Raw genomic sequence first — 288,358 nt, 5'->3', positions numbered from 1 at the left:
TGTCACTGTCCCAATACTTTTGGAGCTGCATATTGAAGCCATAGAGCCCCCCTGTAACCAGCCAAGACTCAGTCCAGTAATCCCAGACAGCTGAGGGGAAGCACCCCCAATACATACAGTTTTGGACGGAAGTTTACATACACTTAGGTTGGAGTCATTAAAACTCGTTTTTCAACCACTCCACAAATGTTTTCTTAACAAACTATAGTTTTGGCAAGTCGGTTAGGACTTTGTGCATGACACAAGTAATTCTTCCAACAATTGTTTCCAGACAGATTATTTCACTTTAAATTCACTGTATCGCAAATCCAATGTGTCAGAAGTTTACATACACTAAGTTGACTGTGCCTTTAACCTGTTGAGGACAGAGGGCGCTGTTTTCACTTTGGGGGAAAATCGTGCCCAATTTAAACGGCCTCGTACTCAATTCTTGCTCATACAATGTGCATATTATTATTACTATTGGATAGAAAACACTCTAGTTTCTAAAACCGTTTGAATTATATCTGTGAGTAAAACAGAACTCATTTTGCAGCAAACTTCTTGACAGGAAGTGGAAAATCTGAAATCGATGCTCTGTTCTAGGCCCTGCCTATAAATATCCTTTATTTATTAGTATACATGCACTTCATACGTCTTCCATTAGATGTCGACAGGCAGTGAGAGAAGAAATGGAGTGTATAACTTGATCTGGGGTCGAATAAAAGCTCTCGGCATAACGTGTCACCAGTTTCCTGTTTTCTGGAGAGCGCGTGAAGGGACCTGATTTTGCCTAATGAAAAGCTGTCGTTATAGACGACTAATATCTCCGGCTTTGATTTTATTTGATACATGTGACAATATCATCGTAAAGTATGTTTTTTCAATATAGTTTTATTAGATTATTGAAATTTATTCAGGACGTTAGGCGTGTTGCGTTGTGTGCCTTTGTTCAGGAAGGAGAGCTTCGCGCTACTTTGCTAGCTTTCCGTGCTAATTGACTGGAGAAGAGGACATTCTAAATCCAAACAACGATTGTTCTGGACAAAGGACCCCTTGTACAACATTCTGATGGAAGATCGTCAAAAGTAGGACCCATTTTATGATGCTATTTCATATATCTGTCGAACATGTGAAATAGTCGTTTGCGCCCAGATTTTGGGTACTCTCTTGCTATAACTAAGCTGGATGTCGTACTGAAGTTATTTTTAGAATTCTAACACAGCGATTGCATTAAGAACTAGTGTATCTATCATTTCCTATACAACATGTATTTTTTAGTAACGTTTATGAATAGTTATTTGGTCAGAATAGTTGAGTGTCATAAAAATATCCGCACATTCTGGGAAAAAGATGCTACGTTAGCACAATGTATAACCACTGATTTCAGCTCTAAATATGCACATTTTCAAACAAAACATAAGTGTATGTATAACCTGATGTTATAGGACAGTCATCTGATGAAGCTTATCAAGGTTAGTCAAAAATTATATATCTTGCTGGTTTATTCGCTAACGTGCCTATTGCTATCGCTAACGTGCCTTGATGAATGAATGCGGTAGTGTGGTAGGCTATTGTAGTAAGCTAATATAATGCTATATTGTGTTTTATTGCAGAGAGCAACAAAGCCGAGCACCTCCATGGAAGACTGCCTTCTCATTCTCAGGCCCAGTCTCCATTCTGCTTACATATGTCTAATATTTAAGCTTATATCGATTATTCTTTCTACTTCAAAGAGAACAGTATAGGTTACTGAAAATCATCCGATGACTGGAAAATCTCCAACATCTGATGAAACAAAAATAGAACTGTTTGGCCATAACGACCATTATGTGTGGAGGCTTGCAAGCCGAAGAACACACTCCCAACCGTGAAGCACGGGGGTGGCAGCATCATGTTGTGGGGGTGCTTTGCAGCAGGAGAGACAGGTGCACTTCACAAAATAGATGGCATCATAAGAATGGAAAATTTTGTGGATATATTGAAGCAACATCTCAAGACATCAGTCAGTAAGTTAAAGTTTGGTCACAAATGGGCCTTCCAAATGGACAATGACCCCAAGCATACTTCTAAAGTTGTGGCAAAATGGCTTAAGGACAACGAAGTCAAGGTATTGGAGTGGCCGTCACAAAGCCCTGACCTCAATCCTACGGAAAAGTTGTGGGCAGAACTGAAAAAGCGTGTGCGAGCAAGGAGGCCTACAAACCTGACTCAGTTACACCAGCTCTGTCAGGAGGAATGGGACAAAATTCACCCAACTTATTGTGGGAAGCTTGTGGAAGGCTACCCGAAACGTTTGACCCAAATTAAACAATTTAAAGGCAATGCTACCAAATACCAATTGAGTATGTAAACTTCTGACCCAATGGGAATGTGATGAAAGAAATAAAAGCTGTAATAAATAATTCTCTGCTATTATTCTGACATTTCACATTCTTAAAATAAAGTGGTGATCCTAACTGACCTAAGACAGTTTTTCACAATTCCTGACTTTCCCTGAGTACAAATGTATTTGGCTAAGGTGTATGTGAACATCTGACTTCAACTGTGCATGCATGCATACACTGCTCAAAAAAATAAAGGGAACACTTAAACAACACAATGTAACTCCAAGTCAATCACACTTCTGTGAAATCAAACTGTCCACTTAGGAAGCAACACTGATTGACAATAAATTTCACATGCTGTTGTGCAAATGGAATAGACAACAGGTGGAAATTATAGGCAATTAGCAAGACATCCCCAATAAAGGAGTGGTTCTGCAGGTGGTGACCACAGACCACTTCTCAGTTCCTATGCTTCCTGGCTGATGTTTTGGTCACTTGAATGCTGGCGGTGCTTTCACTAGTGGTAGCATGAGACGGAGTCTACAACCCACACAAGTGGCTCAGGTAGTGCAGCTCATCCAGGATGGCACATCAATGCGAGCTGTGGCAATAAGGTTTGCTGTGTCTGTCAGCGTAGTGTCCAGAGCATGGAGGCGCTACCAGGAGACAGGCCAGTACATCAGGAGACGTGGAGGAGGCCGTAGGAGGGCCCGACGTCCACAGGTGGGGGTTTTGCTTACAGCCCAACACCGTGCAGGACATTTGGCATTTGCCAGAGAACACCAAGATTGGCAAATTCGCCACTGGCGCCCTGTGCTCTTCAGAGATTAAAGCAGGTTCACACTGAGCACATGTGACAGACGTGACAGTCTGGAGACGCCGTGGAGAACGTTCTGCTGTCTGCAACATCCTCCAGCATGACCGGTTTGGCGGTGGGTCAGTCATGGTGTGGGGTGGCATTTCTTTGGGGGGCCGCACAGCCCTCCATGGGCTCGCCAGAGGTAGCCTGACTGCCATTAGGTACCGAGATGAGATCCTCAGACCCCTTGTGAGACCATATGCTGGTGCGGTTGGCCCTGGGTTCCTCCTAATGCAAGACAATGCTAGACCTCATGTAGCTGGAGTGTGTCAGCAGTTCCTGCAAGAGGAAGGCATTGATGCTATGGACTGGCCCGCCCGTTCCCCAGACCTGAATCCAATTGAGCACATCTGGGACATCATGTCTCGCTCCATCCACCAACGCCACGTTGCACCACAGACTGTCCAGGAGTTGGCGGATGCTTTAGTCCAGGTCTGGGAGGAGATCCCTCAGGAGACCATCCGCAACCTCATCAGGAGCATGCCCCGGTGTTGTAGGGAGGTCATACAGGCACGTGGAGGCCACACACACTACTGAGCCTCATTTTGACTCGTTTTAAGGACATTACATCAAAGTTGGATCAGCCTGTAGTGTGGTTTTCCACTTTAATTTTGAGTGTGACTCCAGATCCAGACCTCCATGGGTTGATAAATTTGATTTCCATTGATAATTTTTGTGTGATTTTGTTGTCAGCACATTCAACTATGTAAAGAAAAAAGTATTTAATAAGAATATTTCATTCAGATCTAGGATGTGTTATTTTAGTGTTCCCCTTATTTTTTTGAGCAGTGTACATACATACACTTACACAAATAGTTTATTTTTTTGAATTAATCTGGTAGAATATAACAACTCAATTCTGGGAAGGCACACAATTTCTCCTGCAATATGCAATATCTCCATACACTGTGCTGGAATGGAGTGTGTGTGTGTTTTGTGACCAATTATTACGTGTTTTTCAAATACAGGAATATCAGACAGGAGTACATGTAATATAACAAAGGCTAGCCTTTACAATGATAAACATTATTTTATATCTCAATCAAAACATTTAAAGGACAAATTTGAGATTGCTACATTTCACTTTCGACTTACCTGTCCATAGAACATTCTTCCAATAGTCTTGATGATCTTCCAGGTGCTTCCAGGTGCTTTTTGGGGAAAAATAGAGAAAGTGTAAGGGGCAATTCACACATTGGAATTGGGCGTTGCATAACTATTTTACCAAATAGTGCTATCTTCTCTATACCAACCCTACCATGTCACAACAACTGATTGGCTCAAACGCATTAAGGAAAGATTTTTTTTTTAAATGTACTTTTAACAAGGCACAGCTGTTAATTGAAAAGCATTCCAGGTGATTACCTTATGAAGGTGGTTGAGAGAATGCCAAGAGTGTGCAAAGCTGTCATCAAGGCAAAGGGTGGCTACTTTAAAGAATCTCAAATATAAAATATATTTTGATTTGTTTAACACTGTTTTGGTTACTACATGATTCCATGTGTTATTTCACAGTTTGATGTCTTCACTATTATTCTACAATGTAGAAAATAGTAAAAAAAAAAAAAAAAAGAAACCCTTGCATGAGTGGTACTGTACATGAAGATAGACTTACTCTGTAGTTCAAGTTGTATCTTCCAACCAAAATAAAAACCATTGAGTTGCTTTATCTTTTACGCATCAATTTGTCTGATTGCAAGGCACCCTTATAGTCTTCAATAATCAAAAATGTAGATGTTAACTCTTTTGCTCTCTCTTTCAAGATCATTCAGTACCTCCATCCATCTCTCTACAGGTGCTACACTCTAAAAAATATAAGGTTCCTGGAGTATCCTTTAGGGGTTCTCCAAATTGAAACTGTGGGGGAACCCCTATAAGTTCTTTGAAGAAGTCTTTGAAGAAGACAGGAGGAGAAATGGTAGTGAATGAGGGAAAAGTGTCAGAGGTGTGGTGAAGTTCTCAGAGCCCAAGGCTTGCACTGAGGGTAAGGATAAAGATGGATATGTGACAGTAGGAGTGAAGTTTTGGGAAAAAGTGGACCCTTCCCTTTTGGCTGATCCATTTGTTGTTTCAGGGTGGGTTAAAACAGAGTTGGGTGCTGTGTAATCAATGAGGGTAACCAGAAGTGGAGTTGTGATAATTGTTTGTGTTTCTGCTGGTCAGAGGGAGCAGGCGCTCCGTGTTAAACAAATGGGGGCAAGAGATGTGAAGGGAACCATTGAAAGGAGTGATTACTGGGGTAGAGGTAAATGTGAAAGCGGACCAACTGAAGGGTTAGAGTCCCGGTGTTTGATGCTCGTCGATTTGTGCGACGCAGACAGAGTGGCGTGAGTGGAGAAACAGAAGAGTCATTGTCTGTTCTTATGAGTTTTGATGTTGAGTCTTTGCCTGAAAAATTGATGTAAGGATATATAAGTTATCCTGTACGAGCTTTTATGCCAAATACATTAAGTTGTTACATGTGTCAAGCTTATTTGGCGTGTGGCACCAGTGTGTAGGAGGGAAGTTCCTAGATGTGAGAAGTGTGCAGAAGGGCATGAGACAAAGGAATGTGTAGCATTGGGGAAAGTAGTGGTATTTGTTAATTGTAGGGGTGCCCATGGGGCTGGGGATCAGAAATGTCCCGTGCAAGAAAGGTCAGGTTGAGGTTTCCAGAGTTAGAGTAGTGCAGAAGTTGTCATATGCTGAAGAAAGTAGAGGAAGATGGGTCAAGGGGGAGGGATCCTGAGAGGAGTGGTGTGAATAGAAGATCTGTACCAGTACAGAGGGATAGGGCAACAAGTGATATGTTTCAGCAAGATTGGATTTTTGGCATTTATAGCAATTGTTATCAACTGTACTGTAGGGATGGAACGTAAGTCGCAGAAAATAGAGGTGGTGGCAGATGCAGAGAGGTATTTGGGTGTTCCGAGACTTTACATCATTAGAGTTACAAAGTGTGTTACGTGGTTGTCCCATTCTTTCAGGCTGTTGGCCTGAAGTAGGACAAAATATTTAAATAATGGAGTATGGTGTTTATTATTTTTATATATATTTTTTTGTGAGTGTGGCGTATTTGTTGTATTCTTTATTTGATTTTTTAATGCAAAGTATAAGGGAGGTACACTCCAGTCTAGTAGGTGGCGGTAATGCAACATTTATTGGACTGCCGTTAAACCTCATCATAGAAGAAGAAGTAGTTTCGTTTCATAGCGAGTGCTTTGGGACGGACATTTTCCACAACTACCTTGCGCTCTAGTCTACTTTGAGCCACAAAGGCAACATTTGTGAAGCCAGTCTAAAAGGAGTTGGCAACGTTTTTTCGAGATTATTATTCCTTGATGGCCTCCATCGTGCCTGCATTGGATTTGGAAAGAGAAATGCAGCTGATGAAGCTCTTTCCAGAACCTATCCGGCTTCACATGCTCTACAAGGGAACCCACCATGGATTTCAATTGACAACCATATTCTCCAAATTCGACAAAGTTGGAAGATTCATACTTTTGGTGTATTTAGAGTCAGGGTCGGTAAGAGGGGGCTACCTAAGCAAACCTCCTAAAGCGAAACAAGAGGATGGGGATGCGTTTCTCTTTGAGCTAAGTCCGCATAGTGTATCCAAATATTCACCACAGGATTGTTCAAATGCAGTAGTTTGTAGGCCAGACATGTTATCATTTGGTGGGTGCCTAACATTGCAAATGATTCATGAATTAGACTATTTGCTGAAGTTAAACCTTGCATCTGATGAGAGTTACACACGAACTGAGTGGGTTGAAGGTAAACATACAGCATTTGTGGAGGTGGAATTGCATCGTGTTCAAGGTGAGTCTGACGCTCAAACTCTAGGCGGCATTCTGCCTTCTCCATAGAGTTCTCAGCCGTTATATTTGGTTTGCCCACGACCGCCTCATGTTAACTGCAATCCCTATGCTGTGTTTTAAGGTTTAGAAACGTCAATCATTGTTTGCGATATGACTTTCGTAACATATGGCCCATATTTTACACCGGCAATAAATAATCCTTCAACTAAAAAAGGTACACTTACTGTAGCAGTGCCCAAATCCGTACAGATGGGTGCCTCCATCTGACTACATTTCTGATACACTTCCCGAGTTAGTTTACACAAGTGTTAGGAGCATGCTAGATAGCTGGCATGTTGTCTTCCATACACAAGCGCTGTAACACGGAGATATGGCTGTGTGGGAACATTAACAAGGTGTTTAATCAATTTAACCTTTTAGTTTTTTGAAAATTATTTCTCGCTGATATGAACGATAAGGTCCTTATGCTTCCAATACCATACCGCAAACAACGCGTTACACGGAACCCAAACCGGATGTGCGCCATCGTGCATAAATATATTTTGCCCCCTACACCAAACGCGATCACGACAAGCAGGTTTAAAATATCAAAACAAACTCTGAACCAATTACATTAATTTGGGTAAAGGTCGAAAAGCATTACACATTTATGGCAATTTAGCTAGTTAGCTTGCACTTGTTAGCTAATTTGTCCTATTTAGCCCGCTTGCTGTTGCTAATTTGGCCTGGGATATAAACATTGTTGTTCTTTTACCTGAAATGCACAAGGGCCTCTACTCCGACAATTAATCCACACTTAAAACGGTCAACCAAATCGTTTCTAGTCCTCTCCTCCTTCCAGGCTTTTTCATCGTTTAACTTATAGGGTGATTGGCATCTAAACTTTCATAGTATTACCACGACAACTGGCAAAACAGTTCGACTTTCAATCACCTACGTGGGTATAACCAATGAGAAGATGGCACGTAGGTATGTGTAACGGATGTGAAATGGCTAGCTAGTTAGCGGGTACGCGCTAGTAGTGTTTCAATCAGTTACGTCACTTGCTCTGAAACCTAGATGTAGTGTTGCCCCTTGCTCTGCAAGGGCCGCGGCTTTTGTGGAGCGATGGGTAACGACGCTTCGCGGGGTGTCAGTTGTTGATGTGTGCAGAGGGTCCCTGGTTCGCGCCCGGGTCGGGGCGAGAGGACGCCGTAAAGTTATACTGTTACATATGTAATGGAACTAAGTCATGATCAAGGGCTAGGTACGTCGGTGATCACTGTTATTTTGTTCTCAGCCAACACTACTTCAATCCCCCTACCCCACTGTTTTTAATTTAATGAGTTTATAAAGGGAATTCTGAAGGTAACCGATGGCTTAATTATAGCCAGTAACTACTGTACCATACATGGACTATGATGTCGCTGATGTAGCATACTGTTCACTGTCCTAAGGTGCTGGGAGTGTGCTGCTTACCGGCCCTTGGAGGATCCTGGCATGGACTGAGAAGTAGGCTATGCATTATTTCTAATATTTTAGAGAACAAGATTGATATGGTCATTTATACAGTCAACTTATAAGCAAGGTCACATTTTCAATGACCAAATATTTACCCCACAAATCAAGAAATTGGTTGTAGCCTTCTTGCTATAAAAAGGCAAACACATCTGATGACTAAACAATATTTCATGATATTTACAACTTCTCTCAAACTCATGTCACTAGGGACAGGGATGCTCTGAAGGAGAATCTGGTCTCCTTCAAACCAGCCTGCCAGTCTCTGAAGCGGGTCAGGGTTCTGCTGCTGGGTCCTGCTGGGTCAGGAAAATCCAGCTTTATTAACTCTATCAGATCTGTGATGTATGGGCAAGTTGTTCTGCTGCCCAATATTGGCATTTCTGCTGAGGGCTTTACCAAGAGGGTAGGCCTATTAGTATATCTATCATCCAAGTCCCATTTCTTCATCTGTTTTTGTTAGCATGTTGTGACAACCTATTTTACACCTAATGACAGCTTGAGTGGCCTACAAACCATTTCAAGCTTTTATTCATAAGGAAAATCTATCTTTTATACAAGATCAATCCATTTATATTAGGCTACAGGCTGTAGATGCTGTGATCTACTGTACATCTGATTTGACCCTTCCTGCTCCCCTTCATGCAGCTCAAATGCTATGACATCCGGTCAGAGAGAGGGGGGAAGCCCACAGCTCTGACCCTGTGTGATGTGTTGGCTCTGGGGGACGGTGAGACGACTGGCCTGACCCTCCCAGACGCACTGGCTGTCATCAACGGGCACGCCCCCGAGGGATACAAGGTATACATGCATACATACATACATACATATATATATGGCCCAATACACATATGTTATATTCACACTCCAGACATCGTTATCTTGGAAATGTGTCTTTTCATTCATTTTTGTTGATCCGTCTGCCTTTTATGTGCAAGTGATCATAGCAATAGAATGAATAGAACAGGCTTGGAACCTCTGACCCTGGCAATTGAATGGGGATGCCCATTCTATTCATTATATTTCCATGCACGTGATTCCCAGTTTCAAAGTGAAGCCCCCATTGATGCCAAGTGTGCAGGCTACAGACCTGAGCCATCGATGAAGGATAAAATCCATTGTGCGGTGTTTGTGCTGGATGCCTGCCAAGTGTTAACCTACAGTGAGGGCCAGCAAACTACAATGAGGAGATTCCATTCTGAGCTGTCAGACCTTGGTGAGATGTCAATTATAAAACTAGGTCATTTTTCAATGGCTTAAATATGGAATACAGGGTTCGGTTAGAATTGATTGAATTTGTTAGAAGTTTACAGACCTCATACATTAACCTAAAATGATTTAGTGGTGTCTATCATTCCTATTAATTTGGGATTGAGACACATTTCTGCCTCTACCATAGAGGTAGATGGAGATCACATCTGTGAATCTGTGCCATTATGGCATCTGTGACCGCATGGGCAGAGCCATTGAGGCCCCCTCCATTTTAAAGTAGTCAATTTCCTTTTTCTTTAGTGTTTGAAAAAAGTGTAAAGCTAATTTGGTGATTTACCGCTACCTGCAGTGCTGGAGACCCGAATCAAATCTTGTCATTTAATTTATTGTGGCCACTGGATGGCAATAATATAGCTTGAAATCATTTTCAAGAAAAATAGAATGCTCTGATCATTGGCTGCTCGCTCCCAACCATAGGATTCCCCACCCAGTGGACTACTTTAAAATGGTGGAAGCCATCGATGGCAATGTCTATGCTAAAATGATTAATGTCCTTCATATATCTATGGGCTCTGCACAAAATAGTTGATGCCCATAGAACGGCAACTCTCAACTCTGTCTCTCTCTGTCGCCACCAGACATCCCCCAGGTAGTTCTGTTGACCCATGTGGACCAAGTGTGTCATGCCGTCCAAGAGGATGTGAAGTTTGTTTACACCGGCCGCATCCTACAGGAGAAGGTTGTGTGTGTGTGTGTTCTGAAGGTTAGAACTGGTCTAGCAATTTTGAGGTTACATTTCTGCTTCTTCCAACAGATGCAGAAAGCAGCAGAGGTGGTGGGGTTGTCTGTGTCCCATGTGTTTCCAGTGAAGAACTACTCCAGTGAACTGTCTGTGAGCTGCAACACTGACATCCTGCTGCTGAATGCAGTTCATCACATTCTTCAAGCCGTGGATGACACATTTGAAGACTACTGCCCACCATCTCCCTCTCCTTTATCTACTGGTCCCCAGCATTCCACCTCAACTCCAGTCACTGTTTAGAATGTGTTCCAAGTAGGCTAGTGTGTGTGGCCAGTCGATGTCAAAAATGAGTAACACCTTTTTCACATTTTTACCTCACTGACATGGTGCAAATGCATACACTCAACACCATATGTATTTGGAGTGTGAAGCGAACATTTAAAATGTGGCTCTATACTCAAAGATTTTAATTTGAGATTAAATGCTTCATGAGTCTTCTCTTTTATTTGAGGGTATTTTCATATCTCTTTTACCATTTGTAAATGAAAGCACTTTATGTATATCGTCCCTCCATTTTGAAGTCCTGAGGAATTTGACCAAATTCACTTAATTAAAAAATGTTCACAAACACTCAAATAAAATGCCTCCAGTCATCATTCACCATTCAGTTCCTATTGGACAAAACGTTTGCGTCGAAGGAATTTGTAGCATCACAAGCTTGAAGTCATTTCGTGCTAGGAATATGGGACCAAATAGTGAAATTTTGACTTTTAATGAATTATTATTGAAATTGTCTTAATACTTGACTTCTAATAAGTTGACAAAGGAGAGTGATGGAGTGCTGCGTCAGATGACCTGACCTCAACCCAATTGAGATGATTTGAAATGAGTTGGACCGCGGAGTGAAGGAAAAGCAGGCAACACATGCTCAGTATATGTGGGAACTCATTCAAGACTGTTGGAAAAGTTTTTCATAGTTGTGATGTCTTCACTATTCTACAATGTAGAAAAGTTTTTTAAATTAGAAAAACCCTGGAATGAGTAGGTGTGTAAACTTGACTGGTAGTGTATGTATGAAAATATCTTAAAATAAAAGGTGACATTCTGTACTGTCACCTCATTTGAAACATTTTTATTTCAAATACAAAAGGTTGGCACAGAGACTTTAAAAAATGTAGCTTCACTGTCCAAATACACATGGTGTTGAGTGTACAAAACATTAGGAACTCCTTCCTAATATTGAGTTGCACCTCCCCTTTTGCCCTCGGAATAGCCTCAATTTGTCAGGGAATGGACTCTACAAGGTGTCAAAAGCATTCCACAGGGATGCTGGTCCATGTTGACGCCAATGCTTCCCACAGTTGTGTCAAATTGGCTGGATGTCCTTTAGGTGGTGGACCATTCTTAAAAACACAGGAAACTGTTGCGCATGAAAACTCAGCAGCGTTGCTGTTCTTGATAGAAACTGGTGCACCTGGCATCTACTAATATTTTATCTTGGCCATTCACCCTCAATGGCACACATACACAATCTATGTCTCAAAGCTTAACAATCCTTCTTTAACCTGTCTCCTCCCATTCATCTACACTGCTTGAAGTGGATTTAGCAAGCGACATCAATAAGTGATGATAGCTTTCACCTGATCAATCTGTCATGGAAAGAGCAGGTGTTCCTAATGTTTTGTATACTCTATCTGCTCAATCTTACATTTTTCTCTTTTCAAAATGTAAACATTGTATTATGATAATTGCTTTATCTAATTAGTGCAATATAATGGTGGGTTTTTCTTCCTCAGTCATACCGTAATTGGTAGTGGGATCAATTGGATGAGGATTTGGTGATGGCAGGTAATAGCTCCCCCAACTGTTTGGGTTAAGGGTCAAATCAGGATTTGAGGCCCTAATTTGTATTTCCTGTGTTAATAACAATTACAACATATTAAATTGTTGTGTATTCTACACTTTTTGTGAGTGCTTATCAATGAAGAAATACCCAAGTTGAATATTGCACCTGTCAATATAGAGAAAATGATGACTAAAGCAGAATTCAACAACATAAGCAGTTTATGAGTAGCTTTTAAATATTACAACCATAAAAGGCCTGTTTCGCATACACACATTAAGCCTACTCAAAAGCATGGTAAATATAGAATCTCCATTGAAATAGCCTTTAGTCCAGGACTAGGCTTAGCCTGAGAAACCAACCCTAAGAGCATAGAATGAATCTACAATTTAAAACGGATCAGTTATGAAACCCAGACATCCATACTGAGGATTATGCAGGACACCCTCGCTTTGAATTAGGAGGCAGGGTGGTGGATAGGCCATCGAGAGCACCCTCTGAACACAGTCTTAAAATATTTCTTTAAAGCCGGGGTATCCCCGCCACTATCTCTGATTCGATGCCACACTCGTCCTTTCCCCGCAGGATCTTGAAGAACCCTTCAAAGAGAACCAATACAGATGAGTCATACATTAGGCAGACGGTATCATAGCACACCATTATACAGCATGTCACACCAACAGTATTACACATGAAGATATTGAAATGTCCATCTATACAAAGCAAAATAAGAATATTGAGTCAAAGTGACAGTGGTATGCAATGGTGTCTGCTGTTAGCCACCCTCACCATTGTCACCCCAGTCTGTGTTCCAGGAGTTGGCAACCAGCCAGTAGGGGGTGTTATTCTCCTTTCCCCAGCCCAGGATCTTGATGGCATGACCCCCCAGCATCTGTCCAGTCACATGCTGGTACACACCTGGCAACATAGAACAGAGATAAAGTGACCCCTTGAGAGTGTACAACCTGTCAGAACATGTCAGATCTGTGAGTGCATGCATAGTCTATGGAGTTTGTGTGCCTGTGTGTGTCTGTGCTTGCGCCTCTGTGTGGATATGTGTGTGAGAGAGAAGAAAAAAAAGTCTCACCGGTCTTGTAAAGGAGGAAGTCTTCATAGACAGAGAAGGCTGCCTCCACTGGGCCGTTCTTATAGAGCTCAGTCATGATCTGCTGTTCCTTCGGGGGAACGCTGTACGTCTGCTTTCCTACAGGGGGCGACAGAGTGGTCAACACACTGAGGAGGTACACAGTTGAGAAGTGGTGTAAAGTACTTAAGTAAAAAATACTTTAAAGTACTACTTATTAAGTAGTTTTTTTGCCGGTATATGTGCATTACTATTTACATTTTTGGCAACTTTTACTTTACTACATTCCTAAAGAAAATAATGTACTTTTTACTCCATACATGTTCCCTGACACACAAAAGTACTTGTTACATTTTGAATGCTTAGCAAGAGAGGAAAGTGGTCCAATTCACACACTTATTAAGATAACATCCTTGGTTATCCCTACTGCCTCTGATCTGGCAGACTCACTAAACACAAATGCTTCATTTGTAAATAAAGTCTGAGTGTTGGACTGTGCACCAGGCTGTCATGTAAAAAAAATATATATATATAAAAAAAATGCTGCCATCTGGTTTGCTTAATATAAGGAACATTTATACTTTTATTTTTGATACTTAAGTATATTTGAGCAATTACATTTTCTTTTGATATTGAAGTATATTTAAGACGAAATACTTTCAAACGTGATAATGTGACACCAGATTTAGCTTGGAAGTAATTTAGATACACTCGTACAGCATTGTTTAAGTCTGAGGTTATATTCAACGTTAGTACACAGTGAGGTCTCTTACCGAAGTGTTTGTCCTTCTTGTAGGAGGGGGTGTATCCAGCATTGCACTCGGACACACACTTAGGCGTGTCCCCCTCACCTGTGCAGGGGGGGCGTGTTCCGTTCACGTGATGCTCACACGGAGCGATGCTGTAAGGTCTACAGCCTGTATGAGACAGTCACTAAGGATGTAATTTTATCCTCTAGAAAGCCAACAATATAGTCCACTGCTGACATTTATATTACATCTATATTGTAGGTTTCACAATGGCAGTGCCATCCAGAACTCACCTACGTTGGATCCGTAGAGCCCCCCTGTAACCAGCCCAGACTCAGCCCAGTAGTCCCAGGCAGCTGATGGGAAGCCCCCCATACACCTACACACACACCCCTCAGTCAGGCCATGTGAGCTTGCTTACAATGTCATGGTGTCATGAGCTATCACATACACTGCTATTGGCTGTAATATACACTGTGTGTACAAACATTAAGAACACCTACTCTTTCCATGCCAGACTGAACAGGTGAAAGTTATGATCCCTTACTGATGGCCATCTGGCCAACTTTACACAACTTGGGAAGCATTGCAGTCAACATGGGCCAGCATCTCGGTGGAATGCTTGCGACACCTTGTAGAGTACATGCCCCAACGAATTGAGGTTGAGGGCAAAAGGAGAGGCTGCCACTCAATATTAGGGAGGTTTCCTTAATGTTTTGTACACTCAGTATATAATGAGAATAAGCTAAACCTGCTATACTTAAAGCCAAACACACACTCACCCCATGCCACAGGCATCACAGCATGACAACAGATCCTCAGCTGAGATCTCCAGGGAGACCTTGCCATTGCTATGGATACAATACCTGTCGGAGATTGCCTCAGCTGCCCCAAAGGCCTGTGGGTTGGAAATGCATGGGAGAGAATGTTTAGGAGGCACAGCTACTCAATCGTAGCTACTAAGCTTTGAGAAGAGTTATTCTCCTCTATCGCCGTCTCCTATCGCACTAACACAGCGGTTAGGCCCCTTTTAAAGGCTACTATTCTCCTCCTTACTCCTCTTTTTCCCTAATATTTTCCTCCATTCCTCTCCATCCACCCACCGTCTTACCCAGCAGGAGCCACAGGATCCCTGGTCTCTGATCTCTTTGATGGTGGGACAGTTGGGCCACTGCAGCCGTGCGTCAAAGCTGTCTGGCAGACTCATGTCCTCAGACTGCACCCTGTGGAGAGAGAAGAGGAACAAACTTGGGCTTTTATAACTTACGTTGGCCTGCATGTGTAGGGTGGCATTAATATGAGAACAGTATGAATTGGGTCCATTTTGGTCAATCCATACAGACAAACACACACACTCACAGCTCTGGCAGCCTGGGTCCCTTCAGCAGGGTTCCACACAAACTCTTCACATAACTGATGTCAACGTTGTGGAAGTTCTGGCCAGCCTGGGGAGATGTAAAAAAAAAAAGGAGTGAGAGAATATGGAGAGATGAAGATCGGTGGAAAGATTTAAAAGAAAACATTTGCATATACTGGGTTTATTTATTATATTTGAATGAGTTAGATTATTATCTATGTATAATTATAACATTATGTCATCTGCTATAACAGGAAGACCTGGTAGGACTTACCGTCCATGTGGTGTCTGCGTTGTTGATGTACTGAACCATCTCAGGAGACAGTAGAGGGAGGCGGGGCTTAGCCCAGCTAACAGACAGGCCCGAGAGAAGACACAGGAGGGCCAGACGACACATCCTGGAGGTGGACAGGAGACAACATGACTTAACTTTTGTATTTCAAACCGTGATGTAGGCTACTCTTTGTCTACTGGGTGTAAGAATAGAGTTTGAGGTTGCAGCTCAGCACCTGTCACAAGGCAGCCTCCTCCCAGTAGACCACTAGAGCTGCAGAGGTGGAAGTGAGAGTGAAAATGTACCTTGAGTTCCATGGTTACTTATTAACAAGAGCTTAAAATAAGTGGCCTTACTGCAGGCTGTTTAAGCAAAAAGGACTGAAGGGGGCAGGGCAACCGCATTTGGGGCTCTATTTTTATTTTGGGGGGGGGGGGGGGGAAAGGGAAAAAAAGAAAATAAATAATTAGGCTTACTGCATTTCAACACATTTTGCCATGGTGCAAAGAGAAAAATGCTGTTTTTTAGCTCATCTCATGCTTTTGTTCACCCATGAGGGTGAGAGAAAATGTTGCAGTTTTATAGCAAATGTTCTGCAATTCTACACATTTTGCTATCATAAGCGACTAGATACAGCCCTTAGTGTCACGTATACTCCCTCTCTGACCTCTAGGTCATCTGGCTGCTGATTATCCCGCACACCTGTCACCATCGTCTTGCGCACCTGCGCCTCATGACACTCACCTGGACTCCATCCCCTCCTTGATTATCTTCCCTATATCTGTCCCTCCCCTTGGTTCTTTCCTCAGGTGTTATTATCTCTGTTTTCATGTCAGTGTGTTTGTGGTGATTGTTTCTGTTATTAAAACACTCCCTGAACTTGCTTCCTGATTCTCAGCGCACATCGTTACACTTAGCCTTGATATATTGGCCATATACCACAAACCCCCCTTATTGCTATTATACACTGGTTACCAACGTCATTAGAACAGGAAACAAGTTTTTGTGCTTCATACCCAAGGTATATTGTCTGACATACACACACAGCTAAAATGCTGTTTCATTCAATCAGCATCCAGGACCCAAACCCCAAAATTGCTGGTTCTAATATACACAGTATTTATTAGTAATAATACACTTGACAGATACTACAGTATAAACTGTATCATTCCTCTGACGTCAAATGAACACTCTTTAAAACATTAACGTGTCGCTATTGCAAATACTAGAGTTGATAATAGCACAATCAATTCAATTCAAAAACCCTCCCTCTTCTTTCAGTGATAGGCTCTGGAAAATGAACTATGGCTCGTTCTTTCATACCAATACAAGTCTACCTCACAAATACTGGCATCTAGAGAAATACCCAGTTAAAATAACAAACCAGAAGAAAACATATCTACCTGTATGGTTTGTGTGGTAGAAGATCCTCAGACAGTTAATCAGTAGTCTGTCAGGTCTTCTCTGATTCTGAATCTCTGCAGACTCTCCTGTTTTAAAGGAGCCTGGATTACTGTCACATGACCAGTCCAGTCTTTTGCCCTGGCATAAATATCACATGATTGTGGCGAAGGCTATTTCCAAAGGTCGATAACAAGTGCCCTGAAAGTCATTGTAAAATGTTTTGCTTGGATTGATACCATTTATGAAAGTCAAAGTTAGTTATGTCTGCAACAATGTTAGAAAACTGTAAGAAAAAAACATTCCCTTTCTTCCATTCAGTTTGAGTTATGTTTGAAATAGAATGTACAGTCTTACATAAATGAAAATCACTGTTTTAGCAGTCTTTTCCCCCAGGACTTTGAACTAGCATGACTTCAGCTCGTCTTAAATGAGTGTACAATTTTACTGTCTGTAAACTATAAAACTATCATCCATTGTCTTGTCAGCAAAGTCTATGTCCAAAAAACAGGGTTAATTTACAAAGGGCCAACATTGATCTTTGTGACACTGATGAGGCAGAAAAGAAAACATTCAGAAACACTTTATTTGGAGTCTTTTATTATTTGTTCAATTTTGTACAAATGAAAACCACACATTATATAGAAATAGTCATTACATTTACATTTAAGTCATTTAGCAGACGCTCTTATCCAGAGCGACTTACAAATTGGTGCATTCACCTTATGACATCCAGTGGAACAGCCACTTTACAATAGTGCATCTAGATCTTTTAAGGGGGGGGGGGGGGGGCAGAAGGATTGCTTTATCCTATCCTAGGTATTCCTTGAAGAGGTGGGGTTTCAGGTGTCTCCGGAAGGTGGTGATTGACTCCGCTGTCCTGGCGTCGTGAGGGAGTTTGTTCCACCATTGGGGTGCCAGAGCAGCGAACAGTTTTGACTGGGCTGAGCGGGAACTGTACTTCCTCAGTGGTAGGGAGGCGAGCAGGCCAGAGGTGGATGAACGCAGTGCCCTTGTTTGGGTGTAGGGCCTGATCAGAGCCTGAAGGTACTGAGGTGCCGTTCCCCTCACAGCTCCGTAGGCAAGCACCATGGTCTTGTAGCGGATGCGAGCTTCAACTGGAAGCCAGTGGAGAGAGCGGAGGAGCGGGGTGACGTGAGAGAACTTGGGAAGGTTGAACACCAGACGGGCTGCGGCGTTCTGGATGAGTTGTAGGGGTTTAATGGCACAGGCAGGGAGCCCAGCCAACAGCGAGTTGCAGTAATCCAGACGGGAGATGACAAGTGCCTGGATTAGGACCTGCGCCGCTTCCTGTGTGAGGCAGGGTCGTACTCTGCGGATGTTGTAGAGCATGAACCTACAGGAACGGGCCACCACCTTGATGTTAGTTGAGAACGACAGGGTGTTGTCCAGGATCACGCCAAGGTTCTTAGCGCTCTGGGAGGAGGACACAATGGAGTTGTCAACCGTGATGGCGAGATCATGGAACGGGCAGTCCTTCCCCGGGAGGAAGAGCAGCTCCGTCTTGCCGAGGTTCAGCTTGAGGTGGTGATCCGTCATCCACACTGATATGTCTGCCAGACATGCAGAGATGCGATTCGCCACCTGGTCATCAGAAGGGGGAAAGGAGAAGATTAATTGTGTGTCGTCTGCATAGCAATGATAGGAGAGACCATGTGAGGTTATGACAGAGCCAAGTGACTTGGTGTATAGCGAGAATAGGAGAGGGCCTAGAACAGAGCCCTGGGGGACACCAGTGGTGAGAGCGCGTGGTGAGGAGACAGATTCTCGCCACGCCACCTGGTAGGAGCGACCTGTCAGATAGGACGCAATCCAAGCGTGGGCCGCGCCGGAGATGCCCAACTCGGAGAGGGTGGAGAGGAGGGTGGAGAGGAGGTCATGTCTTCTTTGGTTGTGTACAAGGATACACCACATTACTGCAGCCTTCCTACTCACCAAGGCTCTGTGTTAAGGACACTTAGCAGCCTGCTACTGTGTGCTCTGCTGCAGTCCCGTTTCTACCAGTCTCTGTATCAAAAATCAAATCAAATGTTATTTGTCACATGAGCCAAATACAACAGGTATAGATAGACCTTACAGTGAAATGCTCGCTTACAAGCCCTTAACCAGCAATGCAGTTCTAAGAAAAATAAGTGTTAGAAAGTATTTCCCAAAATAAAGTCAAGAGATTCTTCAAAGTAGCCACCCTTTCTTTGCCTTGATGACAGCTTTGCACACTCTTGGCATTATCTCAAATCAAATCAAAATAAAACAACTACCTTATACATACAAATACACACAAATGTAAAGGGATGGATAAGAATATGTACATATAAATATATGGATGAAAAATGGCGTGCGGCATAGGCAAGATGCAGTAGATGGTGTAGAATACAGTATATACATATGAGATGAGTAATGTAGATAATGTAAACATTATTAAAGTGCCATTATTTAAAGTGACTAGTGATACCTCTATGTAAACATGATTAAAGTGGCGTTATTTAAAGGGACTAGTGTTGGAAAAGTATTCCACATGAAGCTGGTTGAGAGAATGCCAAGAGTGTGTAAAGCTGTCATAAAGGCAAAGGGTGGCTACATTGAAGAATCTCAAATATAAAATATATTTTGATTTGTTTAACGCTTTTTTGGTTACTACATGATTCCATATGATATGTGTTATTTCATAGTGTTGATGTCTTCACTATTATTCTACAATGTAGAAAATAGTAAAAATAAAGAAAAACCCTAGAATGAGTAGGTGTGACCAAACTTTTTACTGGTCCTTTAAGTCAGGAGGCGGGGGTGTAGCTATGGTAACTAGTGAGCTGAGATAAGGCGGGGCTTTACCTAGCAGAAACTTGTAGATGACCTGGAACCAATGATTTTGGCGATGAGTATGAAGCGATGGCCAGCCAACGAGAGCGTACAGGTCGCAGTGGTGGGTAATATATGGGGCTTTGGTGACAAAACGGATGGCAATGTGATAGACTGCATCCAATTTGTTGAGTAGAGTGTTGGAGGCTATTTTATAGATGACATAGCCGAAGTCGAGGATCGGTAGGATGGTAAGTTTTATGGGGGTGTGTTTGGCAGCATGAATGAAGGATGCTTTGTTGCGAAATAGGAAGCCGATTCTACATTTAATTTGGAGATGTTTAATGTGAGTCTGGAAGGAGAGTTTACAGTCTAACCAGACACCTAGGTATTTGTAGTTGTCCACATATTCCACACAGGGTTTTTGTCCTGGGACAGATCTGTCAGGGACACCCTCTATAACAGGGCTCTTTCCAAAGGTTGATAACAAGTGGCCTGAAAGTTACTGGCCAGGTCGCAGTTGTAAATGAAAACTTATTCTCAACTGGCCTATAAATGTGAAATTAAAAAATATATATATTTTTTTTTTAACTGTAAAATGTTTTCCTTGGATTGATACAATTTATTTAAGTCAAAGTTAATGAGCATCAGGTACTCACTGGAATTATGTCTGCATTGAACCAATGTTAGAAAACTTAGAAAAAAAAACATTCACCTTCTTCTAATCAATTTGAGTTATGAAATGTTTGAAATAAAATATACAGTCTTACATAAATGACATCAGGTTTAGCAGTATTTTCCCCCAGGACTTTGAACTAGCATGACTTGAACTGATCTTTAATGAATGTACAATTTTACCGTCTGTAAACTATAAAACTATCATCCATTGTCTTGTCAGCAAAGTCAATCTCCAAAAAAACTGGGTTATCTTACAAAGGACCAACATTGATCTTTGTGACACTGATGAGGCAGAGAAATAAACATTCAGAAACACTATTTTGTCTTTTATTCTTTCTTCAATGATATACAAATTAAAACATCACATTACATAGCAATATTCATGTGTTCTTTGGTTGTGTACAAGGATACACCACACTATTGTAGCCTTCCTACTCACCAAAGCTCTGTGTTAAGGACACTTAGCAGCCTGCTACTATGTGCTCTGCTGCAGTCCCGCTTCTACCAGTCTCTGTATCATCTTACACTGGGCATGTCTCAAAAGACAAATGTGGCTTCTGCTCCTTGTTCCGTTTCCTTTGTCCACAATGAGAAAGACACGGACATATAGATGAAAGCTAAGCTAGGCTTCTGTCATATTGTTACATATTTGCTATTACGTCTTTTCAGATCAGTGCAGTTGAGGTAGAGAATACGAGGGGAGGAGGCAACTTTAGACTATTGAGATGTGCCCAGTTTACTATGATTGAATGTGACAACAGTGTCAATATTTAGCTATACTGTACATAAACACAGTACAGCCATCTTAGTTCTTACTATGGAGATAGACAGACACTTATAAAACACATAAAACAGAACCATTGTGTTGTCATTAGTTGCTATTGAAAATAACATTACAAATCAAGACAAAAGAACCGACTATAAGAAATGCACAATGGTTTAGTTGATGTTTCTTAATCTCAATGTCCTGTATGTGTGTGAGCTGTGTGCTTTAGGTTTGTGTGATGGGTCCAAGACTTTACTAAATCCTATTCACATTTCAAATTAATGTTGAAAAAAAATTGAAATACCAATCCATTATAGCTCTACTGGAATTCTCCCTTTCAAAACATGTTGAAAACATGTAACAAACAAAACCAGGGTTGTGGTTACAAAATAACTCAAATCAACATAAAAACAAACCAAAAAAACAAATGAAGAAGAGAGATGTGCCGTGTGTATCTGACGTGAGTATGACCAGTGTGTTAGAAAATAATGTTACGGAAAGTAAGACTACTGCAAATCCCTATCAAACACAATAAGACAACCCTGCTACCAGTGACTCCCATAGTACAGGCCTCTACGGACCATCACAGGTGAGTTAAACAGGACAGGTGAATAGGAGGGTAAGATTCCTCCAGGGGAGAGGGAGAACCAGGCCTCAGGAGAGAGGGGAGCATCTCAGTCGTGCACCCCGTGCAGGGTGAGGGTTAGTGGGGGTTGAGTGGGCTCAATGGCCCTGCATGTCAGCAGTGCCGGGAGGTTGTCCGGCTGTAGTGCTTAGGTACTGCCAGCTGAGGGCGGCGAGGATCATGGCAGCGGAGAGGTACATGGGGGAGAGGTGGGCAGTCCGGGAGGCCAGGGTGGCTTGGGAGAGAGTCCTCTCCTGGATCACACCCAGGATAAACAGGGTTTTGTCCCGGGATGGATCTGTCAAGGACACCCTCTGTAGCATCTGGAGAGAGAGAGAAAAATAAAGAGCGAGAGAGATCAGAAAACTCACCCAAAGACCACACACACACACACACACACACACACACACACACACACACACACACACACACACACACACACACACACACACACACACACACACACACACACACACACACACACACACACACACACACACCTCCTGGCTGTATTGGGCCATGATGCTTTGCACGGCACCCATGTTGGTGGCTTGCATCATGAGGGTGACGGCCTGACCCTTCCTGATTTTCACCACGCCTTGGAATACCTGAGGGTTGTTGTAACAGGCTGAGAGGGTCGCTATCGCCATCACCTGGACATTATTGAGACATACAGTACAGCAAAATGAAATGCTTCCTGAGGATCCTGACTCAAACAACCAGGAATGAAAAGTGAAAACGTGTTGAAATGAAATGCATCTAGAAGCTTTCTCCGGTGGGAATGTACATTTCAATGGTAGCATTTACCTGTGGTATGGCGCAGAAGTTGAAGACGCTCTGGTTGCGTAGGCGTGCCAGATAGGTGATGACATCAGGGACGTGGCGCAGGGCGTCTGTCACCAGCAGGTTGAGACAGGACAGGGCTGAGGTCAGCTGGTCAGGCTCTGCCAGGTCCTCCAGACGACATGCAAACTGACTCCATGCCTACAGCGGGACATGCAACACACACATTAACTACACACACCCTATTAATGACACATACAGTGCACACACACACACAGTGTAGTTACCTCTTGTGGCCAGAAGGCCCTCGCCACCTGTATATCCTCCAGGTAGTCTCTGATGATGTTGGTCTTCTGGAGGAACAGGCCCATGGAGTTGGCCAACTCTGTGTCTTTGCCCACCTCGGGGTCCTCCAGCTGGGAGGCAGAGAACAGCTGGGACAGACCTATACCCACCAGCCCTGCCACATAGTGGCAGTACTGCACAGGGGGTAATGTTAATACACATGTATTTAACAGTCAAAAATCTATTACAGACTGGTGTGATGTGAAGAAATCAGTGGGTTTAAGTGACTTTCATGTAGCATCAAGCTATTTGTCATTTGACACACATCAGGCTACCACTAGGTTATAGCGACACACATCAGGCTACCACTAGGTTATAGCGACACACATCAGGCTACCACTAGGTTATAGCGACACACATCAGGCTACCACTAGGTTATAGCGACACACATCAGGCTACCACTAGGTTATAGCGACACACATCAGGCTACCACTAGGTTATAGCGACACACATCAGGCTACCACTAGGTTATAGCGACACACATCAGGCTACCACTAGGTTATAGCGACACACATCAGGCTACCACTCGGTTATAGCGACACACATCAGACTACCACTAGGTTATAGTGATGGGGGGAGAATATATATTTTTCAATTATACAGTTACATATCAGGACATTATTTTTGACAATATATCGTATTCTATCGTTTTGACAATATCACAATATTATTTTTGAGCTTGTTGGCTGTACCTGCACCAAAACTCCAGTATTTTTCCTTCATAGTTTGTTCTCCATCTTCTTTTTAAATAAGGAGCAAATCGGTTTTAGCACTTTTATTTCCATGACTGATCAAAACTTGTTTTCTAATGCTTCCTCGTCTCTGCAGCAGACATATGGTGAGCAATGTTTGGAACATCGAATCGCAATTAATCACAGTATCGAATTGCAATACATATTGCATCACCACCTACGTACGGTAATAATATTGTATCGTGATGTCCCTGGCAATTCCCAGCTCTACTAGGTTATTAACCAGCAAATGTGGAGCCGTTAGTCTAACACGTGTATAATGCTTGCCTAACATTAAGGTAACATTTACCTGGTCCCACTCCTTCATAGAGCCCACTTTCTTCTCCAGAAAGTCAGCCATTCCAACTCCCATGCGGTGGCAGATATCCGATATCACATCCTGGTATGCCTGACCCAGGTTCCTGAACTCCAAGGAAATCTGAACAGAAAATAGATTCATTTAAATACACACACATAGCATGATGACAGATAACCATTGTATGATGTCTGCTACATATTTCATTGTCATGACAGTGTTATGCAATCCGTATGTAAACAAAGGCAGGCCCATTCCACCTGACTGGCATGTAGCCCTGTCAATCACCCTTCAGACCTCTGTTCATCCAACCAATCAGGGAGCTTTGATGCACTGCAGGAAAACGGCTCCGCTCACATCTAGTTAGTGCATGTTTTTCCATTGCAAAAGAAGAAGCAAATAGTTGAGTTGCTGACAGACTGTCACATGCTGTTCCTAACTGAATTGTTGTCCATCCATTGACAAGTAAGTGTTGGAAATGCTATTGGGTGTAATATACACTGATTTTACAAAACATTAAGAACAGCTGCTCTTTCCATTAAAGACTGACCAGGTGAACTCAGGTGAAAGCTATGATCCCTTATTGATGTTACTTAAATCCACTTTAATCAGTGTAGATGAAGGGGAGGAGACGGGTTAAAGAAGGATTTTTGAGCCTTCAGACAATTAAGACATGGATTGTGTATGTGTGCCATTTAGAGGGATAATAGGCAAGACAAAAGATTTAAGTGCCTTTGAACGGAGTATGGTAGTAGGTGCCAGGCACACCGGTTTGAGTGTGTCAAGGTCTGCAACGCTGCTGGGTTTTTCACACTCAACAGTTCAAGAATGTGTATCAAGAGTGGTCTACCACTCAAAGGACATCCAGCCATCTTGACATAACTGTGGGAAGGATTGGAGTCAACATCGGCCAGCATCCCTGTGGAACGCTCTAGACACCTTGTAGAGTCCATGCCCTGTCGAATCGAGGCTGTTCTGAGGACAAAAGGGGGAGGTGCAACTTAATATTAGAAAGGTGTTCATAATGTTTGGTATACTCAGTGTAAGTGAGTTATGGTTACCTTATCGTGTAACTGTGAAGATAAGATACAGTGTTGTTTGCGAGCCTTCACCTTACGCTAGCTCTACTATATGTTTGGATTAGAAGAATGTTTGTAGGTACCCCGTGCATGCTATTTTCTATCAGTGTGGTTATCATTGCTATGTGTTTTTGTAGAATGCCAATATGTCTAGCAGTATGTATTAGCAGTATGTATTGTTGGTATGCTATCGCTGCAATGCTTATAGCCTACATACCGCTGTAGTGATTTGCACATGTCAGTATAGAGATTCTGGAAGCATAGCATCTAGAAGGTTCCGGTCCCTTCTGGGCACCCACGCATGCGCAGTGATTATTTATGATAGTGCCACCAGAGGCCTGCTAAATAAGATTTAGCTCTAGGGTGTAAATATCCCTGTTAATACCATTGCATTCACCAATATGCTTATATTAAGGGCTCCCGATTGGCACAGAGGTCTATGGTACTGCATCTCAGTGCAAGAGGCATCACTGCAGTCCCTGGTTCGAATCCAGGCTGCATCACATCCAGCAGTGATTGGGAGTCCCATAGGGCGGTGTACAATTGGCCCAGCGTTGTCCAGGTTTGGCCGGGGTAGGTTGTCATTGCAAATAAGAATTTGTTCTTAACTGACTTGTCTAGTTAAATAATATATATATATATAAAATGTAATGTTTACAGTCTCTCTGCATTGCTAGTAGATTTGTATATTATTGCACATGTATTTATCTTAGTATCTTATAATATGTCCTCATGATTGTATTGTTCCTCCCTTTTTAGAACCACGTAAAATACCTCAAATGGAAGCAGATGTGTCCACATGTGTGTGGTGGTGACAAAGTGTACAGTAATGTGCCTCAACATAATATTCTAACCCGACAACACTATAGTGGGCAGATCTAACTGAATCAGTTTGAAGTAACTAGCGGGTGAGGAGTCAGAAGCCAACCACTCAGACGAGCTTGCGATAGTTTTTACATGTTCCTAGTTCTCGGCGGATTTAGCGACCAACAGATGTTTACACTTTATGTAGGGTTATATAGTACGCAGTAGTGTCAGCGGTTCCACTGACCGTGGGGAAGTCCTCCAGGACCTGCCTGTCCTTCTCGTGGCTCTCAGTGAAGCACCAGTTGGCCTGGTAAAGGTATGTGTGGAAGTCATTCAGCATGGGCACCTTCTTCTCCAGGGGGATGGTCATATCATCTTCCACCGTGTCAAGGGCTCGTAGGACCAGGTAGAAGATACACACCGCATGCCTGGACAAAAAGAAGGGACAGGGGAAGAATTTATTTATTTAAAAAGGTTAGGACCTGCTCACTGAAAACCTAACTGTTACAGAGTGAGCAGGCAAGGGCTGACACCAACCCTGGGCATTCAGGAAGGCGCTGGCAGACACCAATATTGAACTTTAATGTAACACTTGACATGTGATGTTTGGTATGATGCTTAATAAATTTTACTGTGGGGACTCGTGTGTAAACTAGCTACTGTAGGTCCTCTGTGTAGGGAAACTGCATGCCATTTGAATTATTTAAAAAACCTGTAAGCAACCTTCCGGAACACACACACTTTGCTCTTAAAACCAGCTGTGTCACTTCTGTACACTGAACGGTGGGATTAGACAATGTACAACTGGCTGCAATACAAGCAGTTTACATTGAATTCCACCGCCAAAAAATCAGTTCAGTTACCACAGGCCTGCCCTACAACTGGCCTACAGCTTGTGCACTTGCAGTCTATACTGTATGCTTGTCACTTGAAGTTTAGGCTATTTTACTGTCATATCAAAATATGTTTGTTTTTAAGCCCTAAAGAGGTAAGGAAGTGAACTCAAGGTCAAAACTGATTACTGACCATATGTTCCAGGGTCAATAATAAAAAATAACCTAAAATTCTCCAAGTTCCAATATCTAATTTTGTCTGGCATGTGCCAAAGTGCTGCCATTCAGCTGTCATGGTTCCTTACTTCGACAGGCTGGAGAGACACCTCTTACTAGGGACGTCAAAGGTTCAGGTTGCTGCACAGGCACCCTTTTTGTTTTTACACTGCTGCTACTCTCTGTTTATTATCTATGCATAGTCACTTTACCCCTACCTACATGTACATATTACCTCAACTACCTTGACTAAGCTGTACCCCTGCACATTGACTCCCTACCAGTACCCCATTATTGTTATTGTGTTACTTTTTAAACAATTTATTTAGTAAATATTTTCTTAACTGCATTGTTGGTTAAGGCCTTGTAAGTAAGAATTTCATGATATTCGTTGTATTCGGCACGTGACAAATAAAAATGTATTTGATTCGAAGCTCTAGTCTAGAGCGCCCAATGAAATTATGTTTAGGAGTATTTTTAAACTCGCTCTATAGTTAAAGTAGTAAGAAATATATGTAATTATTGTAAAAATCTATGACTGTGCTTAATTTACTATCATCCTAACTTAAAATATTCAATTAGTTTGACATGTTGAATTATTTTATATTACGCTGATTCCCTATGGTGGACAGACGTGTTACTATATTACACAGACAAACATTTTCACCACACAATATTTACAGGAAATACACATCCTTTTCACCTAGGATTGGTGATGATAGTGTAAATGTTTATAGTAATCACAATTACGCAAAATTGATTGCTTAAAACAGACCAATATCTTTGCTTTAGTACCAGTGTTTTTGTCATATGCGCCTGTTGGTGGCAGGTCTTACCCTGTGTTCATAACCAATTGGGAAGGTCGAATTTACCACATACACTTGGGAAAAATTCACTTCAATGCCACTCCAACTGGTAATTACTGGTGGGACACTCAACTATCATCCCCGAGCTTCGACTTCTCCCACATGCTGACCTCTCACGTCACCTACTAAGGAAATGACCTCGATTACAGCATTTTCGTCAGTTCAATGCAACAATAAACATATTTATAAAAGGCAATCTATTAATATGGTTTTTGAACACTATAATAGGAGCATGATAGCTGTACTTTTATTTATAGTTGATGCAGTTTGTTGGCCATTAGCCAATCGCCGTTTCTCAACGAGATCAAAACATGTGAATGCATCCAACTGGTATTCATGACTTCACAACTACTAATATCTACCTTCCCACTTAGTTATGAACGCAGCATTAGAACGTGCCTGTCATTTTCCAGACCACGGTGGGAAGAAAAATGTGGGGGCTCCTACAAAAAACATCTAGGGCCTCAATACCACACGGATTTTAGGGTCACACGATCACAGAAATGTGTGCCAAACCCTGTCACTATTCAGAAATTGTTGTGAGAATATGACTTTTCCTACTAGTTCACGTCGGAAAATCATTCTCTCATCGATTTCTAAATAGCAACAGGGGTCATTTGACTTTCAAATCCGTGTGTGGTATTAAGGCTAGAGACGTTTGCAGGAAGAGCCCCAGAATTGTTTCTCATCATCGTGGTTCCATTGATTTCAATACAAATAGATGTGAGTGATTCATTTGTGTTGAAAATGTTAGGACCGGCACACTGAAAACCTAACTGTTACAAAGTGATCAAGCAAAGGCTGACACCAATCCCGGCATTCGGGAAAGGGCTGACACCAATATTGACCTTTAATGTAACACTTGACATGTGATGTACAGTATGGTATGAAGCTTCATTTTACTGCAGGGACTCATGTCTCAACAAAGTGTGAACTAGCTACTGTTGGTCCTATGTGTAGGGAAACTTCATGCCATTTGAATGACAGCTGTAAAAACCGGTAAGCAACCTTTCGGGAACACGCACAAATACACAATTTGTACTTAAAACCAGCTATGCCACTTCTGTAAACTGAATGGTGGGAATAAAATAGACACAGTGCTGCTGCAGGGGAATATGGCTGGCTGTAATATAATTATAAGCAGTTACATTGAATTCCCCGCAAGCAAATCAGTTCAGTCACAGTAGTGCCCTACAACTTGTCTACAGCTTGTGCACTTGGCTATACATATGCCACTTTGTAGGCTAGTTTAGACTACTTTTCTGTCATATTAAAATCAGTTTCTTTTCCAGATTTAAAATGGGTAAATAAGCGAACTCAAGGTCAAAACTGACCATTTTTCCAGGATCAATAATAATACCCTAAAATCCTCCCAAGGTCCAATAGCCTATCACATTTTTGTCGTGTATTTGTCAAAGTGCTGACATTCAGCTGTCATGGTTCCTTGTTTACTTCGACATGCTGGAGACACACCCCTTACCTGCATGGTTGGAGAGCAAAGTTGGCAAGGTTATGCAAACTTACCGTAACTCTCCGTCTAGCGCCTGGATAACAGCGGCGAAACTGCGACTGGTCTGGTTCAGATAGAGGTAGCATGTCCGCAGGCTCTCACTCATGGATTCCTGGCAAGAGAAACAGAGAAACACGGGGTGTCGGTAAGCGCCTACTGTCCGCAAAGCGCTGGGGCGGGCGGCCCAACATCCCTCCTGCACGCCCCTCTCGCCCAGCCGTCCCCCGGAGAGAAGGGACCGTGAAGCGGGTCCAGGGCTCCGTGGGGTGACGCAGAGAGATCGCTTGAACACCGTGAGAGAAACCGGACACTTGCAGCAAGCTCCGGCCATATGAGGAAAATGGACGCTCAGCCTTCCATGAGCAATTTAGACAACATTGTTGGCTATCCAATTATTAATATCCGTGGTATTCATTCGTGCGCGCAGTTCAGCAGAGGACATGGCGTGTTACTCTGTAGCGGGGTGAAAACTTTAGGAAGTTATAGACTTTGCAGGGCGGGGTCAGTCGGTGATCTTTAAACAAGTCTCACGGCCTAAGTCTCACGGCCTATACAGTCTCCAGACCAGAGTAATAAATCCATCCACATACCTCGAAGAATTTGTCCACGGGCGCACCCATTGAGCGCAGCAGTAGGCTGTGATGCAGTTTGACATCGGAGCCCCTCCCACTTCAGTCATAACACAGCAATGTTTTCTGCAAGAGCAAGCAGCACCCCCCACCCCCCCAACAACATGTAACACACTATACGCCATGTTTGCTAAACATTGGACACAGACCTATCAATTCCCCCAAATAATGACCATGCACATTATTCACACATAACTAAACGTTTTATTGTGTAAGCCTATGTGTTTCTCTCTGCAATCGTAATTTGAATTGCGTAGGTTTATATGGCCAACCCACTGACGCATAAGAAGTTGCTTGCCTACAATTTCCTCTAACAATTTTCTCAACATTGCAAAACGCATGAACATGGGGAAATGTTGAGCTGACTGACAGATGATGCTGTACTGTCATCTAGTGGCAGACAGTAGCAAAAACAAAGGGGTTATATTATGCCAGGGTTCCCCAAAGGGGTTATATTATGCCAGGGTTCCCCAAAGGGGTTATATTATGCCAGGGTTCCCCAAAGGGGTTATATTATGCCAGGGTTTCCCAACTGGCGGCCCGCGGGCCTGATTTTATTTGGCCCCCAAGCTTTCTGAGCAAAATACATTTTATATATATATGTATATAAAAGGATTATATTGTTGGACATAAAATACTGTAAAAACACCAGCAAATCAGCTCCAAGTGATTTCAATTTTGGAAACCTGTTCCAAAGTATTCCCACGCATAATAGAGAGATAAACAGTATGGGATCATATACAAATGTAAGCAAGGTTTGAAATGATTGTGTTCTAGTTAAATATTATATCCGTTTGGGCGTCTTGCGGTCAATTTGCAGTTTACAAATGATTTGTAATTATGTTCTGGACACTGACCATCCACTCAAGAAAAAATCGTCCAGCGGCAGAATCTAGTTGATAATCCCTGCATTATGCCCATCGTGGACTGGCAGACTGCTCTGAACTCAGACGCACACCATCGTGCACTAGCCAGGGGAAGCCACCACGCGCTTTCACATGTAACTGGACTCTTGATTCAAGAATATCGCCCCCCTTTAATTGACACCTGAAGTGTCTTATTTCAAAGCTAGCTCTCGTCTTAAAATACTCTCTGTTTGGCTATAACGTTATGATAGTGTCATTCATCCATCATAAAGGGAAATCCTACTGGACATTCACAGTGGTGTAAAGTACTTACGTAAAAATACTTTAAAGTCCGGGTTAGGTTTGACCGGGGCCGTCATTGTCAATAAGAATGTGTTCTTAACTGACTTGCCTAGTTAAATAAAGGTTCAATAAAATAAATACAGGTTTTTGGGGGTATCTGTACTTTACTCTTTATATTTTGACAACTTTTACTTTACTTCAAAATTCTGTACTTTTTATGTACATTTTCCCTGAAACACAGAAGTACTCGTTACATTTTGAATGCTTAGCAGGACAGAAAATGGTCCAATTTGCACACATATCAAGAGAACATCCCTAGTCAACCCTACTGCCTCTGATCTAGCAGACTCACGAAACACAAATGCTTTGTTTGTAAATGATGTCTGAGTGTTGCAGTGTGACCCTGGATATCCGTATATTTAAAAAATGGTGCTGTCTGGTTTGCTTAATATAAGGATTTATTTTATTTTTTTGCTTTTACTTTTGATACTTAAGTATATTTAAAACCAAATACTTATAGATTTTTACTCAAGTACTATTTTACTGGGTGACTTTTACGTGAGTCATTTTCTATTAAGGTAATTATACCTTAAACCTTTTCCACCACTGGACATTCAACTATCCTCATTTCAGGTCAAAGCGGTGTTTAAAGTGTCGGAAATCAGCCATTACCCGCGCCGTCAAACAAACACGCGCACAGCATCTGCTCCCGGAATGAACCCACAAAGGCTATTATATAACGCAAATCCCAGCCATTAAGTCAATGGTTATCCTTCTCTCTGAACTGCGCATCTATTATTTATTCTAGGCCAACACAATACAAACATAGAGTTAGAATAGGCTACCCTTCTAGTTCATTCAGGTAGTTAGTTGACTAGGTAACCTATTACTGTTACTACTGTACCATTGCTCCTGTAGAATGTGTATACGCATTTGATGAAGCTGGAAGCATTGTTGTGTAGAAAATGCAAGTGGGCCAATGTTGAAGGGATGCATGGATACAGACTGGCACTGTTAGCGCGCACATTATGTTGTGTAGGTCTATGCTATTCCTAAATGTATACCAAACGACAATAGCGAGTCGTGCCTTGGCCTAGGTTACAGGTAGGCAATACTCAAAGGGGTTTAGAGCAGATAGCTACTCACATAGTCCAACTTGGGCATCACAGTGCGACAGCCCCCCATTTTAAACTTGAACAGGTTGAATATTTCCTCCGGGTGTCCTAACGATTTTACGATATCCATGTTTTATCTTTTGACCACAGGTACGCCGATGATGCTTTCTTGTATCGTGTGCTTATTCCACCCAAGTGCGCGTAAAACCTGGCAATATTTTCTCCATTCAAACGTTGAGCCGCTGAGCTATAGAGCAGCCGGCCCCCTTCTACCGAAAAAAAGTCGTCAGATCGAATGACGCCTGTGATTGGTCAGAAAATCATGGGCTCAGTGCCCATCGACCAGTGGATGACTAGAGCGGCTGGTGTGACGTCCCGCCCCGGCCGTGTTTCTCCAAACTGAGGCATCTGATTGGATGATACGTTGTTTAACGCGAGAGACCATCCGGACGGAGTGAGACAGATACTGTTGTTATGTCACACTGTACATCACCAGTTTTAATTACAAAAAAATATTATGTTATTCTGAGGCCAAGTCAACAGTAGCCCATGTCCTACATTTTAGGCAAATTTATTTATTATAATTAATTTATCAACATTCCCTTTTTGTACATATGATGGGATAGTTTTCATAAAGTAGACTGGCATGACTTGTGTGTATGCTTGTGAGGTTGTGCATTTGTGTGTGTGTGTGTGTGTGTGTGTGTGTGTGTGTGTGTGTGTGTGTGTGTGTGTGTGTGTGTGTGTGTGTGTGTGTGTGTGTGTGTGTGTGTGTGTGTGTGTGTGTGTGTGTGTAATAAAGCTACTGTATATGTGTTGCACATTTTTTCCATTAGAAGAAAACAGAAAACACAAAAAAGTTTTCAGATTTACACTTGTACAGTAAAGCCTATTGCTCCCGGAACTGGGGCAGGGGAATGGCTAAGCTCTGCTTTTCTAAATAGCCTACAGATCAGTGAGCTACACCAGCAGATTCACTACAATTTAGTGGATCAACCTAAAATATACCTTTCACCTGAAGGCCTTGAATCCTCCTCCCTGTCTCTCTCTCCTCCCCCTCTTTCTCTTCTCTCTTCTTCTTCTTCTTCTCTCCCTCTCTTGATTCAATTCAATTCAAGGGGCTTTACTGGCATGTGAAAGATATGTTTACATAGCCAAGGATAGTGAAATGGATCAACAAAAGTGAAATAAACAATACAAAGTGAACAGAAAATATTACAAACACACAAGTATCAAAAGAATAAAGACATTTCACATGTCGAATTATGTCTACATATTTGTCACACCCTGATCTGTTTCACCTGTCTTTGTGCTTGTCTCCACCCCCCTCCAGGTGTCGCCCATCTTTCCCATTTTGACCATTCTGCCTGCCTTGACCCTGAGCCTGCCCGCCGTTCTGTACCTTGTCACCCCACCCTGGATTATTGACCTCTGCCTGCCCTGACCCCGAGACTGCCTGCCGTTCTGTACCTTACGGACTCTGATCTGGATTACTGACTTCTGCCTTGACCTGTCGTTTTTGCCTGCCCCCTGTTATTGTAAGAAACTTTTGTTTCTTTGACACTGTCTGCATCTGGAACTTTTCCTGAAACTTGATAATATACAGTGTTGTAATGATGCGCAAATAGTTCAAGTACAAAAGGGAAAACAAATAAACCTCAATATGGGTAGTATTTACAATGGTGTTTGTTCTTCACTTGTTGCCCTTTTCTTGTGACAACAGGTCACAAATCTTGCAGCTGTGATAGTACACTGTGGTATTTAACCCAATAGATATGGGGGTTTATCAAAATTGGATTTGTTTTCAAATTATTTGTGGTTCTGTGTAATCTGAGGGAAATATGTGTCTCTAATATCGTCTTACATTTGGCAGGAGCTTAAGAAGTGCAGCTCAGTTTCCACCTCATTTTGTGGGCAGTGTGCACATAGCCTGTCTTCTCTTTAGAGCCTTTCTCAATAGCAAGGCTGAGCTCACTGAGTCTGTACATAGTCAAAGCTTTCCTTCATTTTGGGGCAGTCACAGTGGTAAGGTATTCTGCCACTGTGTACTCTCTGTTTAGGGCCAAATAGCATTCTCGTTTGCTGTTTTTTGTTGTTAATTCTTTCCAATGTGTCAAGTAATTATCTTTTTGTTTTCTCATGATTTGGTTGGGTTTAATTGTGTTGTTGTCCTGGGGCTTTGTGGGGGCTGTTTGTGTTTGTAAACAGAGCCCCGGGACCAGCTTGCTTAGGTGACTCTTCTCCAGGTTCCTTTCTATGTAGTTCAGGGGCGAAAATCTGATATCAACCTTGGAGGGGACAATTACATGAAATTTTCTCAGGAGCAATTCCTGAGGGGGACACCAAAAGTAGTGCTGTAACACATAGACTATGTTGTAATATGTTAAATGTATATTGAGGGACCATAATCACTACTACTGGATAATTGTTAGGTACAGTAGTTAACTGAAGGGTTGTCCCAACTTGTTTAAATCATTATAATACTAATAATAATAATAGTTATAGCAGTGTTCCTTATCAGTGCAGTGTTCCTCTCTCTTTTTTTTTTTTTTTTTTTACCTTTATTTAACTAGGCAAGTCAGTTAAGAACAAATTCTTATTTTCAATGACGGCCTAGGAACAGTGAGTTAACTGCCTGTTCAGGGGCAGAATGACAGATTTGTACCTTGTCAGCTCGGGGATTTGAACTTGCAACCTTCCGGTTACTAGTCCAACGCTCTAACCACTAGGCTACGCTGCGTCAACACTCTGTTTGCAAGAGTTTGCGGTTCTATAAATTGTGGGTGTGGCTGATATGGTTTTGTGCCATCACTGAGGTAACTGGACGATGCTGTGCCACTGTCCCCTATACTGGTGCTGCTGGCAACAAGGGTGACACCTGGTCCTGCCGTGGCTGTGACACTGTCCTCTGAAGTCCCTTTCACCACCCTCACTGACTCACAGTCTGTATCCTAGAAAAGAAATAAGGTGTTTGCTGTACTCCTAACTACCGGTACCCAAAACTACACAATTAATCACAACAGCAATACCATTGCCTTAAACAAATCTTGGTTCAGTCACCAGTTTAAGTTGAGAGTGGGGGTATCCATGGCATTTTCCAATTATGTCCCTATTTTACAAATCAAAAAAATTGAGAACCTTTCATAATGTTGCCAAACAAAGACTCAACAAACTTACCTGAGACTCCCTGTCTCTGCCAGTCTGTCCCTGTATATCTGTCCCCAGCTCTGCTGTCTGTGTGCCATCTGTTGCTTGCTCTGCCTAATGACATCATTGTGAAACATTTCCATTAGCATTTCACTTCTTTCTTATGAACATTTTATCAACTGGTCTTTGCGATATTAGGCTACTAGAGTTCTTACTTTGCGTTTTGGTGTACTGAAAAATACTCTGATGTCCGTCTTTTGACTTTTTTCTGACATTTTTCTACCTGGCTGGCTGGCTGATCGGTCTAGCTGCACACACACATTTACACAACACATGCTGCAACGTTTTAAAATTTTAACATAGTTTGTTTCATATTGGCAGGCTTCCAACAATAGCTGAATTTGCAAAGCTAGTGAGCACCAATTCCGTTTCTGTGGTGTTTGCTATAATCTTTGCTACCTGGTTAAAGGTGAAAAAAAAAAAAAATTCACTAGCGACAATTTAGCTTTTGCCACGAGACCATTAAATATATTTAAGACAATGGTATAAGAGAGTGTAGTTCTGTTCAGTTTGGACTTCAGTTTATCGCTAACCTTATCACAGGGACTTTGAAGCACTACAGCTGCATGCTAATCTTGGAATAAACTGACGATAGCAAATATTCCATCTTTGACGACGCCACATAAATGGAATAGGTACTAGCCAGCATGATGGTTAATGTTTACTTTAGTTTGCGGGCTAGCTCTGCAAATTCATCTAGTGTGTGAACCCTGCAACATTAAAAATATATATACATTGCTATGGCGCGATTGACTGGATTACCTCACGTCAGTTACGTACATTGAGTGCCTTTCGGACAGTAGATACGAACCCTCTATTACCTTGCCAGCTAAAGAACTGGCAGTGGATCAAACCATTGTGAGGCAAAGGGCGGGGGGGTCACAATCTTGTGAAACTTAAAAACGCGCTATTAAGTGTCTATAATCAGCACAAGTGCTTTCATTGCGTATTATTAATATTATTGAAATTACATAGTTATGTTTACAGTGATATATTGGGGGGGACAAATCATATTTTTCCCAGGATGGGGGGGTCGTGTCCCCCCCGTCCCCCCTGGGATTTCCGCCTATGATGTAGTTGATGGCTTTGTTATGAAAAGTTTGGGAATCGCTTCCTTTTAGGGTGGTTGTAGAATTTAACGTCTCTTTTCTGGATTTGGATAATTAGCTGTAGCAGCCTAGTTCTGCTCTGCATGCATTATTTGGTGTTTTACGTTGTACATTGAGGATATTTTTGCAGAATTCTGCGTGTTGTCAAGACTTCCGCCAAAGTCAGCTCCTCTCCTTGTTCGGGCGGCGTTCGGCGGTCGACGTCACCGGCTTTCTAGCCATCACCGCTTAATTTTTCATGAATCCATTTGTTTTGTCTTGTTCCCTGCACACCTGGTTTTCATTCCCCAATCAATCACATGTATTTATTCCTCTGTTCCCCATCATGTCTTTGTGTAAGATTGTTTGTGTTACGTGTATTTTGTCTATTGGTGTTTTTGTTACGCGCCAGACATTTGCCTATGTTCCGTGTTTTGGGCACGTTGTTTGTGCTTTTGATATTTTACCGGAATAAAGTGTGCGCCTGTTCACTTCACTCTGCTCTCCTGCACCTGACTTCGCCTCCAGTATACATCCAGTGACACATGCAGTCTCAATTTGCTGTGGAAGTTAGCTGTGGAACTGATGTTAAGGCTGAGGTATGTATAGTTTCTTTTGCTCTAGGGCAACGGTGTTTAGATGGAATTTGTATTTGTGGTCTTGGTAACTATACCTTTTTTGTAACACCATTATTTTTGTCTTACTGAGATTTGCTGTCAGGGCCCAGGTCTAGGTGCTGCTGTAGGCCCTCCTTGGCTCACTCTCTCTCTCACCCCCCCCCCCCCCTCTTTCTCTTCTCTCACCCCCCCCCCCCCTCTTTCTCTTCTCTCACCCCCCCCCCTCTTTCTCTTCTCTCTTCTTCTTCTTCTTCTTCTTCTTCTTCTTCTTCTTCTTCTTCTTCTTCTTCTTCTTCTTCTTCTTCTTCTTCTCTCTTGCTCTCTCTCTCTCAAATTCAAAACGTTTTGTCAATATTGCCAAAACATCACTGTATACGATATAGATTGTATTAAAAAAATACATAATAGTAATATGAAATAGTGATAATAAAAGTAATTATAAAAAATCTCTCTCTCTCTCTCTCTCTCTCTCTCTCTCTCTCTCTCTCTCTCTCTCTCTCTCTCTCTCTCTCTCTCTCTCTCTCCATTTCTTCCCCTCTCTCTAACTCTCTCTCTCTCTGTCTCTCTTTCTCTCTCTCTTTCTCTCTCTCTCTTTCTCTCTCTCTCTTTCTCTCTCTGTTTCTCTCTCTCTCTTTCTCTCTCCCGCTCTCTCTCTGTCTCTCTATCTCTTTCTCTCTCTCTCTCTCTCTCTCTGTTTCTCTCTCTCTCTCTCTCTGTTTCCCTCTCTCTCTCTGTTTCTCTCTCTCTGTTTCTTTCTCTGTTTCACTGTGGAAATGTGGGTAAGTACCCACCTAAGCCAAGTCCCCCCAGGCAGTTCTGATCATTAAATATTATTTACAGTTTTTCTCAATTGCTAAAACACAATTTCTGAAACCTTGCTCCATTTCCTGAAAACATTAAACACAAAACCTCATCTTCAAGCACTATTTACATAACCTCTGACTCCTCTCGCAAAATGAAACATTCGCCTCAAAACAGTTTTACCTGTGTTCAAAATCAAACACTGCTCTCAAATCATAAACAAAGTGATCAAAATGATATACACTCTCAAGCAGTCAGTAAACAATACACCAAAAAATAGAAAACACATTGTTCAAAACATACAATTCTCAGGGAGAAGTACATTTTTAATCTAAAAAAAATTCTGATTTTTCCGTCAGTCTTTTGATGAACGAAAACATGTTTTATCATAGTAGCTCAAAATTGATCAGAAATTACTACTCTGCTTTGCTCATTGCAATTTAGTTTTTTGTTCTTCCTCCTCCTTGTACCCCTATTTTTACAGTACTGTACCCTGCATCTCACAAACTTGTCCTTTGTCTCTGTGATACTGTAATCTTTGTTCTTTGTTGATATGAACCTGCAACCAGTCAAAATCTATTGAGCAGTCAGTACTGTTAATAAATGGAAAGCACAATGTTCAGGGCCATACAATTTGTACATTATACAGTATACAGCCTACAATGCACTGTACTACAGTATACAATACTAAAAGGGACACAAATCAGAGGAGTTAACATGTGATCAATGTGCTTCTTCTTGTCTTTGGGCTGGGTCAGGCCAGACCACTTCTTCTTGTCTTTGGGCTGGGTCAGGCCAGAGCACTTCTTCTTGTCTTTGGGCTGGGTCAGGCCAGAACACTTCTTCTTGTCTTTGGGCTGGGTCGGGCCAGAACACTTCTTCTTGTCTTTGGGCTGGGTCAGGCCAGAGCACTTCTTCTTGTCTTTGGGCTGGGTCAGGCCAGAGCACTTCTTCTTGTCTTTGGGCTGGGTCAGGCCAGAGCACTTCTTCTTGTCTTTGGGCTGGGTCGGGCCAGAGCACTTCTTCTTGTCTTTGGGCTGGGTCAGGCCAGAACACTTCTTCTTGTCTTTGGGCTGGGTCAGGCCAGAGCACCTCTTCTTGTCTTTGGGCTGGGTCAGGCCAGAACACTTCTTCTTGTCTTTGGGCTGGGTCAGACCAGAACACTTCTTCTTGTCTTTGGGCTGGGTCAGGCCAGAGCACTTCTTCTTGTCTTTGGGCTGGGTCGGGCCAGAGCACTTCTTCTTGTCTTTGGGCTGGGTCAGGCCAGAGCACTTCTTCTTGTCTTTGGGCTGGGTCGGGCCAGAGCACTTCTTCTTGTCTTTGGGCTGGGTCGGGCCAGAACACTTCTTCTTGTCTTTGGGCTGGGTCGGGCCAGAACACTTCTTCTTGTCTTTGGGCTGGGTCGGGCCAGAGCACTTCTTCTTGTCTTTGGGCTGGGTCGGGCCAGAGCACTTCTTCTTGTCTTTGGGCTGGGTCGGGCCAGAGCACTTCTTCTTGTCTTTGGTCTGGGTCGGGCCAGAGCACTTCTTCTTGTCTTTGGGCTGGGTCGGGCCAGAGCACTTCTTCTTGTCTTTGGGCTGGGTCGGGCCAGAGCACTTCTTCTTGTCTTTGGGCTGGGTCGGACCAGAGCACTTCTTCTTGTCTTTGGGCTGGGTCAGGCCAGAACACTTCTTCTTGTCTTTGGGCTGGGTCAGGCCAGAGCACTTCTTCTTGTCTTTGGGCTGGGTCAGGCCAGAGCACTTCTTCTTGTCTTTGGGCTGGGTCAGGCCAGAGCACTTCTTCTTGTCTTTGGGCTGGGTCAGGCCAGAGCACTTCTTCTTGTCTTTGGGCTGGGTCAGGCCAGAGCACTTCTTCTTGTCTTTGGGCTGGGTCAGGCCAGAGCACTTCTTCTTGTCTTTGGGCTGGGTCAGGCCAGAGCACTTCTTCTTGTCTTTGGGCTGGGTCAGGCCAGAGCACTTCTTCTTGTCTTTGGGCTGGGTCAGGCCAGAGCACTTCTTCTTGTCTTTGGGCTGGGTCAGGCCAGAGCACTTCTTCTTGTCTTTGGGCTGGGTCAGGCCAGAGCACTTCTTCTTGTCTTTGGGCTGGGTCAGGCCAGAGCACTTCTTCTTGTCTTTGGGCTGGGTCAGGCCAGAGCACTTCTTCTTGTCTTTGGGCTGGGTCAGGCCAGAGCACTTCTTCTTGTCTTTGGGCTGGGTCAGGCCAGAGCACTTCTTCTTGTCTTTGGGCTGGGTCAGGCCAGAGCACTTCTTCTTGTCTTTGGGCTGGGTCAGGCCAGAGCACTTCTTCTTGTCTTTGGGCTGGGTCAGGCCAGAGCACTTCTTCTTGTCTTTGGGCTGGGTCAGACCAGAGCACTTCTTCTTGTCTTTGGGCTGGGTCAGGCCAGAGCACTTCTTCTTGTCTTTGGGCTGGGTCAGGCCAGAGCACTTCTTCTTGTCTTTGGGCTGGGTCAGGCCAGAGCACTTCTTCTTGTCTTTGGGCTGGGTCAGGCCAGAGCACTTCTTCTTGTCTTTGGGCTGGGTCAGGCCAGAGCACTTCTTCTTGTCTTTGGGCTGGGTCAGGCCAGAGCACTTCTTCTTGTCTTTGGGCTGGGTCAGGCCAGAGCACTTCTTCTTGTCTTTGGGCTGGGTCAGGCCAGAGCACTTCTTCTTGTCTTTGGGCTGGGTCAGGCCAGAGCACTTCTTCTTGTCTTTGGGCTGGGTCAGGCCAGAGCACTTCTTCTTGTCTTTGGGCTGGGTCAGGCCAGAGCACTTCTTCTTGTCTTTGGGCTGGGTCAGGCCAGAGCACTTCTTCTTGTCTTTGGGCTGGGTCAGGCCAGAGCACTTCTTCTTGTCTTTGGGCTGGGTCAGGCCAGAGCACTTCTTCTTGTCTTTGGGCTGGGTCAGGCCAGAGCACTTCTTCTTGTCTTTGGGCTGGGTCAGACCAGAGCACTTCTTCTTGTCTTTGGGCTGGGTCAGGCCAGAGCACTTCTTCTTGTCTTTGGGCTGGGTCAGGCCAGAGCACTTCTTCTTGTCTTTGGGCTGGGTCAGGCCAGAGCACTTCTTCTTGTCTTTGGGCTGGGTCAGGCCAGAGCACTTCTTCTTGTCTTTGGGCTGGGTCAGGCCAGAGCACTTCTTCTTGTCTTTGGGCTGGGTCAGGCCAGAGCACTTCTCCTTGTCTTTGGACTGGGTCAGGCCAGAGCACTTCTTCTTGTCTTTGGGCTGGGTCAGGCCAGAGCACTTCTTCTTGTCTTTGGGCTGGGTCAGGCCAGAGCACTTCTTCTTGTCTTTGGGCTGGGTCAGGCCAGAGCACTTCTTCTTGTCTTTGGGCTGGGTCAGGCCAGAGCACTTCGTCGACATCACAAGCAATATTGTCCCTCCTGAGGCAACGGGGGAAGAAGCCTCATGTGTGCCGTATCCAGCCCTGACATGATTCCTCACCTATATCACCACAGGCTAAATCCCTGGCTTGCAGCAGATTTACTCTGGTGTAGTGTTGTCTATCATACACTTTCCATCTCCAAGAGGAGAACAACTCCTCAATCGGATTCAGGAAAGGCGAGTATGGAGGGAGGTACAAGTTCATAAACTGCCCATTGATGTTAAACCATTCCCTTACCTGAGCAGCTCGGTGGAAACTGACATTGTCCCACACTATCACATAGGTGGGAATGGGATTCTCATTTAGCTCTTGACCCTGCTGCTCTTGAACCTGGTGCTCAAATAAAATATCTCTTAGATTGGCAATAAATCTTAGAAGGTGCTGGGTGTTATATGGCCCGAGTGTAACATGGTGATGTAGAACACCATGGTTGCTGATAGCAGCACAGATTGTGACATTGTCACCTCGTTGACCAGGAACTTCAACAATGGCCCGCTGTCCAATCATGTTTCGGCCTCTCCTTCTCCTCTTTGTTAGATTGAAGCCTGCTTCATCGACAAAGATGAACTCATGGGGTCTGTCCACGGATTCCAAGTCAAATATTGTCTGTGTAGAAATACAATACACTGTATGTAGGATTTTGTGAGTCGTACAGAGACAGTGCTATACTGTAGAGTACAATTAGGCTTCTGATTCACATACATTGTATGTACTGAAGAGTAATGTCATTCACATAGTATGTGTTAGTACTGTAGACAATCTGGATTACAGTAAATATTTCTGAATGTACACTTACTTGCAAATACTGAGCTCACAGTTCTTTCACCCTTGGTGAGTTGCGCTCAAAAGGTACTCTGTATACTTGTTTCATTCGCATCCTGTTACGATGGAGGACACGGTCAATTGTGGAAATGCTCACACTGTCGATTCCCTGGAAGTGTGTGTTGTCTTGTATCACTCGTTCCTGGATTTCTCTGAGTCGTATTGCATTATCTTGAAGGACCATGCCAACTATAACGGCCTCTTGCTCCCGAGTGAATATAGCTGTCCTTCCACCTACATGTGGCAGCCTTGCAATTCTACAAAAAGTAGTTGTGCAGTTACAAAACATATTCATGCAGTACAATACATACAGTGATTAACTTTACAAATGTCTATTGAAACAGCTGCATATAGTGTAGTAAAGTAAATTTGCAATTACAAAAATACAGTAGTATACTGTACCTGTTCTCTTCTCTGAATGTCCTTACTATGGTGGACACAGAAAATCGGCTCAAATTGGGTTGCACTCTAAGTCCTGCTTCCCTCATTGTCAGTCCATGGACAAGAACATGGTCTATAACTGTTGCTCGCATTTTATCAGATATTTCCACTCTTTGTCTTCCTCTTCGTCCTCCTCTTCCTCTTTCTTGCCCTCCTCCTCCTCTTCCTCCTCGTCGCCCACCTCGCATACGCACTCGTCCTCGTCCTCTCACATTGTTTCTTCTCTCCATTCTCAGACTTTCTCCTTCCCACCCTCAACAACCTGTTTGCTCTCTGAACTGGCTGATATTGGTTGTCGCATCATTTGAAACAGGTTAAATTCATTTTAAGTGGTTGTGTTCAATCAATGACATGTGTTCTCTATTTGTATTTGATTGTTGCCACTTGTGTTTAACAGTATGGATGACATGTACATTAGAGTGCAGAATGTGTTTTGAGAATGAGAATGTGTTTAGAGTTTTGCTGAAAGGTCTAAGTGAGATCTGCAAATTGTGTTTTACCATGTGAAATGGTTTAAGGTATTGACAACAGACTGCATAATTAGCTAAATGAGTCCAGGCAACTGAGAACTTTGTTCAGCCAATGGGTTTTAGTGTTTTAGCAATTGAGAAAAACTGTAAGTAAGACAGTGCCGTGCTAAGCCTGTCCAACATTTTATTCAGCATGACTCTGAGACTACTCGTGTTGTGTTTGAGGAGGCTATCTATACAATCCGTTGGAGGAGGACCTCTGTCTGTACTTTCCATTTAGAGAATAGGAACAGAAATAAACATGAAACAAATCCAGTTATAAACAGCTTTTCTAGGCCTAACATCTGCAGGGATCCCCAGAGGAACTACTTCATGTTTAAATTAGAATGAAACCTGAGGCAAGCACCACACCTGGAGCACGCATTCAACAAAGACATTTTGTGTCAAGCCCAAACGGCAGTGTAGAAAAGGGTAATAGAGATATTATGAGCAATAATTACTCCTCCCCCTAAAGATTTGTTCCTTTAATTCCCACACTCCCTTACAGGTATTGACATGAATATAACCAGGGCTATAACAATAGGATATCATTTGAGTAATAGTCAAGAGTGAAAGAATATGCATCCCATAAAATAGAAGAGGCCTATAGGCATGAACCCATACTGTGTGTCAAAAAGTACATGTCAAGAAGTTATTTACAACCTTGGACGAACTTGCCAGACTGGATATGGGCCTAGTAGCCATCCGTGAGATCATTTTACTGTTGCTGAACTACTGTTTATGCATTGGCTACACACAATGATTGGCTGGCAAAAGGAATTCCTCACTGCTTTGCATTTAAGGCCAACACAAGGAGGAGCATAAAGACTCATGCAATACATTATATGGTTAATTTTCAGAAAGGAGCCTTGACAAGCAAAGGAGGATCTTCTTTGCGATCCATGGCTCTGCCTGTGTCTAATACACAAGTCTACTCTGACTCATGTGTTGGATGACTGATTCTTGAAATACTGGACTGTAGTCAAATATATTTGATCAGCTAACTGAAGCAGAAGTAAACTGAAATTGATTTCAGTGTTTTCTGAGTTGCCTGAGGCAAGAAGTCAAGAAGTCAATAATACAACGGATTTTTCCCAGTAAGTAAAGAAATGCTTACTATTCTTGTAACAATCGTTTATAATAATATAATTATTTTAAGTAATCATGTTCTTATCATGAGATACAGTTGAAGTCAGAAGTTTACATACACTTAAGTTGGAGTCATTAAAACTCGTTTAAAACTCGTCTTTCAACCACTCCACAAATTTCTTGTTAACAAACTATAGTTTTGGCAAGTCAGTTAGGACATCTACTTTCTGCATGACACAAGTCATTTTTCCAACAATTGTTTACAGACAGATTATTTCACTTATAATTCACTGTATCACAATTCCAGTGGGTCAGAAGTTTACATACACTAAGTTGACTGTGCCTTTAAACAGCTTGGAAAATTCCAGAAAATGATGGCATGGCTTTAGAAGCTTCTGATAGGCTAATTGACATCATTTGAGTCAATTGGAGGTGTACCTGTGGATTTATTTCAAGGCCTACCTTCAAACTCACTGCCTCTTTGCTTGACATCATGGGAAAATCAAAAGAAATCAGCCAAGACCTCTGGAAAACAATTGTGGACCTCCACAAGTCTGGTTCATCCTTGGGAGCAATTTCCAAACGCCTGAAGGTACCACGTTCATCTGTACAAACAATAGTACGCAAGTATAAACATCATGGGACCATGCAGCCGTCATACTGCTCAGGAAGGAGACGCGTTCTGTCTCCTAGAGATGAACATACTTTGGTGCGAAATGTGCAAATCAATCCCAGAACAACAGCAAAGGACCTTGTGAAGATGCTGGAGGAAACTGGTACAAAAGTATCTATATCCACAGTAAAATGAGTCCTATATCGACAAACTCTGAAAGGCCGCTCAGCAAGGAAGAAGCCACTGCTCCAAAACCTCCATAAAAAAGCCAGACTACTGTTTGCAACTGCACATGGGGACAAAGATTGTACTTTTTGGAGAAATGTCCTCTGGTCTGATGAAACAAAAATAGAACTGTTTGGCCATATTGACCATCGTTATGTTTGGAGGAAAAAGGGGGCGGCTTGCAAGCCGAAGAACACCATCCCAACCGTGAAGCACGGTGTAACGGCAGCCTTCCCTCTCTTCACTATAAGAGAGGGTGAAACAGGGATCGGACCAACACGCAGCGTAGCCAGTGCTCAACATGTTTAATTAAACGAAAACAGTGAACACTTACAACGAACAAAATAACAAAATGTGGCAAACCGAAACAGTCCTATCTGGTGCAGAACACAGAGACAGGAAACAACCACCCACAATTGCCAACACAAAACAAGCCACCTATATATGATTCTCAATCAAGGACAACGATTGACAGCTGCCTCTGATTGAGAACCATATTAGGCTGGACACAGAAACAGACGAACTAGACACACAACATAGAATTCCCACCCAGCTCACGTCCTGACCAACACTAAACAAGCAAAACACATAAGAACTCTGGTCAGGACGTTACACACGGGGGTGGCAGCATCATGTTGTGGGGGTGCTTTGCTACAGGAGGGACTGGTGCACTTCACAAAATAGATGGCATCATGAGGGAGGAAAATTATGTGGATATATTGAAGCAACATCTCATGACATCAGTCAGGAAGTTAAAACTTGGTTGCAAATGGGTCTTCCAAATGGACATTGACCCCAAGCATACTTCCAAAGTTGTGGCAAAATGGCTTAAGGACAACAAAGTCAAGATATTGGAGTGGCCATCACAAAGCCCTGACCTCCATCCTATAGAAAATGTATGGGTGAACTGAAAAAGCGTGTGCAAGCAAGGAGGCCTTCAAACCTGACTCAGTTACACCAGCTCTGTCAGGAGGAATGGGCCAAAATTCACCCAACTTATTATGGGAAGCTTGTGGAAGGCTACCTGAAACGTTTTACCAAAGTTAAACAATTTAAGGCAATGCTACCAAATACTAATTGAGTGTATGTAAACTTCTGACCCACTGGGAATGTGATCAAAGAAATAAAAGCTGAAATAAATAGTTCTCTCTACTATTATTCTGACATTTAACATTCTTAATATAAAGTGGTGATCCTAACTGACCCAAGACAGGAAATTCTTACTGGGATTAAATGTCAGGAATTGTGAAAAACTGAGTTAAATGTATTTGGCTAAGGTATATGTAAACATCCGACTTCAACTGTATATGTAACTGATGTTTCCTCTGACATTCCATTCAGATGAATAGGTATTTACTTTGAAATTATTTTGACTTGACTGTACATTTGATATACTTATGGCCGTATACAGCAGCCTCACGCAACCCTATTCACTGGGGTTTATACTAAAGAATTGTACTAATCTTTATACAAACGCTTCAAAGTTGGGAGTTGCCATGTTTTCCAGTACTATATGTAGCTTTTTTTGTGTGTAGCTTTTTTGTATGTAGCTTGTTTTTGTATGTGGCTTTTGTATGTATACATAATGATACAGTAATCACATTACATGCTCCTCATATCAATGTTATACACATCTCAAGCAGGAGAAGACTTGCTTTAATGCTTTTTGGACTAATTTTTTATTTCCCTTTTTAAAGAATGAAGCGTAAATGGTCTCAGTTGGATGGTGCTGGAGAGGAGCTGGGAGGGGCTGACGTTTATTTAAATGGAGAAACCGAGGACTTGATATCCAATGGCAGATCATCTTTAGACAGGCTACATCCTTGGGCCGACCCACAGAACTCTGTCAACAGGGTTTTAGAGCATATCAAGTCTGGAGATGATGTCAATGACGTTTTTCTCGAAGATTCCATCAACAAGAAGTTTTTGGGATTTTATAATGACATCACAGAGGAATATGGACCAGAGGATAAGCAGCATTCATGGGCGGTTCTAGAGAAACCAGAGGAGGTCATCATGTATGGACCCTACTACCCCAATTATAACAATGGACAACACAGCGAAGATATTATCATCAAACAAACTCAAGAACTCCTTCAATCTGAGGATGTTTCTGAAGACTGGACTGTGTATCTATTCACCTTGAACAGCCCCTGTTTGGCAAGAACCATTGAACCATGTATGCTAAATCTAATGCGGAAGGCTTTTGAATGGTACACCCACCATGGGGTTAGGACTTCTATTGGCTACAAAAAGTGTTGGGGCTTCAAGGGAACCAAAGAGAATGTATTCAAAGATGTCAGTTATGCCCAGTTTGAGCTATTATTTGGAAGTCATGATTATGAAAACTACCTGAATAGGATTAAAAAAAGTCCTGGAAAGAATCTAGTCCCATTATGTGAAGTTCTGTTCTTGACTATCAAAAGATGGCTGAGCCAGGAAAACAGGGATTTTAAATTCTATCTAGATAACACTACTCCACAAAAGGGCAGAAAAACCTATTTCGAAAAGGTCTGTGTAATTTCAACATCGGGTTTGCAAGACGAGAGTGAAGTCTTGACACAGGAAATAACCACTATGCTTGAGGCTGTGCACCCCTCTCTTGTAGACGAAAAAGAGTGTTTGGAGGAGTACCTAGAGAAAGGGAAGGCATTTGCCCTTGATTACAGTTTCGACCCAGCAATATGTGACACGGATTGTACTAAACTTAGACTGTCATTTGAGCAGTGCTGGAGAGACATGGTACAGGACAGATATGCTGATCTTCTCAGGGAGAGATTCATTGAAAACTTCAACAGGGGGGTTGTCCAGCTTTTCATCAAGGATGTCACCGCTCTTACTAAAGACTACATACAGATTGGTCAGATAAAGTTTCCAGATCAGGCTTGAGAAGTTTTTGCCGATGCCCCTTGAATTGCTCTTTGCTTCAGCAGGGATATTGGCCCTTGACTTGTTGAAACACAATGCACAACAAATTCTATCTGTCTGCCTATTTGTCCTCTTATCATTTTGTTGAGAAAGAGTGATTTTCCTTTTGAATGTAATATGTATAATAACAATGATGTGTGAAAATGCTTGTCTTTATTACATTCCTCAGTACAGCTACAGGTGCACGCTAAGGAAGGGCATCAAGTACAGTGTTAGTTACTGCACCTCGAGCTCATGGAGATACAGGTGCCATCTCTCACTGTGTAGTTGGGCTTCTTAAGGGTACTTACAGTATATCACAATGGTGTATTATACAATTATACTGGAGTGAAGTCTTTACATAGAAATGTATGTTCATATTTTCATGGTCAATTACATGTGACAATGCTCCTCTATTTACCATACCAAATGTGTGTGTTACCCCCTGCAATTTACAAGCAAATTAAGGCATAACATTTTATAGTTAAAGTATATGTTTTGTTAACAGTATTTGCTTCCAAATGCTTGTCTCTTGAATGAAATACTGGTTTTGTTTTCAGTAGAATAAATACCAGGGTGTAGAACCTACCCAATTACACTGAAATAAACAGACATGGAAATATCAGAGATTACTACAATTATTTTGGGAAGGATAATCTTTTAAAGTTCTTGCTTGTAGGAACATACCCCTTTCATGGGTGCACAATTTCACTATAATCTACAGAGGGCGGTATGTGCCACTAAATCCATGCCCCATTCATCACACGCAGCTTAGTAGCCAGGCTAGGTAGTTAATCAGTAAGAGATGACAGTATATTTTTTAAATACACAAGATCAAAGCAAAAAGTCACAGTATAGATGACTAGGATGCAAATGTCATAGTAGCTAGTAATAATACATTAGGAAAAGGTGATTGACAGCATTGTTTTTGCAGTAGGCAATCACACTATACAGAGTGATGAAGTCCATGGAGTTCATTCAACAGTGACGTCCGGCGAGTGGGTAAAAGGAAATCAAATCACTTTGAATAAACAGAGGATTGTTTTGTCTTGTCCTATATTATCCCTCGCACATTGGAGGTTCCCGTGAGCACGGGGTAATTGAGGGAGTGCGATCAAGGCCTGCTATGTGTGCTTCACTTTTTCTCTCTTCTTTTGTCATTGGTTCTATAGATATGTGTATCTGCACCTGAACAGTTCTCCTTATGTGTTTAATTCCCATCTTTCTATGCCGGCTGGCTCTGTGTGTCTGTGCTCCAGACCTAACTTAGTGCCGGAGCTCAGAAAGGCAGGTACAGTAGCTGTGCTGTGTGTAGCTCGGTGTGAGAAGTCAGCGGTGGTCCTCTCTGTCTTAGGCCAGGATCAGGCTGTTCCAGGGCTCGTTCTTGGAGCCCGAGGACCCACCGTGCCCCCCAGGGGACAGCTTGAGGGGCAGGGCCCCACCCTGGGCATTTATATATGCTGGGAGGCCCGAAACCTGGAGGGACAGGAAGACAGGTGGGCTAAGAACTTTGTGTGTGTGTGTTTGTGTGTGTGTGTGTGTGTGTGTGTGTGTGTGTGTGTGTGTGTGTGTGTGTGTGTGTGTGTGTGTGTGTGTGTGTGTGTGTGTGTGTGTGTGTGTGTGTGTGTGTGTGTGTGTGTGTGTGTGTGTGTGTGTGTGTGTGTGTGTGTGTGAGAGAGAGTTCATTGACTAACCTGTGTGTGTGTGTTGTGGTGGTGTGAGTACAGGCTGAGTGCCTCTGGTTCTGTCTTTATCTGGCGAGGCTCCTCTGAGTTACAAGGGGCACTGGGAGTGCTGCTGGGGGTGTGGCCCTCCATGCCTGGAGTCCCTAAAACACAGAGACCATGCTTACTTTACACACACAGACACTCACTCACACAAACACACACACACACATTCACACACACACACAAACGGACCAGGTTTGGACTTGTTGAGGTTCTTGGGTTTGCGTTTGCGGGTCTGAATCCCCTCCTTCTTCATGGCTAGGGGACGAGGAACCCCATGTAGTTTCATGTAGAGACCACAGGCGTTGCAGACAGGCTCTCCCTCTGCATTGCGTCTCCACAGTGTGGTGGTGGTGGTGTGGCAGTTAGTGCACAACAGACCCACTCTTCGAGACGCAGACTGAAACACACAGAGAAAGTGAGAGAGAGAGAGAGAGAAAGAGAGGGAGAGAGAAAGAAAGAGAGAGAGAGAAACAGCGAGAGAGCGAGATATAGAGATAGAGAGAGACAGAGAGAGAAACAGAGAGAAAGTGAGAGAGAAACAGAGAGAGATAGAGAAGCAGAGAGAGAGAGAGAAAGAAAGAGAGAGAGAGAGAGAAAGAAAGAGACAGACATAGAGAGAGCGACAGAGAGAGGGTGAATCAAATGAAATCCACCATGTAAAATCAAATCAAATGTTATTTGTCACATGCACAGAATACAACAGGTGTAGTAGACCTTACAGTGAAATGCTTACTTACAAGCCCTTAACCAACAATGCAGTTTTAAGAAAATATGTGTTATTTAAGTAAAAAATAGATAAGTAAAAAATAAGAAATAAAAGTAACAAATAATTAAAGAGCAGCAGTAAAATAACAATAGCGAGGCTATATACAGGGTCAAGGTAATTGAGGTAATATGTACATGTACAGTTAAAGTCGGAGGTTTGTAGGTTAGGTTGGAGTCATTAAAACTTGTTTTTCAACCACTCCACAAATTTCTTGTTAACAAACTATAGTTTTGGCAAGTCAGTTAGGACATCTACTTTGTGCATGGCACAAGTCATTTTCCCAACAATTGTTTACAGACAGATTATTTAACTTATAACTCACTGTATCACAATTCCAGTGAGTCAGAAGTTTACATACATTAAGTTGACTGAGCCTTTAAACAGCTTGGAAAATTCCAGAAAATTATGTCATGGCTTTAGAAGCTTATGATAGGCTAATTGACATCATTTGAGTCAATTGGAGGTGTACCTGTGGATGTATTTCAAGGCCTATCTTCAAACTCACTGCCTCTTTGCTTGACATCATGGGAAAATCAAAAGAAATCAGCCAAGACCTCTGAAAAACAATGTAGACCTCCACAAGTCTGGTCCATCCTTGGGAGCAATTTCCAAATGCCTGAAGGTACCACGTTCATCTGTACAAACAATAGTACGCAAGTATAAACACCATGGGACCACGTAGCCGTCATACCGCTCAGAAAGGAGACGCGTTCTGTCTCCTAGAGATGAACATATTTCGGTGCGAAATGTGCAACTCAATCAACAGCATAGAACCTTGTGAAGATGCTGGAGGAAACAGGTACAAAAGTATCTATATCCACAGTAAAACGAGTCCTATATCGACATAATCTGAAAGGCCGCTCAGCAAGGAAGAAGCCATTGCTCCAAAACCGACATAAAAAAGCCCGACTACAGTTTGCTACTGCACATGGGGACAAATATCGTACTTTTTGGAGAAATGTCCTCTGGTCTGCTGAAACAAAAATGGAACTGTTTGGCCATTATGACCATCGTTATGTTTGGAGGAAAAAGGGGGAGGCTTGCAAGCCGAGGAACACCATCCCAACCATGAAGCACAGGGGTGGCAGCATCATGTTGTGGGGGTGCTTTGCTGCAGGATGAACTGGTGCACTTCACAAAATAGATGGCATCATGAGGGAGGAAAATGATGTGGATATATTGAAGCAACATCTCAAGACATCAGTCAGGAAGTTAAAGCTTGGTCGCAAGTGGGTCTTCCAAATAGACAATGACCCCAAACATACTTCCAAAGTTGGGCAAAATGGCATAAGGACAACAAAGTCAAGGTATTGGAGCGGCCATCACAAAGCCCTGACCTCCATCCTATAGAAAATGTGTGGGCCGAACTGAAAAAGCGTGTGCGAGCAAGGAGGCCTACAAACCTGACTCGGTTACACCAGCTCTGCCAGGAGGAATGGGCCAAAATTCACCCAACATATTGTGGGAAGCTTGTGGAAGGCTACCTGAAACGTTTGACCCAAGTTAAACAATTTAAGGCAATGCTACCAAATACTAATTGAGTGTATGTACACTTCTGACCCACTGGGAATGTGATCAAAGAAATAAAAGCTGAAGTAAATAGTTCTCTGTACTATTATTCTGACATTTTACATTCTTAATATCAAGTGGTAATCCTAACTGACCTAAGAAAGGGAATTTTTACTAGGGTTAAATGTCAGGAATTGTGAAAAACTGAGTTTAAATGTATTTGGCTAAGGTATATGTAAACTTCCGACTTCAACTGTAGGTAGAGTTAAAGTAAGTATGCATAGATAATAAACAGAGAATAGCACCAATTTACAAAAAGTCTGTATTTACACACATACAGAATGAGAAAGAAGAGTGGGTGGGAGAGAGAAAGTGGAGTAGAAAGATTGGGAGAGAAGGAAAGAGAGAAATACAGAAAGCGAGACAATGCTACTGTCATGCTTTTTTGTGTGTACTATATGTTGAAGATGAACTCTTGTCTTGTCACCTACCAGCCGTCTTTGGGGTTTGATGAGGGGTCTGTTTATACCATTCACCTTATGGTAAAGTCCACAGGCGTTACACAGGTAGTGGCCGGTACCATCCCGTCTCCACAGTGGGGTGGACATCGCCCCACAGTTCACACACTCACGCCCCTCAGCGAAGTCATCATACAGCTCTGTTGGAGGGAAGGAGAGGAGAGAGTTGAGAGAGAGAGAGGTTTTGGAAAATAAATGCAAACACTGCTTACCTAAACATTACATAACAACCTAAAATCACAGAATAACATCAAACAGTTTATCCAGTCTTGAAAGTCAACTCAGAGGATGCTAGTGTAGTGACAACTCCTGACCAGAAGACGGTGCTCTCTCCCTCCTGGTCATACTAACCATAGAGCTAGATAGAAGACTAATCGTTATATCTGTGCCCTTATAGCATCTGTGACAGCATGAGCAGCGCCATTGAGGCTACAACCCATAGAATCCTCATCCAGTTGACTACTTTGACTACTTTAAAATGGCGGAAGCATGGTGGAAGCCCTTAATGGTGCTCAACATGCTAAAACAGCCTTTTGGCCACTAGAGGCCTCTATCATTCTCTATGATACTAACACACTACTCCATAGAGGTCTGGAATTCTTCCTTATCTGACAGCTCCTCCCTTGATAAAGGGCTAGGCTGGAAATAGAGATGGAATAGAGCTTAATCTTATACAAATGGACAATCTCTATAGAGATACTATGACGTTTGATAAATACAATCTTCCCTCTCTCTCTCCCCTCCTCTCTCACACATACAGGTTATCTCCAGTCAGCACTTAACCACTCTGTCAGATGCAGTATCTAACTATATTGTGTATATACTTCATATAATCACACAACATTTGGCATTTGGAAAACATGAATGTATGGGTCAATTGAAATTAAACAGTGTTTAAAACTATAGATGTATTGTCTGATTCAGTGGGTTGTTTCTAAGGAATGTGTGTAGGCTGATATCTGGAGGTAGAGGCAGACTTCTTTCAAGGTTGACAACAAAGCAGAGCTACAGCAGTGCAGGGAAGGGCAACCTTGGGCCGGGTAGAAGCTAGCCGACACATGGCAGAAACACAAGACAATAGACAAAAGAACTGCTAAGGAACAGATGTAGGATCTAAATTTGACCTATATTGTCACAGCAAAATAATCCTGCATCAACAGGATTTGAAAGTTTAGTTCATAATCCTGCTTGATTGGTGGTCAGGCTGTTAGCTGCCCAAAAGTAAGCTACATGAAAAGTGTAAGTGTTGGAAAAAGTACCCAATTGTCATACTTGAGTAAAAGTATAGAAAATGACTCAAGTAAAAGTGAAAGTCACCCAGTAAAATACTACTTGAGTAAAAGTCTAAAAGTACTTGGTTTTAAATATACCTAAGTATAAAAAGTAAAAGCACATGTATAAATAATTTCAAATTGCTTATATTAAGCAAACCAGATGGCACAATTTTCTTACTTTTTTTAAATTTATGGATAGCCAGGGGCACACTACAATGCGCAGACATAATTTACAAACGAAGCATTTGTGTTTAGTGAGTCCTCCAGATTAGAGGCAGTAGGTATGACCAGAGATGTTCTCTTGATAAATCCGTAGATTGGACCATTTTCCTGTCCTGCTAAGCATTCAAAATGTAACAAGTACTTTTGGGTGTCAGGGAAAATGTGTGGAGTAAAAAGTATTTTATTTTCTTTAGGAATGTAGTGAAGTAAAAGTAAAGGTTGTCAAAAATATAAATAGTAAAGTATAGCACACACAAAAAACGACTTAAGTAGTACTTTAAAGTATTTTTACTTAAGTACTTTACACCACTGAAAAGTGCAATACTGTTAATATAATATAGCCATGTGTTAGTGTGGGTTTTCAGTTAATTATGTAAATCACGAAACTTCTGAGGTTCTGTTAGATTTTCAAAAAAAGAGTGATCAAATGAAGATCATATATGCACATCCATGTGTATAAATCTCACAGAATGTCACAAAGTATCGTTATCTCTGTGGGTCTATCGTTGAGAAATGTCAGCACCGGCAGTCCGTGTTATAAGGTCAAGAGTCAAATATTTTTTAAAGTGTCTATTTCAATGTCCCATCTGAACACAATATAACCCTGTCCCACGAAGTCTTCATAATAACAGAATGTAGCATTTACATATTGCTGTTGGTTCTTTCAATTTTCTGAAGAGCTTATCAGTCTTAAGTCTATGAGAAAAACACCTTTCAATTGGAATGGAATCGGAATGGAATTCAATGGTAGTGAAAACCGTCTCCCTGGGGAAGAATCTTAACTTCAGATCCACAGATGTACCTCAAGCTTTTGGGTAAATCATGCACTGATATCAATGAGCGTTGTGTGCGGATCTCAATTTGCAACACATAGTACGACACCATGTGCTACTCTGCTTCCCCTGATGGGCCATATTGGCACCAAATTGTTTTTTACCACTATAGACAAGAAATGTGTATCCTGTATATCCCTCAAGAGCATAACTGAAGGCCTTACTATTATGTTTAGAATTTATGTGATTTTATCATTGTAAATTGCTGATGTGATTACATTCAAAACACCGAATAAAATCAAGCACAGCCCGCAATGATAGGCCTTTCGCTCAAATACTGCAAGTTACACTAATAAGCATCTTTGCTGTGATAAAGTACATGAAAAACATCCAAATATCAGATTAAATCAGCTATATTAAATCCTTACACGTAGATGTATAATATATTCCAGAATGTAACGTGTAAGGATTTAAATAGTTGCTCTAATCTGATATTGGGATGTTTTTCATGTATAATATATTCCAGAATGTAACGTGTAAGGATTTAAATAGTTGCTTTAATCTGATATTGGGATGTTTTTCATGTATAATATATTCCAGAAGGTAATGTGTAAGGATTTAATATAGCTGATCTAATCTGATATTGGGATTTTTTTCATGTACTTTATCACAGGAAAATTGAGTCTTGGGGAGTTTTCCTCTCTCCCTCCCTCTCACTCAGTCCACCTCTGGAACAATAGCGACTTTCACTCTCTCTTCCACAGTAGAGCCCTGAAAAACTCAGTCTAAAGTAATGGGTTTGGATTGAAGTACAACAGCACCCAGAGAGGTGAGAGGGTTGCATTAAATCGATGTGTTATCTGAAAAACGGAAGTATCTACACTGGAGAGCTCATAGGATAGCAGTTTGTTTTGATATAATCATGGTACCTTGCAATGTTATTGTTCCTGTGTTGAAATCTAAATACAGGTTTGGTTTCTACTTCTATCCGTGGTTGGCTGTGTAGGAAAGATTGCCAATGGGAGTGATTGTAAAAATGTGGATTGGAGCAAAGACATTATCTCAGCCATAGATCAGTGCACATGTGGACAGCTCCATAGAAAAAGAGATGGTCTTACTATATCACATAAGGTCCAAAGCAAGAAACCCATCACAGTCTAAGATGGAAGACATTTTCCAAATATACTGAACAAACATATATATGCAAAATGCAACAATTTAAACGATTTTACTAAGTTAAAGTTACAGTTCATATAAGGGAATCAGTCAATTGAAATAAATTCATTAGACCCTAATCTATGGATTTCACATGACTGTGCAGGGGTGCAGCCATGGGTGGGCCTTGGAGGGCATAGCCCCCCCTCAGACGATCCCGAAGGTGAAGAGGCCGGATGTGGAGGTCCCGGGCTAGCGTGGTTACACGTGGTCTGCGGTTGTGAGGCCAGTTGGACGTACTGCCAAATGTTCTAAAACAATGTTGGAGGCAGCTTATGGTAGAGAAATGAACATGCAATTCTCTGGCAACAGCTCTGGTGGACATTCCTGCAGTCAGCATGCCAATTGCACGCTCCCTCAAAACTTGAGACATCTGTGGCATTGTGTTGTGTGACAAAACGGCACATTTTAAGTGGCCTTTTATTGTTCCCAGCACAAGGTGCACCTGTGTAATGATCATGCTGTTTAATCATCTTCTTGATATGCCACACCTGTCAGGTGGATGGATTATCTTGGCAAAAGAGAAATGCTAACAAACAGGGATGTAAACCAATTTGTGCACTCAGTTTTAGAGAAATAATATTTTGGTGCGTATGGAACATTTCTGGGATTTTTTATTTCAGCTCATGAAACATGGGACCAACACTTTACATGTTGCGTTTATATTTTTGTTCAGTGTATAGTAATATTCTATAGATCTAACATTCAGTACACTCTTAGGAAAAAATTGGTTATTTGACTGTCCCCATAGGAGAACCCCTTAAAAAAAAACTTTTGGTTCCATGTAGAACCCTTTCCAGAGAGGGTTCTACATGGATCCTGAAAGGATTCAATATGGAAGCAAAAAGGTTTATTCTATTGGGACAGACAAAGAGCCCTTTTGGAAGAGTTTAGATCAGTAATGAATGTAGGTCTACGCTGTGTACTCCCACCACCAGACCAGTAAGTAGTGGTTTTTACCTGGACTTTATTTGACATGTAAATATTGCCTAGTTTCTGACACACATTGTAACCAGAGCGATTTCCATTCCAGTTGCAATGTGTGGAATTCAGTCTTATCATTCAGTGTGAACTAAAGTCCCCCAACCACCTGCAGCAAATCATACTGAACTAGTCAGGAGGGAGAATCAACCTTCATTTTCTGTAGGATCACAATATCCCGATTAAAATAGGCTTATGAATATCTTATAACTAAATGTTAGTTTTGGGCAGTCAATGGTTGTAAATGGTTGTAAATAAACTGGCCTCAACTTGCACTCTAAATTAGAAATGGTAATGGTGGAATTTTTTTCTTCTGATATTTTATCTATAAGTTGAATCGTGTTTCATATTTGTTGACCCTTTTTGATTCTCTCTGTGATGAACAAGAGGCGTTCTGTCCCATGGTTTTTCCGTGAGCTTCGCCTCTTGCTTCAGTTTTCATTTGTGATGATAGGGTTATATCCATTCTTAAATAGAATAATCTGCACCACAAGAGTGATACATAATTATACCATTATTGTATTCCCAATAACATGAGACGTTAAACTTTGTAGGCCTATATGCAGTTGTGTCATCGTGCGTAGCGTGCGTTTTAATATCATGAACATGAGACCAAACTAAAACTATTTGATATTTCTGATTGATGTACCATGCAAAATGTAGCAGACATCCATTCATCTTGTGGTCTGCTATTGAAATTCTTATCGGTTGAATTGCGATATCAGTTTAGGTAGAATTAAAAGTGTATTAGGTTTTCATTTTGAGTCGTTTGTGGCAGATGACTGAAATAAAATAAATGTATCCTAGGCTACTTTTTTTTTTTAAATAGTTAAATTCATATACATTTAATTTTAACAAAGTGGTAGGCTAAATAGGGATCATCGTTTTGGAATGTATTCACTTATTATCCGAAGTGAATGACTTCTAAATTTGCAATCTGTAATTTATGTTGATAATAACTGGGTGGAATTAGCCTGCTTTGATTTATAATGTAATAACATTTCCCTTTGCTTCTTTTAAAATGTTACATTTGATTTATAATGTAATAACATTTCCCTTTGCTTCTTTTAAAATGTTACATTTGATTTATAATGTAATAACATTTCCCTTTGCTTCTTTTAAAATGTTACATTTGATTTATGTAGGTTATTTTAATCTGCCATCGACATAGGATGCAGAAATTCCTAATAGAACGAATGCGTCTGTGAATGATAAATAAGCTATCGGACAGAAGAGAGTAAATATATAACAATTATTGTGAGAAACGCGGGGATTGTCAAAATAAGATTTTAATTCCCTGAATGTTTGTAGGTCTACAAATGTGGATTTTTTAAAGGTCCAATGCAGCCGTTTTTATCTCAATATCAAATCATTTCTGGGTAACAATGAAGTACCTTACTTTGATTGTTTTCAATTAAAATGATTTAAAAAATAAGCTTCTTAGCGAAGAACAATTTCTCAAGCAAGAATTTTGCGAGGACTGTCTGGGTGGGAGTGGTCTGAGTGGGGAGGGGAAAACAGAAAATGTGCTGTTATTGGCAGAGATGTTAGGAAATGTCTTTCTTATTGGTCTATTAACTAATTTACCACATGGTGATATCACCATGGAAGGCCAAACTTCCACCAAAACAGTCTGAAATGTCAGGCTCTTTTCAAACAGCTCTTACAATAACAGGGAATTTCACAGTATTATTTCAATCTCATAGTGTGGAAATATATATAAAACACTTTATCATTTATTAATGGTAAAGACTCATACTATAGCCTATATCCTACAATTAACAGGAATAAAACATATTTTCTTCAACAAAAAATCCATAAAATGCAATGCCTTGGGCTGGCTATGCAGTTAGATTTTTGTCCAATGCATGCCCCAATGTGCAATATTGTCGAGCCCTAGGCCTATCTCTATCTACCCCATTGGCCTATTAGTATTCTTTAATATAAAAAATGACAAACAATAACAAATGATAGAAATTTCGTAGGATATGCTACTCATACGATATAACCCTCCCAACGTGTTCAAGCAATGGATTGACTCTGTTTATTTCAAACCATTGATTAAAGTTATCATGACTCAGGCTGTAATGAGACCTATACAAGTGTTTCGGTGATATAGGGTTGTATTATTTGTATGGCTTTCATTTGATGGAAACCATGTTAAAAGAATAACATTATATCCGGAAGACTTGAAATATATACATGTTCAAAGTTGGATACACATGTGGAGATATATAGCCTATATTGTTACGCACAGTTTAACGAACGGCTGTTCAGTGTTGACCTTTGGATAGGCCTAATAACGTACTGAATCAAGTATGACGTTTACCAATAGCTTTAATTCTAGTAATGAAACAACTGACATATAGGCCTACTCTTGGCAATGTCTTAATCTGAATTTGAAAGCTATTTTGTTAGCAAAACATTTGTTGATAATGGAAAACCTGACACGAAAATGTTAATGGTGGATATTTCTGACCATGTTTTCACCTGTCTTACCTAGGTTGGGGTGCCGTGTCTGGCCCCCGGACTGCAGGCTATGCAGGACGGAGCTGTCGAATGGAGACGTGGCCCACGTCCCGCCCATGTTTGGGCTCATATAGGCCGGGTACGGACTGTGGTAGGACCCGCCGAGGCTTCGCGTCCCGTAATGATCCCTCCCGTTGGTGGAGATGTTGAGCGGACTAGTAAACGTGTTCGTCTCCCGAGCTACGGCGACCCCGGATGAGAGAGGTGGGCTGGTGGAGAAGGAGAACCGCGGGGAAACCGAAGGGTGGTGCGCATTGCCGGTGTTGTAGGAGGGCACCGACTCGGAACCCGGCTGCGCCCAGGCCGAGTGGCCTGACACAGGGTTGCTCTGCTGCGAGGACCCGTGTGTCTGGAGGTAAGGCAGCGTGGGGATCATGGGGGTGACCCGGGTCGTGGGCACGTACACCGGTGAGGTTGTGGGGGAGGCATTGTGGAGGAAACTGGTCTCGTACGTCGAGGGTCCGTGGTTGGTTGTCATGGTTATGCCCTGGTACATATCTGCTCCTCTGGGGTGACCATCAGCGTTGATAGTTGGTTATGATAGCAGCTGTGTCCACAGGCTCCTCGCTAACGTGTGAATGAATGCTGGTAATCCAACAGAACTTCTCTCCAACTTGTTCTTTAAACGGACTCTTGTCATGTAGTCAAACATAAGCTACCATTTCAAATAGTTTATTTTCTTCTTCGCCGAATAGACTATAGCCTAGTGTAGGCTACAATACGAGAATAACCATCTCTCCAGAGAGGAGAGGAGTGGGAAGCCGAGGCACAGTAATGGGCAATATTCCTGCTCTCATGTTATCATCTCTCTCTCGCGCTCTCTCTCTCTAACGTTACCTTTCTCTCTCTCTCGACCCACCCTTCACCGTGACTACTGAAGCCTACTCTACCCCAGCTTTAGTTTGAATTGTTTCCTGAAGAAGATCATACGATTAAAGAGATTGTCTTTGTAAATACCAGAAGATCAACGGCATATTTCTCAGATGTGATTAAATATGTAATCCAAAACAATAAAATACAAGTAGGCCTACAATGTAACATACGTAGGCCTATAATTTTTTGTGAAGCAACTGAGAAATAATATATTTTTTAGATATTCCATCTATTCATTTCCCCCTTTAGTAAAGTCAATGTGGCAGTTCATGTATGATCATTTTTTTGCTCAGACTATCACCTTCAGTTTTTCATAGATTGCCACAATTTGTTAAATTATGGAACAAATAACACATCGAATGATGTAAACATTTTATGAAAAAAGGTTTCTTTTGTGAACGTTTTGTTCGTGCCTATTACAAATCAACTCGTTGCGGGTGATTGTATTCGTATGACTCTCACATTTCAAAATGGTTTATGACATTTACCGCTCAAGAAAAAAAAAAGTAAAATATGAGATATAAATACATTATGTTCTTTAATTTGATTGAATGAGCCTGGACATTCAATAATATGTTTCAATTGCTGAATGATGAAGACCTTTACGATGAAGACCTTTATTATTGTAAATTGTGGTGTTAGCCAGTCAATAATAATAATTATAACAACAACACTAGGGCTTAATAATAGCAATACACTAAAAAACACAAATAAAACAAAACAATTAGTCATAATAATAACACAAATAATAATCCATCAATAAAATAGCATAAACATAACGTTAAATATAATGCCATTTTTTTTGACCTGACGAATGTTTCTACCATTGTTAGAGATGATGGAGACTGAGTGCTGGGTCGGTTGGTAACCTATAGAGTCACGGACCGGCGATGGTCGACGCCAGACAAGTCTTTAGTCCTCCTCGTCGGATGTGTCGAGCGTTGTTGTTCTCTCGTAGACAGATTTATACCTGTCATCAACACTTGTGAATGTAAACACACGAGGCCACTTCATTGTCCCGCTCTTCCCCCTGACAGTCAAACTTTGAATTATGTGGTTCAACGCACTATGCGTGCTGCCAAGTCAATGCCTGCACTTGTCTGTGTGCGTGTGTGTAGCTCAGGAGCAACGTTTTGTCGGTTAAGTCAGTCTAATTTCTGTCAAATTTCGTTTCATATTTGGTTATACATGTACATTCATTAGTTCAAAGTATTTCTTAAACGAATATAAATTAATGTTCACAAAAAACAGATCAATATTATGGCTGTGTGTTAACTAAATGTAAATTAATTAATAATGAGCAATGCAAAATAAAAGTAATGTAATAATAGGGATTGATAGCTAAAAGGCCTGTTGGAGTGTGTGTCTCTCTCTCTCTCTCTCTCCCTCTCTCTCTCTGTGTGTGTGTGTGTGTGTGTGTGTGTGTGTGTGTGTGTGTGTGTGTGTGTGTGTGTGTGCATACAGTTAGAACATAGCCTATGCGTTGGTGTGTGTATGTGTGTGTATGTGTGTGTATGTGTGTGATATGCATATGCTCGAATACTCCAGTTTCAGTCTTTCAATGTCACTATAACATAAACTGTGATAAGGTGGCAATGTGTAGTGGGAGTCGCATGACTTCAGTGTGTGTATGTATGACTTCAGTGTGTGTATGTATGACTTCGGTGTGTGTATGTATGACTTCGGTGTGTGTATGTATGACTTCAGTGTGTGTATGCATGACTTCAGTGTGTGTATGTATGACTTCAGTGTATGTGTGTATGACTTCAGTGTGTGTATGTATGACTTCAGTGTGTGTATGCATGACTTCAGTGTGTGTATGTATGACTTCAGTGTGTGTGTGTATGTATGACTTCAGAAAGTATTCACCCCTTGACCTTTTCCACATTTTGTTGTGTTACAGCCTGAATTTAAAATGGATTAAATTGAGATTTTGTGTCACTTGCCTACACACAATACCCCATAATGTCAAAGTGGAATTGTGAAAGGTTGAAATGTTTTGAGTCAATAAGTATTCAACCCCTTTGCTTTGGCAAGCCTACATAAGTTCAGGAGTAAAAATGTGCTTAAAACCTCTACAGGATCGATGTCCCCCCCCGGACGGTTGAGCTAACGTGTGCTAATGGGATTAGCATGACGTTGCAATAAGTTGCATGGACTCACTCTGTGTGTGGTAAGAGTGGTTAACATGATTTTTGAATGACTACCTAATATTTGTACCCCACACATACAATTATCTGTAAGGTCCAGCAGGGAATTTCAAACACATATTCAATCAGCCTCGCAGAGAAGGACACCTATTTGTAACGGTCCTGACCTGTTTTCTGTTGTTTTTGTATGTGTTTATGGTCAGGGCGTGTGTTTTTGGGTGGGCAGTCTATGTTTTCTGTTTCTATGTTGGTTTTGGGTTGCCTGGTATGGCTCTTAATTAGAGGCAGGTGGTTTGCGTTTTCCTCTAATTAAGAGTCATATTTAGGTAGGGTGTTCTCACTGTTTGTTTGTGGGTGATTGTCTTCTGTATCAGTGTTATGTTTTGCACCATACGGGACTGTTTGGTTGTTCGTTTCGTTTTGATAAAGTCTGTTCCTGTCCGTGAGTTTTACGTTAGTTATGTAAGTTCATGTTCAGGTTTTTCGTCTACGTCGTTTTCTTGTTTTGTAAATTTGAAAGTGTTTTGTTTTTTCGTGTTGCCATCGTCGTGTTTAAATAAAAGATGGCTTATTTCCCGAATGCTGCATTTTGGTCTACTGATCCTTCTCTCCTCTCCTCGTCCGAGGATGAGGAGAACGACAGCCCTTACACTATTGGTAGATGGGTAAAAAACAAAACAAAAGAATAATGTGCAGATATTGTACAATCCAGGTGTGCAAAGCGCTTAGAGGCTTACCCAGAAAGACTCACAGCTGTAATCGATGCCAATGGTGAGATATTTCTGTATTTCATTTTCAATACATTTTAAACATTTATTAAAACATGTTTTCACTTTGTCATTATGGGGTATTGTGCATAAATGAGTGAGCACATTTTTGTTTTTCTACCCATTTTGAATTCAGGCTGTAACACAACTAAATGTGGAATAAGTCAAGGGGTATGAATACTCTGACGGTAGTGTGTGTGTGTGTGTGTGTGTGTGTGTGTGTGTGTGTGTGTGCATGTGCTTGCGTGTGTGTTACCCTGGTCCTGTCTATTGTGCCATCAGGCCTTGTGGCCAAACAGGATGCTCTTGGCCGTCGTTGTGGCTACAGTGAGGGGTGACCAGTCTTTGTGGATCAGCGAAAATAACAAGACACCACCCTCTGTATCTCACAGGGCTTCCTACGCCTCTCCCCAGGGGCCCTCTCTCCAGGGGCCCTGTTCACCCGTACGCCTGGTTCTGGTGAGGGCTGACTTCGTCCTGCCTGCCTGGCTTGCTGCCTGAGCACACTCAAAACAATGTAGGGTTTGTTTGGTTGACCCAACTGCTGGCTTGCAGGCCTTGGGTCGCTTAGTTGGGTTGTTTTCTTTAAAAACTGCTGGGTTATTGATGCTGGGTGCTGGGATTATTGGTGATGGGTTATTGAAATATGACCCAGCAGGTCTGATCAGAAGACTGGAGGCATAGTTTAGTATGCACGTGGCTTTTAGGTAGTTATTTCTAGCCACCGATTAGAGTAAATGTCATTCCTGTTCATCTGTTCTGTTGTATAGTTTTCATATGTTAAGGTTGAACATTTACATTTGTGTAGCTTCAATGAGGTTTCTAGAACTGTATAAGTTCCCCAGAAGCCTATGTAAATCCCTTTGTTGGGATACGATAAGGAGGTATACCTTATTATGCAATACGGGGGTATACCTTATTATAATATGTAATAAATCATCTTAAAGGTGCAATATGCAGAAATCACTACGCGATTTCCTGGTTGCTAAAATTCAAATAGCTCACCTAATTTCAGTTTGTGACATAACAAGCAATGTATAATGAGGAAAATCATTGTACCATCTAAACCGCTGTGAAATATCTTTTCAATAACAACAAATATTTTATTTTCAGCTTTTTGAAGCTAGTGTACAAAACCGAATGTAAAATATACAAAAACAACTTGTTAGGTTATTCACACAACCCAACTGGCAGAGTCAAATAACCCAGTGTGAGTTCTGTTCAATATTTACCCAGCGCTGAGTTACCAAATAACCCAAATTGGGTTGTTTTTTACTTAGTATTTTTTAGAGTGCAGAATATTTCCACATCTAGACAGCCATACCTTTTTGATGTACACTGCTACAGCAGGTATAACTTTTCTCTAAAATGTCCAACTTTCTCCCTCTCTACCTCTTTCTCTCTGTCTCCCTTCTCCTATCTGTTTGTGTAGGCAACAGGGTGTGCCCAGGGCAGCCAGCCCACTCCAGTCCAGTCCAGCCCGGCCAGCCCAGGGCAGGGCAGCCCATTACAGTATTGATTCTCCTGTTCTTGGCCCCTGGAGAGTCAAGGCAAATAGCCCAGTATTGCTCCATTGGAAAGGAACAGGGCATCATCAATGTGTAACTGATAAAGCAGCTAATAAATAAGTCTGCAGCTATTAACCCAAAGAGCCTATCTATGTGGGGAAACACTCTGTGACGCGTATCCCTGATGAGTCATGAACTTGCCTGGGGTATATACAGTAGGAGGGGATCTATAAGGGAATCTATAGGGAAGCGGGACAAGGTGTTTTGTGGCAACTTTAGCTGATGTGTAGGTTTGACACTGTGCATTACACGATCGGTTCTGACTGACATTTCATTGATTACTTTGTATGGAAATTAACATATTGGTTTGAGTATACTTGAATGTCTCTTATGCATGAGTGTGTACAATAGGTGTAGCTGTCTGAGTTGTGTACTTGTACATGCCTTGGCCGTAATATCACTGACAGAATGTGACGGGGGACAGATCTCACAGAGGCTGGATCTGAGACGGAGGCCAGATCTCTATGTATGTCTCCTGCAGTGTGTGTGTATGAATTAGGTGTTGGGTGAAGGACCAGATAGAGATGTTGGTGTGTGTGGGGGGGATAGACGGAGCTGGAGGGGACTGTTATGTGGGAGGTGTATTTTGTGTGTGTGTGTGTGTTAGGAAAGCTAAGGCTAGCTTTTTCAAACTGAAATTTGCATCCTGTAGTACTAACTCAAAAAGGTTCTGGGACACTGTAAAGTCCATGGAGAATAAGAGCACCTCCTCCCAGCTGCCCACTGCTCTGAGGCTAGGAAACACTGTCACCACTGATAAATCCACTATAATTGAGAATTTCAATAAGCATTTCTCTACGGCTGGCCATGCTTTCCACCTGGCTACCCCTACCTCGGTCAACTGCCCGGCACCCTCCACAGCAATCCGCCAAAGCCCCCACCATTTCTCCTTCACCCAAATCCAGATAGCTGATGTTCTGAAAGAGCTGCAAAATCTGGACCCCTACAAATCAGCCGGGCTAGACAATCTGGACTCTCTCTTTCTAAAATTATCTGCCGAAATTGTTGCAACGCCTATTACTAGCCTGTTCAACCTCTCTTTCGTATCGTCTGAGATTCCCAAAGATTGGAAAGCTGCCGCGGTCATCCCCCTCTTCAAAGGGGGTGACACTCTAGACCCAAACTGCTACAGACCTATATCTATCCTACCCTGTCTTTCTATGGTCTTCGAAAGCCAAGTTAACAAACAGATTACCGACCATTTCGAATCCCACCGTACCTTCTCCGCTATGCAATCTGGTTTCAGAGCTGGTCATGGGTGCACCTCAGCTACGCTCAAGGTTCTAAACAACATAATAACCGCCATCGATAAGAGACATTACTGTGCAGCCGCATTCATCGACCTGGCCAAGGCTTTCGACTCTGTCAATCACCACATTCTTATTGGCAGACTCGACAGCCTTGGTTTCTCAAATGATTGCCTCGCCAGGTTTACCAACTACTTCTCAGACATAGTTCAGTGTGTTAAATCGGAGGGCCTGTTGTCCAGATCTCTGGCAGTCTCTATGGGGGTGCCACAGGGTTCAATCCTCGGGCCGACTCTCTTCTCTGTATACATCAATGATGTTGCTCTTGCTGCTGGTGATTCTCTGATACACCTCTACGCAGACGACACCATTCTGTATACTTCTGGCCCCTCTTTGGACACTGTGTTAACTAACCTCCAGACGAGCATCAATGCCATCCATACAACTCTCCTTCCGTGGCCTCCAACTGCTCTTAAACGCTAGTAAAACTAAATGTATGCTATTCAACCGATCACTGCCCGCACCTGCTCGCCCGTCCAGCATCACTACTATGGACGGTTCTGACTTAGAATATGTGGACAACTACAAATACCTAGATGTCTGGTTAGACTGTAAACTCTCCTTCCAGACTCACATCAAACATCTCCAATCCAAAATTAAATCTAGAATCGGCTTCCTATATCGCAACAAAGCATCCTTCACTCATGCTGCCAAACATACCCTTGTAAAGCTCCAGCAGGTATATCTCATTGGTTACCCCCAAAGCCAATTCCTCCTTTGGTCGTCTTTCCTTCCAGTTCTCTGCTGCCAATGACTGGAACGAACTGCAAAAATCTCTGAAACTGGATACTCATATCTCCCTCACTAGCATAAAGCGCCAGCTGTCAGAGCAGCTCACAGATCACTGCACCTGTACATAGCCCATCTGTAAACAGCCCATCTATCTATCTACCTCATCTCCATACTGTATTTATTTATTTATCTTGCTCCTTTGCACCTCAGTATCTCTACTTGCACATTCATCTTCTGCACATCTACCATTCCAGTGTTTCATTGCCATATTGTAATTACTTCGCCACCATAGCCTATTTATTGCCTTAACTCCCTTATCTTACCTCATTTGCACTCACTGTATATAGACTTTTGGTTTTCTTTTGTACTACTGTATTATTGACGATGTTTTGTTTATTCCATGTGTAACTCTGTGTTGTTGTATGTGTCGAACTGCTGTGCTTTATCTTGGCCAGGTCGCAATTGCAAATGAGAACTTGTTCTCAACTAGCCTACCTGGTTAAATAAGGGTGAAATAAAATAAAAGTGTGTGTGTGTGTGTGTGTGTGTCATAGGCAGCCTGGCTGTGTGGAGAAGAAACTGCTTCTGTATCCATAAGTGTCCAGATATCCTTTGATATGTTTGAATCATTCTCGACTATAATGTGATTTGTGGATTCAAATAAAGTATTTTATATATATATGTGTGTGTGTGTGTGTGTCTGTGTGTGTGTGTCTGGTGTGTCTCCATCCAGTCTCGAATGAGTCCGGACTCCAGGAAAGCCTGTCCCCGTCTGGGCTGGGGCAGAGACCTTGTCACTGGGGGGGTCAGTGGCACACTGCAGCCCTTCTTCCTCTGGATAGACCCCCGGCGGATCCCCCTGGCTCCAGGAAGAACACTTCAAATGAGGGAGCAGGAAGAGCCAGGCCAGGGAACTCTGTAACAGAGGACCTGGAGCAGAGGCCATGCATTAGAGCACTGACCTTTCGCTGCAGGACTGGAATTAATGCATGTTGCCCAATGTCTGTGATACAACCATGGTTTGGTTGCCCTGTCTAGTTAAATTTGAGCATTCTGAACTTTATTGAACTCATCTGTTTTTTGCTGAGCATATTTACCTTTTTTTGATTAGCCTCATTGATTTGAGTGTTTGTGTGTGGGTGTGTGACCAACGGTAATCAATGTCAAGTTACAGAGAGGTTGTTTGTGGTGAGGACAGTTAACTCACACCACTCATTCTCTGGGCTTGCCTTAACACGGGGCTATCTCTTCAAATCAATTGGCCAATGATGACCGGAGTGGACAGGTACTTGTGTCTGCCAACATATATAAAAATAATATTTTGAGTGAGCCTTTAATCAATGCTAATGCAGATACCTACCTAGGTTGCATCTATGTGTCCTATATTGTTCTCTCTCTCTCTCTCTCTCTCTCTCTCTCTCTCTCTCTCTCTCTCTCTCTCTCTCTCTCTCTCTCTCTCTCTCTCTCTCTCTCTCTCTCTCTCTTGTGCTCTCTCTCTCTCTCTCTCTCTCTTGTGCTCTCTCTCTCTCCCTCTCTCACTCTGCCTCACATTTAAAAAATATTTTTCTCTCCTACTCCTATCCTAATACATTGGAGTTCTATTGGACAAATAAGACATACAATTGGTCACTATGATGCGTGTGTGTGTGTGTATGAGTGAGCATGAGCTGCTGTGTGTTATTTTTAGGTATATGTGTTGTGTTTGTGGATTAGCTTTGTTTGTTCAATTTGGGCTAGGGAGTCGGGAGGGAGACACATAGGTCTGTGCATACTCTGTTATCCCGGAGTTTGTCTTTGACTAAATTATTAACTTAGTCCTCCAGCTGTAGCTTCTCATGTGTGATAAATTGTGCTGAATAGGAGTTTAGTCACACCATTATAAGAGCTATGTAAACACACTTCAAACACCGGATAATTAATTAGATACACTGCTCAATTCTATAAGAGTTATTTTCCCCGTTGGAATCCCTTGTTTTAAAGCTTTTTATACAGCACAATAATTAATTTTCTAATGCTGTCTTTGATGTGAGTAATAGTTGAAATACCACTTCAGCTTTGATTGTCTGTTTATGATACAATACCATGATGTGTCTCATGATCACTTTCACCGCACACTGCTGGGCCAACCCACCATTCACATGGTGGCCAACTGTATGGATCTAGCTGCTGATTGACAGCCCATCACAGCCACTCTATAAACCCATGTATCGAGGGGAGTTGCCCTGCCTTCTGCGTATGTGTGTGGTTTATCAAAGGTGTATTTTTAGTGGTTGAGGCACAGGGATCCCAGGCAGACCCCAGGACCTCTCCCAGTGATAAGCAATGGCCAAAGTCCGCTAGCCTGGGCCTGGAGAGTGAACAGTACACACACACACACACACACACACACACACACACACACACACACACACACACACACACACACACACACACACACACACACACACACACACACACACACACACACACACACACACACACACACACACACACGCACACACACTCTCACAGGGTATAGCAGATAAGCTGCTGATAGTGTAGGCCTCAGTGGCGACACTGCGTGGTAGGCAGCGGGGACAGAAGTGTGTGTATGTGTGTTGGGTGTAGAGAGAGGTAAAGTAGGGGTAAGAGTGGGATGGGGTTAGGTGGAGGTGAGGTTGACGTAGGCACAACAATCGATGCACGACAATGAAACGGTGGGTTCATGTAGGGTTCAGATACCAGGTTAAAGACAAAGAGATGAGTAAGAGAAGGAGAGAGTGGTGGAGATACACAGAGAGAGGTTGTGTACTTTTATGGTTGTCGCTGTTGTTTTTGTTGAACATATTTGCTTTGGCAATGCAAGCCCCCTCACTTTTCATGACACTTTATTAAAGTTTATTGAATGAAAAGCTGTTCACCCCTGTCACTTATAGTGCTGTTCCTCCTGATGTCGAAACAGTGAAAAAGACAACAAAAACAGAACGAGGAAGTGAGAGGAGAGAAGTGTTTCAATCCAGAGATAGATAGGAAGTACGTCACGATAAGAGAGGGAATATTCTTGTTTTGAAAGGATGAGCGTATACAGGACAGAGAGAGGGGACGGAGAGAGCGAGTGAGAGATAGACATTGAGTGATAGAAAGCAATGGAGAGCGATAGAGAAGGTGAGGCACAGAGACGGAGTAGGAGAGAAGAGATGGAAGCTACAGGAGGAGCAGTGGAAACAATAGGGCTCCATACTGCTCTTTCTTATCTGTCTGGGGCCTTATCCAGAGGGCTGGCTCTGTTAGTGTAACCTCCCTCCATCCCCCTCTCCTTGCGGGCCACTGGACACCCTTATCAGGCCAGGGCTGACGTCAGGCAGGGGCTAGGGAGCAAGGGGAATGGGGGCGAGCAGGGGAGACAGGGGGGGCCGGAGACGGACCCTGATAGGGGGAGAGAGACAGCCTCCTCTGGGCTGTGGGAACCAGGAGGCTGGGCCCTCCCCGACCCACTGACCCTGCACGTCCACCACATACAACACACACATCAGTACCAGGGTATGGGCTGGCCCAGTGTGTCTGTCAATAGAGCCAGTACCAGGGTATGGGCTGGTTCCGTGTGTCTGTCAATAGAGCCAGTACCAGGGTATGGGCTGGTCTAGTGTGTGTCTGTCAATAGAGCCAGTACCAGAGCGTGTTGTTGTGTGCTTGTGTGTTTTTGTCTGTGTTCAGGAGTAATGCCAGCTCCAGACTTAGACATATCCCATTTGCTTGTATGTGTGTGTGTGTGCATCCTAAACCAGCGACAGAATCCAGATAATGACAGAAATTCTTATGACTGTCATTTTCCAAGTTAGGACCTTTGAACATTACTGAACTAACCACGTACAAAAATATACAAGCTCACTGCATAGCAAAATGCTTTGAACATGTCACTTTGAGTTCTATGCTCTCCCTCTGAACCTCTCAACACACACTCTCTGCAGTGTTATCAAAAATCACACACACACGATAACAAAAAGCAATGATGCATACTTTTATTACATAACTAGTAATGTCTTAACTATTAAACACGTCATCATTTAGTGATAAAAAAATAAAGGGCACTTATTCTGTCAGGGCTCAGCCCATGCATCTCCGTAAAAGCCTGTGTGGCCTGGGCCATGAGCCGTGGAGGTGGAGTTCTGCCCGGAGTCAGGGCTAGCTTCACCCTGCACTGACATACAGTCACACCCTGACAGCACAGACATACTGTCACATACCTGTCCTTGTGCTTGTATCTACCCCCCTCCAGGTGTCGCCCATCTTCCCCAATATCCCCTGTGTATTTATACCTGTGTTTTCTGTCTGTCTGTGCCAGTTCGTCTTGTTTGCCAAGTCAACCAGCGGTTTTCTCCTAGCCCTGTTTTTTTCCAAGTCTCTGTTTTTCTTGTCCTCCTGGTTCTGACCCTTGCCTGTCCTGACTGAGCCAGCCTGCCGTACCACTCTGCCTGCCCCTGACCTCGAGCCTGCCTGCCGTACCACTCTGCCTGCCCCTGACCTCGAGCCTGCCTGCCGCCCTTTACTGTTTTGGACTGGCTATGAACTCTTGCCTGTCCCCGACCTGTCTTTTGCCTACCCCTTGGACTATAATAAATATCAGAGCTCAAACCATCTGCCGCCTGTGTCTGGATCTGAGTCTCGCCTTGTGTCGTTACACACACATAAATTATACTGGGATATAAATCACTGAAGACTGCTGGGTTAAGGAGGTACTTAGCCCTGAGCTGGGGTATGGCTTTTGTCACGTTAGAGATGTTGAAGAACGGAGAGAGACTGTGTGTGTGTTTGTTGGGAGGGGGGTTAACAGGTGCAAGTTGCAAAGAGAGACGGGTAGTGGGGGGTTAAGGTGAAAGTGGCAAAATCTCACATCATTACTTGCAGGTGCAATCCTCCCCAAATACACACTTTCACACAAGGAGGTGCTTGCAATTAACAACTTATGCACTGTCCTTAATCTTTTCAGTGACTATCTCACAAGTCCTAATCACCTGAACACTGAAACAGTCTTCCACAAAGCCTCACAGTATTTTCTATCTCCCATCATTACACTCCTTTCTCCTCAGTGAAAGGAGTGAGAACATCAATCTCTCAGTCTCTCCATATATTCAGGCCCAGCTCCGTCCGGGTCTTTGGGTCCGGGAGATGTTTTCGGAGATGGATCTGTCGGATGAGCGAACGGAGACAATGTTATCTGTGTGTTGTCCTCGATAAGGGGGAAGATTTGTAACGGTTGCCCTGGTACTGTATCAGTCCCTCTGACCTTTCAGACAAACAGGGAGGAGGAAGAGAAGTGTGGCCTTGAACAGCTAGCCGGAGAGAGGGAGAGAATATAGAGAGGGAGGCAGAAGGAGGGAGGGAAGGTCAAAATACAGAGTAAAAGAGAGGGAGGCAGCAATTGATAATGAAACAGAAAGGGTTGTGAAGGTGGAAAGAGGTAACAGGGAGGCAGAGAAAGAGAGGGGGAGAGAGGGAAGGAGTCTTAGAGCTGCTCATTTCCTCTTCTCCACCTCCACCTTGTTCTCTCTCACTCTCTTTGTCAACGGCCACCGCGGCCTTGGGTGTAAATAATTGTAGAAGAAGTGAGAGAAAGAGAGGAGGGAACCATAGGAGAGGAAGCATGGGAGGAGAGAAGAGGTGAACTGGAGGAGCAGAATAGCCTCCTTTTCTTCTCTTGTTCTCTCTTGTTCTGTTTCTGACATTTTTCTAGGCGTTGGGCCTCAATTTTTACTGTATCTGTTGCGATGACTAGCAACAGACATCTAAAGGATCAGTTTAGATTTGACAGGGTTTACATGGTATTGTATTTACACTTGCCTTGCTTTTGTCTCCTTTTGCCCAAAATCCTCAAGTAGATGTTTATAAACTCTATTTGGTATGCGTGGCATACGTGTGTATTACAAGAATAAAGATTAGTCACCTCTGAAACACGAGGGAATCCACCACCCTCTAAGACCCTCTTTCTGCCTGTTGAAGTGCCCCCTCAATGCACTCTGTGTGATAGGATAAGCAGGAGCCTCATTAGGCTTTTTAATTGGTCGGTTTATTTAGAATGGGCTGTCTGTGGTCAGATCCCGGACCCGCCTGGCCTCGCGCCAAACTAAAGTAAACTGACATTACGCAGGCCAACTAACAGATCACAGAGTACAACATCCAAACATCATAACCACTATATCAAAGGTGTGTGTGTGTGTGTGTGGTGCATGGTGTCTCTCTGAAATGTATAGTGGATTATGTAACATTGTCAAAGACAGTCCTCTCTGAATGTGTCTTCTGGGCTACGAGGTGACTTGCAATATGTAATGTGTGTGTGTTTTAGCGGTCCGTGTGTGCCTGTGGCGTCTATAGCTTGCGGGGGATCCATCATAGCTTATCATTGTAAGTAAACATGACAGGCTGGACGAAACATCTTGTAAGCCGGCAGACCTGCTATCTACCCACAAAGCATGATGATGGAGTGATGTGGCGCTAGGATTGACTAGCCAGAGTCTGAGTGTGTGAATGGGGGTACACACAAACACACAAACACAAGGAGTTGACAGACATACACACATATACACACATGTAGACACTCAGACAAACAGTAAGTACACACTTAAGTTACCTGTAAATCCTGACCTACTACCTTTACATTACATGGAAAGATGAATTATTGTACTGCAGTAAATTCAAAACCCAGTGATAATTCATTTTCTCTGCAGGGATTTATGACTGTGATTTACTAGCCAGCGGTTGACAAGTCTGTAGTTTTACACCTGAATTCAGATTACAGGACTTTTTCTCTGGAAAGTGAACGTGGAGACGGGCCCTTTTTTTATGGGGGATGAGGTTACGCATCATTAGTGACATACGGAGGTCTGGTAGCTTTAGATCATTCACATTAGCCAGTTAGCTAGCGTGATCCTGAGGATGTCTGTAGGGCCATCAGAGTTTAGAGGCTTTATATGACACACTGGAAAATATGGTATTTTCATAACCAGCTAATGAAAAACAATCCTTGACCTGTAGGCAACTTAGTCCAGTCAAATATGAAACAAACTGAACAACACCATAGGCACACCACAGGTGTGTACATGCCTATGCGCATGCGTGCACTGTGGTAAGTATGTGTGTGTGTATCCTGGGGTCAGAGTCTGTGTGTCATCTGCTTGTTACAACACCATTGATAAGCCAGGTAAACAGCATGGCACTGATTGCTTCACCACCGTCATGTGAACGAGAACACAGAGGGACACGTCGAGACGCCCTGACACACATACAGAGACAATGGGTGTGTGAGAGTGTGTGTGTCTACTTACGGGTGCCTATTTTGTCTCTGTGTTTGGCTGGATATTTTCAAGTGCAGGCGGGGAATTGCCAGTTATCACGGCAAAATACAAGACATGACTCAGCAAATAATACTCGAAGCGGAACCCAGAGTTAAACAAGTCACAACAGTCCACAATTCCGACTCATATTGATGTTTTGTATTTGAGAGGGGAGAACCGTCACAACAGTTCCTATAATATGTCTCACTCACCTGTGGTAGACTTCAAAGAACTACACTGGAAGGAATCTGTACAGAGTTGAATTCAATATACATTTAATATATTCATATTGTTTACTTCCTGGGTCAAAGGTCACATGCTGCAATGTTTCAGCTGATTGGCAGATTGACGTTTGGGGTCGTGTCACATGACAGGATACAGTAGGCTTGTATCTGTATCTGTTATGATTAGGCATCCCTCTATCTATCTATCTCTTCTACCATGCACTCCGTCTATGCCATCCCTCTCTTCACTCGCCTCTATTTCCCACCTTGTTCTTCTCTCTCTATACATCTATGTGGGTAGTCTGACTGTCTGGTGGGGGGGGGGGGGGGGGGGGGGGGGGGGTCATTGACCCCCTGCTGACCCAGGAGATGCCACTCTTTATCAGTCAGAGGCACATCAGACAGGACGCTCCCAGACCACCGGGGGAGACAGACCACTATAGTCAATCACAGACTACCTCTCACACTACTCTGGCCCACCACAAACCACTGTGGCTCCCTACAGACCACTAAGGCCCACCACCCACCATGAGGGCTTCCACATGTGTCACTCAGGCCTGTGCTTCCACTATGTTTTATCTGATCTATTCAAGCCATTTATCCCTCCCTCTCTTTCTAGCTCTAATGCCATATTTACTAGCAGTGTGTTCTCTCTTTCTCACTGAGGGTCTACAATACTGTATATTTGACTTATTATCTCACTCCATCTCTCTCTATCACATCTCATTACCTCTGAACACACCGCTAGTAGATCTGTCACAGTTGTATGTTTATGTTGATAAGTGGGACCACACAAACAGTCTTAATAGAAACCCTTGTCATTGGTTCTCCCTGATCCCCTCTTGACTAGGGTAGCATGTTACCTAGGAGAAGTACAAGAAACAAACTACACTAATTCTACGTATCAGTACGCAATTGTTTCATCGATTTATTTCACACAAACATAATTTCACAGCAATTCACAACATACTGATTGTAAGCATATTATGAAATATGCATAGACTAAATCATTTTACTACAATCTCTACTGGCAATGAGGTTATAAGTATGAATTATTATGGCAACATTGTGACCTCAGTCCTCTTTGTGACATGTCTTTTTGGTCTGTTTAGGTTTTTTGGCCTTTTGTTGCCACAATGTACTTGAAGTTATCAGTGGCTGTAGTCTAAGCTCTGTGAGTGTGACGTATGAAGAAAATTATTTTAAAGATTTTCAAGGTTAACATTTCTGTCTGTCTTCCCTGGGTCGGACCTTGGTGTCTATAACATAATGCTTTGCGTAAAGGTCATTTTCAGAATTGAGACTTAGATGTTAGGGGTAGTTTTCCACTGTCTCAAAACAATGTACAGCAGCACAGAGGCTTTGAAGTCTTCCTCTCTTCCCATCCTCTCCATCATTTATCTCTCTCCGTCTATCCTTTATTGAAGAAATGTGATGGTTTCATAATAAAATCCCCAAAGAACATAATTTATATTATCACATGCCTCTATCAATCAACTATCATTCCAGATGATGAAAGAACATTGTTTTCAGTTCTAAAAAGATGCTACGTTTGCCCTTTTGTCCCCCTGTCTCCCCTTACTCAACTCCACTCCTCTCCTGCAACATAAATTCCTGTGTGTGTATGTATGGCTTTGATCTCAGACTGTATTCCCTCGAAGCAATAATCCTAAAACGCTAGCTCTGTAATGGTACCAAGCTGTTTGTGAGCCCTGGTGGGATGGTACCGTAAAATTCAAATATCAGAGTCCACAACAGGACCAGCTGTATGTATACTGTTCTTGTGACCCGTGTATAGACATGTGTAGACTAGGGAGGCAGAGAGAGATTATAGGGGAGATGGGCTTGGACTATTGAACGGAATACAGATGTAGGATCTTAATTTGATCACTCTTTTGTTGATGAGAATTTTTATGCACAGCAGGAAATGAAAAATTGTAGTGTATTCAAGGTTTAAAAAGGCTTGTAAGTTTGTAATTTCCACTTAAAAATGTCAGACTTGATTTGCCCTAAGCTAAAATGTATCCTATCTATTAATTATAGTCCACATAATAATTAACATTTCCTGTTGTTGCAGGATTCTTTCATGCTTTAGCAAATTGGGTCAAATTAATATCTTACATCTGTACTGTAGGGGCCACATCTTGAAGGCATTACTCAGCAAAGAGTCAAAAGTTTACAGGAGCTCATCCTTGTCTTTTTTAGTACTGTTTGCTTACAATGCAGTTGGGCTATGTTCTGGTCTGGCTTTCTCTCTCTCTTTCTCCCTACTTCTCTTCTTTATCTCCATGCAGACAAACTATGGTTCAATTGCCCCTAAGGTGCTCAAATGTTTGGAGCCATGAGACAAACAGCAAGAGAGAGATCATTTCTTAATTAAATGTTGACAAGGTGGCAGGGAGAGAGAGGTTTTGGGGGTGGTGTGTGTGTGTGTGGGTGGAGGGGGTGGGGTTATTGTAGGGTGTGGACAGGCAAGGGAGGTAGGGGGATATGGTATGACTTTTGAAGAGAAAGTGCGATGCTTCCCAGAGCCCTAGGGTCTTGCCAACACAAACCCTGCTCCCTACCACGATCCCCCACAATCCTCCGCTGCAGTCAGGGGGCTGGCCGTCTGAGCGGCAAGGGGAAGGGACACACCGGCGCCATGGCGATTCCTTAGACAGCTTATCTCCCCCCCACCCCCTCTGTGATAGTGCTGTCAAAATAACTGCCAAGATACATAGCAGTCAGGAACTGGTTAAAACCTGCATGGCCCAATCGGCCAGCCGACTGTGTCTCAGTCTCTCTCCAGACTTTGAGGGCTCTGAGACCCAGGTTCCACAAACACAGGGAATCTCTGTCTCAAGGCTACTTTCTCAGACTGTGGCCTAGGTCTCTCTCTCTCTCTAATGAAGACACTGCTGCTGTGGCAATGATTTCAAACTCTGAGATTGAAGTGATTTAGGAGTTTGTCATTGTTTGACTTTTGCTAAATTGGGATGAGATTTAGATAAGCTAGATCAGGGATTCATCATGAAGGGCCGCAGTGGCTCGCAGGTCTGCATACCCACATCCATACCTACACATGCAGTCAAAGCCGGCCATAGCCTTTTGGAAATGTTATTGGGGGGTCCCCCCACCTTGCAAGCAAAACATTTTAGCGGCCCCCCTCTTGACAGTGGGGAGTAAAAAGTTACGATAATTTCCTGTAATTCTACACATTTTGCCATGGCGCGTAGAGAAGATTTTATAACTAATTTCATGCAATTCGAATCATTTTGCCATGGGGCGGAGAGAAAAATGTCAAGTTGTACAGCTTTCCTGCACTTCTACAAATTTTGACAAAGGGTGGAGAGAAATGTTTGAAGTTTTTTAAATTACTGGCCCAATGCTGTTAACCGCTAGGCTACCAGCTGCTCTATACTGGTAGTAGTGCTGGTAAATTGACACCGCTCTGATATCCAATAGTCTTTACCGGCTGTGTGTAATAACACTTAAGATTTTCTGGGACAACAATGTAATAAATAACACATTAAAAAAACAAAATACTGCAACGTTTCCTAAGGACTAGAAGCAAGGCAGCCCTCTCTGTTGGCCCCATTTTATCTTGGTGAGAGTGACTAATAAATTCAGTGGACCCCACAAAGTTTGGTAATTCGATCATGATTACTACAAGTTTAGATAACTGGCTAGACAAACTTACCAATCTAAATTTGTTTTGCTGACATGGGCTAATTGTGTGACTGGCAGTGACTGACATAACAAGATAAAAACTGCTGATGCACAAACACATTTTGAAATCACACCTTTTGTATTGCACTATTGTAACTCTCAACAGTAAGTTGAGACACCAACTAAGTTCCCCAAAAAATGATTTAAAAAAATATATATATATATACACAGTACCAGTCAAAAGTTTGGACACACCAACTCATTCAAAGATTTTTCTTTATTTGTACTATTTTCTACATAGTAGATTAATAGTTAACATCACAACTATGAAATAACACATATGGAATCATGTAGTAACCAAAAAAGTGTTAAACAAATCAAATCCACCCTTTGCCTTGACATTTTTGTACATTGTTGAAATTCTCTCAACCAGCTTCATGAGGTAGTCACCTGGAATACATTTCAATTAACAGGTGTGCCTTGTTAAAAGTTAATGCATTTGAGCCAGTCAGTGGTGTTGTGAAAAGGTAGGGGTGGTATACAGAAGATAGACCAAGCCCATATTATGGCAAGAGCAACTCAAATAAGCAAAGAGAAACAACAGTCCATCATTACATTAGAACTTAAAGGTCAGTCAAATGTCAAGAACTTTGAAAGTTTCATCAAGGGCAGTCGCAAAAACCATCAAGCGCTATGATGAAACTGGCTCTCATGAGGACTGACACATGAAAGGAAAACCCAGAGTTACCTCTGCTGCAGAGGATAAGTTCATTAGAGTTACCAGCCTCAGAAATTGCAGCCCAAATAAATTCTTCACAGAGTTCAAATAGAAGACATACCTCAACATCAACTGTTCAGAGGAGACTGCGTGAGTCAGGCCTTCATGGTCGAATTGCTGCAAAGAAACCACTACTAAAGGACACCAATAAGAATAAGAGACTTGCTTGGGCCAAGAAACACAAGCAATGGACATTAGACCAGTGGAAATCTGTCCTTTGGTCTGATGAGTCCAAATTTGAGATTTTTGGTTCCAACCGCCATGTCTTTGTGAGACGCAGAGTACTGTAGGTGAACGGATGATCTCCGCATGTGTGGTTCCCACTGTGAAGCATGGAGGAGGAGGTGTAATGGTGTGGGGGTGCTTTGCTTGTGACACTGTCAGTGATTTACTTAGAATTCAAGGAACACTTAACCAGCATGGCTACCACAGCATTCTGCAGCAATACGCCATCCCATCTGGTTTGGGCTTTAGTGGGACTATCACTTGTTTTTCAACAGTACAATGACCCAACACACCTCCAGGCTGTGTAAGGGCTATTTGACCAAGAAGGAGAATCATGGAGTATAGAATAACTATCTTCAAAGTAATGACTCGGGACGTCGGGTTTGATATGAAAGCTTCTTTTAGTAATAATTCTTGATCACGTTACATTTAACAACTTTAGATTCTACAGAGCAATGCCAGCAAGCTGCTGGCGCAAAGGAGCCATCAATCACCTGTTAATTGCACTTAACTAGCGCGTTCACTCTCTACTTCCTGTCGCAAGGCATTCTGGAACTTGCAGTCAAAAGCGTAATTCAATACTAACCAATACAATTACATATGTAAATAACTGTAAAGAAATATCTTTAGATACAGCTCAATGAATTAACTTAAACATTAACTCTGTAACACATTAAAGTTACAACATCCTCCCCCCCCCGATGAACAACTGTGTTCATCTAGATCTCTAGGCAGTACATCAACTGAATAGGTCTCCTCAACAAAGTCCATGAAGCAGTACGAACTGAACATGATCTAACTAGGCCATCTCGGCCTGGAAACAGTTCCTCAATCTTTCCTAGTTTATAGGTTTGTCTGAGTGTGTTATCTTCTCCTATGAGTACAACGTCACTCGCTTTCAGTGGGGTGGGCTGTGGTGTATCACAGCGGTGTGCTGACTTTAGATCCAGCAAGTAGTCTCTTCGCCAACTGTTCCAGAAGCTGGTCACAAGTCTCTGCCTGTACTTCCATCTGCGTGTCATGTCCTCCTTGTTTAGCGTTGGGTGCTGAGTGTCAGCTGGAAATGGCTTTGGAGGCATAGAGGCTAGTCGTTTACCCACCAGGAAGTGTGCTGGGGTCAGGGGTTGTGGTTTATCCACTTCATTGTGCACGAAGGTCAGAGGCCTAGAATTTAGAATTGCTTCAACCTCTGTCAGGACTGTGCACATCTCTTCAAAGTTGAGTGAAGCTCTCCCAAGAACCTTTTGCAGGCATGTTTTCACTGACCTGACAAGTATTTCCCAGAATCCGCCCCACCAGGCTGCTCGCTCGGCGATGAACCTCCAGGTGATGCCCCTTTCTGAGAAGAAAGCCAAAAGTTGGGGTTCTTCGATTGCCTTCCACAGCTCTTTCAAGTCCTGATCAGCTCTCTTGAACGTTTTTGCATACATATGGTGTTGTGTTCAGCAACACGTGTTGGTTAATTGAAGCTCAATTTAATCCGTTGTCTGAGTAGATTACTTTGCATAATCCTCTCCTTGAGATTAATCTTTTTAGAGCTAACAGGAATTTCTCTGTGGACTGATCTGAGACCAGTTCCAAATGCACTGCTCTGGTTACAGCACAAGTGAACAGTGCAATGTATGACTTCTTCAGAGACCCATTTTCTTTCACATAGAGCGGTCCTGCAAAATCCACACCTGTGACTTCAAATGGTGGCGATTCAGTTATTCTGTCTTTTGGTAAAGGCGCAGTGACCTGCTGTCCGGCCCTTGCCTTGAATCTTTTGCACACTATACATCTTGCCACTGTGCTCTTGACTAGCTGCCTAGCACGCAAGATCCAGTATCGCTCTCTGATTTGTACTAGAGTGTCTCTTGCTCCAGAATGCATCACCTTCTCATGGTGGTACTGTATCAGCATTTCTGAGTATCTGTACTTGTTGGGCAGAACCCATGGGTGCTGCTCTCTGAATGTGAAGCTGGACTGTTGCAGTCTTCCTCCTACACTGAGTAGTTCGTGTTCGTCCAGGAACGGTTTCAGTTCTCTGATTTTACAGGCATTGTTTAGGCTTTTTCCTGCCTTCAGTAGTTTGATCTCCTGTCCAAAACTCTGTTGTTGTGTTACCTTAATCCAGTACTTTTCTGCATCGAACAGTTCGTCAGCAGTCAGTTCACCTTGTATCTTTATGGTTGTACAAGCATTGGCTATGAATCTCTTTATCCAGGCGGTGACTCTGAACACTCTTTTCAGTTTGCTGTACCTTTCAAGCTCCAACACAAGTTCAGTGATTGCTGTGCTGTTTGCTGCGAGTTGTACAGTAACCTGGCAGCTGGACTTGAGTTCTATATTCACCTCTTCCGGAACCTTGTTATCATCAGTCTCTTCGGACTGATTGGGTGATATCAGAATTCTGGGTCCATTCCACCATAGCTCGCTCTGTGTCAAGTTTCGAACAGTTTGTCCTCTTGTAGGGAGGTCAGCTGGATTAGTTTTCCCTTCAATATGTGACCATGACTCTGGATTGGTCAAGGACTGGATCTCCATCACTCTGTTCGCAACAAACTGTTTCCATTTCTGAGCTGAGCTGCAAATCCAATGCAGCACGATCATCGAGTCTGTCCACATTTGGATCTGTTTTTCTTCCAATTTCAGTGTGGTCATCAAGTTGTTTGCGAGTCTCGCTCCAATCACAGCTCCCATGAGCTCCAGGCGTGGCAGCGTCATTTTCTTGAGTGGGGCTACCCTGGACTTGGATGCGACTAGACTTGTTGTTTCCCTGCCTTGTGATTCGCCTTGCAAGTAAGCTACTGCACTGTAAGCCCTTTCACTTGCATCACAGAACACGTGTAGTTTCAGTGTGGCTATTCTGTGGCCGCATGTCTGTTCTGTACCACCTTGGTATGGTGAGCTAGTGTAACTGGGGTAGTTCTGAACACCACTGTTGCCATTCTCGTGTCAGATCAGGTGGTAATTCTTCGTCCCAGCTGAGTCCCCTCTCCCACATTTCCTGGAACATGCACTTGATCCTGATGGTGAAGGGAGTTAAGAAACCAAGAGGGTCGAAGATACGTGCAGACGACTGTAGAACACTTCTCTTTGTGTTTTCCTTTTGCTTTAGAATGCTCAGTAGCGGCCTGAGGTCAAACACAAAGTCATCTGTTTCCGGTCTCCATACTAAACCTAAAACCTTCAGCACTAATCCTTGTGTTTCTAGCGTCAACGGGTGCTCAGTTGTCGTACTCTCCTCCCATTTTGTTTTTAATTCAGGAGAGTTGGTCATCCACTTGCAGAGGTCCATGCCTGCAATCGACAACATTCGCTTTGCAGTTGTTGTCACAAGGTAAGCCTCTTCAACATTGCGTGAACTTGAAATGAAATCATCTACATAGAGTGACTCTCTCAGTATCTCTACAACTTCTGGTTGTTCTGTTTCATATTGTTTCAGGTGCTTCCTGATTGTAGCTGCCAGCAAAAATGGACTTGGGGAAGCTCCAAATACCACTCTTTTCATCCTCAGCACACGCAGCTCCTCTTCATTTTCTCCCCTTGGTGGGCCTGTGAGCCATAGAAATCTCACGGCGTCTCTGTCTCTCTCTGCTAGGGATATCTGCAGGAAAGCTATCTTGATGTCTGCCATGAAAGCGATCTCATGTAGTCTGAACTTTATCAGAACGCTAAGCAGATCCGGATTCAGGTTCGGTCCTGTGAGTAGACAGTCATTGAGGGATGGACAGCCATCTTCATGGGACGAGGCATCAAACACCACTCTCAGTTTTGTTGTCACCTTATCTTCTCGGAGTATTGCATGGTGAGGTAAGTAGTATTTTACGTTGTCTGCACTTGATGCGTTGTCCTTGGGCACGTCCTCTGCCATATCCTGTTGTAAGTCGTCCTCTACCACTTCATTGTATCTGCTGTACAACGTCACATCCTTCTTCAGTCTTTTCTTCAGACCTTCAAACCGTTTCTTGGCGATTCTATAGTTGTCTTTGAGTTCTGGCATTTCTTGTTTCCATGGCAACTCCACGTGGTATTGACCATCTTTGAAGGTGGTTGTTTCCTCGAACCTCTGTAGAGCCTCAGTTTCCTCTGGGTTCTGTGTTTTCTCACTTATAATACCCAGAGACTCAAGCTCCCAGAATGCATGCAGTTGTTTGGAGACTAGTGTGTCTTCATCAAGTGGGAAGAACATGCTAGTTGCCTCGGCGACACTTGACATAACCACGGGTCCCTGCACCGACCATCCAAAGGTGCTCTCTAAAGCAACCAGCGTCTCCGTCAGTCGCTCCACTCTGCCTGATACTATCTGCCAGTAGTAGTCTGCTCCTATCAGGACAGAGAGTTCAGGATCATTGTCATCTCCTGGAAAGTCTGCGAGCTGCAGTCCCTTTCTATTGAGCTCATGTCGAATCTGTTCACCAGGAACCTTCATCACAGCTGTGCACACTTGTGGGGTTTCAATTGCCTCTATCTCTATTCTCTGCTGTTTGTCCCAGACATTCTCCAAGATGACTTTCACTGTGTTGCGTTGGGACGTTGCTGGGGCAGAGGAGCCAAACGTGTGAAGAGTGAGTGCCTCTTGTCTGATTACTGGTAGCTTCAAGCCCTTCACAAGATGTTCATGTAGGAAGCTTCTCTGACTGCCTCCATCTAGTAAGCAACGAGCTATCTTCCTGCCTGATGGGCCTTCTACTCATGCCTTTGCCGTTTGTAGCAACACAGTGTTCTGTCCATCTGGTTTCATCTTCACTGAATGGGGAATAACTGAGGAAACAACAGCATCTACAGAAACAGTAAGGGGTTGCACCTCACTCCTCTTACCGGTACACACAGGAATGTGATGTCTGCTTCCACATGTTGCACATGACACATCTTTGACTTTACAGAATTTTGCTATGTGTCTCTGTCCTAAACACACAAAGCATCTTCCCATTTTCTTTAGTTTCTCTTTGCGTGCAGCAATATTGTGGTCAGGGCAGTTTTCTGATTTGTGGTCTGCACTGTCACAGAATAGACAGTTTTGTTCCTTCTGGCTGGCTGTATGCAGTGCTGCAGCAGAGGGCATGTTGGGTCTTTTTGTTTTCATTTCATTTGAGAAGCATGACTTGTTCCATGGTTTGCTCTCTTTCTGTTGGTTGCATGATCTTGTCGTTTGTAGCGCTCTCTCCCTGCTCTGAACCTCCTTCTGTAGGAAACTGACAATCTCAGACACTTTCCATTCATCATCTACTCCCCTCTGACGACTATAGTCAAGAGCTATGTCCTCTGGAATCCTCTGCAGTAAGATTGGACATAGTAGGCTTCCATAGGTTTCTGACACTACACCCAGTGATTCCAGGCTCCTAATCTGAATTTCACATTCATCATATAGCTGCCTCAATGCATTTAGATCAGAGGATTTCTTCACAGGGGTGAGATTCAGCAGCTTTGACATATGAGCACTAATCACAAGATCTTTCCTTCCAAATCTGCTCTTGAGTAGAGCGATTGCATCATCATAGTTACTGTCTGTTAACATCAGTCCTGCTACTGCCTTTGCAGCTGGTCCAGTGAGATATGTTTTCAGATAGGTAAACTTCTCTTTATTACTCAGTGAATCATTGTTGTGAATAGCAGTCTCATACTGGCTCCAAAACTCCTGCCACATACTGACATCTCCATAGAATTTCTCAATAATCAACTTTGGTAGCCTTACTGATTGTCTCTGTGATCTGTTGGAGTTAGCGTCACTCACCCGTGCTGGTAGTGGATTGAGATCCTGGTTTTTCTTTATCACTCATTGTGCACGGCTCTTCAGCATGATCACGCGCTCTTTGTAATCCTCCGTGCATGCAATCTCTGCCTCCAATCCGTCCAATGGCGTTAACTGTTCAATTCCACGATCAAGTTCAAACAAACTGTCCTCCTTAGCTGATAGCAATTCCAACAATGTACTCAAGTGATCGGTATCCGGATTTGACTGGGATATTTCCACGTCAATCTGATTCAAAATCCGTGTTGTTGCACCTCGAATGGTACCCCGCTTTCGTCTCATTCTTTTGGTGTCATGCCGACGTTCCTCCTCAGCCATTTCAGCCGCTTCTTCGTTGCAGCTCATTTCCCGGGTTTCGGCACCAAAATATAGAATAACTATCTTCAAAGTAATGACTCGGGACGTCAGGTTTGATATGAAAGCTTCTTTTAGTAATAATTCTTGATCACGTTACATTTAACAACTTTAGATTCTACAGAGCAATGCCAGCAAGCTGCTAGCGCAAAGGAGCCATCAATCACCTGTTAATTGCACTTAACTAGCGCGTTCACTCTCTACTTCCTGTCGCAAGGCATTCTGGAACTTGCAGTCAAAAGCGTAATTCAATACTAACCAATACAATTACATATGTAAATAACTGTAAAGAAATATCTTTAGATACAGCTCAATGAATTAACTTAAACATTAACTCTGTAACACATTAAAGTTACAACATGGAGTGCTGCATCAGATGAGCTGGCCTCCATAAGCACCTGACCTCAACCAAATTGAGATGGATTGGGATGAGATGAACCACAGAGTGAAGGAAAAGCAGCCAACAAGAGCTCAGAATATGTGGGAACTCCTTCAAGACTGTTGGAAAAGCATTCCAGGTGAAGCTTGTTGAGAGAATGAGCGTGCAAAGCTGTCATCAATGCAAAGGGTGGCTACTTTGAAGAATCTCAAATATAAAATATATTTTGATTTGTTTAACACTTTTTTGGTTACTAAATGATTCCATATGGGTTATTTCATAGTTGTGATGTCTTCACTATTATTCTACACTGTAGAAAATAGTCAAAATAAAGAAAAACCCTGGAATGAGTAGGTGTGTCCAAACTTTTGACTGGTACTGTATATGTATTATTATTATTTTTAATTGGGGGGGGGGGGGGGGGATTGATCATTCGGCCTTAAATGGGGACTTGCAGCCTACTGGCTGCCAGCTGCCCATCCCTGGGCTAGATATTCAAGGTCTTTAAAATCAACAATCCAATGCAAAATCATGGCGCTCAGTGTCATCAAAAGCTGGGTCATACTTCATATTACATCAACTGTGCCACTTTCTGTTTGTGAATAACAGCAAGGGGACATTTATAATGACAATTCATGAGCTCATCAAGCGCCTTGCCTTTTGATTTCAGCCGAATAGCAATTGCTGTGATTAGACCGCCATCTAGCGGTGAAATCTGAAAAGGAGACAAAAAAATTACCCAAATCCATCGCTGGGTAAAGGGGATCGTAAGCGTTTTTCAATGTTCAAGTATGTGTTAGTTATGTCACTAGCACTGTCAAACGATAAGATGAGAAATTCTACAATAAGTAGCACTACAAAACGTATATTCCCTGACCGGGAATCGAACCCGGGCCGCGGCGGTGAGAGCGCCGAATCCTAACCACTAGACCACCAGGGAAGGATGCATATTTCTGCAAATTTAGATTACTTAAACAAATTATTAAAAAAACACTTCATTGCCAAAAGTATGTGGACATTGGTTCGTCAAACATCTCATTCCAAAATCTTTGGCAATAATATGAAGTTGGTCCCCATTTACTGCTATAAAAGTCTCCATTCTTTTGGGAAGGCTTTTCACTAGATGTTGGAACATTGCTCCGGGGACTTGCTTCCATTCAGCTACAAGAGCATTAGTGAGGTCAGGTACTGATGTTGGGTGATTAGGCCCGGCTTGCAGTCGCATTCCAATTCTTCCCAAAGGTGTTCAGTGGAGTTCAGGTCAGGTCTCTGTGCAGGCAAGTCAAGTTCTTCCACACCGATCTCGTCAAATCATTTCTGTAAGGACCATGCTGAAACAGGAAAGTGGCTTCCGAAAACTGTTGCCACAAAATTGGAAGCACAGAATCATCTAGAACATCACTGTATAGTGCTGTGACCATTTTCCAGTACACAACACACTGACGTCACTCACTGATGTGCGCACCTTGCACATCAGTGAGTGCGAAAGCCAATCGCCATCTACGCCCATTCAACATAGCCTGGATTTACGTTTTTATTACTTTTAAACAAAATTTCATTTTTTTTTTGGTTCACATACGCTGAACAGTCGCTAAGATGATATTTGGTTGTGATCTTTGCAAAACAACTATTTTGGATACAGCAATTGTTAGCTAGAATGGTAACGCTCATTGATATAGACTGTAGCAAAAGCTAGCCAAAGAGCCATTTTACTGGTTGAAATGTAAGTGTTTTTTTAAGTACAATGCAGTTGATTTGCAATAATGAGACAAACATTATATTAAGCAGGACATTCATACTAGCCTTAAAATCAAATTATAATCCAAAAGTAGTGTGATTTATTTTAATTTTTTTTGCATTGTTTGCTGTTTTCTTCTGTCTTTTCCTTTTTTCTCTTTAGGTCTTTAACTTGGTTGTTGGTGCATTGGGGGGTTATTGGGGGTGGGGAATGGAATTAATTGAATGTTTTTTTATTTTATTCTTGGGGGGGGGGGGGGGCGGTGGGAGGGGTCTCGATTGGTTGAGGTACAGCTATTGGGGAACTGTGGTGGGATCTTGGAGGGTTCGGGTTCACGTTTTTTGGCCTGGTGGTAGATTGGTCAACATGCCCTTGAGCAGGGCATTGACCATGGATGCTTCTGTGTGTCGCTCTGAATGGGAATCTGTTGGATGACTGGTATGATGTAGTTATTGAGCGGCTTCACTGCAAGTATATTGTATGTTTTTTGAATATTCAATCAATAAAAAATAAATACAGGTAAAAAAGTAGTGGTATCCCATCCTTTCAGGTTGTTGGCCTGAAGTAGGCCTAAATAGATTAAAATAGTGGAGAATGATATTTATTATAATTTGAGTGTAGTGTTAGATGATTGGGTAATTGCTGTGTTTTTTGTTGTTGATAAAAACAAATAAGCAAAGTATAAGGGAGTTATACTCCATTCTAGTAGGTGGCGATAATACAACATTTATTGGATGCCAACCGCCGTTAAACTTAATCGAAGAGAGGAGTAGGTGAAGGGAGAGGGTTTATACCCCACGCCCCCCCCCCCCCCGAAAAAAATAAATCTGTCCATGAAAATAAAACCACGAGGTGAGGAATTTGTGTTTGGTGGTCAATTAGTGGCGAATTTGGTCAACCAAAAATGTAATTGCACATTTTCTACGTGAGCCTCATTCGGTATAAGTTATGGTTAAGTTGTTACTAATGCCCTGACATAAGTGGACGCAGGTGGCATTTCGGCAAATATGGAGAAAGAAAAGAAACGACTATGTTGGAGTTGTACTAGTTTAACACACATCTGCCTCTTATTGGCTAGAATGGTCTCACCTGCCTCCCATCTGAGGACGTGCGTTTCCTTTGTTATAGAACATATTTGTCAGGACTGGTCGTATTTGCGTTATTTAGAATTGTGAAAATGCATGATTGCACCTAGCTAGCTTGGATAATATATTTTAATGGTTTTATGCATGTACATGCATGTAAGTCGTAACTAACGATAAAAAAGTAAACATTGTCAACCACGCTACTGAATTCATCCATTTTTTTTCTCCGCCTTTGTCACGATAAACAAACGCTGTAATGACATCAGCTGTCAGTGTTGTCTTGTGTGGACCTTGTCCCCTCCAGTTTTGCAGGCAGCAGACAGACAACAGACACCGGTTGCATCCATAGTCATCGGGAAATCTCTTTTTTCTGCACCACTGCCAGGAACATGTTAAGCAAGAAAAGCAGGATGCAGAAAGGTGGGTAACGATAAGTAGCTAGCTTTAGCATGTATGAACTATCTTGACTAACTACGAAATATATTGACTAGCTACATAACTAGTTCTCATTATAAACTCAACAAGCTAGCTAACGGTTAATTGAAAGGTAGATTAGAGCTACATTAACTAGCTCATATTTTTTTTGTCGTGTTGCTGTTTAACTTTGTCTAACGTTAGATCTCTTTTACCGATATCGAAAGGCTCAATGGTGGCTGTGTAATTTCTGCTGCACCTGTTACAGACATCGATATGCAATTATTGTAAAGTCCCTAACGTTAACAAGTTTTGACCGGTGTAGGCCGTCATTGTAAATAATAATTTGTTCTTAACTGACTTGCCTAGTTAAATAACTTAAAGGTTTTCAGAGATTCCCTGGTTGCCTTTGTTAATCTAATCTGTTCTTCGATGAGGTTTAACGGCAGTTGACATTCAAAAATGTTGCATTACCGCCACCCACTCGACTGGAGTACAACTCCCTTATACTTCCCCCCCCCAAAAGTAAATCAACAAATACCCCATCACCTAACCCTCCACTTACTTAAAACTCCACCACCCTACTCCACTATTTCAATCGATCTAGTCCAAAATTGCACGTCATGCAGTGCACGGCTCACCATCCAACTCTGTACTCACGCACGCTGGTTTGGTGCTTGTTCACTGGGGATGTAGTTACCAAAATAATACAACAATTACAATATAATATTTTGAACAATGTACCTGATAGAAACAGCACAAAATTGCACGTCATGCAATGCACGGCTCACCATCCAACTCTGTACTCCCGCACGCTGGTTTGGTGCTTGTTCACTGGGCATGTAGTTACCAAAATAATAAAACAATTACAATATACAATATAATATTTTGAACAATGTACCTGATAGAAACAGCACAAAATTGCACGTCATACAATGCACGGCTCACCTTCCAACTCTGTACTCACGCACGCTGGTTTGGTGCTTGTTCACTGGGCATGTAGTTACCAAAATAATACAACAATTACAATATACAATGTACCTGATAGAAACAGCACAAAATTACACGTCATGCAATGCACGGCTCACCATCCAACTCTACACTCACGCACTGTACAAAATATATGAACCCCCCCACCAGACACAGTAAGTTGCTAGCTAGTATTAGCGGGAATTCTCTACAACAAAATGCACAACAAATATTCACCAAAAAACGCTGCATCTTACATGTGATGTTCAAATAACATTTACAAACAAATTGATATATATTGTAAATTTAAATAATCACTTAGGAGTATAAAAATCACTTTTGACATACAGTGCTTTGCAACCAACAACTTACCTCTGGTTTGGTGCTTGTTCACTGGGACGTTTCTAACTGAAACATCCTCCCTCGTAAGCAAGCTACGCAAACCAGACAATAAGATGCCATGTTGAGTAGGTGAAGGCAAGACAAAACTAAAAACCGAAAACCCATTGGCTTAACAATAAAGTGGCAAGCGGAATCACCAATATAACCCTGTGACACTATAAACACTAAAAATCCAATCTTACTGTAGCATATGACAACTTCTGCACTACTCTAGCCCTGGAAACCCCAACCTGCCTCTCTCGTACGGGATGCCATGGGCACGCCTACAATTAACACATACCACTACTTTCCCCAATGCTACACATTCCTTTGTCTCATGCCCTTCTGCACACTTCTCACACCTAGGAACCTCCCTCCTACGCACTGCTGCCCATGAGCTTGACACCTGTAACAATGAAATGTATTCTGCACAAAAGCTTGTATGGGATAACATATACAGTACCAGTCAAAGTTTGGACACTCCTACTCATTCCAGGGTTTTTCTCTATTTTAACTATTTTCTCCATTGTAGAATAATAGTGAATACATCAAACTATGAAATAACACATGGAATCATGTAGTAACCAAAAAAGTGTTAAACAAATCAAAATATACACTGCTCAAAAAAATAAAGGGAACACTTAAACAACACAATGTAACTCCAAGTCAATCACACTTCTGTGAAATCAAACTGTCCACTTAGGAAGCAACACTGATTGACAATAAATTTCACATGCTGTTGTGCAAATGGAATAGACAACAGGTGGAAATTATAGGCAATTAGCAAGACACCCCCAATAAAGGAGTGGTTCTGCAGGTGGTGACCACAGACCACTTCTCAGTTCCTATGCTTCCTGGCTGATGTTTTGGTCACTTTTGAATGCTGGCGGTGCTTTCACTCTAGTGGTAGCATGAGACGGAGTCTACAACCCACACAAGTGGCTCAGGTAGTGCAGCTCATCCAGGATGGCACATAAATGCGAGCTGTGGCAAGAAGGTTTGCTGTGTCTGTCAGCGTAGTGTCCAGAGCATGGAGGCGCTACCAGGAGACAGGCCAGTACATCAGGAGACGTGGAGGAGGCCGTAGGAGGGCAACAACCCAGCAGCAGGTCCGCTACCTCCGCCTTTGTGCAAGGAGGAGCACTGCCAGAGCCCTGCACAATGACCTCCAGCAGGCCACAAATGTGCATGTGTCTGCTCAAACGGTCAGAAACAGACTCCATGAGGGTGTTATGAGGGCCCAACGTCCACAGGTGGGGGTTGTGCTTACAGCCAAACGTCCTGCACGGTGTTGGGCTCAGAACTTCACTACACCTACCACTTCAGAGACTTCGCCCTCACTCACTTCAATTTTTCCTCCTGTCTTTGATCTGGTGTACAGCTCACTCTGCTTATACTTTCAGCCATTTCTTCTTTAATAAACAATCTCCTGTTTTTCCGCCATTTTTTTACCAATTCAAGCTCACCCTCTCTCTGACCTCCTGTTTTCTTTTTCCCTCCATTCCTCCTCTGTACTCCAAGTATATGTCTCCTTATGCTAATACTACAATTCTACTGATGTGCATATTGTTCTTGCCCTCTCAAGGGATGCCATTTTCCATCAACCCGATTTTCTCAGTTGCTATTCTGTTAACGTTACATGCCACTCCTTACCTTTTTACATAAGGAGTGGATTGTTGGCTACAAAGACCGGTAACCAGACTAATTCAGAGATGCCTGTTTTAGTAATGCAGTTGCTCAGAGTTACTACAAGCCATTTGCCAAGGTTGTAATTGTGAGCTGTTGCAGTGATTCACCCTAGTCAAGTTAATTTATTTTTACCTTTAACTAGGCAAGTCAGTTAAGAACAAATTCTTTTTTTCAATGATGGGCTAGGAACAGTGGGTCAACTGCCTTTTTCAGGAGCAGAACAACATATGTTTTATCTTGTCAGCTCGGGGATTCGATCTTGCAACCTTTCGGTTACTAGTCCAACGCTCTAACCACTAGGCTACCTGCCGCCCTGTACCTCAACTCCTCCATGGAATAGAGCGCAGACCCGTTTTTGAAATAAACCTCTGACTCCTTCAAGTCACTACGCAGGCGATGCTTAAAAAAAATGTAAATTCTTAAACCCTTATCGTGTACTTGTGTTTGTATGCTGTTGCGTGCCTTTTTCTGTCTGCTGAAATCCTTACTTTATAAGTATTTGGATATGTAGGCCTACGTAATCAGAGATTCAATTGGCACATGCGCTCATTTGCCAAATGCTCATTCGATATGCTTTCAGCACTCTACACTTAAGCTGATGGACCTGTGGCATTAGCTATCACTCAGCTCGTTCTAACAGTCTGGTGGAGTCGTTGGCTTGCTATTTGGTACACTGCTGCAGCCAACGCAGTTACTCAGCTAATTCCCTTCATTAATTTATATCCTCCCTTAGGATAAGGAAGAGTGCAGTGCAAAGAGGAAATGAGCGGAGAAGGGATAGTCTTCACGTTCTGCTCAGTGTGTATGTGTTGGGGTGCATGAAGCTGTAGACCACTGCACTGATGGAGAAGAGGGAGAGGAAGCCTGGCTATTTTGCCAGGTAAGTGAAAGTTGTTTCTGTGTTTAGGCCGAATTCTTTTAGCGTTGTGTTTTTCGAGACGGCCTGTGTTACCAGGATGCGGCAACTATGTTTTCCTTCACTGTGTGCACAGCATGGCCGCACTGACTGACCTCCCATTATGCCATTGTTTGTCACGTTGTGTTCAATTACATTTTTATTAGTCGCAAACACGTTTAGCAGATGTTATTGCGGGTGTAGAGAAATGTTTGTGTTCATAGCTCCAACAGTGCAGTTATACCTAGCAATTCATAACGGTACACACATCTAAAAGTAAAATAATTGAATTAAGGAATATATAAATATTAGGATGAGCAATGTCATAGTCCGAAGTATAACTGTATGTATATAATGGGAGGTATAGACAGTATGTGGATAGAATATGGATATCTGAAGAATATGTAGGATAGAATAGTATATGTACAGAAATAGTTGAACAGGATAGGCCTATAATACAGTATATAAATATGAAATGGGTAAAACGGTATGTAGCCATTATTAAAGTGACCAGTGTTCCATATCTATGTACATAGGGCAGTATATCTGTAGAATACATAGGATAGAATTGTGTGTGTATTATATATATTATTACACATAGTACCAGTCAAAAGTTTGGACACTTACCCATTCAAGGGTTTTTCTTTATTTGTAATATTTTCTACATTGTAGAATAATGGTGAAGATAGCAACACTAAGAAATAGACAAAGTGTTAAACAAATCAGAATATATTTTTGATTCTTTAAGGTGGGCACCCTTTGCCTTGATGACAGCTTTGCACACTCTTGGCATTCTCTCAACCAGCTTCACCTGGAATGCTTTTCCAACAGTCTTAACTTCTAATGGCTGAAGGGGCAGTATTGAGTAGCTTGGATGAAAGGTGCCCATTGTAAACGGCCAGCTCCTCAGTCTCAGTTGCTAATATATGCATATTATTATTATTATTAGTAGTATTGGATTGAAAACACTCAAGTTTCTAAAACTGTTTGAATTAATTCTGTGAGATTAACAGAACTCATATGGCAGGCAAAAACCTGAGAAGTTCCACTTCCTGTTTGGATTTTTTCTGGGGGTGCCATGTTTTCAACCAAGCTCTTATTGAAAATACAGAGAGATATTGATGGGTTTTCACTTCCTACGGCTTCCACTAGATGTCAACAGTCAATAGAACTAAGTCTGATGACTCAAATGTGAAGGGGGTGGTCGAAGGAGACAGAATTTAGTATGAGGTGCCATGAGGTGACCACGCGCGTTCACGTGAGAGGCAGCTCCGTTCCATCTCTCAATTGAAGTCGATTTAATTTTCCGGTTGGAACGTTATTCAAGATGTATGTTAACAACATTCTAAAGATTGATTCAGTACATCGTTTGACATGTTTCTACTGACTGTAACGGAACGTTTGGACATTTCGTCACGTTATTTATTTATTTATTTATTTCACCTTTATTTAACCAGGTAGGCAAATTGAGAACACGTTCTCATTTACAATTGCGACCTGGCCAAGATAAAGCAAAGCAGTTCGACACATACAACAACACATAGTTACACATGGAGTAAAACAAACATACAGTCAATAATACAGTGAAAAATAAGTCTATATACAATATGAGCAAGTGAGGTGAGATAAGGGAGGTGAAGGCAAACAAAATATATATATATAAATAAAAATATAAAAAGGCCATGGTGGCGAAGTAAATACAATATAGCAAGTAAAAAAAAAAAAAAAAAAAAAGTAGAGATAGAAATAATGGGGTGCAAAGGAGCAAAATAAATAAATAAATAAATACAGTAGGTAAAGAGGTAGTTGTTTGGGCTAAATTATAGATGGGCTATGTACAGGTGCAGTAATCTATGAGCTGCTCTGACAGCTGGTGCTTAAAGCTAGTGAGGGAGATAAGTGTTTCCAGTTTCAGAGATTTTTGTAGTTCGTTCCAGTCATTGGCAGCAGAGAACTGGAAGGAGAGGCGGCCAAAGGAAGAATTGGTTTTGGGGGTGACCAGAGAGATATACCTGCTGGAGCGCGTGCTACAGGTAGGTGCTGCTATGGTGACCAGCGAGCTGAGATAAGGGGGGACTTTACCTAGCAGGGTCTTGTAGATGACCTGGAGCCAGTGGGTTTGGCGACGAGTATGAAGCGAGGGCCAGCCAACGAGAGTGTACAGGTTGCAGTGGTGGGTAGTATATGGGGCTTTGGTGACAAAACGGATGGCACTGTGATAGACTGCATCCAATTTATTGAGTAGGGTTTTGGAGGCTATTTTGTAAATGACATCACCGAAGTCGAGGATTGGTAGGATGGTCAGTTTTACAAGGGTATGTTTGGCAGCATGAGTGAAGGATGCTTTGTTGCGGAATAGGAAGCCAATTCTAGATTTAACTTTGGATTGGAGATGTTTGATGTGAGTCTGGAAGGAGAGTTTACAGTCTAACCAGACACCTAGGTATTTGTAGTTGTCCACATATTCTAAGTCAGAGCCGTCCAGAGTAGTGATGTTGGACAGGCGGGCAGGTGCAGGCAGCGATTGGTTGAAGAGCATGCATTTCGTTTTACTTGTATTTAAGAGCAAATGGAGGCCACGGAAGGAGAGTTGTATGGCATTGAAGCTCGCCTGGAGGGTTGTTAACACAGTGTCAAAAGAAGGGCCAGAAGTATACAGAATAGTGTCGTCTGCGTAGAGGTGGATCAGAGAATCACCAGCAGCAAGAGCGACATCATTGATGTATACAGAGAAGAGAGTCGGTCCAAGAATTGAACCCTGTGGCACCCCCATAGAGACTGCCAGAGGCCCGGACAACAGACCCTCCGATTTGACACACTGAACTCGATCAGAGAAGTAGTTGGTGAACCAGGCGAGGCAATCATTAGAGAAACCAAGGCTGTCGAGTCTGCCGATGAGGATGTGGTGATTGACAGAGTCAAAAGCCTTGGCCAGGTCAATGAATACGGCTGCACAGTATTGTTTCCTATCGATGGCGGTTAAGATATCGTTTATGACCTTGAGCGTGGCTGAGGTGCACCCATGACCAGCTCTGAAACCAGATTGCATAGCGGAGAAGGTATGGTGGGATTCGAAATGGTCGGTAATCTGTTTGTTGACTTGGCTTTCGAAGTCCTTAGAAAGGCAGGGTAGGATAGATATAGGTCTGTAGCTGTTAGGGTCAAGAGTGTCCCCCCCTTTGAAGAGGGGGATAACCGCAGCTGCTTTCCAATCTTTGGGAATCTCAGACGACACGAAAGAGAGGTTGAAAAGGCTAGTAATAGGGGTGCCAACAATTTCAGCAGATAGTTTTAGAAAGAAAGGGTCCAGATTATCTAGCCCGGCTGATTTGTAAGGGTCCAGATTTTGCAGCTCTTTCAGAACATCAGCTGACTGTATTTTGGAGAAAGAGAAATGGGGAAGGCTTGAGCGAGTAGCAGAGGGGACGGCAGTGCTGTTGACCGGGGTAGGGGTAGCCAGGTGGAAAGCATGGCCAGCCGTAGAAAAATGCTTATTGAAATTCTCAATTATAGTGGATTTGTCGGTGGTGACAGTGTTTCCTATCTTCAGTGCAGTTGGAAGCTGGGAGGAGGTGTTCTTATTCTCCATGGACTTTACAGTGTCCCAGAACTTTTTTGAATTTGTGTTGCAGGAAGCAAATTTCTGCTTGAAAAAGCTAGCCTTGGCTTTTCTAACTGCCTGTGTATATTTGTTTCTAGCTTCCCTGAAAAGTTGCATATCACAGGGGCTGTTCGATGCTAATGCAGAACGCCATAGGATGTTTTTCTGTTGGTTAAGGGCAGTCAGGTCAGGAGAGAACCAAGGGCTATATCTGTTCCTGGTTCTAAATTTCTTGAATGGGGCATGCTTATTCAAGATGGTGAGGAAGGCATTTAAAAAAAATATCCAGGCATCCTCTACTGACGGGATGAGATCAATATCCTTCCAGGATACCTCGGCCAGGTCGATCAGAAAGGCCTGCTCGCTGAAGTGTTTCAGGGAGCGTTTGACAGTGATGAGTGGAGGTCGTTTGACCGCTGACCCATTACGGATGCAGGCAATGAGGCAGTGATCGCTGAGATCTTGGTTGAAAACAGCAGAGGTGTATTTGGAGGGCAAGTTGGTTAGGATGATATCTATGAGGGTGCCCGTGTTTACGGAATTGGGGTGGTACCTGGTAGGTTCATTGATAATTTGTGTGAGATTGAGGGCATCAAGCTTAGATTGTAGGATGGCTGGGGTGTTAAGCATGTTCCAATTTAGGTCGCCTAGCAGCACGAGCTCTGAAGATAGATGGGGGGGCAATCAGTTCACATATGGTGTCCAGAGCACAGCTGGGGGCAGAGGGTGGTCTATAGCAGGCGGCAACGGTGAGAGACTTGTTTTTAGAGAGGTGGATTTTTAAAAGTAGAAGTTCAAATTGTTTGGGAACAGACCTGGATAGTAAAACAGAACGCTGCAGGCAATCTTTGCAGTAGATTGCAACACCGCCCCCTTTGGCCATTCTATCTTGTCTGAAAATCTTGTAGTTGGGGATGAAAATGTCAGAATTTTTGGTGGTCTTTCTAAGCCAGGATTCAGACACGGCTAAAACATCCGGGTTGGCAGAGTGTGCTAAAGCAGTGAACAAAACAAACTTAGGGAGGAGGCTTCTAATGTTAACATGCATGAAACCAAGGCTATTAAGGTTACAGAAGTCATCAAAAGAGAGCGCCTGGGGAATAGGAGTGGAGCTAGGTACTGCAGGGCCTGGATTCACCTCTACATCACCAGAGGAGGAGTAGGATAAGGGTACGGCTAAAAGCTATGAGAATTGGTCGTCTAGAACAGAGAGTAAAAGGACGTTTCTGGGGGCGATAAAATAGCTTCAAGGAATAATGTACAGACAAAGGTATGGTAGGATGTGAATACAGTGGAGGTAAACCTAGGTATTGAGTGATGATGAGAGAGATATTGTCTCTAGAAACATCATTGAAACCAGGTGATGTCATTGCATATGTGGGTGGTGGAACTGAAAGGTTGGATATGGTATAGTGAGCAGGGCTAGAGGCCCTACAGTGAAATAAGCCAATAAACACTAACCAGAACAGCAATGGACAAGGCATATTTACATTAAGGAGAGGCATGCTTAATCGAGTGATCAATAAGTGTCCAGTGAGTAGAGGTTGGTTGGGGTCACGGCGATCCAGACAGCTGGCCGGGTAGATGGCTATCGGTAGCAAGATAGCATAGGATGGAGGTCTATTTTTAGACACCTCGTGCGTTTCTGTCGGTAGATTAGTGGGGTTCCGTGTCTTGTAGAGGGGATCAATCCATTTGGCAAAATAGATATAGTGACCCAAGAAAGAAAAAAATTGTCCGATATACTTATTCAGATAGCAGCCGATAAGACAGCTAACGATTAGCGGGCCCCAGATGAGCGTTCCGGTAACGTCGCGACGGAGGTGCCAGTTGGATAACTCCCTCGGGCAGATAACGTCGGCAGTCAATCGTGAAGGCCCGGTGGGGCTCCGTATCTGCAGCAAAAAAAAAAAAACGGGTCCGGATAGGTGACTGTAGCCCAGGAATGGCTGATGGAACTCCTCAGCTGGCAGGCTCCGGAATAATTTAAGTTTGCTCCGGGATCGACGTAAGCCAATAGTCACACGGTTTGCAGCTAACTAGCTGCGAAATCAAGGTGCAAATGTCCAGAGCCTGCGGCTGAAATCCGGGGAAACTGAGAGAAAAAAAGGCCCGGTATGCTCCGGTCCGAGTCGCGTTGCACAAAAGTGCCGGTAGATTATCGAGCTAAAGGAATAGCTGATGACCACAAAACGTGGGCAGCTGAAACACCAACGCTAGCCAGCAAACCGGCTAACTTCTGGGCAGCTTCAGATTAGCTTTCGGCTAGCTTCTGGTTAGCTTTCTGGATAACTTCTGATTAGCCCCTGGTTAGCTTCCACTGTGGATTTTCAGATTTGAGGTAAATAATATATATATATTTTTTTGTAATTAGTGAGGCGGGTTGCAGGAAAGCTTTTGTAGTTGAGTTCTTGGATTAAAAAATATATAAAAGATATGCGAAGAAGGTGTAAATATATATGTAAATATATATATACAGGACAAGACAGTACGAGGACAAAAATGACGTCTGAACTGCTAAGCCATCTTGGAACGAAATAAGTGGTCGCGCTTTGAGACTTGGGTATTTCAATTAGCCAAATTAGCCACCATGTTGGACTCAACAAAAACCAGAAAATACATGATAAATGTTTCCTTACCTTTGATGAATTCATCAGAATGCAGTCCTAGGAATCCCAGGTCCACAATAAATGCTTGATTTGTTCGTTCATGTCTGTTATTTATGTCAAATTAGCTACTTTTGAATTGTTTACCTAATACCCTAACCAAAGTCTCAAAGCGCGACCACTATAACGTGATGAAATGTCCAAACGTTCCGTTACGTTCATCTCCTGCCACCATGGGACCATGCATCCGTCATACCGCTCAGGAAGGAGACGTGTTCTGTCTCTTAGAGATGAACGTACTTTGGTGTGAAAAGTGCAAATCAATCCCAGAACAACAGCATAGGACCTTGTGAAGATGCTGGAGGAAACAGGTACAAAAGTACCTATATCCACAGTAAAACGAGTCCTATATCGACACAACCTGAAAGTCCGCTCAGCAAGGAAGACGTCACTGCTCCAAAACCGCCATAAAAAGCCAGACTACGGTTTGCAACTGCACATGGGGACGAAGATCGTACTTGTTGGAGAAATGTCCTCTCGTCTGATGAAACAAAAATGGAACTGTTTGGCCATCATGACCAACGTTATGTTTGGAGGAAGAATGGGGAGGCTTGCAAGCCGAAGAACACCATCCCAACCGTGAAGCACGGGGGTGGCAGCATCATGTTGTGGGGGTGCTTTGCTGCAGGAGGGACTGGTGCACTTCACAAAATAGGATGGCATCATGAGGGTGGAAAATTATGGATATTTTGAAGCGACATCTCAAGACATCAGTCAGGAAGTTAAAGCTTGATCGCAAATTGGTCTTCCAAATGGACAATGACCCCAAGCATACTTCTAAAGTTGTGGCAAAATGGCTTAAGGACAACAAAGTCAAGATATTGGAGTGGCCATCACAAAGCCCTGACCTCAATCCTATAGAAAATATGTGGGCAGAACTGAGAAAGTGTGTGCGAGCAAGGAGGCCTACAAACCTGACTCAGTTACACCAGCTCTGTCAGGAGGAATGGGCCAAAATTCACCCAACTTATTGTGGGAAGCTTGTGGAAGGCTACCTGAAACATTTTACCCAAGTTAAACAATTTAAAGGCAATGCTACCAAATACTAATTGAGTGTATGTGAACTAGAGGTCGACCGATTAATCGAAATGGCCGATTTAATTAGGGCCGATTTTTCAAGTTTTCATAACAATCAGTAATCGGCATTTTTGGACACCGATCATGGCTGATTTACATTGCACTCCACGAGGAGACTGCGTGGCAGGCTGACTACCTGTTATGCGAGTGCAGCAAGGAGCCAAGTTAAGGTGCTAGCTAGCATTAAACGTATCTTATAAAAAAAACAATCAATCTTAACATAATCACTAGTTAACTACACATGGTTGATGATATTACTAGTTTATCTATCTTGTCCTGTGCTGCATATAATCGATGCGGTGCCTGTTAATTTATCATTGAATCATAGCCTACTTCGCCAAACGGGTGATTTAACAAGCGTATTCGCGAAAAAAAGCACTGTCGTTGCACCAATGTGTACCTAACCATAAACATCAGCGCCTTTCTTAAAATCAATACACAAGTATATATTTTTAAACCTGCATATTTAGTTAATATTGCCTGCTAACATGAATTTCTTTGAACTAGAAAAATGGTCACTTCTCTTGCGTTCTGTGCAACAGAGTCAGGATATATGCAGCAGTTTGGGCCGCCTGACTTGTTGCGAACTGTGTGAAGTCTATTCATTCCTAACAAACACAGCGAACTTCGCCAAACGGGATGATTTTACAAAAGCGCATTTGCGAAAAAAGCACAATCGTTGCACGAATGTACCTAACCATAAACATCAATGCCTTTCTTAAAATCAATACACAGAAGTATGTTTTATTAATCCTGCGTATTTAGTTAAAAGAAATCCAGGTTAGCAGGCAATATTAAACTGGGGAAATTGTGTCACTTCTCTTGCATTCATTGCACGCAGAGTCAAGGTATATGCAACAGTTTGGGCCGCCTGGCTCGTTGCGAACTAATTTGCCAGAATTTTACGTAATTATGACATAACATTGAAGGTTGTGCAATGTAACAGGAATAATTAGACTTAAGGATGCCACCCGTTAGATAAAATACGGAACGGTTCCATATTTCACTGAAAGAATAAACGTTTTGTTGTTGAAATTATCATATCCAGATTTGACCATATTAATGACCTAAGGCTCGTATTTCTGTGTGTTATTATAATTAAGTATATGATTTGATAGAGCAGTCTGACTGAGCGGTGGTAGGCAGCAGCAGGCTCGTAAGCATTCATTCAAACAGCACTTTCGTGCGTTTTGCCAGCAGCTCTTCGCTGTGCTTCAAGCATTAAGCTGTTTATGACTTCAAGCCTATCAACTCCCGAGCTAGTTAGCGGGGTGCGCGCTAATAGCGTTTCAATAGGTGACGTCACTCGCTCTGAGACCTTGAAGTAGTTGTTCCCCTTGCTCTGCAAGGGCCGCGGTTTTTGTGGAGTGATGGTTAACGATGCTTCGAGGGTAGCTGTTGTCGATATGTTCCTGGTTCGAGCCCAGGCAGGGGCGAGGAGAGGGACGGAAGCAATACTGTTACACTGGCAATACTAAAGTGCATGTAAGAACATCCAATAGTCAAAGGTATATGAAATACAAATGGTATAGAGAGAAATAGTTCTATAATTCCTATAATAACGACAACCTAAAACTTCTTACCTGGGAATATTGAAGACTCGTGTTAAAAGGAACCACCAGCTTTCATATGTTCTCATGTTCTGCGCTAGGAACTTAAACGTTAGCTTTTTTACATGGCACATATAATGGCACACATATTGCACTTTTACTTTCTTCTCCAACACTTTGTTTTTGCATTATTTAAACCAAATTGAACATGTTTGATTATTTATTTGAGGCTAAATTGATGTTATTGATGTATTATATTAAGTTAAACTAAATGTGTTCATTCAGTATTGTTGTAATTGTCATTATTACAAATAAATACATTTTAAAAATTGGCCGATTTTAATCGGTATCTGCATTTTTTGGTCCTCCAATAATTGGTATCGACGTTGAAAAATCCTAATCGGTCGACCTCTAATGTAAATGTCTGACCGACTGGTTATGTGATGAAATAAATAAAAGCTGAAATAAATTATTTTCTCTACTATTATTCTGACATTTCACATTCTTAAAATAAAGTGGTTACCCTAAATGACCTAAGACAGGGAATTTTTACTCAGATTAAATGTCAGGAATTGTGAAAAACTGTGTTTAAATGTATTTGGCTAAGGTGTGTGAATATATACTTCTGACTTCAACTGTACATACGTACACACGCAGACTACGTACATAGTCTCAAGTGCAGGCTGACAACACGTTGATAGGTGCACTCGTTACATCCCTCTGCTGTGTCTCCGAGATGCATCCCAAACCTTTCAGGCTAGAGCTAGGCTAATAACCTCAGTATTGCATGGAGAGGAGACTGTATAGCCCGAGGAGCGAGAACATGAAGGGAGGAAGGACCTCTTGTTTCTTTTGACCTCTTATACCTTTCGACCACACCGCCTCAGCTAGCATCTCCTGCTCTCCCTCTCTTCCTGTCCACTGAGCAGGGTGCAAAGGCCATTCAGGATTGCGGAGTGCTTGCGAACGTAAGAGACACTGTGAAATGGCTGCCTGTTATGTCACCATATTTTGTCATATGGCCTCTAGGACAGTCACAGGATGGCCCAACAGCCGGTCCCGGTTGATTTTACATTATTACTATTGTTTCTAAAGTTTTTGTTTTCTATCCCTGTAAGTAGCTGAAGCATGAGAGCCTGCCTCTCTGCCCTGTTGTTGTTTGTTTTGCGTTATCTGTGGCTGTGCTTGAGTGGCTACACAGGCAGGCCAAACATTTCTCTGTAACCAGGATAGAGAAAAAGCAAGAGTGAGACAAAATGGTAGAGCGCCAAAGGAAATCTATACATTCCGCTTGTGGAAATGTCCCTGTGTGAAACAGGATGGTAGTGTGGCATTTGCTGGTGAAATCCTGAAACGTTTACTAGATGTCGGTTGCTCTGCAGTATCCGTAATTGCTGAGAAGCTATTAAAAGACCAGCGCTGTATCCGTTTGTCTCGTGTCTCCAAACGTATTGATCCACTGCCCAGTGCTCCTCCATTAGAGAGGCTCTATATCTCTCTGCTTCTTCATTTTCACACATCCTTTGTCTGTACAGCATTGGTTTTCCTTGAATGTTGACTTCCCTATCTCTCTCTTTCCAACTTTCTATACTGGGCTTACACTGCCTGGGCCTTGTTTGCAACCTGTTTCAGTCAGTCGCATAGGCCTAGCACTATCCCTGTGTATACTGGGTGATTGTAGCTTTGTTCTAGCTTCCCCTTTTAATGAACCTAGGCGGGGGTGGGAGATGCTATGATGTCATCGCCTGACCTATCAATGGTTAATCAGGGAAAAGGGGAGCAGAGAGAGGAAGGTGGGGAGAAAGGTAGGGAGAGAAAGTGAGCAAGCAAAGGAAATCAAATGTTTATAAGTCTGAGTAAACAAATTGCCCTCTTTCTCCATAACCTCAGGCTGAAGAGGCGGAGACAGCTCAAGCAGAGCCAATCAGGGAAGGCAGTGGCTGAGCAGAACCAGTCGGATTCGTCCGCAAAGATGCCCGTGATCTCCTGCCCAGACCCTGCTTTTTCTGAACCCCTGGAGAGGATTAAACCTAACCTGCCTGGAGGCTCAGGTAAAACTCAGTCACACACAGGACCTTTTCCTAGGCACTGAGGCACATGACCCCCTGTTATGAACAGAGGGTCAGAATGATCATCTTATCAAGGAAGTTTCATAACTGACTAGATTCTCTTCTGTTTTTAGTTTTGGCAGTTTTTTGGGGCAGATTTTAGGACAATGTGATGAATATCCTCAGCTCTCCCTTCAGATTCCTGTGGTTGGATGGAGGAACAGCCAGTTAGCAGGTGGAATTTTCCATGTCTTGCAATGGCATAGTACATTATCATGATTACATTAGAAGTGTGCTGTGTATAAAGGAGTAACTAATATACATCAATCATTTGTGAACCTATATTACTGTCACAAGTAGCCTAATAAGTGTCTTTATTCAACACTAATATATCTAATCAAATGTCGTTTTAATCTAACAGTATTTCTATCTGTGTTGATTTTTAACTAAAATGGTAGTCTCCTTCAATGACCGGCAGGTCTTCTATAGCTAGTCCAGGCCTTGACCTGTAACTTTTTTGCCACTTGTTAGCCACTTTTTTTTTTTTTTTTTTACTTACTTAAAGAAAAAAACTCTGAACGCTCAAGTCACTAGTCCAAAAAAATGAAGGTCTGTAACACCATGTTTACATCATAGTATGATGCAAGGAACCACTTTACAATGCATTACGATAATTTTTACCATAGAGAATAAGACAAACATGTAGGCTACACTCTTTGCATACTCAAGCCTGTCTCAAAATATAACACTGCCCCTTTAAAGCTATCCTGAAGGATGGATGGCCACCTTTGGTAGCCTGTAAAATATTGCAACATTACAATTACAACCAAATACTTTTTTTTCTCTTTCTATAAAATAATGAAGGGCGTTAAAAATGTCTAGGATGGTTCAAAACACTCTGGGACTGTGACGACAGTCAAAATTCATAGACTGCATATATACAGTTTAAGTCGGAAGTTTACATACACTTAGGTTGGAGTTATTAAAACTTGTTTTTCAACCACTCCACACATTTCTTGTTAACAAACTATAGTTTTGGCAAGTCGGTTAGGAAATCTACTTTGTGCATGACACAAGTCATTTTTCCAACAATTGTTTACAGGCAGATTATTTCACTTATAATTCACTGTATCACAATTACAGTGGGTCAGAAGTTTACATGCACTAAGTTGACTGTGCCTTTAAACAGCTTGGAAAATGTCATAGCTTTAGAAGCTTCTGATAGGCTAATTGACATAATTTGAGTCAATTGGAGGCGTACCTGTGGATGTATTTCAAGGCCTACCTTCAAACTCAGTGCCTCTTTCCTTGACATCATGGGAAAATCAAAAGAAATCAGGCAAGACCTCAGAAAAAATAAATAAATGTATACCTCCACAGGTCTGGTTCATCCTTGGGAGCAATTTCCAAACGCCTGAAGGTACCATGTTCATCTGTACAAACAATAGTACACAAGCATAAACACCCTGGAACCATGTAGCCGTCATACCGCTCAGGAAGGAGACGTGTTCTGTCTCCTAGAGATGAACATACTTTGGTGTGAAAAGTGCAAATCAATCCCAGAACAACAGCATAGGACCTTGTGAAGATGCTGGAGAAAACAGGTACAAAAGTATCTATATCCACAGTAAAACGAGTCCTGTATCGACACGACCTGAAAAGCCGCTCAGCAAAGAACAAGCCATTGCTCCAAAACCGCCATAAAAAAGCCAGACTACGCTGTGCAACTACACATGGAGACAAAGATCGTACTTTTTGGAGAAATGTCCTCTGGTCTGATGAAACAAAAATGGAACTGTTTGGCCATTATGACCAGCCCGTCTGGTGTTCAACCTTCCCAAGTTCTCTCACGCCACCCCGCTCCTCCGCTCTCTCCACTGGCTTCCAGTTGAAGCTCGCATCCGCTACAAGACCATGGTGCTTGCCTACGGAGCTGTGAGGGGAACGGCACCTCAGTACCTTCAGGCTCTGATCAGGCCCTACACCCAAACAAGGGCACTGCGTTCATCCACCTCTGGCCTGCTCGCCTCCCTACCACTGAGGAAGTACAGTTCCCGCTCAGCCCAGTCAAAACTGTTCGCTGCTCTGGCACCCCAATGGTGGAACAAACTCCCTCACGACGCCAGGACAGCGGAGTCAATCACCACCTTCCGGAGACACCTGAAACCCCACCTCTTCAAGGAATACCTAGGATAGGATAAAGCAATCCTTCTGCCCCCCCCCCCCCCCCCCCCCCCTTAAAAGATCTAGATGCACTATTGTAAAGTGGCTGTTCCACTGGATGTCATAAGGTGAATGCACCAATTTGTAAGTCGCTCTGGATAAGAGCGTCTGCTAAATGACTTAAATGTAAATGTAAAAATGACCATCGTTATGTTTGGAGGAAAAAGGGGGAGGCTTGCAAGCAGAAGAACACCATCCCAACCGTGAAGCACGGGGCTGGCAGCATCATGTTGTGGGGGTGCTTTGCTGCAGGAGGGACTGGTGCACGTCACAAAATAGATGGCATCAGGAGGATGGAAAATTATGTGGATATATTGAAGCAACATCTCAAGACATCAGTCAGGAAGTTAAAGCTTGGTTGCAAATGGGTCTTCCAAATGGACACTGACCCCAAGCATACTTCTAAAGTTGTGGCAAAATGGCTTAAGGGCAACAAAGTTAAGGTATTGGAGTAGCCATCACAAAGCCCTGACCTCAATCCTATAGAAAATTTGTGGGCAGAACTGAGAAAGTGTGCGCGAGCAAGGAGGCCTACTAACCTGACTCAGTTACACCAGCTCTGTCAGGAGGAATGGGCCAAAATTAACCGAACCTGTTGTGGGAAGCTTGTGGAAGGCTTCCCAAAATGTTTGACCCAAGTTAAACAATGTACAGGCAATGATACCAAATACAAATTGAGTGTATATAAACTTCTGACCCACTGGGAATGTGATGAAAGAAATAAAAGCTGAAAAATTATTCTCTACTATTATTCTGACATTTCACATTCTTAAAATGAATTGGTGATCCTAACTGACCTAAAACAGGGAATTTTAACTAGGATTAAATGTCAGGAATTGTGAAACTGAGTTTAAATGTATTTGGCTAAGGTGTATGTATAATTCAACTGCATATATTGTATAAGCAGTGAGGCTGATGCAACCGTTCAGACCGTTTAGCCTAAAATGTTGATACAGGTTTATTCCTTCATATTATAAGCTCAGCAATGCACACATGGCTGTAGGCTACATGCAAATGTTCCAAAATGCAATTCGCGGTTAAACACTGTTCTCAAAAGCGTACCACTTGCGCAAGTGGTTTCACATGACAGAGATGAAAATATCCTTTAGAAATTTAAGAAAGGGGGGGGATCTGAAGATGCATGGGATACTAATATGACTAGGATTGTGTCTATGGCTTCTAGATGACAAAGTTGATTTGAAAACTAAAAGAACATGAGTATAATGCTGGTTTTAATGGCATATGAAGTGTTTATAAAATAATTCCCTAAACATTTCTATGGTTGTATTTTGGCTAGGCTACTTTGAAAAATGTAAGACATGCTTCATAAAATGAAAAACATTCAGGTTTTAAACATTTTTGTTTATGGTTAAACAATTTTGTTACTGCTGACCATCTCTGCTCAGATTCAAGGTGGGTGATTTGCGGTGCACAACAGGCATTGTCCTCTCCGGTCTTGTGACCATTTATCTGAACAAGCCATTGTCTCGTATGTTGACAGAATCAAACCTTTAGACATGAATGTTTAATTATCTTTCAATTTATTTGTCAAACATTACTGGAGTTTAGCTTAAACAATGCATTGGGAAAGTATTCAGACCCCTTCACTTTTCCCACACTTTGTTACGTTACAGCCTTATTCTAAAATGGATTAAATAAAAACGTCTTCATCAATCTATACACACTACCCCATAATGACAAAGTGCAAACAGGTTTTGAAAATGTTTGCACATTTTATTAAAACTAAAACATAATTGCATAAGTATTCAATCTCTTTGCTATGGGACTTGAAATTGAGCTCAAGTGCATCCTGTTTCCATTGATCATCCTTGTTGTTTCTACAACTTGATTGGAGTCCACCTGTTGTAAATTAAATTGATTGGACATGATTTGGAAAGGCACTCACCTGTCCATATAAGGTCCCACAGTTGACAGAGATTGTCAGAGCAATAACTAAGCCATGAGGTCGACGGAATTGTCTGTAGAGCTCAGACAGGATTCTGTCGTGGCACAGATCTGGGGAAGGGTACCGAAACAACATTTCTGCAACATGGAAGGTCCCAAAGAACAGTGGCCTCCATCATTGTTAAATGGAAGAAGTTTGGGAAACTTCCTAGAGCTGGCCGCCCGGCCAAACTGAGCACTCGGGGGAGAAGGGCCTTGGTCAGGGAGGTGACCAAGAACCCTAAGGACACTCTGACAGAGCTCCAGGGTTCCTCTGTGGAGAAGGTTGTCCTTCTGGAAGGTTCTCCTATCTCTGCAGCACTTCACCAATCAAGCCTTTGTGGTAGTGGCCAGACGGAAGCCACTCAAAAGTAAAAGGCATATGACAGCCCGCTTGGAGTTTGCCGAAAGGCACCTTGAGTGGCCCAGCCAGAGCCCGAACTTGAACCCAATCGAACATCTCTGGAGAGACCTGAAAATGGCTTTGCAGTGACGCATCCCATCAAACCTGACAGAGCTTGAGAGGATCTGCAGAGAAGAATGGGAGAAACTCCCCAAATACAGGTGTGCCACGCTTGCAGAGTCAAACCCAAGAAGACTCGAGGCTAATCGCTGCCAAAGGTGGTTCAACAAAGTACTAAGTAAATGGTCTGAATGCTTATGTAAATGTAATATTTCAGTTATTTTTTGTTGAAAAAATTAGCTGTTTTAGTGTGTGGGGGGGTGTAGTCAATTTTAAATAAGGCTGTAATGTAACAATATGTGGAAAAGTGAAGGGGTCTAAATACTTTCCAAATGCACTATTTATGTAATTAAAAGTCATTTAAAGTTTGATTACATATACTTCACCTTCCTCATGTCATGTCATCGGTTTGGACATGAGGCTGTATCCAATATGCATATCACCTACTCTTTGACATGTAGGACTTTTTTATTTGTGTACATGAAAAATAGATTTTAATATTACGCCAATGTTGATCCAATTCTGATCGGAGTAATTGTTTGATTTAGTTTTTCGGACAATTTACTGTAAATCTATTTTTGTCAGATTTGATTTTTTTTTCTTGTCCCAGACGAGCGTTGATGTCGGGGCCTGTAGTCTGTAAAGCTTAGAGACCTTTCATTAACCCTGTGTTAATCTACTAGCCACAGTACTGTCAGTACCAGGCCAGCTGTGTAAACTGCTGTCAGTAATCTAATTAAACCCGGTACTTTTTCTCTCCAGCCCAGTGTGGGCATCTAGACAAAAGAACCCACATAACCCTGACAGACAACTCACTGAAGGACAGGCAGAGCTCTGTGTTATTGCTGTGTCTGTCTTCTCCAGGCCTGGTTATAAAGGATTCAAGCGAAGGCCTTTACCGTGTGCAGCCTTTTAATTTAGAGGTTGTTGCATATTGGCTTTACAAACAACAATGTAATTCAATCAGAACAGATATCTCCATAATCCTAGGTATGCAGTTACTGACCAATGAGTCTATTCAGTCCTATACTGCATTCACTCAGAGCTACAACAGGACACAGAAAGAAAACAAACATATCTTATGACTATTTCTCGATCTGATAAAGCTACCAGTCACTATGCAGTAGTGAATAAGTGACAGCTCTGTACCAAAGGTGATCTCTGAATGTACAGTGACCCACGGCTGGAATCCTCACAGCTGTACAATGCTGAGTCATCCCTCCACTGTTTCTGTAGGAGCTGGAGTAGAGGACATAGTGGGAGGGTGTTTTTAATAAACTGGCTCTGGCAATTAGTGTGAGATTCCAATATAGCTCAATTTTAAAGCACTATTGTGTTTGTGCATACATGCTTTTGTTTCTGATTGAGCTGCTCTAAGGCGGTCATCTCTCTACTGTGTCAGTGACCTGTGGCTGTCTTTCAGATGGCAGCAGCAACGGGAGCAGCCAGGCCAAGAGAGAGAAGAGGCCCCCCGGGACAGTGGAGTATACCGTTAGTACAGGCTGCCTCTGTGATGCCTCACGAACTCCTCTCACACTACAACTCCCATAAACCCAAGGGGTTCTGACTTCAAAGACTCTAGCTTAGGAAAGCAATGTGGACAATAAACCTCAAACGTTTTCTTCAGAAAATACAAGGGTGTATTTATTACGTCTAGCAATGGAAACCGTTTTCCGTTTTTAAGAACCAAATGGAAGCAAACCGAGCGAACGGACAGAGGGACCTACCTGAATTTGTCCAATCGAAACTCATTTTCATGGCAAAATGTTTTCTGTTTTGGAGTAAACGGTTTCTGTTGCAAAACGTTTTGCGACAAAATCGGCTTAATGAAGACACCCCAGTTGTATGCTTTGCAAGATTTCTGTAGATTTAGTCTCATGCTCCATTTTGCTTTGGGTAGATTGATACTTTTGGTAATCAAAAATAACCAAGGATTTAACTTCATGTTACAGGTGGGACTCCAGGAATCTCTAAGCAGCATTGCTCTGAAGTTTAACATCACCCCGAACAAACTGGTGCAGCTCAACCGTCTCTTCTGCCGTAGTGTTTATCCTGGACAGGTGAGGTTTCAGCACATTACACACCACTTCATGCTGTAAATCCTGGCTAACATGCCTGTATTTCACGTTTGCAGAAGCTGTTTGTTCCTGACGTGGGCCAATCGGGTGCCGACTCTCAGTCTGTGGGTTCTTTTGACCCCGCCTTCCCCAGCGGCCTATCAGAGAAGATGTTACAGGTAAGTCAGTTCTCCTTTTTAAGATAACCCATACTAAAGTAATCTTTGATCCTGGTTCTGTGCTTGTCCCTGCTGTCTTTCGATATGTTTCAGGATGGAGACTCCAGCGGCAGGTCAGTAAGACCATTACGACGGCTGCTGTCGCCCCCGTCCGAGGACGAGAGCCCCGCCACAGTCAAGTTCATTAAGATGAGCTGCAAGTACTTTACTGACGGAATGGTAAGTGGCCAAACCGTAGGTCATTGTGCATTAAAGACCACCACAGCAGACTCAAACTGATGTGTTTTATTGTCTCCCAGGGTGTGGTGGGAGGGGTGATGATTGTGACGCCCAACAACATCATGTTTGACCCTCACAAGTCGGACCCCCTGGTGATCGAGCACGGTTGTGAGGAGTACGGCCGGCTCTGCCCCATGGAGGAGATGGTGTCTGTGGCCCTCTACGACGACATCTCCCGCATGAAGCTCAAGGACGCGTTGCCGTTGTAAGAACCCACCCTGCCATCTTGAGAAGCTCTTTCACACTCTGTCCATCTTTCACTCCCTATTTAAACTAGCCCTTTTTGCTCTTTCTTGATCTTATCTTAACCTTGCTTTTCTTACTGACTCTTCAAGCGTCACACTTTTTCTTCTTATTTCTAACTCTTTCTGCACTCCTCTCTCTCACTTGTTCTTTCTCCTCCCTCTCTGAGGTGGAAAGTTGAACTGATTTCCGGTACCAGATTCTAGGGGCAGACGACTCGGATTCGTTTTTGTCTTTAGTTTTTGAATAATCTATTATATTTTATTTTGAACTGGTTCGTTGTCTCAGGTACTATTATTTGTAGTATTATTATTTTGCCTTTTGAAATCCCTTTTTATTTTTCTGTTTTTCAGTTGCATTTTCTTTCTGTTCATTTATGATTTCCATTTCTTTTGTTTAATTAATTATTTTTATTTTCCCATCCTGCTTTGTGGTGTGCCCCCTGACACTCTACAGAGACCTACCCCAGGATCTGTGTCCTCTGTACAGGCCCGGGGAGTGGGAGGAGCTGCCCTCGGAGCGCGACCTCAACCCCTTTAGCCGCTACGAAGCGCTGGACTCCAAACGACCCATCGTCCTGGACGACATCAACTCTGCCCTGTCAGAGACTGGTATGACTGGGAGATAACACACAATGACTTATATTGGATCAGGATGAATCATGGCAAATCAAAATGAATCATTATACACATGTAGTTAAAAAACAAATTACCTCGTGCATAATAATAATTTAGCAATATTTTGATCCATGTGGTCATTTTAATAAAACAGCATGGTTTCTTATATCCCAGTCATAGCGAGAGCAGAGTGTGATCCAGCAGACAAGTCTCCATCAGATGACGTTTTCACAGAGCTGGAGCTTCCCTTGAACGGGAGCGCTGAGGAACCGAAGAGCGGATCCAGACCACCTGCCACTGCTACAAGCCCGGACCAGCAAGGAGAGCCTCCAGGATCTAATACCCCTAAACGGTTAAAGTCCCAGGACCAGTCCCCCTCTGACTCAGTCCCACTGACCTCGCAGAGAGGGGAGGAGGAGGATGAAGGACTGGTACAGAACAGCTCCATTGAGGACACGACAGAATCACTGCCCGTCTCATCAGAGACTGAGAAAGACGGTGAACTCTTGAAGGAGAAGTCTGCTAGCCTAGCCACAGGCCGAGAAAAAGATGACAACTCTACAGGGCAACTAGTGAACAGTGTTAGCATTAGCGAACAATCAGAATCAGCAATGGACCAAAACAGGAAGCTGAGCTTCAGCGAGACCGCTGAGGCTCCGGGAAAATGTATTTCTTGGGAACCCAGCCCTGCAGGCGAGCTGCAGAACGGACCAATGATAGAGGGGCTGAGTGAGGAAGGGAAGCGGAAGAGGAGCAACAAAGCGGAGGTGAAGTCCAGGCTGATGGAGCGGATGCAGGCGCCCATCCAAAGTGAGTGTTAACAAACACTTCAAGCATTTTGTGTCGTTTCTTGTATTGCATTGTTTCAAATTTTTCAAATCTCTCTGCAGACATGCTTCTGTCCACGGAGGAGAAGAGTAAGACCCCTCCCATGTTCCTTTGCCTCAAGGTTGGCAAGCCCATGAGGAAGTCCTTCGTCATTAGCCAGTCATCCAGCACCGCTCACACGAGAGGAAAGCAGCCGGAGTACTGGTTTGCTGTGCCCCAGGAGAGGTGAGAGTTCAACCACTGAGACCACAGCCAGAACCTCGATGACAACTGGTGTGTGTTCACAATTTTATAAACTTTCAATAAATGTTCTGAAACATAAAAGTGTGGTGTGTTTCAGGGTGGACCACCTATATGCGTTTTTTGTCCAATGGTCTCCTGACGTGTACGGTAAGGTGGCCAGGGAGCAGGGCTTCGTGGTCATGGAGAAGGACGAGCTCAACGTGATCGATAACTTCTTCAGTGACCCCGTGACCCCTCACAGCTGGGAGGTGAGTTCACACGGCATGATCCCTCGGATGAGTGCATTTTGACTGTGATATGTTAACATTGTGGTCAAGTATTTTGTGGGTGTGTGTGGACCAAGCTGTGTTCAATGTTTGGACTATTGAGTTTTATCGATTTAAGTATATTTTGACTGTACGGTTAAGCAAGTTTTGACTGTACGGTTAAGGTATCTAACAGTACATGGTCGTGTTCGTAGATCATCACCATCAACTAGGCGACGCGCAGGCAGACTTTTGGCAGTTACGAAGGGGAGGAGCCTTCGGGGGATCCACTGCCCATGCTCAGTGACCCTAGCACTCTGCTACAGGACACACACATAGAGAAGGTACACACACGCCATGACTCACAACACTTTCAATCAAGAAAACAAACATGTGACTTCACCTACACAACCTATGCAGAAATGCACATCAACACACACTTCCCAGAATCTGTTTTTCTCTCTCCTCACAGCTTGCGTGTCGGCTGCCGGCGCGGGTGCAGGGGTATCCATGGAGACTGGCTTACAGTACGGCAGAACACGGGACCAGCCTAAAGACCCTGTACAGGAGCCTATTGGACGTGGACAGCCCTGTGCTACTGGTCATCAAAGACATGGACAACCAGGTACACACACAATGACAATGGTGCCCAATTTGTATTGGACTCTTGAGTTTAAAAAAAATTCTCCTCCCCCATTAGTTGTTTGGGGGATACTCTACCCATCCTTTCAGAGTAAGTGATCACTGCTATGGCACGGGAGAGACCTTCCTCTTCAGCTTCTGCCCTGAGATCAAGGTCAGACATAGTTATATTTATACTCTGTGTGTTATCCTTATACCCATGTTCAAGTTTAATGCTTTATATGAGCTGGATGCCATTTCTTTTCTCCCTGACTCCCAATGTGTTGCTTTTCCTTTGCTCAGATGTACTGCTGGACTGGGGAGAACTCCTACTTTGTTAAAGGCAACATAGATTCTCTTCAGATGGGAGGAGGAGGGTGAGTGTATTTGAATATATGTGATTGAGCAATGTGAGGAAGCGTGCAACTGGCATGCTGACTGCAGGAATGTCCACCAGACTGTTGGCAGATAATTCAATGTTAATTTCATTACCATAAGCCACCTCCGTTGTTTTAGAGAATTTGGCAGTACGTCCAACCGGCCTCACAACTGCAGACCACATGTTTTGCCTCGTGTGGGCGAGCGATTTGCAGTGACCCATGGTAGCGGTAGGGTTACTGTATGAGCAGGCGTAAGCTACTGTAAACTAACACAATTGCAATTTGAATGCACAGAGATACCATGACGAGATCCTGAGGCCCATTGTCATGCCGTTCATCCACTGCCATCACATGTTTTGATGTATACAACAGCGTGTTCCAGTTCCTGTCAATATCCCGTTACTTCTCACAGCCATTGAAGAGGAGTGGGGCCACAATCAACAGCCTGATCAACTCTATGTGAAGGAGATGCTGCATGAGGCAAATGGGGGTCATACCAGATACTGACTGGTTTTCTGATCCACGCCCCTACCTTTAAAAACAATCAAATGCATCTGTGACTAACAGATACATCTGTTTTCCCAGTCATGTGCATTCCATCGATTAGGGCCTAATCAATTTATTTCAATTGACTGATTTCCTTATATGAATTGTAATTCAGTAAAATCTTTGGAATTGTTGCGTTTATTTTTGTTCAGTGCATATACAAAACACAATCTCGTTTTTGACTGCACTGGGCCTTATAAGAATGACAAAAAATGACAGCTTATATACACAAAACTCTGGTGATCAGGTTATGAAATGGCATGACAGATATTTTGATGTCTGTGTATCACCTGAAATAGCTAGCCTATTAAATGATAGGCTGTCGCTACGAAGTTTTTGCCCCCGCCCCTATGGAAACCTCTTTCTGCAAGCTAAGGATCTGGATCATGTTCTGCGCATGTGTTATTTTATGGACACTATGTAGCTACTGCTCACTCTCCACCTCCCTTTACATTTCCCTCTTTACTCAGCCTCTTCTGAACCATGATGATGTAGCCCATCTCTGCCTCATATTTCTGTACGCAGCGTTGTACCCTCGCTGTCACGCTTTGCTTGACAAAAAGCCATGTAAGCATCTTTGTGTGACCTGCTCTCTGTTGAAGTCAACTTGTAGTTGCCATGTCGTTATGAGTTTGTCTGACCTTTTTTCCTGTCTCTCTCCCTAGAGGTCAGATAGGGCTGTGGGTGGACGCTGACCTGTACCACGGCACCACCTCCAGCTGTGCCACCTTCCACAACCAGCCCCTCTCCCCCCAGAAGGACTTCACCATCCACAGTGTGGAGGTCTGGGCCTTCGAGTAGCCTCCCTCCACCTCCAGTCTCCGCCAAACCCCACCCACACTGGTGGGAACTTAGACCTAGCTTCAACGATTCTGATGCAATTGTCCTTGCTAACGAAATCCGTCATAGGTAACTATAAAACACAATATTAAAACACGTCATTGTGAGATTGTTGTATTGGGGAAGTGTCTAATAGTTGGTACAATGCCCATCAAAGGGAATAAGTGAAGTGAATAAACAATCATCAATTCTCTACAAACGGAGCCAATCAGATTGCTTCTTTTTGTTATCAACCAGAATAATCTGATTTCCCTGAGATATTAGGAACTGATGTGAAAAGAGGAAGCAGGTGAAAGGGAAGTGCTTTTAGGGAAGTGCTTCTAACACACACATCCGCCCCAAACCCACTTTAAATATAGGAGTAATTGTTTACAAAGAGAAGAGGTTTGCATTCACTGAAGGTTGTATTGTTCTCATGTCTCCAGTCCTATATAGACAACAAAACAACTGCCCACTAAGGGAACATACAGTGCAATCGGAAAGTATTCAGTCCCCTTCACTTTTTCCACATTTTGTTATGTTACAGCTTTGTTCTAAAATAGATTAAATTGTTGTTTTTCCCCTCATCAATCTACACTCAATATCCCATAATGACAAGGAAAAAACGGGTTTAGACATTTTTGCAAATGTGTATATATTTAAAAAAAACTGAACTGTGGCATTTACGTAAGTATTTAGACCCTTTACTCAGTACTTTGTTGAAGCACAGCGTCGCTGCATAGCTATTTTCAGGTCTCTCCAGAGATGTTCAAGTCCGGGTTCGTTGGAAGGTGAACCTTTGCCCCAGTCTGAGGTCCTGAGCACTATGGAGCAGGTTTTCATCAAGGTTCTTTCTGTACTTTGCATTCAGGCCAAAGAGTTCAATGTTGGTTTCACCAGACCAGAGAATCTTGTTTCTCATGGTCTGAGAATCCTTTGGGTGCCTTTTGGCAAATTTCAAGCGGGCTGTCATGTGCTTCTGTCTGACCACTCTACCATAAAGGCCTGATTGGTAGAGTGCTGCAGAGATAGTTGTTTCTGGAAGGTTCTCCCATCTCCACAGAGGAACTCCAGAGCTCTGTTAGTGGCCATCAAATTCTTGGTCAACTCCCTGACCAAGGCCCTTCAGTTTCGCTGGGCAGCCAGCTCTAGGAAGAGTATTGGTGGTTCCAAACTTCTTCTATTTAAGAATGATGTAGGCCACTGTGTTCTTGGGGACCTTCAATGCTGCAGAAATGTTTTGTTACCCTTCCTCAGATTTGTGCCTCAACACAATCCTGTCTCGGAGTTCTACGGACAAGTCCTTCAACCTCATGGCTTTGTTTTTGCTCTGACATTCACGGTTATCTGTGGGACCTTATATAGACAGGTGGGTGCCTTTTTAAAAGGGTCTGAATGCTTAAGGTATTTCATTTTTTTTTTTGTAATAAATTTGCAAACATTTCTGAATCTGTTTTCGCTTTGTCATTATGGGGTGTGTGTGTGTAGATGAGGAAAAACATGAATTGAATCAATTTTAGAATAAGGTTGTAATGTAACTAAATGTGGAGAAGGGGTCTGAATACTTTCAGAATGCACTATAAAGAGGGAGGTTTTGTAATGAACAAATTTTTTATGATACTTTTGTAGCTGTTTTGTTTGTTTCATCACCTTTTATAATTTTCTGTACACTTTGTTTTTTTTTAAGATGAATGCATTTTGAAATGTTTTCACCTTTTATAGAATTGTATGTTTTTTTTGTTTTGAAGGAAGTCCCATCATCGGCCACAAGGTTGATAAATCCCAAGCAGGAAATAGATTGACGGTTCTCAAGGCAGTATTAGACTGTCACATCTCTGACCAACTGTACCGTCTCTTTGTTTTATATGCATTTCTGTAAGTAGGGTGAGTTGCTACAGAGTGTGAGGGTTTAGTCCATTGAGACAAGGGAAGTAGGGAGGGATGTCGTTTTGCACTGCAGGCTTGTAAGACAGTTCAATAACTCAAGGTGATTGGTCTTGTCTGTGGAATTAACATCAATCACTATTGTCACTTTCTACCACTACAACAGGGAAGGATGGGTCACCACTGGTATTTTATTTGGGAAAGAAAGGGATATACCTTTGTTTTTTTCTCAACACGTTCTGTTGATCTCGTGCAACTGAGGGTTATTTTTATTTTCCAAGCCGAGTGTTCATTTCTGTCTCAAGTAGTTACTGTAAGATGACTAGGCCTACTGCATGATATGACAATACTGTAACTGTTGTTCCTGCTCATATGACATTCCCCTTCCTGCGTTCCCACTATCCACAATCCTTACAGGTATGGCTTTGTTTTATGTATTTTTGTCATATAGATGTTGCATGTTCTTCTCATTGTGAATGTTTCCAGTATTTATTTCCTGTGAATCCAAAACCATAGTATCATATGTGAATACCACCAAGGACGTATTTATTCTATTGTTGCCACGTTTAAAACGAAATAAACAAATAATAGCATTCCATGCTGAGATTTGTTTTCCCCCACTTGCTTACTTTGTCTTATGTGGGCTGCATAGGCAAATGCAACTTGTGTAATTATCCCATAGGCTAGTAAGTAAAGCTGACTCTTTCTCAACATCTAGGGGGCGTACGGTCATGACTAGAAGGGATCTAGCATTTGGCAAATTAACGTCAGAAGTAGAAACATTTAGCATTTTAGCGAACCCTTTTCCTGACCTTAACCTAATTATCCTAACCTGCTACGAAAAGTAAGGTCAAAATAAAAAGTTGCAAAGGCACAACATCAAGTTAAATATTTTTCTTGATCAAATAACATGGTAAACAACACACCAAGTGCAATGCTCTACCAACTGAGCCTCATCATCACAAACCACTTGCTGTCTCAATGTACTAAATTACTGTATAGGTCATTATTTATCTTCATGGTGATGGAAAGTCTACAGGTACAAACCTAGATGACTAGCCTCTGTAAAATACCGTTATATACATTTTACATTGTGGTTTGTAAGGATGGTAAATTAATACTGCACAAAAAGTGGTTGCACACCACTTGCAATGTTAAGGTTGTGGGTTCGATTCCAACAGGGGACCGGTATGAAGATGGTCTACTAAATTGGAAAAGGAATGAATAGACCATTTTAGTTTCCACATACAAAGAAATCTATTTGTCACACGAGCAGAATAGAACCGGTGTAGACCTTACCGTAAAATGCTTACTTACAAGCCCTTAACCAACAATGCAGTTCAAGAAATAGAGTTAATAAGATATTTACTAAAACTAAAGTTAAAAACAATATTGAATCAAAGTGACAAGAAATGTACATAACAATAACGAGGCTATATACAGTGGGTACCGGTACCGAGTCAGTGTGTGAGGGTACAGGTAATTTGCAAATAAGTTGCATTTGGAAAGTATTTAAAGAAACTGGAAAACATATCAAGCAAGACTCATGTTACAAATTATGGTAATCACAAATACATTTAGTTTACATTTTTTCACAAAAGTAGTGCACTGGGCCTTTAGTCCTTGTATTAGCAGACTGATATACTGAACTAAAATAAAACGCACCATGCAACAATTTCAATGATTTTACTGAGTTACAGTTCATATAAGGAAATCAGTCAATTTAAATAAGTTCATTAGGCGCAGAGTTATCAATGTTCCAAAAACTTATCGGAAAAAGGACCTTTTGGGTCAAACAAGATAAGTTTTTCCCATGGGAAATCCAAGAAAGGACCATGGGAAGATGTCTCTCCATGAAATCTTTGACTTTAAAGAAAGTGTTCTTGAAGGATGGCATAACTGTGGGAGAACTGTACGCAGTACAAACATTTGGGGTGTTGAGATTTTACCTCATCACCAAGGAGCTGAAACAGGAAGTTGTTCAAGATGCAGAACGAGTTACAGAAACAGTAGCTGTCACTTTAACTTACACTGAAGGGATTGATGTTCGCTGTCTCTCAGACCTACAGTCGAAGTTTACACACACTTAGGTTGGAGTCATTAAAACTCGTTTTTTAACCACTCCACACATTTCTTGTTAACAAACTATAGTTTTGGCAAGTCAGTTAGGACATCTCCATGTGCATGACAAGTAATTTTTCCAACAATTGTTTACAGACAGATTATTTCACAGTATCACAATTCCAGTGTGTCAGAATTTTACATACACTAAGTTGACTGTGCCTTTAAACAGCTTGTAAAATTCCAGAAAATTATGTCATGGCTTTAGAAGCTTTTGATAGGCTAATTGACATAATTTGAGTCAATTGGAGGTGTACCTGTGGATGTATTTCAAGGCATACCTTCAAACTCAGTGCCTCTTTGCTTGACATCATGGGAAAATCAAAAGAAATCAGCCAAGACCTCAGAAAAAAAATTCTAGACCTCCACAGGTCTGGTTCATCCTTGGGAGCAATTTCCAAACGCCTGAAGGTACCATGTTCATCTGTACAAACAATAGTACACAAGTATAAACACCATGGGACAATTCAGCCATCATTCCGCTCAGGAAGGAGATGCGTTCTGTCTCCTAGAGATTAACGTATTTTGGTACGAAAAGTGCAAATCAATCCCAGAACAACAGCATAAGACCATGTGAAGATACTGGAGGAAACAGGTAAAAAAGTATCTATATCCACAGTAAAACGAGTCCTATGTCGACATAACCTGAAAGGCCGCTCAGCAAGGAAGAAGCCACTGCTCCAAAACCGCCATAAAAAGCCAGACTACGGTTTGCAACTGCACATGGGGACAAAGATCGTACTTTTTGGAGAAATGTCCTTTGGTCTGATGAAACAAAAATGGAACTGTTTGGCCATTATGACCATCGTTATGTTTGGAGGAAAAAGGGGGCGGCTTGCCAGCCGAAGAATACCATCCCAACCGTGAAGCACGGGGGTGGCAGCATCATGTTGTGGGGGTTCTTTGCTGCAGAAGGGACTGGTGCACTTCACAAAATAGATGTTATCATGAGGGTGGAAAATTATGTGGATATATTGAAGCAACATCTCAAGACATCAGTCAGGAAGTTAAAGCTTGGTTGCAAATGGGTCTTCCAAATGGACAATGACCCCAAGCATACTTCTAAAGTTGTGGCAAAATGGCTTAAAAACAACAAAGTCAAGATATTGGAGTTGCCATCACAAAGCCCTGACCTCAATCCCATAGACAATTTGTGGGCAGAACTGAAAAAGCATGTGCGAGCAAGAAGGCCTACAAACCTGACTCAGTTACACCAGCTCTGTCAGGAGGAATGTGCAAAAATTCACCCAACTTGTTGGAAGCTTGTGGAAGGCTACCCAAAACGTTTGACCCAAATTAAACAATTTAAAGGCAATGCTACCAAATACTAATTGAGTATGTAAACTTCTGACCCACTGGGAATGTGATGAAAGAAATAAAAGCTGAATAAATCATTCTCTCCACTATTATTCTGACATTTCACATTCTTAAAATAAATTGGTGATCCTAACTGACCTAAGACAGGGAATTTTTACTAGGATTAAATATCAGGAATTGTGAAAAACGGAGTTAAATGTATTTGGCTAAGATGTATGTAAACTTCCGACTTCAACTGTATCAGAGATAGTTTGCGCTACACATTGGAGAACCCCTTCCGTATCAGCTGGATGACATACTGGTATTTGTATATAGCCAACAGAATGAGCTACACAACCTAGACCCCTTAAAGTACCTGATCGCTTTTACAATTGATACTCCTCCAGACAACAGATGTCACACCACATGCCCTGCAGAAGACAGAAGTCACGTCACAAACCCCTCCAGATGTTAGAAGTCACTCCACAACCCCTCCGGTCGTTAGATTTCACACCACATCCCCTCCAAACGTCAAAAGTTAATGCCACAACCCCTTCGGACGTCAGATTTCACACCACATCCCCTCAAAACATCAGAGTTCATTCCACAACCCCTCCAGATGTGAATGGGCACACCACCACCTCTCCAGAAGACAAAGGTCAAGCCACAATCCCACCAGAAGACAGAGGTCACTCCAGAACCCCTCCAGATGTCAGAGGTCACGCCACAACTCCTCCAGACAGAGTTCACGCCACAACCCCTCCAGATGTTAAAGGTCACTCCACAACCCCTCCAGATGTCAGAGGTCACTCCACAACACCTCCAGACATTGAAGTTCACACCACAATAATATGATGTGTTGGATGCTGTGAGAGCTGTTCTGTCACAAACACTCTAGAGGAAAAAGGATAAGCCGGCACCTAGAAAAGTTTTGAAGTTACTGCAGGCATCCCCACAAAATCAGGCAGAGATTCAGAATTTCCGATATTTCCAGCTATATATCAGAGGGTTGGATGAGGTTGGACTCAGGAAGATAATGAGATTCATGACGGGTGCTGATGTAATGTGTCAGAGTTAAGTCTAGTTCTCCACTTAGGATGGTCTGTTTAGACGCCATGTCACACACAGCTTAGCCACCCGATGCAGCCTCCATGAGAGGCGTCAGACCTGTCTAAAAGTGAGAACATATGGGTCAGTGACATACTGCAACACACAGACACCACACCTAGTTTCTGATGTCTTTGACTCTAGCCCAGATAACATGACCTGTCAAGTTCAGCTGATGGTGGCTGCTCTCACCTTGGAGCGGTGCTCCATGTTGGCAGTCCCGGGTCAGTGCTGCGTTGCGCTTGGTCTCGATGGGAGTGTAGATGTCTGAGCCCATGTCCAGCAGCAGCTTGACCACAAGGACGTGACCGTTCATGGCAGCCAGTATCAGCAGAGAGATACCCAATGTACTTCTAGTCCTGACAGGAAACAAACACACAGTGAGAGAGGAACAGACAGGGAGAGGAGGGAACATGTGGACAGGGATGATAATACACATAGTTCAGAGTGGGAAAAATCTTTGTGACTGACAGGGATGGTTGTGTGTTTCAGAGGTTGATAAACTTTCGTATCTGGAGTTGATTCCAGCACTAGCATTCAGGAGGATCTTGATGTTGATGCAGCCCCCTAAGGCGGCCAGGCTGAGAGGAGTAATCTGAAACGCTACACTGCTTCTTGTTGGCCCCACGCAGCAGCAACAGTTTTACCACCAGGAAGGAATGGACCATGGGTTATTATTGGGGAATTTCCACTAGTGTTTTATCAAAAGGGTAACAATTAACTAATATGATGTTCAGGGAAGAATGTGTTTTAGTGAATCGCAACACCTCTTGTTATCCTACAGAGCAGGCCAGGGAGAAAGGTGTGTTTTTGATTCTCTCAGACTGGGCTTCGATGTCCTCTCCTTTATCCAGTAGGATCTCCACCTCGGCAATGTGATCCGCTGTAGCAGCCAGGATTAGAGGAGTGAAACCAGGGGACAGAGAGATTACTCTCCAACACCTACATACACAGATAGACTCCCACTTATACACAGAAACTATATATTTCCCAGAAAAATGTACATATAAATATAAAAATATAGCTAGATGGTGTGACGTAGATGTGCATCGATGTCCAGAGGGGGAGCATGGAGGGTGGGGACACTGAATTGATGGGCATCTGTGCTGTGGGTATGGGCGAGGTTGTAGTGTTCAACATAGACACTACTGCTCACCGCTACTGTAACAGAGGGAGAGAGAACAATGAATAAAAGAGCGTTCAACCTATAACTAAATCAAATTAGATTTCCTTTACAAGCAGTTGGGAATTATGTTAAATGTATTGGAACCATGTTCAGCATTAAGGAAAAGGATGGGGGACAGAACACTCACCTTACTTTTTGTTATTAGAAGAAAGAAAGTGAAGAACCAGCTTCTAGACTAACTGCTCACATAACTGCCATGATATCTTCCTGCGTGTCAGGGACTTATCTGTGTGGGGAAGGCCACTATGAGTCTGTTGAGGGCCTGAGTGAGAAGGCCCGGGTCCCAGGCCTGTCAACTATTGCCCCAACATCTACTGCTGGCTCACCATCATCCTCTGTATGTCAGGGCAGGTGCTGTTGGGGTAGTCTGCTGTACTAAAGTCTTGAATGCTGAGTGGCCAAGGTAAGAAGCTGGTCTACAGAAGTAGGGGCTGCCCCGTGTCACCCTTCAGGCCTTCATGTACTCTTTGGTGAACTTCTCCTTGAGGATCTTCTTCTGCAGCTCAGCTTTCTCTATGGCTGAGATCCTTTGGCTCAACTCATTCAGCTTGCTCTCCGTCTCTTCCACAATGCACTCCAGGTGCTGGTACAAGTAGAAGAGGGGTAGCAGAGCTGTGTCTGGACCGTCTGCAGCAAGTGGGTTACCCTGGAAGGGGCTCAGCCTCTGCTTGAAGCCGTCTGAGACAGCTACACAAGACAACACAACCAGTTAGCTACAGGGTTGTACCATACAATATTACAGCAATCATTATAACGCTTTGATGCCTTGTGCACTCAACTGGTGTCTAGTTGTTTTCTTGGTCAGGGAATGAACAAATTTAGACCTGTATTTACTATTGGACTGACATTTTGTGATGACAGATGGAGGTGTTGTGATGTTGGAGGGTACTCTGTCTGTCTCTTGTGGAGGCACTACCTGTTACGGCTGTCCTCGCTGACAGAAGGTGGGGACCAAAACGCAGAGTGGTTAGTGTTCATTCTTTTAATGAAAATCAACAAAACACTTCAAAATACAAAAAACAACCAACGTGACAAAACCGAAACCGTCCTGTGTGGCAACAAAACCTCCACAGGAACAAACACCCACAAAACACAAGTGAAACCCTGGCTGCCTAAGTATGATTCTCAATCAGGGACAACGATTGACAGCTGTCTCTGATTGAGAATCATACCAGGCCGAACACAAAATCCCAACATAGAAAATCAACCATAGACAACTCACCCAACTCACGCCCTGACCAACTAAAATAAATACAAAACAAAGGAAAACAGGTCAGGAACGTGACACTACCATAGCCAGGGCTTGGAATGGAAGTCGTGGAGCCTGTTTGGGTTAGTGCAGATATTACAAAAGTATTTGGTATAAATATTTGGTATCAACTTATAAAAATGTGATGTTAATACAAATACATGTCTGTAGTAGTACAGTAGTTGTTTGTTTATTGGTAAACCAACAGTCCCTACCTGAGAGGTGTAATGGGAGGGGAATGAGAGCTGAGATGCAGTACGTTTGGCACGGGAACCAAAAGGATGTTGTTGGGGTAGTCAAGGAGGTAGGACACCACGATGCTGTGACCATCCTTAGTACCTCTTCCTCTTTGCTCTCCTTTCCTTCCTTGTCCTCCTCGTCACTGCTGGTCGATTCTAAGATCTTGCTCATGTCCATCTTCCAACTGTCAGGGACCACCTTGATTTTGAGGAAATAACATCCAACCCTGGGATTAACCTGATCAATTGTATCTCAATTCAGTTAAATAAGACATTTGATTTCTCCATAAGAATGCCCATTTAGTTTCTGAACTAAGTGGAATTGTGAGTGTAGAGCTCCCTAAGTGAGCCATCCTTATCTTTCCTCAACGAGAACTCAGGCTTAGAGATGCTGTCCATGTTCACTTCCTTTCAGGCCACAGTGTGACAAAAAAAACACACACACAAAAATATCTAAATGCATGTGCATTCAGCAAAACATTTGACCAATTGTGAGAAGACTGTATTAGTAAAAAAAACATGCACATTTACATTTCCCTTGGCTATAACATGTATGACAGGGCAAAAACCAAACCATATATAATATTTGTAAACTAAACCCGATGGTCCCTGGTAAAAAAGAATGTACTATAAAGGGAATATGGTGCCATTCGGGAAGCACACCCACATTGTGTGAAAAACTCGTGCAAAAAAGGCTGTGCATTGACATGAACTGTGTTTCTCAGAGATAAGGCCAGGCCCCGGCTGCAGCAGCACGTCAGCCACGTCTGTGTGTCCATTCTCTCAGGCGTACGTCAGCGAAGTGTCTCTCGTCGCATGGACATTGGCTCCGGAGTACAAGAACATAGGTGTAAATTCCACCCCGAGTGTTGTGTGTGTGATCTGGATAAAAAACTAAACAACTTTAGAAACTGTTGGTTTTGGTGATAGCCAAGGGAATTTCCATAATGTATGAAGCGAGGATGAGCCCATCTCAAATAGAGGTTGGTAGAGTTTGGTTTGAGAGAACCAAACAGAGAGGCTGTCCAGTTAGGAGATTTTCTGCTCACCTGCAGCCAGCAGGTATTTGACTAGCTCCAAGTGTCCCTCTAAGAGAAGTGTTGAGCAGTCCAGCTTGAAGTTGGCCCCGGCAGGGCCGTCTCTTGGATCCCCTCTGAGTGTTGATGTTGGTACCTGCAAACAAGAGACTACACTCTTAGTAAAAAAGGTGCTTCCCATAGGAGAAGAAAAATGGTTGTTCCCATAGGAGAACCCTTTGAATATCCTTTTTGGTTCCATGTAGAACCCTTTCCACTGAAGGTTTTACATGGAATGCAAAAGGGTTCTACCTGGAACCGAAAAGGGTTCTACTTGGAACTCTTTCAGAATCCTTTTTTCTAAGAGTGTACAGAGGAAAGTTTGAAAATGGCTTGGCTGGGAACGCACTTACTAAAGAGCTACTAATTTATTCACACTGTTGGCTATTGAAAAATTATTTCAATTTGTTTTGGAACAGCCAGCTTGTCTCTATTGCATCAACTCAGTAAGATAATGAGCTTAAAACTTAATATAATCACTTGATAATTTTGTTTCCAAAAGAGGGGTTTCGTATTTTGCCTCAACAATGAGCTTGGGTGGTCAATATGGTGGAAAAATCTCTAAACAGATTTACTAACTAGTTTAATTCAAACCCAGAGAGAAAGAGAGAGAGAGAGAGAGAGAGAGAGAGAGAGAGACCATACCTTGTGCCAAAAATAGCATCACCATGTCCTCTTGCCCCTCTCGTGCAGCCTCTATGAGTGGAGTGTATCCCTCATCATTGAACTCCTCCAGGTTGGCGCCCATCTCAATCAGCAGGGCAGCCACCTCGGTCGGTCCCCTTCAGGGGGCCAGCGTCAGGATAACAGAGTTCATCCCTAGTCCTGGTGCTAGCTGGACTGGGTTACAGATGAGCTAGCATGTAAGCCCGTAAGAACAAATAGAATTCGATAGCTTCGTTGGGAGTAGTGGTTGGAGGCAGATTGTTTTTGACATTTCATGCCTTGCAATGGCAGAGAACAGTCTCATGACAATGGTATGGACCTCTGAAGGCATTCCTCTCTACATCCCTGTATTTGTTGTTGAGTCCTTTCAGGTGATCCCTGAAAGGTTAGACTACTGCAATGCTCTACTTTCCGGCTACCCGGATAAAGCACTAAATAAACTTCAGTTAGTGCTAAATATGGCTGCTAGAATCCTGACTAGAACAAATAAATTTGTTCATATTACTCCAGTGCTAGCATCCCTACACTGGCTTCCTGTTAAGGCAAGGGCTGATTTCAAAGTTTTACTGCTAACCTACAAAGCATTACATGGGCTTGCTCCTACCTATCTTTCCGAGTTGGTCCTGCCGTACATACCTACACGTACGCTACGGTCACAAGACGCAGGCCTCCTAATTGTCCCTAGAATTTCTAAGCAAACAGCTGGAGGCAGGGCTTTCTCCTATAGATCTCCATTTTTATGGAATAGTCTGCCTACCCATGTGAGAGACACAGACTCGGTCTCAACCTTTAAGTCTTTACTGAAGACTTATCTCTTCTGGCCCAGGTGTGTGAAGGTGAACGGAAAGGCTCTGGAGCAACGAACCACCCTTGCTGTCTCTGCCTGGCCGGTTCCCCTCTCTCCACTGGGATTCTCTGCCTCTAACCCTATTACAGGGGCTGGGTCACTGGCTTACTGGTGCTCTTTCATGCCGTCCCTAGGAGGGGTGCGTCACTTGAGTGGGTTGAGTTACTGACGTGATCTTCCTGTCTGGGTTGGCACCCCCCCTTGGTTTGTGCTGTGGTGGAGGTCTTTGTGGGCTATACTCGGCCTTGTCTCAGGATGGTAAGTTGGTGGTTGAAGATATCCCTCTAGTGGTGTGGGGGCTGTGCTTTGGCAAAGTGGGTGGAGTTATATCCTTCCTGTTTGGCCCTGTCCGGGGGTATCATCGGATGGGGCCACAGTGTCTCCTGACCCCTCCTGTCTCAGCCTCCAATATTTATGCTGCAGTAATTTATGTGTTGGGGGGCTAGGGTTATTTGGTTATATCTGGAGTACTTCACCTGTCTTATCCGGTGTCCTGTGTGAATTTAAGTATGCTCTCTCTAATTCTCTCCTTCTTTCTCTCTCTCGGAGGACCTGAGCCCTAGGACCATGCGTCAGGACTACCGGGCATGATGACTCCTTGCTGTCCCCAGTCCACCTGGCCTTGCTGCTGTTCCAGTTTCAACTGTTCTGCCTGCGGCTATGGAACCCTGACCTGTCCACCGGACGTGCTACCTGTCCCAGACCTGCTGTTTTCAACTCTCTAGAGACCGCAGGAGCGGTAGAGATACTCCTAATGATCGGCTATGAAAAGCCAACTGACATTTACTCCTGATTATTATTTGACCATGCTGGTCATTTATGAACATTTGAACATCTTGGCCATGTTCTGTTATAATCTCCACCCGGCACAGCCAGAAGAGGACTGGCCACCCCTCAAAGCCTGGTTCCTCTCGAGGCTTCTTCCTAGGTTTTGGCCTTTCTAGGGAGTTTTTCCTAGCCGCCGTGCTTCTACACCTGCATTGCTTGCTGTTTGGGGTTTTAGGCTGGGTTTCTGTACAGCACTTCGAGATATTAGCTGATGTACGAAGGGCTATATAAAATAAACTTGATTTGATCCCTGGCCCCATACAGCTGTGGAAGGCTGTACATAAGCAGGGGACAGCCATGCGGAGCTACAGCGTATCTGCAGGGGCGGATTCTGTGAGTGTTCGAGGTGAACAACATGCTGCAATTCTTCCTATAAGATAAAAAATAAGAACAATAATTTGGTTAGTCACAATATTTCAATAAATGTACATTTCCTGCCTTAGTTACGGGTAAACTGTTATGGTTAGTTGTGAACTCAACCTATAATTTTGACATGAGTATAGCTCTGCAGATACTAGAATCTGAAGAATCTCAAATATAAAATATATTTTGATTTGTTTTACACTTTTTTGGTTACTACATGATTCCATGTGTTATTTCATAGTTTTGATGTCTTCACTATTATTCTACAATCTAGAAAATAGTAAAAGTAAAGAAATGCCTGTTACAGTTATTCTATCATTGCCTTGCCAAACAATAGTAATGTTATGTGGCAATACAACATTTTGTGGGTGGCTTTGCCACCCAGGCCTCTACGGTTGCCATGAAGGCATGTCTAGATCCACATCACGCTGGATAACAGGGCTCTGGTAAAGCTAGGTGGACCAATCATCTGCTTAGTGGATTCTACCAATTACAGATAGATTAACAAAGAAACTACAGCGTAAATGACCTGTTTCCCAAAGAGCAAAAGGGTTTAACTAATACCCTTGCAAATGTCCATTTCCTGTATCCCTAATAATTTGTATAATTAATTATTTGCATTATTGTTTTGAAGAAAAATGGTCATCAAATTATTGCAGCTGATGTCCTATTTGGGCTTCCCAGAAAAAGATTGTCTGGGATCAGCATTGAGGGCATTCTTCTGTGACCAAGACAAAGCCTGCATTCCAAACGCTTAAAAGACACACCCTCTCCCCTTAGCCCTCAAATTAAGTGGACACTTCTGATGACGTATCATGATGTCTGACGTGTTTACACTTGCAGGGCAAGGGGCGAGGGAGGAAGGAATTAATTTTAAATGGACCGCCCTTGCCCGGAAATTCGTCACTTGTTCCTCCCGCAATGATAGTTATTTCAGCCACTGGTAGCTTGTGGGTGCTTTATATGCGCTACAGTCAATTATGATTGCATGTCTACTTATATTAAATACAGTATATCATTATTAATATACGCCTACTGTATGATAGCTATAAAATGAATTAGCTAACTAACGTTAGCCTGCCTAGCTGGAACTTTGAATTAATTTGTTTTATTTTATTTCTACAATTTCCAAAAGCTAACCAAACAAAAACATCAATACTTTTACGAAATGTTTGTGCATTAGTAGCATAATTTCTAACTTATTTACATTTGTTTTTACTTAAGCCTCTTGACTCCATATTGATTTTGAGGTTAAGTTTTGGCTGACTTTATTTAGCGGATTATGTAATCATCGTGAATTGAATTATGGTGCGTTTCAGGCCCTGAAGTGAACATAATTGTACACTCGCAAACTCCATTAAAAACGAGGGCTGAGGGGCTTACTTTGCAAACTTCCATTGCTTGGCCGCAGGGATTCCCTCAAGGTCATAAGGTGAGGGTAAATGGACGAGGGTGTGTCCACGGTCCAAACACTTAAAAGACACACCCTATCGCTTTCAGCCCTCAAATTAAGTGGACACTTCTGATGATGTATCATGACGTTTGACGAGTATACACTTGCAGGGCAAGGGGCGAGGGAGGAAGGAATGATTTTTAAATGGACCACCCTTGGCCGGGAATTCGTCACTCGTTCATCCCGCAATGATTGTGTTTCAGCCACCTGTAGCTTGTGGGTGCTTTATATGTGCTACAGTAAATGATGAGGGTATGTCTACTTATATTAAATACAGTATATCATTATTAATATACTCCTACTGTATGATGGCTATCAGATTAATTAGCTAACTAACGTTAGCTCTCTTAGTTCCTTTTTACAAGAGCAAAAAAAATGCTTGTGTTTTCTCACCCTCAACCCATTTTGCTCTAGATCTAATAAAGGCCCCTTTAACTAAATCAATGTACATTTGATCTAGTTCTATTCGAAATGTATACAAATCTGTTTCTTCCTCGGCTGAAAGGGTATCCTTTTCTAAAAGAACATTCAATTTATTCATAAGCTCATCTTCTTTCAAACATTTCTGCTTCTTTAGTTCCTTACTGCGTGTAATGGCGAAAGATCTTACCTTGAATTTAAATATTTCCCAGTTACTTTCATGCTTTGGTTCTAAATCATTTGAGTTAAACAAGTGTATGTTCAAGTTATTTGTGCTCTTGTTAAAGACTAGATAATTTAGGAGTGAATTATTACGTTTCCAGTATCCTCGAATGCCATTGGATTTTCAGCACATTCTAACTTCAATATTATAATTTTATGATCAGTCAAAGGAGCATGTTTATGATTTACTTATTGTACATACTGTAAAAGTGGGGGAGAAATGAGAAAGATCAATTCTGGATCTCCATGTATTGATCACTGTCAGTTTACTGCAAAATTATGTGATGTCACTATTCTGAGATCTTTGAGCTATTCTAGTTGGACATCTATCTAAAGAGTTATCAGGTGTTTCATTAAAGTCTCCAGCTATTATGAGCCATACTTGTTTTTCAGCTCAGTATCAGCAAGATCCAAAAATAAAGTCTAATTTGAGGTGTAAGTGTTGTACCCATAGACATTGCATATAATAAAACAAGCATTATCTAGTTTTGAGATCAATATAACCCTTCTCCCATCTTTGGATATACAAGACTCTGAAATATCACCTCTAAACTTATGAAGCAATATTATATTACCAGCTGAGTGGTTAGACCGTGACTATAATAAACAGTATTTCCCTATTGTGATTTCCAAAAACTAGAATCTGAATTGCAGGAGTGAGTCTTTGAGTAGAATGAAATCTGCATTAGTGTTTACAAAATTAAAAAAAATAGCTTTTTCTTTTAGTTATGTTCCGTAAACCCCTGGCATTTAGAGATACAGTATTTAGTGCATTAAATTCAAAACGTTGCATAACCTGATAAAAATAAGAAGACAAATACAGTGTAGTGATATGAATATCTGATTAACTAGTAAGCTAGGTTTCGTCCCTCGCCTGCAAGTGTCAACTCGTCAGACGTCATGACACGTCATCAGAACTTCATTTGAGAGCTGAGGGGAGAGGGTGTGTCTTTTAAGTGTTTGGAATGCAGCCCGTATTTTGGCTAATGTAATACGACATCCGGGAAGTTTTGGCATACTAACTATATACATACTGTGACCAATAAGCATACTAAATACTCAATGTACGTTAGTATGAGTATACGATCACAGATCTCGTTTTTTTCCGCCGAGTTCTAAGTTGTCTTGAAAGCGCAACTGTATACACTACAGTATCACCATGATATATGGGAGCTATACAACGCAGACGGACCATTAGAGCTACTACGTCATCTCAACATATCCACAGATTTGTATAACTAAACCAAGATAGACCGCATCCTTTCGTTTCCAACGCGAACAAATGAGTCATAGTGTGCAGAACAAGTAAGGGTGTGGGCAGAGTCAAGCACGAGCTAGCGAGATCCTATTTGCCTGTTCGAGCATTCATCTCCATATTTCCGTGAAGTGCACGTGTAGAATAACTTAATTCGCCTTTTCACTCCTAAACAATTTGATTTTTAAAATATTTTGTCAAAGTCTCCAAAACTTTGTCCACTCTGTTAACAGATTTTAGTTTTGGGAACAGAAAACTGTATTGAGATCAAATGTTTCATCGATGAGAAAATTTGCAGAATGTCGTCCAAAATCAATCTCCTTCCATCTTCTCCCACTGCTGGCCACTGGGCTTCCTCTCAATGCTAAATTTGGTAGTGAACGGAAACGCCACGCGGATGCTTGGTAAAATATCTATCTCGTTGATCTATCTGTGACATACGCGTTACAGAAGCGGTAAATCGAAAACGGCTGCCATCAGGAAATAGATCTCGGGAGCCGGACCGGCTAAATTGAGAACAGCGCGACGCACAAAGTAATTTATCCAGCGACATGGAAGACACCTGCATGTTCTGTATGATTGCTAAAAACCAAGACAAGGACACAGAAATTGTTAAACAGGTAATAATAAATCATGGGGATAGGCTCGTAAGCAAGCATTTCACGGTCAAGTCAGTGTTTCTAGTCCCGAACCCTGTTTCGGCTGCTGCTACTTTTTTGCTTTGGTACTGTAGTTATCTGACTCCCCCCCCAGAAAGACAATTTCCATAAACGTCCACATAGAGATGTGAAAATTCTTAATAAGACACACTAGTCATTTGTGCACAAAACAATTTAATTATTAAAATAATCATTTTTCATCACACACAGCCGAAGATATTAACATTTTATATACATCCAACAGAGTACCACAGTAGGAGTCATAATACGAATAACACTTAGGGGTCAAACAAGGAAATGGTTCCCATTGTTTCTCCACCATTCATTTTTCCCATAGGGGATTTTAGAAACACTTAAAATAAGGTCTGTGTTTTGTTTAGGTTTACCCTGGCATGACGTTTTGATAACCGTGTAAATCTCTCCAGGACAAGGTGGCTTTTATCAATATATTCACCTGTATTCACCCCCCAAAATGAAACGCTAATTAGCTGCTAATGTGGCTATCATAAAGACCTACAAATGCCATGATGATCTAGATGATACTGCCAAATCGAGGTAAAGGTAAGAATCGATTGATTAACTATCTAACGCTAGCTAAACCATAGTAATAAATAAAATGGCTACATTTCTTTAAATGGACAATTCTGTGAACTGTCTTGTGCAAGTTTTTAATTGACACTACCTGTTAGCAAAGGTGTCAGCTAGAGAAGATGTAGGAGCTCGTAGGGATTTGTTTTACATGATAGATCTAGGGAGTTTTTCCTAGCCACTGTGCTTCTACACCTGCGTTGCTTGCTGTTTGGGGTTTTAGGCTGGGTTTCTGTACATCACTTTGACATCAGCTGATGTAAGAAGGGCTTTATAAATACATTTGATTGATTGATGATGTCTACTTTGATGGTAATTAGCATTTTCGATTCAGAGTAAATGGAGCAGAATATATTGATAAAAGTCACCTTGTTCAAGAGAGATTTACATGGTTATCAAAACATTGTGCTAAGGTAAGCCTACACGAAACACAGACCTCATTTTAAAATGCTGGAAAAAACTATTGGAACCGTTTTTCTGTCTGACCGCTATGTTTTTTGGGTATTATGACACCTCCACTGTGGGGCTAGGTCTGCCATGTTTTTGGATGACATGATGACATCGTCACTGAACCCTGTGCGCACTGAGTGCTAGTGCACGTGTGATGTTGGTCAGTATCAGAGTGACCGTTCGGAAAATGTGGCCCACTGTCACGTTCTGACCCTAGTTATTGTGTTAATCCTTTGTTTTTTGGTCAGGACGTGAGCTGTGTGGGCATTCTATGTGTTGTGTTTCTATGTTGGGTTTAATGTGTTGCCTGATATGGTTCTCAATTAGAGGCAGGTGTTTGACGTTTCCTCTGATTGCGAACCATCTTAAGGTAGGCTGTTCTCACTGTTTGTTTGTGGGTGATTGTCTTCCGTGTCTGTATGTATGTTCGTACCACACGGGACTGTAGCGTTGGTATGTAGTCTGTACCTGTTCGTGCGTTCTTCGTGTATTTATAAGTTCTCATGTTTTAGGTCAGTCTACGTCGTTTATTTGTTTTGTAGTTTGTTAAAGAGTTTTCGTGTTTCGTCGTTCTGTTAAATAATAAATATTCATCATGTCTTCACAACCCGCTGCATTTGTCTGATCCCTACTCCTCCTCTTCAGACGAAGAGGAGGAGAGAAACCGTTACACCCACGGTGCTCAGAATGGCAGAAATCACATTTAGTTTATGGTAATTTATCTTAACAGAACATGCAACTCTGATGCAACAGCATGCGTCATTCTTACCGAATTCCGATGAGCAATTTGAAGATGTTAGAATACATAGGCGGCGCGTCCATAAGGCTAGGGGAAGCTTTCCCCTGAAGGAAATTGAATTAAATTGCCAAAATGATATAGCCTAAATAGCTTACTCCTGTCTATACTAGAGGTCGACCGACTATGATTTTTCAACGTCGGTACCGATTATTGGAGGACCAAAAATAGCCGATTCCAATTAATCGACCTATTTATTTATATATATTTATTTATCAGTTGAAGTCGGAAGTTTAAATACACCTTAGCCAAATACATTTAACTCAGTTCTTCACAATTCCTGACATTTAATCCTAGTAAAAATTCCCTATCTCAGTTCAGTTAGGATCACCATGTTATTTTAAGAATGTGAAATGTCAGAATAATAGTGGAGAGAATGATTTATTCAGCTTTTATTTCTTTCATCACATTCCCAGTGGGTCAGAAGTTTACATACACTCAATTTGTATTTGGTAGCATTGCCTTTAAATTGTTTAACTTGGGTCAAACATTTCAGGTAGCCTTCCACAAGCTTCCCACAATAAGTTGGGTGAATTTTGGCCTATTCCTCCTGACAGAGCTGGTGTAACTGAGTCAGGTTTGTAGGCTGTCGTAGCTGAATCTGAATTAGTTAGGTAACATAGATAAATAAGATGATTTATTTACTTTCATAATATGCAGATAATCAGAAAGGGAGAAGGGCTCCACTATGTTTGTACGCTAGTCACTCCCTTCTTTTCCCATTGGGGGGAGGAGTATGGCAGTGTCTGGAATCATTGTATTACCCCTCTGATGTGTTGATGAATCTTGAGATAGTATATGACCTAGAGGTTCAATCCCCTTAGTGAGCTTCTCCAGGGTGGGGAGAAGAGGGGGTGTATTTGAGATGGGAGTATCTAGAATTGACAATTGATATATGCCATTGGATGAGGTAATGTTTTGGTCCTAAGTGGTACCAAGAACGAGATTAGAATCTCGTCTAAAGAGACCAAACTGAATGATAATTTGTAGCTAATGCTATCTGGATGGGATACTCCTCATTCAAGTAAAAGGTTATTTGTAATGTTCCTAAGATCTGTTATTCGTCATGTGTGTTGAGAGGGGTGTATCTTTCTATAAAAGATACTAAGAATTGTTTTGTAAGGACTCTCAGAGAATTAATTTATAGACACTGAATTGATCTGAGAGTCAAAAGGGCTATGGTGAAGCTCATATAATTAAAGATGGAGTTTAAAATATAACTCTGACTTGTGTGTGGTTTGTAAACTCTGATCATTTAGTAATACGGGAAATTACCACAACAAGGCCTCCTTGCTCGCACACGCTTTTTCAGTTTTGCCCACAAATTTTCTATGGGATTGAGGTCAGGGCTTTGTGATGGCCACTCCAATACCTTGACTTTGTTGTCCTTAAGCCATTTTGCCACAGCTTTGGAAGTATGCTTGGGTTCATTGTCCATTTGGAAGACCCATTTGCGATCAAGCTTTAACTCCCTGACTGATGTCTTGAGATGTTGCTTCAATATATCCATATAATTTTCCACCCTCATGATGCCATCTATTTTGTGAAGTGCACCAGTCCCTCCTGCAGCAAAGCATCTCCACAACATGATGCTGCCACCCCCGTGCTTCACGGTTGGGATGGTGTTCTTTGGCTTGCAAGCATTCCCCTTTTTCCTCTGAAGATAAGGATGGTCATTATGGCCAAACAGTTCTATTTTTGTTTCATCAGACCAGAGGACATTTCTCCAAAAAGTACAATCTTTGTCCCCATGTGCAGTTGCAAACCGTAGTCTGGCTTTTATGGCGGTTTTGGAGCAGTGGCTTCTTCCTTGCTGAGCGGCCTTTCAGGTTATGTCGACATAGGACTCGTTTTTAGTGTGGATATAGATACTTTTGTACCTGTTTCCTCCAGCATTTTCACAAGGTCCTATGCTGTTGTTCTGGGATTGATTTGCACTTTTCGTACCAAAATACGTTCATCTCTAGGAGACAGAACGCTTCTCCTTCCTGAGTGGTATGACGGCTGCGTGGTCCCATGGTGTTTATACTTGAGTACTATTGTTTGTACAGATAAACGTGGTACATTCAGCCATTTGGAAATTACTCCCAAGGAGGAACCAGACTTGTGGAGGTCTACAATCATTTTTCTGAGGTCTTGGCTGATTTCTTTTGATTTTCCCACGATGTCAAGGAAAGAGGAACTGAGTTTGAAGGTAGGCCTTGAAATAAATCCACATGTACACCTCCAATTGACTCAAATTATGTCAATTAGCCTATCAGAAGCTTCTAAAGCCATGAAATAATTTTCTGGAATTTTCCAAGCTGTTTAAAGGCACAGTCAACTTAGTATATGTAAACTTCTGACCCACTGTAATTGTGATACAGTGAATTATAAGTGAAATAATCTGTCTGTAAACAATTGTTAGAAAAATGACTTGTGTCATGCACAAAGTAGATGTCTTACCCGACTTGCCAAAACTATAGTTTGTTAACAAGACATTTGTGGAGTGGTTGAAAAATGAGTTTTAATGTCTTCAACCTCAGTGAATGTAAACTTCCGACTTCAACTGTATATATATATATATTTTTTTTTAGTAATGACAATTACAACAATACTGAATGAACAATGAACACTTTTATTTTAATATAATACCAAAATAAAATCTATTTAGTCTCAAATAAATAATGAAACATGCTCAATTTGGTTTAAATAATGCAAAAACACAGTGTTGGAGAAGAAAGTAAAAGTGCAATATGTGCCATTAAAAAAGCTAACGTTTAAGTTCCTTGCTCCGAACATGAGAACATATGAAAGCTGGTGGTTCAATATTCCCAGGTAAGAAGTTTTAGGTTGTAGTTATTATAGGAATTATGACGCGTCGACTCTTTCTCTGTATGCCATTTGTATTTCATATACCTTTTGACTATTGGATGTTCTAATAGGCACTTTAGTATTGCCAGCTTAATCTCAGGAGTTGATAGGCTTGAAGTCATAACCAGCGCTTGCTAAGAATCAAGCATTGCTAAGAGCTGCTGGCAAACACAGTAAAGTTTGAAAGAATGCTTACGAGCCTGTTGCCGCCTACCACCGCTCAGTCAGACTGCTCTATCAAATATCAAATCATAGACTTAATTATAATATAATAAACACAGAAATACGAGCCTTTGGTCATTAATTTTGTTGATCTGGAAACGATCATTTAGAAAACAAAACGTTTATTCTTTGTGAAATACTTAACCGTTCCGTATTTTATCGAACGGGTGGCAACCCTAAGTGTAAATATTGCTGTTAGATTGCACAACCTTCAATGTTATGTCATAATTATATAAAATTCTGGCAAATTAGTTCGCAATGAGCCAGGCGGCCCAAACTGTTGCATATACCCTGACTTTGCGTGCAATGAACGCAAGAGAAGTGGCACGATTTCCCTAGTTGATATTGCCTGCTAACATGAATTTCTTTTAACTAAATATGCAAGTTTAAAAAAATATACTTCTGTGTATTGATTTTAACCTGTTTGGGCTGCAGGGGCAGTATTGAGTAGCCAGATAAAAGGTGCCCATTTCAAACGGCCTCGTACTCAATTCTTGCTCGTACAATATGCATATTATTATTACTATTGGATAGAAAACACTCTCTAGTTTCTAAAACCGTTTGAATTATATCTGTGAGTAAAACAGAACTCATTTGGCACAAACTTCCTGACCAGGAAGTGGAAAGTCTGAAATCGAGGCTCTGTTCTAGTTCCTGCCTATAAATGGGCATGATACGTATTAGTATACATGCACTTCATACACCTTCCCCTGGATGTCAAGAGGCGGTGAGAGAAGAAATTGAGTGTTTATCTTGGTCTGAAGTGGAATACAAGCTCTTGGAATGACGTGTCACCCATTTCCTGTTTTCAGGAAGGCGCGAGAAGGAACCTGGATTTGCCTTCTGATAATCTGCCGTTATGGACGACTAATATCTCCGGCTTTGATTTTATTTGATACATGTGACCATATCATGGTAAAGTATGTTTTTTCAATATAGTTTAATCAGATTATTGAATTTTTTTCGGGAGCTAGTGTGCTTGCTAAATCGAGAGGGAAAGAGGCCGTTCTAAATCCAAACAACGATTGTTCTTGAGAAAGGACCCCTTGTCCAACATTCTGATGAAAGATCAGCAAAAGTAGGAAACATTTTATGATGCTATTTCATATATCTGTCGTACATGTGAACTAGTCGTCGGGGCCCAGCTTTTGGGTACTCTAGCTATACCGAAGCTGTATGTTGTAATGAAGTTATTTTTAGAATTCTAACACGGCGATTTCATTAATAACTAATGGATCTATCACTTCCTATACAACATGTATTTTTTAGTTATGTTTATGAATAGCTATTTGGTCAGAATATGTGTCAGAAAAAGTGTCAGAAAAATATCCGGACGTTGTGGGAAAAAGTAGCTACGATAGCACAATGTATAACCACTGATTTCAGCTCTAAATATGCACATTTTCGAACAAAACATAAGTGTATGTATAACCTGATGTCTGTCATCTTCATCGGACTGTCATCTGATGAAGAATATCAAGGTTAGTCAAAAATTATATCTTTTACTGGTTTGTTACGATCGCTACTGGGAAATGGCTTGTGTTTCTGGCTATTGTGGTAAGCTAATATAACGCTATATTGTGTTTTTGCTGTAAAACACTTAATAAATCGGAAATATTGGCTGGAATCACAAGATGCCTGTCTTTCATTTGCTGTACACTATGTATTTTTTCAGAAATGTTTTATGATAAGTAATTAGGTATTTGACGTTGGTGTCTGTAATTATTCTGGCTGCTTTCGGTGCCATTTCTGATTGTAGCTGCAATGTAAACTATGATTTATACCTGAAATATGCACATTTTTCGAACAAAACATAGATTTATTGTATAACATGTTATAAGACTGTCATCTGATGAAGTTTTTTCTTGGTTAGTTTGGTTGGTTCTTGGTTAGTTAGGTTGGCTTTGTGCATGCTACCTGTGCTGTGAAAAATGTCTGTCCTTTTTGTATTTGGTGGTGAGCTAACATAAATATACGTGCTGTTTTTGCTGTAAAACATTTTAAAAATCGGACATGTTGGCTGGATTCACAAGATGTGTACCTTTCATTTGCTGTATTGGACTTGTTAATGTGTGAAAGTTAAATATTTAAAAAATATATATTTTGAATTTCGCGCCCTGCACTTGAGCTGGCTGTTGTCATATTGTGGGCGGCCTCGGGCTTGCAGCCAGAAGAAGTTTAAGAAAGGCATTGATGTTTATGGTTAGGTACATTCGTGCAGCGATTGTGCTTTTTTTCGCGAATGTGCTTTTGTTAAATCATCCCCCATTTGGCGAAGTAGGCTGTGATTTGATGATAAATTTACAGGCACCGCATTGATTATATGCAATGCAGGACAAGCTAGTTAACTACACATGGTTTATGATATTACTAGGTTAACTAGTGATTATGTGAAGATTGATTGTTTTTTATAAGATAAGTTTAATGCTAGCTATCAACTTACCATGGCTCCTTGCTGCACTCGTGTAATAGGTGGTCAGCCTGCCACGCAGTTTCATCATGGAATGCAATGTAATCGGCGTCCAAAAATGGCGTTTACCGATTGTTATGAAAACTTGAAATCGGCCCTAATTATTTGTCCATGCCGATAAATCGATTGACATCTAGTCTATACAGAAATAAATACAATCATTCAAAATAGGCTAATACACCAGAAAGAATGATTTGTAGTAATGATGATCATCAGCTTCTTCTTTTTTACTGTCGATTGTTTTAAAATCGGATTGCTCCTACAGTCGGAAGGGGCAATTTGTGCAAAGCGCACTGCAAATACCAAATATATTATTGTTGAGTTGTGACTGTCAGTGAAAAGCAGAGAGACCCAGCCAGACTCATCTCAATATTTAAAAATACAATCACGGGAAAAACATTTGGAAAGCGAAAAGGCTATTGCTGTAGCTAGAAGACAATGAAAAGACTCCAATCTGTCCTTTAATTATAAAAAATGTCAATTTAATTGAGCAAAAATTTGCCTATCGTATTGGCACCCGCGGAGAACATCTGCCATATCCCCGTTGAGTGTGCATATTGATTGTCTTTTGTGCCACTTTTATTTGTTTTTGGACAATATTTTCCTCCTCCAGATTAGATGGATGTCATATTCTATTTGCGTTTCCCCTTTTAATAGGCCCAGAGTAGACTACCCTGTAATTTGTCACATTAAAAATATATTCTGCTAATGTTTCTAGTTGTGTCAAGACACACAGGTGTCTGTAATCATGGCCAAGAGTGGCCTAATATCATTGGTTAATTTCTCATATTAAAATGGCATAGAAAGAGCAACATACAATAAATACAAATGGATAGCATACGATCATAGACTCACTTAAGACCACACAAGCCTACAAATTAGCTCCCCTAATCCTGACATTTCTATTGAACCAGTATGTTGCTCACTTGCACATACTCCGACTCCTTTTAGAAGCAAGAGTTATTTTATACCTCCAACCAATCGCAATCACTCTATCGAGACATATTGTAGACTTGTTGAAAAAGATGTTGCGCAACTCCTTAAGAACAAACAGGAGTCCAAATCTTTTCACAATTTACATAAGGATGAAAAACAAGCTTTGCTTGATTTACAATCCGATACCTCAGTCCTTATTCGTCCTGCTGACAAGGGTGGGTCGGTTGTACTTATGGATAGGACAGCTTATGTAAATGAGTGTCATAGACAGCTGCTTGACAACTACTGCAATGCTCTACTTTCCAGCTACCAGGATAAAGCACTAAATAAACTTCAGTTAGTGCTAAATACGGCTGCTAGAATCCTGACTAGAACCAAGAAATTTGATCATATTACTCCAGTGCTAGCTTCCCTACACTGGCTTCCTGTTAAGGCAAGGGCTGATTTCAAGGTTTTACTGTTAACCTATAAAGCGTTACATGGGCTTGCTCCTACCTATCTTTCCGAGTTGGTCCTGCCGTACATACCAACACGTACGCTACGGTCACAAGACGCAGGCCTCCTAATTGTCCCTAGAATTTCTAAGCAAACAGCTGGAGGCAGGGCTTTCTCCTATAGATCTCCATTTTTATGGACTGGTCTGCCTACCAATGTGAGAGACGTAGACTCGGTCTCAACCTTTTAAGTCTTTACTGAAGACTTATCTCTTCAGTAGGTCATATGATTGAGTGTAGTCTGGCCCAGGAGTGTGAAGGTGAACGGAAAGGCTCTTGAGCAACGAACCGCCCTTGCTATCTCTGCCTGGCCGGTTCCCCTCCACTGGGATTCTCTACCTCTAACCCTATTACAGGGGCTGAGTCACTGGCTTACTGGTGCTCTTTCATGCCGTCCCTAGGAGGGGTGCGTCACTTGAGTGGGTTGAGTTACTGACGTGATCTTCCTGTCTGGGTTGGCGCCCCCCCCTTGGTTTGTGCTGTGGTGGAGATCTTTGTGGGCTATACTCTGCCTTGTCTCAGAATTGTAAGTTGGTGGTTGAAGATATCCCTCTAGTGGTGCGGGGGCTGTGCTTTGGCAAAGTGGGTTGGGTTATATCCTTCCTGTTTGGCCCTGTCCGGGGGTATCATCGGATGGGGCCACAGTGTCTCCTGACCCCTCCTGTCTCAGCCTCCAGTATTTATGCTGCAGTAGTTTGTGTCTGGGGGCTAGGGCCAGTTGGTTATATCTGGAGTACTTCTCCTGTCTTATCCAGTGTCCTGTGTGAATTTAAGTATACTCTCTCTAATTCTCTCCTTCTCTTTTTCTTTCTCTCTCTCTCGGAGGATCTGAGCCCTAGGACCATACGTCAGGACTACCGGGCATGATGACTCCTTGCTGTCCCCAGTCCACCTGGCCTTGCTGCTGTCCCAGTTTCAACTGTTCTGCCTGCGGTTATGGAACCCCTACCTGTCCCAGACCTGCTGTTTTCAACTCTTAATTATCGGCTTTGAAAAGCCAACTGACATTTATTCCTGATTATTATTTGACCATGCTTGTCATTTATGAACATTTTGAACATCTTGGCCATGTTCTGTTATAATCTCCACCCGGCACAGCCAGAAGAGGACTGGCCACCCCTCATAGCCTGGTTCCTCTCTAGGTTTCTTCCTAGGTTTTGGCCTTTCTAGGGAGTTTTTCCTAGCCACCGTGCTTCTACACCTGCATTGCTTGCTGTTTGGGGTTTTAGGCTGGGTTTCTGTACAGCACTTCGAGATATTAGCTGATGTACGAAGGGCTATATAAAATAAACTTGATTGATTGATGTAAAATGTTCAGATTTCAACAGTTACGTAGGCCTATATGTTTTATAAATGCATACTGCCTCCCGTTCATTGCAAAGTGGTGTGTGATGCACTGATGCCTTACTACCGTTGCCTGTGCACTTGGCGAATGGGAAGTGCGCTTCAATTACCATTTTGAGAAATAAAAAGTTATTTTTAATCGTGGCCATCAAGACTGTTTTTAATACACAATTGCATTTAGAATTGTTGCGCAATGATTAGTCTTTTAAAGCAATATGTTTCAATCCAGAAGCAACAAATAAGCTTTTTGAGGAGATATAGCAGCAGCTCTTGTGCTGTCTGGCAGATTTTCTGCTCAAAGTAGGCTCTATCTGTATGCTGTGCGCGTGTGATAAATAAGATGCATAACGACTAATAAAAATACACACGCCCCAATTTATTTCCCCAAAATTATGCAAATTAACCTGTAGACCAATAAGCATGACCGGTCAAATGCATTTATATTGACTGGTATTTACATCAATGAAGAGGCAATAAAGCATTATTTTGCATTGGGATTTTTTTTCCTTCTCGCTGACAATTCACCGGCACCAATTTTATTTATTGGCTTTTTATTTTTGGGGGAGGGGCTAAAGCTATTACCGGCTAACGGAAAACCTGACCCAAAATGTAGAACAGTGTTTAGTGGTAACACATTCTATACTCCATTGAAGGTCTCCATTTCTTTTGTTAATCTTTACAGGATTCTGAACTTGTCTGCTTTCGGGACAGTAACCCCGCTGCCCCACATCACTACCTGGTTGTGCCAAAAAAACATATAGTGAGCTGCTTTTCTCTCTTTCAGGAGCACGTAAAGCTAGGTGAGGAATGATTAATCCAATAACTAATGTTACATGAAATACTGTTCATTTTTGATATACATATACACAGTTGAATGTTAATTGATTATTTATTTGTTTGTGGCAGTTGAGAGGATGGCTGAGATGGGGAGGGCTGTGTTGCAGGAAAATGGCATTACCAATCCAAATGACATCAGGTATAAAGTATCCTGTGTTTGCACGTGTGTGTGTGTGTGTGTGTGAGTGTGAAAGAGAGAGACCGATGACGTTAACATGTATGTTCATGCTTGTATGTCGCTGGTCTGGTAGGTTCAGTGATCTTGTCTGTCCTTCTACAGGATGGGGTTCCACAGACCTCCATATATCTCTGTACCTCACCTCCACCTCCATGTCCTCGCCCCGACAAGTGAGATCACTGATGACATGGCACACAAGTTCACACCAGGCACATGGAGGTTCGCCACAGTGAGTGCAAATTTTGACACACTCAGAGCAGATACAGTAGGATATACACACAGTGACATACAGTATATACTGAACAAATATAGACGCAACATGCAACAATTTCAATAATTTTACTGAGTTACAGTTCATATAAGGAAATCAGTCAATTAAAATAAATTCATTAGGCACTAATCAATGGATTTCACATGACTGAGCAGGGGCGCAGCCATGGGTGGCCCTGGCAGTGCATAGGCTCACCCACTGGGGAACCAGGCCCAGCCAATCAGAACAAGTCTTTCCCAACAAAAGTGCATTATTACAGACAGAAATACTCCTCAGTTTCATTAGCTGTCTGGGTGTCAGATCTCAGACGATCCCGCAAGTAACAAAGCTAGATGTGGAGGTACTGGGTTGGAGTGGTTACAAGTGGTTTGCGGTTGTGAGGCTGGTTGGACGTACTGCCAAATTCTCTAAAACAACATTGGAGGAGGCTTATGATAGAGAAATTAACAAGCTTTTTGTGCCAATGGAACATTTCTGGGATCTTTTATTTCAGCTCATGAAATATGGGACCAACACATGTTGTGTTTATATTTTTGTTCAGTATAGTTGCAGAACACACTTTCATATACAGGTACACATACATAATGTGTCTTCAATTAGTGTAAAATGTACATTTCCTGCAGGAGGATTTATTGCGCAGGACCCTGGTCAGTGGAGTGGACCCAGATCATTATCTGATGCTTACATGCATCAGTGGGAGAGGGCTCTCTGAATGAGGTGCAGCCTGTCTGCGGGGTCAGAGATGGGAGAATTTAGCGAAAAGGGCTAAAACCTTTTTTAATGGATACATTTAGTTATTTAAGGTCTTAAACTCACAATTATGAAAACATAGTATAAAAGAATATCAATACATTTGTATATTAAGACATCTGCTCCATTTATTTTTTTACTCTGAAGTTCACTAAATAATTAATAAACCTGATCAGTTCACTTCATAATAAATACTGTGTTTATACAAGTTAAAGGCTCAGTGCAGTCAAATTGGATTTTCCTGTGTTTTCTATATTTCCACACTGAGGTTGGAATAATACTGTGTAATTGTGAAAATTATGATAATGCCATTTTAGTGTAAGAGCTGTTTGAAAAGACCCCCTAAAATATCAGCCTGTTTTGGTGAGATGCATTTTTGGCCTGCCTCGTGGCACCACCAGGCAAATTAGATAATAGACCAATAAGAAAAAGAGTTCCAAACCTCTCTGCCAATAATAGCTAATATTCAGTTTTCCCCTTTCCGATCAGAACACTCCCAGACAGTACTAGAAAAATAAAATAATAATGGAAAACAATCACAGTAAGGTACTTAACTGATTTGATATTGAGATAAAAACAGCGGCATTAGACCTTTAAGGATAGGGCCACTAGAGTTGACTGCACCAACCCAGTTTATCTACACAGGTTGACAAAATACCAGGTAGCTTAAAGGTCCCGGACAGTCATCCTGATTTCCATATAAAATAGCCTTTTGTTTGGTTAATGTAACAGCATCAATATATACAAAATGCTTTTTGTTTAATCAATGCTAGCTAGCTAGTTAATTTTGGACAATATCATTAAAAATATATTTACTGCCAGACTGTTCATAAATCAAATATAAAAAAAATGTATATACAACTCCCATTTGGCATGTCTCTACTGTTGCATTTTGCAGCAGCACTGACAGATGTGTTAACATGACAAGTTCAACTGCGTCTGAGTTTTAAAGGACCCATCCCCCCTTTTGTTCCATCCTAGCTAGCCAGTAACTAGCTAACATTGGAGTAAACCCATTCGAATTCAATCACTTTGACAGCATCTCTTTTGATTTAAACAAATCTTTACATACATGTTTGCCCATGGAAGAAATGGTCAGAAAGTGACTTTTTGGATCTGAATGCCAAACATTCAGGAGATAAAGGTGCTCATACTTGATCAATTTATTAAATAGTTTGACAACCCCATTTGTAAGCTTTCACATATCAATCTCAGCTGTTTATCTTCTCCAGTGATGAAGACATGGATGTCTCATGGTAAGGTGGAGTAGGCAAAATAGGTCAACTTTGAACACCTTTATCTCTTGAATGTTTTGGCATTCAGGTCCAAAAAGTAACTTTCTGAGCACTTCTATAATGGGCAAATATGTATGGAAGTTTTTGTTCAAATCAAAAGGGGTGCTGTTAAAGAAAAATTGAAAAAATAAAAATTGTGGAGCCCCAGATCGAGGGAGATTATCAGTGGTCTTGTATGTCTTCCATTTCCTAATAATTGCTCCCCCAGTTGATTTCTTCAAAACAAGCTGCTTACCTATTGCAGATTCAGTCTTCCCAGCCTGGTGCAGGTCTACGATTTTGTTTCTGGTGTCCTTTGACATCTCTTTGGTCTTGGCCATAGTGGAGTTTGGAGTGACTGTTTGAGGTTGTGGACAGGTGTCTTTTATACTGATAACAAGTTCAAACAGGTGCCATTAATACAGGTAACGAGTGGAGGACAGGGGATAGATAATCAATAGACCATTTATTTTGTTATTGCCCTCAGGTAGCCTGTTTCTGGTCTCAGGTTCAGGAATGGCTGAAAATGCATAGCATGGATCTAAAATTGACCCTAGAAATAGTACTGTTAGGATATCTGGAGAGACCGGGTCCATCAATTGCTAATATACTAATACTCTTAGTAAAAGTATTTTTCTTCAACTCACAATCTGTGGATTACATTCGATTAGATAGATTGAAATTGTACGTTAACCATCACAGCATAGTTGAAAGATATGTGTTGAGTTAGAAACCCGAAGTGGGTGGCCAGCAGAGATAGATGGGATGGGCTAAGGGAAGCTGAGGATTGGGATGTGGAATTGGAGACAAGTGGGAGTGGAGTTGCTGTGCGGGAAATAGAATGATGGTCAAAGAAAAACGTTTAAAAAATAAAGCATCATAAAAAGTATGTTTGAGTGACACAGAGGGGCAGTGTTTTCACAACTAATGCCAGTTTGTCTGAGGCTGATGCCGTGCAGGTGCTTGTACACATGCATGTACAAACACTCTCATTCAAATAAACACATACAAGAACACACACATACATGTAATAGTGCCAGACATGCACACAAACATATACAGTTGGCATTGCTGTTATGATTTTAGTTGTCCTTGATGTCCTTTGTTTTAAATGTATTCTTTTTTTCTTTCTTTTTTTTGCATTGTTTGCTGTTTTCATCTGTCTTTTCTTTTTTCTCTTTAGTTCATTCTCTTGGTTGTTGGTGCATTGGGGGTTCTTGGGGGTGGGGAATGGGATTAATTATATATATATTTTTCCTTCTTGGTGGGGGGCTGGGAGGGGTCTCGAATGATTGAGGGACAGCTATTGGGGAACTGTGGGGGGATCTTGGGAGGGTTCGGGTTCACGTTTTTTGGCCTGGTGGTAGATCTGTCAACGTGCCCTTGAGCAGGACATTGACGCTGGATCCCCAATGTAGCTGACCGATATAGAGCGATATTTACATTTCGCTTACTGAAGGCTCTAACTTCCTTACCTGACTATCGCTCCAGCTAGCTAGCTTTCGCCAGGTTAGTTATAATATGGGCCAACAACAAGTAACGTTAGTTAGCTAGCTGCCTTCCTTCAATGCTTGGTAGCTTTACTGACAGACAAGACAGGGAGCTTACATTAAAACCCACGAAGCATCTAGCTAAAGCTAGATAGCTATCATATCAAACAAGTGTGTGTGTGTCTGTGTGTGCGTCTGTGTGTACACTGTCCAATAATCGTTCAAGGCTAGCCAGCTCCAGCTAACACGGCTTGACATACCAAGTTGACCATCACCCTCTCTCTGCCATCAGGTGAGTATTAATTATCAGCAATTGTCTATGGTGTAGGTAGCTAGATTTAGCTGGTCCTTCCCTCCACTTAATAATGGCAGAGATTAAATAAATTAAAATTGATTGTTCTCTTATTAAATCATTAAATTACGCTCATTGGTAATTAGTGAGTAAATGTGAGTATACTCTATATCTGTAGAGCTGTAGGTGGGCATATGCATGGCTACCACTACACCTGCACCACTGGGTGCGATTGAAGCTGGCGGTGTTGACAGTGACACTACACATATAGGCAGGCACAACACTGCTGCCCTTCCCTGCCTTGCATGGTATTGCTCTCTATACACTAGAGTATAATTACATATTTCCCTATGTTTTTCTAGAGAGGGACAATGTGTAATGTGTGATTAACTAAACTGACTTTACCTTTGACTCTCTGTGTGTAGAATCTTCATTCTCCATAGAGACGCTGGATATAGTCCCTTACATCCAACACATGTTCAGTATAGAAGAATAACATTTATAGACATGGAACTGTGAGGTAAGGAGTTGTGTGTCTTTGCGTGAGGTAAAGGGAGCAGAGTGTGTGTTTCCCGATGTGCTCTGTTAGAGGGTATGTATCTGAAAGCACTAACCTGTGTGTGTGGACGTGTTTAACAAAAATTGGACCAACTGGGGACTTTTTGTTAGTCCCAAAAAGGTCGAATGCTATTTCTACAGGGTTAGGATGAATGTTACGGTTAGAGCCACTTGAGTGGGTTGAGTCGCTGATGTGGTCTTCCTGTCTGGGTTGCCCCCCCCCCCCCCCCCCCCCCTCATCACGCAGCGTGACAGGTCCCGTTATCTCTTCTAAAGTCAGTGTATAGTCCGGTTGCAATAAAGACGATTTACCTTTCAAAAGGTTATGTGTGTTCCTGTTACAGTCGTAAGGCATACATCAACATAATAGGGTTTTAATCAGTAATCACGCACTGTTGCACCTACGACACTAATCTAGTGAACACTAGTGATGACTCTTTTTGAAATGACCTAGCTATCTGTCCGGTCGACCGGACCTATCTGGCTGGACGGCAGGACATACCTATCTGGCCGACCCACCAGACGGACTTTCTGTTCTATGTTCGCTATTTCTTTGACGTTTTTGCATCTTTAACTTTTGGTTTTGTACACCAGCTTCAAACAGCTGAAAATACAATATTTTTGCTTATGGAAAATATTTCACAGTGGTATAGATGGTACAATGATTATCTACTAATTTGGCAAACTATTAGAATTTTTGCAACCGGGAAATGGCAGAGCAATTTATATATAGTGCATGTTGAACCACACTGCTAACCTTAAAACTACTCAAAAATAAAATGTTTGTAGCCAATTTTGACTTTGTGGGATCTGACTTTGTGGGTGTGTTTTCTAGTGCAAACCCAAGTTCTGTGTGTACTGTACACCACACCCACTCAAGTTACATCCACTTGTTGAAAATACACTAGCAAATTCTTCTGACTGTAGGCGGCTTTGCAAGAGATACTTTTAGGAGATGGGAAACTCTTCGCCATAGAAACAATCGCATTAACGCCCACTGTATCCGTCCATTGTCGATGGGCCGCGCTGTGCATTCTGGTTACACTCAGACAAGGCGCTCTCTCCTTTAGGGAGTCTATGGGAGTCAATTGGGCGCTAACACAAAAAGCCAACATGAGCATGAATTACGTAAACAAGAAGCTCAACATTACACATTTTCCAGAAGTTGAGATAACGAACTTGTCCTCTGTTATATCGTATAGATTTCAAATCGTGACAGTGCGTACTTTCAAGGAAAATAGGCAGGTTTCTCGACTTATACCCTGATTTACAGAATGGATTTCGTTACGAAAAGCTAAGCAACCACATTACGCAGCATGATAACGTGAACGCGATTGGTCGACAGTATACAGGGCGAAGCGTTAAGTTTCTCTATACATTTCGTGCTGGGACTCTTATCCCATCTTTTTCAAACATCTCTGGCTTCGCTCTAGCCTTGCTGACGCGCGACCCACGTGACTACACGACGAGGAAGTAGAGAGGCTGGTGTTTTAGCAAGTCATATCTCAGCTGTACAGTCACAGATATAACATTGTTCAATCTATACAAATCTTTGGCACGGTAGTGAGGGGCATTCTGAGTCATTTCGGTGAGCTCCCAACTGGATCCTTGTTCAAAATACTTTAAAACTCGATCTAGAACCAAGGGAAAATTGCAAATCGCAGGAATTAGCTACCTTTATGTCAGATCGTGAAATGCACGTTTAAATACATTTTTACCTGGATAAATTATTCACCTACAAAAATGAATTTTCTTTAAACACACTGCAAAAATGAGCGTGGACCAGAATGACACGCTTTCTTGTTTCTGCAGTGAGGATTCACCCTCGTTAGACAATTATTTTGTAACGTATCTGCAGGTAATCGTTGTTTTGAGACAAAAAAAAAACTGTAGTACTTGTAGGGAAGCTAATGAACGGCATTTAATGAACGGCATTTTCACTCATGCGATTCGATTCTCGACGTTCAATAATAAAAAAGAAAAAGAGCAGCTAGGTCGGGAACGACCCATCACAGTGAAATGGCAACTTATGAAAGCACTGACAATGAAGCAAAGGACACCACATCTCCAAACGAGAATGACAAAACTTGCTGTTTCTGTAATATTGCCAAGGAACAGTCGGGGTCGGACACAGAAATGCAGCTTTTTGTAAGTTTCGTCATTTGACAGAATCGAACAATATAGCTAGCTAATGAGGTGAAAGTCTAATGCTGCGTTCAAGTGCTAGCTGGAACTAGGAATCCCAAATGTCCAATTTATTTACTTTAGTTATACACGTGCTGCGTTAAACCGGTTAGCAAGTCGAACATTTCAGAGTTTCCTAGTTTCAACTAGCACGTAAACGCGGCATAAAATGCGCTCGGTAGTAGGCTACTACTACTAGCTACAAATATTGTGTATCTTACATCATGCCAATATAAGAAGCCAAGTGTTTATCATTCTCAAATGCGTAAGGATGATGAACTGGTCTGCTTTCGTGACCTGAAACCCGGGGCACGGCATCATTACCTGGTTGTACCTAGGACACACGTCGGGAACTGCAAATCACTCCGGAAGGAGCACATACCTTTGGGTAAGGTAAAGTATTTACTTCTGGGGTGCTGACCTGTTGCACCCTCTACAACCACTGAGTATTATTACTACTACTTGACTCTGTTGGTCATCTGTGAACGCTTGAACATCTTGGCCATGTACTGTTATAATCTCAACCCGGGATAGCCAGAAGAGGACTGGCCACCCCTCAGAGCCTGGTGCCTCTCTAGGTTTTCCCTAGCCACTGTGCTACTACATCTGCATTGCTTGCTGTTTGGGATTGTAGGCTGGGTTTCTGTATAGCACTGTGACATTGGCTGATGTAAAAAGGGCTTTATAAATACATTTGATTGATTGTATGTATAAGGAGTCATGCTATCTGTCAAATTGTAGCTTCCTGTCTTGGACACTTTCATTAGTTTTATATTTGTATTAAATGTTTTCTACTTATTATACTGTTGTCATTTTTGTATGTTTAAAAATTGACAAAAAATTATGTATAAAATACAAATAGAGAAGCACAAATTAATTGGAAATAGACAGGCCTAGCCCATACATTATCCTCTGAAATGTTGTGTACATAATCACATGGTGTCTGATTGGAGAGTATTGATAGGCTCTTTACTTTTTGCAGTGGAGAAGATGGAGGAGATGGGAAGGAGTGTATTGCAGAAGAAAAAGGTGACTGACCTGGATGACATAAGGTAAAGGTCTACATTATGATTAGCCATGTCATTGAGACAGATCACATGACCTTAGCCCTAATAATACATTAGAGTACAGGCCCATCTGTGTTGCAATTATTGAGGATCCTAACTTGTTCCCTTGTTTTTGTCTTCCATAGGATGGGGTTCCACATGCCCCCCTTCTCCTCTGTCCCTCACCTCCATCTCCACGTCATTGCTCCTGCCAGTCAGATGAGCATCAGGTCGCTCAGGCACTATGGGCCACAATCCTATTGGTTCATCACTGTGAGTGGAGCAGCAACCGATACCATTTCACTATGGGTGGTCCTACATGTTTGTGTCATGTTTACAATATTCAGATCTCTTGTGTGTGAAATCATTTGTCTGTGCTCTCTTGTAGGTAGACAAAGTGCTCCAGCAGTTAAGGACCCAGAACCAGGTCAAATAAGAACACACCTGGTTTAGCAGGAAACGACAGGACTGGGCCACAACTCTTACATGGCTGACTGCATTTCCTCCCTATACTTCACATGCACTAATCTGAAGGACTGGCCCGCAAAAAGATGTGTTTGTTTTTGGTTAAAAAAGACAGTAAAATCACCAGGAATTCTGCAAAATATAAATGATGTGATCGTGTCTCAATGTAATTCAAGGTATGAAATTATTGTTATTTTAAAATGAACTGAACAAAAATAAATGTATCGTGCAACAGAGTTATGGTTCATATAAGGAAATAAAATTATCTTGGCAAAGGAGAAATGCTCACTAACAGGGATGTAAACAAATTTGTGCACCAAATTTAAGAGAAATAAGTGTGTGGCCATCTGACACAAACTCACTCTTTAATGTGGAACAACACTGTTTCTCTCAGAGAGCAGCAAAGGAAATATAACATTAAAGGGCCTTTTGTGCTCAGATTTGATCGTTTTTAAGCGTGATTGTTTTTCTAGGTGGAGAAAACATCTTGTTGCCTATCCCTGCACTAGTAGGTATGTTGTGCTAGATTTTACTTTGGGGTTATTTCTATGCCTTGTTACATATTATTACCAATGTGGGTATCATTGCAGACAGACAGTCTAATGATGAGCAATAGTTTTGATAATAAAGACGAATTATATAACACGCTAATCCTAGGCATTTTGCTCTGACTTTTTTTCATTATCATGTACACGGTAAGTAAACCAGTGTCTGCCGTCCTTGTGCGTCGACTCCAATTATTTTGGCCACATGGGGGCGTCAAAGCCCTATGATTACCAAAGAATGGCCTTGTAGATGTCAGAAGGAACCCCTCTGAAGTGCGCGTGTGCACAAACTCAATTCGGTCTTGCACTTCTTATAAACCACTTAATTTAAAAAAAGTCAAGTTTATAAAACTTAGTGCACTGTGTTCGCAACAGAAATGTATTGAGATCAGATGTTTCATCTATTTAGAAAATGAGCAGGATATCGGCCCAGCTTCACCTAGTTCTATCCTTTTCCATCACCCCTTTTGAGTTTCTATTTCTCCCTCCCAGTCCTTTTTCCACCCAACCTCATCTATATTTGTAGAAAGAGTTTCCTGTAAACAATAGATATTATATTATTTCTCTTTTAGTTGTGTCAAAATGTATCGTCTTTTTTTAGGATCTGCTAAGCCATTATAATTATAACTTGCTATTGTCACGCCCTGACCGTAGAGATCCTTTTTATGTCTCTATTTTGGTTGGTCAGGGCGTGAGTTTGGGTGGGCATTCTATGTCTGGTGTTCTATGTTGTCCTTGTTTTGTATTTCTATGTGTTTGGCCTGGTGTGGTTCCCAATCAGAGGCAGCTGTCTATCGTTGTCTCTGATTGAGAACCATACTTAGGTAGCCTGTTCCCACCTGTGTTTGTGGGTGGTTATTTTCTGTTTAGTGTTTGTCGTCACCTTTCAGAACTGGTCGTTTGTCAGTGTTCATATTTATTAAAGAAACCTATTTATTAATACTTACCATGCTGCACCTTGGTCCTCTTCTCCTTCTCCAGACGACGTTCGTTACAGCTATACTTATTTCCACACTTACCAAGTTTCAGTTATACTTACCACAACCAATGTTTGTAAACTTACCATTAAAAAGCACCATGATGGTTAAGTGTCCATATAAACTCAGCAAAAAAAGAACCATCCCTTTTTCAGGACCTTGTCTTTCAAAGATAATTAGTTCAAATCCAAATAACTTCACAGATCTTCATTGTAAAGGGTCTGTTTCCCATGCTTGTTCAATGAACCATAAACAATTAATGAACATGCACCTGTGGAACGGTCGTTAAGACACTAACAGCTTACAGACGGTATGTCACATCTGCTCCTGCTACGCCCTCTGTGTTCATCCGGTGTCTCCTTGACCTGCAGCCACTCCCCCAGTACACTCTCTCTCCCTTTCCCTCTCTGTGTGATTGTGTGGTTGGAGACAGGTGTGCTGGAGTCAGAGCAGATCCCCACCAGCTGCAACCCGTTCCATAATGAAGACCTCTACAAATACTCAGTCCTGCCACTTCCACTCTGCCAGATCATAATCTCTGCTCAGTCAGTTTATGCTTCTATCTTTTATTATTATTCAAGATCCTGTTACGCTGCTGTGCCTGTTTCCCTGCCTGACACTGTTTATCCTTGCCCTGCAGTTTTGCCGCTCTGACTCTGGTATCCTGTCTACTGTTCCACATCTCACCACCCTGCTACCCTGTTCTGGATTCAGCTCACCATCACTCCCTTGGATTTTCCTCCGGACCTGTTAACCCTGTCTTAACCCAGCTCACTCCAACCTCACCCTCCACATCTGGTTTCCTACAATCCACCGAGCTTCCTCTGGCCTGCACTCCATCTCTCCCTGTTTGGCAATAAATGTTTTGGTTTATTCATCCAGTTTCCTCGTCTGAGTCTGCTCCTGGGTTCCCCTGTGCCGCTCCACTTAACACGGTAGACAATTAAGGTCACAGTTATGAAAACTTAGGACACTAAAGAGACCTTTCTACTGACTGAAAAACACCAAAAGAAAGATGCCCAGGGTCCCTGTTCATCTGTGTGAACGTGCCTTAGGCATGCTGCAAGGAGGCATGAGGACTGCAGATTTGGCCAGGGAAATAAATTGCAATGCCTGTACTGTGAGATGCCTAAGATAGCGCTACAGGGAGACAGGACAGACAGCTGATCGTCCTCACAGTGGCAGACGATGTGTAACAACACCTGCACAGGATCAGTACATCCGAACATCACACCTGCGGGACAGGTACAGGAGGGCAACAACAACTGCCCGAGTTACACCAGGAACGCACAATCCCTCCATCAGTGCTCAGACTGTCCTCAATAGGCTGAGAGAGGCTGGACTGAGGGCTTGTAGGCCTGTTGTAAGGCAGGTCCTCACCAGACATCACCGGCAACAACGTCGCCTATGGGCACAAACCCACCGTCTCTGGACCAGACAGGACTGGCAAAAAGTGCTCTTCACTGACGAGTTGCGGTTTTGTCTCACCAGGGGTGATGGTCGGATTCGTGTTTATCGCAGAAGAAATGAGCGTTACGCCGAGGTCTTTACTCTGGAGCGGGATCGATTTGGAGGTGGATGGTCCGTCATGGTCTGGGGCGGTGTGTCACAGCATCATCAGACTGAGCTTGTCATTGCAGGCAATCTCAACGCTGTGCATTACAGGGAAGACAGCCTTCTCCCCCATGTGGTACCCTTCCTGCAGGCTCATACTGACATGACCCTCCAGCATGACAATGCCACCAGCCATACTGCTCGTTCTGTGCGTGATTTCCTGCAAGACAGGAATGTCAGTGTTCTGCCACGGCCAGCGAAGAGCCCGGATCTCAATCCCATTGAGCACGTCTGGGACCTGTTGGATCGGAGGGTTAGGGCTAGGGCCATTCCCCCCAGAAATGGCCAGGAACTTGCAGGTGCCTTGGTGGAAGAGTGGGGTAACATCTCACAGCAAGAACTGGCGAATCTGGTGCAGTCCATGAGGAGGAGATGCACTGCAGTACGTAATGCAGCTGGTGGCCACACCAGGTGGCCACTCTAGGTCTGTTGTCACGAAGACCATCAGACCATCTCCCTGACTCATGCACCTTTGCTTCCTAAGGCAAACCCTTGGCCGACAATTGGCGTTGACCAGAGGGAAATATGGGCAGTCCCATGATAACACAAGTATTTATGAGGATGCTTAAGAGAACTAACCAAATAACATGGAAAACAATCAAATAAAAAAATAGTAACAGTAATACAATATTAATAGAAATAATAAACAGCAAAATCTTATAATTGCATACTCGTATTAGAAAGTCCTAGCAAGGCTATAAGCATGTCAGCCCAGCCTGCCCAGGTCATTGGATTCAATTGTCCAATTTTTTTTTAGAAAGAATGAAGAGAAAACAACCGAAATAACCTAAATGTTTATTCCACGCGAGACATTTCATGTAGTCCTCATATCATGTTGTATTCCAACAACAAAAAATGGAAAAAGGAACAGATTCTAACGGCCGCTAATGACTGCAAGTAAAAATGAATCACATTATATCCTGTTGTATAGTGCCGTGGCTGTGCCAGATCCGACCGCAAGCCAAACCTGGGCATACCCATGTTCAACTCACAACCGATTCCGACACAGCCATCGCACGACAGCCAAGAACACATGCAGTACTGACGATCCAAAACGGGTAAACCTGTAAAACCAACCCTCTCCACCCATACACGTTTTTTTATTCCAGGGTCGTTGCTCTATCGGCTGCTCTATCACCTCCGCTGTTTTACACCTAGGCCTATATCATTAGGATCAATAATATAAAAGGGTAGAATAATGATCTTATATAGAAATATATAATATACCTTTCTCTCGCTTAGAGAAGTGCTTCCATAAACCAGTTATTGTATTAATTCTACCGTTAACTTTAATCCCTTTATCCCAGTGTTAACCAGACCGCCACACACTAGAGACAACAAACCTGTTGACAATACCTAATCCATCCATTTGCCGGTGTGTATCGGAAGGATAATAATCCTTTACATGTTTAATATTGAGATTAGTTTTTTAAATGTAAAAGGGTAATAACCAATTATTTTAGGATCGTATAGGCCTCTTCCAATAGAGAACCTAGGCAGGTTTTTAATTATATAATAATTTATCCTAGCCCTATAATAAACATGTTCATATTCATTAAGTTTTATCTTAACAGCTAATCGTTCTGATTTACATCGGCGAACAAGGGCCGCACTATATAACAGCTTTTAAGTCATAATATACGCCGACCTTTACAATTAGGTCATATCATACTAAACAAAAACAAAAAAACGTGGTATTTTTAATGTACACTCTTCAATTTAAATAAAAAGGATAAGTTCATCATACCCATTCTGCATTACCATAAACCCAACCTTATTTGAAATCCACATGGTCCACGGCTCCATACGGCATGAATATACTATATATATTATTGACTGTATGTTTGTTTATTCCATGTGTAACTCTGTGTTGTTGTATGTGTCGAACTGCTGTACTTTATCTTGGCCAGGTCGCAGTTGTAAATGAGAACTTGTTCTCAACTAGCCTACCTTGTTAAATAAAGGTTAAATAAAATAAAACATATGTATATATTTTTATTAAAAATAAATTCGTTCATGCAACAAACGAATGACATATTTGTACTGTGTAATGCGGTGGAAATATGTATCAGGGGCTGCTTCAATAGGAGGTAGGTATCACTCACAGCCACGTTGTAATCTTCGAGTCCTTGAACATTTGGTTGTTTACATATCATTTATCCACCAACTAGACGAACATTCTGCTTCTCTGCTCGGAGCCTTTTGAAAGTGGGGTACAGGGCACGTCGTCTCTCCACTATTTCATGAGGAAATTGTTAATTAATAGAGAATGGGGTGTTTTTCAATTCCCTAACCTGTTGTAACAAGGCTATTTTCATTTTGTAGTGGGTTAGCATAGCTATGATCGGACGGGGCCTTCCCTCTGCTCTGCCACCGAAACAGTGAGCTATTTGAAAAAGTCAATTTGAGATTACGTTTCATGAATACCTTGACTTTTTCCTCCGTTGACTGAGAGTTTTCGTTCTCCTTTATTCCAATATTATTTTTCATACTTCTGCACTTTAGATCAAGTAATTTGTCTTTCATTGTTTTATTATCATACCGTACCCTCTCTGTATTGTCTTTAAGGGAGTACACGGTAGTTTTCAATATCTTATTTTCTGCTCGTATTTCTTCCAATATTGTATTACTGTAATCCGTTCCTGTTTTTAAGGCCTCAACTTCCCCCAGTAGGCCAGGCAATAGATCAATTTTTTTTTAACTGCTCTCTCATTCTTGTAAGAAATGCTCTATCTTCTGGAGACATAGTTATAAAAACGCCCCCCTCCAATGTTACATTAGGAATTTTAGACTGCGGCTTTCCTCCTGTTTTGCTCGCAGAACTCGAGGAAAGGTATTCTCTTGTTTGCTTCGATGTATCAGTTTCTTTTCCGAGCATATCAAAATTCTGATAAATAAATTGGTACAGATTCTCTTTATTATCCACAATGTTTGTTTCGTAGTTATCAGCTAATCCTCAATTTGTGTGATTAATTAACGGGACAAGCTGTGCCTACCACGCTATCACCCTCTTTCCATGTGTTTTTAAGGATATATTCCTGGGGAATAGTTACAGGGGAGAGGAGGGGGGATGAATGAGCCAATTGTAAACTGGGGATGATTAGGTGGCCATGATGGTATGAAAGCCAGATTGGGAATTTAGCCAGGACGCCAGGGTTAACACCCCTACCCTTACAACAAGTGCCATGGGATCTTTAGTGACCACAGAGTCAGTCCCATCTGAAAGACGGCACCCTACACAGGGCAATGTCCCCAATCACTGCCCTGGGGCAATGGGATATTTTTTTAGAACAGAAGAAAGGGTGCCTTCTACTTGCCCTCCAACACCACTTCCAGCAGCATCTGGTCTCCCATCCAGGGACTGACCAGGACCAACACTGCTTAACTTCAGAAGCAAGCCAGCAGTGGAATGCAGGGTGGTATGCTGCTGGCAAAACATGGTAATGTTGCCATTGTTTATTAAAGTTTTTCAAAATAAACATGTCTCCAAGTCCCATATCACACACTCACGAACTTTAAATATGTGTGTACATTGTCCTCTCAATCTGGGAGGAGCATCTCATATCAGATTCATTTGTACATGTCCACCATATACCCTGCCGCCAAGCCTAGTGGTTAGAGCGTTGGACTAGTACCCGAAAGGTTGCAAATTCAAATCCCCGGCGCTGACAAGATACAAATCTGTCGTTCTGCCCCTGAACAGGCAGTTAACCCATTGTTCCTAGGCCGTCATTGAAAATAAGAATTTGTTCTTAACTGACTTGCCTGGTAAAATAAAAATAAATAAATACAAGTAAAGCTCGGCAAAGTTCTTCTTCTGTGGGTTTCATGGCAGACTACAACCCAGAAAGGCGTATTACCTCCACCAACTGGACAGTGGTGAAAAAAACAAGGTAAAAATCAAATCCATATGTGACAGGGAAACTAACTCAATCCACCCCAAAAAGCACATTAAACCAAGTCCCCAAAACAACCACTTCTACCGAGTGGTGGAAAAAGTACCCAATTGTCATATGAGTAAAAGTAAAGATACCTTAATAGAAAATGACTCAAGTAAAAATGAAAGTCACCCAGTAAAATTCTACTTGAGTAAAAGTATTTGATTTAAAAAATACTTAAGTATCAAAAGTAAATGTAATTGCTAAACTATACTTAAGTATGAAAAGGGCAAGTATAAATAATTTCAAATTCTTTACATTAATCAAAGTGAGTGGGGCAGTGGTCAAAGTGCTTGAGGCGTCACTACAGATACCCAGGTTCGATTCCAGGCTGTATTACATCCGGCCGTGATTGGGAGTTCCATAGGGTGGCGCACAATGGGCCCAGCGTCGTCCGGGTTTGTACGGGGTGGGCGGTCATTGTAAATCAAATACAAATCTTAATTAACTGACTTACCAAGTTAAATAAAGGTTAAAAAACATCAAAGCACAGAAAAGATAACCAAGGCCCTTTGATGGTCATCAACTCAACCCAATAAATATAAATTATTTTCTAAATCGAGAGAAACAATGAGTGTTTAAATATATTTTATTATAAAGCAAACATGGAAAATACTGACGTCACATTATGCGCACTTAGAGCGACGAGGGGGATTGAAAATCGTAAACAACCACCTATTTGTTTGTTCTCTGTGAAACAAATGTCGCTGTTTTCAGGATAAGTAATTTAGCTACGAGTTTGGCAATATGTTGAAAAGGGTACCCAAGACAACATTAAAGTCTCTAATGAAGAAGAAAGCCCACATTCGTGTAGGCATAGCCGCAGATGCAATGGTATGTTTGAAAATGCTATCGTAGCTAGCTGTCGTTACTAACAATTCTAGCCAGCAAGGCTATCGTTAAAATATTGTTTTCAAACGAATAGCTATAAGGTACATGCTAACGTTAGTTATGTAACTTAGCTTAACCAACTACTGTAGTGGGATAGTTAGCCGTCGGTGTCTGAAACTGAACGTCCCTCCTAGGTCGAGCTGAACGTGCTGCTGTTTCTGCATAGCCTCGCAGAAGAGGCGAGGACCAAAGCTTTTGAGGAGAAATCTGCGACTATCAAAGCACACCACGTCAAAGCAGTATCCAAGGTATTGGTTACTGAACAACATTGGGTGGTAGGACACAAAGGGTACATTTCAGTGGTCTAAAGCACAGGTGTCAATCTCATTCCATGGAGGGCGGAGTGCCTGCGGATTTTCACTCCTCCCTTGTACTTTTTTATTTATTTTTTATTTTACCGTTATTTTACCAGGTAAATTGACTGAGAACACGTTCTCATTTGCAGCAACGACCTGGGGAATAGTTACAGGGGAGAGGAGGGGGATGAATGAGCCAATTGTAAACTGGGGATTATTAGGTGACCATGATGGTTTGAGGGCCAGATTGGGAATTTAGCCAGGACTAACTACTTGATTGATCAATAAGGTCATTGATTAGTTAGGAACTCCCCTCATGTGGTTGTTTAGGTCTTAATTAGACACAAATTGAAAGGAAGTAACAAAAACCAGCAGACAGCCCTCCATGGAATGAGTTTGACAACCCTGTTGTAAAGTGCCCCCTCTCCTTCATTAACACTGATCTGAAATAGTCTGGACAGTAGCCCAATATTAGACCTCTGATTTAATTAAGGTGGGAGTGGTTGCTGAGTTTGAATTAAGCAGCGCGTGGAGTAAATTTGGTGAAGAGGAATATTCTGAATGGACAACAGTAGTATTGAAACCTGGAACAAAAAGGAAATTGGAGTAGGGGATATGTGTGTAAATGATAATGAATCGCTTCTGGTTAGGATGTGTTGCGTAAGGATGCGCTTGTTGCGTAAGGATGCGCTTGTTGCGTAAGGATGCGCTTGTTGCGTAAGGATGCGCTTGTTGCGTAAGGATGCGCTTGTTGCGTAAGGATGCGCTTGTTGCGTAAGGATGCGCTTGTTGAGTAAGGATGCGCTTGTTGAGTAAGGATGCGCTTGTTGAGTAAGGATGCGCTTGTTGAGTAAGGATGCGCTTGTTGAGTAAGGATGCGCTTGTTGCGTAAGGATGCGCTTGTTGCGTAAGGATGCGCTTGTTGCGTAAGGATGCGCTTGTTGAGTAAGGATGCGCTTGTTGAGTAAGGATGCGCTTGTTGAGTAAGGATGCGCTTGTTGAGTAAGGATGCGCTTGTTGAGTAAGGATGCGCTTGTTGAGTAAGGATGCGCTTGTTGAGTAAGGATGCGCTTGTTGAGTAAGGATGCGCTTGTTGAGTAAGGATGCGCTTGTTGCGTAAGGATGCGCTTGTTGCGTAAGGATGCGCTTGTTGCGTAAGGATGCGCTTGTTGCGTAAGGATGCGCTTGTTGAGTAAGGATGCGTCTGTTGCGTAAGGATGCGCTTGTTGAGTAAGGATGCGCTTGTTGAGTAAGGATGCGTCTGTTGAGTAAGGATGCGCATGTTGAGTAAGGATGCGCTTGTTGAGTAAGGATGCGCTTGTTGAGTAAGGATGCGCTTGTTGAGTAAGGATGCGCTTGTTGAGTAAGGATGCGCTTGTTGAGTAAGGATGCGCTTGTTGCGTAAGGATGCGCTTGTTGCGTAAGGATGCGCTTGTTGCGTAAGGATGCGCTTGTTGCGTAAGGATGCGCTTGTTGCGTAAGGATGCGCTTGTTGCGTAAGGATGCGCTTGTTGAGTAAGGATGCGCATGTTGAGTAAGGATGCGTCTGTTGAGTAAGGATGCGCATGTTGAGTAAGGATGCGCATGTTGAGTAAGGATGCGCATGTTGAGTAAGGATGCGCTTGTTGAGTAAGGATGCGCTTGTTGAGTAAGGATGCGCTTGTTGAGTAAGGATGCGCTTGTTGAGTAAGGATGCGCTTGTTGAGTAAGGATGCGCTTGTTGCGTAAGGATGCGCTTGTTGCGTAAGGATGCGCTTGTTGCGTAAGGATGCGCTTGTTGAGTAAGGATGCGCTTGTTGAGTAAGGATGCGCTTGTTGAGTAAGGATGCGCTTGTTGAGTAAGGATGCGCTTGTTGAGTAAGGATGCGCTTGTTGCGTAAGGATGCGTCTGTTGCGTAAGGATGCGTCTGTTGCGTAAGGATGCGTCTGTTGAGTAAGGATGCGTCTGTTGAGTAAGGATGCGTCTGTTGAGTAAGGATGCGCCTGTTGAGTAAGGATGCGCCTGTTGAGTAAGGATGCGCCTGTTGAGTAAGGATGCGCCTGTTGAGTAAGGATGCGCATGTGGGAAACCCGATTGAGGTGTCAAATGGTGAGTGTCAGAGTGACCAGGAGTGGTGTAATTTTGATTAATTGTATTTCTGAAGAACAGAGGAAGACTGCAGTGGGCTTCAAAAGAATCCGGACAACAGAAGTTTTGAACTTCGGAGTAGAGCACCCGTCAAAGGAGTCATCTCAAGGGTGATGACGGACGTTCAGGTTAAATACCTGACGAGAATTCCTAGTGTGGTTGGTGCCCAGCATCTGACCCGCTGGGTGAATGGAGAAAAATAGTCTGTCGGTCCTGTCTCTTTTTTGATAAAGAGCAAATACCTATGCATGTGAAGCTTGGTTATGTAAGATATGCTGTAAGAGGTTTTGTATTGTAGTGTAAGAATTGTAAATGATTGGGCCATGTTTCAAGTGTGGCCAGATGAACAGAGTATAAAATCAAATAACATTTTATTTGTCACATACACATGGTTAGCAGATGTTAATGCGAGTGTAGCGAAATGCTTGTGCTTCTAGGTCCGACAATGCAGTAATAACCAACGAGTAATCTAACCTAACAATTCCACAACTACTACCTTATACACACAAGTGTAAAGGGATAAAGAATATGTACATAAAGATATATGAATGAGTGATGGTACAGAACGGCATAGGCAAGATGCAGTCGATGGTATAGAGTACAGTATATACATATGAGATGAGTGATGTAGGGTATGCAAACATAAAAGTGGCATAGTTTAAAGTGGCTAGTGATACATGTATTACATAAAGATGGCAAGATGCAGTAGATGATATAGAGTACAGTATATACATATGAGATGAGTAATGTAGGGTATGTAAACATTATATTAAGTGGCATTGTTTAAAGTGGCTAGTGATACATTTTTGATCAATTTCCATCAATTTCCATTATTAAAGTGATCTGGAGTTGAGTCAGTATATTGGCGGCAGCCACTCAATGTTAGTGGTGGCTGTTTAACAGTCTGATGGCCTTCAGATAGAAGCTGTTTCAGTCTCTCGGTCCCTGCTTTGATGCACCTGTACTGACCTCGCCTTCTGGATGATAGCGGGGTGAACATGTAGTGGCTCGGGTGGTTGTTGTCCTTGATGATCTTTATGGCCTTCCTGTGACATCGGGTGGTGTAGGTGTCCTGGAGGGCAGGTAGTTTGCCCCCGGTGATGCGTTGTGCAGACCTCACTACCCTCTGGAGAGCCTTGCGGTTGTGGGCGGATCAGTTGCCGTACCAGGCTGTGATACAGCCCGACAGGATGCTCTCGATTGTGCATCTGTAGAAGTTTGTGAGTGCTTTTGGTGACAAGCCGAATTTCTTCAGCCTCCTGAGGTTGAAGAGGCGCTGCTGCGCCTTCCTCACAACGCTGTCTGTGTGGGTGGACCAATTCAGTTTGTCCGTGATGTGTACGCCGAGATACTTAAAACTTACTACCCCTTCCACTACTGTCCCGTCGATGTGGATAGGGAGGTGCTCCCTCTGCTGTTTCCTGAAGTCCACAATCATCTCCTTTGTTTTGTTGACGTTGAGTGTGAGGTTATTTTCCTGACACCACACTCCGAGGGCCCTCACCTCCTGCCTGTAGGCCGTCTCGTCGTTGTTGGTAATCAAGCCTATCACTGTAGTGTCGTCCACAAACTTGATGATTGAGTTGGAGACGTGCATGGCCAGGCAGTCGTGGGTGAACAGGGAGTACAGGAGAGGGCTCAGAACGCACCCTTGTGGAGCCCCAGTGTTGAGGATCTACGGGGGGGAGATGTTGTTACCTACCCTCACCACCTGGAGGCGACCTGTCAGGAAGTCCAGTACCCAGTTGCACAGGGCGGGAGCTTGATGATGAGTTTGGAGGGTACAATGGTGTTAAATGCTGAGCTGTAGTCGATGAACAGCATTCTCACATAGTTATTCCTCTTGTCCAGATACGTTAGGGCAGTGTGGTTGTGATTGCGTCGTCTGTGGACCTATTGGGGCGGTAAGTAAATTGGAGTGGGTCTAGGGTGTCAGGTAGGGTGGAGGTGATATGGTCCTTGACTAGTCTCTCAAAGCACTTCATGATGACGGAAGTGAGTGCTACGGAGCGGTACTCGTTTAGCTCAGTTACCTTAGCTTTCTTGGGAACAGGAACAATGGTGGCCCTTTTGAAGCATGTGGGAACAGCAGAATGGGATAAGGATTGATTGAATATGTCCGTAAACACACCAGCCAGCTGGTCTGCGCATGCTCTGAGGACGCGGCTGGGGATGCAGCCTTGCGAGGGTTAACACGTTTAAATGTTTTACTCACGTCGGCTGCAGTGAAGGAGAGTCCGCAGGTTTTGGTAGCGGGCCGTGTCCGTGGCACTGTATTTTCCTCAAAGCGAGCAAAGAAGTTATTTAGTCTGTCTGGGAGCAAGACATCCTGGTCTGCGACGGGGCTGGTTTTCTTTTTGTAATCCGTGATTGACTGTAGACCCTGCCACATACCTCTTGTGTCTGAGCCGTTGAATTGCAACTCTACTTTGTCTCTATACTGACGCTTAGCTTGTTTGATTGCCTAGCGGGGGGAATAGCTACACTGTTTGTATTCGGTCATGTTTCCGGTCACCTTGCCCTGGTTAAAAGCAGTGGTACGCGCTTTCAGTTTCGCGCGAATGCTGCCATCAATCCACGGTTTCTGGTTTGGGAATGTTTTAATAGTTGCTGTGGGTACGACATCGCCGATGCACTTTCTATAGTGAAGAAAGGTGTGTAAAAGGATGACTGTGTTGCAATTGTGGTGGGATCATGATCCTGAGTTCCTGGAGTGCCCTGTAAGGGTGAAGAAATTGAGGTGGCAAAAGTTAGCGGTCAATTGAAACTCCTATGTGGAGGCGATTTTGAAAATAATTGAGAACAAGTGATGCTAGTGAAGAGATGGTATTGGATACAACACAGCCTGTAGTATATGTTTACTGCCAGACGAAAGGTGGATTTTGTTGCATTCATTGCCACAGTTATAATCTGTACTGCACAAGTCTCAAAGAAGTTGAAGAAACTAGACATTATTGTGGCTGCAGCAGGAAAGTTTGACACTCAAGGATTTGACATCGAAAGACTTGCCAGGGGTACTGGCGCCGGAAGACCTGCCCTCCCAGGTCCCCCTTGAGCCTGTGTAGGGATCTGTTTGATTTATTTTTAACAGAAAAGTTGGTTGATGTATTTTATTATTTGGTAGGTTTTTTTGGTAGTTCAGTTTTTTGGGAGAATCCTGTTTCCATCCTGCATAGTAGGTGGCGGGATCCACATTCAATTGTGTGATCGCCATAATACCAAGAAGAATAAGAATGAGGTCTAAGGGCTTTCCATAGTGACTGTGTTGCCAGGTTTAGGTAAAATGTCGAGCCCAATGACAACTGAAAACTAAGCCCAAAAGATGTTGCTCAGCAAGAGTTGCCACATTTATCCAATAGGTGGCTCCATATTAGCTAGCCATGATGTGTGTGCGTGCTGCTCTCCTCTCACTTGTGACTCAGCTGCCTGCTGCAGCCCTCTCTCAATGCATATAGACCCCCCCCCCCCCTCACCTAGAAAGAGAAATGCCATGGTGTAATTTAGAAGTAGCTTAAAAAAGCTGTGACCAAAACATTTTCCTAACATCGTTTTCAAAATAGCCCAATTGCGGGAAACTGCGGACATGGCAACCCTGGTCAGATAACTCATGGTCCAATGACTACCTGCTAGCAGCATATGTCCCGCGTTCGAAGCTACATCCATAATCGGTAGACGGTTCTGATTGTAGAATCGCGGTTTGCATCGCCGAGCAGTGAACAAGAAAGTATTAAATCCAGCTTTTAGGATGTTACCCCCTCCCCAAATCAAAATGTAATATGGATGCCAATGTCTACCTTTGCGTGCACACATTTCCTTTATTTCCCATCTGGGGCAGCACCTGCCTGTTTTGCCGGACTTATTAGATAACAGATCGGTGTGCGCAAAGCAAAAAACGAACATTAGCATCCATAGTAGATTTTGGAGTGTAGCATCTAAACTGGATTTAATAGAACCATCTACCGATTATGGAATCTAGCTTTGGACCCAGGCACATGCTGCTTGCTAGCAGGTACGGTCATTGGACCATGAGTTATCTCGAATGCAGTCGCTATGGAATGCCTTTAGACCTAGTCTCATTAAATAATGAAATCATTAATCAAACATCTAATATTGGGCTAGTTTGGGTTTTCAGATCAGTACAAAACGATGTAAATGAGGCAAGGAGAGGCTATTGCCATTTTCTTGAATCCTTTATAGACAGAGGGGCAAATTCCTGTGGTTGCTGTATAGACATGACAGATATCATCATAGTGAGTCATGTAGATTAATGGATATCCTACATTTGTATATGTCCTATTCCTTAAGTTAATTTGTCATAGAAGAGTTATGTTTCATGACTTTGAATGTGAAAAATAGCATCTTATCATGCTACTTTTAAAATGTCAATGACGTTTTGATCGTCTTTCCTTAGAAACTGCTGAAACAAGCCAGAGGGTGAAGTGGAGAGACCTTTCTACAACATGATTCAACAACCGATTTACAATACTTTTTTAAAATCACATTTGTCTGAATTATAAGATGAACCTGTATTTTGTTTTATTTGCTTTAGTTTGAATCTTTAGTCTTTACTTTTCTTCAGTCGCTAGTCTTTATCTCTTTGCATTTCATATCTGTTTTGTCTGCCATTTAGCATTTGCACAATGCAGAGTATTTTGGAACACTTTTATATGCTGTCCAATTAAATGTTGTGTTCTGTAAATCTATCTTTGTTGTAGTCCTAGTTGCCCCTGCCATGTTCCATCAAGCTGACCAGAGTTTGTTTCCTGTCATACTATTCTAGTTCCCTGTCAGAGAAATGTGCCTCTTTGTCTTTTGAGAGGAGTGATATTCACCCAGTGCCTTTATCATTTTCTCTGTTATAAAGATGTAGCATTAACTAAATGCTAGAGTCCTCCAAATTCAAATCTGACCCTCAAAGCTAGTTCCCCTCTAATCAGGGACTGGCTTAGACCTGGGACACCAGGTGGGTGCAATTAATTATCAGGCACAAGAGCCAGCAGTACTCTGGACCTCATATGGTAAGATTTGAATACCCCTGGCCTAGAGTCTTGGCCTATCTCAGGCCTCCATCTTCTTTCCCCAACAGTTTGTCACGGTGGTCAGAGCTTCAGGCTGAATGCTTCACAGACTGTTCACTAAGCATTGGCCTGCCCCCAAGACTTCTTCCAAATTCCTCACCTCTTCACGCTACATACATTATCCGCGTGTCGAGATGTTATCTCACTCATCTTTTATCATAGGGTTTTCTGAAGCCATGGCACTTGACATGTGTTATGTGTTCACTTTCCTATCAAATTGCTCAAGAAGACACTTATCTGGTAGTAATCTTATAGAGCCCTTTAGGTGGTCTGCTGTAGGGATGTTAAGTTTCTTCATTGTGATAATCAGGTTTATTATGATGAGAATAACATTGAGGACAAAATGTATTGTAATTGTACTAATGGACAGATGCATCAAGTTTCTGTTTTTAATGATATGCCTCATGCATTATCATATTTTGGTGGTTGACATGTAAAACCAACAACCTAAGCCAGTGCAGAAAACCAACAATCTAAGCCCCATCCCACTCCCTCATTTGTTCTGGTTCATATAGTCAATGAACTAAGTAGACCAGACCCAGCTGCTATCATGTTGGTGTCTTTGGGAGAGCCACCCCTTAAGTAGACCGGAACTGAAAATTGTTTTCAATGGTAAACTGCCTGTGTAAGACATCTTCATTTATCCAGGACCTTTGTCCCCCCCCCCCCCCCCCCCACAGCTGGGTTGATTTGCCTCCCTCTCTAGCGATTGTTTTCCTCTGAATCTGATCTGGCGTTCCAGTGATGTAGGGGGGTTTCTGGGTGTGGAAACCCACCCCTCTGACCCTGACAGTCCTATTGTCTGCCTGTGACTGTCGCCCCCCCCCCCGGGCTACCTAGCATTAATGTCACTGACCCACAGATTCACATGGCTCCCCTTACTGTCATCAGCTCCTGCACACTGCTCCAGCAAGACACTTACAGCAGAGCAGCTCATGTTCAGGGTCCAGATGGAGATGTAGGGCAAAAAAACAACAAACGTGTTGTTCAGTGGGAACCGGAAAGGCAAAAACATGATTTTCCCAACACTGCATGAAAGCATATTTATACAGCTAGAAGAGGGAGCTCTGTTCTATTTTCTCTTAATATCAGTGTTGTCTTGTCCTTGAGGGAATAACACGTGAACATTTCTGTAATTTCACTCGGGAAATAAAGTACTAATTTTCTTTAATGTAAAAGTGTGTGTATAGGAGAACCTGTTTTCAATTTGGTCTTAGTCTCATCCAGCTCCAGTCTGGCAGCGTCTTTGGCTTTTGTCTCAACAGATAAATCCGCTGCAACGTCAACTGAATGCTCCCGCTGATACCAGTTTTGACACTTTTCCAGAAACCAGAAGTAGAACTTTAGATGAGATGTTATTAATCTCCCCCTCCTGCTGAAAAGCACATGCAAAAAAAGCACTATGGTGTCCATCTAGCTACCAACAGACAATAAATACATTGTGTTGTTCAGACAATAAGCTCTAGGTGAAGTAAACAGGATATTAGCTGATAGTCATAAAAAAATAAAGAGTTTCTATGAGAGAGAACACTTCTATGTAGAAGACACAAAGGCAAGTCTGTCGGGTGGTTTTGGCATCGGTTTGTGGTTCCCAGGCCATAATGTAAACTGGGATCCCAAACAATTATCCCTTTGGAAGTGTGTGTGGCTTTTGCCACTTCTCTGTTCGCTATGGGTAACAGGCAATGGTTGATGCTTTCTGACACCTTCCTGTCTGTTCTTCAGCTTCGTTTTGTTTTCTTGTCGGATGTTAGCAAGTCGCTCTGTATTTGAGAGTTTGGTTTTAGTTTTCTGGTAACGTTCACTTCTGTGTTAATCTGAAACACACAGTCTCTGCATAGTTTTGGGGCATAAACGTCAGGGAAAAGTCAAGCTTTCAGTCAGCAATGTATCGTCGGAAATGTAGATACAAGGGGAATCCGGCTTCTTTTTGAAGTTGATATTTTTTCACTCAATCCAAGCTGCCAGGGTGACATTGACAGAGTGCCTGGTGTAAAATCTGTGAGGTGACTCACACGTGCACTTATGCTCCTCTGTTTTAAATGAAACCAAATGCACTGACATATTTCTTACACATAGTCACCCAGTCATCCTCTTTTCATTAGGATGGGGGAAGACATGTGGCTGTAGAATGATGAAGGTATCTATGCAGATGAGGAGAATCCCAAGTAGGTGAAGCAGACTCACAACAGGACAATAAAAGTTAAAAGGTCTACTTGAATGTGCTTACTTTAATATGACAACTTTTGCATTGAGAGCAGGTGTATGTGTGTGAGAAAATGAGTGTGAGTGAGACCGAGAGGGGGAGAAAGCAAACTCACTCCTAACCCAAAACCTTGCATTAGGTTTGAGGTGCGACTATCATGATGTTCTGAGATGTTTTCATTCCTTATGGATTCTGACGGCATGGGTGATTTCATGGAATTTTTCTTGGACTTTTCTTCTGGAAAACAGATTTGTTCTCTAGCGTGCATACTGGGGTTGGGACCATTGTGGATGATGTTATTTTAACACAATTCTGGCTAAAGAATATTTTTCAGGTATTTTATTTACATCAAAAGATGACTTAGCTGTTGGACAAATAACCTTAATTCCAAAGAGGGTAAAAATGCTAATTTGGGTACCATTTCTGATTTGGATTCTGCACTTCATGGATCTTATTAACGGACAATATTTCTCAAGACATCCACGACACAGACGTAAGTAGCCAACCGACACATTTTGATGCAAACACCTGTTCTGCGTATTTATACGCACATTCAACTCCTCTTCATACATGCGTAAAAGCATGGGCATTACTATGTGGGTGCAGTAAATTTTACTTTCAGGCAACAATGCGGTCATATATTTTCATGGTTTATACGCGTTGGCTTACTATGTGAACCATACAATATATTGTAAAGTTTGGTTGATGGTTTGATAAAACTGGGCTGGCTCCTGTTTCTATTCTTCGAACATTAATGTGCCAGGTATAGTAAGTCACTACTCAGGTGTATGAGATTATGCTCTGTACTGAATGTATACAGCCAATGATTTGTGATAATGTAGTTCTTCCAAAAAAGACTGAAGTTGTATGGGATTCAAGTTTGACCAAATTTCACATGTACTTGCTCAAGACATGTAACTGCATCCTCTCTTATGCAGGAACACATACACACACATGTGTGATTGAGAGAAAGAGAGAGACAGACACACACAGCCATAACACCAGCTCTTCTCTCCAGGTAGCTCAGTGGTGAGCAGGTTGTGTCATGCTGGCTGCCTGACATGCTCAGCGTTAAACGGCTGCCTGTCCTGTAAGCCCCGCCTCTTCTTCCACTTGGAGCATGATGGGATGCGGGAGAGGGGGACATGTCTGCTATCCTGCCCCAGAGGTCACTATGGGACACGCTCCCCACATGTCAACACCTGCACCAGTGAGTCATGTGATGGATGAACAACAGCGACACTGTTATGGAGTGTTGTGATAATAATGTCATACACAGTGTAATGCCCTGATCATGTATCCACTCTAACTTTGGTCCCTGTCTGTGTCTCAGAGTGCAGGGAGGACTGTGTTTCCTGCTTCAACAGGAACTTCTGCACGCACTGTCACCAGGGCCACTACCTGTACAGAGGGAGGTGTGAGAACAGCTGCCCCGAGGGCCTGACCCCAAACGCTGCACTAAGAGAGTGCAATGGTAAGTCTATTACACTACAGCTGAACTGTGATCTTCCTTCATAGTCATAATGTGGTCAAAGTCTGGCTAAAACTAATAAGATCCAGTATTGGTCGGCCAAGATCTGGGCTTGGATGCATCAAAATCACACATTGTGGAAGAAGACATATAAAGTACATATTTACAGTAGGGAGAGAGATCTATATAGAAATGTGTCTCTAACGTCTATGTCCTCCGTCCCAGATTGTCCAGTGGGCTGTGAGGTGTGTGTGACGAGGAACACCTGCACCAGGTGTAGAGCAGGACTGTACCTCCTGCATGGCCAGTGCCATCATACCTGCCCAGGGTGGTTTGAGCCTAATAAACAGCTCATGGAGTGCATTTCTCAAGGTTAGTGACTCTGTCCTCCCCCATCTCTGTACATGAGCCATCCCAATAGATCATTGATCGATCACTCTACAATGCAAATTTGAGTGTACATTTTGTGTATCTATCTACCCTACAATGTCATGCCCCCCAACCTCTCTCTCAGTACACTGTAAGGTGGGAGAATGGGGAGACTGGGGCCTCTGCTTTCGGAGAGGGAGGACCCGGGGCTACAGGAATTTTGAGGAGGTACGAAGACGAGAGGTCCTACGGCACCCCACCCTGTATGGCGACCCCTGCCCTAAAGTCAAAGAGTGGAGGAAATGTGTCAAAAGGAGACCGAGTCCAGGTATACTGGTGATCAAAGTGAAATGTTTGACTTATTTCAGTTTTCACACATCTAGCATTGTCCTCTTCCTTTCCACAGGAAGATCAGATGGCACAGGCATTAGGCCAACAGAACATTGATGCAAGATCATTGGTGGGAGCAAAATAATAGCAAGTGGCAGATGTGATCCAAAACAGGATGGAAGGACAGAAGGAGGACTGGATTAACTGAGTTGAAAGAGAGACCTCCATTGCCTGGACCTCAGTTGTTTCTGTAGTCAGGAACAGTGTGCAACAATTTATTCCTCTATGTTTGTGATCAGCTGTTGACCTGCCTTGGTTGAGACCTTGGAGAAGATAACATTATCATCTGCTCTAGAATTTTGGGTTCAACATTTTTTTGTTCATCACAACATGTCACCCACATGATCCATTCCAGGAAAAGGTCACTAAATTGATATGCTGAATTGAGCAGTGTTCAAAAAGCAAAATGTGTTATTTTGTTTCTATCATGATGGTGGCTAGCCCACTTGTTCTACACATGTAGCATTTCTCTGTATAGCAAGTCAAATTGAAACTATTGATGCCTTTTCATGATTGAAATCATTGTTATAGGCCTACAAAAAATGTTTGTGTAGGAGATTTTATAGTAAATTACAGTATATTGTCTTCACAAACATGACTGAATAATTTTTTTTTAACCAAAAAACGTTGATAGGTGGAAAGCCTACTCCAAAGATGTCTATAGCTAGCTAAATACAAATAATTCTATACAATATGTTCTATACATTTTCTCCTACATTAAGGCAGCAGGTAGCCTAGCGGTTGGAGGGTTCAAATCCCTAAACCGACAAAGTGAAAAATCTGTCTATGTGCCCTAGTCCTTGATCATGACTCAGTTCCATTACATTACACATAAGTCATTGGACGAAGGCGTGTTCTGTACGGCGAGTTTTGTTAAGATCTAAAATGCTCAATTTGAAAAGTAACAAGCGTCGCTTGCTGTACGTTATTGGCAGCATAAGGACCTTATCTTCCATAGCAGAAAAAAAATACAAGGTTAAATTGATACACACATTGGTACAGTTAGGGTTAGTGTTATCACACAGCCACATCTCCATGTTACAGCGCTTGTTTATGGAAAACAGACAGGAGACAAGAGTCAACCACCTGTGCCAATTAGCTATCTAGCATGCTCCGAACACCTGTGTGTGATGTATATGTGCAACTCGGGAAGTGTAGTTTTGTCGGATGGAGACACCCATAGCTGTATGGATCTGTGCAAAACTGCTACTGTAAGTGTAACCGTTTTAGTTGAAGGATACTTTCTCGCTGATGAAAAATAAGGGCCATATGTTTCAAAAGCGGTATTGCAAGCGATGAAAACGTTAAAACACAGTGCCTGAGAACTGTAAGGAGAACGCAGAATGTCGCCTAGAGTTTTCAATAGCTAGATGTGCCCTTGAGCAAGGCACTTAAACTTGATTGCTCCATGTTCGTTTCTGATAATGGCTAGCCGTGACCCTATTCTCTGAGTGTGTCTCTGGGAGTTGGGATATCAAAAAACACATTTCCATTTCACACATGTGTATAATAGCTGACACACTTGTACATGTGTGAAACAGGACAAATATAAGCACCCACATGTTATACTTAAGCAATAATGCATGAGGCCATGTGTTAATGACAATTTTATCATGGTTGTGATGTGGTCATAGCCACGAGAAGCTGCCAAATAGAACTACCCACACTTTATGCTGTATGATCGCCCTCCTCCGACGCTTGAGGTGGCAGGCAGACCACGCAACGTCATCCCGTTACGTGTATGAATACACGGAAGGAGGAGGAACGTCAGTATTTTGCTTTGTTTTGGTAGAAGATATTTTAGTGATTAGCTAGCTAGCGTTTATAGGTCGAGAACGATCAATAATTTGCGAATTATCTAAAAACATCACTGAGCGATGGTCAAACGCTATTCATGACAGGTGAGTGTGGAGGAAATTCGATCGAGGTAGAAGACAGTCAAGCGGTGTGTCACTGACGACTGTGGCCTCCGAAGCTAACAGTAACTTGAAAGCAAAGCTTGTCAACAAGAAATGGCTACTGTACAGTAGCTAACTAGTTTGATCGCGACATCATACTATTGATGTGTGTATTTAGTAACTAGTTATGTTCTTTATGGTGATTGTCCTGTTCGCTTTAGATTAGCAAGATGGCTAACGTTATAGCAACATACCCTCTCTGAATATAGCTAACCAGTGTTTTTATCTCTGGGAAAGGTGGGATTAAACCGACTCCTGAGTCCTGTCTCTTTTCAACAATATTTTTTTTCCATAGAGAGGAACTTTGAGAGAATACAGAATTGACCCTGATGTCATCCCAGTAACTGCGCTTGAGAGAGTAAGTAGTTCATTTTTTTCCCATCATAGTAATTAGAGCAATATGATTGACACAAAATATTCTAGCCAGCTAAGTCATCTGAAATTCACATTTGAGATATTTAGGCATATTGCTAATTGAGTCTCTCGTGACAGCTTGCATGTGATTTTGTTCAACTGGGAGCTGAGAATATTGCTTAAAATTAGTCCGCAGGACTGTCTGTCTTTTTCTGTGTCTCAGCATTAGCTTAACGATCTGTCTACCCCCTCAGCATGGCGAGCTGTGGTGAGGTAGACCACACTGTGGACTCTGTGTCCTCTAAGGTGGAAGATGGAGGGGACGCCTGTACTGGTGACTCCGCCACCTCCCCTAAAGCTTCGGCCAACCCCTTGCCAGAGTGTGCCATCTGCCTCCAGACCTGTGTCTACCCGGTTTGCCTGCCCTGCTGCCACGTCTTCTGCTTCCTGTGCGTTAAAGGAGCCTCCTGGCACAGCAAGCGCTGTGCTCTCTGCAGACAGGAAGTACCTGAGGACTTCCTGGAGCATCCCACCCTGCTGTCCCCAGAGGAGCTGAAGGCAGCAGCTGCAGGGGGGCGAGGAGGAGGAGCCGGGCCGAGGAGCGCTGGGGGAGACAATGCCTGGTACTACGAGGGGAGGAATGGATGGTGGCAGTATGACGAGAGGACCAGCCGTGAGCTGGAGGACGCCTTGGCCAAGGGCAGGAAGCGTCCCGAGATGCTGATTGCTGGCTTCCTGTACGTGGCTGACCTGGAGAACATGGTGCAGTACCGCCGCAACGAGCACGGTCGCCGCCGCCGCATGAAGCGTGACATGGTGGACATTCCCAAAAAGGGTGTAGCCGGACTCAGACTGGACTCTGACCCCAACCCGCCAGTAGTTGCCATGGCAGCTGTTCTGGTCGCAACAGTGGAGCTGTTAAGCTCTGCTGACAGGGAGGATGTGACTGGACGGTCACAGGCGGGTCGCTCAGGGGTTCTCATCCCAGCTCCTCCTGTCAGACCCCCTACAGTCCTGGGGGCCCACCCTGCCACCCCAGCCTCCATCTCCCTGGAAGACTCTCTGTCCCAGCTCCTCATCAGCCAACCAGAGGGGGAAGAAGAGAAGGAGGATGAAGAGGTAGCTTCAAGCATGAGCCAGGCGTATGAGTCAGCATCTGGTAGCAGTGAGGAGGAGGATGATGGTGGAGATGAGGTAGGCCAGGGGTGGGACAGGGAAAGGGGGGGACGAGAAGTAGGAGTTCGACGGAGGACCAGATACAGACTCCTGCAGCGGTGGCTCAGGGAGGTCCAGCCTGACAGACTGCCACCTGGTGGTGGGTCTTCCAGCGGAGGCCTTACTGTGCGCCCACGCAGCCCTGACGGTCAGTGCAGTGTCACTGAGGTGTGACCACAACTGGACCACTGTCTCTGCACTCATCCCGGCTCAGCAAAAAAACGCATTCACTTCATGCCCATGGTGGTAGTGAAGAACCAAGGGGGAGATAGCAGATCAGCCATTTCCATTACATATACACTTCAGTCAGCCACATAGGCTAATCAATAGTTTATAATAATACATCAGCCAGCAAGTTTATGCAACATTGCACACAATGAAATAGCCCATACTGCTCCACTGTCTGCCACTGTAACCATTTGAGCCCATGTTATTATGGTTAATCATGCATTGGTACTAAATATTTGAAGAGAAATGGTGAAATGATAAAGGTTTGAGATTTGGAGGGGAGTTAACCTTTTAAATATGTAGCATCCCATCTCTAACCGGAGGCAAAAAGTAATCTTGTTTTGTCGTACATTGTTTTTGCTGTAAGAAATGTATTTTCTAATCTCCATTGAGAGTGTGTGTGTGCATGCTCTTTTGTCTGTGTGTTGAGGTCATATTTCATCTTAATATAAAAGTGTGTGCTTGTGTTGTGAGTGAAAGGTGATGAGCCTACTGGTAGAGAGGTCTTGAGTGTAGAGACGAGGGACGATTTCTATTACTTGTTCTAGTATTCTATGGAAACAGTGTGGATGGGAGATGAATTGTGAGTGTTAATGAGTCTGTTTTGAAGTTTGAACCTATTATTTGAACTCTTCTGTCAACAAAGAAGTATTTTTGACTTATTTAATATGATTTAACATGTGTGTGGTCTCTTTGTTTAACTGTGTTTTCTCAAAAACAATAAAGTTTTTCTTTGACATTAATTGAAAAGTCATGAGTTCAATTTTATTGGTAACTTAATGGGAATATGACAATTATTGGAAGGTGATAGCTATTACATATGCATATGGCTTTGGGTGATACAATATATTCAGTGTTACACCCACAAGGTTTTCGTATTAAACATTTTTGACCAGGCAGGTCGATTAAGACAATTCTAACATCAGCTCAGTAGGTGTAAATGATGGGAAATGCTATATCAAGAGACTTCCTCATTCAGATGAAAAATTACAAAATTAAACAGATGTTGATGGAAAAAGATGGTTAACCTGTGGTTACTTGGAGGCATGAGAAACTCAATGACTTGTCTTTTCATCAAGTATAAAGCAGAAACCTTTGCATGAGTAACTCACACTACTTGTTTGGGTTTGGATTGAAACAGGTGAGTTACTCTATTCCTCCTGCCTCTGACCATACAGAATGACTAAGCAGCAGGAATATTAGGGAATGGCTTTGCAAACTGAAACTGATTGGATGAAAATTGTGTAGATGTTTCCCTGGATTCACTTGGTGTGTGGATATTGATGAGTCTGTGGATAAGCTGGCCATCTATGGGGTCCATTTGGCTTGCCCCAACACCTATGCTGTCTACCGCTGTGAATGTCAACCTGAGTTCATAGCAAAGAAGAGTGCATCAGGACAATGTGTGGACCTAGACAAGTGTAAGATGGACAAGAAGTTGTTCTGAGGAGAAAGGGGAACCTCTCAATCTAGAGGGCACCTACAGTGCCAGTGCCCCCTGGGTTCAATAACTGTGGCAACAACAAAAAATGGGTGTACAGTGCCGAATTGTGAGCTGTATGGACCACAGCAGGCTACAGCTGGACAGGCTCTGCCAGGCTTTGACAGTCTGTTATCTCTGTTGAGACGGAAGTAAGTTAGTCTCCCTGAGCTAGATCAGAAAACACACAAAAACACACATCACCCTGCCTCTGTTGTCTATCTTCTCTCTAAAGGGACTGGTCAACGGCACTAATGATGTTCCTTAACTCTGCCTCCAGTCCGATGATCACCATGGTAACAGCAGTGAAGTGACCAGCCTACAGAGGTCAGCTGAATACTCCATTAGACTGATCGCCCCTCAGCTGAGAAACACAATCAGGATCACCCACACAGAGGTGGAGCTTGTTGTCAGACGGTACTGGACTCGACTCAGGGGACCGGTCAGCCTGACCAATGAAAACGCCCAACTGGACACCATCTGGAAAACCGCAACTGCTATGCCTTCGTCACTCTACTCAGATACAAAGGTCTTCAGTCTTTGGCCAATGGATCTAAAACCAATCAGAAAAACAGAGTGGTTACTGTATCTTTTAACAACCCATACACACCAAGGCTGCGCCAACAGGTCATTCTCACCTTCACACACCTGCAACCCGGTGATGGGCACCAGCACGCCTGTGTTTATTGGTCAGAGGAGAAGGGAGAGTGGTCAAGGCTGAGCTGTGCCTTAGTAGGTAGAGGCCGGTACTCTACCCTGCACCTTAGAGACTGCTGCCCTATGTACAGCTGAAGTCGGAAGTTTACATACACCTTAGCCAAATACATTTAAACTCAGTTTTCACAATTCCTGAAATTTAATCCTAGTAAAAATTCCCTGTCTTAGATCAGTTAGGATCACCACTTTATTTTAAGAATGTGAAATGTCAGAATAATAGTAGAGAGAATGATTTATTTAAGCTTTTATTTAATTCATCACATTCCCAGTAGGTCAGACGTTTACATACACTCAATTAGTATTTGATAGCATTGCCTTAAATTGTTTAACTTGGGTCAATTGTTTCAGGTAGCCTTCCACAAGCTTCCCACAATAAGTTGGTTGAATTTTGGCCCATTCCTCCTGACAGAACTGGTGTAACTGAGTCAGGTTTGTAGGCCTCCTTGTCTCACACAAGCTTTTTCAGTTCTGCCTACAAATTTTCTAAAGGATTGAGGTCAGGGCTTTGTGATGGCCACTCCAATACCTTGACTTGGTTGTCCTTAAGCCCTTTTGCCACAACTTTGGAAGTATGCTTGGGGTCATTGTCCATTTAGAAGACCCATTTGGGACCAAGCTTTAACTTCCTGACTGATGTCTTGAGATGTTGCTTAAATATATCCGCATAATTTTCCTCCCTCATGATGCCATCTATTTTGTGAAGTGCACCAGTCTCTCCTGCAGCAAAGCACCCCCACAACATGATGCTGCCACCCCCGTGCTTCATGATTGGGATGGTGTTCTTCAGCTTGCAAGCCTCCCCCTTTTTCTCCAAACTTAACGATGGTCATTATGGCTAAACAGTTCTATTTTTGTTTCATCAGACCAGAGGACATTTCCCAAAAAAGTACGTTCTTTGTCCCCATGTGCAGTTGCAAACCGTAGTCTGTCTTTTTTATGGCAGTTTTGGAGCAGTGGCTTCTTCCTCGCTGAGTGGCCTTTCAGGTTATGTCGATATAGGACTCGTTTTATGGGGATATATGTCACGATCGTCGTATGGTGAAAGAGAGGAGGACCAAGGCGCAGCGTGATAACAATACATTCTTCTTTAATGAAGACGAAAACGAAACGAACACTATGCAAACTAATCAAAACAACAAACATGACGCTATACAAACAATAAGTGCAGACACTGGCAACTTACACATAGACAATCACCCACAACCTACCTGATGACTATGGCTGCCTAAATATGGCTCCCAATCAGAGACAACGATAGACAGCTGTCTCTAATTGAGAACCAATCTAGGCAACCATAGACTTACATAAACACCTACACTGAACACAACCCCATGAACTCTACAAAAAAAACCTAGACAATACAAACACCCTAGACGAGACAAAAACACACAAACATCCCCCATGTCACACCCTGACCTAACTAAAATAATAAAGAAAACAAAGATAACTAAGGCCAGGGTGTGACAATATAGATACTTTTGCACCTGTTTCCTCCAGCACCTTCACAAGGTCCTTTGCTGTTGTCCTGGGATTGATTTAAACTTTTCGCACCAAAGTACGTTCATCTCTAGGAGACAGAACGCGTCTCCTTCCTGAGCGGTATGACGGCTGCGTGGTCTAATGGTGTTTATACTTGCATATTATTGTTTGTACTGGTGAAAGTGGTACCTTCAGGCGTTTGGGAATTGCTCCCAAGGATGAACCAGACTTGTGGAGGTCTACAATTATTTTTCTGAGGTCTTGGCTGGTTTCTTTTGATATTCCCATGATGTTAAGCAAAGAGGCACTGAGTTTGGAGGTAGGCCTTGAAATACATCCACAGGTACACCTCCAATTGACTCAAATTATGTCAATTAGCCTATCAGAAGCTTCTAAAGCCATGACATCCTTTTCTGGAATTTTCCAAGCTGTTTAAAGGCACATTCAACTTAGTGTATGTAAACTTCTGACCCACTGGAATTGTGATACAGTGAATTATAAGTGAAATAATCTAACTGTAAACAATTGTTGGAAAAATTACTTGTGTCATGCACAAAGTAGATGTCCTAACCGACTTGCCAAAACTATAGTTTGTTAACAAGAAATGTGTGGAGTGGTTGAAAAACAAGTTTTAATGACTCCAACCTAAGTGTATGTAAACTTCCGACTTCAACTGTACATAGTCATTGAACACTGGTCACTTTAATAATTCTTTATGTATATACTGTGTTCCAGTCATGTCTAATCCTATATAACTTATTTTTAATTTATTTATGGATTATGTGTGTATGGTTTTTTATTTTATTGTTAGGTATTACTGCACTGTTGGAGCTAGAAACACAAGCATTTCGCTGCACCTGCAATAACATCTGCAAATCTGTGTATGTGATGTCTAACTCCACCCACACGGTGTTCTCCTGCAGTCATCTCAGCAGCTTTGCCCTGCTCAAAGATAACCACCAAAGACCACTGTCTGTGGTGATGTGGGTGGGCGATTCCGTGGCTATGGCCTGTGTGGTCAAATCGCTATTCGTGACAGCTGTGTAATGATAGACGCCTCCAGCAACAGAACATACAGTAAATTCGGAAAGTATTCAGACCCCTTCCCTTTTCCCACATTCTGTTATGTTACAACATTCTAAAAGTAATTCAATTAAACATGTTCCTCATCAATCTACACACAATACCCCATCATTTTTTTCAAATGTATATAAAAAAAACTGAAATACCTTATTTGCATAAGTATTCAGACTTTTTGCTATGAAACTTGAAATTGAGCTCAGGTGCCTCCTGTTTCCATTGATCATCCTTGAGATGTTTCCAGTTGTGGCAAATGAAATTGATTGGACATGATTTGGAAAGGCACACACCTGTCTATATAAGGTCCCACAGTTAACAGTGCATGTCAGAGCAAAAACAAAGCCATGAGTTCAAAGGAATTGTCTGTAACGTTCAGAGAAAGGATTGTGTTGAGGCACAGATCTGGGGAAGGGTACCCAAAAATGTTTGCAGCATTGAAGGGCCCAAAAAACACAGTAGCCTCCATCATTCTTAAATGGAAGAAGTTTGGAACCACCAAGACTCTTCCTAGAGCTGGCCGCCCGGCCAAATTGAGCAATCGGGGGAGAAGGGCCTTGGTCAGGTAGGTGACCAAGAGCCCGATGGTCCCTCTGACAGAGCTCCAAAGTTCCTCCGTGGAGATGGGAGAATCTTCCAGAAGGACAACCATCTCTGCAGCACTCCACCAATCAGGCCTTTATGGTAGAGTGGCCAGACAGAAGCCACTCCTCAGTAGAAGGCACATGACAGCCCGCTTGGAGTTTCACAAAAGGCACCTAAAGGACTCTCAGATTCTCTGGTCTGATGAAACCAAGATTGAACTCTTTGGCCTGAATGCCAAGCGTCACGTCTGAAAGAAACCTGTCACCATTCCTACGGTGAAGCATGGTGGTGGCAGAATCATGCTGTGGAGATGTTTTTCAGCAGCAGGGACAATGAGACTTGTCAGGATCGAGGGAAAGATGAACGGAGCAAAGTACAGAGAGATCCTTGATGAAAACCTGCTCCAGAGCGCCCAGGACCTCGGACTTTGGCGAAGGTTCACCTTCCAACAGGAAAACGACCCTGAGCACAGAGCCAAGACAACGCAGGAGTGGCTTCAGGACAAGTCTCTGAATGTCTTTGAGTGGCCCAGCCAGAGCCTGGACTTGAACCCAATCGAACATCTTTGGATAAACCTAAAAATAGTTGTACCGCGATGCTCCACATCCAACCTGACAGAGCTTGAGACGATCTACAGAGAAGAATGGGAGAAACTCCCCAAATACAGGGGTACCAAGCTTGTAGCGTCATACCCAAGAAGACTCAAGGCTGTAATCTCTGCCAAAGGTGCTTCAACAAAGTACTGAGTAAAAGGTCTGAATAAGGCTGTAATGTAACAAAATGTGGAAAAAGTCAAGTGGTCTGAATAGTTTCCGAGTGCACTGTATGTGCCATTATGCAATAAATCCCCAGTACACCTGTACAAATCACACACCATGATGTACTTTGTGTTCTCAGACATTCAGTTTGTACTTGTATTTCTTTAGCTTTCATTTATGATAGACGCTGTCATTGTTGTAGTTATTGTTGTTCTCATATGCCAACAATTGTTTTTTAGGGCAAGTAAGAGGCAAATCTGACCTCTAATGGCTGAACATATAAAACATAATTTTTTCAAGATTTTATTAAAAAATAATGCATTTCCAGCCGTGGTATGTAATGCAATTAGACATTTTAGATGAGAGCCATGTGAAAGACATACTGTATATAGATGTTATTATGGTCACCAGGGGATACATATAGAAATTCAACACACTGGGGTCTTATGATGCCAATGTGAAAGATACATGGGGAGAGAAAAAGAGAGAGTGATGATGGAGGAGGAAAGAGGGAGACCGATAGAGGGAGAAAGGGAGGTGGTTGGAGTGGGAGGGAGTGAGAGAAGGAGACAGGAAGATGAAAGTGAGAGAGAGCAATGAGAGACAGAAAGAAGAGGGGGGGGGGTGGAGAAAGAGGTAGAGTGAGAGAAGGATGATGGAATAAGAACGTGAGTGAGAAATCAGTGGGGGAGAGGAAGGGATGGAAAAAATAGGGATGATGAAAGAGAACAGGGTAAAAGAGTTCATCTTGGGTACGTATGCACTAGGCCAGACATAGCCCTGAATACAGACAGACAGACAGACAGACAGACAGACAGACAGACAGACAGACAGACAGGCAGACAGGCAGGCAGGCAGGCAGGCAGGCAGACAGACAGACAGACAGACAGACAGACAGACAGACAGACAGACAGACAGACAGACAGACAGAGAGAGAGGAGACAGGGAAGACGGACAGACAGACAGGCAGACAGAGGGGAGACAGAGAGAGAGGGAAGACAGGCAAAAGTAATTTAACTCTCCAAAACCCATCTATTCTACACCCTATCATGTCCCCCCTCTCTCTGCATGAAATACACCGGGATACAACCCCCAGTCCTACAGGAATAGTTGGATTGTTCTTGTCTATCTGACTCCCACCACGCTGTAGTTCAAGGGCACAATTGTTTTGTGTCTGTTATTCTTTGCAACCTTGTTTTTGCTTGGGATGGGACTGTTATTTCTTGTTTAATGCTTAGGGGCTGTGTGTTACTTACATTGTGAGACATGTTCTGTTGATACATTGAGACATGTTTGAACTAATCCATTCTATTTTGGTCGATTTATCTATTCCATCTATTAAGACCAAATTTCCATTAGGTTAGAGTTAAGTTTGCGTGCCTGTAAGTTTGCGTACGTGTGTGTGCATGCATGCATTAGTTTGTGTGTGTGCATGTGTGTGTGTGTGGTTGTTGGTAGCCTATTTCCAGTGGTAGAACAGACATGGATGTAGTCAGATTCACAGACGTGTCTGTAGTCTCGGCCCAACAGGAACCAGCATGACCTCATTCTACTGTAACCATCATCGGTCAGATTCACAGACGTGTCTGTAGTCTCGGCCCAACAGGAACCAGCATGACCTCATTCTACTGTAACCATCATCGGTCAGATTCACAGACGTGTCTGTAGTCTCGGCCCAACAGGAACCAGCATGACCTCATTCTACTGTAACCATCATCGGTCAGATTCACAGACGTGTCTGTAGTCTCGGCCCAACAGGAACCAGCATGACCTCATTCTACTGTAACCATCATCGGTCAGATTCACAGACGTGTCTGTAGTCTCGGCCCAACAGGAACCAACATGACCTCATTCTACTGTAACCATCATCGGCTTCACACCATTAATACTCCGATGGCATCCCACTGTGAAAACAGTGCCACTACGAACATTAATAACTCTCAGATGTCACACCCTGGCTCTGATTTTATTTTCTGAATAAGGCCTGTTTTTCTTTTGAAGCCAGAAGGAGGCTAGTATCAGCTACATTTATGCCTTTACTAGACTATGGGGATATTTTATATATACGCTTCCACTCAGTGTTTGAGATCAATTGCAAAACCCTTACGCACCACTGCACTTTGTATACCAGAGTGGGCTGGCCTCTAGTCACTCTAGCCTCAGTCACTGGTATACTTTTATTTACAAAGCCATTTTGGGTTTACTACCATTTTATTTTGGCATTTTTTTGTTCAGAAATGTGGTGGGTACTCTTCGTTCGCCGGACTTTATCCTGCTAACTGTTCCAAATGTCCGAACTGAATTTGGTAAAAGGGCTTTTATGTACTCTGCTCCATCGTCTTGGAACACCTTACAAAATACTTTTAAACTGGAAGAACTTGTCCCAATTGGTGTTTATAAATCACTGATGAAGGATTTTGAGGCTGATTCCATGACCTGTCAATGTTTTTAATTTGCCCTTTTATGATTTTGTTATACTCTTGTGAATTCTATGGTTTTTACTAGATTACTTGTAGTTTTTCATGTTGTCTGTCTATAGTTGTGTAATGACTTGGTGCTGCCTATCTTGGCCAGGATGTTCTTGAAAAAGAGATGTCAAATCTCAATGAGCCCTTCCTGATTAAATCAAATTAAAATGATCACCCTCCTATGCTCATAAATATCTTGTCCAATGACACAGTTCTGGACTCGCACATCATATAATTGTAGCAGTGTAGCAGTGGTAACATGGAAGCATAAACAGAGAAAAAAATGGCAGATTGGATTAATAGAGATTTGAGTGTGTGATTGAGTATGACAGAAATAAATGGAGCTAGTCTGATGAAGGATAGAAGAGAGGACAGAGAGAAAGTGTGAGGGAGAAACAGGTAACTGGCCAAAATAAAGGAAACACCAACATAAAGTGTCATAATAAGGTGTTGGGCCACCATGACCAATCTGTCAGGCCTCCTGCTGGTTGTAGGGGTCTCATCTTCCTACGTGGTAACTGCTTGAACAGGGGCAGCTGTCCCTTCAGCCTGTTGCACACAGACTGACAGGGCCAGATTCAAACCCTGCAGCTCTACTCAGAATCCTACAGGTCAGGAAGCCAACAAGACAGCCTGTCTGAATACATTCCCTCATAACTCATATGGCATCATACTGTATACTGCACATGCTGCATTGGGACTGTTGCTAGCTCACTGTGAGAGAGTTAGCTTCTCGCTTGGCCAAAGTCAAGTTCACTTGTTTCTTTACATTTAAATAGTTGCATGCTCACTTCTTTCAACTCTAAGTCATTTTTTAAAGAGCCACCAGATACAGTACTATGAATATTCCCTAATGGTACACACTGTATAATTGCCCTGGGCAGGGGTGTCACCAAAGCTCAGTAGTTGTCTGTTCAAAAACCATTAGATTACTGTTGCTATGGCTGCTATTTCCTTATAGGTTTTATTGTGTGATACAGTTGAAGTCGGAAGTTTACATACACTTAGGTTGGAGTCATTAAAACTCGTTTTTCAACCACTCCACAAATTTCTTGTTAACAAACTATAGTTTTGGCAAGTCGGTTAGGACATCTACTTTGTGCATGACACAAGTAATTTTTCCAACAATTGTTTACAGACAGATTATTTCACTTATAATTCACTGTATCACAATTCCAGTGGGTCAGAAGTTTACATACACTAAGTTGACTGTGCCTTTAAACAGCTTGTAAAATTCCAGAAAAGTATGTCATGGCTTTAGAAGCTTCTGATAGGCTAATTGACATAATTTGAGTCAATTGGAGGTGTACCTGTGGATGTATTTCAAGGCCTACCTTCAAACTCAGTGCCGCTTTGCTTGACATCATGGGAATATCAAAAGAAATCAGCCAAGACCTCCAAATCAAATCAAATCAAATTTATTTATATAGCCCTTCTTACATCAGCTGATATCTCAAAGTGCTGTACAGAAACCCAACCTAAAACCCCAAACAGCAAGCAATGCAGGTGTAGAAGCACGGTGGCTAGGAAAAACTCCCTAGAAAGGCCAAAACCTAGGAAGAAACCTAGAGAGGAACCAGGCTATGAGGGGTGGCCAGTCCTCTTCTGGCTGAGATTATAACAGAACATGGCCAAGATGTTCAAATGTTCATAAATTACCAGCATGGTCAAATAATAATAATCACAGTAGTTGTCAAGGGTGCAGCAAGTCAGCACCTCAGAAGTAAATGTCAGTTGGCTTTTCATAGCCGATCGTTAGGGGTATCTCTACCGCTCCTGTGGTCTCTAGAGAGTTGAAAACAGCATGTCTGGGACAGGTAGCACGTCCGGTGAATAGGTCAGGCTTCCATAGCCGCAGGCAGAACAGTTGAAACTGGAGCAGAAGCACGGCCAGGTAGACTGGGGACATCAAGGAGTCATCATGCCAGGTAGTCCTGAGGCATGGTCCTAGGGCTCAGGTCCTCCGAGAGAGAGAAAGAGAGAAGTCTGGTTACTCCTTGGGAGCAATTTCCAAACGCCTGAAGGTACCACGTTCATCTGTACAAACTATAGTACGAACACAAGTATAAACACCATGGGACCATGCAGCCGTCATACCTCTCAGGAAGGAGACACGTTCTGTCTCCTAGAGATGAACGTATTTTGGTACAAAAAGTGCAAATCAATCCCAGAACAACAGTAAAGGACCTTGTGAAGATGTTGGAGGAAACAGGTACAAAAGTATCTATATCCACAGTAAAACGAGTCCTATGTTGACATAAGCTGAGAGGCAGCTCAGCAAGAAAGAAGCCACTTCTCCAAAACCATCATAAAAAAGACAGACTATGGTTTGCAACTGCATATGGGGACAAAGATCTTACTTTTTGGAGAAATGTCCTCTGGTCTGATGAAACAAAAATGGAACTGTTTGGCCATAATGACCATCGTTATGTTTGGAGGAAAAAGGGGGAGGCTTGCAAGCCGAAGAACACCATCCCAACCATGACGCACGAGGGTGGCAGCATCATGTTGTGGGGGTGCTTTGCTGCAGGAGAGACTGGTGCACTTCACAAAATAGATGGCAACATGAGGGAGGAAAATTATGTGGATATATTTAAGCAACATCTCAAGACATCAGACATCAGTCAGGAAGTTAAAGCTTGGTCACAAATGGGTCTTCCAAAGGGACAATGACCCCAAGCATACTTCCAAAGTTGTGGCAAAATGGCTTAAGGACAACGAAGTCAAGGTATTGGAGAGCCATCACAAAGCCCTGACCTCAATCCCATAGAAAATTTGTAGGCAGAACTGAAAAAGCATGTGCGAGCAAGGAGGCCTACAAACCTGACTCAGTTACACCAGTTCTGTCAGGAGGAATGGGCCAAAATTCACCCAACTTATTGTGGGAAGCTTGTGGAAGGTTTTGCGAAACGTTTGACCCAAGTTAAACAATTTAAAGGCAATGCTGCCAAATACTAATTGAGTATGTAAACTTCTGACCCACTGGGAATGTGATGAAAGAAATTAAAGCTGAATAAATCATTCTGTCCACTATTATTCTGACATTTCACATTCTTAAAAAAAGTGGTGATCCTAACTGACCTAAGACAGGGAATTTTTACGAGGATTAAATGTCAGGAATTGTGAAAAACTGAGTTAAATGTATTTGGCGAAGGCGTATGTAAACTTCCGACTTCAACTGTATATGTTAGATGTGTAAATGATATATCTCAGAGGTGTGATATATGCTAGATGTGTTGATATATGTCAAATGTGTATAGTCAGACAGTAGTGAATCATTATGCCACCTCAGCTAACCTTAGCTAAGCCTTCTCAGGTTGACCTGTCTCTGGGTAACATTCAGATTGACCTCTGGCTCTGGGCCAATGGCATAATATCTGGTGCCCTCCCTGGTTCTACCATAGTAAGCCTGTACTACAAATTGGGATATTATACAGCATGTGGTGGTCACAAAACTGTGCTGATATTATATACACTAAGTGTAGAAAACATTAGGAACACCTGCTCTTTCCATGACATAGTCTGACCAGGTGAATCCAGCTGAAAGCTGATCCCTTATTGATGTCATAATCCACTTCAATCAGTGTAGATGAAGGGGAGGAGACAGGTTAAAGAAGGATTTCTAAGCCTGGAGACAAGTGAGACATGGATTGTGTATCTGTGCCATTTAGAGGGTGAATGAACATGACAAAAGATTTAAGTGCCTTTGAATGGGGTTTGGTAGTAGGTGCCAGGTGCAACGTTTTGAGGGTGTCAAGAACTGCAATGGTGGTGGGTTTTTCACGCTCAACAGTTTCCCGTGTGTATAAAGAATGGTCCACCACCCAAAGGACATCCAGCCAACTTGACACAACTGTGGGAAGCATTAGAATCAACATGGGCCAATATCCCTGTGGAACGCTTTCAAATCCTTGTAGAGTCCATGCCCCGACGAATTGAGTATGTTCTGAGGGTAAAAGGTTTGCAACTCAAATCAAATCAAAGTTTATTTGTCACATGCGCTGAATACAACAGGTGTAGACCTTACACTGAAATGTTTACTTACAGGCTCTAACCAATAGTGCAAAAAAGGTATTAGGTGAACAATAGGTAGGTAAAGAAATAAAACAACAGTAAAAAGACAGGCTATATACAGTAGCGAGGCTATAAAAGTAGCGAGGCTACATACAGACACCGGTTAGTGAGGCTGATTGAGGTAGTATGTACATGTAGATATGGTTAAAGTGACTATGCATATATGATGAACAGAGAGTAGCAGTAGCGTAAAAGAGGGGTTGGCGGGTGGTGGGTGGGACACAATGCAGATAGCCCAGTAAGCCAATGTGCGGGAGTACTGGTTGGCGGCCCAATTGAGGTAGTATGTACATGAATGTATAGTTAAAGTGACTGTGCATATATGATAAACGGAGAGTAGCAGCAGCGTAAAAAGAGGGGTTGGGGGGGGCACACAATGCAAATAGTCCGGGTAACCATTTGATTACCTGTTCAGGAGTCTTATGGCTTGGGGGTAAAAACTGTTGAGAAGCCTTTTTGTCCTAGACTTGGCACTCTGGTACCGTTTGCCATGCGGTAGTAGAGAGAACAGTCTATGACTGGGGTGGGTGGGGTCTTTGACAATTTTTAGGGCCTTCCTCTGACACCGCCTGGTGTAGAGGTCCTGGATGGCAGGCAGCTTAGCCCCAGTGATGTACTGGGCCGTACGCACACCCTCTGTAGTGTTTTGCGGTCAGAGGCCGAGCAATTGCCTTACCAGGCAGTGATGAAACCAGTCAGGATGCTCTCGATGTTGCAGCTCAATATTAGGAAGGTGTTCCTAATGTTTAGTACACTCAGTGTACTTCTATTCTGTGTCCACTTTGTTTTGTATTCAAGGGTCATTTCAGACTGTTCCATATTTGCAAAATAAATAAAATATTACTATATCAAAGGCCTTTGACTTTGACAGATAAACACCTCCGATGGTCATTTATACAGTACGCTTTAGTCTACTATGAATCAAGTGCCATGAAGTTAGAATGTTTTAATCTATACATATACTGACAGGATTAGAGAAGTTTGTTTCTAAGATTTAGAATTTAGAGCAAGTTTATCTCATAGTAAAAGCCCATTTAGTACCTTACACATACTAAGAGCCCAGATTCAGTGAAAGGATGAGTTGATTCAGTTTCAGGTCTCAGTTTTGAACCCATTATTCTTGTCTCATTCCAACCTGTCAGTCTCCCTAAAAGACTGAAGCGCTGACATCATATCTGCCTTTATCCCATTGACTAGAGAAACCAACTCTTTCTGTACTCCATCTCTCCCTCATTCTAGCGACCCCCCCTCTTCATCCCTCCATCACTCACTCGTAATGGACACGACAAGATGAGCCAGTCACAGCAGGGTGCTTGTGTGTGTGTGTGTGTGTGTGTGTGTGTGTGTGTGTGTGTGTGTGTGTGTGTGTGTGTGTGTGTGTGTGTGTGTGTGTGTGTGTGTGTGTGTGTGTGTGTGTGTGTGTGTGTGTGTGTGTGTGTGTATGGGTGAGTCGGTGTGTGTTCGTGCGTGTGTGTGTGTGTGTGTGTGTGTGTATGGGTGAGTCGGTGTGTGTATGGGTGAGTCGGTGTGTGTTCGTGCGTGTGTGTTAGTGTGTGTGTGTGTGTGTGTGTTTGTGTGCGTGTTTGTGTGTGTTTGTGTGTTTGTGTGTGTGTGTTTGTGTGTGTTTGTGTGTTTGTGTGTGTGTGTTTGTGTGTTTGTGTGCCACAGGAGGCTGCTGGAGGGAGAACGGCTCATAATAATGTCTTTAATGGAGTGAATGGAATGTTATCAAACACATGGAGATTTGGGTTCTGTTTCAACAATTACTATGAGCCCGTCCTCCCCAGTTAAGGTGCCACCGGCTGCCTGTGGTGTGCGTGTGTGTCCAGACAGAGTACCCGTTCCACTTTGGACCACCGGGCACGATGACACACCCAGACCCCCTCCACAGAAACCAAATTGGATCGTCATTCATCACGCGTAAAGTGGTCGATTATAGTCCCCTCTGCCAGGCAACACACTCACTAATCCCACGAGAGCTCCCATTGCTTGTTTTGAAAGCCGAGCCCCTAGCCCAGATCTCCTTTCAAAGGGATGTTTTTGGGCCCCTTTCTATTTTCATGGGGTGGCTGAGATTCTGAAAGAACCTTAATGGTCCTCCCAGGTTTCCTTGATCGGGTATTTGATCTGGACACCTCAATTGGGCCGACGTGGGCACTGACAACTTGGACAGACCGACGATGATAAGAAAGAGTTAGACCGTGATATTGGTCTTCTTTGGCGGCTGGGACCAGGTGTCAACTACAGAAAGTGGGTTAAACAAGGAGGTATGGAATGGTGGCTTGGTACGGCCGTAGTTTATTATGCCTAAGTCAGAGTAGATTTGAAAATGTCCATTTTTTTATTTCTAAGATACTGTAGATGTCCTACAGGAGGGATTAGGGTATGTGGGATTGGACAAAATAAATGTTGGGTCGTTCCACCATTTTGGTGCCTTTGGGGAAGTGTAACTTGCTCAATAAAACTTTTGATTTCACTTCATTTGAACATTCTGTCACTGTAGCGGTGCGTGGGTAAAATCACTTGGGAAGCCAAGCCATATTATATACCTATACATTGTTTGCTCTATAACTTGCGACCATGATATATAGGCCTAAGGCAGAGACAATAAGAAGACACAGTGGCAGAATAAATTAAAGCACACCTTTGTTTCATCACAAAACTGGAGAGCTGCATCTGTCCAGTGAAGTCCACAAATAATATTGCATGTAACAAACAGTTACATGGTCAAGCAAGTTAATGTTTCCGACATTTTCGGACTACTAAACAACTACTGATATAGAATCACAGAGAGTTACCGCAAGTCACAAAGAAAAAAGGGGTTGCCTCCACTGTTCCAGCACCATTTCAATTTCAACATTTCAACATCATCAAATCACCTATGGTTAGTCTAATACAATGACAACAATTTAGTCCAGTCAACGTAAGCTAAATATGATGTGGCTGTCCATGGTTCTGATTTCTGTGTGTGTGTGTGTGTGTGTGTGTGTGTGTGTGTGTGTGTGTGTGTGTGTGTGTGTGTGTGTGTGTGTGTGTGTGTGTGTGTGTGTGTGTGTGTGTGTGTGTGTGTGTGTGTGTGTGTGTGTGTGTGTGTGTGTGTGAGTGAGTAGAAAAAACATGTTGACTCACCCTAATTGTAGAGAAACGCCAATGCCATCCTCTTCTCTTTCCTGTTGATGAAACGGTCTGTCATACAGTGCACTACCCTCTGTAGTGACCTGTGGTCGAAGGCCAAGCAGTTGCCATACCAGGCAGTGATGCAACCAGTCAGGATGCTCTCGATGGTGCAGCTGTAGAATCTTTTGAGGATCTGAGGACCCATGACAAATCTTTTCAGTCTCCTGAGGGGGAATAGGCTTTGTCGTGCCCTCTTCACGACTGTCTTGGTGTGCTTGGATCATGTTCGTTTGTTGGTGATGTGGACACCAAGGAGCTCTCAACCTGCTCCACTACAGCCCTGTCGATGAGAATGGGGGCATGCTTGGTCCTCTTTTTCCTGTAGTCCACAATCATCTCCTTTGTCTTGATCATGTTGAGGGAGTGGTTGTTGTCCTGGCACCACCCGGCCAGGTCTCTGACCTCCTTCCTATAGGCTGTCTCATCGTTGTTGGTGATCAGGCCTACCACTGTTGTGTCATCTGCAAACTTAATGATGGTGTTGGAGTCGTGCATGGCCGTGTAGTCATGAGTAAAAAGGGAGTACAGGAGGGGACTGAGCACGCACCCCTGAGGGGCCTCTGTGTTGAGGATCAGCGTCGCGGATGTGTTGTTACCTACCCTTATCACCTGGGGGTGGCTCGTCAGGAAGTCCAGGATCCAGTTGCAGAGGGAGGTGTTTAGTCCCAGGGTCCGTAGCTTATTGATGAGCTTTGAGGGCACTATGGTGTTGAACGCTGAGCTGTAGTCAATGAATAGCATTCTCACATAGGTGTTCCTTTTAGTCCAGGTGGGATAGGGCAGTGTGCAGTGTGATGGCGATTGCATTGTCTGTGGACCTATTGGGGCGGTAAGCATGATCCTTGACTAGTCTCTCAAAGCACTTCATTATGACAGAAGTGAGTGCAACGGGGCGATAGTCATTTAGCTCAGTTACCTTTACTTTCTTGGTTACAGGAACAATGGTGGCCATCTTGAAGCATGTTGCGACAGCAGACTGGGATAGGGATTGATTGAATATGTCCGTAAACACACCAGTCAGCTGGTCTGCGTATGCTCTGAGGACGTGGCTAGGTAGGGCGTCTGGGCCGGCAGCCTTGCGATGGTTAACATGTTTAAATGTTTTACTCACGTCGGCGACGGAGAAGGGGAGCCCACAGTCTTTGGTATCAGGCTGTGTCAGTGGCACTGTATTGTCTTTAAAGCGCGCAAAGAAGTTGTTTAATTTCTCTGGGAGCAAGACGTTGATGTCCGCGATGGGGCTGTTTTTTTTTTTGTAATCCGTGATTGTGTGTATACCCTGTCACATACGTCTCGTGTTTGAGCCGTTGAATTGCGACTACACTCGTTTTCCTTATTAGGATGTCGGTGGGTGAGCCAGGAGGGTCGTCAGTGAAATGGGACACACCTGGGCTCGGGTGTGTCCTGGGGATAAATACGCCTTTCTCCTATTTATTGAGGAGACTCTGCATGAAGATGTAACTGATGTGAAATGGCTAGCTAGTTAGCGGGGTGCACGCTAATAGCGTTTCAATCGGTGACGTCACACGCTCTGAGACCTTGAAGTAGTTGTTCCCCTTGATCTACAAGGGCTGTGGCTTTTGTGGAGCGATGGGTAACGATGCTTCGAGGGTGGCTGTTGTCTATGTGTGCAGAGGGTCCCTGGTTCGAGCCCAGGTAGGGGTGAGGAGAGGGACATAAGCTATACTGTTACACAGACACACTGTTGGATTTTGGTTGTGGCTGTTTTGTTTGTTTGCTTTGGCACCTTTCAACACCCCTCATTATCACATCTATGCATGCAACCACTTACTTACACTACTGACTACACACACCAATGTTTGTAGTTTACTTTAGTTAATAAATATATTTTTGTTATTCCTTGATCTCCATGTTGTCTCCCTTTTTGTTACTGGCTACGAGCCTGTTCATGACACTATGATTAGCTATTAGATGTACAATTTTCTTTTGAAGAGAATATTTTAAAAGGAATAGTTTCACCATAATAAAATGAGAGTTCACATAACAGGGTTGACCTTAAAATGAAGGACAGATGTAAAAGAATCACTAATCACATAAAATACATAATAATCTTCAGAAATTACTTTGTCAAAGAAACAAAATAACGAGGGCTTTACAATGATGATGAAAACGTTGAGATTTCCTGTGCTTAAATGGGTCAAAATCTTCCTAGAAGTCACAAAGGGTGCAAGGAAGGACATGTCAAAATGCTGCATTTTGGAACTTTAGCAAGTCTTTATTCATACAAATGAATCTGAATCTGTATTGAATTCTCTATGTGCTCTATGTTAAAGGCCACCTTATTTTATATAACAGGTTTTTAAAAGTCAATATTGGTGCACAATTTCTATTTCCAAAAAAGGGACTCTTTTCATTGACATTTTATCCATTTAGCAGATGCTCTTATCCAGGGCGACTTACAATTAGTGCGTTCATCTTAAGATCGCAAGGTGAGACAACCACATCACAGTCGTAGTATCACAGTTGCAGTAATAACCTAATGTGTTCTGCATTCAACCCTTATGACATGTTGATCAACTTCAAGCATAATGTAATTCAATAACAGTACGTGTCCTGCATAAGTATGGATGCCAACAAGGGACATCTTACCGAGAATTGAAAACACTGTATAACTGAAAGTGTCCCTGACATGCCTGATGTTGTCAACAAACACCCGCAGACTGTTAAACTTTTACAAATGAAAACATTCCCAGTAAAGACTGCACCTGTGAATACCGCGAACCAGTAAGAGTTGTCAAGTTCAGTACTTTAGTCTTTACTGTTAACCTATTACCAGGGTGGTCCTATCACTCTCCCATTCACATGTGAACACACACACGCATGGGCACACACACACATACATACATAGAATCCAAGATGGTGTAGCAGTCAGATGTCCTTTGTCCTCGTCTTGTCCCGTGTATATATATTTTATATATTTTTCTTCGCATATCTTTTTATATATATTTTTTTCTTCTTAAAAACTCAACTTCAAAACACTCCTGCAACCCACCTCACCAAATGTGGTGCGGATCTGTTTTTTTTTCCTCAAAAGTATCATTCACCTCGTATCCGAAATCTACAACAGAAGCTAGCCAGAAGTTAGCCAGCTCACAAGCTAACGTTAGTAGTTCAGCTAACCACAGCTAGCGCTCATCAGCTATCCTTTAGCTCGGAAAACTATTGCCAGTTTTGTACAATGCGACTCAGACCAGAGCATACCAGACCTATTTTCTCTCCATATCCCCGGATTTTTACCGCAAGCTCTGGACATTTACACCTGGATCTTGCAGCTAACTAGCTGCTATCCGAGTGACTATTGGCTAACATCAATTCCGGAGCAAACACCAATTATCCCGGAGCTAGCCAGCTGAAGAGTTCCATCAGCCACTCCTGGGCTACAATCACCTATCCGGACCCGTTTTACTGCCGATGCGGAGCCCCACCGGGCCTTCACGACTGGGATACCGACGTTATCTGCCCGAGGGAGTATTTCAACTGGCCCCTCCATCGCGACGTAACCTGAACGTCCATATGCTAACTGCGGCCCGCTAATCGTTAGCTGTCTTGAGCATATCGGCTGCTATCTGAACAGGTCTATCGAACAATCTTCTTAGGCCACTATAACTATTTTGACAATTGGAATGGTCCCCTCTACCACACGGAACCCCACTAATCTACCGACGGAATTGCACGGCGTGGCTAAAAACAGACCTCCATCTTCTGCTAGCTTGCTACCCATGACTAGCTGTCTGAATCACGAAGCTAGCACCAGTTAGCAAACACAATTCTACAATTCACAACCTCTCTTTCGCCACCGCCATCCGGCTTGGATTCTCTGTCGACACGACCACGTCTGGTCTGCAGACGAATACCCCATCCGCTGTGCCCTCAACCGGCCTCCGTCTGAGCAGACCCCCTCCATCTGAGCAGACCACCCCCCGGGCTACTAACTTTAAACGCCGCGGGCTAGCTTAGTGGAGGCCTCACTGCTCCATCTACGGCTGCCCCCTGAACACTATGATCACTCGGCTACATAGCTGATGCCTGCTTGACTGTCCATTAATTCACGGTACTCCATTCCGTTTACTTGTGTTTTATCTGTCGGCTCTGTGCTTTAACTCAGGATCTGTGTGTAGTTAATCCGACCCTCTCTGCCTGGTCATCGCCATTTTTACCTGCTGTTGCTGTGTTAGCTGACTAGCTGCTGTTATCTCACCTGTTGTTTTAGCTAGCTCTCCCAATCAAGACCTGCAATCACTTTATGCCTTATTGTATGTCTCTCTCAAATATCAATATGCCTTGCATACTGTTGTTCAGGCTAGTTATCATTGTTTGGTTTGCAATGGACCCCGTAGTTCCACTCTCCGTACCTCTGATACCTCCTTTGTCCCACCCCCCACACATGCGGTGACCTCACCCATTGAGACCAGCATGTCCAGAGATACAACCTCTGTTATCATCACCCAGTGCCTGGGCTTGCCTCCGCTGTACCCGTGCCCCACCATACCCCGGTCTGCACATTATGCCCAGAATCTATTCTACCACGCCCATAAATCTGCTCCTTTTATTCCTTGTCCCCAACGCTCTAGGCGACCAGTTTTGATAGCCTTTAGCCGCACCCTCATCCTACTACTCCTCTGTTCCTCGGGTGATGTGGAGGTAAACCCAGGCCCTGCATGTCCCCAGTCACCCTCATTTGTTGACTTCTGTGATCGAAAAAGCCTTGGCCTTATGCATGTCAACATCAGAAGCCTCCTCCCTAAGTTTGCCTTACTCACCGCTTTAGCACACTCTGCCAACCCTGATGTCCTTGCCGTTTCCGAATCCTGGCTTAGGAAGGCCACCAAAAATTCTGAGATTTCCATACCCAACTATAACACTTTCCGTCAAGATAGAACTGCCAAAGGGGGAGGAGTTGCAATCTACTGCAGAGATAGCCTGCAAAGTTCTGTCATACTTTCCAGGTCTATGCCCAAACAGTTCGAACTTCTAATTTTAAAAATTAATCTCTCCATAAATAAGTCTCTCACTGTTGCCGCCTGCTACCGACCCACCTCAGCTCCCAGCTGTGCCCTGGACACCATCTGTGAATTGATCGCTCCCCATCTAGCTTCAGAGTTTGTTCTGTTAGGTGACCTAAACTGGGATATGCTTAACACCCCGGCAGTCCTACAATCTAAGCTTGATGCCCTCAATCTCACTCAAATCATCAAGGAACCCACCAGGTACAACCCTAAATCCGTAAACATGGGCACCCTAATAGACATTATCCTGACCAACATGCCCTCCAAATACACCTCTGCTGTCTTCAATCAAGATCTCAGCGATCACTGCCTCATTGCCTGTATCCGCCACGGGTCCGCGGCCAAACGACCACCCCTCATCACTGTCAAACGCTCCCTAAAACACTTCTGCGAGCAGGCCTTTCTAATCGACCTGGCCCGGGTACCCTGGAAGGATATTGACCTCATCCCGTCAGTTGAGGATGCCTGGTCATTCTTTAAAAGTTACTTCCTCACCATATTAGACAAGCATGCTCCGTTCAAAAAATGCAGAACCAAGAACAGATATAGCCCCTGGTTCACTCCAGACCTGACTGCCCTCGACCAGCACAAAAACATCCTGTGGCGAACTGCAATACCATCGAAGAGCCCCCGCGATATGCAACTGTTCAGGGAAGTCAGGAACCAATACACGCAGTCAGTCAGGAAAGCAAAGGCCAGCTTTTTCAAGCAGAAATTTGCATCCTGTAGCTCTAACTCCAAAAAGTTCTGGGATACTGTTAAGTCCATGGAAAATAAGAGCACCTCCTCCCAGCTTCCCACTTCACTGAGGCTAGGTAAGACGGTCACCACTGATAAGTCCGTGATAATCGAAAACTTCAACAAACATTTCTCAATGGCTGGCCATGCCTTCCTCCTGGCGACTCCAACCTTGGCCAACAGCCCCGCCCCCCCCGCTGCTACTCGCCCAAGCCTCCCCAGCTTCTCCTTTACCCATATCCAGATAGCAGATGTTCTGAAAGAGCTGGAAAACCTGGACCCATACAAATCAGCTGGGCTTGACAATCTGGACCCCCTATTTCTGAAACTGTCCGCCGCCATTGTCGCACCCCCTATTACCAGCCTGTTCAACCTCTCCTTCGTATCATCTGAGATCCCCAAGGATTGGAAAGCTGCCGCGGTCATCCCCCTCTTCAAAGGGGGAGACACCCTGGACCCAAACGGTTACAGACCTATATCCATCCTGCCCTGCCTATCTAAGGTCTTCGAAAGCCAAGTCAACAAACAGATCACTGACCATCTCGAATCCCACCGTACCTTCTCCGCTGTGCAATCCGGTTTCCGAGCCGGTCACGGGTGCACCTCAGCCATGCTCAAGGTACTAAACGATGTCATAACCGCCATCGATAAAAGACATTACTGTGCAGCCATCTTCATCGACCTGGCCAAGGCTTTCGACTCTGTCAATCACCATATTCTTATCGGCAGACTCAGTAGCCTTGGTTTTTCTAATGACTGCCTTGCCTGGTTCACCAACTACTTTGCAGACAGAGTTCAGTGTGTCAAATCGGAGGGCACGTTGTCCGGTCCTCTGGCAGTCTCTATGGGGGTACCACAGGGTTCAATTCTCGGGCCGACTCTTTTCTCTGTATACATCAATGATGTTGCTCTTGCTGCGGGCGATTCCCTGATCCACCTCTACGCAGACGACACCATTCTGTATACTTCCGGCCCTTCCTTGGACACTGTGCTATCTAACCTCCAAACGAGCTTCAATGCCATACAACACTCCTTCCGTGGCCTCCAACTGCTCTTAAACGCTAGTAAAACCAAATGCATGCTTTTCAACCGTTCGCTGCCTGCACCCGCACGCCCGACTAGCATCACCACCCTGGACGGTTCCGACCTAGAATATGTGGACATCTATAAGTACCTAGGTGTCTGGCTAGACTGCAAACTCTCCTTCCAGACTCATATCAAACATCTCCAATCCAAAATCAAATCTAGAGTCGGCTTTCTATTCCGCAACAAAGCCTCCTTCACTCACGCCGCCAAACTTACCCTAGTAAAACTGACTATCCTACCGATCCTCGACTTCGGCGATGTCATCTACAAAATAGCTTCCAATACTCTACTCAGCAAACTGGATGCAGTTTATCACAGTGCCATCCGTTTTGTTACTAAAGCACCTTATACGACCCACCACTCCGACCTGTATGCCCTAGTCGGCTGGCCCTCGCTACATGTTCGTCGTCAGACCCACTGGCTCCAGGTCATCTACAAGGCTATGCTAGGTAAAGTGCCGCCTTATCTCAGTTCACTGGTCACGATGGCTACACCCACCCGTAGCACGCGCTCCAGCAGGTGTATCTCACTGATCATCCCTAAAGCCAAAACCTCATTTGGACGCCTTTCCTTCCAGTTCTCTGCTGCCTGCGACTGGAACGAATTGCAAAAATCTCTGAAGTTTGAGACTTTTATCTCCCTCAACAACTTTAAAAATCTGCTATCCGAGCAGCTAACCGATCGCTGCAGCTGTACATAGTCCATCTGTAAACTACCCACCCAATTTACCTACCTCACCCCCCATACTGCTTTTATTTATTTACTTTTCTGCTCTTTTGCACACCAGTATCTCTTCTTGCACATGATCATCTGATGATTTATCACTCCAGTGTTAATCTGCTAAATTGTAATTACTCGATTTATTGCCTACCTCATGCCTTTTGCACACATTGTATATAGATTCTCTTTTTTTTCCTTACCATGTTATTGACTTGTTTATTGTTTACTCCATGTGTAACTCTGTGTTGTTGTCTGTTCACACTGCTATGCTTTATCTTGGCCAGGTCGCAGTTGCAAATGAGAACTTGTTCTCAACTAGCCTACCTGGTTAAATAAAGGTGAAATAAAAAATAAAATAAATAAAATACACACACATGTTTAAGTGGCAGTTAAATGTCTATTTCAAGGCTTTCACAGTAGCGGACTGACATGCTGTGGCTGTCACCACGGGCTTCTGCAGAGGTCCTATGAGTGAGGAGAGAGAGGTAGGTAGGGAGGGAAGGAGAGAGAGAGAGTGGGGGAGGGGACAGAGAGAGCTAGGGAGTGAGGGAGGGAGGAAGGGAGAGAGAGTGGGAGAGGGGACAGAGCTAGGGAGTGCGAGAGAGTAAGGAGCGAGTGGGAGAGGGTTACAGAGAGAGCTAGGGACAGAGGGAGAGAGAGGACAGGGCTGGAGCTTTACACACATGCCTCTCAGACACCACCAGTATCTTCATTGTCACCTCTGTTCCCCCAGGGCTTATCTGTGATGTGCCAAAAACACAGGGTGTCAAAATGCATACAACCGCAAACTTGGAGCACGGGAGTGTAGGAGTATGAGTCCAAATCAAGTATGTTAAATGGAGGATGGAGGGCACTTCTCAAATGCATAATCCATTTGTGTATATTTTGAAGCATGGATCAATGCAAGCTTCAACAGAAAGTATGTAAAAAAATATGACGCAACCACGTAAAAAACTACGCAAAATGTCTTGAAATCAATGGTAGCCATTATTTCAGCTGAAGCCAGAGAAAATACACTCCAACTGTGGAAAGAAATGTTGCCTATTCACATCTCAAATGTTGCCTGATTACAATATTTAATCTTTATACGTTAATAAATACATGCCGTGCTCATTTTGGCATGTTTACCTGCCTACGTACCGTAGACAGCAAACCCGTAATAAGTCAATAGGGCTAACTGGCTAGCTACTAGTACTGTAAGCTAGCCAGATAGCCACAAATAATTGTGAGCTAGCTACCCACGAAGAATTGACATCTATCTTGCATAGAATTTGTTTTAGGTCATTTTTGACTGTTATATTATCTGGTTAGCTACATCATTATGATTCACATATCTAGCTGATAGTTATGAAGTAAAATGTTGCTTTGTGTATATCTTGTTTTGTCTATTGTTGCCATTGTCCTAGTTGAGGGGGGGGGGGGTGAAGCGTGAGGTAAAACAGTAGGGGGAGTGCTACCACACTCGTTCTCACAAGAACGTACCCACAGCCAACTCAATGGTTTAGTAATTCCTCTTGGGATGGCCTTGGTTTGTGTTGCACTGTCTGTTAGAAAAGTTGGGGAGGTTTCAACTTGTGATGCAATGCATGCTGGTTTAACACGGAAAGGTCAACCAATTGAAAACAAAGTATAATATTTCTCCCACCTTATTTCTCCCCACTTGACCGCACCCCAGCATTGGCAAATGTGTTGTATGGGTTTTGGTTTGAAATTGGCAGAAGAGTTTGATAAAGACACTCCCATTGGTTAGCTCCTCTTATGACTTTGAGGAGTAGAACAGTTACCAGCACAGTAAATCTGTGTGTGCTCATATGTCATTACTGTTCCCAAAACAGCAACAGACGTTCCAACTTTAACTATAACTCAGGAAGGAAAGGACAGAAGGTATATATACTGTATAATGAATCATTATGAACTTTAACACTAACCCCTGGTGTACAAAGACAAATCATTATGAACTTTAACACTAACCCCTGGTGTACAAAGACAAATCATTATGAACTTTAACACTAACCCCTGGTGTACAAAGACACATCATTATGAACTTGAACGCTAACCCCTGGTGTACAAAGACAAATCATTATGAACTTTAACACTAACCCCTGGTGTACAAAGACACATCATTATGAACTTTAACACTAACCCCTGGTGTACTAAGACAAATCATTATGAACTTTAACGCTAACCCCTGGTGTACAAAGACAAATCAAGTGTTTGGCTACGGCCTACGTGAGGAGTATAGATGGATCAGTGTTCAGCTGCCCCTTTCCTCTACCCAGTGATATAGATGCATTATTATTTTTTTGGCTCTGTATTCCAGCACTTTACAATGACTATGAGGTTAAACTGCAGACTGTCAGTTTTAATTTGATGGTATTTACAGATGCACAAATATTATACCCCCCAAAAATGCTAACCTCCCCTATTATTGTAATGGTGAGAGGTTAGCATGTCTTGGGGGTATGATATTTGTGCATCTGTAACTTTCTCACTCATCATTATTCATGATTCATTCAGGACTATCCTTAATAATGGTAACATCCACATTAATGTAGAAGTGTTTAGAAACATATTATATTATTATTTATAATAAAAGTGACTCAAAAATGACACAATACATTATTTACATTTCATTTCTATTGGGCACAAAATAATCTGAAACAACCAAATCAAACAGCAAATGCATCCACCAAATTTGTAGAATCACAAGTTTGTTGTAGTCATTGCGTGCTATGAATATGGGACCAAATACTAAACTTCATACTCCTTTAATACACGACACAGTACTTTTGGTTCCCTAAAATGGGGGGACTATGGACAAAAAGTGCTGTAATTTCGAAACGGTTCACCCGATATGGATAGAAATTACCGTCCAATTACAGCTCACAGTCTGCAGTTAAATCTGCAGTTAAATACTTTAGAGCTCACTGTAATGTGTGTGTGTGTGTGTGTGTGTGTGTGTGTGTGTGTGTGTGCCTGCATATTCTTGCTCTTTTGCAGGGGTATATGTTGGGGTATATGATGGGGTATGTGTACCCAGGGGTTACAGTACCCAGGGGTTACAGTGTGATAACTTGGTGTGGCCAAAAGGCCTGTGGTGAGGTCAATGTGACCATGGCTACCATAGGCCTTAACTGTGCTTTTCCCCTCTGGGTTGGTCATGTGCCCACCGCTACTCCTCCCGCTCCTCCACACAAATACCCAGCAGGGAACACAGTGTGCCCTCAGCTTGTCTGTTTCTGTCCTTCATTAGGCCATGGGCCAGGAAAGAGGGCGAGAGAGGTAGTCAGAAAGGGAGAGAGAGAGGCAGGAAGAAAGGAAGGAAGGAAAAGAAAGACAGACAGAGAGGAAGAGGGAGATGAAAGAGAGAGAATTAGGAAATTAGGGGGAGAGAAAGAGAGGATTTGTGAGGGAAAGAGAAAGGTGTAGAGATAAGAAATAAAGAAGCTCTGATCCAGTGGGGGGTCTAAACAGGACCCGGGATTGATGGCTGACGGGATGCCTTGTTAAGATATCCCAGTGTGGAACCAGGGAGGTGCCAACCTGTGAGCATTCCCTCTCATTTACACACAGTCAGACACACAGGCAATGTGGGGCAGAGAGAGAGAGAAAAATAAATACCTAGCTGGGATAAGAGAGAGAGTTAGCATGAGGATAGAGATAAAGAAAATGAAAATGGAGAGATGAGAGAGAAAAAAGGGGTACGGTGAACACGAAGAAAAAGAAACAAGCTGGGAGAATTGGTACAGAGATGTGAGAGAGGGGTTAAAAAGGGACTGGGAAGTGTATATATACAATCGTGGCCAAAAGTTTTGAGAATGACACAAATATTAATTTTCACAAAGTTTGCTGCTTCAGTGTCTTTAGATATTTTTGTCAGATGTTACTATGGAATACTGAAGTATAATTACAAGCATTTCATAAGTGTCAAAGGCTTTTATTGACAATTACATGATGTTGATGCAAAGAGTCAATATTTGCAGTGTTGACACTTCTTTTTCAAGACCTCTGTAATCCGCCCTGGCATGCTGTCAATTAACTTCTGGACCACATCCTGACTGATGGCAGCCCATTCTTGCATAATCAATGCTTGGAGTTTGTCAGAATTTGTGGGGTTTTGTTTGTCCACCCGCCTCATGAGGATTGACCACAAGTTCTCAATGGGATTAAGGTCTGGGGAGTTTCCTGGCCATGGACCCAAAATATCAATGTTTTGTTTCCCGAGCCACATAGTTATCACTATTGCCTTATGGCAAGGTGCTCCATCATGCTGGAAAAGGCATTGTTCGTCATCAAACTGTTCCTGGATGGTTGGGAGAAGTTGCTCTCGGAGGATGTGTTGGTACCATTCGTTATTCATGGCTGTGTTCTTAGGCAAAATTGTGAGTGAGCCCACTCCCTTGGCCGAGAAGCAACCCCACACATGAATGGTCTCAGGATGCTTTACTGTTGGCATGACGCAGGACTGATGGTAGCGCTCACCTTGTCTTCTCCGGACAAGCTTTTTTCCCGGATGCCCCAAACAATCAGAAAGGGGATTCATCAGAGAAAATGACTTTACCCCAGTCCTCAGCAGTCCAATCCCTGTACCTTTTGCAGAATATCAGTCTATCCCTGATGTTTTTCCTGGAGAGAAGTGGCTTCTTTGCTGCCCTTCTTGACACCAGGCCATCCTCCAAAAGTCTTCGCCTCACTGTGCGTGCAGATGCACTCACACCTGCCTGCTGCCATTCCTGAGCAAGCTCTGTACTGGTGGTGCCCTGATGCCGCAGCTGAATCAACTTTAGGAGGCGGTCCAGGCGCTTGCTGGACTTTCTTGGGCGCCCTGAAGCTTCCTTCACAACAATTGAACTGCTCTCCTTGAAGTTCTTGATGATCCAATAAATGGTTGATTTAGGTGCAATCTTACTGGCAGCAATATCCTTGCCTGTGAAGCCCTTTTTGTGCAAAGCAATGATGACGGCACGTGTTTCCTTGCAGGTAACCATGGCTGACAGAGGAAGAACAATGATTCCAAGCACCACCCTCGTCCTCGTCAACACTCACATCTGTGTTAATGAGGGAATCACTGATATGATGTTAGCTGGTCCTTTTGTGGCAGGGCTGAAATGCAGTGGAAATGTTTTTGGGGGGATTCAGTTCATTTGCATGGCAAAGAGGGACTTTGTAATTAATTGCAATTCATCTGATCACTCTTCATAATATTCTGGAGTATATGCAAATTGCCATCATACAAACTGAGGCAGCAGACTTTGTGAAAATGTATATTTGTGTCATTCTCAACACTTTTGGCCACGACTGTACAATAGAGAGGGAAGGAAAAGAGAGTGATGAGATAGAGATGAAAGTGCTGAGAAAGGAAGAAAAGGGGAGACAAAAAGAGAGAGAGAGAACCAGCAGCACACACCCCTCTTCTTTATTTATACCTCCATCAGCAGCAGGCTAAGATTTCTGGCACCAAAACAACGTCACGATTGCTATTTCAGTCAGAGGGGCAACATTTCAGAGTGGGGTTGGGTGACGAGGCTGAGGCGTCGTGGGGCCAAGGGACTTCCATACCCCTACAGCCCTAACATTTCACAGCCCTGACATTTCACACTGTAGCTACCTCCCCTTGCCTTGTGTGTGTGTGAGAGAGAACCGCTCTCTGCGTGTGTGTGTGTGTGTGTGTGTGTGTGTGTGTGTGTGTGTGTGTTAGAAAGAGAGAGAGAGCGAGACAGGTAGTGAGATGGCACCTACAGATATGGCAGTTCTGCTTCTAGCTCCTAAGAGACAGAGAGAGAGAGAGAGAGAGAGAGAGAGAGAGAGAGAAAGAGAGAGAGAGAGAGAGAGAGAGAGAGAGAGAGAGAGAGAGAGAGAGAGAGAGAGAGAGAGAGAGAGAGAGAGAGAGTGTGTATGTGAAATTGTAAGTGTGTTAGAGAGGACCCACCTGCTGTGTGTCTTGAATGGCAGACAAAGTGGCAGCAGACAAGTTGGCAAACCGCCTCTTGGTTGTTCATGCAGTTTTATGAGGAGAGTACCTCAGGGCATGAAAACAAATCTAATATAGACCGCCAACAGTCTTCTCACGCAACCCCAGTCTGTGTTAGTTTGCCTGGTAACAGGGTTGGAAAGAGTGAGACACTGCCCTACAATATAAACCCTATTATTATGGCCATGGGAACTTATTTACTGAGCATTCACTACCATATGTAGATATATGGTGAAGTGTTGAAAGAGACAGTTGCAAACTTTCCACTGATGCAAACCAATGACTTACGGTGCCAACGGTTGGTAAATCTAGCCAAGAATGTATGTTAAATAAAATAGTTAAAGGTTAAATTAGAAAATTCAATGAAAAATAACTGTGCACTGACTCAGTGTTTAGTCAAAGTGAGTTGTTCACATGTAGTAACCAGGTCATAAATAGGGATTTCATAGGTGGTGGTCTTTCCCAAGAAGATATTGCTTATACATGATCAGATTGACCAAAAATCATCCTGTCATCCGCTGTCTCAGAACCTACACTACCGTTCAAAAGTTTGGGGTCACTTAGAAATGTCCTTGTTTTTTAAAGAAAACCCATTTTGTCCATTAAAATAACATCAAATTGATCAGAAATACTGTGTAGACAATGTTAATGTTGTAAATGACTATTGTAGCTGGAAACAGCAGTTTTTTTATGTAAAATCAACATAGGCGTACAAAGGCCCATTATCAGCAACCATCACTCCTGTGTTTCAATGGCACGTTGTGTCAGCTAATGCAAGTTTATCATTTTAAAAAGGTTAATTGATCATTAGAAAACCCTTTTGCAATTATGTTAGCACACCTGAAAAAAAAAATTCTGATTAAAGAAGCAATAAAACTACTCAACTAGTCTAAAGAAGGCCAGTTTTATTGCTTCTTTAATCAGCACGACAGCTTTCAGCTGTGCTAACATAATTGCAAAAGGGTTTTTTAATGATAAATTTGCCTTTTAAAATGATAAACTTGGATTAGCTAACACAACGTGCCATTGGAACACAGGAGTGATGGTTGCTGATAATGGGCCTCTGTACACATACATGTATGTAGATATTCCATACAAAATCTGCCGTTTCCAGCTATAACAGTCATTTACAACATTAACAATGTCGACTCTGTATTCCTGATCAATTTGATGTTATTTTAATGGACAAAAAAAGTGCTTTTCTTGCAAAAACAAGGACATTTCTAAGTGACCCCAAACTTTTGAACGGTAGTTTATGTGGCACCGGAGAAGCTTCCTCCCCCTCTCGCCTTCATTCAGCTCCAGCTAATGTAGAATACATCAGCTAGTCATAGTTAGCTTGGCCTCAGGCATTGATGTGACCTTCCCTGAGACCTAAAGTAGCTGACTCCCCTGAACAGTAGTAGCTGAGCTAGTTGCTTTCAATGTTTAGTGGCACTCAGGATTGTTTCAGTATGCTACTGAATCTCAGTAGTGTTGATACATGGAAGTAGCAACACCATGTCAGCACCAACCAATGAAATAATAGACACAAATCAAACAATACAAATCATGGGGATGCAATACCAAAAGATAGCTGGAGTCAGTTCGTCAAAGCACTGTCGTGTTTATTTCTTATCAAGAGAGAAAAAAGGACATGAAAAGCATCACAGTCATAACTGTATGTCTCACTATGGTTACTTGAACATTTTCAAATGTGTTACTTTGATAATATGATACAGTAAAACATACTATAGACAGTTAGCATGTTGCTGCTGTGCTGACAGGACAGGATCAACTCTGACTTGACTTGTTGGCCATTTTAAAAACAAGCCAACATGGCACTTATTAGGGTTGAGTTACATAAATAAAGGGACATGCACCCGCAAGTAAAGGGGGGCATGCTATATCACATTTTACACAGCCATCCAAAAATCACCAATACAAAAGAAAGAAAGGGAGTGAGAGAGTGAAAGAAATGAAGACGTAAAGAAGTTTGGCACAGGAGAAGGGAAGGCCACAGTAACACTGGAGACTGAACAGGAGTCAACCATTCTGTTTCTTATAGACCACACATACACAGTCATGTGGGTAATCTCATAGAACATCTCTTAAAGCACTTTTTTAAAGCCAGATAGAAGTAACAGTCTTTAGTATTTACAGAGACGGCAGGACTATGTCACCTGAGTCCTGTGGGTTGAATTGGGGGAGGGGAGGCAGGGTTTAGAGGGGGGCGGGGCAGGTCTCTCTCACATGATGGCAGTCTCAGTGTGGAGCAAATAGGAGCAGAAAGATTGCTGCTTCAGGGCGGGGCTTGGGGTTCTTGCTATCGGGCTAGGAGTGCGTGCCAAGGTGCTTGGGGGGTGGGAAATTGGGCCGGACGGGGCAGAGATCAAGGCGGTGGGGGCACAGCAAGCCCACCTGGATGGAGGACGTTGATTAGCTGGACGAGCAGGACGAGAGAAGTTCCTTGTGGGGGTTGCTGGGAATGATTCGGCTAGGCTCATCTGGAGAGAAACGATACAAGTTGGTCAGGTCAAGACTGTGTGTGTGTGTGTGTGTGTGTGTGTGTGTGTGTGTGTGTGTGTGTGTGTGTGTGTGTGTGTGTGTGTGTGTGTGTGTGTATTTGCTATGCCTATTTCACCTGCTGTGTGTCCTGTCTGTAGGCAGTCTGTGCGGCTTGGGGGCAGGAGCTGTACTCGTGCTCAATGTCCAGCATATCCAGTAGCTCAATGAGTCCATTGTCCTTCTTCTGACCTGCAACTGGCCCTCCCCTCTGGATCATCTGAGCCCCAACATAGGATCCACTCAGGTTCCTGTAGTCCACTCTGGGTTCCCCAGGCTGGGGTGCAGGCCTCCTGGCCCTCTCCCCCTGGACCAGACCCATGTCTCTGTCTGCCCTTCCGAGAGCCCTTGCTTTGGGCTTGGGGCTGCCTCCCACCTGGGTCCTCCTCTGACCCCCTGCATGGAGTCCTTTAGGGTGAGCATAGCTAGCCATTGCGGTGCCTCTACCCTCACCCAGCTGGCTCTCTCTCCTAAAGTCTCTCACTGCCCCTTGTTTTTGGCTGCAGTCCATCCTCGCTGTCTGCACGACGGAATCTGCTTGGCACTTCTGGACAGGCACGCGCCCAGTCGTCCTGCTGCCGCCCAGCCCTTTGTGCTGACAGATGGCGGTGGGGCCCTTGTTCTCGGTAGGCACCTGGTTGGTCACCACACCGGTATCAGTGAGGGTTTTGCCCTCGTTTTCCTGGTGCATGGCTCCAAACTTCCTGAGGACCGAGGGGCTACCACACTTCCTGTCCACAAGGACCCCAGGGGCATTGGACTTCCTGTCCAGGGCTGGGGAGAAGGTGTTGGGAGGGGCCATCTGGGACGTGGATCGAGGGGGTATGGGAGGACCTTCTCTCTGTCTGAGGAGGGGATTGGCCCCTGTGTTCTCCTTGTTAAGGTCCCTGCAAGGGGAACTCTTTCTGTGTGACACCCTGTTCTTCCTGTTCTCAGCCTCCTCGTCCGCAAACCGCACCTTACTAATCCTAAAACAGATCAACAAGCAAAAAATGCCATCAGTAAGATAACTAAAATAAGGAATTGCATAGGTGGATTGAACTCTCAAAATTATTTTCTCAAAATGAACTTCACAAAATGATGTCTGTATGAAAGGTCTCTTACCTTTCATTCCCAACAGGCCTCCTCTTCATCTCATCCTGGTGTACAGACTGATCCTGGCTCCCTTTAGTGATCTCCTTTAGATGCTGAGAGAGAAGTGGGACAAGGGTTATCTGGGAGGGAAAAGAATCAGTGAAGCAGAATAGTGCAAATAGCATAGATACAGTATATCAAATTCATCTGTGCAGCCACACTGGCATGGCTGATGCAATTTCCAGTGGAGTATGAAGTGGAGTGGAGTAATATTCCTGAAAACAACCCTGCCTATCCCCTGCCCCTCCAGTGCTGGCAGACTTGAAGGAACCAAATAGGTGTAATCATTATGGTGTTGGCTCCATCTAGTCTTCCAATGAGCTAAGGGGAGATTCTACCATATTGCTTTCACCTATCGGATTTCTTCCCATCTGCAAACCCAAAGGGGTGAGTCATAGGATAAAAGTTTTTTCTGGATGGGGCTGCCTATTGACTGTAACCCTTAGTTACTGTAGCTACTCACATTGTTGACAGCTGAGTTGGTCTTCCGGGTCTTTCCGTGACCAAGATAATCCTGCAACAAGTCTCCAAGTTCCACCTCACTGTTGCTATGGGGATAACCATAGCCGCCATTCTGATGGTTGACGGGGTAGCCGTAACCGTTGGGGCTGTGATTAAAACCGTCTACAGCACTGGGGTGGTCCTTGGTGGTGTTGATGTGGCTGCCATACGGGTCACAGAATCCGTTGTCATGATGCCCACGGCCGAAATCAATCATCCTATCATTTTTGCTGTTGTCCATGGTGACATAATTTCCACCTCTACGAGCCTGCACCTCGTTGTAAAGCTGAAATATGCACATAAACATTATGATGATTATCAAGACTCTACATTCACAACATGAACACAAGTTTTATACATACAACAATTCCTTACATTTACAACGTAGACGTATTCCAAAACATAAATGTCAATACAAAAGCACTGTATAGCAATATGTACACAAACCCCTTCTGTAGTATGACAATGTCAACCGGCCTTGTTTACGCAATCCATCGCACCACGCCAAAACAGTTACACAACCAAACTATTTTTTATAATCTGCACATCTGCTACTTCAGCTGGAGTGAGTGTGTGCTTACTTTGCCATTCCAACCTTTAATGCGTTCATTAGTATCAACTTTCACAGTGTGTGTGTTCTGACTGTCTGTCAGCACATCACAGTTTAATTAGCTTGTTAACACGTGTCTGTGTCCTTAGTCCAGAAATGCATGGGGTCGCAGGAAGGGGTGTGCTGCCAACAGTTTATTATAGGACACACACACAACCAGTTAAACACTCTTCAGGAATGACCAAGAGTGTGAGACAAGAAAGACATTATCTGAAAGTGAAAATATTCACAAGTATGTTCACACTACTGATGTAGTGAACCCCATGTCAGGTAATGTTACTCTACCTAGGATCTTGTTTGACCATGTCAGAACTGGGCTTGAGCTTTAGTTTGGACCGTGTTGGACTGTATCTGACCGTGGTTGACCCCTCACCTCCTCTATCTTCCTCTGCATGTCCTGCAGCTGGTCCTCCCATTCCTGCATCTCTGAGTCGAAGCTGTCCAGAAGCTCCCCCCTCTCTGTTCCCCAGCCCCTTCCAGACCGCTTCAGACTGTGCTGTAGTTCGATGGCCTCCATTTTGGTCCACTTCCTGCAGCAGCTTCTTACTTCCTGTCAAACTTCTTCTATTTCAACTGCCTAACTTCCTCTCTTTTTCTGTTTCAACTTCCTAGCGTCTTTCTGTCTTGATGGGGTCACCAATGTGTGGAAATGTTGGAGGAAAACTGCAAAGAGGGAGAGAGAGCGAGAGAGATGATTATTGTGGACGATAAGACATAGAAGAACTAGAGGACATTGGCCATGTGGACATCAACCAATAAACAAAGGGTCTCAATATGCATTTAGCAGATTTCATGGAAAGACTCAAAGCAATTGGCACATTCCAATCTTTCACATCCTGTAGGCCAGATATTTTGGGCAAGCCCTCATTCATTCATGATAAATTATCATATCTAAATATGAAATGTCATAGGCTACAAATTTTAAGATTAGATCCCTCTGGAGTCAGTTGTTAACCAAATGTGTCATTTATTTTTCAAGTGAAAATTAGGCAAGTCTGATGCCAAAAAATAAAGGAAATTCTTGTCTACTTCACCCATATTTTCTTCAATTTTAGCAAAAAAAAGTAGTGTGTAGTTCCAGTAGTTAGCTACACCACTACCTGGCAAAAAAAGCTATGATCTACTGAAAACACTACCAAGATTTGAATTTAGTTCAACTACCACCAAGCTATTGCAAAATGTAGTTAAATTACTACATGTAGTTCACTACCCCAACTCTGCTTGTGACAACCTCACTGTTTGGCTCTTGGTCACTATCCCCTCTGCTCCAACCATTCTCTTAGTGTGGGTACCAATCTTTTTAGCTAACATTTCACTCCTTGCCACTCCTGTCATTTGGCAAATGATAGGACTTGCAAGGAGTGGAATGTTATAGCTGAGATAAGATAAGGTCAATGCCGACTTGGCTGCATGGCCAACCCACCTCTAGAAAATTGACCATATGCCACACAATATTGGCATGGCTTTCACGGGTTTCCGTAGGCCTATCGCTGCAGTGATTTATTACAGTACATCCAGTACATTTACAAGGGAGATGGTTTGCTATCAACAAAATGTTATAGATTAAGTGCGTTTACCCTCTTGACAGTACCGAACACCAACACCAATGTAAGAGTACGGATATATTTATAAACCTGTAACTATGCATTGTAAACTTGGAGGGAGGGAGGAAGAGAGAGAGAGAATAAATGTGCATGGCGTATGTTTTTATATTTATAGGTGTCTAATAAAGAAATACACACATGGCCAAATGCAACCTATTTGGAGGCGTAAAAAAGGCACCATAAGGAAGGCACTGGTTGATCAAATGTGACCCAATACACAAAGCCCACAGTGGATCTGCAAGGTTCTATTTTACAGTGTTTTACCTCTGTCCAATGATTATGTTGATAGAAACCAAAGTTGTAGAGTTGCGCAACTAGCCTTATGGGTAAAACAATGCGTACAACAAAACTTAATGGAACGCTCTATATATATCCACAAAATAAAATATTAACTTTGAGTATGCCCTTACCTGGCTGTGCAATAGCTTCCTTGACGATTTTATTGACAATCGCTGGAGGTATATTGCAGTGGCAGATACTTATAATAAATAATAGCAGAAAATTAATCCAGATTTTAGTCTAGCCAAGGTCTTCACAGTGACCCTCTCTTTAGCTCGTAAACTGTGTGTCTGTCTGCCCGCCCGGTGGCGGTTCTGCTCCCCTCTTCCACAGCTCTCCCTTTCGGTTGCCTCCACTCTATTACGTAAAGTCGCGCGGATTGGATTTAAAGAAGCCCTCTCTTGTCACTCCTAGGCAGCTGGGTTAAATCCGGAGCAGGTGCCTTTTTCCCGCCAGGGTAAACAACTTCTGTTCCAGAGGGGGACCCTGCCTTTATAGTGCGCCTGGTATTTACGCCGCGTCATTGGGGCCAGGATCAAGTATGATAATGTCAAATGTATTCTAGCACGACTGTCTTCACCACCATCCTGTCTATAATTACAACGCAATGGAGAGGGAAAGTGTTTACATAGCTATTTTAGCTGCCGTTCTCTGAGCCAATTGGCACCCCTGTTGCTACTCCGCTTTGGGGTGCTTGGCAGATTTCGTCTTGTGACTCCAAGCTACTCGTAATTGTTTACAATTTATAATGACAAAATGTAGACTACCGATATGTGACAACTGCGCTAATATTTTGATTTGAAAGGCTACGCCGCAAAACTGGATGTCTGGCGCGTTGGCAGGTACTTTGATCCTATTTCACCACTATTTTACAGTTTATTTGTTTTCATATTGTTAATTGCTGTTGGTGAAGGTTGCACAATATCACCGCCCATGTCATTCGATCCCCGCTAGGTTCTGACCCAAATAGATTACTGACACTTGTCAACATAAACAAGAAGCATTGCAAAACGCATCTGATAGCTCAAAACCAAAATATATTTGGTGTGGATAGGAATGTGGGAATCCTCAGACTAAGGTAATATGAACCTTTTGTGTGACCGTGTTATTGACTCAAATCTATTGGTACGATGTCCGGGAAGACACTGGTCATACGTTCTTCCTCAGTATAGGAGCTAGCCTACTGTATGCCTACTCATTCCTCATTAATATACCAGAATGAGTATGGGGACAGGAAGGAGGAGAGAAAAAACATTTGTTCTTACCTTTTTCAGGTAAAAGCAGCATAATCGTTGATTAATGTAGACCTATAGGTTAAATCTGAAAAAGACTACAACACAGCACTGTCACACTCTGTTACAAAATAAGATGTTGTTAGAGGCAAACATCCTTCAGCTGCCTTGTCGCTATTATGTTTGTTTCAAATTCTTATCTACTATGCTACCTGATGTGGTGGCCTACCTTCATAGCTAATTTTGGAATTGGGCAAAACAGGTGTCATTAGCTAACTCACCTTTACTTGGGGGTGATGAAGGAAGTGGTGGGTAGTGGGTAATGTAGTCTCCAGTATTGAACATAAGCATACTGTATATCCAGCTATGTGACTGTGGCCTGTGCTTGAATAGGGAGGCTCCTGTGCATTGACCTTGAAAACTAATGTAAAAATCAACAGAAACAAACAAAGGATGTGGCTATGCTATTGAGGCGGGATCACAGGACGAAGAAAAGGGTAAACAGAAAGACAAGTTTAAAGATGGTGGCATAGGAGAGGGAGGAGAATAAGACTAGTATGAGGATGAGTAAAATGATGGGCTGAAACATCTGGGCAGAGGAAGAACAGAACATGAGTGTCAACGGAGGAGAAACGAGAGGGAAAATAGGGTCAGAGAAAGAAGGAAAATAGATTCAGCAGAATATTCAATGGTCAGGGACAAGTGAAGAGACTATGCTGATACAGCCAAATCATATCTGAAAGTGGCTTATAGCCAGGTCGTATGTCTCTTTAATTAAAACACACACACACCATTCCACTCAAATATAGTGATAGTCTACTAAACATAACAATAAGATTACAGTACGGCTGCTTAGACTTACAGAGAACCACATGCTGCTAAAGCTGGACGTCATTCTACACCTCAAATACAGAGACCCAGCCTGTATCAATAAAAAATGGGTAGAAGGCTAACATGTCTGGTCTTTGATGGCTTATGAACAGACACACACACACACACACACACACACACACACACACACACACACACACACACACACACACACACACACACACACACACACACACACACACACACACACACACACACACACACACACACACTTACCGAAAGTGGTTCCTCCTCCCTGTCCTCAGGTTTGGGCACCTCCAGTCTGTCTATGAAGCCCTGTAGCTCCTTCCTGAAGGCGTTCATCTGGGCATTGATCCTGTACAGCAGCTCATGCTCCCTGATCCTACCCCCCTCATCCTCCTCCTCACCCCCGCTGCCTCGCCCATACAGGTCACCATTGGAAACGTACACCCGCGCCTCTGCGATGATGGTTGCTGTGTCGGCAATTAACCGGTCGATGGTCCTGCCAAGACGCTCCGCCTCCACCCGGATGTCGATCATCTGCTGGCGATCCCGTGAGCTGCGGGGCAGGAAGCGGGCGGCGACCTCTGGGGGCGGTGTGTAGAGACCTCGGGTGGGTGTGAGGCAGCGGGTTTGGTTCCGCACCTCATCTGAGTCACTTTCCCCACCCACTGGGCCCTCGCGTTTGCGGTGCGGGGGCAGGACGCGGGAGGAGGAGGAGTCATCATCACTCTCGCGGTGCACGTTTGGGCCGGTCCCACCCGCGTCGCTTTCTGCATCGCTGTCCCGGGGGCTTGTGCACCCCCTCAGGGCCAGGTGGGAGGCCAGGTCGTAGCGCTGCATGTTGGAGAGCAGAACACGGTTCTCATACTGCAGCTGCATCACCTGGGGAGAGAGAAGAGGGCAGGATGATAGGAGGCATGCTATGTTTATGACCATATATTTTTTGCTTAACATACTTTCGATGTATGTTATGTCACAGAAATAAAGGGGGAAAACCTTCCCACCTTCCCACTGAGATCATTAATCTGTAGCCTGGCTGTCTTCAGTTCTTCCTGCAGTGCATCTGCCTTCTCTGTGCTTACTCCTCCTCCTGCCACCCCTCCTCCATGCCTCGCTCCTCCCTCGTGTGTCCCAGCCTTAAACCTGAGCTTGTTGAGTTCTCCCATCACCCTCTTGTTGTGATCCTCAGCGTCTGCCAGGTTCCTCCTCAGTAACTCTGCCTCGTCCTCCACCAGCTGCAGCTGCTGCCTCAGCTCTGTCATGGCCTCCCCATGGCCCCGGCCCACCCGTACCCTGCCCACAGCCCCGCCACCGGACCCCCCTTCTCCCTCCCCTTCTCCCCTGAGGTCGTCCAGCTCGGCCCTCAGTCCCCGGTTCTCCACCTGGAAACACATGACATGAAAAACGATTGATCAGTTTTGTTATGAATCACTAGCATCCTCTCTCTGAAAGCAGCTTCTGAACCGAACTAACAGAAATGCTTGGAACAGTTGTGTTCCCAAGTGCAAACTTATTTCCTGGTCTCTTTGATGACATACATCATACAACCTACATCAAACCCTCTGCAGCACATCCTGTCTCTCTCACCTCCAGCTCCACAATCTTTCTCCCTAGGATGTTAGCCTCCTCCTCCACCAGACGCAGACGCAGCTTCAGCTCGGACTCACGGGTGCTGGGGGGTCCCCCGGCCTCACCCTTGGGGTGGGGGCTGTCTAGGTCCCCATAGAAGGAGCGGTACTTCTGTAGCTCCGCCTCCAGCCGGTCCTTTTCCTTGTCGATCTTAGCTGTCTTCTTCCTCATCAACACGGCCTCCTCCTTGATGAAGGCCAGCTGGCACTTGAGGTCCTCGTTGTGGTCCTGAGAGAGGGGGAAGTGGAAGGAAGATGAATTTCAGATGTACACTACAGCAGACACAACTCTCGCTGGTGTTTGCAAAAAAATCACTTTTTATTAACTTCTAGGATAAAACCATTTCATGTTGAGCCCTCACCTCTGTTGGGGTCTGGGCAGACTTCTTGTCAGATCGTTGAACCTCCTTGCTTCCTCTTCTCTTCTGTGACTGTTAGGAATTGAATAACAGAATAACCCTATGTAATATGTATTATAGGAATATATGTGCTGTATAGATTATATAGTGTACTGTGGGTGTGTGCTCTTACCTCCTTGACTTTGTCCAGCTCATTCTGAAGGGCCTGTTTAGTCACCTCCACCTCGATGAGTTTCTGCCTCAGTTTCTCATTCTCGTCCTCTGTCTTTGTGCGTTTCTCCTCCACATTCTCCAGCTCATGGTGGAGCCTCACAGACACATCCTTCGCTACCTGCATTAGACAGAATCAGGGACATTGATTAAAAGTTGATTGAATCAATTATCTAGGTGAGTGGACAGCGCATCAACTAACTAATTAAATAAATGAGTTTAAATATCAACCCTACGTACCCTTCCTCCCTCCCTACCTTCAGGTCCTGCTCCAGGCTCCTCAGTAGTTCCTCGTCGATCTCTCCTGTCTGGGCATAGCGCAGCTTCTTCCTCTCAGCCTTCCTCAGCCGGTACTGGAGGATCCGGCAGTTCTTATTGGCTCGCTCCAGCTCACGCCTCATTTCCTGCAGCTGGCACGTGTCCTCCTCGTAGAAAGTGTCACGCATCTCGTCCATCTCCGTCCTCATCTCCTCAATCTCCGTCTGGGACATCAATAGGAGTGATCAGTCAGGCACTGGTAGCCTACAGGGTACGTGGGGCTCATGCTTTAGTGTTATTGGTGTTGAGTGTTTAGGTCCTCAGAACATGATGTAATTGGATAGGGACAAACTAATCTGAACTGATCAATAGGGTCATTATTACAGATGTAGGATCTTATTTTGATCATCTTGTTGCTGTAGAACTGTCCTGCTGTGCAGGAAATGCAAAAGTTGTCCTGTATTTGAGGTTTAAAAAAGCTTCTAAAGTTTGTAATTTCCACTTTGAAATTTCAGACTTGATTATGCCTTCTGTAAAATGTATCAACCCCTACAAAAATGTCCATTAATTATAATCCACATAACAATTCACATTTCCTGTTGCTGCAGAATTATTTTCCTGCTGTAGCAAACTGGCTCAAATTAAGATCCTACATCTGTATGTGAATCAATGATTAGAAGTAGGCTAAACACAGGATGGTGCTTTTTATTGTTCTGAATAGGGAGGAAGGGTTTGGCTTGTGTAAGCTATAGGCCTACCTAAATCATATAGCTTTCGCAAGCATCAATAACAAACCAAGGGAAGTAGACACATTTCTACATCAGTTCTTTGTAATGTTATGGAAAGAATAATAACTGTTCAGTTAGACTACTTGTGGGCTAAAAAAGATGCTTGCTTCATTGTATCAACATACAGTTTTCCAGTATAGGCATAATGATAAACCTTGGGGAATATGCCTGGTAGTCAGCAATACTAACTCAGTTGCAGTGTTATCATCAAACACGAAATAAGTCTACCTTCTCGCTTAGGCCTACTATGTATAATAGTTAATTAAGCATGCATTAAATGCATTATATGAGCATAGGGCTATGTCAGTGCCAAACTTTGGGGAATAGGCCTGATTTCACAATCAATCTTATCAAACAAAAAGTGGTCCATACCAACAATGTGTTTGCATACATTGAACATAATGAATTGTATGTCAGTGATGTCAAACCTTGAGATCTTCATTCTCATCCACCAGTCTCTCCAGCTCGTCCTCCTGGCCCTCGTCTTGCTGTGTCACGGGCTCCGCCTCTATGGCCTCTGTAGCCGGTTCCGTCTCGGCCGAGGCCTCCGCGCCCGGAGCCCTTTCTGCCTTGGTGTGCATCTTACTGGCGCTTCTCTTCAGTTTCTTATGTAGGTGGAAGTGGATGAGTTCAGTCTGCAAGCAACCCCCGCTCCACAGACCAAGGCCCGGCACGCAGCCCACGTATTCCCCACTTCTATTCCTGCTGCAGCCTGCTGATGCTGTCACTGCCTCCCCTCCCCGCTTCTTCGCTTTCCCTTTCACCGAACCCGCGGTGCTCGAGCCGTCTGGCCGGTATGACCCAATATGTTGGGAAGACTCGCCTTTGAGGCAGGATAAACGTAACGTGGAACGACGGGTTTGAGAATCTATCGGCTGTTGAAATATCTCCTCCGTACCTTCCTCTCTGCTAGCGTCCGCCTTCTTTGCATTGCAATTGACAGCATCGGTTTCAGCACCATCCGAGTGAAAAGCTTCCACGTCGCATTTCTCGATCTCCTTCTCCCTCACGACAGCGGTCCTAAGCCCCTCGTTTACCACCTTATTCCTCGATCCTCCTTTGGGAACTATATTTTTGGATCTGCTGAAGGATTTCTGGGTCGGTTTTGAGGCGCATTCCCGGATTTTGGTCGGCGAGGGAGCCCGATGCTGCCTCCTCGCTGTGCTATTGTCTGATGCTGCCACTGGAAAATCCGCAGCGCCGCTTGCGGCAGAGTTCATCGTGTCATCCATCAGTCCTGACGTTTCCACTCGCCCATCTCAAAGTATGATTTGATTATTTATGGAAATAATAAAACCTTAATATAAGTATTGATATAGCCTATTATCCTTTAGTCGAAATATGACGGTCAACCGGTTCCACAATTTATAGGCCTACTATAAATAGAAAGTCTGGGTGAAATGAACTAAATCTCGTAGCCTATGCTGCAAATGAGATATGACGTCTGCAGAGTGACATTGCAATAGTAGTTTGGACTTTTTTTGAAACAAGGTCAATAGAATCTAACTTATAGAGTGGATAAGGAGGCTATTATTCTGGATCTATAGCCTAGTGATACAAGATATACAATTAAATGGGTTTATACTTCTATAGTGAGTTTTGTAAAAAGCTGTAACTTTTGTTCAATAAAAAATCAACATTCGTTAATAAATTAGGCTACAAACACACAAATATTTCCATGCATTTTCTGTAAAATATACGACCAAAACGTGTTATTTTATTTAGGCTTCTTACCGCAAGAGACAGTGCAGTTTCAGCCCAGCGCTAGTGGGCTGGAGAGATGCTGACACAAGGTACCACCAGGCACTGCAGGGGCACGACTAGCCACACAGTATTCATGACGTGTGATTTTAACGTCAAACCAGGAAACAAACAATTGAATATCTTTCTCCAGGCCCCTTGTAAAGGACCCATTGTAGCCTTTAGTTACTGTCTTAATATATATATATATTTAACTAGGCAAGTCAGTTAAGTTAAGAACAAATTCTTATTTACAATGATGGCCTACCCTGGCAAAACCCGGATGACGCTGGGCCAATTGTGCGCTCTTGTATGGTACTCCCAATCACGACCGGATGAGATGCATCCTGGATTCAAACCAGGGATTGCAGTAACTCCTCTTGAGATGCAGTGCCTTAGACAACTGCGCCACTCCGGAGCACCACTACACTACATCCACACAACTTGAAAAACATCCACACAATGATTAGGCTATAGTTATTGTTTTGTTTTCAAATTAATTATTTGTCCAATGGCTACAATCTTCTGACCTGGGAACAGCTGGTGAATAAACTCTCTGACCAATCAAATACAAAGATTGAGAAAAGGAAACCATTAGGCCTAGTACTACTAGTAGTTCAAGAACTCAGGAACCCATATTGTGCATGCAATAATTTGTAGTGGCCATGGGAGGGTGGTCTCCACTCATCTATCAGCACCATCATAAAGGGCTCATCTGTGCTGTGTAGACAAGGTGCCACCAACTGACTGTATCAACTAACTCAGATATAATGAGGGTTGTCATAAGCGGTAGTGACAGACAGACAGACAGACAGACAGACAGACAGACAGGCAGACAGACAGACAGGCAGGCAGGCAGGCAGGCAGGCAGGCAGGCAGGCAGGCAATCCATATTACAACCTATGTGTTGTGATAATTGCATTGTTTGCTCAATAAACTCTTAGTTCATATGCCTTGCCACCGCTATATATAGGCCTAAGCAGAGTGCGGTGGGTGGGGTCTCTTGGGCGCACGCTCATGCACAAGTTTTGGGGTGCCTAATAATAAAGATGTAATTTAACATTAAAAATCAATTAGGCTACCTTATAATGTGGCATGAACACAACCAGTAAGAATGTTTTCATCTGATTGTCAAACAAATCACTTTAAAAAGTATGTTACCTGTGGATGTTCTCCACTCCAAAATCCGGAATCTCGGAGATCTCGGGAAATGCACTGTAAGTGTAGGCCTACGTAAAATGTTCTAATGTTTCGCCGTGAAAACAGTGCTCATGGGCACACAAATTCAAAATAATGGAAACATATGCCATTGCAAATTCGATTGCTTCTTACCGAAAAAGTCAACAATAGGCCTACTGTCATTAACTAACGTACAGCCTACTTGTTGGATGGATTGGATGCACATTGGTGACTAGCTGTAGGCTAGTTGTATAGTGATATTGTCGACCATCATCAGTTGATCCAGAAAAGAAAACTAATACTCCGGATGGCACGGAGAACACCAATACCCAGCTTACCTGAAAAGAACTATGAGCGCTCTGAACAGCTGACTGACAAAAGCAAACAATGATAAATCACAGATAGCCTAAATCTAATGCATTGGAATACAGGCACAGCAATTTTTTTAAATCAAGGACTCATGGGAAACAAATGGTAGAAATTAGGAAGTACAAATGGAAATATATGCGTTTAAAGGAGCTCAGCTGAGGTCGAAATTCAACACTACTAAGTGAACAGCGCAGCTGTATAGCCAGCTATAGAATTCTACAGTAGGCCTACCATTCGTTGACAGGGAGACGGTTTGTGCAGCAAAGTAGAAATAAATGGTTTAAACCATGACAGAGAGGTGGGGGTGTCTGTTTATTTTGAAAGCTTTTATTTTCATATTTACCTCTGTAAAACATTTTTACCCATGCATTTTAAACAAATGGGAGAATGGTTAAATTAGCATTATTTATGTTGAACTTTTGTTGCATCTAGGGGAGCTAATTTCTAATTCAGGGAAGCTGAGCCCCCCACTGGCTCCCCCATCATTCGCTCCCTGGGACTAAAGCAGACAATACGAATGCACAGTGGCAGAATAAATTCAACCACACCTTTGTTTCATCACAAAACCGGAGAGCAACCTCTGTCAGGTGAAGTCCACAAAGCAAACTGAATGTCATAAACAGTTACATGACCTACAGCATGGTCAACCAAATTAATGTTTCCTACATGTGTGTTTGTGTGTGTGTGCATGTGTGCATTGTGCAAGTAGAAATAAACATGTTGAGTCACCCTACTTGTAGAGAAATGCCAATGCCATCCTCCTCTCTTTCATGTTGATGAAACGTCTATGACTCTGTCATACAGTACACGCTTTTATTTTTTGTTGTCCTAGGCTACCTGGCAAAAATGCTTGCTCGCTAGCCTAACTTTCTTTCATGGGAAAAAATGAGCCGTATAGTTAACATTAGCCTACTACATCTAGCTACATATTGAACTTCCATCCTCTCAAGCCGGGGGCACAATGTATGGATTTATGGTTTGATTAGAATTGCCGTTATAATCATTGGCCAGTACAGAGAATTAAGTAAAACCAAGTCCAAATTCCTATATCCATCCATGGCTAATTTAGGAAAGGGCCAATTTTAGCCAGCTAGCTAGCTTCCAGAGGACAACAAGATGCAATAATAAAAATGTTCTGTCAATAACGTTTTGCTTTTGATGTGATTGGTGTGAAGCCAAATCCATACTGGCTTCCATTGACACGTTTTAAATATTCTTCAAGCTCTGTCAAGTTGGTTTTTGATCATTGCTAGACAGCCACTTTCAAGTCTTGCCATAGATTTTCAAGCCGATTTAAGTCAAAAATGGAACTAGGTCACTCAGGAATATTCAATGTCATCTTGGTAAGCAATTTCAGTGTATATTGTGGCCTTGTGTTTCAGGTTATTGTCCTGCTGAAAGGTGAATTTGTATCCCAGTATCTGTTGGAAAGCAAACTGATCCAGGTTTTCCGCTAGGATTTTGTCTTAGCTTTATGCCATTTATTTTTATCCTGTAAAATTCCCTAGTCCTTGCAGATGACAAGCATACCCATAACGTGATGCAGCCACCATCATGCTTGAAAATATGAAGATTAGTACTCAGTGATGGGTTGTGTTGGATGTATCCCAAACATAACGCGTTGTATTCAGGACATAAAGTTCTTTTTTTTGTGGTTTTACGTTTGTACAGGATGCATGTTTTGGAATTTTTGCATTATGTAACGGCTTCGCTCTTTTTTTCACTCTGTCATTTAGGTTAGTATTGTGGAGTAACTACAATGTTGTTGATCCATCCTCAGTTTTCTCCTATCACAGCCATTAAACTCTGAAACTGTTTTAAGTCACCATTGGCCTCATGGTTAAATCACTGAGCGGTTTCCTTCCTCTCCGGCAACTGAGTTACGAAAGACACCAGTATCTTTGTAGTGACTGGGTGTATTGATACACCATCCAAAGTGTAATTAATAGGTGCTCCCGAGTGTCGCAGAGTTCTAGGGCACTGCATCTCAGTGCTAGAGGTGTCACTACAGACCCTGGTTCGATCCCGGGCTGTATCACAACCGGCCGTGTTCGGGAGTCCCTTAGGGCGGCGCCCAATTGGAAATATGTTTATCCATCTACCAATAAGTACCCTTCTTTGCGAGGCAATGGAAAACCTCCCTGGTCTTTGTGGTTGAATCGGTGTTTGAAACCTTACAGATAATTGTATGTGTGTGGGGTACAGAGATGAAGTAGTCGTTCAAAAATCATGTTATACCATCCATGTCTGAGAATGTTGGGAGATGAAGTGGAAACCTTAACCATTACCTTAACCATTCGGAGTTAATGCCTAAAGTTAGACTGTGAGAGCTGGTAGTGTTAAACACTTAGCATCTGCCTGATCCTAATGGTTGCAAGTTCGAATCCAATGATAGAAAGTTGGTTTTGATCTTTTTGTTTTAAGCCTATCCCAAACCTTAACCAGTCAGAGGTCATGCCCAACCTTAATCATTTGGAGTTAATGCCTGAACTTAGCCCTAACCTTAAAAATTGTGAGTTAAATGAAAAAAATCATAAATCTAAACTATGTGAGTACACACACCAGGGATTACCAGGGTGAGTACACTGAGCAGTTGGGAAAAGCTCATATTATGCATTTAGTGACTGAATGAAACAAAAAAGAAACTATGAGCGCTCTGAACAGCTGACTGACAAAAGCAAACCATTTTTTGCTCAATTAATAACTGTAAGTGAGAGGAGAGTGAACTGAGTGGTCATGTCGTAATCCCTGGTGTGTTTGTGTTCATATGACACAGAAGTTTGTCAACCTTACCGAGTCCTTTTAGTATTACATTCAGTGATGAGCTTTGCCTTCAGCTACTATCAACAGTGTATAGTAAAAAAGGATATCAAACATTCAGATCTGTATTGAAGTTACAAAACCTCTAGGGCTTAGTCATCATTCAAATCATGTTGGGGGAGGTTTATGACCCCCATAAATACCTTTCCCCTTTTTCCTCTCTCTACTCTACCGATGTGACTATTGAAAATCCCTGTGTTAACATAGAGAGTCTGGTGACATCAAAAGACGGGAAACGGAACCATATTTCGGTAATCCAACCAGTTGAAAATATTTGTTGGGACTTAATGAATATGATGTCAGTTCAGTTGGCGTCTGAGACATGATTACTGATGATAGGACGACATAAACGGTATATAGGAAAATCTACACATTCTAGTTATCAGATTCACATGGAGTTGTTGTGCAATTTAAATGTTTAAATATGAAACTATTTGTGAAAAGATTAAATGTAATTTTTAGCTTCTTAATGAGAGAACGGTTTGTCAGAAGAACACCACTCTGCTCACTCAGAGGCCCCGCCCAAGTGAACAGACATTGGTTATAAACTATGAAAGACGCCCTTCTCTCCTCTCCTACATAAAGCCCTTGACGAAAATGTAACTTTCTGTTCCGAGGACGTTAGGGCGACAATCCTACGTTAAAAGGGCTCAGATAATAACCTGTTCCAAGGACATGTGGACTTGAGGTCCCCACGTTGAAAGGACAAAGACCACCTTCAGAACTAAGCCAACCTCAGCAAGAATCTAACGAAATCAGTATCTAATTTCAATGTGAAGGTGATGACCTACACGCCGGAAGAATGAATTTTGACTATTCCAGCCAGAATATAGCATGAGCATATAGCATGGCAACTTGATAGGAATTTTGAATCCTTATTCACTAAAGAAGTGATACCTTCTAGCCGTCGCGTTAGCGCAGCAACTGTAGACGTGGGCTAGGAGAGGACGGACAGAGTATGTGTTCTACCACAAGACGCCGGTACTACCAAGTATCCATTCTACCATCAGACATTCTTCAAAGGACAACCCGGCCTCCCATCTACGACCAACCGATCGAAGTGCAGCTCAAAGTAAATATTTACTGCATTTTCCTTTTTCAAATGGGCAGTCATTTAGAATGCATAAGATTCTGTATTTACGATAGCATAGCTTCTCCCTTTCTTACTCAGTCTTCCCGCTCTTTCACTCAAACCCAACCCCCTATCTTTGTGTAACCAGCCGTCGTATCTGTTCCGTCCACCAGAGACGTTTTCTTTATGACATAATAAGGTCCATCAATGTATGATTCATTCTGTGTATATGTAATTCTGTGTGATTAGTTAGGTATTTAGTAAATAAATAATTAAACCAAATGTTGTATTGCTGATTCAACTTGTTAGCCAGGGTTCGTGAAGATAACCAAGAATTTACCACTTTCAGATGAGACTAAACAAGGTGACGACTAAATATTGACTGCTATTGATGTAAAAGATGACCAGGTCTTTAAGAGTTTATTCGGAAGATAACAGCTCTATAAACATTATTTCGTGGTGGCCCGACTTTCTAGTTAATTATTTACCTGATTAGCTTAATCAGGTAATATTAATTACAGAGAAATTATTTTATAGAATAGCATGTCATATCACTTAATCCGGCATAGCCAAAGACACGACAGTACTGTACCTATCGACCGTTGTGATATGCATTAATTGGCACAATCGTTGTTGACAAATGCATTACATATCCATTGTTCCACCTGAGTGTATACTAAGCCTGTTCATGCTCCAATTCATGTCAGTCACTCTAAATCTAAATAGGAACTTGAGTGATCTTAATTTTACTCAATACGAAGTCATACCTTAAGCCACCATTTTTATCTGGTCCTTACTGCTAGGGTTAGGTAATGAAGGACCTAGCATGATGGAATATTAAAATGAAATATGCATTACTTCTAAAGATATCCACACAGTAAATTAAGTGGCCACAGTTATGAATGAAATTACATTTGAATGAGATATTTACCACCATTGTCTATACTGCACCCACAGCATCTGTGGCAGCTTTTTGTTTGCTGTGTGTTTTAAAATCAACAACACATAGTTACTCCATGGGAGATAACAGATATGGAAATTATTCTCAATCTTATTAACATCTGTAAATTAATGACCAGGTGTGTCTCATCTGATTGAGAATAGTATCTTTGTCTGTTTTCTTTAGAAAATCTGCCAATCTGCCACATTAATTCATGTCACATATCAGTTTGCAAACAATGTAAAAATGTATTGAGTAAATAAAGCCACCGCAGAATCTATGTCACTGTAGAATCTACAGGGAGAGCTAGGCAGTTCAAGCCCCCGTGGGTCCTGCCATAGATTTACATTAGAAATGCCCATCCAAGAAGGCTCAAGGTCATTGGCCACAGATAAAATGATGTCAAATCACGTTATATTTACCGTAGATTTGATTGGACCGATCATGTCAACATCATACTTTCAAAATCTTAGCTAGCAAGTGAGACAAGCAGTCATCCTCATGAATCACGTCAACAATCTACTGGCAAATCCTTTTCAATCCTTGCCATATGAACAGAAATTATCGGCCATTGGACAGGAACATTACAAATTTCAAATTCAACAATGAGTGGTTTGGCAGGAATCAATGCCTACCTGCAAGCATTGCAAAGCAATCACTATTTTGCTTCCCCTGCCTGCTATTTGGTGGAGAGTGTGTGTGGTCCAGGTCTGGGTTTAAGGATTTAAAACATCCGTCTGAAAGTGTCTCTTTTCCGAGCTTAAAAGGATAAACATTCACACGCAACACCATGGGCCAGAAAAGGTTGAATACATTGGCCCTCCTGTCAATCCACTCAGAAAACTCAGAACTGGGAAATCTCAGACTTCAGTGAGATGCACATTTGTGGCCTGCTGGAGGTCATTTTGCAGGGCTCTGGCAGTGCTACTCCTTGCACAAAGGCGGAGGTAGTGGTCCTGCTGCTGGGTTGTTGCCCTCCTACGGCTTCCTCCACGTCTCCTGATGTACTGGCCTGTCTCCTGGTAGCGCCTCCATGCTCTGGACACTACGCTGACAGACACAGCAAACCTTCTCGCCACAGCTCGCATTGATGTGCCATCCTGGATGAGCTGCACTACCTGAGCCACTTGTGTGGGTTGTAGACTCCGTCTCATGCTACCACTAGAGTGAGAGCACCGCCAGCATTCAAAAGTGACCAAAACATAAGCCAGGATCCATAGGAACTGAGAAGTGGTCTGTGGTCACCACCTGCAGAATCACTCCTTTATTGGGGGTGTCTTGCTAATTGCCTATAATTTCCACCTGTTGTCTATTCCATTTGCACAACAGCATGTGAAATTTATTGTCAATCAGTGTTGCTTCCTAAGTGGACAGTTTGATTTCACAGAAGTGTGATTGACTTGGAGTTACATTGTGTTGTTTAAGTGTTCCCTTTATTTTTTTGAGCAGTGTACTATGGTTCTGAGTTGGTGTACAGGGAGAACACTGTAAGAACGGCCCATGTTCTGCATTCTGTCGCTGCACATTTCAAAAGGGCTGAACAAACAGTTACACTACCATTCAAAAGTTTGGGGTCACTTAAAAATGTCCTTGTTTTTGAAAGAAAAGCACATTTTTTGTTCATTAAAAATAACATCAAACTGATCAGAATTTCAGTGTAGACATTGTTAATGTTGTAAATAACTATTGCAGCTGGAAACGGCAGATTTTTTATGGAATATATCTACATAGGCGTACAGAGGCCCATTATCAGCAACCATCACTCCTGTGTTCTAATGGCACTTTGTGTTAGCTAATCCAAGTTTATCATTTTAAAAAGGCTAATTGATCATTAGAAAACCCTTTTGCAATTATGTTAGCATAGCTGAAAACTGTTGTGGTGATTAAAGAATCAATAAAACTGTCCTGGAGCATCAGCATTTGTGAGTTTGATTACAGGCTCAACATGGCCAGAAACAAAAGCCTTTCTTCTGAAACTCATCAGTCTATTCTTGTTCTGAGAAATGAAGGCGATTACATGTGAGAAATTGCCAAGAAACTGAAGATCTCAGACAACGCTGTGTACTACTCCCTTCACAGAACAGAGCAAACTGGCACTAACCAGAATATAAATAGGAGTGGGAGGCCCCGGTGCATAACTGAGCAAGAGAACAAGTATATTAGAGTGTCTAGTTTGAGAAACAGACGCCCCACAAGTCCTCAACTGGCAGCTTTATTAAAAAGTACCCGCAAAACACCAGTCTCTACGTCAACAGTGAAGAGGCGACTCCGGTATGCTGGCCTTCTAGGCAGAGTTGCAAAGAAAAATCCATATCTCAGACTGGCCAATAACAAGAAAAGATTAAGATGGGCAAAAGAACACAGACACTGGACAGACGAAGATTGGAAAAAAGTGTTATGGACAGACAAATCTAAGTTTGAGGTGTTCGGATCACAAAGAAGAACATTCGTGAGACACAGAAAAAATTAAACGATGCTAGCCAGTTAGCTTCGTAGCTAGCTGCTGTATCTTGGACATAAATGAAAGAAAAGATGCTAGCCAGTTAGCTTCGTAGCTACCTACAGTATCTTGGACAAAAATTTATGAAAATAATTGCAGTTGTGTTGTAAGTAGTTATTTCCAGATGGAGAAATGCCAGATCGGTCTGCAATAACTAACATGAAATAACTGAGATCTGTGTCTACAGTGATGGTTGTTGGCTACTTGCTCCTTGACTTAGCTAATGTTATAATATAGACAGACTTAAATTGCCCTTTCTACAGTGGCCTATGTGGAGTGGAACAGAGCCACAAAACCAAGCAGTTGCCAGAAATATATTACATCTGTTGTGATAAGACTTACCGTTGAGAATGAATAGGAAAGGTTAAGCAAAGTTAAGTTTTATTAAACTCAGAAAAAAAAGAAGCGTCACTTTTTCATGACCCTGTCTTTCAAAAATAATTCGTAAAAATCCAAATAACTTCACAGATCTTCATTGTAAAGGGTTTAAGCACTGTTTTCCATGCGTGTTCATTGAACCATAAACAATTAATGAACATGCACCTGTGGAAAGGTTGTTAAGACACTAACAGTTTACAGACGGTAGGCAATTAAGGTCACAGTTATGAAAACTTATGACACCAAAGAGGCCTTTATACTAACTCTGAAAAACACCAAAAGAAAGATGCCCAGGGTCCCTACTCATCTGTGTGAACGTCCCTTAGGCGTGCTGCAAGGAGGCATGAGGACTGCAGATTTGGCAAGGGCAATAAATTGCCATGTCCGTACTGTAAGACGCCTAAGACAGCGCTACTGGGAGACAGGATGGACAGATGAACGTCCTCACAGTGGCAGACCACGTGTAACAACACCTGCACAGGATCGGTACATATGAACATCACACCTGCGGGACAGGTATAGGATGGCAACAACAACTGCCCGAGTTACACCAGGAACGCACAATCCCGCCATCAGTGCTCAGACTGTCCACAATAGGCTGAGGGAGGCTGGACTGAGGGTTTGTAGGCCTGTTGTAAGGCAGGTCCTCACCAGACATCACCGGCAACAATGTTGCCTATGGGCACAAACCCACTGTCACTGGACCCGACAGGACTGACAAAAAGTGCTCTTCTCTGACAAGTCGCGGTTTTGTTTCACCAGGGGTGATGGTCGGATTCACCTTTATCGTTGAACGAATGAGCGTTACACCGAGGTCTGTATTCTGGAGCAGGATCGATTTGGAGGTGGAGGGTCCGTCATGGTCTGGGGCGGTGTGTCACAGCATCATCAGACTGAGCTTGTTGTCATTGCAGGCAATCTCAACGCTGTGTGTTACAGGGAAGACATCCTCCTCCCCCATGTGGTACCCTTCCTGCAGGCTCATCCTGACATGACCCTCCAGCATGACAATGCCACCAGCCATACTGCTCGTTCTGTGCGTGATTTCCTGCAAGACAAGAATGTCAGTCTTCCTCCATGGCCAGCGAAGAGCCCGGATCTCAATCCCATTGAGCACGTCTGGGACCTGTTGGATTGGAGGGTGAGGGCTAGGGCCATTCCCCCCAGAAATGTCCAGGAACTTGCAGGTTCCTTGGCGAAAGAGTGGGGTAACATCTCACAGCAAGAACTGGCAAATCTGGTGCAGTCCATGACGAGGAGATGCACTGCAGTACTTAATGCAGCTGGTGGCCACACCAGATACTGACTGTTACTTTTGATTTTGACCCCCCCTTTGTTCAGGGACACATTATTCCATTTCTGTTAGTCATGTGTCTGTGGAACTTGTTCATTTTATATCTCATTTGTTTAATCTTGTTATGTTCATACAAATATTTACACATGTTAAGTTTGCTGAAAATAAACGCAGTTGACAGTGAGAGGACGTTTGTTTTGTTGTTGCTGAGTTTATATCCGGCTCCCAGCCCAAAGTCACGCAGCGCCTCTTCGCTACCTGCGGCCGTGTTTAGACATCTCACTTCAGAATTAGACGTTCATCCATGTTACTTACACATCAAATGTTGAAGTTGTTCCAAACAGCTTTAAGGTAATTGTGCCTCTATTTCAGGAGAGGAATGACATGAATGACATTTTGGCTCTCCTCTCTGCTGAGACCGATCCGGCCCCAGCAGTGCAGGCCCAGCTCTAACAGTGGTCCTTCCTACAGGCTCCCCTTTGGCACCAGCTCCTGCCACAACAAAAGAGGATTTCTATGAAGAGTTTCTGCTGGATACAGGTAATTCAAATTATATCACACACATATTCATTCTGTCTCTCTCTCACACACACACACACACACACACACACACACACACACACACACACACACACACACACACACACACACACACACACACACACACACACACACACACACACACACACACACACACATAACCCTAATGTCCCCCCCACACTTGATTTATATCACGTTTCAGGAGAAGACCCAGATGCAGACAGTGTCGAACTAACAAATGTTTATTACTAGAATAAAGGGCAGGCAAAAACGACAGGTCAAGTGCAGGCAGAGGTCAGTTTTCCAGATCAGAGTCCATAAGGTACAGAATGGCAGGCAGTCTTGGGGTCAGGGCAGCCAGAGCTCAATAATCAAGGGTGGTGTGAGAAGGTACAGCACGGCAGGCAGGCTCAGGTTCAGGGCAGGCAGAATGGTTAAAAACCAGGAAAACTAGAAAACAGGAACTAGACAAAGACAGGAGCAAGGGGAAAACCACTGGTAGGCTTGACGAACAAAACGAACTGGCAACAGACAAACAGAGAACACAGTTATAAATACACTGGGGATAATGGGGAAGATGGGCGACACCTGGAGGGGGGGATACAAGCACAAAGACAGGTGAAACAGATCAGGGTGTGACAATTTAGGTTACTGTATAGGAAAGGCTTAGTCATTAAAATTATATTGGGCCTCTGTTTCAGATCTAGCCACACCACCACTGCCCTTGACAGTTTTTCCAGTGGGCCCATCAAGAGATGAGGTTGCCTCTTCATCTTGCACCACGGCCGATGGACAGAGCCCATTACAGCTGCCACTGATGGGCTACTGGCCAAGCACCACAGGGCGGAAGAGATCCTGATGCATGTGGATCTGCTCTGCTCTTAACACCAGCCCAGAGAAGCTCCTAGAGACACACAGCTATGGCATTATGTTACTGCAGAGAATGAAATTTTCAGTGTCCCAGTCACGTCCCCTGTCACCTGCACTTACACAGCAGAAGGCCTCAACAATTCAAGGATGCCATTTGAGGATTTTGCTGCTGCTGCCTTGTTTAAATGGGAGCTGGAGGCCTTAAAGCAGATGGAGGCAGTGAGGAAGGAGCAAACAGAGGAAAGAGACAATCCTCACAGCAGCATCCCTCCAACCGTCTGCACAGGCTCTGCCTCCGGCCGCTGAAACAAGGCCCCAAAAGCCGTCTGCACTTGCGCTTCCACGAGCGTCTGAAACAAGGCCCCAACAGCCCTCACACCCATGCTGGCTTTCTTGGAGTGGAAGGAAAATATCTTCTGCCTAGCCAAAGTGTTTTCCCTGTATCTGGAACAGGGCATTAGTAGGAGCTTCAACAGTCTCCCTTTTATGAGACTGAAAAGTAGATATGGATGGTGTAGAAGAGGGAGTGACTTTACAGACACACACACAGAAATAAATAGGAGCTGAAAATCTATTTCTAATTATGAAAGTGGTTTGGACTCGTTTGATTTTTATTTATTTCACAATCCATTCTTTAAAATTACTGTACATACGTTGATGCATATAACTGTATATATTATTATGAATTGCTGTTTTGTGTAAATGTTGGACAAATACCAACATTTTGTTCTAATTGTGGTGAATATGTCTTCTATTATAAACCAATTTCTATAGTTGGTGTGTGAATGTTTGTTGTACAAAGGATTGTGCTCCAGAACTACCATAAATATGCCTTTGATTTAATTAAATTAAACTTCAATGTAAAAATCTTCTCTTTTTTGTCCCTGTATTGTCTTAATATGCATTAAATGGCAAATGCAACGTCCTCCAAATGCAAGACGTCCTCCAAATGCAACGTCCTCCAAATGCAAGACGTCCTCCAGCGATGTCTGAACCTTCTTTTGAAAAGCGATATCCCAACTATAAATACAGTCAAGTACACACACTAAACAAAAAAGTGTTTTTTAGGCATTCAAGGTGTTGGCCTGATGGGAATCTGTGATGTCATCTTGCTTGAGGAACAATAGAGGAACAATAGAGTACAACAGAGGAAAGCCCCCACTTGTGCTGTCATGACATGCCTGGTCCACCTATTGAGACGTGCCTCTTAAGTAAATCAGGTGTTAAATGAGGTGAAAAGGAGACCAGTGCAAGAAAATAAAAAGCAATGTATTTACATTCACATATCAAACTGTTTACTCTAAACAGACCTAAAACAATTATTTAGGTTTGATGCATGAAGTAATTCATAAATAGGTGTTGATCATGAAGCATGTCAATGCTGAGGTAGAATATTGAAAGTGGAACATTCCATTTTATGTGTTTATCTTCAGATTTTGCTTGTATTGACTTTACATCTCATAGGACATATATGCCTTGCTTGGAAGAGGCACTCAGTTGACCACAGTGGGGCCCCTCCTCTCCTGTAAAACTTGTTGATCACAGTGGAGCCCCTCCTCTCCTGTAAAACTAGTTCATCACTGTGGAGCCCCTCCTCTCCTGTAAAACTAGTTCATCACTGTGGAGCCCCTCCTCTCCTGTAAAACTAGTTCATCACTGTGGAGCCCCTCCTCTCCTGTAAAACTAGTTCATCACTGTGGGGCCCCTCCTCTCCTGTAAAACTAGTTTAATCACTGTGTGGCTCCTCCTCTCCTGTAAAACTAGTTGATCACAGTGGGGACCCTCTCCTGTAAAACTTGTTGATCACAGTGGGGCCCCTCTCCTGTAAGACTAGTTCATCACTGTGGGGCCCCTCCTCTCCTGTAAAACTTGTTGATCACAGTGGGGCCCCTCCTCTCCTGTAAAACTTGTTGATCACAGTGGGGCCCCTCTCCTGTAAGACTAGTTCATCACTGTGGGGCCCCTCCTCTCCTGTAAAACTTGTTGATCACAGTGGGGCCCCTCTCCTGTAAGACTAGTTCATCACTGTGGGGCCCCTCCTCTCCTGTAAAACTTGTTGATCACAGTGGGGCCCCTCCTCTCCTGTAAAACTTGTTGATCACAGTGGAGCCCCTCTCCTGTAAGACTAGTTCATCACTGTGGGGCCCCTCCTCTCCTGTAAAACTTGTTGATCACAGTGGGGCCCCTCTCCTGTAAGACTAGTTCATCACTGTGGGGCCCCTCCTCTCCTGTAAAACTTGTTGATCACAGTGGGGCCCCTCTCCTGTAAGACTAGTTCATCACTGTGGGGCCCCTCCTCTCCTGTAAAACTTGTTGATCACAGTGGAGCCCCTCTCCTGTAAAACGAGTTAATCCCAGTCGCCCCCCCCCCCCCCCCCCTCCCTCCTGTAAAACTAGTTGATCACAGTGGGGACCCTCTCCTGTAAAACTAGTTCATCACTGTGGGGCCCCTCCTCTCCTGTAAAACTAGTTGATCACAGTGGGGACCCTCTCCTGTAAGACTAGTTCATCACTGTGGGGCCCCTCTCCTGTAAGACTAGTTCATCACTGTGGGGCCCCTCCTCTCCTGTAAAACTAGTTTAATCACAGTGTGGCCCCTCCTCTCCTGTAAAACGAGTTAATCGCAGTGGGGCCCCTCTCCTGTAAAACGAGTGAATCCCAGTCGCCCCCCCCCCCCTCCCTCCTGTAAAACTATTTGATATGAGGGAATAAACCTTATTATAATAAAGAATTTAACACAAAAAATGATATAAACTGATTCAACTTTATTAAAACTCTATCACAAGTTATAATGTAATTATTGTTTTAAGTACAGTATACCAATTTCTGGGGGAATAAACTCTCTTATGTTAACTTGTATAAACACAGTCAACTTTGTTATTATATGATTAATGTTTTAAGTACAGTGTAACAAGTATTATGAATTATCATGTATCCCTAGGTGGGATCAAACCATGTCTGAAAAACATTAGAAAAACTACGTAAAATAAGGTCACCATATATGACTGGCCAACAAGCGAGAGCTGGTAGTTTTAAATACTAATCATCTGCCTCTGATTCCAAAGTTTGTAAGTGTCACGCCCTGACCATAGAGAGCTTTTTATTCTCTATGTTGGTTAGGTCGGGTTGTGACTAGAGTGGATCATCTAGGTGATTATATTTCTATGTTGGCCTGGTATGGTTCCCAATCAGAGGCAGCTGTTCATTGTTGTCTCTGATTTTGGATCATATTTAGGCAGCCATTTCTCCTTTGTGGTTTGTAGGATCTTGACTATGTATAGTTGCCTGTGAGCACCATAGCAGCTTCACGTTTCGTTTTGCCTTTATTGTTTTCTTTGAGTTTCACTTCATAATAAAGAGGATGGAACCATACCACGCTGCATCTTGGTCCACTCATTATAACGATCGTGACAGAAGATCCCAATAACAACGGATCAAGCAGCGTGCCCAGGAGGAAAGCCAGGAGTGGAGGACATCCTGGACGTGGAACGAGATTATGGCAGGAGACAGACGCCTGCCATGGAAGCAGGTGGAGGCAGCGAGGGAACAACAACGACAACACCAGGGTTTGGGGCCACGATGGAAGCCCGAGAGACAGCCTCAATTTTTTTGGGGGGGGGGGGGCACACGGAGTGGTCGGCGACGCTGAGGGGTGAGTCAGAGACCGAGGAGGAATATTGGGACGGATTGAGCGAGGAGTGGGCGACGAAAGTTGAGGGGAGTGAACCAGAGACTGTCATTGAGTTGAAGGAGAATGTGGAGGAGAGAGAAATGAGAGAGTTATTGAATTGGTGGAGGATGCACGACATTTGCCCTAAGGAGCGTGTTATCGATTTAAAGCCACCCGAGTCAGCTCTCCGTACTCATCCTGAGAAGTGTGTTAAAGTTCCGGTACAAGTGATGCCGGCTATACGCACCAGGTCTCCAGTATGCCTTCCTAGCCCAGTACGTCACGTGCCAACTCCTCGTACTCACCGTGTGAAGAGTGTCATCGTTCCAGTACAATGTGTGCTGGTTCTACGCACCTCCACAGCACGGTACGTTCTGTTCCTGCTCCTCACACTCTCCCTAAGGTGCGTGTCACCAGCACGGTGCCACCTGTACCGGTCCCACGCATCAGGCCTCCAGTGCGCCTCCACAGTCCAGTACGTCCTGTGCCTCCTCCCCGCACTCGCCCTGACGTGCGTGTCACCAGTCCGGTGCCACCTGTACCGGTCCCACACATCAGGCCTCCAGTGCGCCTCCACAGTCCAGAGCCTCCGGCGACAGTTCCCAGTCCAGAGCTTCCGGCGACAGTTCCCAGTCCAGAGCTTCCGGCGACAGTTCCCAGTCCAGAGCTTCCGGCGACAGTTCCTAGTCCAGATCTTCCGGCGACAGTTCCCGCCCTGACCATAGAGAGCTTTTTATTCTCTATGTTGGTTAGGTCGGGGTGTGACTAGGATCATCTAGGTGATTATATTTCCATGTTGGCCTGGTATGGATCCCAATCAGAGGCAGCTGTTTATCGTTGTCTCTGATTGGGGATCATATTTAGGCAGCCATTTCCCCTTTGTGATTTGTGGGATCTTGACTATGTATAGTTGCCTGCAAGCACGTTTCGTTTTGCATTTATTGTTTTCTTTGAGTTTCACTTCATAGTAAAGAGGATGGAACCATACCACGCTGCATCTTGGTCCACTCATTATAACGATCGTGACAGTAAGATCGTATGCAGCGATACAAAATAATTTTTATATTTTTGTTTTAAGCCACCCAAAACTTTAACCCTTACCTTAACCTTTCAGACTTAATGCCTAACCTTACGAATTTACAGTTAATGCCTGACCTTAACCTTAACCTTAAAAACTGAAAATTAATGCTAAAACTTCACATTAAACACTTCAAAATGTGATGTTTGGAATAACTTTGAAATTTGGTGTTTAAGAAACATGGATGAACGTCTAATTCCGAAGTGAGACTGTGAGATCTGGTTATTGCACACAGAGTGAGTTGATGCAACTTATTATGTGACTTGTTTTTTACTCCTGAACTTATTTAGACTTGCCATAACAAAGGGGTTGAAAACGTATTGACATTTCAGCTTTTCATTTTGGATTAATTTGTAAACATTTCTAAAAACATAATTCCACATTGCCACGTTGACATTATGGGGTATTGTATGTAGGCCAGTGACGCAAAATCTCAATATAATCAATTTTAAGTTCAAGCTATAACACAGCAAAATGTGGAAAATGTCAAGGGGTGTGAATATTTTCTGACCTGTGTTACGTGTACTAAGTGTACAAAACATTAGGAACATCTTCCTAATATTGAGTTGCACTCCCTTTTGCACTCAGAACAGCCTCAATCTGTTGGGGCATGGACTCTACAAGGTGTTGAAAGCATTCCACAGGGATGCTGGCCTATGTTGACTCTAATGCTTCCCACAGTTGTGTCAAGTTGGCTGGATGTCCTTTGGCTGGTGGACCATTCTTGATACAAATGGGAAACTGTTGAGCATGAAAAACCCAGCAGCGTTGCAGTATTTGACACAATCTATCCGGTGCACCTGGCACCTACTACCATACCCTGTTCAAAGGTACTTAAATATTTGTCTTGCCCATTCACCCTATGAATAACACACATACACAATCCATGTCTCAATTATCTCAAGATTTAAAAATAATTATTTAACCTGTCTCTTCCCCTTCATCTACACTGATTGAAGTGGATTTAAGGTGAATTCAATAAGGAATCATAGCTTTCACCTGGATTCACCTGGTCAGTCTATGTCATGGAAAGAGCAGTTGTTCCTAATGTTTTGTACACTCAGTGTATATCGCTTGTGTGTATGTCAAGTTTTCACAAGCGTGAGTTCGGAAGTAAATAGAACTTGCCCCTCACCACTGATAGATGAGCTAAATCACTTCTATGCTCGCTTCATGGCAAGCAACACTTTGGCATGCATGAGAGCATCAGCTGTTCCGGACGACTGTGTGATCACGCTCTCTGTAGCCGACATGAGTAAGACCTTTAAAGGGTTAACATTCACAAGGCCGCAGGGCCAGACGGATTACCAGGACTTGTGCTCCGGGCATGTGCTGATATTGGCAGGTGTCTTCACTGACATTTTCAACATGTCCCTGATTGAGTCTGTAATACCAACATGTTTCAAGCAGACCATCATTGTCCCTGTGCCCAAGAACACAAAGGAAACCTGCCTAAATGACAACAGACCCGTCGCACTCACGTCCGTTGCCATGAAGTGCTTTGAAAGGCTGGTAATGGCTCACATCAACACCATTATCCCAGAAACCCTAGACCCACTCAATTTGCAACCCAAACAGATCCACAGATGATGCAATCTCTATTGCACTCCACACTGCCCTTTCCCACCTAGACAAAAGGAAAACCTACGTGAGAATGCTATTCATTGACTACAGTTCAGCGATCAACACCATAGTACCCTCAAAGCTCATCACTAAGCTAAGGATCCTGGGACTAAACACCTCCCTCTGCAACTGGATCCTGGACATCCTGACGGGCCGCCCCCAGGTGGTGAGGGTAGGTAACAACACATCTGCCACGCTGATCCTCAACACTGGAGCCCCTCAGGGGTTAGTGCTCAGTCCCCTCCTGTACTCCGTGTTCACCCACAACTGCGTGGCCAGGTACCACTCCAACACATCATTAAGTTTGCAGATGACACAACAGTGGTAGGCCTGATCACCGACAATGACAAGACAGCCTATAGGGAGGAGGTCAGAGACTTGGCCGGGTGGTGCCAGAATAACAACCTATCCCTCAACGTAACCAAGACTAAGGAGATGATTGAGAACTACAGGAAAAGGAGGACCGAGCACGCCCCCATTCTCATCGACATGGCTGTAGTGGAGCAGGTTTAGAGCTTTAAGTTCCTTGGTGTCCACATGTAACGGATGTGAAATGGCTAGCTAGTTAGCGGGTGCGCGCTAGTAGCATTTCAATCAGTTACGTCACTTGCTCTGAGACATTAAGTAGGGTTGCCCCTTGCTCTGCAAGGGCCGCGGCGTTTGTGGAGCGATGTGTAACAACGCTTCGTGGGTGGCAGTTGTTGATGTGTGCAGAGGGTCCCTGGTTCGCCCCCGTGTCGGGGCGAGGGGACGACGTAAAGTTATACTGTTACACACATCACCAAGAAACTAGAACGGTCCAAACACACCAAGACAGTCGTAAAGAGGGCACAACAAAGCCTATTCCCCCTCAGGAAACTAAAAAGATTTGGCATGGGTCCTCAGATCCTCAAAAGGTTCTACAGCTGCAACATCGAGAGCATCCTGACTGGTTGCGTCACTGCCTGGTACGGCAACTGCTTGGCCTCCGACCACAAGGCACTTCAGAGGGTAGTGTGTACGGCCCAGTACATCACTGGGGCTAAGCTGCCTGCCATCCAGGACCTCTACACCAGGCGGTGTCAGAGGAAGGCCCTAAAAATTGTCAAAGACCCCATCCACCCCAGTCATAAACTGTTCTCTCTACTACCATATGGCAAGCAGTTACCTGGAGAGCCAAGTCTAGTACCAAAATGCTTCTCAACAGCTTTTACCCCCAAGCCATAAGACTCCTGGCTACCCGGACTATTTGCATTGTGGGTGGGGCCTATTCCTGAGGGGGAATATGCTTTGTCGTGCCCTCTTTACAACAGTCTTGCATTGTGTCCCGCCATCCTCCTAATAGTGAAGGCTAGAATTGAGTAGGTAATCTGATCCTAGATCTGTTGTTAGGAGGTAGTGTGAGTTCAGAGCAGTGCTAAGAGCACAGGTGCAGTACAGGTTATGATGACCTGTGTTAAGTGACCCTGATGGAAAGCCATGGCCTACTGCAATCCTCTTAGAGCTCGGCATAGATCCCGCTGTATCCCCTGGGAGGACAAACACCTCTAGCCTCTACACACTCATCACTTCATCCTCTCCTCCGTCCCGGAAATATAGTTAGAGGGGGAAGGGGTTCATGTGAAATTGCAGTGGTGTGAGTCAGTGTAGTTTATAAGTTTATAAAGACAGTAAAATGTGGCAGTGATAATGGGGAAGGTAAGAGGATGGGGCAGTGTATTGAGGACATGCTAGAGAAAACCAATGGCAATAGTGGAGGAGGCTGGTGATAGGAGCTATAGGAGGACGGGCTCATTGTAATGGCTGGAATGGAATCAATGGAATGATACCAAACACATCCAACACATGGAAACAATGTGTTTGCCTGGCACAGGAGTGTCTGCCGGTGTGTGTGTGTGCGTTGCAGACTGTATGGGGAGTTGTGTGTATTACTGTGTGAATGTTGCATATTGTTCTCTCTGTGTTTGTATATATATATATATATCTACACTGAGTGTACAAAACATTAGGAACACCTTCCTAATATTGAGTTGCATCCCCTTTTGCACTCAGAACACCCTCAATTCGTTGGGGCATGGACTCTACATGGTGTTGCAAGCGTTCCACAGGGATGCTGGCCGATGTTGACTCCAATGCTTCCCACAGTTGTGTCAAGTTGGCTGGATGTCCTTTGGGTGGTGGACCACTCTTGAAACACATGGGAAAGTCTTGAGCGGGAAAACCCAGCAACGTTGTAGATCTTAACACTAACCGTTGCGCCTGGCAGCTACTACCATACCCCGTTCAAGTCACTTACATTTTTTGTCTTGCCCATTCCCCCTCTGAATGGCACACATACACAATCCATGTCTCAATTGTTTCAAGGCTTAAATATCCTACACTGATTGAAGTGGATTTAACAAGTGACATCAATAAGGGATCACAGCTTTCAGCTAGATTCACCTGGTCAGTCTATGTCATGGAAAGAGCAGGTGTTCCTAATGTTCAGTGTACTATATTCATACCAGTATGCATTTATGTACATGCTGTATATGTGAGTGTCAATGACCCAATGGAAGATTACAGAAGACTCTTTTCCACAGTGACATGAATTCCTGGGTTAACTAGCTGTGTGACGTGGACATAAGCTCTTTTACAGCTAAAGCCAATTTACCCCCCCCCAGATTACAATAGAGCTGTCTGGCCAAGCCCCAGAGACACAGGCCTCTCTTCCTCTCCGTTACTCCCAGGAATCTGCTTGACCCAGGGGACAGAGGGAGAGGGGGGTGGGGTGGGCTGGTAGAGGAGAGGTGGAGGAATCCTACTCATCAGAGCAAGATATGCACAGACCTTTGCAAACTTTGAGAATGAGAATTCTAAAGGCTTCTGTAGGGAGTGGAGGATGGAGAGTCTCTGAGATGGCGGTAGAGAAATAAGGTTTTTTAGCAGGTTTTGGGTTAGGAAAGAGGATATTGAAGGTTTAAGGTTTAGTTTTGATATTATAGTTTGGTATTGGTTAGCTCAGGTATTCATTTTTTTAAAGTCCTAAATAAAAGACAAAACATGCAAACGAAGATACACATTGATGAGGAAACATAGACACTAACATACACTAACATACACTAACATACACTAACATACACTAACATAGACACTAACATACACTAACATACACTAACATACACTAACATACACTAACATACACTAACATACACTAACATACACTAACATACACACAGAACAACCAGGGTGTTGGCATCCTCTTTATTTCCATTGTAGCCAGTAGCTGTATGTGTTTTATTTAAATAAAATAATGAATAGACTTTTTTAAAAGCCCTTTGGGATGAGGTATCATTTTCCCCCTCAGTCCTATTGGTTATCTTGAGTTAGACATGTTTCCCAGTTGTACCATAGCTACATTGCACAGCAAAAAAAGAGAGGAAAATTATGCAGAAAACCCATAAGATTCACAACAGCAAAAAAAGATAACCATATAAATGCACAAGACCAATTTGACAACAGACAATAGATAAACAGTCTAGTAGTAAAGGTATTGGTCAGCCAACTTGCATGTGCAGTATGGTAGCCACCCAATCTTCATAATGATACACTAACAACTTGCACAGATGATTACCCACCCAAACTCTTATAGCTATAATACCATGCGCTAAACATGCACTTGTCATTGTTCCTGCACTCTCTTGTACATACATACACATGCCAGGTACAATGCATTCAGAAAGTATTCAGACCCCTTGACTTTTTCCATATTTTGTGATGTTACAGCCTTATTCTAAAAGGAATGAAATAGTTTCCCCCTCATCAATCTACACACAATACCCCATAATGACAAAGCAAAAACAGGTTTTTATATTTCTTTTGCAAATGTATTAAAAATAAAAAACTGAAATATCACAATTACATAAGTATTCAGACCCTTTACTCAGTACTTTGTTGAAGCACCTTTGGCAGCGATTACAGCCTCGAGTCTTCTTGGGTATGACGCTACAAGCTTGGCACATCTGTATTTGGGGAGTTTCTCCCATTCTTCACTGAAGATCCTCTCAAGCTCTGTCAGGTTGAATGGGGAGCGTCGCTGCACAGCTATTTTCAGGTCTCTACAGAGATGTTCGATTGGGTTCAAGTCCGGGCTCTGGCTGGGCCACTCAAGGACATTCAGAGACCTGTCCTGAAGCCACTTCTGCATTGTCTTGGCTGTGTGCTTAGGGTCGTTGTCCTGTTGGAAGGTGAACCTTCGACCCAGCCTGAGATCCTGAGCACTCTGGAGCAGGTTTTCATCAAGGATCTCTCTGTACTTTCCTCTTTCACATTCCCTCGATCCTGACTAGTCTCCAAGTCCCTGCCGCTGAAAAATATCCCCACAGCATGATGCTGCCACCACCATGCTTCACCGTAGGGATGGTGCCAGGTTTCCTCCAGACGTGATGCTTGGCATTCAGGCCAAAGAGTTCAATCTCAGTTTCATCAGACCAGGGAATCTTGTTTGTCATGGTCTGAGAGTCCTTTAGGTGCCTTTTGGCAAACTCCAAGCGGGCTGTCATGTGCCTTTTACTGAGGAGAAGCTTCCGTCTGGCCTCTCTACCATAAAAGCCTGATAGGTGGAGTGCTTGAGAGATGGTTGTCATTCTGAAAGGTTCTCCCATCTCCACAGAGAACCTCTGGAGCTCTGTCAGTGACCATAGGGTTCTTGGTCACCCCCCTGACCAAGGCCCTTCTCCCCCGATTGCTCAGTTTGGCCGGGCGGCCAGCTCTAGGAAGAGTCTTAGTGGTTCCGAACTTCTTCCATTTAAGAATGATGGAGGCCACTTTGTTCTTGGGGACCTTCAATGCTGCAGAAATTTGTTGGTACCCTTCTCCAGATCTGTGCCTCGAAACAATCCTGTCTCGGAGCTCTATGGACAATTCCTTCGACCTCATGGCTTGGTTTTTGCTCTGACATGCACTGTCAACTGTGGGACCTTATCTTGACAGGTGTGTGTCTTTCCAAATCATGTCCAATCAATTTAATTTAACACAGGTGGACTCCAATCAAGTTGTAGAAACATCTCAAGGATGATCAATGGAAGCAGGATGCAACTGAGCTCAATTTCGAGTCTCATAGCAAAGGGTCTGAATACTTATCTAAATAAGGTATTTCTGTTTTCTATTTTTAATACATTTGCATAATGTTAAAAAAAATCTGTTTTTACTTTGTCATTATGGAGTATTGTGTGTAGATTGATGAGGGAAAATGTATTTTATAAATTTTAGTATAAGGCTGTAAACGTAACTAAATGTGGATAAAGTCAAGGGGTCTGAATTCTTGTGTTTGTGTATGTGTTTATTATGTACTTTAGGCCAGGTCTGTATGGCAGAGGGGGCTTGCAGCTAGTCTGTGTGTTCCACGTAGACAAGTAGTCCTGCCACAAATAGAATTGAGAACAGCTCCTGTACTGTAAAACAACTGTTTAATCCTCAATAATGCTCCACCAGTAGTTCCCTTACTCATCACGCAATGAAATATAAATCATTTTTGGTATATGTTTCTGGAAGATTCTTCAATTGAAATAATTTAATACGTAAAATACCATTTACAATGCTACAAAAATAAATAAGCATTTGCATCACTACATCAGCATTGAGTTAAACAAAGAAAAGTACAAAATGGTCGCAGTGGAGTTTTGGTTGGAAGCGGCTGCTGAGCAGTTTGGGAGTCCCTGTGGTTGTGTTGTGGTCTTTTTAAGGTCTTGTCTTCGACCAGGACCCCAAAGTAAGGAGACAGAGCACAGACTCTACATGAAGAGCAGCGATCTTCTTTTGTTGTAAACAGACAACCAACACCCTCCTCCTACCCCATCCCTCCAAACCCAAAGCTTACCAAATCCCAGAATACAAACCTCACCAAATCATCCCCCCCTCACACACACACACACACACACACACACACACACACACACACACACACACACACACACACACACACACACACACACACACACACACACACACACACACACACACACACACACACACACACACACACACACACAAATTGGTCACAAATCACATTCTCGAAACATCCTGCAGGGGTGTGGTGGAATCCCATTTGACTTTTGAACTTCCACCCCTGAACCCCTCTATCTCCTCTGCCTTTTCACCCCACGGTCCTCGTGTTGTTCTGACAGAGGCTTCCTCCATCCTCTCCACCTTCTCCTTACTCCCTTTTCGCTCTTCCCTTTTTCTGCTGCTTCTGCCCATTTTCCTCTACCTCCTGTAGCTTGTTGTAGCCGTTGGTTGCCATGGAGATGCCATTAGTGACGGGCTTGGCCGCCTTGTGGGCAGAACGTGGGGTGCGTCGGTAGGTCTGGTAGTAAAAGTTGCCGAATAGGATGATGAAGGTGACGGCGTAGCCAATCAGGGCCCACTGCATCCAGGCAGGGAATGGGCAGCCAGTGTAGAGGGAGTGGCCGGCATGGCCAATTGTCACGTGGAACTGGATCTGTGACGTACACAAAACACACAATAGACCTGACATGCTCAATCCAAATGTAATAATCCCAATATAATCCATGATGAATGAGTCAGACCGCACACTCCAAAAAATGAAATATATTTTGACATGCAAAGATGTGTTTCGGTATCAATCACACACTACCTGAACAGCTGTGCTATGGCCACAGCAAGAGGTAGACTTACCATCTGAATAATGGTCAGGTATTTCTTCCACCAGAGGAATTTCTGGATCTTGGGTCCGAAAGCGGCCAGGCCATAGTATCCATACATAAGGACATGGATGGATGAGTTTATGCCTGCTCCGAAGAACGCTGTGAGGGGGTTAAAGGATAAAGGTATTTCCAAGGGGATACAAGTCAGGCTGCTTATGAGTGGCTAGCATGCTATTTCAGAACAGTATGATAGCGAAGGGTCGAGATTAACCTGGTGTATCCAGGTGGGAACATTTAATCACCCACCCTACACAAATGCATAAACACACACACACAATACCCCAATGTACCCCCCAGGTACTCACATTGTCCTCCAGGGACCCACTTGATTCCGATCCACCAGAGGATAAACATGGTGCAGTGATGGTAGACATGGAGGAAGCTGACCTGGTTGATCTTCTTCCTCAGGATGAAGAACACTGTGTCCAGATACTCCACTCCCTTAGAGATGTAGTACCACCACAGAGCCGACGCTATCTGCCAACGGGAAGAAGGAGGGAGTGAGCTTTAACACAAGATTACATCATTGGTCCTCAAAACCATCTGGTTTCAGAGACCCAAGTCTCAAAGACAATAAAGATTCTCAATTTCCTGAAACACTTTAAAGAGGATTCTGTAGGTTACTATGGATTCCACTGGGTTGGGATTATGGAGATCAAAAGGTAGCCACCTTGCTTTTCACACACACTCTCATCATCATGCATCATCCACACACATATGTATCAAGGACACACACTCACACCCACATGCACACATCCATATGCATACACATGTAACACAGGTAACAATGACATTGTACTAAAGAGGCTGTACTGAGATAGTGTAGTGTAGAAAGGTGGGACCAGGAGTATTGTAAAAATAGTTATTTGCACACGTTATCTCAATATCTATTCAATTTGAATGCTCAGACGGTGATTGGATCATCTGCCTCATTCTAATGTTAGCGTCAACTCCGTCCATAGGGGATTGCTGATGACAATGAAAGGGGTCATTGATGAATGACATGGCAGGTTAGCCTGCGGTCTGGTAGAGAAAGTGGCTTGATAAGGGGTTGGTAGAGTAAAATCTGATACCTGAGATTAACTGAGCGATGTATCAGGCTTGTTGCTGGCTAGTTCCCTATAGGGAAAGTAGAGCTCAACAGATGTCGCTAACAGATGTATGTCAGACTATCTATGGGACAAAGTAGCCTGTCATTATCCATTACCAACCTCCCGCCAACATACTCTCTCTCTGTCGTATCCCTTTGTAATTGACACACACACACACACACACACACACACACACACACACACACACACACACACACACACACACACACACACACACACACACACACACACACACACACACACACACACACACACACACACACACACACACACACACACACACACACAGTGCCCTGAGTGTCACTCTTATCCCTCAGTAATGCCATCATACCATGGGCGGGGACAGAAGTGGTGAGACCTAATAACCCCTCCCCTTTATGCTAAATATCACACCCCCTCTGTCCTGGAATCACCATAGATCTATCTCTGACATTCTCCTACTCTCCCTCTCTCTTTCTCTTGCACACACACACACACATAGAGTAATAGTCTACAATAAGATTACAGTACGGCTGCTTAGACTTCCAGAGAACCACATGCTGCTATAGCTGGACCTCATTCTACACCTGAAATACAGAGACCCAGCCTGTATCAATAAAAAATGGGTAGAAGGCTAACAGGTCTGGTCTTTTCTGGCTTATGAACAGAATGACCAGACAAGCTATAGCTCTTGGTCTTTCCACCAAATCGATTGCAAGAGTGTACAGCTGTACTATCTTAATTTGACCAGTTTCTTACACCAGGAAAATAATGCTGCTGCAACAGGAAATGTGAATTATTATGTGGATGATAATTAATGGACATTTTAGTAGGTGTTGATACATTTTTCATTTGGGAAATCAAGTCTGAAATGTTTAAGTGGAAATTACAAACTTTAGAAGCCTTTTAAAATTGTGAATACAATGTTTTTTTTAAATTTCCTGCTGCACAGGAAAGTTCTCTTGCCATAACTCTCCTGTGACGATCTGAAGGATTAGGCAACAGTTGGTCCGCTCTACAGAGTGCTCTCTCTCCTAGAAGGGGAGAGCTGGAAGTTGGCTGTTTTATGGTCGGTCATAAAATATGCTGCCTCTGTGCTCTGTAGTGTTTGAGATTGGAATGTAAACTGTGGAACACAGAGAGACCCATGGACATCAAAAGTTTGAATAATTAAACAATATTTATATTTTTGAGAATGTGGGAATGGTCCATGGGTATTTAAAGAACAATCTTGTCAAAGTTGTTTTATTCTGTGACATCACGGAAAGGTAATAGGACAAGATAACGATATCTCTGCTCGTCCACACTTCCCAGTTATGAGGTTTGTATCTAATTGTTGTATAGAATGACTGACTGAGTATAATGGTACTTTTGTGAGGACAACAATGTCATGTTAGCATTCTAAATGATAATTATTGTCCATTGTAACTTATTCTCAATCGGTGGTCCCGCCCCAAGTGAACACAGACATTGGGTGGGAATGATGAAACACCCCCTTTTCTACCCCAAGTATATAAACCCTTGTGACGAAATTCACACTATCCCAGGAGAGCGTGAGGACTTGGTCCCCATGTTGAAATGGCTACAATTCTATGACCAAAGGACAAGACCATACAGCATGGAGTGTTGGCAACACGACTGGAAATAGTTCAACTCTGAGACTATCGATCACTACAGAATAAGAGCAAATCCTAGACATAGAATTACTAGTCTGCAGCTGGAAATTACGTAAGTCTAGTGCAGGAATAACGACAACCGCGGAAGCATCTATTCTATGCAACAACCATCTGTATGGCTGACGTATCATTACAACAGATATTATCCAGAGCCGCTGAGAAAGCGACAACTACGAAAGACATTGTGACTCCTGGGGAAGTTAACCAGAGACTCTCTGATGAACTGACTCTCCAGCAGACGGACCGGCGATTCCAACAAAGAAAACAACAACGACATACGGGCGTAAATATATACATTGCAATTATTTTGGAATGAGCGGCTGTTCATGTGCTTAGGATTAGCATTTCAATTAATATAATTATCAACTGTGTGTGGTGAATTCATTTTGACTTTCCCGCTTTTTATCTGTCCCCACCTCTTTCCATTGTCTACCAAGCCGTCATACCGGTTTAGCCCACTAGGGACTTATCAATGCATTGTGTTAGTAACCAATAACTATATTGTTTGTTTATGTATTTCTGTGATTTGTTTAGTAAATAAATAATGAAGCCAATTTTTATATCGCAGATTCAGTTTCGAGACTAGGGTTCCTGCAGATATCCAAGGGTTTGCGACATTCGGTAATGAGAACTGATGAGGTAATAATGATACATTAATAGAAGACTAATCGATAAGATATGAAAATATCTTAAGAGTCAATTCGGGAAATAGAGACTCTATAAACATTTTCCGGTGGTGCCTCGACTTCCTAGTTAATTAAAGTTTACATGATTAGTTTAATCACGCAATAATAATTACACATAGAATTGATTTGATAAAATAAGTCTTCACATTTAATGATAGTCACAGACACGACACTCTGCAACATCAGAGTGATCAAATTAAGATAGTACATCTGTAGTGTGTCATGTTTGCTCACCCTGACTTCGTTGACGTCGTTGGAATAGCTGACAGGTTGACATAGGTAGCTGTATCCCGCTGCTCTCGCACCCAGGAGGAGCTGAGGACCACAGGGATACAATGTTAGAGACACAACGTTAAGTACACAACGTTGAGGGTAGTCCCTTTCCTCTAGACCACAGATACACAACACCAGTCCTCAAGGGCCACAGAGACCAATTTACACCTGGGTGAATGGAGTTGTGAAGGAAATTGCCAGGGAGAAATGAAAACCACCAGGACTGCAGCCATCGAGGATTGGAGTTGTGCCCTAGACCCTGTATCCTCTGTGCCGCCTACAGTTCTAAAAAGACTATATAGATGTAACTGTAGAGGATGGTTGACAGGTGCAGTGCTGGGTATGGTATGGGAGTATGGTATTGAGTTCAGGCAGGGTTGGTATATGACATGCTACATCAGCCATTTGGTGATGGCTCCACCTTGCCCACCAATAGATTAACTGGAGCAGGTGTCATATTGCTATCAACTTTAAAGCCCTTTCCAATCTGTAGACACTGACACTGGGACTGGGAATCATAAAGACCATGGCCTGAAACGAAATGGAACATTTCATTAATTACTTTTGTTGAAAAAGGAATGGAGCTGGTTACCTCTTTGGCGATATAAAAGTTGAGTATCACCATACTGAAGTTGTACACTATGAGGGTCTTCCTTAGCTGGAAAGGCTCACGATTCTGCATGTACTTAGGCCCCGCCCACAGAAAGAGCAGGTACAGGCAGCTGATGGCCAGGGTGGGGGCAGGCGATGACATCATAGGCCATTTCTCCACCCGCTTGTCTGGAAGAGGGAGAGGAAAGGGATAATGTCAGAAGTGGTCATTATAACAGACACTCACATGTAAGACCACATAATGTATGAATGCAAGACTACATCATGTTGCACCAATGGTGTCTTGAGGGTATACTCAACTCTAGTTACGTATTGCTCTAATAGTGTATTGTATTGCACAAACACACACACACACACACACACACACACACACACACACACACACACACACACACACACACACACACACACACACACACACACACACACACACACACACACACACACACACACACACACACACACACACACACACACACACACACATACACTGTTAGTGCACGTAGCCTACAGCAGGTGTAGTTTTCAGTGTAAGGTAACACTGACAATGAACTGAAGACAGATTGAGATAGAGTGTAGTGTAGACAGGTGGGACTGGAGTATTGTAAAAATAGTTATTTGAAAAAGTTATTTAAATATCTATTCAATTTGAATGCTGAGACAGTGATTGACCCCCACACACAGCATACACAGACATATGGACAATCATAGGAGTTACAGTGCTTATGTGTTGTTGGAGGGTGCTATGTAGGTTAGTCAAATGAAAAGAAGGAGACTTTTTCTAGGTTAGTCAAACAAACATGAAAAAGAACATTCTAACAGTCACATGACACAGTCAACAGTAGTATGTAAAGTACCAGTCAAAAGTTTGGACACACCTACTCATTCAAGGATTTTTCTTTATTTTTACTATTTTCTACATTGTAGAATTATAGTGAAGACATCAACATGATGAAATAACACATGGAATCATGTAGTACCCAAATAAGTGTTAAACAAATCAAAATATATTTTTGATTTGTTGAATAGTTTTTTGGTTCCTACATGATTCCATATGTGTTATTTCATAGTTTTGATGTCTTTACTATTATTCTACAATGTAGAAAATAGTAAAAATAAAGAAGAACCCTTGAATGAGTTGGGGTGTCAAAACATTTGACTGGTACTGTATGTGTGTGTGGTGTACCTGGGTTTGTGTGCATGTGTGTGGTTACATTAGCAGACTGTCCCTGCTATGTGAGAGAAGAGAGATCAACACTAACTCACCTGCTATAGTAAGGCTCCATCTGTAGAACTCTACAGTGTCATTCATAAAGTGGGTGAGAGCCTCCATGACTGCGTCTGGATTTAGTCCTGCTTATGCTGCAGTGAAAGATAGTGGAGAAACTTTATGACAGACTACTTGAGCTCACTTTTAAGCGAGTTCATCTGGAAAAGCAGCAGGTGTGTTAGCGTAAAGAATGCTAGACAAGAACTGTAATTAGCCCCTTTAGATAATTGAAAACCTTAACATAACATTTGGTTCTAATGTAAAGGATGTCACGCTGCTTGTTTAGTGAGTACCACTTTCTCCTGATGCGGCTCAAACCGAGGCTCGAACCCAGGACCTCTGCCTTGCTAGCACACGTGACTGCCCTCCTGAAGTGTCTTACCAGTCGCCGCCACGCAAAACACTAGCTATCCACTAGTGCAAGTGGGGACACTTCACTCTAAGGAGTAGGTTTCACACATCCCCCATGTGCCGCACTAAGTTTTCATGCTGCCCATCAAGTTCAAAACCTGAGTTTGCCAAACTCTGCACATGCAACACCTATTGGTAAGAACATTCCCTGGTCTAAACTGTTTGTGCAGGGTTTATTTCCAGCCTCACACTAATTGCACAGATCTAAAAGAGGACTGAACAACTGATCAGTGTTTGTCCAACCATTAATAAGGTGAGGAGCCTCCCCAACCCTCTACACAGCTGTCACTGTTCGAGGCGCTAGCTAGCTGCTGGTAATGCTAACATCCATTAGAGACCTGTGAGAGACCTGGCCGGTCGCTCCCATAAACACAGTTTAAGTTCATTACAGAGGATAAGAGATGAGGGATCTATGTTCATAAGAGGGTCTCTCTCTCTCTCTCTCTCTTTCTGTCTCCACAAACATGGCTGTAGGTCTATGTGTGTGGTTATCCCATCTCTAGGGTTACCCACACTGCAACAAGATTAGAAAAAAAACACTGATTAAAAAGTTGACAAATGTGTGCCACTCTAGCATTATTTGAGTTGCTGCATAACATATGAGCTATAGAGAACAACGTTACATAATTGCAGCATAGGCCTAGCCCTATCCACAACAGGTGTCTATTTATTCATCTATTATTCATCCAGTGGATCAGTTCAATAATGGATCGGGGTGTTTTTATACAATACAAGTGTAAGTAACAGTCGCCACAGATGAGAATGCAGAGGCCTGAAGATGTTCCTCTTGTTTTTATTACTTTGTTAGTACTTTTATTTTATTATGACATGAAGCACTTTGTTACTTGTATTGAAAAGCAATATACAAAACAAGTTATTGTTATATTATTATTATTATAACATACACTAATGAACCATACACCAGAACCATCTCATGTGCATATAGATCATGTTAGGCCTAATGAATTTTTGAAAATGTATTGGAAAGTTTGGGGGACCCTGAAAAAAGACATGCATTCACTGACAATTGGGGTTTAATTTTGTTTTCAAAACGGAAGAGGAAAGGAGAGGATGGAAGGAGAAAAAACGTCACCAAGCGAATAGGCCCGGTCGCCCATGGAAACGGGCATGATCGCACACAAAGACCCCCGGCGTGTCAGCAGGTTTCGGGCGGAGCACTCAAGAGGCTTAAATCCAATTGATCTACGAGCTTAGATGTAAGTGCAAATGCCGGACGAACCACATTCGCAGGGCGACAGGGGATTGTCAAAATGTGGTTAATTGAACAGGGGAAATTATGTGGTTAACAGTTTATACAAAAGCATTAGTAGGACACCCATTCGTAGGAAAATGTAATGAAAATAGTCTCTAAACACTTTATAGACACATTTTATAGGCGATATCTAGTGCGTTCCTATGTGCCACCCATCTTATTCCAACAACGTGCTAGCCTACTACAAGTTTCTTTCCACCAAGTCTATTTACGGGCTACATTATTGCCATCTGTCATGCATGCTCACATAGAAGTTCACTGTTTTTTTTAGGAGGAGGGAGTAGGCCTAATGGAATAAAAGTAATGAACGAACGAAACAAAATGTAACGGTTCAATTCATCAAAGCAGCTCATGACTAATTAAACAAGACTAAGCCTACACTTTCCAAGGTTGTGCACTAATTTGTTCGCCAAATGGCCTATATAAAGACTGATAGCCTAAGCACACGTTTTTTATTTCGCTATTAACCATTTCATTATAATGGAGAAAAAATACATATCTACATACCTTCTCGAGATTTAGGCGCGTGTAATGACATTCAGTGCAATGTGATGCCCAACACCTTTAAATTACCGTGTTCTGCCGTTATAGCCGTTGATCTCCAACGCTGCTGGACAATTCGACATCAACCCCGAATTAGGCAAAAACTACAAAAGGCAAGCGGAAATCATGCCTGAGTTTCGTGCTGGGTGCTCAAGCTCATCTTCTCTGTTTTCGATCTTCAGGATACCCGACGAGACTGATGGCACTGCGCATGCGGGTATTGCACTCCAGGGACCGCTACACTGACTGGAAAGACTGATGGCCCCTTTGCTTGATAGAGATAATCAACATCCACCTTTTTTCCCCTATTCAGCCCCTTCAAGTTATAGGCGAATGGGGAAGCCACTAGAAATGAATAGGCGGGGAATCTTAGCAAGAACTTGGCTGAATCCATATAGAATAACAAAGGCTTCTAGTGGCCAAAAGGTAATTTAGCATGCGCAGCGCCATTGAGGGCTTCCACCATTTCAATGTAGTCAACTGCGTGGGACTTCCAACCTTATTGGCTGATACCTCCTGATGACCCTGTTGGAGTCATGTCTAACCGGGTTGTCAGGATGGATCAGACAATCGTGACGAAGAAAATTGACTACTTCAAAATGGAGATTGCCTTAATGGTGCTGCCCGTGCGTTCAGACGCCATAATGGAAAATAATGGGACGCTTTCTCTGTCATTCTCTATAGCTGAATTGCAAATCACTCCCTTTCCCTTGGCCCTCCATTTGCAAATTTACACGTGCCTCCGCCATTTGCACAAGTGTCCCAAAGCTGAAGGAGGGAAAATGATTAGACTCTCAGATGGCCACTTCAACCAAGTATGGGTAATTGCCTACTTGGAGTGTCAGAAAGTCGGCGTTGCAAAAGGAGTGGGTGGATCAACAGTGATGGGTGTAACATCAGTGGGTGCATCAACAGTGATGGGTGTAACATCAGTGGGTGGATCAACAGCGATGGGAGTAACATCAGTGGGTGGATCAACAGTGATGGGTGTAAAATCAGTGGGTGGATCAACAGTGATGGGTGTAACATCAGTGGGTGGATCAACAGTGATGGGTGTAACATCAGTGGGTGGATCAACAGTGATGGGTGTAACATCAGTGGGTGGATCAACAGTGATGGGTGTAACATCAGTGGGTGGATCAACAGTGATGGGTGTAACATCAGTGGGTGGATCAACAGCAATGGGTGTAACATCAGTGGGTGGATCAACAGTGATGGGTGTAACATCAGTGGGTGGATCAACAGTGATGGGTGTAACATCAGTGGGTGGATCAACAGCAATGGGTGTAACATCAGTGGGTGGATCAACAGTGATGGGTGTAACATCAGTGGGTGGATCAACAGTGATGGGTGTAACATCAGTGGGTGGATCAACAGCGATGGGTGTAACATCAGTGGGTGGATCAACAGTGATGGGTGTAACATCAGTGGGTGGATCAACAGCGATGGGTGTAACATCAGTGGGTGGATCAACAGTGATGGGTGTAACATCAGTGGGTGGATCAACAGCGATGGGTGTAACATCAGTGGGTGGATCAACAGCGATGGGTGTAACATCAGTGGGTGGATCAACAGTGATGGGTGTAACATCAGTGGGTGGATCAACAGCAATGGGTGTAACATCAGTGGGTGGTTCAACAGTGATGGGTGTAACATCAGTGGGTGGATCAACAGTGATGGGTGTAACATCAGTGGGTGGATCAACAGTGATGGGTGTAACATCAGTGGGTGGTTCAACAGTGATGGGTGTAACATCAGTGGGTGGTTCAACAGTGATGGGTGTAACATCAGTGGGTGGATCAACAGTGATGGGTGTAACATCAGTGGGTGGATCAACAGCGATGGGTGTAACATCAGTACTCCATTATTGGTTAGAACGGCCATAGCCAGGTGCACTGCGGGTCAGTTTAATATTTACATAGCAGGTTAAAATAACTAATGTAGCAGGTTAGGAGAATTCACGTAGCAGGTTAGGATAATTAACGTGGCAGGTTAGATTAATAAAGTTATTGATAGGAAAAGGGTTAGGGTTAGGCTTATCTAAAATGCGTAGCAGGTTAGGATAATTAATATGGCAGGTTAGGAGAATTAACATGGCAGGTTAGGAGAATAAGATTAAGTTTAGGAAATGTGTTAGGGAGAGGGGGATACCTTAGGGTTAGCTAAAATGCATAGCAAGTTAGGATAATTCATGTGGCAGGTTAGGAGAATGAGGTTAATGTTAGGAAAAGGGTTAGGCTTAGCTAGAATTCTACAGTCGTCATCAATCGACTTGTTGTGCAGCCCAATCTGCCACACATTTACATTTACATTTAAGTCATTTAGCAGACGCTCTTATCCAGAGCGACTTACAAATTGGACACACAAATGGTCTTAAGTGGCAACAAATCTCCCCAATTAGCTGGTTCGCTTACTATACACCCACTTCTGTTGATCCTCCCTGTTCTGTTGACACACCCACTTTTAGACACACTCCATGTATGCAGTTACCCATGACTCTCTTCGACCAAGCCAGCAATGCTGTAGGGTTCAGAGCAAAGTGCTATCCAACAACGCACTGTGATATCAAATCAAATCATATCAAATGTTATTTGTCACATGCGCCGAATACAACAGGTGTAGTAGACCTTACTGTGAAATGCTTACTTACAAGCCCTTAACCAACAATACAGTTCAAGAAATGTTTGGAGTTTGGAGTTTGCACAATTTCATATGAAATAATGGAGACGTGCCTAATTATATGACATGTGCATTTGTTTATGTCTGATTTTGAGACTTGACAACAGATGAAACAGATGAAATACCTCCCAAGTTTAATGTTTAACTGTTACTGAGGTTTCTATCTTGTAAAACGACAGAGGGGATTTGTTCATTCAAATTTGTATTATTTAAAAGTGGAACATGAATTGCGTCATTCAAGTCAGGAGTGTGTTCGGAAGATGATGTGTTTATTGATCCCCTCTCCACTCTCTGGAAGTCACTTTCAGCGTTTCGTCAACAACACGCGACAACGAAGGGCCCGTCAAGCGAGTTGGTTGGAGCGATGTGGTGGTTTGGGATTGACAGCTTGATATAAGGGCGTGTCTCTGCTGTTGCACATCTACGTGTGTGGAACCTCCTGGACAAGTGCATTTGCGTTTTTGGCCTTGATTACACCCATTAGTAGGACATTCTACATCTGCAAAGCACAATTAATTGAGTATTGTCATCGCAGATTTGGACTTTAATTTATACTAAGAATAGGCTATACGAGGCATTTTTAAAATCAGAAATAAAAAATAGCCTAGTGATTCTATTATCGCTTCATTTGGGTAGAGGAGATGCTTCATACAACAAATGTGTGTATTCTGTCTGTAGTTGCTATTGTAGGCTATAGGTCTGTGGCTGTAAGTAGCTTTTGGGTATATGCCAATGTCCCATAGTGTGTCAAACCATTAGCCTATCAATTAGTCTTTAGAGTGTGTCCTATAGTCCAGTCACTGAGGTAGTCAACATTGAGATATATTTTGAATTCACCGCTAGGTGGAAGTGTCACACCATCATTAGATACACCCCAGCTGTACTTGTTGCTTACAGAAGACAGCTTCCTCTGGCCTACATTCTCTGATGTAACCTAAAGTTTTATTTTTTTAGGCAGTGGTGGAAAAAGTACTCTATTGTCATTAATGAGTAAAAGTAAAGAAAGAAAATGACTTAAGGAAAAATGAAAGTAAATGGAATTGCTAAAATGTATAAACCATTTCAAATTCCTTATATTAAGCAAACCAGATGGCACAATTTTATTTATATTTTTTATTGACGGATAGTCAGGGGCACACTCCAACACTCTGACATACTTTACAAACGAAACATTTGTGTTTAGTGAGTTCACCAGATCAGAGGCAGTAGGGATCCCCAGGGATGTTCTCTTGATAAGTGTGTGCATTGGACCCTTTTCCTGTCAAAATGTAGCTAATACTTTTGGGTGTCAGGGAAATGTATGGAGTAAAAAGTACATTATTTTCTTCAGGAATGTAGTGAAGTAAAAGTAAAAATTGGCAAAAATATAAATAGTAAAGAAAAATAAAGATACCCCCAAAAACTACTTAAGTACTACTTTAAAGTATTTTTACTTAATTACTTTACACCACTGGCAGTAGGCTCATGGTAATTATTGCACAGAATATTAAATTAATATCTGAGTATATCATATCATTCTCAAGTTTCTGCCCAAGATTCCATTGAAATAGTTTGATTGAAAGTAAAAGATTGATGTCACGAATACTACAGAAGGTGGCTCCCCTTCCTGTTCGGGTGGCGCTCGGCGGTCGTCGTCGCCGGTCTACTGGCTGCCACGATCCCTTTTTCCTTTTCGTTTATGTCTGTCTAATTGTTTTCACCTGTTCCTTGTTGGGGTTTTGGGATGGGTACTATTTAGGTTCGTTTTGCCCGCTAGTGTTTGTGCGGGCTTATTAGTTGTTACGTGTGGTGATGTTACGTGTCTGTTTTTGGGTTTTCGCTGTCCTGTGTTGGTAACAAGGTTTTGGGGTTTGTGTTGCGCCAGTGTTTTGGGCATTCACCCATGTTTGGACCTGTTATATTTTTCCAAAGGACATTAAAGCGTTTTTCCCGTACATTTCGCTCTCTGCAGTTGACTCCTCATTCATTTCACTCACCCCTCGTTACAATTGACTACCTACTGTATTTTCACTGCGTCACTGACACAATTAGTTCTACTTAGATAACCAGTGAGAGGGTATATTTGGGTTGTTGTTGCTTTTGGACATCGTACTGATATCCAAAGTCAAGAAATCCTTCGCTCAAACCTTTGACACTCAAATTTTTATTCCTCTGTCTGTTATTTTGTACTTTTCCATTAGGGATGTCAACTGGAGGGTCCTCTCCAAACCGCATCCAAGGCCCTGCTTCATTCACGAATCAAGGAAGGGGAAAATATTACACAATATGTTACAGTACCCCGTTCCTGTCTTCAATTTCACGATGGAATGATCGGACACATCTAACACGCACGCACGTACAGCAGTTTCACGAGGCTCCCCCATTGTGTTTTATTTATTTACACATTTTGGGGGGAAAGCAGCTAATTTCCTGCAATTTTACCCATTTTGACATGGGGGAAAGTGAAAATGTTGCTGTTTTAAAGCTAATTTCATGCTATTCTATACATTTTGCTGTGAGTCTGAGAGAAAATGTTGCAGTTTTAAAGCTAACTTCCTGCTATTCTAGGGAGGGGGAGGGCAGAGCTCGTGGGCAGGGGTGCACACCTACACACACTCACACACATTGCCTGCACCTCCCTCTGTGAAGATGAGTGTAGGGAGGACAGGAAAGGAGAGGAAGGAGGAAGCAGCACTTTGAAGGGTCACAGTGTTTCTGTGCTGCATGATGATCCTGAGGAACACATCTCTCTCATTTCCCCTCAGTAATCTGATGCAGGAATCTGTTTACTGGGCCAAGCACAAGAGCCAACAGCAGGGCTCTACAGCACTGTGTGTGTGTGTGTGTGTGTAAGAGACTGAAAGACAGAGACACAGAGAGAGAAAGATAGTGAGTGAGTGAATGAGTGAGAGAGCGAGAGAGAGAGAGAGAAAGAGAGAGAGAGAGGGGAGATAGAGAAGAAAGGGAGCAAGAGAAAACGGAAGAGAGAGACGGAGAGTGATAGTCAATACATGAGAAAAAGAGAAGAGGGTGCAAGAGAGATATTGTTTTTTTGTGTGTATCAGTGTGAGAGAGAGCAAGAAAGAAAAAGTTCCATAGATCCACCTGCTCTTACTGTCAATCGACCATATACAGCCTTCATTACTGCCTCTGCCTCAGCACCGCTGCCAACCCAAACAAACATAAATTCTCATGCAGATACTACACGCAGACTGCAGTGTTTGGGCTCCAAGAACAGACACAAACACACACACTTGATGGCAACCGCACCGTGGCACCTGTTCAAATGCCTGCTAGGAGGTCCGCATACTGGGGAGAGCATCAGATAGTGGGCTGAATAAAGGCGTCGGCATGCTTCAGTTCGGCTGGTGCCTAGGCGAACTCGGCTAGCCGAACCAAACGAGTGTACTCGCATACTCCCTTTTTTATTTACATTTTTATTTCACCTTTATTTAACCAGGTAGGCTAGTTGAGAACAAGTTCTCATTTACAACTGCGACCTGGCCAAGATAAAGCATAGCAGTGTGAACAGACAACAACACATGGAGTAAACAATAAACAAGCCAATAACACAGTAGGAAAAAAATGAGTCTATATACATTGTGTGCAAAAGGCATGAGGAGGTAGACAATAAATAGGCCATAGGAGCGAATAATTACAATTTAGCAGATTAACACTGGAGTGATAAATCATCAGATGATCAATGTGCAAGTAGAGATACTGGTGTGCAAAAGAGCAGAAAAGTAAATAAATAAAAACAGTAAGGGGATGAGGTAGGTAAATTGGGTGGGCTGTTTACAGATGGACTATGTACAGCTGCAGCGATCGGTTAGCTGCTCAGATAGCAGATGTTTAAAGTTGGTGAGGGAAATAAAAGTCTCCAACTTCAGCGATTTTTGCAATTCGTTCCAGTCACAGGCAGCAGAGAACTGGAAGGAAAGGCGGCCAAATGAGGTGTTGGTTTTTGGGATGATCAGTGAGATATACCTGCTGGAGCGCGTGCTACTATGTGTGTGTGTGTGTGTGTGTGTGTGTGTGTGTGTGTGTGTGTGTGTGTGTGTGTGTGTGTGTGTGTGTGTGTGTGTGTGTGTGTTTGTGCGTGCGTGCGTGATTTTGGTTTTACTATCCTTGTGGGTACCAGAAGTCCTCACAAGGATGGTAAAACAAGGAAAATTCAGAAATGTTGCCGATCACAAGGAAACATACTATTTTAGCCTTAGGGGTTAGGTTTCGGGTTAGGGTTACAATTAGGCCTAACATTAGGAGTTTGGAGTTAGGGGTAGAAGTTAAGGTTAGGTTTAGGGTTTGGGGTTAGGGTTAGGGGAAATAGGATTTTGAATTGGAATCAATTGTTTGGTCCCCACAAGGATAGTAAAACATGCATGTGTGTGTATGTGTGTGTTTGAATATGGTCTATCTCAGCAGTATAGCAGAGCCTGAGAAAAGTGGTGTCTCCCAGGTTTGTCCCAGGTGCTCTCCACAGTACTTGTGCCCTTCAGTGGGAAATTTGCTGTGTTGTAACCACCAGTTTCATAAGGTCTCCAAATACTGTTTTGGTTTCAGTATTCGCCTGCTGGCAACCAAGACAAAACAAGGCAACGCTCAAGAGTCTCTCTCGGTGAGCCACTACACAGAGCAGACATAATGATCAAAATTCATATGAGCAGGATATTGACAGTTTATGAAGTGTTCACTAACAAATACCAGGCTTCATTACAGGTCATAGACCAGATGACCATTGTTATGTGTCTTGTATTATATAATAACAATGGAAAATGGCAAATGACAAATGCTCCACAAAACACAATAGATCAAATAGACTATGCTGTGCTGACCAGACATTTTTAACTGGGGTTGCTTCTCCTTCTAATAATGACTAGTTTCACGCTTGTTCTATGATGCAACTGGCAACCAATACAATCATTTACCAAGAATTTACCTAGATAAGGGGTGTACAAATAGGTAACTACCAAAATATAGGAATCACTTGAGTAAATGTGGGATACAAAGTATATTGAAAGCAGGTGCTTTTGTACATGTGAAGTTTCTGGTGTAAGTACAGCACAATGGCTAAAAGAGGGGTCCTCAAAGGAGCATTTTGGGTTTAGTGTGTGTGTTTGTGTGTGTGTGTGTGTGTGTGTGTGTGTGTGTGTGTGTGTGTGTGTGTGTGTGTGTGTGTGTGTGTGTGTGTGTGTGTGTGTGTGTGTGTGTGTGTGTGTGTGTGTGTGTGTGTGCGCGAGAGCGTACTGGTTACATTACATCATTTTGATATTCAAGAGAATACAGACCATTTCCAATGCATATTTGGAGTTTTGTGGATATGGACCATATCCAACACAAATTCTGAATCCAGATGTGTCTGGATATATGATATTGGGATTACTCTGAGTATCACACATGGACATTTCTTGTGGGAGATATGTGACATCCTATTTTCTCTCTTCATATTGACAAATACTGACTCTTTACATAGCATATAAGTGTTTTCTCAGCACATTCAAGATAGAAAGCTATATTGAGTCCAGATATGTGGCATCTCGTGGCTGAAGTCCATATGCGGATCTTGATATGCTTTTGGATATGCTGAAAATAAGAACAGTTTCTGAGTTTTCACACATGCTAAATATAATATTTGACGAATATGAAATCCATCCTTTTGGGGTTTTAAGCTAGGTTCTATATAAGCACTTTGTGGCATCTGCTGATGTAAAAGGGGATTTATACATTTGATTGATGTTTTCTTTATCTTATAAATCAAGAGAGATAGCTAATTTGGCCAGTATTCAGTAGGGCTAACGTTAGCTTGCGAACTCCGGGCGCACCCCTAAAACTCAAGGGGAGGGTCTGGGTGGGCATCTGTCCGCGGTGGCGGCTCCGGCGGTGGACAAGGGCACCACTCCACCATTGTCTTTGTCCACCTCCTTAGCGTCCCTTGAGTGGCGACCCTCGCCCCCGACCATGGTCCAGGAACCTTCACCAACTCCCCTCTACAATAGAGGAGACAACTCAGGACAGAGAGGTAGCCCAGGACAGAGAGGTAGCTCAGGACAGAGAGGTAGCTCAGGACTGAGTGGCAGCTCCGGACTGAGTGGCAGCTCCGGACTGAGTGGCAGCTCATGACTGGAGGGCAGCTCATGACTGGAGGGCAGCTCATGACTGGAGGGCAGCTCATGACTGGAGGGCAGCTCATGACTGGAGGGCAGCTCATGACTGGAGGGCAGCTCATGACTGGAGGGCAGCTCATGACTGGAGGGCAGCTCATGACTGAAGGGCAGCTCATGACTGAAGGGCAGCTCATGACTGGAGGGCAGCTCCTGACTGGCTGGCGTCTCTGGCAGCTCCTGACTGGCTGGCGTCTCTGGCAGCTCCTGACTGGCTGGCGTCTCTGGCAGCTCCTGACTGGCTGGCGTCTCTGGCAGCTCCTGACTGGCTGGCGTCTCTGGCAGCTCCTGACTGGCTGGCGTCTCTGGCAGCTCCTGACTGGCTGGCGTCTCTGGCAGCTCCTGACTGGCTGGCGTCTCTGGCAGCTCCTGACTGGCTGGCGTCTCTGGCAGCTCCTGACTGGCTGGCGTCTCTGGCAGCTCCTGACTGGCTGGCGTCTCTGGCAGCTCCTGACTGGCTGGCGTCTCTGGCAGCTCCTGACTGGCTGGCGTCTCTTGCCGCTCCTGACTGGCTGGCGTCTCTGGCAGCTCCTGACTGGCTGGCGTCTCTGGCAGCTCCTGACTGGCTGGCGTCTCTGGCAGCTCCTGACTGGCTGGCGTCTCTGGCAGCTCCTGACTGGCTGGCGTCTCTGGCAGCTCCTGACTGGCTGGCGTCTCTGGCAGCTCCTGACTGACTGGCGTCTCTGGCAGCTCCTGACTGACTGGCGTCTCTGGCAGCTCCTGACTGACTGGCGTCTCTGGCAGCTCCTGACTGACAGGCGTCTCTGGCAGCTCCTGACTGGCTGGCGTCTCTGGCAGCTCCTGACTGGCTGGCGTCTCTGGCAGCTCCTGACTGGCTGGCGTCTCTGGCAGCTCCTGACTGGCTGGCGTCTCTGGCAGCTCCTGACTGGCTGGCGTCTCTGGCAGCTCCTGACTGGCTGGCGTCTCTGGCAGCTCCTGACTGGCTGGCGTCTCTGGCAGCTCCTGACTGGCTGGCGGCTCTGGCAGCTCCTGACTGGCTGGCGGCTCTGGCAGCTCCTGACTGGCTGGCGGCTCTGGCAGCTCCTGACTGGCTGGCGGCTCTGGCAGCTCCTGACTGGCTGGCGTCTCTGGCAGCTCCTGACTGGCTGGCGTCTCTGGCAGCTCCTGACTGGCTGGCGTCTCTGGCAGCTCCTGACTGGCTGGCGTCTCTGGCAGCTCCTGACTGGCTGGCGTCTCTGGCAGCTCCTGACTGGCTGGCGGCTCTGGCAGCTCCTGACTGGCTGGCGGCTCTGGCAGCTCCTGACTGGCTGGCGGCTCTGGCAGCTCCTGACTGGCTGGCGGCTCTGGCAGCTCCTGACTGACGGACGGCTCTAATGGCTCGGGACAGACGGGCGGCTCTAATGGCTCGTGGCAGACGGATGACTCAGACGGCGCTGGGCAGACGGATGGCTCAGACGGCGCTGGGCAGACGGATGGCTCAGACGGCGCTGGGCAGACGGATGGCTCAGACGGCGCTGGGCAGACGGATGGCTCAGACGGCGCTGGGCAGACGGATGGCTCAGACGGCGCTGGACAGACGGATGGCTCAGACGGCGCTGGGCAGACGGGCAGTTCAGGCACCGCTGGGCAGACGGGCAGTTCAGGCACCGCTGGGCAGACGGGCAGTTCAGGCACCGCTGGGCAGACGGGCAGTTCAGGCACCGCTGGGCAGACGGGCAGTTCAGGCACCGCTGGGCAGACGGGCAGTTCAGGCACCGCTGGGCAGACGGGCAGTTCAGGCACCGCTGGGCAGACGGGCAGTTCAGGCACCGCTGGGCAGACGGGCAGTTCAGGCACCGCTGGGCAGACGGCAGACTCTGTCCGGCTGAGACGCACTATAGGCCTGATGCGTGGTGCCGGAACTGGAGGTACCGGGCTGAGGGCACGCACCTCAGGGCGAGTGCGGGGAGGAGGAACAGGGCTCTGGCGATGCACTGGAAGCCTGGTGCGTGGTGTAGGCACTGGTGGTACTGGGCTGGGGCGGGAAGGTGGCGCCGGATATACCGGACCACGAAGGAGGACACGCGCTCTTGAGCACCGAGCCTCTCCAACCTTACCAGGTTGAATGGTCCCCGTAGCCCTGCCAGTGCGGCGAGGTGGAACAACCCGCACTGGGCTATGCAGGCGAACCGGGGACACCACCTGTAAGGCTGGTGCCATGTACGCCGGCCCGAGGAGACGTACTGGAGGCCAGATACGTTGGGCCGGCTTCATGACATCCAGCTCGATGCCCAACCTAGCCCTCCCAGTGCGGCAAGGTGGAATAGCCCGCACTGGGCTAAGCACGCGTACTGGGGACACCGTGCGCTTTACCACATAACACGGTGTCTGACCAGTACGACGCCCTCTCACTCCACAGTAAGCCCGGGGAGTTGGCTCAGGTATCCAACCCGGCTTCGCCACACTCCCCTTTAGTCCCCCCCCCCCAAGAAATTTTTGGGTGAGCCTCTCGGGTTTCCAGCCACTATGCCTTGCAAGCGCCTCATAATGCCGCCTCTCCGCTATTGATGCCTCCAGCTCCGCTTTGGGACGGCGACACTCCTCTGGCTCTGCCCAGGGTCCTTCTCCGTCCAGAATCTCCTCCCATGTCCATTCCTCCTTGTACTGCTGCTGCTTTTGCTGCTGCCCGTTGCCACGCTGCTTGGTCCGGGTTTGGTGGGTGTTTCTGTAAAGGTTTTCTTCCAGGGGTGAAGGAGAGGACCAAAATGCAACGCGGCTAGTGTTAAACATGTTTAGTACAAACACAAGTGAAACACTACAAACAACATACAAAATAACAAATGAGCAAAACCGATACAGACCTATCTGGTGCAGAACACAAACACAGAGACAGGTAACAAACACCCACAAAATCCCAACACAAAACAAGCCTCCTATATATGAGTCTCAATCAGAGACAACGACTACCATCTGTCTCTGATTGAGAACCCACACTAGGCTGACATAGAAACAGACAAACTAGACACACAACATAGAATTCCCACCCAGCCCACGTCCTGACCAACTAAACACATACAAAACAACAGAAAACAGGTCAGGAACGTGACATTTACATGCCTAGCCTACTACTTAATATTGTGTAAATGTATGCATAGATATGACACCTTAATGTGAAGAAGCACGATGATTTTCAGCGCCTTAACAGGTCAAATAATTTTAGCCCATTTTCGATCAGACATACCAATAAGGATACATAAATGATCAGGTATAACTACAGATATGATACATTTCTGAAAATATGTGAATTTTCTAACCCCTTTCCGGAGTTAGAATATTCTACAAATATGTAAGCGGGTGCACGCCTATCAGGGGCGTGTGTTGAACATATCTCATCCCAGATATCTCCCTGGGAGATTTCAGAAGTCCAGATTGGATCATGTAAAAACTGTCCCATTAAAGAGAATATTCTAGCTCCATATATCAAATTAAGGACATACATATCTGGAGCATGTGTACTCCAGTGGAGGCTCCTCGGAGGAGGAAGTATAAAATACAGAAAAATAATGAAACATGAAAAAGGTTTTACTTTTTAGATAAAACTATACGAAATATATTCACGTCACCAAATACCTGATTAAAACACACTGTTTTGCAATGAAGGTCTACAGTAGTCTCAACAACATACTCTAGGCTAGCACCATAGTGTAGCCAGAGTACAGCTATTTCCCGTCCTTGTCTAGCTACATTGACTTCAATACAAAACCTAGGAGGCTCGTAGGCTTTACCCTCTTCAATAGACCTACATGGTAATTATAACCACTTTCGGAGGACTTCCTCCAACCAATCAAAGATTTTGCAATATGAACTGACATGTTGTCCATCCAATCATATGATTAGGAGCAGAGAACGAAACTAGTGTGGTGTTTTGGGGTTGTGTCACAGAGCATTATGGGGGTTCTATGTGTTCAGAAGATTGGTGAATTGGTGACATATTGGTTAGAGATTGAGAGTAAATGTCACGTTCGTGACCTGTTTTCTGTTAGTTTTTGTATGTGTTAGTTGGTCAGGACGTGAGTTTGGGTGGGCAGTCTATGTTTTCTGTTTCTATGTTGGTTTAAAGGGTGACCTGATATGACTCTCAATTAGAGGCAGGTGGTTTTCATTTCCTCTGATTGAGAGTCATATTAAGGTAGGTGTTTTCACACTGTTTGTTGTGGGTGATTGTCTCCTGTGTCTGTGTTTGTCACTCCACACGGGACTGTCTCGGTTTATGGAGTCTGTTCCTGTTCGTGAGTTTTTCGTGTTTCATGTGAGTTCGTCGTTCAGGTCTGTCTACGTCGTTTATTGTTTTGTAGTTTGTTAAAGTGTTGTTGTGTTTTTCCGTTTTGCAAATAAATATTATGTCGAATTCAAACGCTGCATTTTGGTTCAATCCCTGCTCCTCCTCTTTGGATGAAGAGGAGGAGGAAAGCCGTTACAGTAAAGCATTAGTTGAGCATTTTTAGGATATTATTTGAATAAAATTAGTTTCTACAAATTACAGGAGCTGAAGGATGGAGATGATATATTGTTTTCTTGGTTTTAGAACTTTATTTGTATGTGGAGTTTGTGCAATTTTTTTCAATTTTGAATATGCCTTGCTAACTTTAGTGGCAGGTAGCTAGTTACCAGAGTGCAGTTTTCTCCACCAGAATGGCTAGCTAATGCTAACAACAATGTAGTGGATTTTTTGTTGAAGAACCCCTTTCATTGCTCACATCATATTCAAGCTTCTTGGAAAAAGCAACATTGGTCATATAATGGATGAACGTCTGCATATTCAAACTGCGCAACATAAAAAGAAGGTAAGAAGAAACAGGATCAGAAGCAGTTTATCGGCAAAAGTTGGCTTTTACTTAGGGGCATTTTTATTTATTTTTATTTTACCGTTATTTTACCAGATAAGTTGAGTGAGAACACGTTCTCATTTGCAGCAACGACCTGGGGAATAGTTACAGGGGAGAGGAGGGGGATAAATGAGCCAATTGTAAACTGGGGATTATTAGGTGACCATGATGGTTTGAGGGCCAGATTGGGAATTTAGCCAGGACACCGGGGTTAACACCCCTACTCTTACGATAAGTGCCATGGAATCTTTAATGACCTCAGAGAGTCAGGACACCCGTTTAACGTCCCATCCGAAAGACGGCACCCTACACAGGGCAGTGTCCCCAATCACTTCCCTGGGGCATTGGGATATTTTTTTTTTTAGACCAGAGGAAAGAGTGCCTCCTACTGGCCCTCCAACACCACTTCCAGCAGCATCTGGTCTCCCATCCAGGGACTGACCAGGACCAACCCTGCTTAGCTTCAGAAGCAAGCCAGCAGTGGTATGCAGGGTGTTATGCTGCTGGCATGTGGGGCATGATGAGAGGGAAAGTTCAGCTAACAAGGGCAACTACAAGGAGCTTACAGTGGTAATTGCACGTTACGATGCTTTACTTGCTGAGCATGTGGAAATTCCCAGTGTCTTCTCTGGGCTGTTGAAATCAATTCAGTGTCACGTTCCTGACCTTATTTCCTTTGTTTAGTCTTGTTTAGTTGGTCAGGACGTGAGCTGAGTGGGCATTCTATGTTATGTGTTTCTATGTTGGGTTCTTTCAACTAGCCTGATATGGTTCTCAATCAGGGGCAGGTGTTTTACGTTTCCTCTGAGAACCATATTAAGGTAGGCTGTTCTCACTGTTTGTTTGTGGGTGATTGTTCCTGTGTCAGTGTTTGTGCCACACGGGACTGTTTTCGTTCGTTTCGTTCATTTCATTTGTGTGTTCCTTCCTGTTCGTGCGTTCATGTTATATGTTCACAAGTTCAGGTCTGTTAACGTCGTTTATTGTTTTGTAGTTTATCAAGAGTTTTTTCGTGTTCGTCTTTCTTTAATAAAACAAGTATGTATTCAAACCACGCTGCGTTTTGGTCCGATCCATGCTCTTCTTCAGACGAGGAGGAGGACGAGCGTTACATTCAGAATGATTTGATCGCTTTCATTACATCATCCAATAAAAGTGAGATTAATAAAAAGACAGGTTGATGCAGCGCATTTTTTTGCACGTGCCCAAGTAGGCTTTCCACTTCCCTTTGGTATGTATTTAGCAAAGGTGATAACACAATCACTCAGGACAGACACAAGCAAAAACTTTTTACATGCATTTTACAGCAGCCTAGGCTACACCTTAAAATTAGAAATCTGACATGCTGTATGGGATGAAAACGGGATGATTTTTCAGTTTGATCAACTGTAGGCTACTAATAATAACAGCTGCATACAGCCTGTCCATTTGGCCTATGCTAAACAAATTGGTAATGTTATGTATTTAGAGTCCATTTGTTTGTCAGGAGAAAAAGTGAACGTGATCAAATTTGGTTTATATTCAAACTTGGAATGGCTAGGCTGCCTATGCCTTTTCAATAAAATATGATTAAAGATGCCAATAGTCTCATAGAATCCGTATTCAGTTCAAGGCACTTGCTCAAATGTTTTATTTCTTCATGAAGAGTAATAATCCTTTCTTCAGCTGCATCAAGTTCAATACATTTGTCACAAATTAAGATACCCATCAGACCATTCCCCGTGACAAGGAACATGTTGCAGATTATTAATATAAAATATAAAGCGAGAGAGAAGCGCATGGGGGCAGGTGATGTCTGAGTCGGTTATCAGTGGCAGGTCGCTGGCTGTTCCTTGCTACGCACAGGCCCAGCTGCGTGTTAGTGTTCGGTGTAGCCTCTCAGAGCTGATTCAGTGTTTAATAGTCACATGTACAGGGTTGCAGGTGTGCTTGCAGGGTACAGTGAAAATCTTAGGCTCTGAGCTCCAAAGTCGATGTCACACGAAGCAATCTGGATGTATATTTCTGTTGCTTGCAACAAAGTTGCATCTCAGTTTCTTTGTGTTTCACCCCCCCAAAATTGGCCAAAATTGCTTGCAGCTACGTTGCGTTGCATCGCATGACATAGAATTAAATTATATTTCACGCATCTGCTTGTATGCAATGTCCAAACGGTGAGCAGAAAAAGTAGCTAACATGACATGTTGACCGTTGAAACATTATCTACGTTTACCTAGCTAGTCTCTATATACTTATCAGTATTCATTTGTTGGCTAGTATAATAATGGCGAAAATGAGCTGCCGTTGTCAGGACTCGGTTACGAACTCGGGTCTCCGATGAGAGAAACAGTCACTTAGCAAACTGAGCCACTAATAGTCGGCAGAACCCAAAAGATGAGGCAGACAGACAGTACTTGAGACGGTGATTTAATAAAGTAAAAAGTAAAGTTCTTCAGGCAAAAATATAAATCCACGAAGTCAAAAGAAATTCCAAGAGAAAAAGGTAATCCTCCAAGTCAAAAGGTAAATCCACAAGGTGGTAGGTACAGCAGAAAAAAGCCTCAAAAGATAATCAAAAATAAATAAACAAAAACAGAGTACCACAAGAGAGTCACACTGGAGCAACAAATGTTCACAGCATCGCTGGGGCTGGGTGCTAACATTCAAACACAGAGCAAAGAACTGAGGAAAACTAAGGGTTTAAATACATTCAAGGGAAACGAGGCACAGGTGCAAATAATAACTGGAAACAAGGGAAAACAAAAGGGTCAAAAAAGCACAATGGGGGCATCTAATGGCCAAAACCGGAACAATCCAATCCTGGCCAAACAGTATTGTTTGATGAAGGAATTCTCTGTATAGTTTTTTTGGCCTTTTCCCCCAGCATTGTCCCAGCCATATCTGCGGCAGCAGGAAGAATTAAGTCCTCCACAATAGTATTGCGGCTTGCCTTTCCTAGCCACTCGGCATTTCACCATAAAAGACGCTTCTAGCCCCTTCCTATTAATGATATCTGTTGCTTTTATACGTCTTACTACTTGAAAGTCGTCTTTATTCTCGCTCAAAAGCTCCTGTGGCTTATTTTTTAAATGGTCATCTTTCATTTCAAAATGTCTGCGCAAGAGTGAAGGTTTCCCGTGAGAGAGTAACGGTTAATATGATTGGATGTTAATTATTTGACTAGGCTACCTGTATTTGACCTTGTGTTGTTATTTCGCTGAACACTAGATGGTTTAACTTTATTTTTGGCAGTGAATTGAGACTACTCAGCCGAGAAGAAAACCTCACCCAAATGTATAGCCCAGTTGGAAAATATAAATGTACTGTTTGAAAAAGTGAAGAAAAATAAATAAATATGTAATATATATATATACAATACTCTGCAAAAGTTTTAGGCATGTGTGGAAAAGTGCCTTAAACTAAGAATGCTTTCAAAAATTGACATGTTAATAGATTATATATATCAGTTAAGTACATGCAAAGTGAGTGAACAGAAGAAAAATCTAATCAAATCCATATTTGCTATGGCCACCCTTTGCCTTCAAAACAGCATCAATTCTTGTAGGAACACCCACACAAGGTCAGGGATTTTGTAGGCATATAGTCAGGTGTATGATTAAACAATTATACCAAACAGGTGCTCATGATCAACAATTCATTAAGTAGGTTGAAACACAATCATTAACTGAAACAGCAACAGCTGTGTAGGTGGAATAAAACTGGTTGAGGAACAGCCAAACTCAGCTAACAAGGTGAGGTTGCTGAAGACAGTTCACTGTCAAAAGTCATACACCATGGCAAGACTGAGCACAGCAACAAGACACAAGGTAGTTATATTGCATCAGCAAGGTCTCTCCCAGGCAGAAATTTCAAGCCAGACAGTGGGTTACAGATGTGCTGTCCATGCTCTTTTGAAGTAATACAAAGAAACGTTGAGGACCGTAGACGCGGTGGTCGGCCAAGGAAACTTACTGCAGCAGATGAAAGACACATTATGTTTACTTCCCTTCGCAATCGGAAGATGTCCAGCAGTGCAATCAGCTCAGAATTGGCAGAAAACAGTGGGACCCTGGTACACCCATCTACTGTCTGGAGAAATCTGGTCAGAAGTGGCCTTCATGGAAGACTTGCGGCCAAAAACCCATACCTCCGACGTGGAAACAAGGCGAAGAAACGTAACTATGCACGAAAACACAGGAACTGGGATGCAGAGAAATGGTCGCAGGTGCTCTGGACTGATGAGTCAAAATTGGAAATATTTGGCCGTAGCAGAAGGTAGTTTGTTCGCCGAAGGGCTGTAGAGCGGTCCACGAATGAGTGTCTGCAGGCAACAGTGAAGCATGGTGGAGTTTCCTTGCAAGTTTGGGGCTGCATTTCTGCAAATGGAGTTGGGGATTTAGTCAGAATGAAGGAATGGTCTCCTCAATGCTGAGAAGTACAGGAAGATACTTATCCATCATGCAATACCATCAGGGAGGCATCTGATTGGCCCCAAATTTATGACATGACAACTCCCCAAACATACAGCGAAAGTCATTAATAACTATCTCCAGCGTAAAGAAGAACAAGGAGTCCTGGAAGTGATGGTATGGCCCCCACAGAGCCCTGATCTCAACATCATCGAGTCTGTCTGGGATTACATGAAGAGAGAGAAGCGCCTGAGGCTGCCTGGTTTGTTCTCCAAGATGTTAGGGCCAAGCTACCTGCCGAGTTGCAAGTGTACCTAGAAGAATTTCAGCTGTTTTGAAGGCAAAGGGTGGTCACACCAAATATTGATTTGATGTAGAATTTTCTTCTGTTCACTCACTTTGTATTTTGTTAATTGATGAATATAAACTATTAACATGTATATTTTTGAAAGCATTCTTACTTTACACCATTTTTTACACCTGCCTAAAGCTTTTGCACAGTACTGTATGTATTTATAAACAAAATGTGAATCACATTTGTATTTGGCATACCCCCGACGGCATTGAACGTACCCCGGGGTATGCGTACCCAGTTTGGGAATACCTGATCTAGACCAATAGCAGAGTGATAGTCCATGGCCTATGATGTTGTTCCATGGCATATGGCCTTCTTCATATGCAGTCAGAGGTAACAGCCATGCTGGCAGCTAACAGTTTCTGTTGAAGTAGTCACACAGCTCCAGAACTGCCTAATTGCCTTGGCCTCTTGGGAATGGTGGATCCCATCGTTGACTCTCACTGATGGTAGAGAGGCCTTTTTGCACCACTGACCAGGTATGATTACACCGGTCTCCAAATCTTCACAATCTACCATCTCTGGTGGTGTGTAGACCAGCCTGGATACCTTCTGGGAGCAGAGGTAATTGTGGAGCGCAGTCATGGCAAGGACAAGATCCCTAACCTTCTATGGATCCAAATTTATGGTGGTCCTGAACACACACCAGCAGTTTGCAAACACTCCAAATGCATTCTCCACACACCTTCTAGCCCTGGACAATCTGAAATAAAAGTAGTCATGAGTATACATAATAATACACAGTATATAGTGAACATAAACTACACATTTTTACTAGATTTAGGTCTGTTTTTTATTTTTTGCATAAGAGCTTTAAGAAATATCTCTGTGGTCTCTGTGGTCAGTTGGCCCCTTGGGTATGCCTTCAGGATGTTCTTGTTCAAGCCAAAGCTTCATGGGTTACTACCACACAGTGGACAGGTGTAGTCCAGGACAGATGGTGTAAGGTATTTAGGGACTCGTCCTGTAGTGCCTGGCCGAGGGAACACTTGTTCCAGACCCCCCATCACTCACTCTACCAATGACGCCGACATCCACATAAGTACATTTGAGGTCTGCATCCACTAGATCCATTAGTACAATGAAGTGGTTGCCCTTGTAATTGTGGTACTGGGATCCACTTTGCTCAGGGGGTTGGATGTTGACGTGTTTCCCGTCCAAAGTGCCTATGCAGTGTGGAAATTGCCAAAGCTCCTGATACTTCTTTGCGACGCCCTGCCACTCTGCCTCACTATTTCAGAAAGGGCTTGCCAACTGATTCTTAACATGAAGGACAGGGAGATTAATGTCTCCCTGGTGGCCAAAAATCTGAAGATGCTGGGCTGATTGCTTCCCTCATGACTGTGTCTTTCTTTTCAATTAGAGGTGTCACCATCTTCACTAACGCCTCAAAACTTCCCAGATCCATCCACATCCAAAATCTCAAAAACAAACAAACAAGAGATACATGAGTTATGATCATTGTTTTATTTGGATGATATCACTCAAGATTAAACTAGGTGGATAGATGGAGTTCAAGTAGGCTTAAAACAACCTTGGTATGTAGCTAGTTGGATCCTCCTCTTTAAGCTCCAGTAGAAGATTATTGAAGCACCCTTTTTCATCCTACCTTCTAAGCCATCTCCACACCCATTCCTTTCTTTTCTTAGGTCTGTTCCCTTGCTCTTCCATAATGTCTATTAAGATTTGTGCTCTTCATGCACACTTCTTCTGCACTCAACATTGTTAATCTTAACCCACAGCACCTGTCTGATTGCTTGTTGTAACAGATTTGAACTGTCATGGAACACTACATATGTCATAATTCACGTGATATCCTATGCTTATTTTTAATTAGATATTGCTTGAAGTTATTACACTTTTAATTGCAAACTAATTGCATTCAAATTGCATAGTGTAGCAGTCAAATTGCATGCAATCACATTGCTTCGTGTGGCAGGCTCAACATGCAGGACTAAGTGAAATAAAATAATGAAAATGGTCATAAAAAACAACAACAATAGAAATAGAAATAGCACTATATACATCATAACTGTAGGAGTGAGGGATAAATACATGTCCGCTGGGGTGGAGGTAGAGTAAAAGTCAGTTGGTGGGGTCCCTAGGTGAAGCAAGTGGTTAATTGACCTTTGAGGGGATTTGAAGTGGGAAGAACAGAGCATGGCTTGGGTCACCCTCCGAAGCGCCTTGCAGTCTGTGGCGGTGGAGTTGCCATACCAGGCTGTGATGCAGCCCGACAGTATGCTCTCAATGGTGCTCCTGTAGAACCCTGTAAGGACACTCGGGGACAGGCTGAATTTCTTCAGCATCCTGAGGTTGAAGAGTCGCTGTCGTGCATTCTTTACCATGGTGTCCGTGTGGTTAGACCATTTCATCTTCTCTGAGATGTGTACGCCGAGGAATTTCAAGTTATTGACCATCTCCACGGTGGCCACATTGATGAGAATGGGGGTGTGTCCAGCCTGGATCCGCCTGAAGTCCACAATCAGCTCCTTTGTTTTGCTAACGTTGAGGGAGAGGTTGTTTACCTTGCACCATGCCATCAGAGTGCCTACCTCTTCCCTGTAGGCTGTCTCGTTGTTTTTGGTAATCAGGTCTACTACTGTCGTGTCATCAGTGAACTTTATGATGGAGTTGGAACTGTGTAAGGCCAAGTAGTCATGGGTATACAGGGAATACAGGAGGGGACTGAGAATGCACCCTTGTGGGGCCCCCGTGTTGAGAATCCTTGTCGAGGAGGTAACGTTGCACACCTTTACCACATGGGGGCGGACCATCAGGAAATTCACGACCCAGCTGTTTAGGGAGGAGAGTTAAGACCCAGGGCTGTGAGCTTTGTAATGAGCTTATAGGGCACTATGGTATTGAAGGCCTAGCTGTAGTCGATGAGCAGCATCTTCACATATGCATTCCTTTTGTCCAGTTGGGTAAGGGCATATTTCAACGCAATAACGATCGTGTCCTCCGTGGATCTGTCAGGGCGGTAGACGAATTGGAGAGATTTGAGTGTGTTTCATGATGATGGAAGCATTTCATGATGATGGAAGCACTTCATGATGACCGAAGTGAGTACTACTGGTCGGTAGTCATTCAGTTCAGTTACTTTCGCTTTCTTGGGCACAGGGATTATAGTGGACATCTTGAAGCAGGTGGGTATAGCGGCCTGGGCTAGGGAGAGATTGAAAATGTCAGAACACATGCAGAGCACGGCTAGGAATGCCGTTTGGGCCGTCAGCCTTAAGAGTGTTAACACGTTTGAATGACTTACATACATCCTCCAAGGAGACTGTGAGTGTGTAATCCACGTTGTCACCCGGGGCTCTCCTTTGCAACTCAGGGTCATTGTACTCAAATCGTGAGAAAAAGGTGTTTAGCTCCTCCGGTAGGGTGGCGTTGGTGACTGCGATGTGGGCAGATTTTTTTTGTAATCCATTATTGCCCCAGGGGCAGCCACGTAAAATGTTAAGCTAAACAGAGCTAGTTCAAATCAAATCAAAGTTTATTTGTCACGTACGCCGAATACAACAGGTGTAGTAGACCTTACAGGGAAATGCTTACTCACAGGCCCTAACCAATAGTGCAAAAAAGGTATTAGGTGAAAAATAGGTAGGTAAAGAAATAAACAGTAAAAAGACAGGCTATATACAGTAGCGAGGCTATAAAAGTAGGGAGGCTACATACAGACACCGGTTAGTCAGGCTGATTGAGGTAATATGCACATGTAGATATGGTTAAAGTGACTATGCATATATGATGAACAGAGAGTAGTAGTAGCGTAAAAGAGGGGTTGGCGGGTGGTGGGTGACTGGACACAATGCAGATAGCCCAGTTAGCCAATGTGCGGGAGCACTGGTTGGTCGGCCCAATTGAGGTAGTATGAACATGAATGTATAGTTAAAGTGACTATGCATATATGATAAACAGAGAGTAGCAGCAGCGTAAAAAGAGGGGTGGGGCGGGGGGGGGGGGGGGGGGGGGGGCACACGATGCAAATAGTCTGGGTAGCCATTTGATTACCTGTTCAGGAGTCTTATGGCTTGGGGGTGAAAACTGTTGAGAAGCCTTTTTGTCCTAGACTTGGCACTCCGGTACCACTTACCATGCAGTAGTAGAGAGAACAGTCTATGACTGGGGTGGCTGGGTCTTTGACAATTTTTAGGGCCTTCCTCTTGACACCGCCTGGTGTAGAGGTCCTGGATGGCAGGCAGCTTAGCCCCAGTGATGTACTGGGCCGTACGCACTACCCTCTGTAGTGCCTTGCGGTCAGATTCCGAGCAGTTGCCGTACCAGCCAGTGATGTAACTAGTCAGGATGCTCTCGATGTTGCAGCTGTAGAACCTTTTGAAGATCTCAGGACCCATGCCACATTTTTTTAGTTTCCTCAGGGAGAATAGGCTTTGTCGTGCCCTCTTCTCGACTGTCTTGGTGTGTTTGGACCATTCTAGTTTGTTGTTGATGTGGACACCAAGGAACTTGAAGCTCTCAACCTGCTCCACTGCAGCCCCATCGCTGAGAATGGGGGCGTGCTCGGTCTTCCTTTTCCTGTAGTCCACAATCATCTCTCTGTCATGGTTACGTTGAGGGATATGTTGTCATTCTGGCACCACCTGGCCAGATCTCTGACCTCCTCCCTATAGGCTGTCTCGTCGTTGTCGGTGACAAGGCCTACCACTGTTGTGTCGTCTGCAAACTTAATGATGGTGTTGGAGAGTTGTGCCTGGCCGTAAAGTCGTGGGTGAACAGGTAGTACAGGAGGGGACTGAGCACGCACCCCTGGGGAGCTCCAGTGTTGAGGATCGGCGTGGCAGATGTGTTGCTACCTACCCTCACCACCTGGGGGCAGTCCATCAGGAAGTCCAGGATCCAGTTGCAGAGGGAGGTGTTTAGTACCAGGATCCTTAGCTTAGTGATGAGCTTTGAGGGTACTATGGTGTTGAAGGCTGAGCTGTAGTCAATGAATAGCATTCTCACATAGGTGTTCCTTTTGTCCAGGTGGGAAAGGGCAGCATGGATCAGTAGATCTGTTTGGGCGGTATGCAAATTGGAGTGGGTCTAGGGTTTCTGGGATAATGGTATTGATGTGAGCCATTACCAACCTTTTAAAGCACTTCATGGCTACGGAAGTGAGTGCTACGGGTCTGCAGTCATTTAAGCAGGTTGCCTTTGTGTTCTTGGGCACAGGGACTATGGGGGTCTGCTTGAAACATGTTGTTATTACAGACTCAATCAGGGACATGTTGAAAATGTCAGTGAAGACACCTGCCAGTAGGTCAGCACATGCCCAGAGCACAAGTCCTGGTAATCCGTCTGGCCCCGCAGCCTTGTGTAGGTTGACCTGTTTAAAGGTCTTTCTCATGTTGGCTACGGAGAGCATGATCACAGTGTCGTCCGGAACAGCTGATGCTCTCATGCATGCCTCAGTGTTGCTTGGTTCGAAGCGAGCATAGAAGTGATTTCGCACATCTGGTAGGCTCGTGTCACTGGGCAGCTCGCGGCTGTGCTTCCCTAAGTAGTCTGTAATAGTTTGCCAGCCTTGCCACATAAGACGAGCGTCGAAGCCGGTGTTATATGATTCAATCTTAGCCTGTATTGACGCTTTGCCTGTTTGATGGTTCGTCGCAGGGCATAGCAGGATTTCTTGTAAGCTTCCGGGTTATAGTCCCGCACCTTGAAAGCGGAAGCTCTACCCTTTAGCTCAGTGCGAATGTTACCTGTAATCCATGACTTCTGGTTGGGGTATGCACGTACAGTCACTGTGGGGACGACATCCTCGATGCACTTATTGATAAAGCCAGTGACTGATGTGGTGTACTCCTCAATGCCATCGGAAGAATCCCGGAACATGTTTCACTCTGTGATAGCAAAACAGTCCTGTAGTTTAGCATCTGCTTCATCCGACCACTTTTTTATAGACCTAGTCACTGGTGCTTCCTGCTTTAATCTTTGCTTGTAAGCAGGACTCAGGAGGATAGAGTTGTGGACAGATTTACCAAATGGAGGGCGAGGGAGAGCTTTGTACGCGTCTCTGTGTGTGGAGTACAGGTGATCTTGAATTGTTTTTCCCTCTGGTTGCACATTTAACATGTTGATGGTATTTTGGTAGAACTGATTTAAGTTTCCCTGCATTAAAGTCTCCGGCCACTAGAAGCGCCGCCTCTGGGTGAGTGGTTTTCTGTTTGCTTATTTGCTTATACAGCTCACTGAGTGCGGTCTTAGTGCCAGCATCTGTCTGTGGTGGTAAATAAACAGCCACGAAAAGTATAGCTGAAAACTCTCTAGGCAAGTAGTGTGGCCTGCAATTTATCACAAAATACCCTACTTCATGCCAGCACAATCTAGAGACTTCCTTAGATTTCATGCACCAGCTGTTGTTTACAAATATGCACAGACCGCCCCCCCTCACCTTACCGGAGTGAGCTGTTCTATCTTGCCGTGCAGAGTATATCCCGCTAGCTGAATATCTATGTCGTCATTCAGCCACGATTAAGTGAAACATAGGATATTACAGTTTTTGATGTCCCGTTGGTAGGATATTCGTGATCGTACCTCGTCTAGTTTATTGTCCAATGATTGCACATTGGCGAGTAGTATTGACGGTAACGGCAGCTTTCCCACTCGCCTTTTCTGGCTCCTGACCAGGCATCTGGCTCTTTGTCCTCTGTACCTGCGTCGCTTCCTCTTGCAAATAACTAGGATGTTGGCCCTGTTCGGATGTTTGGAGAATGTCCTGTGCGTCTTGCTTGTTGAAGAAAGAATCTTTGTCTAATCCGAGGTGAGTGATCACTGTCCTGATATCAAGGAGCTCTTTTTTGCCGTAAGATACGTTTGCAGAAACATTATGTACAAAATAAGTTACAAATAACTTAAACAGTTGGCTAGTAGATAGCAATAGCTTAGTTTTAGCAATAGTTGAGTTTTAGAATTAAGCTAGCTAGGTCTCAAATATGTCAGTATATCAGCTCCCACTTACAATGAGTGTACCAAACATTAGGAACACCTTCCTAATATTGAGTTTCTCTTCCCCATTTTGCTCCTAGAACAGTCTCGGTTGGTCAGGGCATGGACTCTACAAGGTGTCTAAAGCGTTCCACAGGGATGCTGACCACAGGGATGCTGGCCAACTTGTGTCAAGTTGGCTGGATGTCCTTTGGGTGGTGTTATTTGGGTTAACCTCTTAATTAAGAATCGGACCCCTTTTTTCAATTTTGACTGAAGATTACTGAATGTAAGTACATTATTTACCTTCAGAGGTGAATGTATCAAGCCAGTTGCCGTGATAAAAGTGTTTTGCTGTTGTGCACTCTCCTCAAACAATAGCATGGTATTTTCTCACTGTAATAGCTACTGTAAATTGGACAGTGCAGTTATATTAACAAGAATTTAAGCTTTATGCCCATGGGAAATGTTCTTGTTACTTACAACGTCATGCTAATCACATTAGCGCTCGTTAGCTCACTAGCTCTATTTAGCTTAGCATTTTACATTGCTTCCCCAGGGGCAGCATGACTGACCATCCCCGTTTTATATAGATTATTACATTTAACATTTCAATAAAGCAAATGTTAGCTAACTTACGTGTATATTTAAAACCTAGTTAGCTCTATTTATTGCTTGCTCTGATTAGCCTGCTACATAATTATCTTGAGTTTTCTCATGATTTGGTTTGGTCTAATTGTGTTGCTGTTCTGCGGCTCTGTGGGGTCTGTTTGTGAACAGAGCCCCAGAACCAGCTGGCTGAGGGAACACTTCTCTAGGTTCATCTGTTTGTAGGTCAGGGTTTTGTTATGGAAGGTTTGGTTTGGTTGTAGAACTTACTGGCTTTTCTGGATTTTGATCATTAGCGGGTATTGTCCTAATTCTGCTCTACATGCATTATTGGGTGTTTAACGTTGTACACAGAGGATGTGTTTGCAAAATTCTGCATGTCTCAATTTGGTGTTTGTTCCATTTTGTAAATTCTTGGTTGGTGAATGGACCCAGCCCTGACAATCATAGAGGGCAATGGGTTCTATAATTTATTCAAGTATTTTTAGCCAGATCCTAAAAGGATGTAGAATGTTATGTTCCGTTTGATGGTGTAGAAGGTCCTTCTTGCCTTGTCTCTCAGATTGTTCATAGCCTTGTGGAAGTTACGTGTTTCTGATGTTTAGGCTAAGATAGGTATAGTGTTTTTGTGTGATCTAAGGCATCGGTAACCAGATGGGGTGAATACATGCTCTGTTGTGCGGTAGTTTGTTAAAAAGCCAATTTGACATTGATTTCACTGAGAAAATGTAGTAGTCTGCTGTTAATGATAATGCAGTCCTTGATCTCTCTCTCTCTCCTATCCCAAATCCTTTTTTTTTATATAAACAATTTATATATCGGTGCTACCATGGGATGTGAACTCTGTGGTATCTGAGTAATTATGAAGTTAACGGAAGTTAAAGGGCACTTAAATGTCGTTGCCAGGCCGACCTGTGTGATGAACTTATCGTTAGGAGGCATGGTGACATTTGCCGGTGTAAAGCAACACGGGCAAAATGTATGCTGCCTGTGTACCTGTGTGTGTGTGTTTGTGCTTCTGCTTGTGTATGTGTGTGTTCATGATTCTGTGCATGTGTATTCACAAGGGCAATTCCCCATTTGCAATTGCAAAACAAATCTGCTACCAAATGATCTCAACAGTAGACAATAACTCACGTCACAATTAAATACTGGCACATACTGTTCAATATTTGAACTTTGAGGTCGAATTGTTCTCATAAGAAATAGTGTACTTATTTCACCAAGCCAGTGGCCTTTAACAGCCTGTTAGATCCATGAAACCCAATGTTGTGGTTCGGGGGTCCAGTTTCAAGTACAATTAGTTTGACCACAGACTCAGCAATGAATAGGCTCTAATAGGGAGTGATCTAACCTTCCAGACCAAACTCAACCTGTAAAAAACCCATTATTAGTCAATTACGTGGGAGAAATGTGTTAGCGGTGTGCTAGCACGGCGTAATTCCACTTGTGAAAAACCCAATTACAGGCACCTCGAAATGAGCTTTACGAGCTCTTTTACACATATACCATTTCTTTGCGCCTCACGGTGGCTCGTATGTAAAACAGTCCTGTTCCGAGCTGGACTGAACATAGGAGCATTTCACCAACAGCATTTGAAGATTTTGGCCTGATGAGTAGATGCCTCTGGCATAAGGTACAGTAATGTTACCCGGTTGCACGCCTAACTGAACTACAACCCAGGAAATCTTTAAATCAGATTTTCCTACCTTTTGGCAGCACTGTGGTCATTTAGCTTTTGTCAAGAAGATATTGTGTTAGCACAAGCCAGATCTTGTATGTAATGTGGCGTGAAAGTAAATCCAGTATTTCTATATCAAAACGAGTTATTGTATTAATATACGGTTAGGTTTTAGAGAACATATTAAGATTTCAGGCTTTATAGTTTAGCCCAGATTTTCTGCCAATATAGCCTGAGAGAGAGAAGCCAACAGGCTTGGAACTGGCAGTAACCTGTGTTCGCTCTTTCTACTCACTGTATAACCACTGGTCCTAGGCAAGCTAAATCATTGAGCTCATGATAGGTAAGGTTGTGGTTTGAATGGAGGAGCGGCTCCTGTATGAGTATAGGTCTAGGTTGAACTTCAGTTGGTTTGGCTGACCTGCCAGCTTTGTCCAATGCATATTCTCAAGCTCCTCCACTTTAACGGTGGTACATTTATCCGTTGGGCCCAGTCATTATCTTTCTTTGGCCAGAGTGGTCACTTGGTGGTGGTATCCCATGCCCTGGGAAGCGATAATTTAAGCCTATCAGCGCCGTCACTCTCTGTTAGCGTCAATCTCACCACGACGCCCTGCCGTGGGCCGACCCAGTGCCTTACCACTCTGTTATGTCTAAGGTCACTACCCAGCGTCATCATCCAGCGTCATCATCCAGCGTCATCATCCAGCGTCATCAAGGAAGGGTAAAACTAGAACCAGTAGAATGGACTACGCATGAACTAGAATCAATAGAATGGACCTTCCAACTGAAAGCAACATATTCCTTGGTGACTGGACTGGAGGCCATTTTGGGTGTACCATTTGGAATGGTTCTAATTCTATGGGTAAATGACACCTGTAATTCTCCCTAACCTGGTAACACATGCACAATAAACATGCAACCGTATGAGTTAGGACCTTTGATTGACATGACAGGGTTCATGCTGGAGAGATGAGGGACACAACAGACAGTCTTCCACTTCAGGCACAACATCAAATTCTGTTGAATCGCCCCTTTAAATCTTTCAAGACTTCCCAGTGAGTGAAGGTCTTTTCTGGACTTAACCAGGGAGTACATTTTTGCTAGAACCACCTAGAACCAATCTCCAATGTAAAGCCGAAAAAGTAAGCTACCATTATGTCAGATCGTGAAATGCGCATTCAAATACATTTTTACCCGTCCAAATGATTAGATCACCTGCAAAGCAAAAAAATAAGACGTTTATTTTTAACGCACTGCAGAAATGAGAGGGGACCAGAATGTATGCGCTCTCCCCACTAATAATTGTTTCTACAGTCAGAATTATTTTGTAACTTATCTGCAGATAATAGTTATGTTGAGCTCAAAAAGCAGTAGTAGCAAACTGTTCTCAGGGGGTACAATCTGGAGAAATTCAGGGTGAGTGGTTCAGTTCAACCTGTGGTCTGACCACACATTGCCCACACATTCCCTTTATGGAAATACAGTAGCTCAAGGACGGTTTAAAATGGCTTCAAACTAAACAAACAGAAAAAAACGACAAATAAATAAAGACAGCAGAGCAGACTGTTAGTTGCTCAATACCTCTATGAAAACTGGTTGAGAGGCAAAGAAAGAGAGAGAACCCTTCTGGTGATGACAACTCTCTCATGGTCTGATAGAGAAGGGTTGAACATCATTTTTCTTTTACTGCGTTCCCAATAAAAAATATTTCCCATTGTGTATGTTTTAATTTTGCCTGTGGGGTAAACTGTGTAGTCATTGATGTTCTCTTTTTCCACCTGGTTTATCACTTGAATAAAAGTTTCCCTCGGTTTCCCCCTATTGTGCTCTGATATTTTTGTATTTTTACCTGTGATATCGAGGGGTAAAATGGTAGAGTACTGTGGGCTATTATTTGCTAATGTGCTGTTTTTTATTAGACTTTTTGTCTGGCTATTAATGTCACATTCATAAAGCTATCATCAGTAGCACAACAATGGAGCACATATGGTAACACAGCCAGAGGTTGCCAAGGGGACAATGATACACACACAAGCACATACTCGCATGCACACTCTGACACACCCTTGTGTACACACAAATGCATGAAGATAGGTACATGCACACGTTCACATGCACACATACACTCTAAGAGCAACTGAAGCAAGTGTTTATGTAAGGGATAAATGCCAACATTCTGTACATTACCTTGGAAATAATGGATGACACAGGCCCTAGCAAAATCTCTCAGAGGAGTTAATTAGTTCCAAGTGTAACAGTATAACTTTAGACCGGGCGCGAACCAGAGACCCTCTGCACACATCAACAACGGTCGCCCACGAAGCATCGTTACCCATCGCTCCACAAAGGCCGCGGCCCTTGCAGAGCAAGGGGAACAACTACTTCAGGTCTCAGAGCGAGTGACGTAACCGATTGAAACGCTATTAGCGCGCACCACCGCTAACTAGCTAGCCATTTCACATCCGTTACACAAGGTAAAGTATGGAACGCAGGCGTTTATCCCGCTTTACCACAGTTGCCAAAGAAAACAATACTTGTGCACACGTTTACCTGTAGAAATTATATACACTGCTCAAAAAAATAAAGGGCACACTAAAATAACACATCCTAGATGTGAATGAATGAAATATTCTTAATAAATACTTTTTTCTTTACATAGTTGAATGTGCTGACAACAAAATCACACAAAAATGATCAATGGAAATCAAATTTATCAACCCATGGAGGTCTGGATTTGGAGTCACACTCAAAATTAAAGTGGAAAACCACACTACAGGCTGATCCAACTTTGATGTAATGTCCTTAAAACAAGTCAAAATGAGGCTCAGTAGTGTGTGTGGACTCCAAATGCCTGTATGACCTCCCTACTACGCCTGGGCATGCTCCTGATGAGGTGGCGGATGGTCTCCTGAGGGATCTCCTCCCAGACCTGGACTAAAGCATCCGCCAACTCCTGGACAGTCTGTGGTGCAACGTGGCGTTGGTGGATGGAGCGAGACATGATGTCCCAGATGTGCTCAATTGGATTCAGGTCTGGGGAACGGGCGGGCCAGTCCATAGCATCAATGCCTTCCTCTTGCAGGAACTGCTGACACACTCCAGCTACATGAGGTCTAGCATTGTCTTGCATTAGGAGGAACCCAGGGCCAACCGCACCAGCATATGGTCTCACAAGGGGTCTGAGGATCTCATCTCGGTACCTAATGGCAGTCAGGCTACCTCTGGCAAGCACATGGAGGGCTGTGCGGCCCCCAAAGAAATGCCACCCCACACCATGACTGACCAGCCGCCAAATCGGTCATGCTGGAGGATGTTGCAGGCAGCAGAACGTTCTCCACGGCGTCTCCAGACTCTGTCACGTCTGTCACGTACTCAGTGTGAACCTGCTTTCATCTGTGAAGAGCACAGGGCGCCAGTGGCGAATTTGCCAATCTTGGTGTTCTCTGGCAAATGCCAAACGTCCTGCACGGCGTTGGGCTGTAAGCACAACCCCCACCTGTGGACGTTGGGCCCTCATACCACCCCCATGGAGTCTGTTTCTGACCGTTTGAGCAGACACATGCACATTTGTGGCCTGCTGGAGGTCATTTTGCAGGGCTCTGGCAGTGCTCCAACTGCTCCTCCTTGCACAAAGGCGGAGGTAGCGGTCCTGCTGCTGGGTTGTTACCCTCATACGGCCTCCTCCACGTCTCCTGATGTACTGGCCTGTCTCCTGGTAGCGCCTCCATGCTCTGGACACTACGCTGACAGACACAGCAAACCTTCTTGCCACAGCTCGCATTGATGTGCCATCCTGGATGAGCTGCACTACCTGAGCCACTTGTGTGGGTTGTAGACTCCGTCTCATGCTACCACTAGAGAGAAAGCACCGCCAGCATTCAAAAGTGACCAAAACATCAGCCAGGAAGCATAGGAACTGAGAAGTGGTCTGTGGTCACCACCTGCAGAACCACTCCTTTATTGGGGGTGTCTTGCCTATAATTTCCACCTTTTGTCTATTCCATTTGCACAACAGCATGTGAAATTTATTGTCAATCAGTGTTGCTTCCTAAGTGGACAGTTTGATTTCACAGAAGTGTGATTGACTTGGAGTTACATTGTGTTGTTTAAGTGTTCCCTTTATTTTTTTGAGCAGTGTATTTTCATTTATTTTTTATTTTTTCTAAGTAGATTCATATCATCCTCCCACCAAACCTGGTTGTTAGCCCATTGCCAGAGACAGGACCCAGTTGTTAATTATTTTAGTTTTATATCTATGTACACGACCTAGTAGTTTGTTCTTTATGTTCCATTTCAATGCTTGCTGGCAAAGATCTTATCCTGCTTTCCTGCTATTGCTTTCTAGAAAATACTTTTGCAAGCAAAGGTCAAATTGAAAAAAATTATTGGCATTGTTGAATTTGATTTTCAGAATGGCAAGCTAGGACTGATAGTTTGGTTAACTAAACTAGCAAGTCTGTTTGTTTGGTTACCACAACAACTACTGTAGCTATCTAGTAAACTTGCTAGCTACTTCAGTGGATGTTGAACATATTTCTACCGTCAAATGAACAGATTTCTAGTGGCACATTTGTTTAATTATAGCCATGGTATATATGGCATAATCAACTCGGGGATCTATGCTATCTCTGGAAAATAATGCAACTCCTTGGAAGGCTAGTTCCACTCCGTTAGCCCGTCATCGAACACACCTTCCACATAGTTCATAGCCCCTCGTTGATTATCCCTTACTTATCCACCTCATTTTTGAACACTTTTAAAAAAATGGAAGCCAAAAGCGGAAACTATGGGTACAACTTCCTCCGTGCTCACGCATTATCATAACAATTTCTGTACACTAGCACATGGTAAATTGTGGTAAATTGCACTTGCTCGCGGGCGTGCTGGCAGCATAAGGCAGGCTATAGCAGCAGTTCGGCTGTGCATCAAGAATTCAGCATACCAGGTTTTTATTAAGTTATTAAATGGGGAAATAGTTTAATCAATTCTCCATTTCATGAATTTATTCACAGTTAAATAGTAATATCCTCTAAACCGCTCTGGTGACAAACAAACATTGCTGCTCTGTTTCCAATCGTCCACATAGCTGGGAGAACCTATTCCAGTAAGTAAATACATTTTGAAAATGTAAAAAAGCTATGTATTATTAGCTAAGTAGCTACAGTGCAGCCTAACTCAAATGAGCTGCTAATGTAGCTAGCTAGCTATCCAGCCAACTGTACATACTGTATAGCTAGCCAGCAAAGTTAATAAAAAATATCAGCAGCTACCTAACTTCATATTAGCTAGCTATCTTGATGTATTTAATATGGTTAAAAATGAACTCCAAATGCATTTGTAGGTATCTAGCTAACAGACATGGAAGAGGGTGAAAGGATAGCAGCCCAACTGTCAAAGAAAGGAGAGATTAGGCTATTCTAGATAGGACAGGTACTTTTGTGTAGTTCCAGTCCCTAGAAAAAATGAGGACAGAGATAATAGCAACATAATACTCAGTGCTGTCTAATTTCAGTATAATGAAGTCTGTTTCTTGTGATGTTGTCTGTCCTCAGACACAGAGAGCTGTGAAAGCCTGTATGCAGATGAAGAGGTCCCAGTGAAGAACAGTGGTTCTCAGCCCTGGTCCTGGGGACTCAAAGGGGTGCACATTTTTGTTTTTGCCTTAGCACTACATAGCTGATTCAAATGATCAACTCATCATCAAGCTTCAAGTGTTATTTATGTATTCATTTGTGATGCCATCCCTGATATGATCCCGCTGTTGTCACATACTAGACAAAGTTGAAGTCGGAAATTTACATACACTTAGGTTGGAGACATTAAAACTTGTTTTTCAACTACTCCACAAATGTCTTGTTAACAAACTATTGTTTTGGCGTATAGGACATCTACTTTGTGCATGACACAAGTAATTTTTCCAACAATTGTTTACAGACAGATTATTTCACTGTATCACAATTCCAGTGGGTCAGAAGTTAACATACACTAAGTTGACTGTGCCTTTAAACAGCTTGGAAAATTCCAGAAAATGATGTCATGGCTTTAGAAGCTTCTGCATTTCACATTCTTAAAATAAAGTGGTGATCCTAACTGACCTAAAACAGGGAATTTTTACTAGGATTAAATGTCAAGAATTGTGAAAAACTGAGTTTAAATGTATTTGACTAAGGTGTATGTAAACTTCCGACTTCAACTGTATGTGTGCACATGGATCTATCTATCCAATATTAACATGATTTGTTATAAGAGATATCATATTTTAGTAATCCACAATGACCTGCTGATGTAAACATCTAATAATGACGTTATCTTCCATATTCATACAGAAACTGTACCTTACAACTGGAGATTCCTTCAAAACAATTGCCTACAGTTACCCTGTAGGGCACTGCATGGTTAGGTGACCAGGGCCATCAGGGACTGCCTCTTGGGGGAATTCAGGCGTGTGTGAAGCCTACCTGGGTCCCACGAAACATCATGAGGATTGACACGAGGACCAGGAGGGGACCTACAGCTCGCCATCATGTGCCAGAGGATAGGTCTGCTGCTCTGCAGGATGTTGCAAGGATGGGGGCCAACAACGCAGCACGAGTTGCAACACCATAGACTACACTATGCACAACTAAAGGCTATTTTAAGAGCCACCTGTCACGCCCTGACCTTAGAGATCCTTTTTATGTCTCTATTTTGGTTTGGTCAGGGCGTGAGTTGGAGTGGGCATTCTATGTTCTGTGTTCTATGTTTTATATTTCTTTGTTGGTTGGCCGGGTGTGGTTCTCAATCAGAGGCAACTGTCTATCGTTGTCTCTGATTGAGAACCATACTTAGGTAGCTCTTGCCCACATGGGTTTTGTGGGTAGTTTTTTTCTGTCTCTGTGTCTGCACCAGACAGAACTGTTTCGTGTTGGTCTATTTTTGTTATTTTGTCTTAGTGTTCTGAGTTAAAATAAATATTAACATGGACACTTACCACACTGCGTTTTGGTCCACTCCTTCTTCTCAGGACGATCGTTATACCACCCACATTGCAATAAATGCATTCTTCCATTTATTTAGCGACAGTTGAAGTCGGAAGTTTGCATACACCTATGCCAAATACCATTAAACTCAGTTATTCACAATTCCTGACATTTAATCCTAGTAAAAATCCCTGTTTTAGGTCAGTTAGGATCACCACTTTATTTTAAGAATGTGAAATGTCAGAATAATAGTAGAGAGAATGATTTATTTCAGCTTTTATTTTTTTCATCACATTTCCAGTGGGTCAGAAGTTTACATACACTCAACTAGTATTTGGTAGCATTGCCTTTGAAATTGTTTAACTTGGGTGAAACATTTCGGGTAGCCTTGCACAAACTTCCCACAATAAATTGGGGGAATTTTGGCCCATTCCTCCTGACAGAGCTGGTGTAACTGAGTCAGGTTTGTAGGCCTCCTTGCTCGCACACGCTTTTTCAGTTCTGCCCACAAATTTTCTATGTAATTGAGGTCAGGGCTTTGTGATGGCCACTCCAATACATTGACTTTGTTGTTCTTAAGCCATTTTGCCACAACTTTGGAAGTATACTTGGGGTCATTTGGAAGACCCATTTGCGACCAAGCTTTAACTTCCTGACTGATGTCTTGAGATGTTGCTTCAATATATCCACCATTTTTCTCCCTCATGATGCCATCTATTTTGTGAAGTGCACCAGTCCTTCCTGCAGCAATGCACCCCCACAACATGATGCTGCCACCCCGTGCTTCACAGTTTGGATGGTGTTCTTCGGCTTGCAAGCCTCTCCCTTTTCCTCCAAACATAATGATGGTCATTATGGCCAAACAGTTCTATTTTTGTTTCATCAAACCAGAGGACTTTTCTCCCAAAAGTACGATCTTTGTCCCCATGTGCAGTTGCAAACTGTAGTCTGTTTTTTATGGCGGTTTTGGAGCAGTGGCTTCTTCCTTGCTGAGCGGCCAAATCAAACATTTATTTTGGAACTGGGATTCCTGGGAGTGCATTCTGATGAAGATCATCAAATATAAGTGAATATTATAATGTTATTTCTGACTTCTGTTGAATCCACAACATGGCGGATATCTGTATGGAGTGTTTTATAATCTGAGCGCTGCACTCAGATTATTGCACGGTGTGCTTTTTCTGTAAAGTTTTTGTGAAATCTGACACAGCGGTTGCATTAAGGAGAAGTGGATCTAAAATTCCATGCACAACAGTTGTATCTTTTATCAATGTTTATTATGAGTATGTCACGTTCCTGACCTGTTTTCTCTTGTTTTGTATGTGTTTATTGGTCAGGGCGTGAGTTTTGGGTGGGCAGTCTATGTTTTCTATTTCTATGTTGGGATTTTGGTGTTCGGCCTGGTATGATTCTCAATCAGAGACAGGTGTCTATCGTTGTCCCTGATTGAGAATCATACTAAGGCAGCCAGGGTTTCACTTGTGTTTTGTGGGTGTTTGTTCCTGTGTAGGTTTTGTTGCCACACAGGACGGTTTCGGTTTTGTCACGTTGGTTATGTCAAAGTTGAACCGGGTTAACAGCAGGGCCCATCTCGTTTGCTTGGTGCTCGGAGGTGTGGAGATACTCCAGGTTTTTGTGTTTGGTCCACACAATGAATGGATGTTCAGCCCTTCCAGCCAGTGCCTCCATTCCTCCAACGCCATCTTTTCACAGCGAGAACCTCTCGATTTCCCACATCGTAGTTCCTCTCCGTGGCATTGAGGCGGTGGGAGAAGAAGGCGTAGGGACCCAGCTTAAGGTCCAGGGCAGAATTTTGGGACAGGACAGCCCCCACTCCAACATCCAAAGCATTGGCCTCCACCACGAACTGATAGAAAGGGTCAGGATGAACCAAGATTGGAGAAGTGGTGAAGCGGTGTTTGAGGTCCCGGAACACCCGGTCAGCAGCAGAGGACCACGTGAATGGAACCTTGTGCCCCCTAGAGCGGCTCGAAGGCCGGGGAAATGAGTGGTAGCGGGTAACGGTTCTTAACAGTAATGTCATTAAGTCCCACGGGCTCATGGTCTTGTCCTTTATCTCCACGAAGAAGAACCCTGCGCCGGCAGGAGAGGAAGAGGGATGGATAAATCCTGCAAATAGGGAGTCCCCAATGTAGGTTTCTACAGCCTTGGTCTCCATTGGTCAATCCCGCAGGTCAATCCCGCAGTCATAGGGTCGGTGCTGCAGAAGTGAAGTGGCCCGGGCCTTGCCGAACAACTCCCGGAGGTCTTGGTACTCCGCGGGGAAGGTGGAGAGGTCCGGGGCAACTTTCTGAGCCCCCAGGAAGAGGTCCCGGGGCAGGTTGCTCTGACTTCAGACAGTGGGCGTGGCAAAA

The 288,358-nt window shown here is 43.2% G+C and overlaps 12 protein-coding genes, 1 long non-coding RNA gene, 1 other non-coding gene and 1 pseudogene across 21 annotated transcripts; 8 read left to right on the top strand and 7 right to left on the bottom strand.

Annotated features, from left to right (window-relative positions):
* The first annotated feature begins 6,324 nt into the window (after positions 1–6,324).
* LOC129825230 (interferon-induced protein 44-like) lies at positions 6,325–12,375 on the top strand. Of its 3 annotated transcripts, XM_055885145.1 has the most exons (7): positions 6,326–6,966; positions 8,402–8,456; positions 8,673–8,868; positions 9,111–9,263; positions 9,507–9,678; positions 10,313–10,413; positions 10,489–12,375. In XM_055885145.1, exons 1-7 carry the CDS (start codon positions 6,486–6,488, stop codon positions 10,714–10,716), a joined length of 1,386 nt encoding a protein of 461 aa, XP_055741120.1. In that variant the 5' UTR covers positions 6,326–6,485; the 3' UTR covers positions 10,717–12,375. The 3 variants fall into 3 exon arrangements, with proteins under 3 accessions (XP_055741119.1, XP_055741121.1, XP_055741120.1); XM_055885144.1 differs by having other exon boundaries at positions 6,325–6,966; positions 10,313–12,375; XM_055885146.1 differs by lacking the exons at positions 9,507–9,678; positions 10,313–10,413 and having other exon boundaries at positions 6,325–6,966.
* Positions 12,376–12,462: 87 nt separating this feature from the next.
* On the bottom strand, positions 12,463–17,234 carry ctsbb (cathepsin Bb). Its single transcript, XM_055885152.1, has 10 exons — positions 17,127–17,234; positions 15,724–15,847; positions 15,452–15,537; positions 15,204–15,315; positions 14,875–14,990; positions 14,386–14,471; positions 14,117–14,260; positions 13,347–13,463; positions 13,049–13,177; positions 12,463–12,858 (listed from the first exon to the last, which is right to left on the bottom strand). Exons 2-10 carry the CDS (start codon positions 15,844–15,846, stop codon positions 12,782–12,784), a joined length of 990 nt encoding a protein of 329 aa, XP_055741127.1. The 5' UTR covers position 15,847; positions 17,127–17,234; the 3' UTR covers positions 12,463–12,781.
* Positions 17,235–20,932: 3,698 nt separating this feature from the next.
* On the bottom strand, positions 20,933–32,643 carry fdft1 (farnesyl-diphosphate farnesyltransferase 1). Of its 3 annotated transcripts, none has more exons than XM_055885143.1 (8): positions 32,420–32,643; positions 29,511–29,608; positions 26,316–26,499; positions 24,180–24,308; positions 23,081–23,272; positions 22,818–22,994; positions 22,511–22,663; positions 20,933–22,333 (listed from the first exon to the last, which is right to left on the bottom strand). In XM_055885143.1, the coding sequence occupies exons 1-8, from the start codon at positions 32,516–32,518 to the stop codon at positions 22,109–22,111; spliced, it is 1,257 nt and encodes a 418-aa protein (XP_055741118.1). In that variant the 5' UTR covers positions 32,519–32,643; the 3' UTR covers positions 20,933–22,108. The 3 variants fall into 3 exon arrangements, with proteins under 3 accessions (XP_055741118.1, XP_055741117.1, XP_055741116.1); XM_055885142.1 differs by lacking the exon at positions 32,420–32,643 and adding an exon at positions 32,178–32,387; XM_055885141.1 differs by lacking the exon at positions 32,420–32,643 and having other exon boundaries at positions 29,511–30,166.
* A 16,046-nt stretch (positions 32,644–48,689) lies between these two features.
* gata4 (GATA binding protein 4) lies at positions 48,690–60,492 on the bottom strand. Its single transcript, XM_055885139.1, has 5 exons — positions 59,552–60,492; positions 52,561–52,727; positions 49,984–50,191; positions 49,759–49,892; positions 48,690–49,540 (listed from the first exon to the last, which is right to left on the bottom strand). Exons 1-5 carry the CDS (start codon positions 60,075–60,077, stop codon positions 49,415–49,417), a joined length of 1,161 nt encoding a protein of 386 aa, XP_055741114.1. The 5' UTR covers positions 60,078–60,492; the 3' UTR covers positions 48,690–49,414.
* Positions 60,493–86,498: 26,006 nt separating this feature from the next.
* trnae-cuc (transfer RNA glutamic acid (anticodon CUC)) lies at positions 86,499–86,570 on the bottom strand. Its single transcript has one exon. It is a non-coding gene; the product is annotated as a tRNA-Glu (tRNA).
* Positions 86,571–88,495: 1,925 nt separating this feature from the next.
* On the top strand, positions 88,496–117,934 carry LOC129825224 (nuclear receptor coactivator 7-like; annotated as a pseudogene).
* LOC129825227 (adenosine 5'-monophosphoramidase HINT3-like) lies at positions 115,435–144,721 on the top strand. The gene is made up of 6 exons (XM_055885138.1): positions 115,435–115,520; positions 127,651–132,262; positions 143,137–143,254; positions 143,361–143,430; positions 143,572–143,698; positions 144,364–144,721. The coding sequence occupies exons 2-6, from the start codon at positions 132,194–132,196 to the stop codon at positions 144,454–144,456; spliced, it is 477 nt and encodes a 158-aa protein (XP_055741113.1). The 5' UTR covers positions 115,435–115,520; positions 127,651–132,193; the 3' UTR covers positions 144,457–144,721.
* A 3,646-nt stretch (positions 144,722–148,367) lies between these two features.
* Positions 148,368–152,450, top strand: LOC129825226 (adenosine 5'-monophosphoramidase HINT3-like). Its single transcript, XM_055885137.1, has 5 exons — positions 148,368–150,252; positions 150,559–150,676; positions 151,271–151,340; positions 151,481–151,607; positions 151,723–152,450. Exons 1-5 carry the CDS (start codon positions 150,124–150,126, stop codon positions 151,768–151,770), a joined length of 492 nt encoding a protein of 163 aa, XP_055741112.1. The 5' UTR covers positions 148,368–150,123; the 3' UTR covers positions 151,771–152,450.
* Positions 152,451–159,486: 7,036 nt separating this feature from the next.
* LOC129825223 (centromere protein W-like) lies at positions 159,487–166,891 on the top strand. Its single transcript, XM_055885136.1, has 3 exons — positions 159,487–159,707; positions 159,899–160,012; positions 166,600–166,891. Exons 1-3 carry the CDS (start codon positions 159,621–159,623, stop codon positions 166,624–166,626), a joined length of 228 nt encoding a protein of 75 aa, XP_055741111.1. The 5' UTR covers positions 159,487–159,620; the 3' UTR covers positions 166,627–166,891.
* An 862-nt stretch (positions 166,892–167,753) lies between these two features.
* On the top strand, positions 167,754–172,295 carry LOC129825222 (R-spondin-3-like). Its single transcript, XM_055885135.1, has 5 exons — positions 167,754–170,682; positions 170,806–170,946; positions 171,169–171,315; positions 171,458–171,640; positions 171,719–172,295. Exons 1-5 carry the CDS (start codon positions 170,601–170,603, stop codon positions 171,757–171,759), a joined length of 594 nt encoding a protein of 197 aa, XP_055741110.1. The 5' UTR covers positions 167,754–170,600; the 3' UTR covers positions 171,760–172,295.
* Positions 172,296–172,384: 89 nt separating this feature from the next.
* Positions 172,385–176,207, top strand: LOC129825221 (E3 ubiquitin-protein ligase rnf146-like). Its single transcript, XM_055885134.1, has 3 exons — positions 172,385–173,603; positions 173,956–174,018; positions 174,269–176,207. Exon 3 carries the CDS (start codon positions 174,270–174,272, stop codon positions 175,401–175,403), a length of 1,134 nt encoding a protein of 377 aa, XP_055741109.1. The 5' UTR covers positions 172,385–173,603; positions 173,956–174,018; position 174,269; the 3' UTR covers positions 175,404–176,207.
* A 30,197-nt stretch (positions 176,208–206,404) lies between these two features.
* Positions 206,405–210,120, bottom strand: LOC129825219 (uncharacterized protein KIAA0408-like). The gene is made up of 5 exons (XM_055885133.1): positions 209,977–210,120; positions 208,956–209,279; positions 208,463–208,572; positions 207,438–208,326; positions 206,405–207,300 (listed from the first exon to the last, which is right to left on the bottom strand). The coding sequence occupies exons 1-5, from the start codon at positions 210,118–210,120 to the stop codon at positions 207,043–207,045; spliced, it is 1,725 nt and encodes a 574-aa protein (XP_055741108.1). The 3' UTR covers positions 206,405–207,042.
* A 57-nt stretch (positions 210,121–210,177) lies between these two features.
* LOC129825218 (protein SOGA3-like) lies at positions 210,178–218,415 on the bottom strand. Of its 2 annotated transcripts, none has more exons than XM_055885131.1 (10): positions 217,245–218,415; positions 216,028–216,252; positions 215,733–215,891; positions 215,564–215,632; positions 215,161–215,430; positions 214,578–214,955; positions 213,826–214,455; positions 213,000–213,307; positions 212,752–212,816; positions 210,178–210,266 (listed from the first exon to the last, which is right to left on the bottom strand). In XM_055885131.1, the coding sequence occupies exons 1-8, from the start codon at positions 218,046–218,048 to the stop codon at positions 213,197–213,199; spliced, it is 2,646 nt and encodes an 881-aa protein (XP_055741106.1). In that variant the 5' UTR covers positions 218,049–218,415; the 3' UTR covers positions 210,178–210,266; positions 212,752–212,816; positions 213,000–213,196. The 2 variants fall into 2 exon arrangements, with proteins under 2 accessions (XP_055741106.1, XP_055741107.1); XM_055885132.1 differs by having other exon boundaries at positions 216,028–216,292; positions 217,245–217,330.
* LOC129825220 (uncharacterized) lies at positions 217,268–231,390 on the top strand. 2 transcript variants are annotated; one of them, XR_008754835.1, is made up of 3 exons: positions 217,268–218,080; positions 229,481–229,648; positions 230,350–231,390. It is a non-coding gene; the product is annotated as an uncharacterized LOC129825220 (long non-coding RNA). The 2 variants fall into 2 exon arrangements; XR_008754836.1 differs by lacking the exon at positions 217,268–218,080 and adding an exon at positions 218,696–223,996.
* Positions 231,391–240,097: 8,707 nt separating this feature from the next.
* LOC129825217 (elongation of very long chain fatty acids protein 4-like) lies at positions 240,098–251,594 on the bottom strand. 2 transcript variants are annotated; one of them, XM_055885128.1, is made up of 7 exons: positions 251,372–251,594; positions 249,177–249,272; positions 247,891–248,078; positions 247,260–247,340; positions 243,878–244,049; positions 243,544–243,671; positions 240,098–243,346 (listed from the first exon to the last, which is right to left on the bottom strand). In XM_055885128.1, the coding sequence occupies exons 2-7, from the start codon at positions 249,241–249,243 to the stop codon at positions 243,062–243,064; spliced, it is 921 nt and encodes a 306-aa protein (XP_055741103.1). In that variant the 5' UTR covers positions 249,244–249,272; positions 251,372–251,594; the 3' UTR covers positions 240,098–243,061. The 2 variants fall into 2 exon arrangements, with proteins under 2 accessions (XP_055741103.1, XP_055741104.1); XM_055885129.1 differs by having other exon boundaries at positions 251,438–251,594.
* Between the last annotated feature and the right edge of the window lie 36,764 nt (positions 251,595–288,358).

The sequence above is a fragment of the Salvelinus fontinalis genome, chromosome 27, assembly GCF_029448725.1.
Source record: "Salvelinus fontinalis isolate EN_2023a chromosome 27, ASM2944872v1, whole genome shotgun sequence".
NCBI lineage: Eukaryota > Metazoa > Chordata > Actinopteri > Salmoniformes > Salmonidae > Salvelinus > Salvelinus fontinalis.
The sequence above is the reverse complement of the archived record's forward strand: the minus strand, read 5'-3'. Positions and strand labels throughout refer to the sequence as shown.

Excerpts from the sequence above, each read along its gene's own strand:
- LOC129825230 (XM_055885144.1), top strand. The coding sequence starts at position 6,486 with ATGGCCTCCATCGTGCCTGCATTGGATTTGGAAAGAGAAATGCAGCTG. Across the intron at positions 8,869-9,110 it reads CTGAGGGCTTTACCAAGAGG|CTCAAATGCTATGACATCCG; the intron begins GTAGGCCTATTA and ends CCCTTCATGCAG. Across the intron at positions 9,264-9,506 it reads ACGCCCCCGAGGGATACAAG|TTTCAAAGTGAAGCCCCCAT; the intron begins GTATACATGCAT and ends CGTGATTCCCAG.
- ctsbb (XM_055885152.1), bottom strand. The coding sequence starts at position 15,846 with ATGTGTCGTCTGGCCCTCCTGTGTCTTCTCTCGGGCCTGTCTGTTAGC. Across the intron at positions 14,472-14,874 it reads TGTGATGCCTGTGGCATGGG|GTGTATGGGGGGCTTCCCAT; the intron begins GTGAGTGTGTGT and ends GTGTGTGTGTAG. Across the intron at positions 13,464-14,116 it reads CAAGAAGGACAAACACTTCG|GAAAGCAGACGTACAGCGTT; the intron begins GTAAGAGACCTC and ends CGCCCCCTGTAG.
- fdft1 (XM_055885141.1), bottom strand. The coding sequence starts at position 29,827 with ATGGCCGGAGCTTGCTGCAAGTGTCCGGTTTCTCTCACGGTGTTCAAG. Across the intron at positions 24,309-26,315 it reads TCCTGGAGGACTTCCCCACG|ATTTCCTTGGAGTTCAGGAA; the intron begins GTCAGTGGAACC and ends TTTTCTGTTCAG. Across the intron at positions 22,664-22,817 it reads ACTTCTGCGCCATACCACAG|GTGATGGCGATAGCGACCCT; the intron begins GTAAATGCTACC and ends AATAATGTCCAG.
- gata4 (XM_055885139.1), bottom strand. The coding sequence starts at position 60,077 with ATGTACCAGGGCATAACCATGACAACCAACCACGGACCCTCGACGTAC. Across the intron at positions 52,728-59,551 it reads GACACGGCACCCCAACCTAG|AGCTGTATGATGACTTCGCT; the intron begins GTAAGACAGGTG and ends TCCCTCCAACAG. Across the intron at positions 49,893-49,983 it reads CCTCAACAAGTCCAAACCTG|GGACTCCAGGCATGGAGGGC; the intron begins GTCCGTTTGTGT and ends TCTGTGTTTTAG.
- LOC129825227 (XM_055885138.1), top strand. The coding sequence starts at position 132,194 with ATGGAAGACACCTGCATGTTCTGTATGATTGCTAAAAACCAAGACAAG. Across the intron at positions 143,255-143,360 it reads TCAGGAGCACGTAAAGCTAG|TTGAGAGGATGGCTGAGATG; the intron begins GTGAGGAATGAT and ends TGTTTGTGGCAG. Across the intron at positions 143,699-144,363 it reads GCACATGGAGGTTCGCCACA|GAGGATTTATTGCGCAGGAC; the intron begins GTGAGTGCAAAT and ends CATTTCCTGCAG.
- LOC129825226 (XM_055885137.1), top strand. The coding sequence starts at position 150,124 with ATGGCAACTTATGAAAGCACTGACAATGAAGCAAAGGACACCACATCT. Across the intron at positions 150,677-151,270 it reads GAAGGAGCACATACCTTTGG|TGGAGAAGATGGAGGAGATG; the intron begins GTAAGGTAAAGT and ends TACTTTTTGCAG. Across the intron at positions 151,608-151,722 it reads AATCCTATTGGTTCATCACT|GTAGACAAAGTGCTCCAGCA; the intron begins GTGAGTGGAGCA and ends GCTCTCTTGTAG.
- LOC129825223 (XM_055885136.1), top strand. The coding sequence starts at position 159,621 with ATGTTGAAAAGGGTACCCAAGACAACATTAAAGTCTCTAATGAAGAAG. Across the intron at positions 159,708-159,898 it reads GCATAGCCGCAGATGCAATG|GTCGAGCTGAACGTGCTGCT; the intron begins GTATGTTTGAAA and ends CGTCCCTCCTAG. Across the intron at positions 160,013-166,599 it reads ACGTCAAAGCAGTATCCAAG|AAACTGCTGAAACAAGCCAG; the intron begins GTATTGGTTACT and ends GTCTTTCCTTAG.
- LOC129825222 (XM_055885135.1), top strand. The coding sequence starts at position 170,601 with ATGCGGGAGAGGGGGACATGTCTGCTATCCTGCCCCAGAGGTCACTAT. Across the intron at positions 170,683-170,805 it reads ACATGTCAACACCTGCACCA|AGTGCAGGGAGGACTGTGTT; the intron begins GTGAGTCATGTG and ends TCTGTGTCTCAG. Across the intron at positions 170,947-171,168 it reads TGCACTAAGAGAGTGCAATG|ATTGTCCAGTGGGCTGTGAG; the intron begins GTAAGTCTATTA and ends CCTCCGTCCCAG.
- LOC129825221 (XM_055885134.1), top strand. The coding sequence starts at position 174,270 with ATGGCGAGCTGTGGTGAGGTAGACCACACTGTGGACTCTGTGTCCTCT.
- LOC129825219 (XM_055885133.1), bottom strand. The coding sequence starts at position 210,120 with ATGGAGGCCATCGAACTACAGCACAGTCTGAAGCGGTCTGGAAGGGGC. Across the intron at positions 209,280-209,976 it reads TGCAGAGGAAGATAGAGGAG|CTTTACAACGAGGTGCAGGC; the intron begins GTGAGGGGTCAA and ends TGCATATTTCAG. Across the intron at positions 207,301-207,437 it reads ACAGACAGGACACACAGCAG|ATGAGCCTAGCCGAATCATT; the intron begins GTGAAATAGGCA and ends GTTTCTCTCCAG.
- LOC129825218 (XM_055885131.1), bottom strand. The coding sequence starts at position 218,048 with ATGGATGACACGATGAACTCTGCCGCAAGCGGCGCTGCGGATTTTCCA. Across the intron at positions 215,892-216,027 it reads GCCTGGAGCAGGACCTGAAG|GTAGCGAAGGATGTGTCTGT; the intron begins GTAGGGAGGGAG and ends TGTCTAATGCAG. Across the intron at positions 213,308-213,825 it reads GGGAGGAGGAACCACTTTCG|ATGTTTCAGCCCATCATTTT; the intron begins GTAAGTGTGTGT and ends TCCTCTGCCCAG.
- LOC129825217 (XM_055885128.1), bottom strand. The coding sequence starts at position 249,243 with ATGGAGGCTCTCACCCACTTTATGAATGACACTGTAGAGTTCTACAGA. Across the intron at positions 244,050-247,259 it reads ACGACGTCAACGAAGTCAGG|ATAGCGTCGGCTCTGTGGTG; the intron begins GTGAGCAAACAT and ends TCCCGTTGGCAG. Across the intron at positions 243,672-243,877 it reads GTGGGTCCCTGGAGGACAAT|CGTTCTTCGGAGCAGGCATA; the intron begins GTGAGTACCTGG and ends ACCCCCTCACAG.